General features: G+C 40.9%; 12 protein-coding genes across 14 annotated transcripts in view; 9 read left to right on the top strand and 3 right to left on the bottom strand.

The window, feature by feature from the left end:
* Positions 1–12987, top strand: part of LOC306753668 (gap junction delta-2 protein-like) — a gene marked incomplete at both ends in the record, with an annotated part of 15166 nt that extends 2179 nt beyond the window's left edge. Inside the window, one exon of the mRNA XM_079237565.1 lies at positions 12117–12987. Coding sequence (XP_079093691.1) covers positions 12117–12987 — 871 coding nt within the window. The remainder of the gene's footprint in view (positions 1–12116) is intronic.
* Positions 12988–24170: 11183 nt separating this feature from the next.
* On the top strand, positions 24171–29373 carry LOC306733301 (transgelin-like). Its single transcript, XM_079214519.1, has 5 exons — positions 24171–24319; positions 27551–27737; positions 27827–27998; positions 28137–28239; positions 28359–29373. Exons 2-5 carry the CDS (start codon positions 27558–27560, stop codon positions 28507–28509), a joined length of 606 nt encoding a protein of 201 aa, XP_079070645.1. The 5' UTR covers positions 24171–24319; positions 27551–27557; the 3' UTR covers positions 28510–29373.
* Positions 29374–39350: 9977 nt separating this feature from the next.
* pafah1b2 (platelet-activating factor acetylhydrolase 1b, catalytic subunit 2) lies at positions 39351–42392 on the bottom strand (the record flags this gene model as incomplete). The annotated part of the gene is made up of 6 exons (XM_079238084.1): positions 42344–42392; positions 41817–41898; positions 41082–41171; positions 40679–40795; positions 40327–40449; positions 39351–39629 (listed from the first exon to the last, which is right to left on the bottom strand). The coding sequence occupies exons 2-6, from the start codon at positions 41895–41897 to the stop codon at positions 39351–39353; spliced, it is 690 nt and encodes a 229-aa protein (XP_079094210.1). The 5' UTR covers position 41898; positions 42344–42392.
* A 5424-nt stretch (positions 42393–47816) lies between these two features.
* Positions 47817–55101, top strand: LOC306733139 (myelin protein zero-like protein 2). Its single transcript, XM_079214334.1, has 5 exons — positions 47817–47897; positions 51475–51644; positions 52211–52421; positions 52754–52922; positions 53795–55101. The coding sequence occupies exons 1-5, from the start codon at positions 47837–47839 to the stop codon at positions 53997–53999; spliced, it is 816 nt and encodes a 271-aa protein (XP_079070460.1). The 5' UTR covers positions 47817–47836; the 3' UTR covers positions 54000–55101.
* An 8664-nt stretch (positions 55102–63765) lies between these two features.
* scn4bb (sodium channel, voltage-gated, type IV, beta b) lies at positions 63766–69652 on the top strand (the record flags this gene model as incomplete). Its single annotated transcript, XM_079235278.1, has 5 exons — positions 63766–63850; positions 68189–68352; positions 68441–68660; positions 69277–69406; positions 69556–69652. The coding sequence occupies 5 exons, from the start codon at positions 63766–63768 to the stop codon at positions 69650–69652; spliced, it is 696 nt and encodes a 231-aa protein (XP_079091404.1).
* Positions 69653–75740: 6088 nt separating this feature from the next.
* Positions 75741–127130, top strand: LOC306732774 (cell adhesion molecule DSCAML1-like; the record flags this gene model as incomplete). Of its 3 annotated transcripts, none has more annotated exons than XM_079213934.1 (33): positions 75741–75963; positions 85542–85862; positions 88346–88492; positions 105270–105416; positions 105507–105785; positions 107147–107422; positions 107741–108037; positions 108792–109064; positions 109963–110247; positions 110433–110552; positions 110646–110822; positions 111396–111595; positions 111871–111967; positions 112166–112294; positions 112381–112548; positions 112667–112737; positions 114017–114257; positions 115574–115720; positions 116933–117088; positions 118854–118993; positions 121214–121367; positions 121957–122074; positions 122208–122371; positions 122480–122578; positions 122874–123062; positions 123682–123969; positions 124060–124215; positions 124344–124374; positions 124491–124609; positions 124712–124864; positions 125087–125287; positions 125812–126123; positions 126697–127130. In XM_079213934.1, the coding sequence occupies 33 exons, from the start codon at positions 75741–75743 to the stop codon at positions 127128–127130; spliced, it is 6312 nt and encodes a 2103-aa protein (XP_079070060.1). The 3 variants fall into 3 exon arrangements, with proteins under 3 accessions (XP_079070060.1, XP_079070062.1, XP_079070061.1); XM_079213936.1 differs by having other exon boundaries at positions 75921–75963; positions 123682–123975; XM_079213935.1 differs by having other exon boundaries at positions 75921–75963; positions 115574–115724; positions 116856–117088.
* Positions 127131–133846: 6716 nt separating this feature from the next.
* Positions 133847–139574, bottom strand: arhgap35b (Rho GTPase activating protein 35b; the record flags this gene model as incomplete). Its single annotated transcript, XM_079214014.1, has 6 exons — positions 133847–134258; positions 134395–134500; positions 134724–134855; positions 135044–135121; positions 135463–135604; positions 135861–139574. The coding sequence occupies 6 exons, from the start codon at positions 139572–139574 to the stop codon at positions 133847–133849; spliced, it is 4584 nt and encodes a 1527-aa protein (XP_079070140.1).
* A 3639-nt stretch (positions 139575–143213) lies between these two features.
* myo1ca (myosin Ic, paralog a) lies at positions 143214–159524 on the top strand. Its single transcript, XM_079214002.1, has 33 exons — positions 143214–143320; positions 147175–147293; positions 149961–150119; positions 150209–150324; positions 151383–151581; positions 151818–151898; positions 152053–152232; positions 152331–152429; positions 153020–153133; positions 153229–153300; positions 153394–153513; positions 153607–153689; positions 153829–153934; positions 154042–154122; positions 154219–154310; positions 154432–154526; positions 154646–154692; positions 154801–154872; positions 155065–155170; positions 155367–155484; positions 155597–155710; positions 155912–155988; positions 156343–156411; positions 156797–156881; positions 156981–157140; positions 157274–157357; positions 157455–157548; positions 157646–157701; positions 157797–157932; positions 158561–158631; positions 158713–158810; positions 158912–159011; positions 159120–159524. Exons 2-33 carry the CDS (start codon positions 147276–147278, stop codon positions 159144–159146), a joined length of 3129 nt encoding a protein of 1042 aa, XP_079070128.1. The 5' UTR covers positions 143214–143320; positions 147175–147275; the 3' UTR covers positions 159147–159524.
* A 7788-nt stretch (positions 159525–167312) lies between these two features.
* Positions 167313–168759, top strand: epd (ependymin; the record flags this gene model as incomplete). The annotated part of the gene is made up of 6 exons (XM_079214474.1): positions 167313–167388; positions 167530–167561; positions 167685–167822; positions 167916–168102; positions 168208–168289; positions 168435–168759. 6 exons carry the CDS (start codon positions 167313–167315, stop codon positions 168559–168561), a joined length of 642 nt encoding a protein of 213 aa, XP_079070600.1. The 3' UTR covers positions 168562–168759.
* Positions 168760–172444: 3685 nt separating this feature from the next.
* LOC306749742 (cohesin subunit SA-2-like) lies at positions 172445–186004 on the top strand (the record flags this gene model as incomplete). Its single annotated transcript, XM_079233064.1, has 33 exons — positions 172445–172488; positions 172624–172702; positions 173052–173210; positions 173445–173541; positions 173643–173719; positions 173870–174074; positions 174533–174684; positions 175399–175472; positions 175684–175807; positions 176365–176463; positions 176672–176751; positions 177131–177238; positions 177749–177857; positions 178087–178204; positions 178401–178504; positions 178594–178686; positions 178789–178878; positions 178975–179178; positions 179259–179329; positions 179574–179661; positions 180019–180099; positions 180323–180415; positions 180527–180701; positions 180811–180950; positions 181042–181143; positions 181299–181447; positions 181569–181697; positions 181782–181987; positions 182314–182554; positions 182697–182807; positions 182957–183083; positions 184081–184158; positions 184597–186004. 33 exons carry the CDS (start codon positions 172445–172447, stop codon positions 184618–184620), a joined length of 3831 nt encoding a protein of 1276 aa, XP_079089190.1. The 3' UTR covers positions 184621–186004.
* Positions 186005–187136: 1132 nt separating this feature from the next.
* Positions 187137–210875, top strand: thoc2 (THO complex 2; the record flags this gene model as incomplete). Its single annotated transcript, XM_079213937.1, has 38 exons — positions 187137–187201; positions 189273–189328; positions 190255–190346; positions 190572–190623; positions 190765–190835; positions 191149–191270; positions 191377–191510; positions 191837–191997; positions 192300–192392; positions 192664–192819; positions 194365–194537; positions 194736–194931; positions 195191–195321; positions 196142–196243; positions 197173–197257; positions 198870–198963; positions 199091–199171; positions 199291–199387; positions 199483–199600; positions 199716–199895; positions 200154–200318; positions 200767–201042; positions 201249–201390; positions 202241–202398; positions 202549–202677; positions 202786–202917; positions 203041–203225; positions 203822–203994; positions 204302–204404; positions 204603–204988; positions 205330–205388; positions 206885–206920; positions 207927–208058; positions 208332–208398; positions 208485–208630; positions 208840–208916; positions 209870–209916; positions 210008–210875. The coding sequence occupies 37 exons, from the start codon at positions 187137–187139 to the stop codon at positions 209895–209897; spliced, it is 4653 nt and encodes a 1550-aa protein (XP_079070063.1). The 3' UTR covers positions 209898–209916; positions 210008–210875.
* A 2456-nt stretch (positions 210876–213331) lies between these two features.
* gria3a (glutamate receptor, ionotropic, AMPA 3a) lies at positions 213332–273244 on the bottom strand (the record flags this gene model as incomplete). The annotated part of the gene is made up of 16 exons (XM_079213938.1): positions 213332–213390; positions 213916–214164; positions 220507–220621; positions 221309–221556; positions 226911–227109; positions 228961–229334; positions 230431–230637; positions 232640–232747; positions 234939–235043; positions 235521–235688; positions 236081–236242; positions 236495–236548; positions 244351–244538; positions 259395–259634; positions 272567–272725; positions 273157–273244. 15 exons carry the CDS (start codon positions 273242–273244, stop codon positions 213919–213921), a joined length of 2661 nt encoding a protein of 886 aa, XP_079070064.1. The 3' UTR covers positions 213332–213390; positions 213916–213918.
* Between the last annotated feature and the right edge of the window lie 15114 nt (positions 273245–288358).

Raw genomic sequence — 288358 nt, 5'->3', positions numbered from 1 at the left:
TCCTCTGATATGCTTAATTTGAGCTATTTGGTGATCATGCACTTCACTGGTTGAACATTTAAAAGGGTTTCTAAAATACATTTAGTCAAATGAGCAGTGGCTCAATTTAGAATAGTTCTTTGCGCACCAGTTTTTTGTTCTTCATATGGATCTACTAGATTAAACTGTGAAAACCTCCAAGGTGACATCAGATTGTGGAACGATATTATGAACCAGTAAAATAATTTCCTCATACAGTAAGTAGTTTTTGTGATGTCCAGGACACCAGCTATATTTGCTCCTGTGCTGAATATAGTGAACTGCTCCGTAAACGATCCCTATGTGTTTTGGCTTCCCTCAGACTGTGTGTGTCCTACAAGGCTCTCTAGTTGACCCCAGGGCATTAGCTGTAATATTAGCCGCTTTCCAATGAGGTTCCCTCTCTCTACTCTGCTTGTCTATGCTATGCGAGTCAAGAAACATTGTCTTTGGAATCACTTTGTACAGTATTTTGTGAGTATCTCAGGCTGTAGATCCCTTAATTTGTTTTTATTGTCAAGCAAGATTTTAATGTTGTCCCTTTAGCTAGCTTGTTTGCAAGATATTTCAATAAATGTACTGGAGAGTTCTTATGCAGTTTCGTTGAAAGAGATCGCAGGTCAGGGTGTAGCAGTTATAATTAAGTGGGTTCTGGGTCTTGGCTTTTTACCTGTAGACAGGCTTTTTCAGACATTAGATGTTCTTAGACAATCTAAGCAATAACACTAAAACTACTAAAGATAAAGACTTGATTCCTAATCCTAAGCATGTGCCTGCATGGTCAGGAAATCAATTACACTTAACATTTAAATGATCAGAATGATGTCTTTGGATGTACCAGCAAGTTGGAGAATTGTTCACCACTCGCACAGTTTTGTGCTGTGAAGATGCCTCCTAGACTGTTAATGAGCAACTCCACACTAAATCAAGTATGGAGTCAAAATTGTTGCACTGACCTCTATGGGTTGAAAGGTTCAAGTCTGTTGCACCACTGACCACACCCAACAGCCCAGTTGGGTGTGGTCAGGTGTGGTCCGTTGCACTTGTGAACACAACCAACTGTGATGACGCGTTGCACTGTTGTGCATTGTGAAGTCCTGCACTTCACGGGGTGTGTGGCCGGAGCATGCAGCAACCGCTAGATGGCATCACGTATAGGATGTCCAGCCTGTGTGTAGTTTTTTTTAAAGAGTTTGCATGTGTGCGCTTGCAGTTCAGAGGATGCAGTTCCAAAGAGCAGAACAGTGATGTCTCCCCATGGCTGAAAAGTCTCCCCTGCATCAAAACTTTGGAACATGGTTGCATGTCGGTCATCTGTTTGAGTGCCAGCCCTCTCTCTTGCAATGTGAGGACGTAGTTCCACCATGAGACACTGCCAGATAGCATTGTTGGATGTCTAGACTGTCTTATCCAGCTACAATTAAGCTCCTTCTTAATTGTAGGTTTTAAGCTAACCTATGCCCTGGCATAGGACAGATAATTAGCCGAGGCTAAGTAACAGTGTTAAAAATAGAAATGGATTATCTCTACGCAGTGGCATAGGTTATCTTAATTATGGTCTTTGAAAGAGATGGACAAATTGAGAGTTGCTTCTGTGCCTCTGACTAACCACAGGTGGCTTGCATATTGTTACTCATTCGAAGATTAACATGTTTGTATTGTGATTTCCATTTGCCTGACTTCTAACTTGGCAATGTACAGCGTGTGCATGGATAACCAATGACTGTAATCATGATGACACAGTGAGATAAATCATTGTCAAGGCTGCATTAACCTCATGCTCTAGCCCAAACTACATTTACTGTATATTCAGCATTAGATAATTGACGGTTCAGTGTGGCTCAAATGTCTCAATGTGTCTCACTCAGAGTGTTAATTAATTACATTAATGACATTTCTGCTATTGAAGGGCAGAGGTAAGCTGCCAACCGGTGAGGACACAACCAGGACTAATGATATACTTGGTGTGTATCGTAAAAACACAACTCCATAAAGACCTTTGGACTTATTCGGTCAGAATTTGTAGGGAAGCGTACAGTTATTGCATACCTGCAAATATTCCTTTAAATATTTCTTTGCAGAGACTGTGTGTTGACTAATTTTCAAAGCAGCATGTTGTTACACAGCATACATCCCAAAGACTTCTACAGACCAGACTTTTGTGACCAAAATTAATACTTTGTTGATATGGTTGATATACTGGCGTATTTGTTTAAAATATAACACCAGCAGCCTTGACAATGTTTGCAGTTGTCTAATATGTCTTACAATGTTGTACACATAATGACTAATTTACATTTAATACAGTAAATATATTTTCGTAGCAACAGGTTTGCAATAAATATTAAACTGTCAGACAGAGATTTGTTGGTAGGTCTGGTGTAGCACTTTACAACAGAATCATGAAGTCTTGTTTCTACAATTAGAAATGTTACATTTATTATTATTTTCCTTAACTTGTATACCATATATTAGACCGGTATTTGAAAACCTTTGGAATTTACATGATCATGCACATGAGACATGTTTCATCCAGTGGGACAAACAACTGCTCGTATACTTTGTCAATCTGCCAAAAACAGATATTTGTCCACACAACACTGCAAACGCTTCAATTTGTCTAGGGTCATCCCTTCAGTATACATTTTCATTTAACTTCTTAGACTGTCTTAAATACTGTATGTACAATTTTACAATTTCTGCTCTCTAACATAAATATGTGATGTATACTTCTACTTAAAGGCAATAAAATGTACCATACACATGCGGAATATTAAAATATAACATTATTTTTCACAAGTGGTGCTCAGGTGTTTTGCAGACCACAGGTGTGCTTGTTTGTGTGTTCAACTGTGAGAGCATGAAGCCTTTGGGTTTGAGTTGTACACCTTGCAGGTAGGATGGAAGAAAGGAAGTGTGTTGATGCATCTTCTCCTACACTGCAATGCTGTAGTGAGGTCAGTGCCAAAGACAAGCAGAGTGAAAAAAGAGGCAGAGATAATGGAGGACTAGAGTGAGTGATCTAAGGATGATAAAATAAGAAGTGCTGCTGGATGGAAGAATAGAGAGGAGAGGATGTGAGCTGTGGAACAAAAAGGATACAGGGGGCATCCTTAGAGGGGGAGTAGTCAGAGGAAGCAAGAGAAGTTCTCCCACTGCAGTGGTTCAATGCTGAGAATCTGTGTCAGAGCTCCTTCCTCTGGAGCTGCTGACTGACCCTGCTGCACACACACACACACACACACACACACACACACACACACACACACACACACACACACACACACACACACACACACACACACACAGAAAAATAAACTCAATATGTGTCTTCTGCAATGGACTTCTAAAAATACATAAAACCTTTGTGTGTTTTAATTTAACATTCATGAATGTAATGCTCTCACTGTCGCTCTCTTAAGAGGTGAGGACGATGACATCCTGAGAGAAATGACATGCAATATTCACCATCTATGCAAACACAGCAGTATGTCTGAATAAACAACACCTTGAGTAAGAGGCAAAAGCTCTCCATTGTTAAAAATGGAAGGAACTATGTGTGATGTATTTTGCATTACATCACATGTATTGCATTTCAATCAGAATAAGAGTTATTTTAGAAAATCAATGTTTCGATCATATATAATTTATGGACTCTGTAAAACAAATCTGTCTCCAGTTACCTTTTTATTTGATGTTTTTCCTGCGTAAAAGTGACATCTATTATTTAACATCTATCACTCCACACTAGCATTATAAGTACTTCATAAAATCTTAATAAATGTTATTTGGCCCTTGTTGTAAGTTGCAACCACTTTTTTAGTCATTCATTAAAAATGTATGAAGATTTGTTCAGCCTTTTAATGGAATGGACAAAGTGGTGTACAGCATACCTTGTTGCTCTTAAACTTCATGTGGTAAAAACGACAGCCCTAGAATGGACGGTCCTGAAAGGTTTGACGAAAGCAAATACATCTGCATCCTTGTTTGTTCGCCCTAAAAGCAAAATAAATCGACAGCCTGCCTAAAAGATGTTCCCTCCAGCAGTTTCCGTGCACGTATTTGTGCTCTCTCCACTTTGCCTAACTAGGTCAGGATATCGACAAGAAGGAGATATCCTAATTTGAGACAGGCACCCTACTTCTTCTCCCAGAATAATTTAAGATGGAGGAATGCTCTGCTTTAATTGAGGGCATCATCTTGTCTACTAGTGAACAAGAGTATATTTCATGTATCATTAATAATACGCTTCCTGTAAAAAAAATCTAAACAGCCTGGGAGGATTGTGTTGCAAAGCAAAACAATGGGAGCAATATTTCAGTGTTTTGACAGGATTAGTAATCCATCATCCTTTGGCACGGAGAGGGACTGTCTCTCAAATTAAACCATTTCTCTGCACATCTAGAGTTGTCATTAGTTTATTTGTCTAGCAATCCCTGATGGTGAATGTTATTGATTACACTGTTCGACAGGGGGATTTTACCAGTAAAGCTGAGCTCAGCTTTCATCCAGCGCAGGCTATTATTCATTTCAGCAACATATTGATGGGGTGTGTATGAGCTTCACCGGGCGTGTAATGTTCCCATACACATAGCTGAAACGTTCTTTATTTCAATTACACGTTTGAATTCCCTAACTAGGTTAGGACAGAATTTCATTAATTTTAATGGCCTGCGAGTCTGTTTTTAGATTCCAAAACTCTCCTAAACCAGAAAAGCAGTACAATGTTTTGGGTCATAATTAATAGCTCTATTTTCAAGATCATAAAGGCAGCTAAGTAGACTGTACCGAGATGTGATTTTAAACCTTTGTATTTTAGCATAGATCAGTTTTATAAATATGACCGTGTGGTTAAGATACATTATAGTCCAGATTTTTTTTCTAATAAACAATAAATTATGAATGTAGTTCAATGAATATCAATCCATGTATCAGAAAATACTTTTTGATATAGACATGTTCTTAATTAAGACTAAATTAAAGTTGTTTGGGAAAATAAAGAGAATGTGAGGCAAACATATCGACTGTACATTTTGTGTAATTTTATATTTCGTTGTATTTGCAGTTAATTGATTCAGAATGCATTTTTTAATTACCATGAGTTATCTTCATGAAGATACTACAGTTAGATATTATGTTTGGAAAGTCCACAGGAGCCTGAACGTGTTTTTGCATGATCTTTTCTCTATAGTGTGGTTAGTGTACTTTACATTTTCAGAGCATCTGATTTAAATCAGATTCATGTGTAAAAACGCTGCTTACCAAAGTTAAGATCAGAGTGTGGCGAATCAATTTTTTCAGCCAAGTAAAAAGGTCTCGTAACAATTATCAGCGACAGCCAGGTGGCATCCTACTGGCAGAAATATGAATAATCTGCCAGAAAGATGGCAAAAGCCATAAGCAGGTGTCGGTGTGAGTTGGTGGCCATAACACTTTTGTAACTTTTGGATAAAGAAACGCCTCCTTCAGAATATCTTGATGTGTTTGCAGTAACAACACAGCATACCTCACATTTGATGACAGCTACTATGTTTCCTTTTGTCAAGATAACAATCAACATTTTTAATTTAGCAATGGATCAAAAAACTATGCGTAACGTGAAAGGGGTCGTTCCCGGTTATGACGCCACAGAGAGCTCTGCGGGTCCCCATCTTTTTGTTCATTGCTTCGGTTTCACGTCTCACACGGCCCTCGTCAATCTGCAGCTGCTGCTTTGTACACTTCAACGTCAGTGACATGAAAACACCTGGAATGTGACATTGTGGTTGCCATGGTTAAGTCTGCAGCAAAGATTACTTCCTCATCAAGTGTTCGCATGGATGCTGTCTTATTATTCGCAGTAGAAACCGTCAGGAGTGAAATCAACTCTAGATTTTAGATTTTTACATTTACACAACGTGCTCGATGCTGTAATCAGTTAAACAGTTTGAACTAGAGTCTGAAAGTGATGTTGCTTTTCTTTAACCATTGCTTATTTGTTTCATCATGAACAATTGATTGACAGATGACATATAGGACATAACATACCTTGTATTCATTCAAAACAAAAACAAATACAATCCTTTCATGTTCACGTCAGGTCAGATTTCACTCTGTTCTAAACAAGCTGGCAGTCGAGTCTGAGGAGGTGAAGCCATGTGCATCTGATTATTACCAGCTATTTGAGTACATTAAGAGATATGAAAACCTGCATAAGGAGATGGAGAAACTTACAAAATATATGCAATTAAAGTATATTTATGAGTGCCATTTTGTATTACATTCACTCCACACAATATTAACCACAACTCCTAAAAGCCTACATCAAGTGATTTGTTAATAAATCATGATAACAACTCTGGCAGCCATGATACATTAACTGTGAGTTTAGTCATGTAATTTCAGTTAACCACCACTGAAAGGGGGCAAATGCACTTCAATTTCATCTGGGAAGCAAGTTGTATTCACATCATCTATTTATCGGTTCAGGGAGACTATATATGATTCATATAGGATATAAGGAGCTGGGAAACGTATATACGTTCCCACAAAGTCTTCCATTCACTTGATTCTTTAAAGGCGAACATAACATATATTCAGACAAATCTGTGCTCAGTTAGGTTATTTGTCAGAGTGGGATGATAGCATTTTTGAATGATCAGGTGGAAAAATGTTAAAGGCATCAGGGTAAATCTATTTTGACTTAAATTCAGATGAAAGGGACATTTTAGATGCATAAAGACAAATGGGATGGAAGAAGGCTGCATGGTATACACTGGCATCAATTATTAGAGATATCTTCAAACACAAAATCCTCCAGCTTTGGGCGATTATTGTTTTATCTATTTGTTTCGTAAAGGAGTTTAGCTTTAGAAAAAAACAAAAAGAAGATCCGAGCATATTTTCATTGGGAGGCATTACCATAACTCAAAACCTGTTTATGTCTCTCTCAGCCTAGGTATAATTGAAGCAGTTACCTGAAGCGTCTCCCTCTGTTTCCTCCTTCATTCCTGAAAAGCAGCTGGAAGTCATTTCCTTCAGAGTTGTTGAATGAGCGAGTGAGATAATTACATTTCTGCACATGTTGTGGCACAAAGGAAGTTCACAGCTTGAAAAGACCTCTGTGATTTGTGTGTAAAATAATAAATATCGGAGAGAGGCCGACAGTATTTTAAAATCATTTATGCAGTAAACACTCAGGAAAATTATTGCTGATAAGTATTTAAAGAAGAGGCTTAAAGTGAGTGAACCGACGGACAAGTTTAGCTTCATATTAATGTATTTGTCACGCTGGCTGGTAGTGGCTCCTCAGGCGGTCGTGCAGCCCGTCTGATACATTGGCAAGACCTAAAACTATTAAAACAGTTTGAGAGAGGAGCAGTGGATGAGGAGCGGGTGGGAAGAAATGTCTGCACTGTGATAATTAAGCTGCCTAATTTCTTTGCCTGGTACAGTCTTTATTCATTATGTGCTGCCATCAGCAATCAGTGGAGCTTATTATTGAGAGCATACGGGCGGGAAGAGTATTTTTACTCAGGGTCTCTCTACAGATAATACTGCACTTAGCCAGTCCTTCAGAGGACTGCTTCCTGTAGGGAGAGTCCGTGTACCTATATGTGCAAATGTACTTTGTACATTTGTTGACTCATATCATTTAAAGGCTAATTTATATTCCCAATGTGTGTGTGTTTCCCAATGCATCTGCTGTTGTGCTCGAGGCAATTGTTGTCCCTTGAGGCTGGCGACAGCAGCTGCTGTATGAATGAACGTATGTGTGTGTGTGTGTGTGTGTGTGTGTGTGTGTGTGTGTGTGTGTATGTGTGTGTGTGTTTTGTGTGTGTAAAAGCCTCTGGGAGAGACAGTGCCTGCATGTCCAGCCGACACACCAGCTGAAGAGCAGCTACCATTACAAGTACACAATCTCACAGGTCAATCAGCTGCCTGCACATCAGCTCATATATTACACAGCAGCGAAGTATCACGTCGCTGTCTTTACTTCCTCATCTCGTCGTCTCCCTCTATCAATGTTAGCTTGTCTGTGAGCTCTGTTGATCTTTGTACTTTATGAAAATACCAGCTGTCACTGATGCAGCACAAGAAAATTGTGAACATTTGAAAATAACTTTCACATGTGAGCCAAATCCAGGGATACAGACTTGATTCCTTTTATTCCAAATCTTTCTAAATCCCTGACACAGTGTCAGGGATTTAAAAGTCATGATTGTAATGATTGGTCTGAAGGGAGGTCCTCCGGAGAGGTGAAATGAGGTGATAAAGTGACGGATGTGGGAATGTTAAAGGGACCATGTGGTAGATCGAGAATGCACTGTATTAAATCAACTTGGCCTTATTTTGATTTTCTTCCCTCGGGCTTGATATAGTACAACATATTTTTCCTCATTTATGGTGGATATTGAATATTCTGCAGGTTCAGGCCGTCCAGTCCCAATCTGCCCCAACGTACAGTATTGGCTCGTTACCCTGCAGCACTTAAAACACTGATGTTTGCAGATAACCTTCGTACACTACTTTCTGCTAATGCAGCAATCTGCCCCGTGCTGATTATCCTGTTATCCAGCAGTCGAGTACACACACACACACACACACACACACACACACACACACACACGCACACGCACACACACACACACACGCACACACGCACACACACACGCAGACACGAACAAACACACAAGCCGGCAAACACACATAGCTCAACACTCAATACTTGCAATGTCTTGGAAATTTTAACGACATAAATCTGCCCAACAGACAAGTATAGACGCAATATCTGCAGTACAGTACTTTAGAAAAGTTTTATATCTCAGGAATGTCCATAAGTACGTCTGAACATTCAAACTGTTAAGGTGAATAAAGCTGCAGTGGTCACATGGCTTGAAATGGACCTATGGAAGGCGGATGCAACGGGAGGACCATAAACAGCTTGTTGTTAATCCCTACTGTCACAATTATTGACACAGAGTTGGATTGAGAATCAGGAGTTCATATTTATAATTACGTTGGTGCGAGTTGTCCATGCGATAAGGTGAAATTAATAATTTGTTCCTGGTATTAACTTGGAAATGTTAACAAGTTGATGAGAGGCTTCCAGATGTGTCATTACTTTTGGTTTATATTACATTTTCTTTTGGTTCCACAATGACTCCTGCAGACGGTCTCATCTATTAAGGAGACAGGTTTACCACCAATTAAAACGCCAAACATCAGTAGGTTTTGTCCAACCCCATGGGGTCGATCTATTACTCCACCAAGCATTGAAAACCAGTTGAAAGGGCTGATGTGCTGTTTGTATACGTTCATAGACTTTCAATGAAAAAGGAATACAATCACTTTACATAGTTTCATTTCTTAATGAGTACAGGAACAATACTCTTTGGACCTTGACATGTGTAATTTTTCTAATATTTCTGGTTCCTGTCTGATTGTGTGCTGAAAAAGAATATGCTATGTATGTGGAGTAAGTTAAAGACAGTCAAAAGGCACTAAACAACAACAAATGTAAACATTAAAAGTCAGCAGAAATGAACCTCAATGGACCTGGACTCAGCAAGCCTCAGATACAGTACAGTGTTGTGTACATATAAGGATAGGGGATAGGCAGTATCTGCTAATAAGGAGAAATATAGAGAGATGACATAGGTATTTTTAATCTGCAGAAGTTCCATTACAACATCAGTAAATAGAAAATGCTCAGTCTGAATTATAAAAAGTATTTGAAACATGTATTTTAGTTCAATTTAACTCTTGACTTATTTTTTAGTTCTACCATGAAAGACCTGTCCAGCCTGTGAGCTTGTGTCACTATACAGAGATGTGGACAGCAGGCGGACTTAGTGACATTTAGTTAATGCTATTATGATGTAGTAATTATCACTGACACGATAATTAGGTCTGCTTTAGAGCTGGAATAGAAACAGACAGTAAATGCAGACGTGCTGTAAGCTGCCTTCTATATATCGTTTTAAATCAGCATCCAGAGCCGCAGATTCTCACACTGACACTGAACATGAGTCGTATTTCCTAAACAAATATTTGCATATAAATGAGCAGTGTCGATCACAGATTTCTATCTCATTGAGCAGAATGCGTCAAAGGACTCCTTGTGGTGCAGAGCACCATCAATATCAGCACTTTGGTCAAATCTACTGCTGTCAAACCCGCAGTGGAGGCAGACACATCAGCTCACAGCAAAGGATCCCAAAGTGACTGAATGTGAATCACATTGGCGACTCGCATTTCACATTTGAAAGACCAAAGGTGCAGAGAATCTTTATTCTGTTGTATTTCTGAACATACTGAAAGTCAGTGTAGCGTATATGCTCACAGCTGCTCCGAGCACTGACGACCGAACATGTTTGCCATTTTGCACAAGTCACACACATGGCTGACTTTCCCTCTTTGTCTCTGTGTCCTTGTGTCTGTCTTGTTCACACACACACACACACACTCACACAAAATAAAAACCCCACACACACAGGCGTGCTCTCGCAGGTGGAGCAGGAACAGTCCTGCAGCGGCGCGCTGCTCTATTTTAGGTCTGTTTCACGCTATCACGTATTCCTCTGCTATACCTCTGAACTATCACGAGCTCCTGAGCCGCCTCATTGGAAGACGTTTATTTTTTCCCTCCTCAAGGAAAAAAATAGAATTTTCTCTCACTGTAATCATTTTTCTTCCATCATACTTAAGTGTCTACACCCTTTTCTCTCCTTACCTTTCAGTAATTCGCTGGTTGCTGTGGTAACTGGCCGCTGTCCTAATTCAATGCTATACTATAAAGTCTCATTTGACACAGACTTAACAAAGACCAACTTTTCATGTACATATAAAAATGCATATATGAGTTGTAATATGTTACATCACTTGAATTAAAGGCTCATGTCATACGTGCTATGGCCGCCATTAACCCCAGTTGTTCTAACCCGCCTGGGGCCAACTCCCATCTATCTCTGTCCCTCCGGTCGCCTTGGGTGGCCCCTCTTGGGCTTGGAAACAAGTGTGTTCTAAGTAATTGGCTCCGCCACGCAGGGGAGCGTGCACATCCACTGCATTGTGGCATAAATACCAGGGAGCCCCATGATGTGCAGGCTTTCCTCGCTCATTAGAAAGAGCTGACAGTGCAGCACTAAAGCCCCAGTCCTCCTCCGCAGTGCTCCTGCTGGATCGACACCAGAAGATAACAGTACAGCACACCAGTCTCTCAGAGGCGTTGAAAAGCAGCCGCACTGCTCTCTCGATCCTCCAGCCCCTGGACACAACTCTCTCTAACTGCAGCAATGCACTAATGAGCCTCATCGGGAAGTCCCCCCATTTTTCATCATCTGTATGTTTCAGCATATATGTTTCAGCACAATGCTGCTAATAATCATCACTCTTACCGTGACACTGAGAACAGGAGATGCCTTTTTAAAGAGGTCAAAAAGAGGTCATTTGTACAGCAGTTTAGTATTTGTTACATAGGTTTGCAACGATAACGAGATGTGCAATAGAATACAAGTGAAGGCAGGACATAATATTATAGGACAAATACTAACAATTCATTTGACACTAATTCTTATTTCAATGGATTGGTGAACGGCAATCACTGTTAAAGCATGTATGTGCAGTCACTCACACTGATGTCCCATTTCAGCTCAGCAGAAAAGAGAGTGTGAAATCGCCTTTACCTTCTGACGACCCCTCCTGTTCAGTCTCTTATGATTAGTGAGCTCACGTGTGCGTGCTATCTAGAGTTCACCTCTACCGTCCCACAGTGGTGTTTGTAACAGCAGCTGTGAGATAACACAGGCACACACACATTCGTGCATGAACATACCCATGAGCACACACAAAGATGCATAGTTCGGTCCGACATCTTGCCTGAAAACTGTTTTCCTTCTGTTGATCTGAAATTGTTTTATCGTTCAACATAAACAATGCAGCATCCAATCAGCATTTTGATTCTGTGAAACCAAGACCTGCAATCAATTTGATATTGTCAGAATCATAGCCAGGTATTTCCTGAGCCTGTGCATTTGTTCCTCACTAACTGACATTGCCTGTCTCCCTTTCACCCCCTCCCCATCCTGCCCTTTCCTTCTCCTTCTGTCTCTCTGCAGGATCCTGCTGACAGTGGTGGTGATTTTCCGTATCCTAATAGTAGGCATTGTGGGGGAGAAGGTGTACGAGGATGAGCAAATCATGTTCATCTGTAACACCATGCAGCCCGGCTGCAACCAGGCGTGTTATGACAAGGCCTTCCCCATCTCGCACATCCGCTATTGGGTCTTTCAGATCATCCTGGTGTGCACGCCGAGCCTGTGCTTCATCACGTATTCTGTTCACCAGTCTGCTAAGGCGCGTGACCGGAGCTACTCTCTCCTGCACCCTTACATGGATCACCACGGTCACGGTCACGGTCACCACGGCCGCCATCATGACCATCACGCTCGCAAGCTTCACTCTCGCAACATCAACGGTATCCTGGTGCACCCCGACAGCAGTAAGGAGGATCACGACTGCCTGGAGGTCAAGGAGATCCCCAACGGACCCAGAGGACTCCCTCAAACACACAAGAGTGCGAAAGTGCGACGGCAGGAAGGCATCTCCCGTTTCTATGTCATCCAGGTGGTGTTCCGCAACGCGCTGGAGATCGGCTTCCTGGCTGGCCAGTACTTCCTGTACGGTTTCAATGTACCAGGGATGTTTGAGTGTGATCGCTACCCATGCGTGAAGGAGGTGGAGTGTTACGTGTCTCGTCCCACGGAAAAGACCGTGTTTCTGGTCTTTATGTTTGCAGTGAGCGGCGTTTGTGTGCTGCTCAACCTGGCTGAGCTCAACCACCTCGGCTGGAGGAAGATAAAGACGGCCATCCGAGGGGCGCAGGCCCGAAGGAAGTCCATCTGTGAAGTCCGCAAGAAGGATGTTTCACACCTGTCCCAGGCCCCAAACCTGGGCAGGACCCAGTCTAGTGAGTCAGCCTACGTCTGACAGAGGCTCCTCTGCCTGGGGGCTCGAGGACCTCTTACATTTTGGAGAAGAGCTTTTCCCTGGCCCAGGACCCCCGATCATTAGGGCACAACAATCACCACTGCATTATTATTCAGGACCACAGACGGACTGTGTAGTCGAGACGAAGCATCAATTCACAAAGTAGAGTCTTTGACACATCAGGAGGGCAGGACCCCCCTCCTAAAAAGGCTTCTGTCTTGCTGTAACAAAAGTTACACCCAAAACCTACATGATGCCTAGGTGACAACTAGTTGCCTTCAAAGAACACAACAGACAAAACTGAGCAATTACTAACAATATTAAAATACTGTAAAGATAGTCTGAGGTTGACTCAATTGAAGAGCTTCATTATTTGCCTTTGCTTTAGGTCAGAAATAATCCCTTCATTTTACAATTATGTGTGCATATGCAAAAGCTTAAGCGTGTGCATGCATACGCATGTGAGTGGGGGGGAAAAAAGCCAATGTCTGACTTAAGTCAGAAAATTCAATGCTAAGCTAATCTGAGCTTCTAAGAGAAAGATGATGTTATTTGTCATTGTCCATGATATTCGAGTAAAGTCACTCGATGGACAAACAAGCACCTTTTTAATCATGTTGTCAGAAATTCCCACAAAGTGAAACACAAAAACCAACAGCACTGAAGCTTTCAGCAGGAACTGGAACACAGTATTTGTTGTCAGTGTACCAGGCTTTTTTCTTAAAAATCATTACTCTTGTTCATATTCTTAGGTGCCAATCATACGGCAGACTGACATTGCCCGGGAGCTTTTGTTCTATGTGAGACACATGGTGCATTGGAGATGAGTTAGATTAACTTTTCAACACTGTGTCACGCACCACAATGCTCTCAATGCCTGCAAGGCACACTGTTTACTCCCAGAACCAACAGTCTGAAAACAGTCAAGAAAAGTGTGCCAGCGTTTTTCACTTTGGCTCATTAAGTGTGATTGCTGTCTACGTGGCTGAATGGAGTTATATAAAGAGTTTTTCAGCTAAACAGGAGAAAGTATTGTAGTCACAAATATTTTAACATGTAACCTCAAGCTTTTTTTCACAAGCTGATTTGGTGCCATATTTCAAAGTATGTGTACATAGATAAAATGTAAGAACTACACTTAGCCTTTTTCCCTATGCGATGTAGTAGGGCTTCACTTGGATGACGAACAGGGCTTTGGATGGTAATGAAGATTAATCATAGATTGCCAGCTTTAACAATATGTATTATTAATGTGCCCTTTGTTAAGCCTTCGCCCTCTAATGGAGACTATATGTTCCGAAAAGTCCCTCCCCCCCTCCTCCCCCTCCTCCTATGGACTTTGAAAAAGGCATGTTACCGAAGCATTAATAGAATGGATAGATTATGACATGTAACTTAAAAAGAGACTGTTTTATTTATTTGCATCCTGCTCCTGTGAAATGTAATACTCAGCATGCATGAAGATGAAAACTATAGAGAGATATGAACATAGAATCCCATTGTGGGAATATTGAAAGTGAATATCTGAAAGGCTCCAGAACTGCAGCAATAACAATATAAAGTATGTGAAAAAAATATGTGAATAAATTATTATGCAAACAGAGATTTTGGCTGTGCTGTGTTTAACAAATTGGTGGTATGAAATGCTGCTATTTGACTTGTATCAGGATGTTGGGATTGTTTACACATGCAAAAGACAAAATGCTACTTAAGTATTAGTACAGATGTTGTATAAGCAAAATGTACTTAAATGATCAAAAGTAATCATCTCGCAGATTATCATCACATGTTTTGTATATAAAATCTTTATCTGAAAATCAATTTAGTGGAGTAAAAGTACAATATTTCACACCAAGATGTTATGGAATAGAAGTAGTTCTGTTAGTAGAAGAGAATAACAATACTCAAGTACCTTAAAATGTATGTAATCTTAAGATTTGAGTTCTGACTTACAATACTCTTAAAACTAAGTAATTTATAATATTCTTTGGTACATTCCCAAGTCATCAAATACCAACGCTTCCCGCGTCCCGCCCTCTGTGTCTGACACAAGGCCCCCCTTTAGCGTCAGCAGGCTTTCAAGTAAGTCCAAAGTAACCGCATCAGCTCAGGAGGTCTGATGGTGTAGTATAAAGAGCGACAAAGCCCACATCGGCACGTTTAAAACCACGACCACAGCGGATCCTCATAGCTTGAGGCAAAGGGATGTTCAATGTTTGGGTTGCAGCAACAGTTTTCAACTTGAGTAGATATACTTCTTTACTTTCCACTACTAGTGGTGTGGACAGTGTAGTAATACAGAAGCATAAAACATACAGTAGCCTTTCATGCTGTACATAATACATAGGAATACACAACAGTAGTAGAGTATATAATGCAGTGCTCTCAGCTGCACAGATTCAAAACATGCTTTAACATTTATTATTCAACGCTGAGAAATGATACATCTATGAGAGATACATTTATGCAGTCTGAGTTTCTGTTGATAAATTATAGATTTAACGTGTATTTCCTTGATATGAAACTCCTGACTATATATATAGTATATTTATCATGCAAAAACTATCCGACGTGTTATTGCTAATTTACACTCATAACTCCAATATTTTTTCAGGGAAATTGTACATATACATACAAACAGTATATATATATATATATATATATATATATATATATATATATATATATATATATATATATATATAAAAATATATAGAGATATATAAATATATCTCTATATATTTATATATAGAGATATATATGTGTGTGTGTGTGTGTGTGTGTGTGTGTGTGTGTGTGTGTTTTATTTCACAGCAAAATGTTTTTAATACTCACACTGTTGTTTTTCAGAATCAGCGTGACTCATGTAAGCTATTAAAGCAGACCTGATCATTTCAGTAATGAGAGGGAGAGAGGAGAGTGTCGGGGCGGTGGACCTTTTAGTGTTATTAAACCTTCAGGCGTCATGTGACCGTGGCCTGGGGAACACATAAAGCACAGTGGGACGAGAGGAAGAGGGACAAGGGTGATGATGATGATGATGGAGAACTGTGTTAATAAAGCCGATTGTCTGATAGGATGCAGAGTAATGAGATTTGCTGTTGTTCATTCACTTAAAGGCCACATAGTGTTCTTATTGACATATGGGATGCAGTGATTTACTCTCTGCTGTGTGCTGATATACATTCACAACAACAACAACACACACACACACACACACACACACACACACACACGCACACACACACACACACACACACACACACACACACACACACACACACACACACACACGCACACACACACACAGAGTCAATAAATGCCAAAAAGAAAAAGCATTTCTGAGGATGCAGCCAGGTCGGTTGCTGTGGTGACCGGTGCACTGTAATGATGTTAAGCACCACAGAGACTACGGAAACAACACTGCACCATCTCTCGCTCCGCAGCAGCATGAGACTCTTTCACGGAGAAAGTTAGACGCCTGCTGTTCTGCGCTTTACCTTGCAGCTGCGGAACAAGTAAAATAACAGGTAAGTACAGTAATTCCCTGCAAAAAATATCTTTAGTTACAACTCTTTTACAATAATTTAGTGTAAAGTAGAGAGCAGAAACTACAAAGAAAACGATAATAATACCTCATCATATTACACATAGCGTTTTAATGAGAAATGCCCTTTCAGATGGATGGTTCGATGGAGGACAGTGGATTTTAAAACCGGTCAATGCACTCTGGTTCATGCTTTGATCTCTGCTTCGGTGGTCTTGACTACAGCGCTGATGTTTTCCACAGGAGTTAGCATCGCAAAGAATTTTAGAGTCTAGTTTTCCATATTCAAATGTATAAATTATTTTGTGTGTAACAATTCTATATTCAACATGGATCTTTTTTACAACACAAACATTGTTCTTCAATCACATGCAGTGCAGCCCAACGTAATAAAATAGGCATTACACCCTGACAGTGTATTGGACTGGTAGTCAGTAGCCTGATACATATGAATACATAACTACAACTTGGGAGTTCATCCTGCCTGCTTACTTAAGCAATAAAGCATGCAAATAGGCAGTTAACGTGTAATCACATGGTTCAGGGATTTTGACATTGCTAGAGAGCTGACGTGCTAATTGTTACAAAAAGAACAGCTGAACAACATGTAACAAGATGGATGGGCAAGCTGGGCCAAACATATGTGCCATATTCTGGCTTTAGCCCAAATAATTTCCACAACAGTGGATTAGGAAGTATATTTGACCCAGTCATATGCTGTAAAATAACCCATTGTTTAACTGTTTTTCTTTTCTAAAGTGTTCCTTCCTGCTCTCCATTAAAGTGGCATTATATGTGGGTATAAAGTGAATTTACACAGTTACATGTTCTCTCTGTCTCCTTTTTCCGAAAAGTATTAAACACTAAAACATCAGTAAAACCAAAGGAGTAGTTATAAACTGGACCACTTTATACATTATATACCGATCCATTAGATCTGCAAAAGAACGTCCAGGTTGCTGCTTAAACCAGGAAGCGACTGGCGTCCTGAATGTTACTGGCGTAAGGCGTTCAATGTAAATCTTTTTTTCTGACCTTGACCTTAAATAAATCCAAGAAAAATACATATATATTCTCTGAAAGGCTGAATCTGTGTGAGCAGATTGATTGCCATTGACGGTCCATTTCCAGGCATTCACCATTGCCTCCTCATCAAATTTTCATCTGCTCTGTGACCTACTCTCCGCAATTGATTCATTACTATCCCCGTGATAAGACAGCAATAAGCGAAGAATCAATTCATTATTCCTCTCCCCTGTTCTATATCCAGTATTTTCCCTCTCTGCCTCTTCATTCATTCATGAAGATGAAATTGGAGTTGGCTTATTCCTCTCTGGAGCCTGCTCCACTTCTAGCCTCCTAATGTCTCAGCCCATCAATTTGTGTCAGTCTCCATTCTGCTCTCCGCAAGTGACTTGGTCTCCTTGCGTGATAGCCCTGCTTGGCACAGTCCCTCTGCCCTTCCCCTCTCTCTCTGTCTCCATCTGGTCCTCTCCTCCTCCACCTGACTCATAGCTCACTCTTTCCACTGCTTCCTCCACCTCCACATTTTACTCTGCCCTCCTGCCTTCCTCTGACCTTTTCTGTCCTCTTTCATGTGGGCATGCTCTGGCTTTTCCACCTGGGTCTCACGTGAATGTCTTCCTTGTTTATGTCTGTCAAAGCTGCTGATGTACTGCTGCAGGAAAAGCCTTATTCACCCCCGTCTCTCTCTTAAACTGTCTTTGACCCCAATTCCTCCCTTTTCTCTCACCACAATGTTTTTTTTCGGGTTTTTCAAAGAGATCGCTGACAAAAAAAACTGAGACATCTTCTCCCACCAGCTTTCATTATCTCCTTTTATAACTCTGCTGATGTTGTCTCTCTCCCCAGTAATCCTTGAAATATGACATATGTGGAGCAGACAATATGCAAGTTTTGTCTGATGGTATTATTTATAGTCTTCCAGATCCAGTCAAGACTAGTACGCCATCCTACTGGATTAATTCATTTTGGGGAATTTGTGTAGGGGACAGATTTAGGGTATATATCTAAAATACCCCTGACAATACACTCTGGCTCTAATGCGGATGTTCTGGTAATCTAGTTTAATGCAATGGATGACAAACTGAGCTCTGTATGACGGATGTTTCTAATTTGGTCTGTCTAAGATCACTGGTCAAGTGCTGCCAAAATAAATCCAGCAATAATCTTTCAACAACTACTGATATTACACTTTCGGCCTCCTCAGGTGATCACCAAAAAGCCAGGGAACAAAATAAAAAGGATATGTCAGTGTAAGGAGTTGAGAAGCTGGTAAAATGGAATTTCTTGTGCTGCTTTAAGAGCTAAAAAGTCCTTCCACAGCTGAAGAATGATGTGTGAAAGTGAATTTGCACACATATAGCCATTCCCCACATATATTAAAAGCTCTGGCTCAAAAACATATATCCTGTACTGGCAGCACCTAAGACATGAAACATAAAACTCTCTCATGTTTTGCCCAGTTGATGATGTGGGAAGTTATGTGTCATTTGATGCTGATTGTATTTTTGTAATCCTGCATGGCTTTGAATATTACTGTCAAACTAATGTCACGGAAACCTTGGTATACGAATACAATTTATCTGTAATGCTGAAATAGTTTTTTTGTCTGTACGGGCAGCTCTGGAAGTATTGCTTGTGAGTAATCCTGGTCTCATTATATCAGTATGTAAAGACTTGAGCAGAGGAGAATTGGGAATCCGTTGTAGATACAAATCTTCTGAGGTTGAGATTTAGAGGAAAAATGCATCCACAAGCAGGTTTAACGCCTTCTGTTATTAGACCAGCTCCTCATATGGCCAGAGAGAACATGGATTAACAACACACTCCTGCTGCATCCGCTCTTTGAGACACAGAGAGAGAGACTTCTACTTAACAGCAACACAACACAATTGTTTTTCCAGTACAATGCTGGATTAGAAGCAAACTGATGTAGAGCTGGATGCACTGAACAGAAATGCACAAACTGTTTGCACAAACTACAATATACCCTAAAACAATTGGGTGAACTCATAGCTCCTGTGCAGCATGATCTGTCCATACACACACCAAAATACACAGGATACCCCAAGGACCATGGCTCAAAATCCCTCTCTCTGCACCTATCCCCCACCCATGCACATTAGCCTCCTAGATCAATAAACAGAAGTCAAATAAATGAAGTCAAGTAGCAGAGCATGCAGATGTCCCCAATGCAGGTGTGTCTTCAAACATTTTACAAAAAACCTTGGCATGCAGTCCCATTTCTTAAAGGTAGAGGGTACAATCCTCTGATTTGAGCCAGGATGTAAACAAGTAATTACCTGATTACTGTTGTGAGTAATCACACACACCATCTCCACCTTGAACATGCGAATTGCACTGTAGACCCATTTTTTTCTGCACAGCGCTGGTTCCCGTCTCATAGCATTATTAGAGGGGGGAGGTGCACAGCCGAAGATTTATATAGACATTTAGGGGTCACAGTTGAGAGGCTGAGTGACAGCAGAGTGAACATTGTGTTTAGTGGTACAGTTCACACTGAAACACAGTGCCTCCAAGAGGACCAAACTGCACACTACAGTAAACAACGCACTAAGCCCTTGTGTGAGGAAAAAACCTATTAATGCAAATCCCACACTGTTATAATCAGATTGTCAGCATGTCTGGAGTGTGTCTTTGTTACATCTGAAGTCATGCTGTCCAGATGTTATTCACCCAATGACTTTACTGCTGTAGTACTGAGAAAAAGAGAGTAAGTAATTCTATCCAGTGGCCTTCTGGCGCAGATTCACAGACTGAAATTGGAAAGAAGGTTGTGAATAAATGAGGAGTTTAAACAGATGTTCCCTGTTGTGTCTAACTGGCATTTTGTCCTAAAGGATCAGGCACTACAGGACCTCCTGCGGTCTTAATCTAGGGTTCTTTATTCATCCACATATCTCATCTTCCCTTCTCCCACAGCTCACTGCTACTGATGATCTGTGGCTGTGTGCATGACATGTCGAGATAAAGAGCTTGCCCTGTAGACTGGTTCAAACATTGTCTGTTTCTTAATCCAATGTGCAAGATCCTTTCTTTATCATTTGTCATGATGGTTTGCTTTTGCATCCCACAAGACAAGACTGCAGGTTGTTAAATATGAAATGTTCTATGCTTGAAATGTCCTTAAAATAGTGAAACTGAAATAATAATAATTCCTTTCAAGAATCCTTTCAGCTGACACACTATACTCAGTATGTGGAGACCCAGTTTCAAGGACCAATGGCACACAATCACGTTAGTATTTAGTCTCAAGCTGGCAGTTGGCCACGGGAGCTTTTACAGAAATATGCAAACATAATCACGAATTCAGTCCCATGCCGAATAAAATGAAGGTTAAAGGTTAAAAGCATAAGCAGCATCCTTGGCTTGATACCAACAATTAAGATTGAATGATTGTACCCTCTTGATAGGCAGGAAGTCGGTAACACTTCAACTACTAAGTAAAATATGCAATGTTTTATTTCATAATAATAGCCCCATGACAATTTCAACTGAAGGACAAGCCAAGTTCCCTTTGTTTTACAAATCCGATTTGGTCATTTTTTCTTTACTTTATTTTCGTAAAAAGCGATACTAGATCGTAATTATATAAACGTCATCTTTTTGTTCAGTTATAACATATAAAAACAAGTTTATACAGCTATGCTAGCAGCTTTGTAAGCTGAATGCTAACATTCTCCCTACAGTCCATTTATTCTCCAAATTACAAAGCTAACATGCTGATAGCTAGCAGGTATGTTTACTTTGCTAGTTAGCACTGACAACAAAGTACAGTTGAGCAGGTATTTACCAAACAATATTGGGAAAATTCTTTAAAAGAATATTGGGATGATGCCAAATGAAAGGTTACCACAATTCATCCTGTGGGGAAACATTAATGTGTGTACCAAAAGTTGTTGAGACATTTTCATCTGGACCAAAGTGGTGGACCAACTGACTGACAGACCATTTTGTCCAGAGCCTGCCATATATAGAGCCTGAAGGGCTATAATGTCTGTGACTTCACTGTGCTGTGTCACACTGACAGATACCATGCTGAAATCTTGTATTTTTTTTTTTTACCAAAGACAGCACACTCTACTTTGAGTATTTATAACTCTCTCAAAGTAAAGAATCTGCTGAGACAACTTTTCCGGAGCATCAAAAAAAGGGTTTGTACTTTAATTATTCAGACTGAGAACAACAAAAACCTGCACCACTTTTCTCTGATGGTTGTCCTTAGTGCTCAGTTATTCTTTTCCATCTGTTTAGTTTCATTTTCTGTGTAACAGCATACAATTGTACAAGCCGATGAAATCACAGTGTTGCGTCCGCCATGGAGCCCTTTTTCAATTAGCAGCTCTCAGCATGGGCATCAACACCCTGAAGTGTTTACCTAAATCTGTTGAATCTGTTCTGAAGACGAGGTTGATTCTAGAGGACAATGAGTATGATATCTCAAAGTATTCTCTTGTTGAACATAGTCACATTTAATAGTAGCAGTGTGGAATATAATGCTTCTTTTAGCTATTTTCACCCGTGGAGTTAAATCGGCACCAGAGGAAGAAGTTAGCAGTGAGAGGAGGTCTGCTATCGGTCCCTCTGAGCCACCAGATGTTGCTGTAGTGCAGGAACAGCCTGTAGAGACTCACAGGAGGGCTGGTCGGCATCTGGAATTGGAAAAAGCGTTTCTGCAAAGGCAGCAATTTAGAGATGCAAGACACAAAAACATGTTTGTCTGATGGTATAGCATCAAGTTCCAAGTTCAGGACAGGTATGTGGCTTCAGATTGGAAAAAAGTGAGTGTTTCCCCTTGCCCAGAGCTCAACCACATGTTGAATTTCTCATCTGTGTGTATTTTCACCATTAACACGTTTGCTGTATCATTTTTCCCATGTTCTCTCTCACACACAGCTATCTGTCATCTGGTTGAACACGAACTGTCTGCCAAGAAACACCCCTCTAACGCCCCACCCTGCGTGTCAACCAGTTCACTGAATATTCACTTACCACTCGTGCAGAAAGTACTCAGATCCTCTTTTTTATATAAAAATGGAACAATACTTAGTAAAAGTCAAGTACTCAAAATGTATGGGACAACAGTATTATTACAAACATGTGTTTAAAGTATCAAAAGTAAACGTTTTTATGATGCAGAATGGGCCCTTTCTGAGTCTTGTAAAATATCACAATTAATTTAAATTAATCAATAATTTAGTGATAATAGGTGAAAACCCAGATGAAAGCAAAAAAAGGGCAAAGTCTAAAATATGAAAACATTTAAAATGCCTAAATTAAAACAAATCAACAAAAGAAAAGTGAAATACATTGAAAATTGTTATATATATTTACTTGTATGTATGAATTCACTGTGTCACAGTTAGATTAAACACATGTTAGAAGGATAGCTATTCAGCACTAACTGAATTAATTGTTTTTCATTGTGACTTAAATTCTACACGCCCCATTAAAACCAAACCGCCACAGAAAATAAGGCGAGGAGGAATGAGATGTATTTCACTTCAGTGTTGTCCTGTTCTTTTTCATATACTGTTCTTTTGAAGTTGATTAATTAAGCAGTATATCATTTATTTATATAATGACTCAACTCAAATATTGAGTGAAACAAAGTCAGCTGACTGCTCCTGAACATGCATGCAGTTACAGTTTGTATGCAGGAAAGAGGAAATATTCCACCGCAACTAAACCACTTTTCAGTTTGTGATAATCATTAACCCTGCAGATGTCCTGGTGGTTGAACATTAGTTAGTCCTGCAGTCAAAATGACACAAAACATAGCTGACATGAAGGTTCACACACACACACACACACCCATATTCATGACCGTTGGGCTCAGTTGATGACTTCACATGTTGCCAACTTCTCACAGTGTTATCACGTCTGATGTCATCGTTACATCTCAAATCTCCCCGGCGGGTCCTGACTTGCTTCGGTGGACGAGGCCAACATGGTTGGAATGCCTCGGAGGGAGTGTCTCTCCTTGCTGTCATGGAAACCGCCTGGATGTACAACTGCAGCCTTTGAGCTGAAACTGTGCACAAGGACAAGAGAGGCGTCTGAATTCACATTTTCAGCCATAAGGACAAAATGTTGTGATGTGTTATAACCTGTTTCTCTACTTCCATTGTGTATTGAACTTAAACTCAACAGAGGAAGGGATTTACATTCCACAGCTGCCTGTTTCACTTGCAGACACAAACATCACCAGTTTGAATTAAGGCAATAAAAAATCTCCCACATGTGCTTCACTGCTCTCTAATTACTGTTACTCCCTTCCTGTGCTCCCTCAAACTGCACTGTTCTCCAGGATTTTTTTTTTATCATCCCTCCCTCCCTCCTCTCGTTCTTTAGTGGTGGAGGGAGAAATTTGGAGAATTCTTTTCAGTGACCACACCAAACTATCCAGTCACATGCCCTCTTTTTCCTTCCTGTCCTTCTCCTAAATAAGGAATTACAATTTCAGTGGGGAAAAAAAGAATGAGCAAAGGGGCGGGTCATAGAGTGTAATAAGAGGACAGGAAGGCATCTCTCTCTCTCTCTCTCTCTCTCTCTCTCTCTCTCTCTCTCTCTCTCACTGTTGAATGTGGTGAAGTCATATAATTCAGTCAAGGGTGTTTGCTGTATTTATATTGGCAGTCCTCTATCGTTCACTCAGCACTGTGTTGTCAGGAAGAAGAGCGGGAACACAGCAACAGAAGCCCTAACACACCTGTATTCACCTGAAAGCTACTACACAAAGTAAGTAAACACATTTTCTTCTTCTTCTTTTTCTTCTTCTTTTCTCTCCCTCACTCAATCTCAGTTTTCTGATTTCTCGCTGGCAGTCAAAAGATTTCTTTGTTGCTTGAAGCTTGTGGCTAACTCTGTGCAGGAAACATAAAAAAAAGAAGTGCAACATATCATACACCCCACCCTCGTACTCTGTGTCCTTCCCTCTTTCCTTTGCTCCTGTTTGATCCTACGCAGTCAAAAAGGGCTAAACGGTGTAAATTCTTGTGTTATGTGATCCTGTTACTTTTCTACCTTTGCTCTGAGCACTCTTATCTTAGACCTCATGGCCCCAGAGGTTTCCGCCTTCAACATGCAGCCAGTACTGTCTAATAATGTGTAATTTTCTAGTTTAATATCTGCCTTGAGCACCAGGCGGGTGGTTCAGGAAATGGCAGTAAATGTCTGCATGTGTTTGTTACATACGTTGTCATGTTTATGGACCATGGTAAAGTTTTATGTGCAGGCGAGTGCTTTAGACTGCGAGGCAACTTCAAGAGTGTGATTTCCAGTGGTGTTTGGGCTGTTCTCACTATCTTCAGAGATAAGATTAAAATACAGAGGATTGAATGAACTGTCTGCGTCAGCAGCAGCAGCAGCAGCAGCTGCTGGGAACGTGTAGAAATAATCCTGTGACCTAGGTAATCCATTGTGTTCACAAAACAAAGGTTTCAGAATGACCTTTTAGACATTTCCGGAGCCAAATGAGTCCCACGTCAAACAGAGTTGAAATGGTGGTAAATTTGACTCAGGTAACTAACAATGCTATTGTTTTATGCAACCCTGTTGCAGTTGCAAATAAATTTGTGAAACATCCTGTCACAGATGAATGCAAGTCACTATGATACAAAAGTTGTGAAACATCCGGTCACAGATGACTGAAAGTCACTGATACAACAATTGAGGCATTCGGGCGGGGATGAGAGAGTAACAACTGGAGTTGCCTTTGAGTAAGACACTTAACCCTCAGATGACACACAGGAGCGGATCAGAGGGCTAAAACAGACGGCTCAGAGTAGCAGTTGAGGTATTAAAGAATGTGTAAAGGTAAAGCAGGGGATTAATGGAAAAACTCACGAAATAATAATTTAGCGGGAAAAAACTAAGTCAGTCACATCAGTATGCAGTAGTTTCTTAATTCACTGTTGTTTGAATAGCACTGGAACAAAAAATAAAAATATATCAAATACAATTTTTGTACTGAGGTAGTTTGCTTTGACTTTTGACTTTAATTAAACAAATAATAAACTGGAAAACATGTCAAAATAAAAACACGGTTGTTGTTGAGCAAATGTATATAGCAACGAGTATCTTACAATAGAAACACGCGGCCATGTTGAGCACTGAAGTACGCAGAGCAACGCTTGTCTTTACAAAAGCAGAATAATAATCTCATTACAACACATTAGACACATTCAGTTAGAAGAGGAGTTTTAATGAGGTACTGAAATTAAACTGACACTCATTTTGAAATATGTTAATTGAAAATTAAAATGCACAGTTACCTCTTTGCCACAGCATGTATGAGCAACGCATAAACAGGTTTATGAGACTTATTTTCTATATTTAATCATCCCTGCAGCACACACCGCTGTCTATGGACATCATGGTGTTTGTGGGGTGTGTTGCTGTACCTATGATTACAAGACGTTCCCAGTAACTATTAGGCCGCTCCCAGTTGATTTCTAAAGTGTACAGGTCTGCATAATCTTCCAAAACACACATTCAAACACCTGTACAAACCCTCTGCTTGAATGGCGTTGACCCAAACTTGTGACAGAGATCAGTGTGCAGGTTAAATTTCATCTGAAAGAGTCTCTGAGTTCAACATCCCTCCTTGTTCACTGCGTGCAGAGATACGTCCTGAGCTGCTGGATGTTCACTGGGCGTGCCAGAACAAAACAGATTGAACCCCTGTGTTTGAGAAAGAGGTTGCTTATCAGTTTCAGATGCTTGGGTATTTACTACACCCTTGTTGTTGTGACTAACTGGTTTAGAACTCGCTAAGCGGACAGGAAGTTGCATCCCCCACATGCCCCTGTAACCACTACTACCACTCAGACAATGAACAGAGCCCCGAGTGTGATCTATGTTAGCAAGGGCTCCAGTTTGGAGCTGCTTGACACACTGATGATCTGTCAAACTATCAGCACATATTGCGTAAGACTGAGAAACCTCTGTTTTGCAAGATATAAAAGGTGTGCCTTTCTGTCCTGGCAGACAGTCCAACTTAGTACGTCTCCAGCCTTTTTGAAATGCAACACAAATGCACAGTTTCCATATGTTTGCAGAACATATACAAACCAAAAAGTGTTTCTATACGTCGGACAGGAAGCAAAGAAATGTAAGATTGAAAGATTTTCCTATCAGCAATAAACATCTCCAAACGCTATCTGCTTTTCTAGTTCATCATAAATGTCTCGAGATTGCATAACTCAATTATTCAGATATGTAAAAGCAAGAGCTATGGCTTGGCTTACCGACAGGTACCGCCTCATACGTTCATGTTTTAACAGGCTCGATGGAGGATTTTTGTTTTGTTGTTGTTGCTGAAAGGTCATTGCTATGGTGAGCAGTGGTGTTGTTTTGTTTAGTGTCCTATATACAGGATATGTCAGGGAGGGAGGAAGGAAGTAACAGCCGAATGAGCAAACAGGATGCAGCGAGCGGGGCGGTTCTTCTGAAGCTAACAGGAAGCTCATACTACATTCATAAGTGAGATAGGCCAACCGTAATTACTTACAGCAGGGTTGTAATTCTTTAAGACATTAGCATTCCACTACAGACAAAAACATGTCTTTGTTCAATAAAGGTCTGGATAATAGAAATCAAAAGCTTCAGTCTGTGGTTGGCAACGCTTGTTCGCTTTCCGGTGGAGAGTTAGATGAGAAGATTGCCAGCTGTTTCCACCTCTTTTCAGTCTTAAATGCTAAGCTTATTCTGAAAGTTTGAAATGAATAGGTTCTCAAAAAACAGTTCTAACACATAATAGAAACACATTCAGGCACATATGCACGCAGCAGGATGAGAGTGACTCTAATGCTATTTGTTCTGACTGCAGGCCAGGGCTGTGGGTGTGAGCAGGGCAGGGATTTAAATGAGAGCGTTCTGTCATCTATCAAACATCAATATTGAAAAGAACACAATACGCTGCAGAGGAGTGAAGTTTGCGAAGCTAACACTATCTTTCCCTTCCAACAGGATCAGCATGGCAAACGTTGGTCCTTCCTTTGGTCTGTCCCGGGAGGTACAGAGTAAGATTGACAAGAAATACAACTCAGAACTGGAGGAAAGGTTGGTGGAGTGGATCGTCGCTCAGTGTGGTTCGGGTGTGGGCCGGCCTGAGCCAGCCAAGACCGGATTCCAAAACTGGCTCAAGACCGGATGTGTGAGTGTTGTGTTTTCGTAAATGTAAAAACAGCATTGTAGTGTGCATTGTGTAGAGTATATTTAGAGGGATGTGCTTGGTTTGTATAGGTGCTGAGTGAGCTCATCAACAGCCTGTATGCTACCAACAAGCCGATAAAGACCATCAAGACTTCCACCATGGTGTTTAAGCAGATGGAACAAATATCGTTGTTTCTCAACGCTGCAGAAAACTATGGAGTCACCAAAACTGACATATTTCAGACTGTGGACCTCTTTGAAGGTAAGACAACCAGTAGAACTGATATTATTACAGCAGAATTAAGTGTTTTGCAGACTTACAGCAATGTAAGTGTGGAAATGTAACTGTATTCAGTGGTGAGGAGCACTCTGTTCATGTAAAACTGTTGCATGTCTTCAGGCAAGGACATGGCTGCTGTCCAGAGGACCCTGATGGCTCTGGGTAGTTTGGCTGTCACAAAGAACGACGGGTGTTACAAAGGAGACCTCAACTGGTTCCACAGGTGAGTTTGAGAGTTTCTAACTAGCTTCCCTGTGGACATTGTGTAATACAAAGGAGGTTTCATTCCAGTGCTGAGGAATGAGATTGTGGACTGAGGGATGTTTGCCTGTATGTGTGCAGGAAAGCCCAAGAGAACAGGAGAGATTTCTCAGAGGAACAGCTGACCGAAGGCAAAAATGTTATCGGCCTGCAAATGGGCACAAATAGAGGAGCATCTCAAGCTGGAACAACAGGCTACGGACGACCCAGGCAGATCATCAACAATCCGTAAATACGCGCAGACCTGAAACACTCATTCTTCTACCCTCTGAAAGGCCAGCGAGGACCATGAGGAGAAGTGTAACCTGATGGATTTCAAGGCTAAACTGGACCAAAACAGGGACCAATAAGAAGATGTGCACATACTTCATGTTGAGTACGCCTCCACAAATAGATACCTTAAATAGTGTATGCAAAGTTGACTGAGCATTTGACATAGTGAATTGTAAATCATAGTTTTTTCTTAAAGGACAATTCCAGTTGTTTTGCATGTTTTAACACACTTCCGAAAAATCGATTGTGCTTCACTGTAATCCATAAGATTTTAGATCTTACTTTCCAAACGTTCAGAGGTTTCAGTTCATTATACAATCAGCTTGCATTTGACATTTAGTTTGCTTTTTTCTTGATTTCAACAGCTTCATCATTGCAGCATGCAATTTCTAAACTCTGTCCCTGACCTCTGACCCTGTACAACTGCAACACAGATATAATGCAACATTAACAAGAATAAATGATAGAGAGACAATTGAACTAGTTGTTTAACATGATGGATAATGGGATCTCAAGCAAGTTTTAAGTCTCATTTCTTCTGCGCTGGAATTAATTGAAACAAGTATCAGCCTGGAAGATAAGAAGTGCAATGTGGTTTACAGTGATGTTAAGCACAACATTTTAAGTTAATAGGGAACAACAATAAGTTTAAAAGTTGAATTGTTCAGTTTAAAAAAGTTTTTAGAAAGACACAGAATCCAGAAATGTTTTACCTGCTCCATAACACAATCTGCAGTTAGATCAATATGTCGGACCTTCTTTTTAACGTTTAATACGTCATATATAATGAGAATGATTTTGAAATAAAGTTTGATTTACCTTTAAAGAAGCCTCTTGTGTGATGAATATATTAACAATAGAGATTAAGAAAGTAGCAGGCGTTGTCCACATGTACTGTTAACACTATTGCCCCTCAAAATCACAATGCTCTGTGATTCTTTATTGCCTGAGTGTTGGCCTGCTTGACACCAGGTAAACACTAAAGGAGATAGCTAATGTACATAGCAACCCATAATAAACATGTGACAGTCTGCAGGTAACATTACAATGAGCCTTGTTTGCTTTAAACCTGAGCTGTACTCCACGTAGAGATAAGCAGATGAAAAAGAAAAGTCTGCCCAAATGTGGGAGGAGGGAGAACGTGATGGGTGGGAGTAATGACGGGCGGGGATAAAGCCTGGATTTTTCCTGGCTGGGCTTTGCCTGGTTGGATGGAACGAGGGAAACAAGGGGGATTCAGAGGAGGACTATCTCTATCTCCTGCCAAGGTTTTGTTTATACTGTTTTTCCTTTAGTACCGACTAAGCTGTTCAGCATGAACTGTCTCAGAAAAAGGCCGGAGATGGAAAAGAAAAGCAGGAAGGAGAAGACGGAAAAAGAATAAAGTTAGGTTCAATGAGAGAGGGAGATTATAAAGGAAAACAGGGAGAAGTCATTTTTAAAACAGAAATGTTCAGGTGGACTCGAACACAGGAGAGAAAGGTGGCTGGGAAGTCAGAGAGTATTTCCAAAAAAGGAGGGATTACTGCAGAAGGGGGCCAAACAGAAAGACTTCATTCCTTCCTTCCTTCCTTCCTTCTTATTCCTTCTCATCCTTGGTGTGGTAACATGAAACTGGGAGTAACGTTTTACACAGAGGGGTAAATTGGTATATTGTAAATTCATGAGAAACAAGAACGAATTTAAAACAAATGGAAAACATACAGTAACCTGTATAATTATTAATATGAACGTACAAGTGGTGATGCCCTATTCTTCAGTTTTTGTTTCTATAATCTATTTTTTTCACAATGAAAGCATTAGAAACTGCTCCTCATTACTGGCTTGATCACTGTGCAGTCACACTTATATTAAAACGTTCATAAATACTTTTTATAGCACCTATTTGCCTCTAATGAAGCGAGATAATGTCCTGTTTGGAATGTCCTCAGCACTAAAGCTCACTCCTGCTGTTGATGCTGCTGCAGGACATTAGTCTCTGTGGGATGGAGCCTAGTTTTCTCAGCCTTAGTTTAGATTATTTTAATTGTCTAAAAGTGTTTATTATTTCAACACTAGCACTTTCAACACTAACTCATGTACTTTGGCATAAGTGAGATCCCTGAGTCTCAGGCTGTTCATTACTTCTACCCCATGGGTCCGTTAACATACCAGCTTTGTGTCGCTGCAAGACATTTTTTACACTGGACCTCGGATTTATTTTTTACCGTTTGTAAACATCACTGCTTAGGTCAGAACCAAACATATTGTACTGTAAGTGCCAATACATGTCAGACAACTATCATTCCATAAAGCAGTACATTTAAATAGAATAATTGAATTGAATTCATATTTGACATTTAATTCTCATTGAGCACAAAACATTTCAGAAACACTGTCATTTCGTCACCTTACATGTCTGAGGAGAAAAAAGCTGATGTGAATCCTTAATCATTTATTGTGTCAGGAGCGCTGCTGCTTTGATGACTGTTAGTTCATCATTTATTGACTTACTGAGCTAACAACCTTTAGCATACATAATTTACTCCCTGACTTCCGTCAGCTATTGTTTGTTACACCGTAGTGGAGTGCAACTTGTTGATGATAAATTAATGAATCGGTTAAGTGATTAGTTAACAATGAATTAGTCATTAATTGATCATTTGAGAAACTCCTTTAGCAAGGTACTTAATTCCCTAAAGCACTGCATTGGAGATACTTAGTTCTACCTCAAATTAGACCCCACATGACTTCAAGGTTGAGCGTTAGGGTACAACTTCTAAACTCATACCTGTCAGTGTGGAAGGCAGCTGAAATTAATGAGACTAAAAAACAAGCTAAAACAAACACATCATACTAAAGCAAACACTTCATAAATACATCTTTATCACTCACAGAGTCTAGATGTTTAAAACACTTCCACAGCTAATCTTTCACAGCACAGTATCGCCTGGTCTCTTTTACACAGGAGCTTGCATTTTTCATTCCATCAGGGCTTTAATGAAAGCGTGGAAACACCAACACACCAGCGGGCGGGCTCACTGCAGAGGAATGCACTTTGCTGCCATAAAGGGGCATAACAGGGCCGACGATTAGCCTCAAGGTTAAAGAAGCTGCCTTATGACTGGAGAGATGCCAGTTTAAATCCTCAGACTGTCTGTAAAAATATGAATGGGGAAGCTGATTTACCACATTGTTCTACCACTATTGAGCAAAACTAGCTTGTGGAGGCCTCACTGGTCCAGTGGCTCCAGTACATGGATGTAAAATAAGAACTGGATCTGGCACCTGCCCCCCAAAAAAACGTTTCTCAATAATTAACAAGGTACCTCGAATTGCCAACATCCCACTTGACTTTCTGTTATGCATTTTTGATCCATGGAAATGTTATATCTGTAAAACTTTGTGACGTCATTACAATGTAAATATACATGGCTGAGGTGGAGCCAGCGGGAGAAACACTAGTACATATTCAGTGGGCCAGGTGAGGAATTGTCATTTAACTGAATAGGCGCCATCTTTGGGTCCGCTATCGAGTTCTTACAATACAGCCATGCTTCAGGAGAGTGCGGACTCCATTAACACCCGAAGGTAATTTCCAAGTTCTTAATTAGTTTTCAGTTGTGTCTCAAGAGGAAGGATGCAATGTTGCACAACTGAAGAAAAAAAAAGCACAAGAGAAGTTTTCTTATCATCGTATGCACCACAACCTTTTGGCGCCACCATACAAAATAATGCTAAATTGTTTAAGGCCCAGATCTGACCCAGTCGAGGTGAACTAAAGTAGCCTGATCCAGATCTCAAGACTCAAGTAAATGAAAAGAACTTTCAGTCTGATTGTGAGCAAGAACTAATGCTATGGTTAGTGAAGATGGTAAGAAGGTCACTGATTAGAACATCTGAGTGAAAGAATCTGCCACCCGCTACTGTAGAAATCTGACTTGGCATCTGTGCTTCTTTCTGGCTTTGCCTGCAACATAACCGGCGAGACTGTCCTCCCTGGAAGAACAATAGCGGCAATCATTTTATAACAAATGCTCCAGTTTACATCAAGTGACAAAAATGGCGTCAAATCAGAAAATGCGTCACTGTGTCGTTCTCGGCACGGTCAAACTGATTTAGTTCAGCCGTCAGATGTTTCCCACTGGAGAGCTGACAACAATCTGGTATCGGGTATATACTCTGCAGCGCTGATGAGCCGACTGGCGACCGGTGTGCTGATTGCTGATTGCAGACCGGACTGTGAGCAGGGTGAAGCTGGAAGCCAAGGAAAACTCCAGGAAAGCTTGAGTTATGGCATGACCATAACAAGTTCAGCCTCATTCGTATCACCTCTTCAGGCACAAAGAGCTTTTCCCTGATTTACACCTTTACACCTTTTACCAAGAGCAGGCCAAGTGTTCTATTACAGAGATTGTTTGTAGATTTAAATGTCACACGTCTTAACATCCATCTCTATTTATATTTCATTTTGACAAAACTAATCTCTTCCTGCAATAGAGGTCTTTCCACAGATGAGAAGAAAATCACATTAGAATTTTCTTTGTCGATAAGTATGGTTTGTATGAAAGAGGCCTGAGGCTATGAGAGACACCCCCTTTTCAAAAGTCACAATGCTTGTACATATACCTTAAAAATTAAAGTGAGAATATGAGAGAAACTGATTTTTAGCAGTTTGAATAGTGTTGAGAAAAACAGCCTGATGAATACACAGTGATTGGCTGTGGACCTCGAATAGGCAGCATGTCTAACCAAGTATTTCGCTTTGAACTACATTGAAACGGCAAACATTCAGGCATTAATTTTACAGCAACCGCAACGTTAGCCTGCTTTGGTTTGTGTGCAGCAGGGCGATGTCAGTGCGAGGTCATTAAGTGACGCCACAAAAGGCAGCAGTCAAGAAATGATTGCCCTGAGGGCGAACGGCTGGGGAAGTAAAAAGGACGGCCTGACCCTGACCCTGACCCGAGACCTACTGTATTAGCTTAAGGACCAAGTCAATCATGGAGAGGTGTAGCGCAAAAAAAATCAATGGGTATAAATGGATTTTGATGACTTGTTCACAAAGTAGAAAGACCCTCTGGAGTTCTTCTGCCCTGTTCCAGTGAGATATAGAGATGGTGCTACACAAGCCTCGACGGAGGTAAAACTGCTCTTTTGACAGTTGTGGCAAACTATGAACAACATTGGTTGTAATATTTGCATTGTAATCACCGCTCACTTGCCTTCCAATGTGGTTTCATAGAGCTGTGATTCACGGCGGAGATGCTCTCTGCTCGAGTGTGGTTATCAAGATGGAGACAAGCAACTGTGTTTATGAAATAGAGAGGCCCTTAGCGGGAGACTTCAGGTTTAGAGACTCATTATGGTTAAGCATCACATCACTTACGATAACCATTGCCTCCAGATTGAGGTTAACATGCAGACTGAGTGTGTGTGTGTGTGTGTGTGTGTGTGTGTGTGTGACTGACTCATTGGCGTGAATATTTTTGATGCGGGAACCCCAAAGGAAGGTACAGTGGTGTGACCTACATGTGTCAGCTTTCTCAGCGGCTGCATTGAAAGATAAAAGGGTGAGAAAGGTAGGTCACAGGAGTATCAGGTGTAAATGGTGGGTAATCTGAGTCAGGAAGCAGATGTTTCCCCTCTACACTTTTGGTTTGAGGCCAAATACTGAGATCTGAATCCGCCATTCAAAACGCCATGAGACGAGGACAAAGCTGTTGAGTCTGAGCGACGAGTTAAAAGCTCAATATTATCCACGTTTTCACTTCAATCCTCAAAGCTCACTTGGCCTGGTGCCAAAAAAAATCATTTTCGCTTGACTTTGAGCTGCAATTTAGAGACTGATCAACCAATCGTGGCGGTCCATACCTGCTGCAGTGAGGCTGTGAAGGGCTTTGCGCAGAAGAGGAGGAGTTCCTCAGTGAACGACATGCGAGTCGCAGTCATGTAATATCATGGGCAGGATAACCTTTTTGCTGTTGATTTATGAAAAGGCCTCTTACACGATTGAGTGTACTCAATAGCAACTGAATTATTCTGAAAATTATTTATTTTAAATATTCAGAACTAATGACTTGGTTCAACATGTTAATGCTAGCGCCCGAGTGTGCTGCACATTCATCGTTATCACATTTAAATGATTTACTTGTTTCACTTCATATCAGTTAAAATATATAAAATAACAAATCCCCACAAGCTCTCAAGTACTTTACTGCATTACACTGTGCTCGTGAGGGCTCTTGCCTGGCTGATCCTGGTTACTAGATGCTTTTTTCAGGCGCCTAATAAATAATTTTCAGCCTCTTGATGAGGGGCAGCAAATGCAGCTTTCTGATGTCAAATAATTGCTCTGTATACAAATTAAAATGGCACAATTTATTTAAGGAGTGAGGGGATCTAAACTTCTGCTTATGTGATGACTACAACTTCTGTATTTAATTTCCCTTGAAATTACATAATGTGATTGTGAAGTTAAAACATGTGGACTTGGTTTAACTTTTGACCAGGAAACAAAGTTCACAGCACATGGCAGTGGCACACATATGCACATACATCGCTCATCATTTATGAAATCTGATAGCAATCATAAAAGGCATCTGTTAAGTGGTTAGCATGCCTGTCTTTCAATCAGAGGGTTGGTGGTTCGTGCCCCAGCTCTGCTAGTCCATGTTGATGTGTCCTTGAGCAAGACACTTAACCCCTGCTGCTGTGCCTAAGGTGTATAGAGCAAAAAATCTAAGTCACTTTGGATGAAAGCATCAGCTTAATGTAATGCATCACATTGTGATCAAAGTAAATCAACACACAGTGAGGGAAATGTATTAAGTACATTTGATTTTGTGGAAAATTATTTCCACAGCGGATATCAAGTCAAAGTACACCAGCATTGTGAACAGCGCTTGTTTGTGCTTTATTGTTAAGTATTAGTATAGCATTAAGTGACCCGCTGATAGGTGAGAGTGTGTTTCTACATACACTCACCTAAAGGATTATTAGGAACACCATACTAATACTGTGTTTGACCCCCTTTTGCCTTCAGAACTGCCTTAATTCTACGTGGCATTGATTCAACAAGGTGCTGAAAGCATTCTTTAGAAATGTTGGCCCATATTGATAGGATAGCATCTTGCAGTTGATGGAGATTTGTGGGATGCACATCCAGGGCACGAAGCTCCCGTTCCACCACATCCCAAAGATGCTCTATTGGGTTGAGATCTGGTGACTGTGGGGGCCATTTTAGTACAACATCAACAACCATGCCACGCTCAAAATTGCTTAAATCACCTTTCTTTCCCATTCTGACATTCAGTTTGGAGTTCAGGAGATTGTCTTGACCAGGACCACACCCCTAAATGCATTGAAGCAACTGCCATGTGATTGGTTGATTAGATAATTGCATTAATGAGAAATTTAACAGGTGTTCCTAATAATCCTTTAGGGGAGTGTATATTCCTGTTCACAGATGTTGTGTTACAGATGCCCAACACTGGCCAGCTTGTGAGTCCTGAACAAAAGACACTTTCAACAGGCCAATAGAGCAGCACAAGGCCAGATATAGATTTTATCAGGGCGTTGACAACTTGCTGTTGACACATCTGTCAGTGTGTATGCCTTTTGGGATTAGAAAGTTATCATTTCCCATTCAAACTGTGTGGTGATAGACGAAGCATGTCATATTTATCTAGAATCGACATGGCCAGTTTTAAGACTTTTAAAAACATTATTCGATGTGGATCGCTGGCAGTCTAAACATATGCGGTTCAGATGGAAATGCAAATGTGGGCAGAGTGTTTGTTTCTGATTTCACTGGACGTTTAAAGTGCCTTTCAACGTTGTACCGTTTCAGTAATGCAAATTTATGTGACATACGGATTACGTTCCTCCAGTTTTACAGCATCCCAACTCTGAGATGGAAAAACTAGTAAAAATACCAGCTTTGACTCCTCAGTCATTACTGTGTCAGGCACGTGAGCTCGTAATGTGAATCCAGCCAGTAAGTGTTTAGTTCTGGGCTCGAGCTCGATGTGTTAACAGTGCATCAAACTTCACACTCCGTCGACAGCCTGCGGTACCGGCCTCCAAATGGACCGACTATTTTTGCTAAGCTGGGACAGTTTTGGGTCACAGTTAAAATTAACAAGAGCGACATTAAAAGTGAGGTAATGGTTTATTAACTAGGTATTATACTATAACTATCACATACACTCCAGCACGCCTAACTACATCTTTAATGAGGGCGTTTTGAAACAAGTCTCTAAGTTCTGTTGGGGAATTATAACATTAGAGAGATGCATTTGAGAAAAGCAAATTATTTAGGCAGTAAGGGACTCTGACTGAAGGAGAAGAGGCGTGGAGGCAGCAGTGAGGCTTGTTGGGCTCATTCTGACAGTTGTCTGATAAAATGGCTCCCTCTGCTGGCGAGTGTGTAACTCAGTGCTGCAAATCACAATCCTTGATTTCAGAACCTCAGAGATTTGTGAATCTTGAAAATTCTAATGCGATCACTCATCACAAGTAATAGATTTTGATAATAGCAAAATTAGGATAAAAAAAAAAAGTGGAAAGAAAAATTTTTTTTAAAAAAAAACACTCCCAACACGTGATTAGATCCTTCTTTGTTTTTTTATTGGAATGCTTTACCTCAATAACGTGACAACGAGCCAAAAGAGTGCAAATGCTGTATCGCACCAAACACGCACTCCCACAATCGGAACCCCCTTCAAGCATCACTTCCTCGAGCTTCACACGTCTTATATACAGCCGGGGTCACTTCTCCACACTCATTCGTCCAACTGATCCAGGACCAGACACACTGTAGACAACCGTCCCCATCAACACATAAGGCGCACACACACATACACTATTTATATACAGCACGCAAATGTGCAGAGCTTAAGACAGCAGTAATGTCGGAGAATGTCGACGCTCGACAAGAGACTCTCGGCCACAATTTGAACAGAAGAAATAACTACGCGACAGTAGAAGCTCACAGACAACGCTTTTCTTTACATGACCTGTGTTTGCTTTTTAGCATTTAGCGTGACAATATTCAGTATAGCCGTCATCAGTAGCTTAACCATGTGGCTACTTTTTATTCAAAAATATATTCAGTAACTACACCACATAGAGATGTCAGGGCCCCGGCAGGGGATGGGTGAGAGTCAAACACAAATACGACAAGGAGAGAAATAAAAAAGGTGAGAAACGGCATAGTGGGCTTTTAAGAGAGAATACTGTATATCCATGTATTTAGGAGGGAGAGGGAGACTGCGCTAGTCACAGTGTGAGATACAGACGCAGAAAGGAATATCCCAAATGAAATCTGTATTTTTATGAGGAATAACTCGTGTTGTGGTCACTAAGGTGAAGTGAAAGGAGTACTGGAGCTGAAGTCTCTCCTGTTTTGTATGTTGTGAAAAACTAAATCAAGTGCTTTACTAAGTGCAGCACGACTGAAAAACGGTGCACACACAATGTCATTGACATATTTGTTTCTATTCAACAATGTCCTTCAAGAGATAGACACCCAGTTAACAGTCAAAATGTTTTTTGAATAATCACAGTAAATGTATCTGAACACAAATAGTGAAATGTAATTCTACAAGTAAAATGTAAATACACTCGCCGGGTGTGACAGACGTGTTTTCACATCAAAGCAGCAGGGTCGGGAGTGTTTCAACAGCCTCACATCACTAACGACTATGTTTGAATACGTGATTTTAACAAGCATGCAGCCTATAACGTTAGGATTCAGTTGAACATTTAGCACAGTGATGATTTTAGGTGACACAAGGATGAAGTAGTGATTAGCAGTGTGTGTGGTTTGCGGAAAAGTAGTTAACTCTCCAGATATACATTAATCTATTTTATGTTGATCAGCCATCTAAAAAGACAACTAATTAGTTACACCCGAGTTCAAAAGTGAACATTTAACTAAGTGCTCCTGTATATGAAATAGCACGCATGAACAACTGGACAGACAAAACTCTATCAGAATAAATGTGTGTAATTATTTTACATGACATTTGCTTCATTGGATTATGCTTTCAGCAAAATCGTCTAATACTGAGAGATGTTTTTTTTTTCAATACTGCTCACTACAATACATCTCAGCAATGGTTCTCAACCTTTTTGACAAGTGAAACAATGCCACCAAAGATTGCATCAATTTGGCCTTAAGGAGGTGGAAGTATTCCGTTTTATGAGCTAGATAAGCAGCACATTTTGTGCAATATCATTTTTTTTCCTTCTTTTATCCCTTTAAAGTTATAATTGTACATGTGACACCCAAGGGGCGACCGACTCAGGGTTGGGAACCACTGCTCAATGTTGGATAACGTTCTGCCTACTGCGAATATGCTGTGCACTGGACAGCTAACCGTTTTGCTGATCAAACAAAACGCGGAGGAAGAAACTAGATTGTTTTTCTATTTGTATCATGTTTCCGTGGCACCGATGACTGAGGTAAACAGTCATTTTATCCACAGGCCAAGATTCATCTGTGTGTGTGTATGTGTGTTTGCCACTGCAGTCCCACTTGATCTCAGAATATCTGTCTGTGATTCAGAGAAGTCTGACTTTGTAAATAATTTTGCAATAGAAGTTACTATTGCAATCACAGTGTCTACGTCTGTAGTGAGGTCTCTCCTCCTCTTCAGCACCCTCCGCTCATGAATGGGATCCCACACCTCTCCTGGGCCCACTCACATCGGGGTGAGCCCTTCCTCCTCCAGATACCAGGGACATGTCTCACCCCGTCTCCACAGCAGCGGGTGAGACATGCCTCTGGATAGACGTGCTGCTCGGCCACGGCCCTCAAACCAGCGACACCCGCCTCTGCTCTGGTGCCTCGTCCAGTATCTGCAGCAGCAGGTCATTGAGGGGCTTCGCCATGGTGCGGTAACCGGTCGACGTTAGGTGGAGGAAGTCAAACATGTCCTGTTGGCCGATGGCTCCATCAGAGTGAACGAAGCCCCCGCTCACGTCCAGGAGCAGAGCCTGGCCCAGGCGGGGCAGCCAGGAGCGCAGGAAGTCGTTCACCGCCGCGTTCTTCTGCCTCAGTGGGTTGGGTAGCTCACCCCGAGGCAACAAACCCTGAGGGACACAAAAATAGTTCTGAGTTGTGTATTTAAATTCATGTGTTGAGTTAAATCTTGATCTTTTGTATTTTAGGAAGTTGTTTTTCCTTTAGAATGGGTTAAGAGAGCATCAATTTGACTCTCTAAAACGTGAGCATTTCTCATTGAAAGCCAGAGGCAGGGACAGCCTGCAAGGCCCGCTGATACACAAACAATACTGATGATCTACATACACTTATATTTTAAAGATATGTAGAACACATCTTTGCATTTTTTTTTACCATTTATATTATTAATTATTTGTTCTCTTATTCTAATTATTGTTATTATCACACATTAGCCTTTTAGCATAGTCTCAACTGTATGCCACTGTATTTCACTGCACATTTTTAATAACCATTGGAGAAATAACACCTTGAACTAATTACACAGATATAAATATTATATACAAGAATATTATATCGCTTTTTGACAGGTATCTGCATATTCGTTAACAGAGAGCAGGAATAACACAATTGAAAGCTGGCGACTTGTGAGGATCACCAACATCAGTTTTTTTAATTATGTTTGGTTATTTTGTATCTATATCATGCAACGTTCATCACATTAAAAAGGTACTTGACTAATCCCAACATGCCAGTGTTTCATGTCAACATACTTGTTCAAAACAAACTAGTTGCAACAAAGGACAAGGCATTTAACTAACTACTTACCAGTACAACTACCTTTGCCTTGGGGAGGCGGGAGGTGAGCAGCTGCGCAATAGCAAGAACTCCTCCTGCAACTTGCTCTGCTGTGTGTTCGTAATTGTTGGTTCCCACCCACAACACCACCACCTGGAGAAGACCACAGACAGACGCTTTGTTGATAGATATATACATGCATATATATAAAGAAGGAGATATATATATATATTTGACAGAATGAGTTCTCATGGATTGATATATGGGTGATGGGTGAGCAATGCAAGCTGTTCAATAAGCACTCAATAAGCACAGTTAGGATGATACAACAGACCCGTCGCCAGACTGTCTTTCTCTGAAGATCTTATTAGGCTCAGCTCACCTTGGGGCGGATGTTTTGCAGCTCTCCATTCTGTAGCCTCCACAGCACATTACAGGTGGTGTCCCCTCCAATGCCAAAGTTGAGCGCATGAAGAGGCGAGAACACCTCCCTCCAGACCTGTGGAAAGGAAACCAGGAATGTGCATTTCATATACGAATTTCTGACATTGGTGACTAATATCAAATAACTCATAGATGCTAAGCAAAGCATGCTGATCAGTACATTACAACAACACGCGCACCAATATAAGAACAGTATTGAGGCAACATTAAACGTATGTACATTTACACTGTCTCTCGAGTATTGTGTAATAATCTTGCGATTTAGAAAGAAATTAAATTAAGATGCTAGTGCTATGTGAGAAGTCAAATAAACAGGTTTGGATATTAATATGTTGTCTCACCTCATACTGCTGCATTAGTTGTATCATAGAATCGCCTATAAAAAGCACGTCTGGTTCAGCATCCTTACACTCCTGCACAAATCTGATGTGCTGTAAAAAAAAAAAAATACAAATTGCATTTCATTCACACAAAGCAATCACTTGAATCCTGTCCAATTGTCCAATTAGCAGGCATTTCAGTCTGAGTTAACACCTCTGTGTTATGAGTTTTCTAAATCTTAGGAGCCTTCAGAGTCAGACAAAATCCTGCAAGCTCATCACACAACAAGACACGTCTGGTGCCCCATCTGACAGAGAGCTTGGAGGAAAGCAGACGGTCTTAGTCCTATTAGTTTTGGAGGATTAACCTCGAGTTCACCTATCAGGAGGTATCACTAAACAAGGAGCGAGATAAAGTGGTGCTCTGAAAGAAATACAGGTCTTGGGAATAGATTCATCAACCTTTACCTCACACGTGTCACTATATTATGGAGATATACCGTCAAAGCATCACCTTATGATATTGCACAGACCAAGCCTCCAGCCACAATCATGACCATTAATGGTAGGAATCAAATGCAATAGTTAATGCGTTGTTAATGCTGTATAAAACGTGCAGCTGACCATAAAACAATCATTTACCTGTAGGCACAGTTGTTTGTGTTGATTAAAACACTAATATATAAACGGAAAGACATGGGTAAGTCCAAGAATAAGTCAAACCTTTTGAGAAATAATATAAACAAAAACACATACCTGTGACATCCACCGGTCATCTCCGTGTACATCCTCACCTGGCTGAGCCACTGTAGCTGGGTTCATAGCATCACCACTCATCCTACAGGAGACACCACCTCTTATTCATGCATCAATAAAACAGCCATACAGCTAATACATAGACGCATTACACATGCCGCTTCTTGTGAAACGATGAAGGGATCGTATTGTTTTAGTTTGGTGCGAAAGTCAAAAGAGGAAAGCCTCAGGACCAGCTAGCAGAAACCATCGCTGTGCTGCAGCAGCATCAGACAGACTGACCCAATTAATACGGATAAAGGCTACTTTCGCTTTCAAAACGGGTGCTTATGGATCACAAAGCAGATCGCATTAATCCCGATAGGTTACTGTTTGTCTGACATTAGCTCGTTAGCTAGCTAGCCTGCTAAACAGTGGAGATGCTGTTATGGCTGCATCTCGCGTAAATACGTCATATTTTGCATGTAATTATGAAAATATGAAGATTTACAGAAATTATGTTGTTCTTTATTTACAAGGGAAGCTACCTGGCAGGGTGTCGGCCGTCACTTCGTGTCTCCCACGGCTTCGGAGTTACTCTTTTCCCCCAAACTTCATGTAACGTTAGTTGAGGCTGGTGATGCTCGCTAGCAACCCTGGCCGACTCTAGCTCGATGAGACAACAAAAGGTGTGTCAAGAAGGCAAACTACGGAGCGTCTGTAATGGGGAGAGAGCCGAAGTGACGCCATTAGACATAACACCGTTGGAGGGCACTGCAGTCAGTGAGCTAAAGCTGAGTGGGGATTTTTTTCCCTGAGCTTTGCCTGTCGGGAAGCCATTCCTTTATGGCTGCGTACGTACCAAACTTGGAATATAACGGCCATAAATAAACCCCTGCTAATAATCTGCACCATACACTAAAATTATGGCTGCCTTGAGTAATGCGTGGAGGTTGTTCAGACTGACAGCTTCTAGGTGCCATTTCCTGAAAGATAAGCCCCAGGGCAACAGAAACATTTGGCTCAACCCGCAATGAATCATGGGTGATGTTTTGAAAGTGCGACAAAAGACTTTACAGCCTAAAACATTTTACTTCGGATTCCCAAACGACAAGTTTGTCTCCATTATTTGAGAAACGTAAAGTGGGTCTCAGACACCAGCGATGGGGGAAATACCTCTTAGATGGAGGGTACTCTTTGGTTTTGACTATGTACAGCCCTGCCGACATCTTTGCTGTACGACGGTGAACTCTGACTCCTATCCGGTCTATGGGTCCATCTTAATTCACCCACCATGGCCATCTCCGACCTGAGAGCCCGCGGTGCGTGCCAGCTGACCGCAATGCATCATGGTCATTTTAGGTCAAACGCTGCATTCCGGTACTATAGGAAAACCAAAGTTGTACATTCCTATGGTACACCCCTGTAGAAAACACAAGAAATATCGATCGAAACTATTGGAAATATCATCTTACTATTTTTGTAGCTGTTGTCAGTAGTAGGGAATTATTTCAATACATATAAATTGTACACAATTACAATTATTTGATATTATAATTTGTTTAATGTATACCTTCCCTGTGTCTCTCGTGTCCCCTGTCTCACATGCGCACGCTCTCACACACGTACACACACGTGCGTGTCCTGTCTAGCGCCTGCATCTATCAACTTAATTTCTGTTCCAAATCTTTATTTGGATCCCTTCTTGTAGACACATGTGTGGATGTGATCAGAATGAAATACATTCAGTATTAGTAGGCAAGATCAATTTCACTTTTTCAATGACAGTGCCAGTGTCAGTGCAGGACAATGACTGGGCAGAAAACGCTGTCATCTGTAGATCAAGATCACAGAGCAACCATTGAGTCAAGATTTAACCAGGATGGAGACACACACATGAAAGTGTAACTTGATTAAAACTACTTAGTTTATTTCCATCCCTTAATATTTAAGTACAAAAAGAAGAATAAATACTACAGGGAATGAATGCTTCAGACAACTGAATTAAAAATGGATATGTTACAGAGAAATCTCATAAAACAATGTGCCGAACAAACAAGTAGTTGTTAAGACGTATTCTAAATTAGCATACTGACACATTTTATATATATTAAAAAAAACATTTAAAAAAAAGAAAAAAAGTTTTTTTGTAATTGACCAGCCTTGGGGGGGTTACGTCATCATCGTATATCATATGTAATCGTGCACAACGAAACACATGAATTCTGATAAGTGCCCCTTGGTTGGCAATTACTGGACTAGGTCCATTTGTGGGAGGAAACTCTGGGAGGAAACCCACCTAACTCGAGATAGTGCACTCTCGACACACTGCGAGGGTTTGCGAGCCCGGGTCTCTCAGGTGTGCTGAAGCGTAGTGATGTAAGTGTACCAAGCTTAACCACTACACCATCGAGTTAGCCATAATTACATGATGCATAATGTCATATTTATTATTTTCTTTTTCTATCATTATTGTTTCATGTTGCTATTAGCTGCTTGAGTAAGTTATACTAGAAGACGGAATAGACAAAATTGTAGGACAATTGTAAAAAAACAAATTAAATATGCAAATAAGCACGTCGAAACCCAGGGCGACGTGACGCGGTGTTCTTGTGTCACGTGACCAAGCCACAGTTCGGACTCGGAGCGAAGCAGAAAAAGCCCGGCGTTAATGCGGCGTTAGAGACCTTGTTCTTGGTTTCTGTTCAAAACTACTGAGCGTGATGAGTCGTCAGTACTTCTAAAATCCTGGTTACGGCCGTGATTAAGTTTGAAGTGAATTCATGTTGCGAGGTTTTATCTTGCGCCTAAACTTTACAACAATAATAAAACAACTCGATAGAGCTCCGTAGTTTGCACAAGACGGCAACTACTTTAATTCTTGTCACACACACACACACACACACACACACACACACACACACACACACACACACACACACACACACACACACACCTAGAAAATGTCCTCCCCTCTTCTCTTCTCTTTCCGTTTGCCCTTCACAATAAAAGCACCAGAAACATACACCAGAACACTGCTTCTATAGAGAGCTGTTTAAGTACTCAATACAATAGCATACATATCTCCCCTCCTCCTGAAAGAAACATACTTGTTCCTAAACACTCAAATGCAACACTTTTTTTCTTCAAAACGTAGTAACAACATGTCTTAATAACACAAAATGTACCCGTAAACAACTGTATGCATGTCCCCAACACCCAACTGCACAGCCTCTATAAGCATGTCCCACTAATCCCAATATACACCAGGCATTTGTTACACATGAGTGTGCAAATATATATATTTTTACCCAGGCTGATCAGTGACCCTCAGAACTCTACACACTCACACAATCATTAACCAGGTATGAAAGGAGGTCACTGACCAAAATTCAGCTAACAGAATATGTCCCTGGTGTTGTTGCTTTATTCTAAAATCAATGCAGATTCACATGGATGTAAAACTGCAGACCAAGGATCACAAGCAACACATGAAATGTGGGGCTTCTTGTGCCATTTTCTCTGTGTTTCTTTAGCACAGTAAATCCCCCAAATATCAAAGACAAGTTAGTACTTGTTGTAGAAAGCTGTTTGGCTTTAACATGTTTTCTTGTTTGAATACTTATAACAACAATGAATAACTTGTTGTGCTCTAGGGGTGAGACAACTCAGTGGGGTTCAGATTTTGAGGTGAGGTGGAAGCAGTCGGTTTCAGTTCTCCTGTGACTTCCAAGTCTGTATCAGTGACCTGGAGCTTCACATTCCTGCATCCGGGAGACGGTATGTGGCAGGAGATGTTTTGTGGTGATGTTCTAAAGATGTTTTTATTGTTATTTATTGTTGAAATCCTTACTATACATTGTGTAGGGACTGTGTTTTGTGTGCGTTACTTTACCTTCCTCCATCTCAAGGGCATTTCAGGCAGCATGTAGTGTGGTCAGGGGATGCTATGGAAAAAGACGCCTCCATCACCCTGCGGTGGGTGTCCCTGACCTGGTCCCGACACCTGCCATGACGTAAACGGACGTAAGCGGCAGAAATGGAGCGGTTATCCAAGACCGCAAGTAGGATATTTTCCATCTCTATTGTCACTTTGATATTCACAAAACCATGTAACTGGAGTTCCAGTTTTGCAACTGGTATTTAACAGTGTGATGACCATTCACAGCAACTTCTTTAGATACAATTCCACTTTGGCCTCTGTGAGACAGAGAGTGGGAATCCACTGTCACCATAGGTTTAATAGGAGGAGACTCCTGGAGATTAGGACATATCATGTTCTCTCACTCTCTCCTTCTCCTTTGCAGGTTTGTTCCCATATGACTTGCTGATGGTTACTATGTTAACGACTGGTGCAGGGGCGTGTGAGGTCGTATTATAACGAGACCTATTGGCACAATATTTTGTTTCAGCAGTAAGTTTGTTCTATCCTCATGTAGAACTGTGGTTATAAGTCACTTTTACTTCAAAATAAATGTTCTGTTGGTATACAAATCAGTGTGTTTTTTGACTCCAGTATTGTGTCAGTGCTCTCCTTACCATCATGCTCTTTGTTGTACACACTCCATGTTTATGAGATGGTGTTGGTTACTGATCTCCCGAGGAACACTCTGCTTGTGACCCACTGGACAGGCAGGTGATCTGTTGCACGCTTGCCCGACTCTGAATCATCCACTTGTCGGACTGTCTGCTAACCCACTCTCTCAGTTTGTATTTCATAATATCTCCGCTTTTTACTCTCTTGCGTCACCAAATAGTTGACTCGTTAGGCCGCAATTGAAGCCAGGTGGGTGAGTCTGCTTGAAGTTGCCACTCTCATTAAGAAAAGGAAGTTATATGACTTTGCTGAAGTCTGAAATCTTGAGGACTGTGAAAATCACCTGCATCGTATTGTCGGAGGAAGAATAAGGTGAATTTACCATAAAGGTCTTTATGGTGCAATATTCGAATAAGTCCGACATTTTGTGGAAAGTGCTTAAATTAAAGTCCCATCCACATAAACATGGGTTTTGCTTATTGTTCCCTCTCTTGATGTTGAAGCTCCCCTGTGCAGTTTAAGTCATCGCAACAACTTTCCAAACCAAGTTGTGATGTTGAGCTTGAAACCTTCAGGAGACATCTTGTTTTCAGCAGATCAACTTTTGAAATATTTTCCTGTTCATAGATTCTGCATTTTTCAACAAGGGAGATACACTTCATGTAGTAATTAAAAAAAAAAAAAAAACTTTCTGTTGAAAATCCATATCAGACACAATTTGTTGTTGCAACATATTTGTATCTGTCTTTAACATATCAGGTGGGGATATCTCAGTACATAATTGTGAATTTTAGAGACATGTCACCTTAACACAATTAAATGTCCAAGCTTTCAGACATCACTGTAGGTCGAAACAAATGTCAGTAACTCGTGGTGTTTCTTAGAGTAGTACTTTCGGTAAGACAGAGTACTTTCTTAGAGTAGCCTACACCTATCAAGTTAAGGAATTCAGAGTGTTGTCATTTCTTCAGAGGCATTCAGAGGGAAATCAGCGGGCTCAGTGTTTTGGGGTGGAACCGACAGTTTTACATAACAGCACTTGCATATATCGACGTGCTTGGCTTCTTTTGTGAAGCGACACTGTGGCCGCAAGATGGTACTAGTCAGCAGGAACATTAACTTAATTAAAGATTAACCGGAGCCCCTGTTTGTTATCAGTTCTAACTAAGTTATCAACCAAAGACCGAGTGCTCGCGCTTGTAAACCCACACCTTAAAGCTCCGTGGGGCACTGATAGCCGCACAGTGTTAAGTGGCGAGTTGCGTAGGTAGGTAGGCTAACAGGTTGTGCAAGAGGTGAGGGAGGAAACGTCTCGCATCAGGTGTGTGTGTGCGCGCGCGGAGTGACTCACGTCTCCGCCACCGAGCAGGTAGTTTCTCCCGAAAGCCTCTTTATTAAACCCCGACAGTCTGCGGCGACATTCGCGTTCATGACTTCGCTCAATAAAAGTGCACGAAGGGACGTTTGACTGAGGAATTAACCCGCCGGAGTTGAGGCAGTATCAATGTTTTATCCCATGTTTCGGATATGGCCGCTGCTTCTTCTGGGAGGATTCGCAGGGCCAGGTGAGTTGGAACAACTTCCTGGAGAGACTCGCTTAAAGTAAAGGCCTGCCATGTCCCCTCAAGCTATAGTGTTGAAGAGGGATGTTTTAGGGGTGCTGGTAATTATGACCCAGCACTGCTCACTGCATACCTTTATACCATTGTGTTACAACTCCTTGTAATTGTATGCATTTTATTCACAATATATCATCAATTGGGGGAGTTTTTCCTGATCCGATGTGAGGTCCCGGGACAGGAATGTCATGTGTACAGATTGTAAAGCCCTCCGAGGCAAACTTGTATTTGTGATGTTGGGCTATATAAAATAAACTGAATTGAATTGAATGACAATAATGGAACAACACTGACAGTAAAACACCTGTTTAGCAGTAGTTTTATGTTTGAGTAAAGACTGCTGTACTCTGTTGGAATCCAGGTATGAGGCAGAGCAAGGAGTTTAAATAATAGGATTGTTCTCATTTTGAATAAAGAGGCAGCTAATTTCAACAGTGTTCTGGTAGTCAAATGTACTGTTTCTACACCATATATAAATGTAACATCTGTCAATGTCAAAGGAAGGGGGTTCAGATTTACTATAACAATATTTAATAACCAATAAAAATAACTAAGGCAGGACTTGAATTGCTGCTGATTAAATCTCAAACACTGTAAAGGTCTAAAAAATGCGAAGGCATTGATTTTTGGCAAAAGCTAGAAGACCCGTTTATCAAAGAGACAGTAGGGATATGTGTTTGAAAACATAAAAAACTGGTCTATATCTCCCGGTGAGTAATGAAAGATACACCCTTTTGTGAGAGAACAGACTCTTGTAATTCAGCACATTACAACAAGTCAACAATATGTTTGTACTGTGTATTGAGCGTCATACTTAGTAGAAGTAGTTGAAGTAAAATGTCGTGTGAGGGCATTAATTATAATTTAAGACAAAAATTCATCCGAACACATCCTCTGAATTATACAAGAAACCCAAATGTGCCACCACAGTCCATTGATTGGACTGGAGGTGCTTTAACACAGGTAACAATTCAGTGCCAATTTTAGTGTTATTGTTGTGTGGGATTTCAATATGTTTTTAAAAAATTTGAATAAATTAATAGGAGACACTACATGAGTTGGCTAAAACAATTAACTAGTTGATACCATTAAACTTCCCTCATAGATTATTACATTAAGACAATTATTTTTTGTATTACAAGTTCTCAAAACGTATCTAATTAAATATGTGCTAATTTTAATACATTTAAAGAACAGAAATATTAAACTAGGTTAAAGCCAGGTTCAGGATTGTTATTTAATTTTGTTTATTAGTGTCAAAGGTTTTTGCAGACTCTGTGTGGCACTCCACAAATCAGCAAATACTATTAACCCTTGTGTTGTCTTGGGGTATAACAAACAGCCATAACAAAACAAACAATCCCTCCTGTATAACAACTTCATAATATAGATAGGAATGAAACTGGAGTGAAGTGAAGATTTCTTGCTCAGATTATGAGGATTTTTGTTGAGAATAGGTGCTTAAAAGACATTTTGATGAGACTACGTGTGATTAGGGCAAAAAAAAGAGAAAGATTTAAAAGACATTACAATAAAATTTCCCCAGATTATATTTGACATTAAGACAATTTCATTTAGTATTTCTGTTTTCTGAAATGTTATCTTTAAATATACAAATGGGGTTATCTAATGCCTTTGAAGAAAGTATAAGACATCTACAGACGCGAATAGAAACGGTAGTAAAAAAACACCTCTGTGTGCATTTTGGACCCTGGACCTATAGTCTGAGAGAAGACATTGTATGAAAGCAAAATTGACCAAACTCTGTTTTTACACTGGGTGTTTCGTCTTTAAAAATAAAATAGCCTTAATCTTGCAGTTAAAGCCAGTCAGTTGTAGAACGCCTAGCATGAGAGCGTTCCCCTGGATATCTCAACATAGTTCCATTCTGATAAGCACTTGTATAGCGTCACAACGGATAGATAGTGTGGAGCAGGCTTTGTAACACAACAAATCATAATGTTCCCAGACACTTTCCAGTGAGGGAGATACTGTGGAAGACTAGACTATAACTTCTCTAGCAAGTAGCACAGACCTGTTTTTATTGGCAGCATTCACATGCAAAGCCTTGGAAAGGATTGGAAAGCTTTTCATAAGCCATTGCTGCTATAATTTACATTTAATTGTTGGACAGTTAATAATAAAACATAATGGCTACTGAATGTATTTTATGTATTCCACTTTCAGTTTTGATTCTGCTCATCCATATTATGTCAGTTCCTTCTGATAAGATTGTTGTCTGTTGAATTTTATTTGGTCTATTCAGTTTCAATTAAATATAACCGCTCAATCTAATAAATATGATTGAAAATAAATTAACTTGGAGAATTTTTCCTTTGAGTTTAGCAAAACATGTGTTTGTCATAGTATTGGATGTGCTTGTACTTGCCCTGGCCTATAAAACACACCCCTCTGGTTTAACTATGGTTTCCAAACAAAGCTTGCCAGTCCAGGTTGAAATAAATGTAATTCAAATGTAGCATTAGTAAAATGCACACTTATTACACAATCTGTTTCCTTCATTTGATCTGGTATATCCTGGTGTAAAGGCATTGGCCAGCTCCATACAAGGATGTGATGTATGTGGGATCCCTCTGTTATTATTATCTTTCAGTTGGTTATCATTTACAGAATTGACCATGACCATGTCCCACTAAATACTTTCATCCTGTTAAGTTTAATGTTCTTCTACAGTCATACTGATTTGATTTCATCCCTCCCTGTCCAGGATTACAGAACATTCTTGTCCTCTTCTTCTCTGTGGTTCACTAGAAGGAATGCTTTAATCCCCAGAAGGGGTCTGCAGTTCTGCTCATCACTTTGGCTGACAGTATGATGCAGATTTAGCTCAAATATTTAACTTCGCCAAACCCCTTGAAGGAGATGAACAGTTGCCAAATTGAACTTACTGTAGCATGCTTTGTTTCAAGTCAGACATGACGGAACATTGTGGTTTTTATGTCACTAATAATAAGATGTATTATTGAACAGATGTTGAATAACAAACATCGGAACCATCTCTTTTTCGATAACCTAATATTCTCTGTGTTTTTAAGGCATCTAAAACGTCTGTAGTCACACACACATGCAATCTTTGACCCATAGTAGGCTTAGCTATTATATTATGTGCTCTCTTGTTTGCTGTACTGAAGCACTGAAGTGAAGTAATTCAGAAAGTACTGGCTTTAGAATAGATGGTGAACAGTTGTCATCACAAGAAACTGACTCACAGTTTATACTGTAGCCACAAAGAGTACCCACCAGATATCTGAGTCTTTCTCTTTGCTCTTGACTGTCAAGGACGTTGCTGTGTTAAAGAAGCAGTGATAACTATGTTTGGTGCAAACAGCCCTGCTCTTGTTTTCGTGGTTTAATGAAATGCTCTGAAACTGAGGAGTGAAATCAGAGACCTGGGCAGTTTAAACTATCACTTGTGTGGTATGAATGAGTCAGTCAATGGAGGTTTGCGAGGTTACGGTAATGTTGATGGGTATTTTTTCTCACTTGTTTGTCATTATCACAGGTGTCCGACATGTCAGTGGAATAGTTATTTACACAACGAAAGAGGTGGAAGCGGTCAACGGGACAAATGTGAAACTGAAGTGCACCTTCAGTTCCAAGGAGCCGGTGTCGACTATGTCCGTCACAGTGTCCTGGAATTTCCGGCCCATAAATTCAGGATCGGATGAGTCGGTGTGTATAATTTTTTTTTTTTTTAATGAAAATGCTTTGAATGTGTTTTTATTGTATTTTAATGTCATTATTAAATAAGTCCACCTGTGATTTAAGGCCTTAAAAGTGTTGATTCTCACAGTTTTTATCTCATTCTTGTAACAAAAGCCATTCAATACATGTCCTCTTTTAACAGCTCTCGATGTACAATCTTAAATTACTAATAGCTTGCTCCTCCACACTTAGAAATAGAGGTAGCGATCCATAGGAAATTATAAGAAGAAATGCCTCGTTGACTAAAGAATAGAAGAGCCAGTGGCTGGTCTGTTGCTAATGGTTACACATACATAGTACATTACTTTGTCTTGCTTTCATACAACATGATATGCGTATCTCCTGGTAGCCACTGCACAGAAAACAAGAGGTCACTGCCACTCCATCTATTATAGATTGAAGGTTATGTTAGCCAGCTAAAAGCTGACGTCCCCTCAGCAGCTGTGTTTTACAAACAATTATTTTCCATACATGCTAATGTGTTTGGACTTCTACACTCTTTGCAAGTTTGCCGTATTGTGTGTTTGTGTCAGGTGTTTTACTACCAGGAGGTGCCATACCCTCCAATGACCGGACGTTTTAAAGGCCACGCGGTGTGGTCAGGAGACATCATGAGACGGGACGTTTCCATCACGCTGCATGAGGTGCCTCCGACCTATAATGGCACCTACATCTGCCAGGTGCGCAACCGTCCAGATGTGCACGGCAGCAATGGAGAGATCATCCTCAAAGTTGTCAACAAAGGTTAGATTGGCAGCACTGCACGCTTGGAAGAAACGCCTGTCACATTGCGTCATCATCACATTTACTACAGCAAAATAAAATTCTAAATTGTTGAGCTTTTATCTCATTTTGCTATTCAGTCATTACTATCAATGTTTTCTGGATGTATTTAGAAGGTGACACTTTAGTTGTTCTGCTGTAGTACTCTGGCCGTTCCGCAGGAAGGTCAAGGTGGGCGTGCAGTGGCTGGCTAAAGAGCCCCTTGGCATATAGAATGCATGAAGCAGTTCCCAACAGGAAGCATTGAGATTTCACCCACAGTTATCACAAATTTTGGTTCTTGTTGCTTCCAGCTTCCCTCTCTGAGATAGTCATCCTGGCAGCGGCAGTTGGAGGCGCCTGTGGTGTAATCCTGATCCTCATCTGTATCTTCGTGGTGGTGAAGTTTTACAAGAGAAAGCACATGAGCACGGACATTGAGATGCGCCCGAAGGAAAACGTGTGGAAGGACCCGACCGTGTGGTGAGAGCCAGAGAGCCAGAGCTCCTCTTCTTCTCGGGACTGGTGTGGAGTCTGATTGACTGTTTGGGTCCGCTCTGCCAGACAAGACCAATTACATTTTATGGTGGGGAGGCATCTTTTTCTTCCATCTTTGCTCCTCCAATGTGAACCTCTCAGATAGTATTGTGTCCTTCAGTGTTAGATTAAAGTACCGCCCTTCCCATTTGTTCTAATGACACATCTTTACACACTTTTATATGTTTTACCAAAAGAAGTAGTGATTGTAATTACTAACAACATTTTATTGTACGTTTTTTAAACTGTCAAGTAAGAAATGTAAATATGGAGGGATTTACACTGTTCTTGGAGCCTGTTCATTGACCTTAATTCACAGCAGCAGTGTTGAACAATTGCTTTTGGTTTGATTATTATTTTATGAACTGTGATGTGGTTTAGAATTAAGCTTCAACTAAATCATCACATTAAACATAATTGATTATATTCCTAAAAAGCACAAAGAGCACTTCATACATGATACTGCTGTGGTGAATTATGACATACCCTCTCTACTGTCCGCTGTCGGCAAAACCTTCCCTTTCCTCTGTGAGCAGCAGCTGCAATAACAACTGCTTGATCATAGTTTGTGCCACTTTAACTTGTGAATACAGGTGAACTGGTTTTGGTGGAGAAATATTCATGAACTGATGTTTTGGTCAGCTTTGTCCACGGAAGAAAGCAGTACATCAATTCTCTGTGGTACTCTGGCTGGGTTCGTTTCAAAATAAGGATTCTGGGTACAAACTATACATATATTCATGAGTAGCCTGCTTCATTGCTGTGTCTGCGTGTGTATATGTTTGTGATTTTAATTTGTTTTGTGGGGATTGGGTCAGTTCACCTGAAGAGGCCGTTCATCTGTTGGTTAAGAAGAAGAAGAAAGACTCTGTAAGTTCAGATGATGAAGAGTCTGAACCCAGCAGTGGAGATGATGAGGAAGAGGAAGGCCTGGAGGAGGAGGACGATGACGACGACGATGATGACGACGACGATGATGACGATGATTTTGAGGAAGATGGTGGTGGTGGTGGTGATGATTAAATGGACACACTCGATTGATTAGAATCGCCTTTCCCATTTTAACATCCGCCTTTTTGATATTCATATACGGGATTTTGATGTTTCGATGATGTGTAATTCATAGTACTTTTACAGGACTTCGTTTATTATGGTCACTGAATTACAGCCTGCATTGCTGTAGATAGTCTTTTTTCTTTGTCAGAATCTGGAGCCTACATTACTCAAAATGCAACTCGCCTGCCAGCAGTTTGGTCAGAGGTTTGTATGTGTTATGCCAGTAGTAGCTAATGTAGCCTCGAGGAGGATCGAGATACCGAGAACTCGTGGCCTTTCCTCTAATGCCACACTTTCAGATGTTTCTTTTAAACTGACTCAAGTGACATCATGTGAGGCAGTATCAGAATTAACACAGCTCCCTCTGGGGCCACAAAAGGCTTCATATAGCCTTTTTTTTAAAAATATATATGCAGTGGTTCTTCCCAACACCTGTAAACAGACTTGTCTTACCGGTATTCGGTGGTGTTCCCCTTTTAATTTATGTGTGTTTTATGAATGTGTATTGATGGAGTTTGTTGTACATGACTGCTTTAACTTTGCTTCTTTGTGCTAATTTGACCACAGCTGCTGCTGAAAAGCTTAGGCCTTAGATCAATGGTGTGAAATCACATGAATGTTCATGTCAAATAAATGGACTATAGATTTTTTTTTTTTAAAAGAGGAGCCAGTTTAATTTGGCTCATTGCTACCAAAGCCCCATACTAGTGCAGGCAGTGTTTGTTCAAGGCGTTGCCGGATGTTTCTCCTATTCATTCTTAAAAGCATCAGCTGAGTACACAAACCAACATTTTAGAAAGAAGTGCGTTTTTACAAAGGCTTTTGAATGCCGCCAGAATCGGTGCCATCATTTAATTTTTGCTACTAGAAAGTCCATCACAAGATTTGTGAGTGATCAACAAAGCATGGTGTTTACTACATTGGCAACATTGCACAATTGATTTTGTATTTAGTTTTTGTACATAGTGTAAAGTATAAGCAGGAATTCTCAACATTTTGAAAGTCCTGGAATGTTGTCATATATATTTCTGTTGAGCAACTCTGGAATAAAGAACTGTTTTTGAAATTATTAAATTTCATGAGTTTTGCTAAAATAATTGCAGTGTGTGGCAACAGATCATCTCTTGGAGAAGAAACTGGGTGAGTGTGTGAAATACCAAGCAGCCACTCCTGTTTGTGACAATGAGTTACAGTCGCACTTCCTGTTCTTCAAACAGCTGAGTTACGCTCATAGTTTGACCTGTTTGGACAAAAATAGACCTGCCTGTTTTTATAACGAATTATTTAGTATTGCAAACGGGTTGAACTAATCTCACCGGGACATTACAGTACAGTTCACACCTACTGAACAATAACTGTTCTGTCATTCACATTACAACTCATTGGAAAATCTGAGAGTGCTCCTCCATTGCTGTGATAGAGCATACATTCATTTTAACAGCAGAAGAGGAATGCAGGACACATCACCCCCTGGTGGTATCGTGAGCTCTCTTTTTACATTACCCTGAAGTGGTATTTTGTTTATTTTTGTGGTTATTTTAGTTTTTTTTTTCTGTTCACTTAAACACAATCCATACTTTTATACCAATTCTCTTAAACAAGATCAAACAAAACTCAAGTGTGCAGTCAACATAGAGTAGTTATTGAAGTCATGGTGTGAAGAAACCTCAGACATGTGGGAACCTGTCCTGGACAACACAAGCTTCTCCACACTGACTCTTTTGCTCATTATACATGGCATTTCTTATGGAATGCAAACATGCCCCGTGGAACAGGTTCTTTCTCTGTTTGAATGGGTTAAGTACTGTTCACAAATACAAAGGTCCATTTAAAACCTTACGACCAATTAACTTGGTTTTTAAGGAAATGATCATCAAGACAAAATGACAGTTAATGATGGGTAAGAAATACAATACTTCAGGTGACAGTAAATTGAACGCTTTGTCAGCATTTATCCCCACCTTTTTCTGTGGCATACTGTATCAAGTGCATAACATACATGTTTAATTTATGTCTGGGCACAGTGACATGCACTGGAAATAATTAATCACTTATATCTCGCAACAAAAAGACCCTTTGGTTATTTATTAATCTTATTTTGTCATTTCTGTCATGGTGGGACAAAACGGTACATTTGCTCAATACTGTACTTAAATTAAACTTCAAGGATATTTCGTACTACTTTATTATTTTTATTCCACTACATGTATCTAACAGCAGTAAAAGTTTTAGCAATTTTTTAGCTAGAGTTTAACTTAATAAAAAAAAAAAAATAATAATAGGCCTATTATAATGAATACATATTTTATAAGCTTGATACATTTGTATAGAATGCATTGTTACACATTAAACTGGTGGTATCCAATCTTTTTTTGCATTTGACAAAAATGTGCAATGTCTAGTTGGGCCTCTTGTTTTATTTCCGATGTTTATCAGTTATTTGCACTTCCACCACAGAGAGATTTTCCCTCTAAAGTTCTAAACATATTATAAGGTTTCATTTAAACCTGCAATAACTGTCTGTTTTGGCCAGGGAGCAGCGGGAACTGGTTAACAATTATATATAAACTTTTAAAGTCGGAGATATACTTTCTGTTGCCACCCTCCATACAATCTAAAAAGAAAAGATGTTAATTTTATCGCGTTTCGTGCGTCTGTCTGGAGCGTTGGTAGTGTTGTGTACAAGTAGTTAAAGAACAAGGATATCTCCGGCCTAAGTTGATGTGTCAATGTTGTTTGCAAATAGTTGCTTATTTATACAGTTACAGAGAAACATGATCATGACTTTAGAGTCGTGTTTCTGGCCATCTATGTAAATATATCATTTCTCCTTTAGCCTCTACCAACTCCTGAGGGAAATATCTGTCTATTTAGTAATTCAAGCTTGTTCCTCTCATGTATTTGACATTCTGTTGTTTTTAAGCATCGCTGATTATTTTTCTCTCAGGGAAACTGATAGTAATGTACATTGATTAATTGGGTTAGCTTTTTAGCTGCTAAATGCTCTATGTTCATTACATTTAGCTGACACTTTTATTCAAAGCAACTTACATTTTTGCCCTATACACCGCAGACACAGGAACGGGGAGCAATTTGGGGTTAAGTGTCTTGCTCAAGGACGCAACGACGTGGACTACCGGGCCGGGGCTCGAACCTCCAACTCTCTGATTGAAGGACAAGCATGCTAACCACTTTGCCACAGTCGCCACATAGCCCCAACAGTACAGAGCTTAAAACAGCTTTGTGCTGCAAAAAACGATGCAGTGAGTTAAATTAAATTGTTAATTAAATCAATGTAGCATACAGCTAAGACGAGAGCAGGGGGGCCATGTTTGTGATTCTTTTTCTGAAAAGCTGGGCACAGACTGTAAACACCTATCACTCAAATAACTGCTGCCGGATAGCAGGTGAAATTAAAACCTTCTTATTTAGATCTGCATTAAGAGGAGTGCACGTAGTGCAGAGGTCACACATATAGGAAGCAGTGGACACCATCCACTCCACTGTATCTGGACTGCTGAGTCAACAGCCAGGTGCTTTTATGACAATAACTGGTGACTTCAATCACACAACACTGGACAAAGCTCTGCCTACTTTTATACAGTATGTTGACTGCCCCACAAGAAACAATAAAACTCTGGACCTCCTGTATGCAAATACTAAGGATGCATACAGGGCCACTGCCCTTCCCCCCCTTGGCAGGTCTGATCACGACCTGGTCCTGCTGACACCCAGGTATGTTCCTCTGGTGCAGAGGCTGCCTGCGACCTCCAGGACTGTTAGGAGGTGGTCTCAGGAGGCTAACGACGCCCTGCAGGACTGCTTTGAGTCGACGGACTGGGATGTGCTGTGTGGACCACATGGGACATCAACAGCATGACAGACTGCATCACTGAATACATCAAGTTCTGTGAACACACCACCATACCATCCCGGACTGTGCGCTGCTTCCCCAACAACACGCCCTGGATCACCAGGGACCTGAAGGCTCTTCTTAATAAGAAGAAAGCTGCTTTCGAGTCTGGGGACAGGGATGAGCTCAGGAGAGTCCAGCGCGACCTGAAGGTGAAGATCAGAGAGGGCAAGGACTCCTACAGGAGGAAGCTGGAGGCCAAACTCCAGCAGAACAACACAAGGGAGGTGTGGAACGGGATGAAGCAGATTACCGGCTTCAAGGTGGGAGGGAGACATCCAGGGGGCTCCCTGGAGAGGGCCAATGAGCTGAACTGTTTCTTCAATAGGTTTAGTTCACAGCCCTCATCCGTTTCCTCCTCTCACCTCACCTCCACACCTCCCCTTCTGCCCCCCCTGTTGAGCTGCACTTTCGCTGAGCCCTCAACACCCAATGGCTCTTCCAATGAGCCCTTAACACCCGGTGGCTCTTCAAATGAGCCCTCAACAACAATAGGCTCCTCCACCCTCCCCCCTCTCTCTGTGAGGACTGACCAGGTGAGAAGACAGCTGGAGAAACTCCACCAAAGCAAAGCTGAAGAACCTGATGGCATCAGCCCCAGGATCCTAAAGACCTGCGCCACCCAGCTGTCTGGTGTCCTGCAGCACCTCTACAACCTCAGCCTGAGGCAGGAGGAGGTCCCGGTGCTGTGGAAGACGTCGTGCCTGGTCCCTGTCCTGAAGAAGTCGATTCCATCCGTCCTCAACGACTACCGACCGGTAGCCCTCACCTCCCATGTGATGAAGGTGCTGGAGAGGCTGGTCTTGGCTCACCTACGACCGCAGGTGAAATCGTCGCTGGACCCTCTACAATTTGCTTACCAGCCTCATGTGGGTGTGGACGACGCCATCATCTACCTGCTGCAACAAGCTCAGTCGCACCTGGATGGAACAGGTGTCTCTGTGAGAGTCACTTTCTTTGACTTCTCCAGTGCATTTAACACCATCCAACCACTGCTCCTGGGTGAGAAGCTGCGGGTGGTGGGGGTAGACTCGTCCACCATCTCCTGGATCACTGACTACCTCACAGGCAGACCACAGTTTGTCAGAATGGGCCGTGTGCTGTCTGGGACGGTGGTCAGTGATGTTGGAGCCCCACAGGGAACTGTTCTGTCTCCCTTCCTGTTCACCCTGTACACCACTGACTTCCAGTACAACACAGAGTCATGCCATCTGCAGAAGTTCTCTGATGACTCTGCAGTGGTAGGGTTTATTAGGGATGGACGGGAGGAGGAGTACAGGGCAGTGGTGAGTGACTTTGTGAAGTGGGCCGGCATGAATCACCTGCTTCTGAACGTGGCCAAGACCAGAGAGATGGTGGTCGACTTCAGGAGGAATACAACAGCTCCTAGTCCTCTGAGTGTTCTGGGAGAGGACGTGGACATAGTGGAGGAGTACAGGTACCTGGGTGTTTCCATCGACAGCCGACTGAACTGGAAGGCCAACGTCAACGCTGTGTACAAGAAGGGGATGAGTCGACTCTTTTTCCTGAGGAAGCTTCGATCCTTCAATGTGTGCACAAGATACTGGAGATGTTCTACAAGTCGGTTGTGGCCAGCGCCCTGTACTTCGCTATTGTCTGCTGGGGGAGCAGCATTGGAGCCGGTGACACCAATAGACTCAACAAACTAGTTAAGAAGGCCGGCTCCATCATCGGCTGCAAGCAGGAGTTTCTGGGGCAGGTGGTGGAGAGGAGGACGCTGAAGAAACTTTTGTCCATATTGGACAACCTGGACCACCCTCTCTACCACCTGCTGCAGGGCCAGAAGAGCACTTTCTCCAAGAGTTTCCTCACGCTCCGCTGCACCAGGACCGCTACAGGAAAACATTCCTGCCGACAGCAATACGGCTTTACAACAAGTCACCGCTTGCTTGCTAGTCCCTCTGTGAAATAAACAATGTAAACACTGTACATGTTCATAGTTACCTACACTTAACACTTAACATATCATATTATATACAAATATACGATTTATATACATTTATTGCATTTTTGCACTCTTCTATTGTTTGTTGTTGTTGTTATTTTAATTTTATTTTTATTATATTTGCATTTACACCTTAATATGCTCATACATACTTGCACTCTTGCACCTCTACTGTTTAAGGTTAATTTAATTTAATTCCTAAATTAATACTCTGTTATTCTTTCTTTCATACAGCTATGTTATTGTTGTTGTTATTTTTATCTTTATTCTATCAGTATTTTTATTGCATGTATCTTTCATCCCTGTTGTTTTTGTATCTTATCTTATTTTCTGTGTAAATGGCTGCTACGCGACACTAAATTTCCCCTTGGGGATTAATAAAGTATATATTCATTCATTCATTCATTCATTCATATAGATTTATCTTGTGACCCTTGGCAGGGGGCTCGACCCCTTTGCTATCATTAAACTAAATTACTAAACTTAAACTTACCTAAAAAACTGTACAGTAGTCACTGTAAAAAGCTACTTAAGTATTGATGTATCTGATAATGTATTATTAATATACAAGTCATAGAAATCACAAAAGTACTTTTACTTTTTAAACTTAATTTGTTTCAAATGGAGGTATTTTTGTACTTCTGTTTAAGTGAGGTTTTGAATGCAGGGCTTTAACTTGTAATGTAATTGTAATTTTACAGTATTGTAACTTACTGCTTGTTTTCACATCAGTACATCAGCTAAATACTTCTTCCACCACTGATTTCTATGTATATATTGTGGAGGTACTTGTATTGCTCTAACTCACTACAGTGATTGCTGAGACATGCGCCCTTGTCTCTTTCCTTTGGAGCAGCACACGTTTTGCTGCAGTAAGAGCAAATGACACCTACGTGACTTTAAGCGCTGAGGCTGCACCTACATGGCATCTATGAATGATGATATGGGACACACCATTATTTACAAAGTACATGTGTTTGTGTTTGTGTGACTGCCTATGAGCACCCTCTGTAGTTGCAGTTGTCCTGCACAGGTCTGCAGCAGCGTCCTGTCTTTCTGCAGCAAAATATTTTTTCTTTTTTTTCTTTGCAGTTCTGGAAGAGTTCCCGCTGCTGCTGCATTGATACTCAGTGGAGGGGCCCGGAGAGGAGAGCGGTGAGCCTGCAGCCTGCAGCCTGGCCACATGATCTCTCAGTTTAGAGCTCCACATCCGTCAAATCAACCCCCCACTCCACCTACTGTCACCTCGCGCCACACTTCACGTACTTGTTATGAACCATATTGGTCTTTGTTGGTGTATGTTTGGCGTCCAGGTTCTAATTGAATACAATCGCACACTGTTTAATTCACCACAGTATGGATTACATGTGTTCACTCATCCCACTGTGACAAACATTAGACTTTAATTTGTATATTTCTGCTGTGTTGGCAGATTTTTGCTTAGCCAGTTGTGACTATCCATTGCCCTCACTATTGTAAATCGCCTATACTATATGTACTATGTATATTGAATGCAAATAACCGCTGACATCTGACTTGAACATACATAACAGAAAAGAAGACGCATTATGTATCGTAATCTTTTGCATAAGCTAGTAAAGAAAAAGGTGGCCTTCTTATAGAGTCTGCATAATAACCTGCTCAATTAATAATAAATTGCAGATATCTGCATCTGTCGTCATAACTGAATCTGCTGATGTAAATCTCAGTTACAGCCCATCAGAGACGCACACTTTACCTTTTTTTCTCATGTGAAATAAATAGTTTTGAAATCAGAAAAACATGATGTTAAGTCCAAAATGAATGTGTATCTGTCACCTTGTAGAGGACAAGAGGCCAGCTACACATTCATACAGGCCTGTGTAACTGTACCTTGGCTCAGATAGCACATTATGTCACATGGGCTCAGTTGCATCCAGTCAATTCTCCTTTTTTTCCCTTCAATTTTCTAATGAACAATACACCATAATTACGGTGTAGTCACCTTCTATTTCCAGTAATAGATTGAGTTAAACAGGCAGGCATATAAGTGTATGAATGCAATGTTAACAGGATCTAAAAATGGACTAATCAAATCTGGAAACTCTGAGCTAAGCATTTGTCCTGCAGTGTGTCCTGCAGTGAATAGTGCAGCCACACGCTATTGGTCGGCTGTTGATGTCTGTACATTTATGGGAAAGGAGCTGTCCTGTTGTGAAACATGACTGCCCACGCCGCCTCATAACATAATGCACTTGCAGCCGCATTGCACTGATCACAAGAGAGTGTTGGCTGCCTCATGATGTACAAGATAGCTTGACCTTCCAGGCATTGAATGGGACACGCATGCACACGTCACCGATGGCTGAGGAAGCTGATTATTTCGAGCCAGGGGAATATGAGTCCCGGCAGGAGCTTGCCTTTCAGGACATGAGGGAAACAGAGTAATAGAAAAAATGTCACCCTGTCAATGTCGGGAAGGATATAGAAAATAATAAATAATAATAAGAAAGGAAACGCTTGGAAAGTCAATCAGACTTTTTCCATTGTGTAAGTAGAATAGACAGAAACTCTTGGGCTGTTTCCCTTCCCGCTTGTAATTCTGTGGTGCTGAGTTTTGAATCCTTGACGGTGACGTTGTCAGTGAAAGAACATGTCTATTTATGAATGGAGAGTTTTGATATGAGACCGTGTGCCTGGCCTGGCCCTGGGGCTGCATTACATAGCCTCCTCCCCAACCTGCACTGCAGAACTTTTCTCTGATCTTCACAAACACTCTGAGAAAAGTGCCTGAGTCTGCATACACGCCCCGAGTCAGGAGATGGGGAGGAGGGTGAGGCAGGGAGGAAAGCAGAGAGGGGAGGAGTGAATGGGGTTGATGGAGGAGAGAAAGAGAATACGAGAGGAAACAGGGGCAGGTGAGGGAGGGGAGACAGAGAGATGAGGGAAGAGAGAGAGAGAGAGAGAGAGAGAGAGAGAGAGAGAGAGAGAGAGAGAGAGGTGGCATGCAGCCAACAGAGAGGACAGGGAAAAGTTGTGAGGTAGCCGGAGGGACGGGCAGGGAGAAGAGTCAGCGTCATTGGTGCTGAGCTGAGGGGGAATGAGAACAGCAGCGTTCCCTCCTGTCCGTCTGTCTCTCCACGTTTCTCTGTCTTTCTGTGTGTCTCTACCTCTCCTCTCTAATTTTCTGGCATCCTGGCTGGGGCTGTAATGTGGCTGGCTCTGCAGTAAAAGTGCCGGCTGGCGGATTCTCCTTGAGTGAACCCTGACTGTGCGCAGTGTTTGCCGCTGTCCTGTCCACACTGACTCAGCTGTGCAGGCAATCTGCCGGCCTCTGGGTGAACACCGACTGCAAGAGCAGGTAGGCATGACAGAACTTGAACTATGCATGTTTTGATGTTTTTGTATTTTCTTAAGCTCTGCATTCAGTCCAACGGATAATGTATGCGCATGAAGACTCGTGCATGCAGCAAACATGTAAACACAAACTGTCTGTACAAAATAACTTTTTACTGTACTGTCTATGCTTTTAGAGAAACTTAATGTCCCATTATCATATTTCAGTTGATTCACTTTTACCTTCTTTCCATCTCTCTGTATCTCTCTGTATCCCCCCACCCTCCGCCTTTGCCCTCTGTATAACCTACAGTCTCTTCCACAGGAGTGTTCTGGGGTTAGGTGGGCCGGCTCCCTCCCCCCGGACAACTGCAGGTGTAACAACTGGGACGTGCCGCGTTTGGGGTCCAGACACCCAGACAGCATATTCCAGATTCAATCCAGTATACCAGAGAAGTTGTGCGAAAGGATATTGTCCGAGCTATCTAGGGACCGCTGGATCCTGCAGCAGTATCTGTCTTGGAACAGATCTGGCTGCCATGGAGGTCCAGTGGTTTAGGGTTGAACTCCCGAGGCTGGGCCCTCCACACACAGCCGCCGGCCTGATCTTCTCTATGCTGCTTGGTAATGCCTTTACGTCACCTCTCTCCATGATCATTATGCTACAGCTGATTTGCATGCTACCCCTTCATCTCTCTTTTTTGAAAACTTTACATTAGTTTTTTTTCCCCTCACTCCTTATTGAATACCAACCGCCTGTGCTGGTATCAATGTGTGTTTGTGTTGTTATGCAGAACAATCAATGCTGTGGCAAATTTGACTTTGACCTTCATCAGCTTCTGACCTACGTCAGTGTTGACTGCGATTGCATTTAGGTCAGTACACTATAGGTTTCGCAGAAGGGTTTTACAGGACATGTTTTCTTTCTGACGGTTGCGTGTTTCATCTCATGAGCAAAATGTGCTGCTGGTTCTGCTTTGAAACAGAAAGGACGAGGACTGAATGTTTCATTGCAGTGTACTTGTCATTGGTCGATAGTTTGGTGTTATCTGTGATCCATATTGGTTTTGATTGGGATTGCATGTATCCAAAAAGTAAATGTCGGTAAAATAGCGGCTCTTGTGATGCTGAGAGTTGAATTTAGGCACTAGGCACTAGGTCACTAGGTTTGATTGCCTACAGTGGAGATGTATCTGCAGTAATAGTGCAGCAGAGTCACTCGGGGCAGTGTCCAGTAAAACTTCAGTTCAATTTATATTTAATTCATAAATCAATACATTAAAGAAGATTAATTTTGCAGTGATCATAGAATTACAGCACAGTAGGTATCCAGATCTGATATTGTTGTCTCAAGTAAATTCCTGCAGCGTTTGAGACTGACTGATGATAACTTCTCACCATGTGGCTTGATGCTGCTGTGGATATAGGGGATTATGTTTGCAACAGGCAACACCCATTCACACATCTTTAATAAAGTGTTTCCTTATTGGAAAAAATAGCATCACATTAGAATCGCATTTCAGTCATAGATGACACTTACTGTTTGAATCTCTTTCGTACTCTGGCATACAGCTGATGTCGCAATCCTGCATTTACTCTGCATTAGCCGTTATTTGACAATGAACTATGTTGAGTAAAATACAGAATATGTATGTCTAATACCCTTTTTTGACATTCCTATTAATTACTTCATTCAGTACTTACAGTGAATATTTCTGTGTGTGGAGCATCAGTGCAGCAATAGACCAGCAAAAATGCATTAAAAAGATGATCGACATGAGGCCATGGTCTGTGGCATTATGTGTAGGAACTGTAGGCTCTAAAACTACCTCACATATTCCTGGCCTTGTAAAATTGATCACATTAATAATTCTTAATAAGTTAAAGAATATTCATCTCCCATTTGCACACATGGACTGACAGTGGGATTGTGTTGCCAGGTAAACATTTCAAGAATGGCTATTTCTTGCTCACAGCTGTTGTCTTTATTTAGAATGAACAGCAAACATTTTGGCCATAACAAAAACTGCATGGTAGACGTAATCAGCAGATGCAGGTGCATGTAGAGCGAGAAAGATGCTACAGCAGTCGCATCTAAGCATCAGCATTATAACATGAATTCCCATCATATGCGTTTGCTCTATTGTATAATACACTATGAGGTGCTTAAAACTGGTTAAGCAGAAGAAACAGTGCTGTTTTATGCCTCTGCATTTTGGCTTTCAGCTTTTTTGTTCCACTTTAAGAGACATCTTCTGTTGTTTTTGTCATTCTAACCATTCTAACCAGTATATGTCTCCTTTTACACCTTGGATATGAATATGAATAAGATTGATCCTTGTCCCCATCTTTACCTAAAATATTTCATGAAATCTCAAAGAAATGTTATCTAGTGCCATTCCTGTTTGGTCGACCATTGTATTTCATAACAGCTGGTGGTTTATTGTACAGCTAGACTGATAAAGCGGCCAATGTTAGCTTACTGCAATATTAGCTTAGCATCTGTATTGGTTTAAATGCCAAAGTAGGTTTGAGGTAATTTAGAAACAGTGTCAGCACTTCATAGTTTATCCACCAGAGAGCACAGTGTTTAGGGTTGAAAGATCAACTTAAACCAAAACGTCTTGGTCATCACAATTTAGCAAAACATATTTAAAAAGTGGAAACAGGAATAGTGTTATCAGCTGATGAGTCATTATCATATGTTTTTAAGCTCCTAAATATCAAGTTTAGTGTCAGTCTCTAACATCCAGTAGTTGCCGGGCTATAGTATTCTGTTATTTTAATATCATGTTTGACATACTATTTTTAGAAATGATGTGGCGATCATATGTTGTGAGATATTCACAATCAGTTGACATTTATAGGCTAAAAACTGGAGCATCACTGTTCTACTTTTATCTAAAGCTCCAACACTTTACCTTGCCAAACGAAACTTTGATTCGAAATATTATTAATATGATAATTTTGGTCTGGGTCCCTTATCAGCAGCTGCAGTAACTACAAATATATTACAATATATATTACAAAAATATTGTGAAAGGTTGATTAAAAGAAGGGACAAATTGTGAATGAGGAAAGAGACGGGAGGGGTGATGCTGTTGCTCTCGCCACTGCTTCATTGCTGTTTCTGCAAGCTCACTGTGCTGCATTGGACCAGCTGAAGGAAAAGATTGGAGAGAGTGAGTTTTGCAAGATCGCAAGGGAGAGATGAGACTGAATCAATAACATTTCCATATACAGTATGCCACAGCCGTTCTGTGTAAAGCCATGTCTGCTGTTTTTAGCAATGCTATTCTCTATTTGCTGCAATGTTGCTTGTCATACGTTGACCTTGACCATGTTTTCAGCCAAGCATAACACACGAAACAGAATCGTGGGAGTGTGAGAAGCAGTGCAGAAAATACAGCTGCTCGTGAAACCATTCATCTTATCAGGTGTTGTGTTTTCTCTCTATAACCTCATCATATGTGTACTAGTTCTGCACAGCATCTTGTGAGCATGTAGTTTACATATCCCACACTAGATGGAAGCATAGGGGGAGCTTCAATGGTGTAGAAGAGGGAGAGAACAGACCTACGGTCCGTCCTTGACCTGCTAAAATTATATCCTGTGACTCTTTAAGTACATGTGGCACATAAACAGTAGGTGGGATACAAATGAGAAAAAAAGGAAAAGACAAACTTTTCCTGCCCGATCTGCCTTAATTGGTAGAAGTAAGATTTAATCACGGGGGCTTCCTGATGCCGTCTGTCTGTGTCCCCGAGTTCAGTTACAGTTCGTACAAGGGGCCCAGCGGGTTTCATCCTCTCTTATTTACAGCAGTGTCACAGCACAGTGTCATGTTACTGGGGGTGTGTAGTCAAGCGCCAATAATAGTTGATTTTAATGTGTTCTTGAAATCATGAAAATCAAACTTGAATGGTGGATGGAATAAATAATCTATGATGTTTGCTCATTACATTGTCCTATTACAGATTGTATTAGGGAGTACAGTTTGTTTCTTAAAATTGTATCTAAATTGTCTAAAATTATTTGAATAATTAGGTAATTTGTGTTTAGATGTGTATGAGTCAGATTTAATGTCACTGTCCATTAACCTACTCATTGTTCAGAGGTAACTGGATGAGCAGACTGGACTCGTTTGTGATGTGACAATAAAATGAGTCCAAGGAGCTTGTGCACGAAGTGCATTAACTGTGAACATTGTGGAGGGCATGGTGCATCCGTTATGTATAATATAGTCAATCATTCCCGCACAACTATAGGTTGAGGTTACAGGATTTACCACAATGTATATCCATTTGTGAATAGAATGAACATAAGTAGTACATTAAATGTAAGCAAGATGAAGTATGAGTTTTAGACATTAAGGAATCTGGATGCTGAATTTAAAGGAATAGTTCAACATTTCAGGCATATGCTTGTTTGCTTTCTTGCAGAGAGTAAGCAAATATTGATACAGATACCCTAAAATCCGTAAAAATAGATTAGCTGATTAGCATAGTTTAGCATAAAGACTAGGAGCAGTAACTTCCTGAAGGATTTGCTGGTTTTCTCACAAATAAAGCATTAATAGACATCAGGAAGTTACTGCTCCCAGCCAATGTAAATTATGGCACATAATGCTCTGTAAAAACGTACTTATTACATTTTTGGTACATGTAATTCAAGCAAGGTTGACTGTGTGGACTTTTTTACCTGGGGACAGAACCAGACGAACTGTTTCTAGTTTGTATGCAAAGCTAACTGGCTGCTGGCTGCAGTCGCATATTTAACGGTCAGATATGAGAGTGGTATCGATCTTCTCATCTAACTCTCATCAAGAAAGCAAACAAGCGTATTCCACTAAAATGTTGAACTATTGCTGTGAAGCAGACTGACTTTGTGTTCACACAACCCTGTTGGTTTGTGCCCTGTGTATCTTATCTTGTTGTGGTTTCTGTTCCCCTTCCTCCTCAGGTGTGTGGTCTGTTCAGGCCCTTGAGATGTCTGTTGGGAAGATTCCCTCTCTGACGGCTGTGAATGGCAGCACAGTCATGTTGCCTTGCTCATACGCTGCCTGTATTGGCATCCAGGACCTCTACTTCAACTGGCAATACAATGACAACGGCACCATGCAGAAGGTAAGAACCCTCTGTCTGAGGGGAAGATTCATGTTCAGGGAACTCGTTTGGTCGTCTTGGATGATTGATGACTCGTTGGTCTCATCAGGTTTGTGAATCATTGAAAGTGAATGACGGGGTGGAGCCACATGTGGATATATATCGAGAGCGGGTGGAGTTCATTGGGAAGAACATTAACAACAATGTCTCGATCTTGCTGTGGAACATCACCTTCGAGGACGCAGGCCATTACACTTGTTTTGGACGCAATCCCAAAGAGAAGGGCCGGAACGGCAGTGCCATCTTCCACCTCATTGTGGTGGACGAGTGTGAGTAGTCAAGGTCTATGCTTTATTTTCCTTTCATTATATATAAGTGGGGTCTTCAGGCAATGCTATATTAGTTGTTTAGTTCCATATGCAGTAGATTTAGTTTTACAAACATACCCAAATGATCTTAAACCAACCAGCCCATTATTAATCAACCAAACTAAAATGTCCCCCCTTTCAGCAAAAACAAATAATCCAATTTTATGTGAACTGCAATATGACAACACATCCCTAAATATATTCATTTTTAGCTATATGTCCTGACATACTGTATATATTGGCCAATCACAAATGTGGGACAGCTCACTGGGGTTTGCTTCATGGCCCCATAATGTGCACACTGAAGTAATACAAAACTAGAGCATGCATTCATTTGTATGTTGTTGATAAGATAAATCAGGCCACATATACAAAGACAATATTGCAGGAGAAATGCAGTCTGCTTAGGGAAAATGAAAAAAATTATCCCACAGAAGTTGACAGTAAAAGAGAAAATAAAGAGTATGAAATTAATGTATGATTGATTAAATGTTTTTGTTGTGCATTTCTTGCATATACATATGTATGTATAATTTGTTCCATCATCAGTCCTGTGGTGCTTTGTTAATGTCTGCAGTGAGGGTGGTGGACAACAGGCTGGCCATCTTAATAGCCTCCATTGTGGGTGGAGCCATCGCATCAATAATGTTTTTCATTTGGCTTAAGACCTTCGCTATCTTTGTTCTTTCCAAGCTTGAGGAGAGAAAGTGAGTTTTCACAACCACCTGGATATTTACCAGCAATGCAACCATTTCATACATCAGAGTATGGCGTGAGCTCGAGATGTTCCTTTGAGCTGCCGTGCATGTACAGTTCTAACTTTGTCTTCTCCTTCTTTCCTCCAACGCCATTGCAGAAAGGAGTGCCTTGTAACATCATCAGGGATCGACAACACAGAAAATGGCCTCTCAGGATCCAAAGCTGATTCAAAACCAACACCAAAAAAGAAATGAGAACGTGCATGTATATAAAACCATATGGGTATTATATTTACCTTCTTTGCATATATTTCTATATGCACATGTGTAAAAACTGCCTTGCTGTGGCCTAAAGGTGAATATATGTGCACCCAACTGTGTTGAATGATATACAACTAAAGAACGTGCAAATCAGTGCCCACATAATTATTTAAAATGTACTCACAATATATAAGTGCACATACCAGAGATGCTTCAGCTTGATTTATTTAGGATAATGTTTTTTTTATTATCGTATACTATTTACATCTACCTCCTTTGGTCAACACATTACCAGAAAAAAATACATTAAGGTGTTATCTTTGGGATTATTTATTTGTTTGCCATGGCCAGTAAATGGGTCTGATAACAGTTAAACATTTGACAAAGAAAGCTTGTGTGCACCTTACTAAATTAAATGTGCATTATTGGTCTTGATATTCATGCAACAAAGCATAAATATCAAGTCCAAAAAGTCTCTAAGGAAAACATTGTTGCCAAGTTGTCTCTAGACTATGGCACAGACAATTCATTATAGACGGTGAAGACAACAGCAGTGAAGGAAGTGCAACCTTACAAAAGAAAGAAAGCAAAAGATATTCTGAAACCTGTCCAACTGATTGATTCCCCACTCTTTCAGCAGGCTCTGCATAGTAGCAACATGCAATTTGGATGAGATTTGTCCATCTACTGGTGGATATTTGGATATTTCCTACTGGCAGTTGTGTGTGTTTACAGGTATTATGCAGGGAGTGTAAGCTCAGTGAAAGCATGATTGGTAATGAGCAGTAAACTGAGTGTCTCTGGTAGATGCTTTCTTTTTTAATTCCTTACATTAAAAGCAACCACATGCACATTAATTACATTGTGGGTATACTTGTGTGAATTTGTGTACACCTTATTAAATACTATGTGGGGGTTTATTCATGAAGAAGAACAAACAGTTGTATATCATTTTGACCTAGTTGTGCTAGTTGTTAAAAGTGCTTGATAGCCTTGATATAACAATCATTGTCTTTGGCCACAGCCAGGATGCATTAAAAACACGTCAACTTTGACTGTTTCTAATCGTTAGTCAAAACAAAAACACTTTTCTTTTAGTGCTTGAGACAGGAAATAATGTAATGTAGTTAAAGCTGTGCTGAATCCTAACACCACATTCACAGTAGCCCTTCGATACAATGGTCAACTAAATACAAATGAAATTATCTATCTCGCAGACACACTGACCCATTTGTGGCTATACTTTCCACAATACACCTAGACTATGTTGTACGATTTATTCAAGCAACTGTAGTAAAGCAAAGGGCGCTAACACAAATGGCACTGACATATTGTAGGATTCAGCCCAGCTCTTCATCCTGTACCTTCTCTTTGCTTGATATAAAACGCAGGTGCCTGTTAGTGCTTACGCTCCTTGGCCAGCGAGGATGACTACATATTGCAAAATACTTTATAAAGCTCAGCAAACAGTAATAATGCAACAAGCTTCTGAACTGACATGATAGACAATCCCCTGAAGCTAACCCCATAGAAAATGAATGACCCTCTGATGATGCTGCTTTTAAGACAAATAATCAATGCATTTAAGCATGTGCAACATGGGCCAGGTTTTAGACACAATGCCTGAAAACAGAAATACATACATTTTGGGAAAAAAACTAAACATGGTTCAATGTACTATCACTGGTAGAGTCAGCTCTGAAGTTAACTGTAAACCCCATTTTATGCCATGCTAATGTCATCGTGCTAACCCTTGCTAAGGCTAAGCACTATTTGGTGATGTGGCCATGGATACTGTACGCCTGGATCAGACTCAATATAGTTGCTTATGCGTCTCGGGTGCAAAAGCCCCATTTTTCCTAAACACGTTTCCATTCAGTCAGTGTTTTACTCTTTTCAATAAATAATGTTTATAGCTGCACTGCTGTGAAAAAGATAAACCTGGTTGCCCTGCCCATGCATACAGTAAATTACACATACATTCATACTGTAAATGATCACAGGGTCCCGTCTCAGATAGCAGGTTGAGAAGGGGGACTGCAGTTCCAGTATTAACCCTGTTCAAGCAAGAGTGATGCACTGACTAATACACAGGGATGGCTCCTACTGAGCACCATAGTAGGAGATGAATGTACTGTATCTGCATCGCACTCAAACAGTGAAATACTATTTCACCTGCATTTACAATATACACGTGTTTTGCACATTCAAGACACTGAATGTCTGGCTTTAATAAGAAATACCTCTGGAGAGTGGAACAGATGTGTGGCTAAGCACTGGGTCAGGTCATATATAAATGTACCTCCCCAGTCTCAGCAGGTGTTAGCTTTGCCAACTGCACAGTGAAGTGTGAGCTTCTGGTGGTTTCAGAAGCTCACTGTTATGTTGAAAATAATGTGCCTCCACGTGACTCCAGTCTATAGTCACTGCAGCAATATTATGAAAGGGGATGTGTTGGGCACTTTAAAAACATGTATATTTGTGTGTATGGATGGGATATAATGTAAATCAGTGTCGGTTTGTCACATTGATCATCCAAGTGAGATATGAAGAAACCAAACAGCACACGTAAGGAAATATTCCCATGTGTCCCATGTGTCCCATGTGTCCCATGTAATGATGCTGTTAGCTTCCCAATGTGATGCATTTCCTGTTGAAACGACAAGAAATGTGAAGGGATCAGTCTTAAAGGAATAGTTTTGATGTTTTGGGAAGTTCACTAATTTGGATTCATGCCGAGATTCTGATGGATTTCCCTTTGGTGTGTGGCTGGTTATCTTAATCAAGCTTAGTAACTGGAAAGAGGGAAACAGCTAGCGTGGCTTTCTCCTCGGTGAACACAATCCACCTACCAACACCTCTAAAGCTCACTTATTAACATGTTAACATGCTCCTGGAGTCTCCAATGTCACCTGGTTAGTTAGTGAGCTTTATTGGTAGGCAGATTTTGTTTAATTTTTTGGATAGAGCTATACTAACTGTTTCTGTTTGCTGTTATCATTATTTTTGTTTTGCTAAGCTAAGCTAACCAACCAAAATGTCAAACTATTCCTTTAAGTAGGCCATAACACAATGGGCTATTATTGATGGAACAATGATATTTGATTAGACTGACAGAAAGGGAAAATTGACGATGGGTAATACACATTCGTCATATGTATTCCATATTCTTGTTTGATTTAAAAGAGAGAGAAAATCCCCCTTGTAAGAATTGTGTTGTCAGAAAATCAGGACTTTTCTGACAACACAACTTTCAGGCTGTTGCTGTGACTTTGGAGACATAAAGACTATGTGTCGCAGGATCAAATCATTCAATTGCAATAATTTGATTTAACTGTTGAATAGTGTTTTCTCTCTGAGTGGCTGATCTCTCTCTCTCTCTCTGTCAGTTGTTGTCTAATTAGACTCGGTTAAAAAGAAAAGGGATTTTCTTCCCACTAATCAATGAATTGAGAAAGGCTTTTGGGTAATGTTGAGGTTGTGACAGCGAGGGCCTTATGATGACAAGCAACTCTATGCAAATCACAACAAAAGTGACAGTTTGTCACATCGCACCGTTGAGTTACTGTGACAGTTCTGTGAGCAATACAACAGTCGGAGATGTGGATCAGGGAGTTGTGTTGACGGGATGCAGGTGAATGGGGAACATCAAGAGAGGAGCTTGGTGTGAACTGGAGCCCCTGTACTTGATCAGACCTGCACAGCGTATAGACTCACCAAGTCATGCTCCACCGCTGCTCTCTGCACACAGATATAGCCTACAGTACAACTTTAATGCTCTGGCTCGCCCTCAAATGATGTCTCCAGTTTCATCCTCTCACCCATGCACATCAGCTCTTAATGTCTTTATTATAGGAACATGAAATCTAATAAAGTTTTGAATACAATCTGTCCTGTCATGTTGTTTGTATATAAAGCGCAACGCTATGTAGTGCGTTGATTGGACTCTTCCTGTTGGGCTGAGGGAGAAAGAACAATGACAACAGACGAGGTAAAGGGGCAGCTTTTTTCAAGTTCGAGAAGATGCCTCTAGATGATGTCATCAGGTCATCTCATAGACAATACAAACTTTTGCAGTCAGGGAAAGTCTAATAATAGATACTATCAAGTGGCATCATGGGAAGTATCCTGTGTTTTTGGAGCCTATAAGGACTAAAGGTCAGTATGTATATCTCTGCCTGTGTCAATTTCTTTGCATTAATCTACTTACACTTAAACTTAATTAAGTTCCCATTCAACCCCTCTGATATTTGGAGGGGGGAGGGAGGAATTGCTCAGAGGTCTGTGATCACATTATTGGAAATAATTCATGTTATGCCACTGTGGCAAAACATGAATTATCCAATAAAACATGTTGCGTAGAAGTGACAGGATTTTGCACAAATGAAAATGCAAAACTTTGTACATGAGCTTAGATCATGTAGATGTTGCATCCTGTTACACACAATGCTCCTTCCTCCCTTTGTGTTCTCTCTGTACAGACTTTATGAAATTCATATGAAAGGAAATCTTCACATAAACATTGTATTATTTATATTTCATATTTCTTATTGGTGCAGTTACGTCACATGAGACCTCTTTAAGTGTTCTTTTAAAGTAACCACGAGCACACAATCACTTCACATCTACATGGTCATATCAAACTAAATCCATGGTGCAAAAATGTGCCCACGTGCATGAGTGAGTCTAACCAGCAGATGTCAGCAGTGACCCGCGTGTGGAGTCAGAAGCTTGAACCTCCGGTCACACCAGATGCAGCGTGAGGAGAGGCGAGAAGGCGACGCTGACCTCTTCTTCAAGATGTTTAAGTTGAAAGAAAACCAAGTTTCCAACGAGTGACATCCGACACACGGGCATCAAATAGACCTGCACATGTCTAGATGCTTTTATTCATTGCTATGGGGTTATTATGTGTTCTTAAATGTGGGCAGGACACGTTTAATCACGTAAGAAGCTTTATTTAACTTGTGAACAAAGCAATGATTACGGTAATTTTAAATGATGAACTGTTTCACATATTTAGGCTATAATGAATCACGCGTATACCAATAGGACTCTGTTATTCATTGATGGTAGTGGTGTGGAAAATCTCCTTCCAACACCATCTGATTCACTTCACTATTTGCCAATCTCGGGGCCTGCTGTGCACTGATCATATACACGCGTAAAGGTGTGTGTGAATACTCTTGGGCTACAACATAATGCCCAAAGATGTACTTTTATTGAAGACAGCAGTGGTAGGAAAACGTTTTGTCAGTCAAGTTTATCAATCAGACCAAAATTACACGGAAATGCACAATAATAAAACATTTTGGTTTCACTGGTCTCGCTATGCCTGTAGGTTGTGCGGCTGCTGCAGCAGACGATCACTTCTCAGATCCTCCACTGGCATCCTCAGTGACTTTAAATATTCTATGAACTGGGAGTGTCCTGGCTCTTCCCGTCCTAATTTATGCTTGTGCAGGGGAGCGCAACAGAGAGCAGGGTGAAATGGAGAAAAAAAATAGCCATGTAGAAAGTTGCTCACAATGCTTTAAGGATTCGCTGAAGCCTTTGACAATAGCTTTGATTTACCTGCTGTGTTATTCACCTGCTGTGTGAAAGTGTCATGCCCCACACCCCGCTACTCTCTTTCTCTCTCCTCCTCTCTATCTGCAGTGCATATCTGTGCGCAAATGTCTGCGCACGTTCCATGGCTCCGAAAGACAAAGAAAAGCATTCATTAGTATGTGGTGTAGCTCCACGTCCCTGTGATTAAGGCCCAAACTCAGAGGGGAAAAAACATTACTACATTTTCAGAGTCTCCGCAGCAACCTGAGCGGTTTTTGTAGATCCATATTGCGCAAAGAAACGCGGTCATCAGGGGCGCACAGGTGGGTGCGCTCTCTCCAAGGTGCCAACAGATCTGTCTGCACAGCTCAACCGCTCACACAAACTGGCAATTCGGACCCATTTAGACCGAAATCCACTGTTCAGCTCACACCAACTCTCGGCTTTGCTGTGACCCATCGTTCCGCGGTGTTTGATTAGTGCAGTGAGGATGGATTTGTATGCACAGTAGTCTTGGGAAGAGAGGAGGGACATGGGCGGGGCTGAAGCGCCTCTCATTTCCCCTCCATGCTTAGCGGGGCAGCAGGGCTGGAGAGACCTCCGGGGAGCACAGTCGCCTGTCCAGCACGGAGACCCGCCTGGCCAAAAAACCGCGCCTCACACTTGCCAGGATTGCCAAATATTCCTGAAAAATATACCTGCTATTTATGGCATGTGGCTTGTAACTTTACTCCTGCTGTACTCTCTCCAAGAAGGTAAGAGAAAAAGAAATGCTGCAAATATTCAAAATGCTGTGTGGCGAGTGCTGGAGTCTTGCTGTTGTTTAAGTTGAATGAAAAGTGATAATTAATCGAATGCTCAATTGATTTGTGGCGGTGAATGATGTGTGCGGCTCGTGCTTTGATGTCTCATCGGATGCCCTGTGATGAGGGATTGATATAAATGAAAAAAATCTTTAAATCAAAATGTATAAACCTGCTTTAGGTTAACTGGTAGAAATATTGTGAAAGTAGAGGTGTAAAGTGATTGTGTTTTTTTTTACCTGACTGTTTTGGGGTTTTGTGCAGCGGCCTCAGATGGTGCTGATAGCACGGATTGTTTTCGCATTACCAACTCCGGTTATGAATATGTAAAATGGCTGAATAGGGAGAATGAGGTGCAAATACTGAGGGAGGGTGTGAGAAAAATGAAAACATGTTTCGGCCTGCAATTACATCAATTGATTACGAATTCTAGAGCAAGTTCACTGAAAAATGTAGCAGTTCTGTAAAGTTTTGATGGGAATTCTTGTGATTTTTGATATCTTGATGCTCTCATTGTGTAGCATTTGCTAATTGCAGCTGTTTTCATGGACTCTATTTGGCACGAGCGCTTCATATCAAAGAGATGCTCTTTTAATTTAGGATGAGATTTTTAGGGTTTTAATTCGTTGTCTGTGTGGTGACAAATTGTTTCCATTTTAAATTAGATTGCAAAAAAAAACGGCCCCCTTTTTTTCTCCACAACGGCCTTAATAGTTTAATAGATCTACTCCCACATGAAGGCCTTAATTGGCGCATTCAGATTTATCCTCCTTATTTAAATCATTTAGTCCCTGTAATTTCTCCTCTGTTTAATTGTGTTTATAAATAAAGAAGACGGGTTGTTTGTTTAAATGGATTCTTTTTTGTTCAGTATATGCAGTAAATCCCCGACCCTGCTGCAAAGTTGATCTTCTGCTGTTACAGTGCATTATAATAATCCTGAATAAATCTGCGTCGAAAATAACAGGAATTCAACACTATCTCCACTTGAGAACATTTTCCGGGCCTTTGTGTATATCCTGCCCGTTTGGAGGCATGTATACATGTTTGTCCTTATAGCACAGGGCCTGAGAGGGTGAACCTTTACTTAGCAAAAAGTCTGGGGCATGGTGGATTGGCCGGAAGGAGAATATGGCTGTTCTCGATGCAAACGAGATGATTAAAATAGGCCATTTTAAGTTCTGGCATTTTCGCACACACTGAATAAGCATATATATATATATATATATATATATATATATATATATATATATATATATATATATATATATATATATCAATTAGCAGTCAGTCACATATGTGCTGCCTGTGTTTGTTGTCCATGTAGTTGTCCTCAACGCTCTTAAATTCACTAAGTTTTCCAATATTTATCATTGGTTTAAAGCAATTGTTCAACTGGAAAGCTGTGATTTCAGAGCTGCTCTGGGTTTTCGCGGAATCTTATTAATACACGCAAATGTATTTCACCAAATGACAAAGTCCAGGGGCGTGGGTGCAAATTATAGACTTGCCCGGTCATGTTCCTCCTAATAGCGCACCTGGACCCCGCCGTCGTGCTCGCGCGTGTGCCAGCGCGTGCTTCATGGCTCGTGTTACCGTGTGTGTGTGTTTGTGTGTGTGTGTGTGTGTGTGTGTGTGTGTGTGTGTGTGTGTGTGTGTGTGTGTGTGTGTGTGTGTGTTTGTGCGTGTGCGTGTGCGTGTGTGTGTTGTGTTGGCAAGCGCGCGGAGGAGTGACGGGGACACCCCTCTTGGTTTTGTTGTTACATGTTGGACACTTCTTATTTCTGCAGGAGCTAAATTGCAAGATCAATCATTTATTTATGTGAAAGATTCTCAAAATATATTTAATTTTTTTCCACAAGACTTCTGATTAAATAAATGTTGCTATTATGCCAGAGACAGAGGCATTGAGGGGTTATTAACGGATCTTAGAAGAAAAATGCTTGAAGGGTAATAGCAGTTAATAACCAATAACCAATTAGAGCACAATGCCTCTAATTTTTCTGCAGCAATTTAAAATAGAATACCTGATTAAAGGCTTTTTTTTAATGATTTTTAATTGGTCTTGTCAAAACAAAAAAATCGTGTGTTTTCTTCTTTCATTTTAAATGAAATTCACAGATTGTATTTAAGTAATTGTGGATTATTTAGCAGTGAATAAAATCCACGTTAACAAACATGCCTGCTGTAAACCCACTCTGATAATGAATTTAACATTTTATATTTCAAACAAAATTAAATAAATAAATAGATTTGTCTAATATTCAAACAATATAACTTGGATTTTAATTTAAAGCAATAAGGTGATCCCTCACCCTGGTACACTCTTGTCCTCTCCACCCTCTACAAATAGAAATATGCAGAAAATACCCCCCACCCCCCTCTTTCCCTCCCCAGTCCAATTCCCTGTGCTGTCTTTGCAAGGCTGCACAATTAAAGCTGCAATCTGAGCTCTAGTCACCACTCAATGACAGAGCTGTGTGGTCCACAGTGGTGCCAATCATAACTCAGGTGGGGCACAGGCCTGCATTTCTTTACCAGCTCAAACCCAGCAATATTTAATTTGTCGAAAACACCCATCTTGAAGAGGGTTAAAGGAGAAATACCAAGCACTCAGTGTGACTTTTGTTGTAATTTGGTCCTGATTCTGATTATTTTCATTGGAAATTAGGGTACTATGCTTTAACAATAATATGAAATAAAGAAATGGCCACTAATGCTGGCCATTTTTGAAAATAGAAAAATATCAATGTCTGATCATTCATCCAACAACTTGATCTACATCTCCTACGCGTATCACTCCGAGAACCAGCAGATAAATGTAATAAACAACACAAATGTTAATTATTCTTCACAAATCAACAAAGACAAAATCAATCAATGTTGTTGCCTAATGGTGGGCAAAGTGTGCTGGTGTGAGACCGTCAGCAGAGAAACGGAGCTCATTGCACATCCCAGCTCACCGGGATGTCACAGCTCTGTCACCAGCAGCCCGGCTCTCCCATTCGTCCACAAACGAGATTATGAATAAGTACTAATTATTTAAAATAACAGCAACAAAAAGAAGATGCAAATGAACGGTGTCGGCAGTAAGAAATGTGTTTTCCCCCCATTGCTAGAACTGCTAAATTGAGCCAGACCTCCTCCAAATTTTATTGGATGCTGGGGCTGCACATTTTCAGAAGGAGGGTGCGTTCAGCAAATGTCAAATCTATGAAGCAAGTAGTTGTTTTTGTTGGATCTCTCTCTATCTCCATCTCTCTCTCCATCTCTCCCTCCCTCCATCGCTTCCTCTCGCAGTAACTCCCCTCCCTCTCTCTCCCTCATCACTAGGCAGAATTAAAGGTTGGGGGAGGGGCAGTTTATGCAGACTGTGCTGGGACTTGTGATCCACAGATTTGATATTCACATTAAGAGAGAAACTGGCTGCTTTGATGTGAGGGGGAGCAGGTCCCAGGGGACTGCTGAAGTAGCACACTTTTTTTTTCACTGACACAGCACAGGCCGGGGGGGGGTTGTTAGGGGTGTTGGTGGGTTGGGGGGGGGGGGGGGGGGGGGGGTGGAGAGCAGATTGTTGGGGACAGGGTGTACAGAAAGACAGTGAGACCCCTTCCTTGATTAGATGTAAACCCAGCAACCTTCCCCCCTACTTTCCCACCCATCAACCACCTACTTATGCCAGACCCCCTGAGGATTATCCATAAACTTACACCTATCTTCATCCCCCCTGCATCCCACCAATATTCAATTCACACCCCTTCTTACAGCGTGTCTCCTCCCACTTCTTCATCTGCTGCCGTATGTTTCCATGCACAGTTTCAATCGTCTTAACGAAAACATCCCTTGCAACTTTCTGTCCCCAAAACACCTGAAGGATGAGTGAAGGGGAGGCGGCACGACAGGAAGAGATTAAACACAGGAGTTACGGTGAAAATGAAGATTTTTCAAAAATAGTAGGCACTCGAGGAGAGAAGGCAGAGGTTTTTGACAGTTCACATGGCTGATGTGCTTTTCTTTAGTTGAGTCCTACTCTGGACCTCTACTCATTCACAAAATCCGATAAAGAAATGCTGTGAACGTGGTTTTACCATGAGAATGGATTGGAAAGATGGAGATGGGTGAGACAAGAAGAGGAAGAACATGTGGAGGCATTACGCCTCAGGTTGGGCTAAGGGAGCTTTGGGTGTGAGAATGTGTGTATGTGAAACATTGGAGGTTCTGGGGTTTGTTTACCTCCTCATCACAATACAGTTGTGTGTGTGTGTGTGTGTGTGTGTGTGTGTGTGTGTGTGTGTGTGTGTGTGTGTGTGTGTGTGTGTGTGTGTGTGTGTGTATGTGTGTACACTTCTATGCACACTCACATCCTGGAGAGGCGTAGATCAGCTGCATTATGCATGATGAAACCTTGCATAGGTTATGACTTCTGCCTCTGTGACATACATATTCATGCATGGCTCTCTGGCAGGATGTAGGAAATAGTGGCTCCAACTCTGACAGCCTAAGCTTTAGCTCCAGCAGTGCCATCAGTGCTCCAACGCTTTCCGGTGAGGGCTGGCTTTCTCTCTGGTGCTGTGTCTGAACGAGGCCGATGAAGCCACCTGGATGCAGGTGATCTGCAGCAGCAACATCAACACAGGAATCCCTACAGATTTTGGTCAATACGCCCAGTGCCCATCAAGGCACTGACTGTCCACACGCTGTTGGGGTCAGGTCTTTGTGCATATGCATCATTGAGAAAGCCGGTGTCACTGAAATGAACAGGGGGCAACTATACACATGGTTGTCTCAAATTGTTAAAGTCCACTTGCAGGTTTCATCGTATTTCTATGAGTTAAATTAGCATAGATTAACGTAGAGCTGAAACAATTAGTTAATTGATATTAGTCAGTCATCAGAAAATGTATCGCAAACTATTTTGACAATCGATTGAGCGTTTCAGCTCTACATGCTCTGCTTCCAGCTTCTTTCATAGAAGGATTTTAAAATGTTCTCTGTTTTCTATTAGTGTAAGAAGCATATCTTTGGGTTTTTAATTCTTAGTTGGACCAAACAAGACATTCTGGGAACTTGGGATTGCCCTTATTTGACTATTTTGGGATGTTTCAAAGTCTAAATGAATGATCACAGATTGACGAATGAATCATTAATGAAAATAAATAGTGATTTGCAGCCCTGGAGATGGCAAAACAAGGAGAAACAAAACCCACAGAGGGAGAACAATTTCCTTCTCTGCTCAGGTAGACATTACTCCACTGTATCTTTACATATAGAAAATAGTTGATGGCTGCACCTTTAATGTGGGAATGCAACTGAAGACATGGATAACAATGCAGAGACTGTTTTTAGTGCTCAAGTTTAGCGTTATATTGTGTTTTCTTATTTTTTATTTTGAGTTATACATAACAATATGTCTGTTAAATTCTTCATCTGTATTATCTTTCCAGTGAAACCAAACTCTTAATGCTGACACATAGTGCCTGTTTTCTATTGAATTCAAAGAAGTTTATATTCTAACCACTACCTGCTGTGTATCAACTGTAGTGCCTGGGTGTAAGTTAGTCTGGCAGCATTCTGGTTGGACAAGATGTTAACTATACTGATTTTCGTGGCGTTTCACTGTCAAGACTGTAATCAACATAGACCCATTTCACTGTCAGATCCTATCAAGAAACGTTTGTTTTTATTGACTGGTGGTAAATAAAATGCTTAAAAACAAAAACCAGTTCATTGTTGGTTTGATGGCATGGCCTCCTTGCATCTATTAAGACTTGACTTTATGTTAAAGGTTTTATATATATAAATACACATAACTATTTGCATTAAAAAGATATAGGCCTAGTGGAGTACCTGGGCGAAGAATAAAGTTGCCCTCCCTTTCTGTGAGTTGTCATCTGAGTTTCTCCGAAGGTATTCTTTTCTATCAGCGAAGATATGACCCGCTCTAACTAACGCAGTCAATGCGTACTAGCCAATCAGAGGCAGAGTAGGACGTCTCATCGCTTCACCGCAGCAGGATTCGTAGTCAGCCTGTCACTCGTGTATTTTTGTGTCCTCGGTCTCTCTGTCGTTGCTGGCTCGCTAAATGCAGCGCTTACCGCTGATTACGCCATCCGGATCCACAGAGTCCTTGCTGAGGCTCCTCCTCAGTTAAAGTTGGTCGCTCTATCAGCAATATTGCCAATGTTTGTGCCATTAGGGCTGTTAGCAACCGTTAGCTTCTAGCTGCCAGCCAACTGTCTCCATGTTGAGAGCCGTCTGGAGGCAACATAAAGGCTCTGAACTCCGTTTTGAGCACCTAACATTTGATGTATCTGTTCCTTGGTTAAAACTCTTCTGAGCTGTTACACCAGGGGAATAATTCCCTTATGTCATGCTTCTATGGTCATAACGGCTCAATTTGAGTGTTTGAGGTGTTATATCCCATATGTTCAACAAAACATGCAGACAAATTGGACGTTGTTTTGGTGAGTGGCAGCGGTGCAACTGGCCCACCTTGAATTTCATCCTTGACTTTGACATCTCAGTACTTTTTCATTTGCATTCAGCCATGACAAAGATGTTGAGCATGCAGTCGCTAACCTCACTGTTGCTACATGTGGCATTTTTGTTTTCTTGCCGCTCAAGCCGTCTGTACAGGTTGTCACAGGTGGTATGTAGCGTCTGTTGCTTTTAAATGAACTGGAAAGACTCCCAGTCGGGCACCAACCAGACCTGTGCCAGTTGGAGTTTTGGAGTGCACACAGTATGATATGCCTGACCACGCCTAACCAAACAGAGTTTTTTCGTCCTATAGCAGACCGGCTTTGCCAGTTCCGGGGGCTCGGGCATTGATTCAATTGTTTTACTAAATTGTAGTGTTTACACACCTTCTGTCAATGACTACTTGCTCAATTTTAGCAGCTGTTTTTGAGACCTGCACATATATGAGACACAGTGACAGAATTGGGGTTTTGGTAACTTTAAGTTTCTAAATTTAGATTGTTCAGAGGGTCACTGTTGTTAGGTTAAATTGTTGCATTGTTTTTTTATTCACTCACAGCTTTCAAGTGCCAGCGCCACCATGGCAACTCGTTGTGTCTCCTCCCAGTTTGAGTGCTCAGTGCTGCGTTTGGAGTGTGTGTGTGTGTGTGTGTGTGTGTGTGTGTGTGTGTGTGTGTGTGTGTGTGTGTGTGTGTGTGTGTGTGTGTGTGTGTAAAGTTCATGTGTGGTTTGCCTGGTTTTGACTGGCTCTGAGTGGTGGGAGTTAGCTCTGATCCCCTTTCTATTCCACTTCCCGCTCCATCAGTCCCATTGCTCCCCAGCCCCCCAGTGCCTGCGCCCCCAGGCCATATAATCTACTGTATGAGGCTCTCCTGCTGCCCAGCCCCCCCCCCCCCAGCTCTCAGGGTGACCCCCTCACTCCTCCACTTTAGTCCTGTCCCCCCATTGGGAGATTATAGATATTGCAATCTTTAATATGGGCTTTATGCTCAGGGGCCATTATCAGTAATCTGCAAAGGGGGGGGAGTCTGACCTGGTTTTTGCAGCCCACCACTGGACTGCCAGACACATTTTCATATACCATCTGTAACATTCCGTCCATCTTTATCAATCTCTAGTCTAGTAGGGATAGTAGCACTTCTTTGAAAGTAAGCTGGAGTTATTAACGAACCCTCCTGGATGGAAGCGATCGCTGTGTCTTCCTTCGGCTGGTTGGAGCTTAGTGACACTCAGCAGTGACACTGTTGGTGGTGATTTATTCTGTTAAGATTTTTCTGTGTACATCACACATAGCTTAAAGCTGCACTTCATCAAAGACATGGCTTAAACTAAGGCTTAATATTTTGATGATCAGATATGTTATTTGCTCTCAGTCCTTATTTCTTGTATTTGATCATTTTAGTGTAGAAGGTCAATGTCTGATGGACTTTGTGATTCTCTGGATCAATATCACAAACCGAACAGTCACTGTTCACACAGATGGTTTTCATTGTCACAACTAGGCCTATTTTGGGTATTGTGCTTCGTGTACCTGTGAAAACCTAATAACGGTGTGAACAACAACCTTCCGGCAAGATTTAATGAGTATTCAAAAATGAATTGACTAAGCTCCGAGTTCAAAACCATCATTCAGCTGATGCAGCACAATATCCGTCTTAAAGAGGGAGCTGATAATGACAAATAATGTAATTGTCAATCAAGGTATTGAACCTTCTATTTGCAGACGTTGAAGATATATGTACCTCTGTGTCTATTTAAAATTATAATTGATATATAAAAAAAGAAATTACAATCATAGGTTTCAGTGCTGGTGTTTATATCATAAATGCATACTGTGTGTTATTCATGTTGACCATTAGTAAGGATTAAGAATAAAAGCACAGAGGCCGTTTTACAAAAAACACCTTAAGGTTTTAAAAAGTAAAATGTTGCTACATTATTGAATGTCACTGATGACTATTACATAATGTAACATCAATCATTCTGTTAAATCAATCAAAATGTAATATCAATATATTCAAACATGTATATTTTACCTACTGAAAATGTGAACTTATTTTGATGTAATAACTATTGACATTGTTTGAAACATTCCACAATTTCAATACGCATTATTTAATAGGTGATAAATAAAGAAAAAATAATAGTTCCATTTTGTAAAAAAAACAGTCGTAGTTTAAACAATAACCACTTGTATGCTGAGAGGTAATTTTATCCCATTTGGATCAAAATCTTTTAGTATCTTCCAGAATGTTAAACAGACTTTCTGTGCTGAACTGAACTGGTGTGAACATGTGTGGGGTGATGTGTATTAGAGGATATCATTTAGAAGCAGCGGTGGTTAACATCCACATCTGTCTGTCAGCACTGTCCCCCACACTCTTTATCTTCTAATCTTTCCTATTATGACCCCAAATTTAAGAGACGTCCCCCACTTTCTTTCCTCTTCTCACTCTCCTTTCTCTGTTGGAGCTGTATGTGTTTAATCTGAGTGCCAATGAAGTGTGTGTGTGTGTGTGTGTGTGTGTGTGTGTGTGTGTGTGTGTGTGTGTGTGTGTGTGTGTGTGTGTGTGTGTGTGTGTGTGTGTTAAATATGTAAGGAGATTAAATAGACTTAAATCTCTGCGTCTGGCATAGAAATTCCAATCACATAACCTATCATCGAGTTCCCTTTCTCTCTGTCTTTGTTTGTGTATGTGTCCACTGTACGGAGGTAACAGGCTCCTCCTCCCTCCGATCCATCTAAATCATCACAGGCTTTAGCCCAAATCCCTGGCTTTCTGAATCACATGACTGATGTTTGCAGCTGGACATTTGACATATTTTTGTTATGATTATTTTGCAACACATTTGAAGGACATTCCCTCTCTGTCCATTTAATTGTCCATTAAAGTGATGCAGATTGCTTTAAATCAGTTGCAGTGGAATCCTGTTAGCTCCTATTTGAGTGTTTAAACGCTGTTTACAGCACATAAAAGGTGCTCATTGTTGACCTCTGACCTCCACCCCGGCCTGATATCTGATGTTGTGTTGTCTGTTTGCCCCTGCAGTACACAGTGAGGATGTGGGCTCCACCAGGCTGTACTTTGTGAATGCCTCCCTGCAGAGGGTAACCTACTCCAGCTCGGTGGGGGTGTCCCTGCCCTGTCCAGCAGGGGGCACCCCCAGTGCCATACTGCGCTGGTACCTGGCCACCGGCGATGACATCTACGACGTGCCCCACATCCGGCACGTGCACGCCAATGGCACCCTGCAACTGTACCCCTTCTCGCCCTCAGCCTACAACAGCTACATCCACGACAACGACTACTTCTGCACTGCCGAAAACCAAGCCGGCAAGATCCGCAGCCCCAACATTCGCATCAAAGCTGGTGAGTTGTAACTGCAGTCAGGAAGAAAAATTGGCTTGAGAGTAAAGCAAGAAAGACGGATTTGAAAGATTGAGATGAAACAAGGGGGGTTATGGATCAAAAGGCCAAAGTTAGACACAACATGATGAGAAACGGAGCAAAAAGGGACAGTTGTGAAAGCATAAAGTAGAGCAGATGTGATTGGCAGCTGCAAAAAGCCCTACCCACACACAGAATCACCTGCCCTAAAATAGCCCATCTCGACCTGAACACAGATTGACCTAGAACACAGTCTACAGAGAGAACATCTGCATCACATACTACACTAGGCCTCGGCCTTCGCTCACACCTATTTGACTGAGCTGGTGATGAACCACTGCACTTTATACCGACATAACCCCTTCAGCTGCATCTACAGCATGGCATCTGGAAAGATGAAATCCAAAACACAACCCCTCCAGTACTTTGAGTTAAGTAGCAACTCCAATGTGATTTTTAGATGAACCAGATCAGACGAGGAGGAAAAAGTGTCACAAGGGGTTATATCTCATGACCAGATCGTCCTCTTTGACAGTCCTTCACTTCTTAAAAAGTCAGTGCAATTAAAGGAATGCTTTTTAAAGCTTAGCAAGGTGGGAAAAGCAATTAATCACCTAGTGAAAAGCAGATACAGTTCAGTGTCAGTGACCTTATAACCATTCTTTACAGCTGCGTATATGCTAACTTAAAACAGGGATTTTATATAACTATATATCATTGTTTTATATAACTATATATCATTGTTTTATATATATCATTTGATTGTACATAATAAAAATATTTCATGCCTTTATTCGTTAAGGAAAGAGAAGAACATCATTATTTTAAGCCTTGGGTAGAATGAAGAATAAATTGATCATTAACTAGTAGATATTATAGGTAGTCTATTTTTGGACATTTTGACCGAAAGCTGCCTCCGTTGCCATCATATTCTCTTTTCTGTCCTCCTCCTCCTCCCTGCTTCCTCGTTCTTCCAACTGTCCTCTTGTGCCAGACTAAATATAGCCACAGCACACTTCTTTAATTATCTCTCATTAACAAACCTAATTGGTGCTTTCCATTGATTGGACCACGTGAGGCTGCTTTAATAAGCCAGACCTCGTCTAAAGTAAAATAGTACGTCTGGGGGGTTGGGTTTATGCAGCTCTATAACTTGCAGAGATACTTTACCAAACAGTTACATCAAACCTCCGCTGGAACAAAGCTACAGCTGGATGTTAGTTACACTGCATCTATTGTCCCCTCCCTCCCGTCATTCATTCAGGCCAGTCGGTCCCTCCCTCTTCCCTCCTGCCGTCAACATCTGTTTTCATATTCTGCCTCCCAACACCGATCTGAACTAATACTCATATTCATTCTAATACTAATACTAGCGCCAAGTTGAGGATTTGAGCCAGGGCCCTGAGCTGCATGCCAGCCGGTTGCTGCCTTCATTCCCACATGACCCAAAAGCCTGGCCTCAGGAGACGAGGGATTAGCATGAACCCAACATCCTGCAGCCAGCGGCCTCTGTCGGGCCAGCTCTGGTGCACAGGTTACGGTCAGACAGGATGCGGGTTGTGTAGAGGTTCAGTCTCGTGACCGTTGTGTTGACCTGCCATCGAACAATAATTGAATGGGGTTACAGTTGACTCGCCTTATCTACTTTATGGCTACCCGGCAATTTTCTAAACTAATTCCGTGGTGGTTTATGTCATATTGTTTCAGAGGAACTTAACTGATGTGTTTTTTTATTCTACTAATCTGTTCAAAGAAGATGCAAATGTCCGTGCGCATGTGTTTCACTCTTGCAGCAGGAATGTATGCATGCTGTCATCGTGTCTGTTACCAGGGAAGGGATTCCGCACCAGTTTCTTAGCAACCTTAGGATACGTCCTAGCTTTCGTGTGATTTTGCTAATGAGTGCCTGCTCATTCACCAGAGTGTAAAATATTGCATGAACCTGCATAAACTAAAGCAATAACCCTTCAGTTTACCTAAAAGCGTGCTTATGAAGTTGTGTGCAAAAGCAGAAGATTGGTGTATCGTGATAATGTCATGCTACAGCTAGAAAACAATTCCCATGATTATCCAGCTTAATGGCGGCTCGCAGCAGTTATGGTGAAAGGGGAGGCACAAGAGTAGGCTAGTCATTTCCAATGCATAAATGTAGCTTTCTGTGGTAATTGTTGAAAGGTTGTCTTGCTCTGGAGTGTTAATGTGTTGTTCTTGATGATCAGAAAACAAAGAGGCTCACATTGTGATGATATCGCCATCATGTCCGTCCATCTTCTGGGTTGATGATAGAAGATAATAAGTGTTGATAATATGTTTTCTTTACAATAACTCTTATGTCGAAAAAACAAATCCTGTAAACAACATTTACACCATCATGGGTCACTCAACTATTCAATGGTGGGATATCATATTGCCTTTTTAAATCTTGAGATATCAGCTGTCTCAACATGATTTGTGCGTTTTTGTAGTTTTCAGGGAGCCCTACACTGTGCGGGTGGCGGACCAGCGCTCGATGCGGGGCAACGTAGCTGTGTTCAAGTGCCTCATCCCTGCTGCCGTGCAGGAGTACGTCAGCGTCGTGTCCTGGGAGAGAGACACGGTTTCCATCGTACCAGGTAGGACATCACATGAGTGAATCCAGGTTTATTCATTTCATAGGATTTAAGTATGTCTTTATCTTTCGTGTGTGTGTGTGTGTGTGTGTGTGTGTGTGTGTGTGTGTGTGTTTGAGGACGGCTGCTGCACTGCTGGGCTGTATGTTTGACCGAACTCTTAACTCGTGTCTTCTGTCTGCTCACTGTTCTGGATCACTGATCCGGTCCTCCTCCTCCTCCTCCTCCTCCTCTTCCTCCTCCCTGCCTGCTCTCAAAATCTCCTCCCCCCCTCTCCTTCGCGTTCCTCCTCTTTTCACAGACCTATCCCTCTCTGCTATCGCTGCTTTTACATCTCATCACATACAAATGGTCCCCTAATGTCAGATCCGGCCTTTAATTGGGATTGACGCGGCATTAGACAGACTCTCTTCCAAGTCACATGACGTTTCCACAGTTTCTCCTCATCAGATCTATTCCTGTCCTCTCCCTGCTTGTCTTCCCACCATGTCCTTGAAGAACAGGGCCACAATTAGAGACATAGGATGTCAATAGGACTGTGCCCCCACATTCATCTTCATTAACCTCATTTGTGCGTGTCTGTGCAAGAGAGAGAAACGTAGTGTTCAGTCACTTTGTCTGTTTGTGAATACATTATGAGTGTTTTATTGTGTGATTATACATTGTGTGTAATGTATGTTCTGGATGTATGAATGATTATTTTTCTGCTTGTGAAAAGCTTGCAATAACAATGTAGGAGAGAGGGATGAGAGGTAGAGGAGATAAATGAACCAAAGGAAGAGAAGCAAGGAGGGTAGTAGGGCAAGAACGGCCTCAGGTCCTAGCAGATGGTGTTTTATATTATATGTATGCAAAATACACAGACACTGTGTCACACATACACATGGACCCAGGTTTCAGTAGTTAATTCTCAGAAATGTCAGTGTATTTCTTTTACTTATTTTTTCAGTTTCAGTGTTATACTGTACTTTGTAACACAGTTTTGTCTTTAGTAACATACAGAAAACGGTGACATAAAGGAACAACACATTTTGTCAAAACTGCCAAAAATGCCTGCTTTTCTTTTCATTTTGGGTGCAAGCACTCACAAAATCAGTAAAAAAATCTGTGATTATCTTTTCTACTTGTCATTACATTTGATTTTAATGCATAAAATGCAGATTTTACACACACACAAACACACACACACACACACACACACACACACACACACACACACACACACACACACACACACACACACACAGCCATTCTCTTGTAGAAAAGTTTCTGTTCGATTATTGAATGAGATTTTAAAATAACATTTTCATTGTTATTGTATTCTGATTTGCTGTTTAACTTTACAATCCAGAGGGATTCTCCATTCACCTTTTCCCTGCAGTCGCTCTTTACAATAAGAGTTCCCTTCATGTTTGATTCACAGTGACAAACATGACTTCCTATATTTCCTAAACATGAATACAGCTGATCTGGTTTGGATGTGCCAGTACTCTGTGTGTGTGTGTGTGTGTGTGTGTGTATTTATGTTTTTCCTATATATGTGGTGTAGCTGTGTGTACCGTCATGAGGCTGCTGTGGGTAATTAGGGGTATATAGGTCAGCTGATGAGCAGTGAGTGTGACGATCAGATGTTGAACATGATGAGCTGCTCACTGAACTTTCATTTCCCTACGACAGCGGCACACACAAACACAACAAGCACTCGCAATGTGGCCGTGTTCAACCTTGACCCCGTTCTCCTCGCTAATCAACACAGTGACCTCATCATCCTTACAGCCAATCAACGGCGTCACTTATCCGCAACATGACCTCTAAAACGCAACGCGTCTACAGAACAGTTCTCGATCTGAAAATTGTAAGTGCACTCTCTCATTGATGCACAGCCAACTATGCAAACATGCACACGTACACATATGGAGAATATCAATATACAGTGATATCAATATACAGGACACACATGCGGTTACATTAACATTCAGATGAGAAACATTATTGATGCTGATATCCAACTCCACAGTTAACCCTCTTTTTGAGTAACTTTAACATCATCGGTCAAACTCTTTCTCTTGGCCAGGAAAAGGACTCTCTGGATAGGTCTAATGAAGATGTGAAAATTAAAATTGATTTTGTGACTGAGAGCTCTCTACATGCGAGTGTGTGGCTGCCTGGTTGTCTGTCTGGCCCGTCACTCTTTCTTTGCCTAAGAAACAGCGGGAGCAGTTGCAGTTGATTTCGAGTGAGTAAATCCATATATGTTATGGTCGGGTACACGTGCACCTGTCTTTTTTTAATCAAAAGCTTTCATTTCATCATTTTCCATACATGCTTGTTCCTGTCCTTGTCACTATCCCAGCATGCACTGTGCAGAAGGCAGGGAAACAACCTGGACCTTTCAACGGTCGATCGTACAGCAAAGAGAGATAGACAAACAATCACACTCACGCAATTGGCTCGCATGTCTTTTATTTTGTTCAAATCCCCTTTAGCTGTTTCTCTTGGTAACACACACTCTGCCTGGTATTGTGTGGATAAAGAGGGACATTGTCTGCTGAAATCCACTGCAAACAGCAAGTCAAAGCATTCAACCGGCACCAAACTTTCTTTGAATTTCTAAAACAATGCTCCGGTGGGCTGTGATTGGCTGGTTGCATTATTGCAACACAAAAGAAATAATATATATTGGAGGTATTGATGCATTCAAGTCATCTACCTTCCGAGCCACATCTGTGCCACAGACCCGATGCTAAATCTCACGACGGTCCACCATCTGAATACAAATTAACATGACAAAAGTGACTCAACGACCCTCTGTCCTTTTAGATAAAAAATTAAAACAAGTTAATTTGAATAAGTCTACTTCATCTTGACTTACCTGTGCCTTGGCACTGAGAAATCGCTATGCGAAGACCCTGATCAGTAATGCGATCACATACCGGTCTGAAGGTTGAGTTGATGACATAACACAACGCAGCCGTGCCCTCTGAACTCCAACAGGTTCCATTTTGTCAAACACACATGTTACCCATCTGGAGCTGTGCAAGCATGTGCGTGCGTGTGTGTGTGTGTGTGTGTGTGTGTATGTGTGTGTGTGTGTGTGTGTGTGTGTGTGTGTGTGTGTGTGTGTGTGTGTCCTTGCCTGCCCCACTTTCCTGTCCAGCCAGGACAGTGATGGGGTTTAAGAGGGGAGGGGTGTAGGCAGAATGACCTATTTCCCTCTCACTTCTCCGTCCCATGCCACCCCTGTAGTTAAGCTTTGTGTGTGTGTGTGTGTGTGTGTGTGTAGGTGTGTGTGTGTGTGTGTGTGTGTGTGTGTGTGTGTGTGTGTGTGTGTGTGTGTGTGTGTGTGTGTGTGTGTGTGTGTGACCCTCTGAGACAATGGAGGCCTGCTAGTCTGAGCAGTGATCTGAAGGAGGAGAGCTGGAACGAGGACAGAGAGATGGAGGGTTTATGGACGGGAATAAAAACAACAGTGGGACACAGAGAGGGTTCAGCTTGCAGATCGAGGACGTCAGTCTAACCAGCAGAAAGCTAATGAGTGGCTCCGATGAATAGAGACTGGACCAGCAGATGGCTGTGGCCACATGGTGGTCCACAGAAGATACCCAACCATGCTCCATCTAATCCACCTGCCACACAGTTTGGCCTTGTTTATGTATTTGCACAGTAATTTGATACACATGCACGTAAAACCCAGAGCTGAAAAGCAATGACAGAAGGGCAACATTTCAATTTATGGATGAGGTTAGATCAAAACAAATGAGAAAACTCTTCTTCCACACAGCAACAGTTCACACACTCATCTTTAATACTCTGTGCACTATTTTCTTTTTCTTCCTCTGTATATTTTTTGCTCTCATCCTCTCTCCAAACTTCAAGCTCAAGCTTGAATTGTACAAGATGCAGATGTGTTTTGCATGCATATAGACCCATTGACAAACTTCCTCAGTCTTGTTAAACCCCTATGGTGTTGAAAGTAAGGTGGATTTAACCTGTGTTTAACCTATCGGTGTGTAAATGCTGAGTTATCAGGCCTTTAATTTGAACTTGGATCCTAATGGGTGTCACCGGGTTGTGAGGTCACTTACAGGCTACATTACCGATCAATCCTCTGCCCCTGGGGTCCCTGCTGGAAGTCAAGCGGCTCAACAGAGACACACACACATAACACACACACACACACACACACACACACACACACACACACACACACACACACACACACACACACACACACACACACAGGAGTTAATTGGCAACACCTGGACCTATATAACAATATATAGAAAGAAAGATTTAAAGAAAGTTAGCTACTAAGCTAAACGGATTTGCAGTGAGTTGAGTTTGAAAAGGATGAATTGATCGGTGCTCCATCTCCGCTTTTGCCTCGACGACTATATTTAGGGTTGCAACCAGCGATTATTTCGATCATCATCGATTGATCTGCTGGTTATACCCGTTAGAATTTCCCACAGCGGCAAAAAGGGACATCATCAAATTCATGTTTTTTCCAACTAACTCTCCCAAAACCCAAAGATATTCAGTTTACATGAGGTATAAACAGATATATAAAACAGAGAAAGAGACGGACTTATGGATTAAAATGTTAGTTTAAAATCACAACCATGAATAGTTCACAGCACATCATGGTTTAGTCAAAACTAGTCTATTACATGGGTTGTAAGCGGGTTTGGACCATATAAATATGTACACTGCTGATTGGGCCTTTACATATACGATATATACAGTGTATGTGCCTGTTTGTATATTTAAATATAAATATGAAATATATGATGTGACCTTGATAAGTTAACAATGGTTCAATTATTATATATATATATATATATATATATATATATATATATATATATATATATATATATATATATATATATATATATATATTACTATTCACTCATGCACATACTGTAGATTTTCCTTTGTACAGATTAATTAAAAAGTTAGTGTCATAAGGCTTTGCACAGGTGCAGCGAGGAGAGAGGTGACACAGGCAGAGGGACCACATGGAGAGCGGTGGTGTGTTAGGACACGATGTCTGTTTGTAAATCTGTGCTTTTGCACTCAGAGCAGGAATACATTAATAGATACACTTGTCTGGGACACAGCCGACTCTTGTAAACACCGGTCTGACACACACACACAATTGCTTCTGCAAAGTACAAATCTGCAAGCCTGCCCCCTACACACACACACACACACACACACACACACACACACACACACACACACACACACACACACACACACACACACACACACACCTCTCAAAAGTAACACAATAAAGCCATTCTCAGATTTTGCATGAAGCTGCCTGAATATGGAGCGCTCATTAAACATTAACTCAGGATACATTAAGGCTGCGCTGCGCTCTGCTCTGCTGTGTGACGGCTGTCCTGTTGTTGTGCTCGTGCTGCCTGGGTGCAGCAGGACGTGGTGTGACAGAGGAGGACAGGGAGCACGTGGCGTCCCCAGGGCTCATTGAACATACCCACATCGACTGTTGCCCTCTGTCCCCCCCCACCCTCAAGTCTCACACCATCCCTCCCTCGGCCCTCCCTCCTCCTCTCCTGCCTCTGTCCCACATGTCACACCGCATGGCCACAGGGGTTAGTGGGGGACAATAAAGACCAAATCATGCAGCTGATGGTGCCGCCATTATGTCCATGCACACACATGCAAACATATGGTGGTGACCCCCAAACCTAATGATGAGCAACTTCTTGCGAAATCATTTGTGTAACAAATGAAAAAACAAAGCGGTGTTCATTTTTTTACCTCTCAAATCCAGTTTCCAATGCAACTAAATGTACCAATGCACTTGTTCTGCAGATTGTTCACCTCTGTTTCTTCTTCTTTCACTTGCTCCGGATTTTTTTTGCCCCACTGTGCTGAGAGCGACTGAGAGCTGGGCAGGAACAGATGGGGTGCTGGCAGCCATCTTTTACTCAGTTAGGTTGAGTAGGCACGTGGGTGGGTGTGTGAATTAGAACAAATAAGTGTGTGTGTGTGTGTGTGTGTGTGTGTGTGTGTGTGTGTGTGTGTGTGTGTGTGTGCGTGTGTGTGCGCGTGTGTTGTCTGTGTGTGAAAGGGGTACAATAGGCATAATTATCTCTGCTTGAGAGGCCCAGTTTGTGGGGGTGAGGGGCGGGGGGGAGGGGGGGAGGTGAAGGGAACTGATGCCGTAGAGAGGCGGAGTTCAACAATGGCTCAACCACAGGCTTTGTGTGTACAGAGCAGAGGGCTGACAAGTGTCGGCTATTATTGACTATTTACACACTACTACACACGTCTGCTCCCGGACACAGAAACGTACGCACTCTAAGGCTGCTGCCGTCGCTCTCCCATGCCTTTTTTCTCTTTGTTGCTCCATCAAGCACACTGAGACACACACACACACACACACACACACACACACACACACACACACACACACACACACACACACGCATGCAGCATGAGTATGTTTATCAGTGTCAATCAGTGTAAGAGGGAGAGATGGGGAAGCCCCTGCAAGCACATCACTCTGACATGAATCTGGCCACTATCTCACTCTTCAAGCCAGGCTGTGTGAGAATATATCAACTGAGAGTGAGGGAGAGTGTGTGTGCTCGGGAAGTCTGGTGTGGATTCACACTTTTCCAATTATGTGACTTAAAAGATGATTACAGTTTGTTAAAAAACTGTGGTCTTTGCTGCTTGTGTTTTTGTTTCTGCTGGTAATTATGATGACATGGCACTTGCTGAGCTATTAGAATGCGACTATATTGCTACAACAAATTCCAATAGAATACACCTGCTAAAATAGGACTCAGTTGTAATACACCAGGGGCAAAAAAAAGTATAATTCGTTGGATTAGCTTTAATTTGCATGTAACATTGCCTTTTTTTCTTCTTTTTTTTAGGTGGCACTTTGATATTTTAGGAAAAACACTATAAAAAATAAATTGACCGTAATTTAAAGACAATATCAACAACTTAAAATGTGAGTGTATAAAGTTCTAACATGAGATAGAGAGCACATGCACTAATGCATTACAAATTGTTATTAAAGTAACATGATAATTTATCTTTTTTTTTATAGATTTCAGATCTTGCTCCTGAGTAATCACCACATTCCCATCACTGGGATTTTTCATTTTCAATATCTGAGCAGATTATTTGACCAAATATTTTCTATTTACTGGCTCTGTGAATGATAGCTGTTAATCTGCACTGCTAACCACATCCAGAGGAAAGCACGAAGGCTTGTGTCAAGGCTTAGAGTAAAAGAGGTGAAGGGTTTATGTGGCCTGGATTGGGTTAAGAAATAGGATTTTAGTAAAGAGGTTTTACCACTTTCCTCACGCTTTCTTGTACTCTTTTGTTTAGGCTGGCGGAAGAGGGATTAGTGTGAGGAGATTACAGAAGGCTCTACTAAGAAAGTGCATTTAAGGAAATGCTTCTCTATTTAGCAGCTCGTAGCAGCGGCAAGAAGTTTTGTTCAAATTTTCCTCCCTCAGTCTTCATTTCTGTGGTCCTTTCAGTAAGAAAGGCTGACATTCTTTCAAATCAAGTCATTACATTTTACATACACAAGTTTATTAATGCATAATTTAGATGAGAAAAGATAAGGTCAAAGGGAAGTAAAACTGTGAGAGTATGCCAGAATCAGATTGTCATAATTAAGACCAAAATAGATGCACTCAACATTGTGCTTTAGTCAGGTTTTCTTTTGAGTGTTAGATTTCCCACTTAAGTGACCCTGATGGAGGGATTTCAAAAAACATATTTCTATACCGTGTTTCTGTGAATGCAGCTGGTTGTCCGTGGGCCGCGAGGAGACATGATCAGGGATCAAATGGGATCCATCCAAGTGTTATGTTCCAACATGACCTCTCAATCAGACCTATTGATCCGCCTCACATTAGCTGTCCAAACACACATAAAGTCCAGATCAACACAGCGGGCCCTGATTGACGGCAGAGGGCGGGAAGGTGAAAGATGGAGCGCAGATCTGGAATGCTGCTTTGGGTTAATGTGATAGAAAAGTTTGAGGAAAAAGGTTGTGATGTTGTTGTTTTTTGGGTTATGTACAAAGTAAATAGCTTGTGTAAGCACGTCAATAATTCAACATGGTTACAGCATGGGAGTTGTTTGCGCTCTATGTTTCTCTCTTCAGTAAAACTCTGTTTAGACTTCAGTCAACAATTCAGCATGCTGTATATAAAACAGTGATAGTACAGCATTGAGCCCCAAAGAAAGCAGTCACTGCTTTCTTTGGGGCTCAATAATATAAACAACTAGGGTCAGTCTGATTGTGACGTGGAGTCTTTTCTCTCCAGAACGAGGAACCAAGCACTCTAGATGGGGTCATTTGAGTTTTTGCGTCGGCCACCGTATTTCTCAGTATGTACACTTTGCCAGGTTTATTGTGCCTACTATGAGTTTTGGGGCACTGATTAAGCTGCCAATTATTTGTTTCTATTAATCGTATGATCTGACCAGGACTTTCTGTTTGTCAGAGTCAAATTGGAAACACATTTAGGGCAATTTTGAGGTACTTTACTTTACTGTAGTAAATTCTTTTTCTGCTTCTTTACTTATATATTGTAATTTTTTCTCAGCTACTTTTATTTGACAGCTGTAGTTACCAGTTACTTTGCCAATTCAGAATACACAAATGTTCTGATAATGTTTTATTAAATTCATTATTATAGATTAAACTACCCAACTCTACATATTAAAATGAGCTCCTTCTTGACACACTTTGCATATATTTACTTAGTACAGTTTTGATTGCAGGAATTCTACTTGTAATAGAATTGTTTTACATTCCGATATTATTACCTCTACCAAAGTAAAGAATCTGAGTACTCTTTCCACTGCTGTTTGTTATTGTGCAGAACCAGTAACCAGTGGATGTGAAACACACTTTAAAACCATTTTCAAATCAGTGATAATAACTTTTTGCACAATGCTTTCCACAGGCAGGTTAAGGCCAATTCACACTTAACGCTTGGGTCTGTGTGCTGACCCGATGTGGACGTCAGCATGCAGCCCAAAATGTGTGACTCCACGGACTTTAAGCACAGCAAGCGTGCCGATTGCGTATGCTCAGTCGGATATGCAGCTGCTAGAGCTTGTTTTCTCTCGTGGCAGATTTTGTCAGAGTAAAAAAAAAAATCTGCTGACTTTACATCTTTATGCATGGCCATTGGGTTTGAACCCAGGTAAGCCGGTGCATTGAAATGGCGATGAGTGTGGGAACGATGACAAACGCTGTCAAACCTTCGGTCGCTATTTACTTATAGGGTACTTTACTTTGCTGTTGATGTGTAAAGAGTTCATTGATTTTCTTTGTTATTGAAACTAAAAACTACTACAAAATGTGCTATAACCACGTCAAATGACTTGCAGAGATACCCATGAAAACAAATATGATCATATGTAGGTCTATAAACCAATTTAAAATAAGTAGACTGACAACATACGAATAAAAGACCTGTCATTGATGTCTGATTGGTCTATCGACACACAACGTTATCCGGCGGACTCATAACTAACTCCTTTTATCACGGGCTATTTGGGGTTTTTGGGGTCATGCGTATAAACAACTTAACTGTTGCATTTGAATACTTATTTAGATGTTGATTACCATTGGCAACGGTCAAAGCTTCGCAGCATTTGGGTCAGATATTTGATACTTTGATTCAGAGTTTATTCATGAACATTTGGCTCGGATTTCAACTGTGCTTTCTGGTAAACAATGTATGTGTGTGTGTGTGACAGCAGCAGAGCTCTCTCTCTCTCTTTCTCTTTCTCTCTCTCTCTCTCTCTCTCTCTCTCTCTCTATCCATGCTGGGCAGTGACACTCCTCTGCCACCAGCACTCTAATAGGGAGGGACCAGGCCGCTCACTCAGTCCCGCTAATGCAGCTCTCTGCCCCAGGCCATGGGCTAAGCTGGAGTACATCGCATCGCACTCGCACACACAGACACACACATGATGGAAGACGCACACCATATAGCCAACTCTGTCTCTTATCTACCGCTAAATCAAAACAAGGTGGAGGAGCCGGGCGTTTGCCTTGACTGAGTGACATTTTTTTTATATAGTTACTTTTATATAGTTATTAGTGTTAAAGCCTCAGTGCACCTGCGATGAACAGCTCAATAAGAGTTAATGGGATATCCAGTGTAAGGGTCGGTGTTTTGACCACAGTGCACTTCCGTATGTGCGGTGCATCGGGATGTGTGTGTGTGTGTGTGTGTGTGTGTATGTGGTTTCTCTCTCCCGGGACTCTCATTATCACTGCTGTCCCAGATGTCACCAAGCACATGAAACACACGTCATGAATAATGGAGTCCTATTTCTACATCTCTCCCCATTTCTCTCCTATCCGCCCACCCTCTTCCCCTACATCCTTCGTTTCCTCTGATGCTTCTACTGATGCTTAATCTCCACGGCGCTCCGTCTATCTGAGATGGTCCATTTAGCTTTATGCAGCATCGTCGGCCTGTCTGGTTACGATGGGTTTATGGGGGGGAACGTGGCGTCTCTGCAGCATTGCGTTGAGTTATATCCACGCAAACAACGTCTTTTGCATACGATCAGTTTTATGTCTGTCCTCGACTGGCCATTCAGCCTCTCGATAGGCATCCCTCACCCACCCCTCCGCATCCTCCCCTCCCCCAGTGTTTACTGTTTAAAGTCACACAGGGCAAATTGGGACACAGCAGTCAAGTGAAGCGGAAGAGACGTGGTCCCATGGCAGTGGAAACTGGACTCTGCTCTGTCTGTCTGCTCTTTCTCATCCCCCTTTCTCTGCTCAACCTCCACCTTTGTCCGCACCTCACCTCTCTCCCCTCAACTTTCTAGCATCCTCTCCACCCAGGGTGAGTCGGTGCACAGCACAACACAGTGGCAAGGGGCAGGGCAGGGAGAACATGATTGAAAGATGAGGTAAGCAGTCAGAATTGGTTAGGAAAGAGGACAGCAGTTAGGATTAGACACTGAAGCGTGGCTTTTTAATGAAAACATGACAGAGCTGCGGCTCCATCTACGTCTTGCATCTCGTCGCCCTTCCATAAAAATGAACAAGCGACAGAGAAGCGGGAGGGGAAAAAGAGAATTGAATGCTGAGATTCAGATATTGCTCATGCAGTGTTAGTCTTAACTGGCAGCGTGACTCGTGCTTCGTCTGAACAGTTTGGTCGTGTTAACAAAGTCTCTTTTATGGAGAAGATGCAGCGGGGTGGGCTCCCATTGCACAATTAGTTGTTACACATCAGTTGTGCCAATAAAACCTGCTTTGAATGTGAATTGAAAGGAGTTAAGAGGGTGCCATTCATAGATGTTAAGTAAGTGTGCAGCAGAATAAAAGCCAGGAAAGTGTATATATTTAATTGGCTGACACCTGCTTCTACTCTGGCTTTTAATGTACACAGCAGAGAGAGAGGAGAGAGCAAAAGGAGGGTGGAGTGGGCTCTCGCTTTGAATACAGATGCAACACCCCTTTTTTGCATAAAGGTTTGAAAGGAAGGGAGAACACAGACGTGGACTGTTATCTCCTCCACAGTTTACCCTCCATCTTTCCTATTGCTTTTCTCCCCTACTGTCTTTTCTTCCTTTCTCCACTCGTTGCTCTCTAAATCAAGTCATTCCGCTCAACAGGGCTGATTTTCTGCTTTAACACATTCCTCCGCTGCAAAACTGGACCACTGCCATTCACTGACTCCACTGTGCTAATTTTATAACGTAGTTTGTTATTTTTCCTTCCAGCCGGGAAATATTTTGTGTCCTATTTTAAGCCTGGTAGGTGTTTCTGTGTGTGTTTGTGCCTGGCATGTCTGCATTTGTGAGCACCAAGCACGTTCCAGCACCGCAGAGAATATCTCCGGAATATACTGCGTTTTTTGTTCTTTCTTCTTCTTTCTGTGACAGTCACAAGTCTTTGATCCGGTCCTCCCCCCCTCTCTCTTCTCACCTTCTTTCAAATTCTTCTCTGCAACATGCCGCTGAGAGCAAGGGTATATGGTGGAGAAACAAAATGCGATTTTTGGGCCCACTTTTTTCTATCATGACGTTCAACTAACTTAACTTTGATGTCCATGTGCCGTATGTGTTCATTTGTGTGTGTGTGTGTGTGTGTGTGTGTGTGTGTGTGTGTGTGTGTGTGTGTGTGTGTGTGTGTGTGTGTGTGTGTGTATGTGTGTCAGAGTTGTGGGGATATTTGGAGCTCAAACCAGACAGTTACCTTTGGCATTAACAGGAGGACTCGGGTCTGCTGGAGCAAAAATATTTACAGTTCACTGCTGCGCTCATAAAATACGGCTTTTAAACAAAGTATATCTCCAAAGCATATTTCAGGGAACTTGTTTCCTCTTCCAATGGATTATGGTAATTGCGGGAGCAATTTGGGGTTAAATGTCTCGCCCAAGGACACATTGGAATGGTCTAGCAGAGCCGGGGAATCGAACCGCCGATCCTCTGATTGAAGGACGACCCTGCTCTACCACCAATGTATCAATACATTTAAGGAATAAAATGACAAAATCTTTACTTTATTATAATTCACATTTCATATCAGGGATTTCTGCAACATATGACTGGAATGTGATTTGTGATGTGTATTGTCTCTTACTATCGCCTCATGTAGTGAGTAGACATTTCAGCATAACTTCCATCTTTCCCTGTGAAGCGTAATCGTGAAGGTAGCCGTTGGAATGAGTTTTTTGATTCAATTTCCTTCTGATCTTCTAACTTTAGACCACATCTCTTTAATGGATGAACACGTTGTGCTGCAGGCATCTATCTGAGGATTTATTCTGTTGTTGTTGTGGAGGAGTGAAGCCTCTGACCCGCCGCTGCTTTGGCACATTTTCTCCTTGTGTTAGCTTATAGTCATCATAATGAGCAGGGAAAATACGCTAACCTTCATTTAACTGGGAAAGCCCTTCAAGGCAAGGAACCACTGCCTTTGACCGTCAACAGCGTTGAGTAAGATGGAGACTCCAGGGATCAGATTGTAGTGCTCTGCCAGGAGGAAAACAGAGATGTGAGTTCGATACCTCATTAGCCTTTTCCAAACTGATTAGATATGGGGTCCATACTGGGAACTCCCACAGGAACAGCAGTGGTTTTACCCAGGGCTGCGAGTGCTGCGCGATCATTCGTTCAATTTATATTTATTTAGTTATTGTTATGCTTTGTGCACAGGAAAAGCTGTATTCCAGACAGGTTAGTGTCATAAGATAATTGGTGCTAAGAGAGGAAAAAGGTTGTCTCCTAAAATAGAATAGTCTCGATAGTTTGGAAATTTGCCCCTTTGAAGCATGTAGGTCAGTATCACTTCCAAGAGCTAAATTAGTTTTCTGTTTCGGGGAGAGAAGTCCAACTTAGTTTCCAAACTGCAAAAAGAGCTGCCAATGAACAGGCCCCAAGTATGTTTTAACTACTTTCTGTGAGAAAGTGGGTTTAAAAGCTAAATAATGCCCTGTTATTATCCCTATTTCAAGGCACACAATTGGACTCAACTGCCTTTCTAAATCTAGATTGACATTCAGATTGAAAACTAAAAAGTGTATTGTGTTGAATGGTTTAGGAAAAATATTTCTGATTGGTTACAAAACCCACCTGCATCTGAATTGCTATATTTAGCAACTACCTACTGATACAATTCTTTCCCCCATTAGTTTCATTGACATACCAACTCACCATCATGATTTTTTGCAGTCACACTACACTCACTGCTTCGTCCTTGATGATTGCAAACTGTTCGTGCTTTAATAATTGCTGAAAGTAAACCGAAATCGTAACAGGATGGCAGTGAGAAGACCCTAGCAACAGGGAGAGGATGAAGAAAGCGTGAGAGTGGGAGGGAGGGGGAAAGATGCAGAACATCAATAAATAATGGCCCCACTGAGGAGGTGGAAATATGGGCCTCGTTATCTTTGCTCTGACGCCTTCATTTGCATGTGAGAAAATGAGGCTGCTACTAACTCACACACACACACGGTGCTCTCACACACAACTCTTGGACCCACACAGGCTACAGTACGTATCCTATTTATAGACTCTCTCATACTTTTATTTTTCCTATTCTCTCTCGCACATTTGTACTTCCATTATTTTCCCTCTTCTTTCCTCCTCTTTGGCATTTGTCACAGCAGCAGGTCTGGCCTGCTGTGTGACTGCGAGGCCACAGGCATTTTGTTAGATGAAATAAAAGAAACCCTTTATTACACAAGAGAGGTTTACTAAGGACATACAGTATGATTCATTTGCTACATTACATAGAAGTATAGCATATAGTTGCCCCTATACTGCCACTGAGAAATCTCAAGAGCATTTGGATTTTCCTCATTTACTTTAACCTATATAAAACAACTTTTTTTAATTTTAAATATTGGATGGGTGAAGGTGAAATAATCTTGCTTTCTGTTGACAAATGAGAAAACATCACATTTTCTAAAATGTGCAATTAAAACATTGTATTTACTTTATTTGTTGTCAACATTTTAAAGATGATATTCGTAATTCTGTACTTTTAACACTTATGTTTCTGCCAAAAACAGACATAATTTTCCCGATCCAGCATCCAGTTAAGATTACAATAGTTCCCCTCTGGAGCCCATCTGAATCAGGACTTCACAAACAATTTTGCACAATTTATTCCATGAATGCATCTCATTGAGACTGACAACAATGTTGACATCCTTGAGGCGATACAGCTTCTTTTAAGAAGCTTCTTTATGGGTGAAAGAACTCTTTAAAGAACCATTTATATCTGAACAAAACCTTACCCCTCTACATGGTTCCTGTGGAGCTTTTTTTTGTGGATCCATACACACTTCTATCTACTACCCTAATGATCATTTTGATTTATTAATTCTTAAACTTAAAAAAAGTTGTACAACTATTAAAACATCAAAAACAGCTTAAAGTCTAAACATTTTGTTCAAAGGTCTGTCATGAAGAAACATGTGAAGTATCATATGTGATGGCACAGTTTCCTCTTCCTCTGTAACAGGAAGAAAGCGTCCCAACTAGGACCTTTCTGTGTGAAAGTCCACACAGAAAGTGATTCATATTCCTAGATGTTTAGTGTATATGCATGAGTTGGAGTTGGGGACAAACTACAGATTTGTGTAAAAGTGCTCAGTACTTACCTAATAAAATGGTCATACTCCGAGAGAGGGACTGAATTAAATTATCATATGAATGTGGTTCTATTGAAAAAATAAATAAAATGCAACCCTAACAATTTTCTACTGCATGCATGCATGTCTGCATGTTTTGCTGCAGCTGTGTGTGTGTGTGTGTGTGTGTGTGTGTGTGTGTGTGTGTGTGTGTGTGTGTGTGTGTTCATGTCTATACGTGTATGTATAATGCACATTGGCTCAGTTTCTCGTTATCTAGTCAAGTCAGCATGAATAAAAGCTGAGGGAGCACAGTGATTTAGTAATTAATATTTTACTCTGTCTGCCACTCTGCTTAGAGACTGAGAAAGAAAGAGGAAAAGGGTGAGTGAGACGATGATAGGGTTCACACAAAGAGAAGGAGAGAGTCGACTAAAGATAGAGTGATACTATACAAGCCACTTGGACAATAAGGGGAATAATGTGATGTGCTGTTTAATCAGAGCTGTTTCAGAAGGATGTATTTCGTCCCCTCCTGAAGACAGAAAGTCTGGCTTTGACAGATCCAGCTGACTCTCTTTCTCTCTCTCTGTCTCTCTCTCTCTCTGTCTCTCTCTCTCTCTCTCTCTCTTTCTCTCTCTCTCTCTCTCTCTCTCTCTCTCTCTCTCTCTCCTTGCCTATGTCAGAGTGTTGTGACAGGCGAGTCGTCGGTGTTGTGGGAGTAGCAGTCTTAAAGTGCTCATTATCCTGTAAGGCGTCATTCTGGGGGGCAAACAAAGGCTGCTGTGAAATTGCAGCCTGTGCCTCCCTCTCGGGTCATGCGGTATATTCCATGCAAACACATGCACAGTCCATAACTGCTACCTTCAGTATTTCTGCTCAACCCTTCCGCAGGACCCCGACAAACACTGAGCTTGTAGATAAAATATTGATGCTGATAAACACACAGGTGCACCTGAACGCAGCCAATCCAGCTGCTGGCCTGTAGCTTAGATGCTAAAAGACAAAATTATGTTGGCAAACCTCAACTAACTTTACTGTATCGCGGCAACCATTTTGAAATATGTCAGACTTACGGCAAGCTGTTCCAATATATGATATGTGGAAGTAATACGGATAATTCATGTGCCTCTGGTTTACCACTCTTCCTCCAATCAGTGGGCACAGCATGCAAACTTTGGGCTATTTACCACAGTTCTTTGAGGAGCACAACATGCTATGGCAGAGAACAGGCAGCTCTCATCACATAGTTGCACACTTGATCTTTGGTCTTCCCCTTTTGTCACGGCACTTGAAAGGAAGAACATTTAGATAAGTTGGAGATGATGGTGCAGTTTTACATTATGTGTAGAGTGGCAGTAAATCTGTCTCTCCTCTGTCTATGGGTGGTGTAAGAAGTGACCGCTGTGTGTCCTCCAGGCCTTGAAAGAGTGCCAGGTTTTTGGGAAGCTACATTATCAGGCAGGTAGTGCCAACTGGTCAGGCAGCTGTTTGTTCTTTGCACAATATGGTTTTGCAATGAGTACAATGCATTTGTACCAGAGCGATCATCTTAATGCAGGCTTTTTACTGCGTGTTACTGTCTGTCAGCAGTTTTCTTTGGGGAAATTAATGGAAGTCTTTTCTGGATGTGTCTTCCTCAGGTAACAGGTTCTCGCTGACCTCCTTCGGGGCTCTTTACATCTCTGATGTTCAGAAGGAGGATGCCCTCTCCACATACCGGTGCATCACCAAACATAAGTACAGCGGCGAGACGCGCCAAAGCAATGGAGCCAGGCTCTCTGTAATGGGTGAGCCGCTTGGTGCTTTCAGTCTACTGATGTGAGTCTGATATTTTCTCTTTCTCTTGACCAAGAAATTAACCCATCTCTGCCCTCCAGACCCCAACGAGTCCTCGCCCACCATCCTGGACAGTTTCCAAGCAGGGGAGGTGCACGCAGGCCAGAGTATCGAGCTCCCCTGCACAGCTGGAGGGTACCCCAGCCCCACCGTGCGTTGGTTGAAAGATGGTCGCCCGCTGCCCTCGGATGCCCGCTGGACACGGCGTTTGACAGGGCTGACCATCAGTGACCTGAGGCAGGAGGACAGCGGCAGCTATGCATGCGAGGTCACCAACAGTTTTGGCTCAAAGGAGGTGTCTGGACAGCTTCACGTTATAGGTGCAACTTCACACACACACACACACACACACACACACACACACACACACACACACACACACACACACACAACTTAACAACCTGACAGACTCCTGCGCTGTCTTCTCAGTGAATCAGCCTGGCAGACGGACACATTCAGAAACTCTCTTTTGGTTTGAGGCACACATATAAGTCGGCACCTAGAGTGTGTCTGTGACAAACACATGTGTGAGCTGTATGATGCCCCGTCAAATCAGGTCTCAAAAAGAGAGACAGGGCGGTAATTCACGGAGACTGTATCCGTAACACAGCTGCCAGCACCGCTCACCATCAGAGAGGAGGGCGAGGAAGACGGAGATTATCACGAGGGGTCACAGAAGGGACGATCAGACATCCAGACCGTGCTGGAATGACATTATCTACAATGTGATCAGATAATTAGAGAGGCGGAGATAAATGTACATTGTGTAAACTATACAAAGAAACAAAGAGCGGGAGAAGGCGCGACAGAGGGAGAGAATAGAGAGGAGGTAGGCTTTGCCAGTGGGCACATCATGGCAGCACACTCTGTGACTCTGACAGGGTGGGGGGGTAGAGGGGAGGCACAGCGATGCCCCCCAGCACACACCACCAGCTGCCTTATTGCTCACTGACATTTGTACACACACACACACACACACACACACACACACACACACACACACACACACACACACACACACACACACACACACAAGTGGACAGAGATGTGAAGAGATATCTCCAGCTGCTTTTTTAATGAGTGCGTCGAACTGATTGAGTCACCACCGCTGATTGTGCTGTCTCCCTTTCTCGCTGTCTCTATGAATTTAATGTATAAATGAATATAAATAAATAAATAAAGAGTAATTGGTATCAATTGACAATACAACAAACTGATAAAGGATTTAGAATGTGTTTATAAATCAATTGATAAATCTGCAATGTTTTGCAAATGAGTAAATATCTAATATACGGTGTAAATGCAGGAGTATAATTCAAATGATTACAAATCTGGCAGCAGAAAAAGTATTTTCATCTCATGGATGATTACTGGTTGCAAAGCCTTTTTACCTGAGTTATTTACCACCAATCATTTAACAAAAAAAACGGTTGTACCACAACACTCAAATTAATTTGTGAAGTCTTTGGATATCAAAATATGGGAGTACAATATGTGAAATAAAAAGGAGTCAAGCTGTACAGCATAAATATTTCAAATATATATTTAATTTATATGGCAGCTGAACAAATTGTTTTTCAGTGAAACAGAAAATGCATAAACCAAAAGAAAGAAAATGTTTCCTTTGGAGGTTTTATTGTTATACATTAGTTCTAACGAACAACATGTTTCATTCTCTCAGATCCACTACGAGTGACCTTGTCCCCTAAGAATCTGAAAACTGGCATCAGCAGCACACTGTTCTTCACATGCACGGTGGAGGGCTCTCCAGAATACACCATCAACTGGTACCGCAACACAGAGTCCATCGTCCCCGACCAGCACATCTCCATCCAGGGACCACACAACGACACCTTGCAGATCACTGCAGCACAGAAGTTCCACTCCGGGGCCTACCAGTGCTTCGCCTCCCGAAAGGGCCACACTGCTCAGGACTTTTCCATTATTCTGCTCGAGGGTACGTGGACCGAGACCGTCAGGGAACTAAACAAGTGCACATTCTGTATACACACAGATGCAGCAGGCATTTTATGACAGCATTGTAACAGCAAAGTGACAGGAAACCATGCTCTTCAAATTTAAATCTTCTACTTTAACTGTTGACTTTTATTCTTCATCTGACTACCTGTGCATAAAGTGTTTGCTGTTGCAAATGCCATTGATAGATACATAAATAGAGATGGGCATGCTACTTTTCTGTCAGAACTTCTCACCACTCTGTATTTATGTCCTTTATTTTTCCTCGTTCTCTCTCTGTCTTTCTCTCTCCTCTTAGATGGTACTCCTCGCATTGTGTCTTCCTTCAGCGAGCGGGTGGTGAACCCCGGCGAGCCTTTCTCCCTCATGTGTGGGGCCAAAGGAGCCCCGCCCCCCTCCATTACCTGGACACTGGACGACGAGCCCGTGGTGCGAGACTCCACCTACAAGACCAGCCAGTACACCCTGTCGGACGGCCTGACCGTGTCACATGTCAACGTCAGCAGCCCGCTCATTCGAGATGGGGGAGTGTATCGTTGCGTCGCACGCAACTCGGCCGGTAGCGCCGAGTACCAAGCGCGCATAAACGTAAGAGGTGCCTGTCTGCTTTTCAATATAAATGCACTCTACACCTGACTATACAAACACATAAGGGCTAGTGAGAGGCATAGATCGCAGTTACTATCTTCTCTTCCCATCTCCTCACTTCCCATCTCCTCTTCTCGCCTCTCGTCTTCTCAAATCTTTTCTCCTCTTATCTATCTATCTATCTATCTATCTATCTATCTATCTATCTATCTATCTATCTATCTATCTATCTATCTATCTATCTATCTCTCTATCTATCTATCTCTATCTCTATCTCTATCTCTCTCTCTATCTCTCTATCTCTCTATCTATCTCTCTATCTATCTATCTATCTCTATCTCTCTATCTCTCTATCTCTCTATCTATCTATCTCTATCTCTATCTCTCTATCTCTCTATCTATCTATCTATCTATCTATCTATCTATCTATCTATCTATCTATCTATCTCTATCTCTCTATCTCTCTATCTATCTATCTATCTATCTATCTATCTATCTGAGGGTACTTTCAAAAAACATAATTACATATACACATATATTTTATTAGATTAAAATCCACAAATATTCTCAATCAGATTTTAGTAAAGGGAGCATAACTAACCTCCCTCTCCACCTGTCAACTTGCCCCAATCACTCTATCCCTCAACCTTTATCTCTTCACCACCTCTCGTCTCCGTGGCTGCCCCTCTCTCCGACCTCTTTGTCTTTCTTTCTGTCTGTCTCCTCCCTCCATCCCCTCCCTCTCTTCCCTGTGTCTCCAGGTCCACCCCGAATCAGACCCATGCGGGACATCACCGCAGTGGCGGGCAGGAACACCTACATAACGTGCCGCGTGATTGGTTACCCGTATTACTCCATCAAGTGGCTGAAGGACGGCATGCAGCTGCCTGATAATCATCGTCAAGTGGTCTTTGAGAATGGCACCCTGAGGCTGACGGACGTGCAGAAGGGCGCAGACGAGGGCACCTACTTGTGTAGCGTTCTGATCCAGCCCCAGGTGTCAATCAACCAGACTGTTCATGTCTCTGTCAAAGGTAAGCGTGAAGTGACGAATGGATTCAAAGGAATAAAACCGCACTGGGCAATGTTTTAAGGTCAAATACATCCAGATAGAGTGACCCATCAGTGACTACTTAATTGGAATGTACTGGGGCTTCATCTTATTTTCCCAAAAGACACATTCCTACTTGTTGTGGGTATTCCTTTGAGCACATCACTGCATCTAAAATTCTAAATGTCGTTTAAAACAGTTTTGAGAAAGCAATCTGTAAAAAAGAAAAATCTTAAATAGCCGTTATTAGTTCTTTGCCTTTCTTTTTTGTTTCAGAAAAAGCAAGAGCAGAAACAAAAATAACCCCAAATGTGTGCAGTTTACAGATGTTAGCAAAATATATTACTGGGTATCAGAGCACCTAGCCGCTTCCGATTGGAGAAACCAATGTTCAAAGTTGTGCAGTGCTTTACAGTAATGCGTGACAGAGCTAGATGGTGGTTTAGGATAGATTTATGTTTCAGTGTGCGTTTGTATATTTTGTTTCGTCTGCGAGAGGGGTAACGATGGTAGCAGGGCAGCTGCAGAGGTGTTTAAGGGTGTGTGCATGTGCCTGCGTGTGAGTGTGTCTCTGATTTAATTAGATGAATAATAATGAAGCCTAGATTAAATCCCCCAGATGTCTCAGCTGTAGTACCCCCACCCCAACCTCTATTACCATGGCAACGGAATGACTTCCTCCTGCCAATTGGACTCTAACCAGAGCAGCTATTATGGGCTGCAGGAGATGAGGGGGGGGGGGGGTAACTGGCCAATGACCTTCTCTCTCCCAGCATTACTCCAGATGGCCACACTGCCACTCATCCACATCTATCACTACCTTCATTCCACGTCTATTGTCACCTATATTCCCCTAACTTTTACTCTACTGTCTCCCCCAGTGCCGCCGCTCATCCAGCCCTTCGATATCCCCTCTACCTCAGTGGGGAAGCTCATGTACATCGCCTGTGTGGTGTCATCTGGGGACATGCCCATACGCATCACCTGGCACAAAGACGGCCAGCTCATCGTGCCAGGCTCCGCCTCTGGCGTCGCAATAGAGACCAAAGAGTTCATGAGCTCCCTGCAAATTTCCAAGGTGACACTGAAGCACAATGGAAACTACACCTGCATCGCCAGCAACGCCGCCGCCACCGTCAGCTGGGAACGACAGTTGATTGTTACTGGTGAGAGATTGAGCAAAGGGAGATGGCATAATGATGAATTAGGTCAGATCAGATGTGATATCTAATGTGCAGAGGGAGCTTAGAATTGCACATGTTATTTTAGGAACACTACACACTCTAGCTTTTACTGTAAAACCTTCTTTTAGTTCTTCCATTAAGGTTAATCACACCTTTTTGTTTGTCAGTGCCACCACGTTTTGTTGTGCAGCCCAACAATCAAGATTGTATCTACGGCAAAGCTGGAGTTCTTAACTGCTCTGTGGAAGGTTACCCACCTCCAAAGGTCATGTGGAAACATGCTAAAGGTAACATCATCCCTCCGTACAACATTATATAAACTAAAAAATGTGAACAAGGAAGAATCACGCACTAACATGCATTTACTTTGTGTGGTGCAGGTGTAGGAAACCCTCAGCAGTACCACCCAGTCCCTCTGACCGGCCGTATCCAGATCATGTCAAACGGCTCTCTGCTCATCCGACACGTGCTGGAGGACGACCGTGGGTACTACCTCTGTCAGGCCTCCAACGGCGTGGGCTCAGACATCAGTAAGAGCATGATCCTCACTGTCAAAAGTAAGTGTCAATCATACTCTCTTTGGCTTGAACACTTTCATAACCACATCTCCTGGATTGCACATATACTGTACACAGAGACAAGCCATAGCTTTTTTTTAGGGGAGTCAGCTCTTCCAAGATGCACTTTTGCCCCAGGCTAGTGAAGCCTGTACTGAACCTAACAAAACCTTGTCTCCGTCCTGCACATCACTAACTGGGGGTATCTTTGCTATCGATTGATGTGTTCTGGCTGCCGGTCTGTGTGCTCCTCAATGTTTGGTGGGGGAAAGGACTGATGAATTAGTGATGAAAACAAAACCGCAGGAACCCGTTCAATCAATAATCTATGTCTGACGAAAGGAGGTGGAAAAGAATCAGGAGTGGAAGAAGAAGGTGGACAGGGAGGAGGCAGAGTAAGAGGGCCAGCGGGGCTTGAAGCGTGAAATGAAAATGGAAAACCAAGTGCAAAATAGAGATGTCTATACATCTGTAATATATCCTGGCTTTCCAATACCACATCTCTGTTCCCTCGTCTCATTACTCCATATAATAACATTCGTTACACTGACATATGTCTGTGATTCTGCTCAGTTCCTGCCATGATCACCAGCCACCCCAACACCACCATGGCGAGGAAGGGCCAGACCAAGGACCTGAACTGCACAGCGCGTGGCGAGCAGCCCATCATCATCCGATGGGAGAGAGGAGACACCGTCATTGACGCTGAGAGGAACCCCCGTTACTCCATAACCATCAATAAGAAGGGGGACGAAGTCATCTCTACGCTTAAGGTCAGATATACCAAATACCTAACTCACAAGCCCTCACAACAAAACTGAGAGGGATTGTTAGATGCTGTGTGGAGAATAAACAGCAACTTACTTTTTTTTCTGTCAAATATATTCTGCCAATGTCATTTTTTTCAAAATAAGAGCTACATAAAGCAGTTTAAGTCACTAATGCTACATAATGTCTCTCAGCTCTTAACGGGAAGAAATACCCAGACTTTTGCATTATTGCCGTGAGTCAGAGAGTAACCTTTTTCTGTTTGTGTTGATACTTACAGCTGAACCCAGCCGAGCGAGGAGATTCTGTCTTTTTCTCCTGCCATGCCATCAACTCCTATGGAGAAGGTCGAGGGCTCATCCAACTCACTGTGCAAGGTATGTCGAGCACAAACTGTACACATCTCACAACCTTCTTTAATTGACTGAAACATTATGCCTCATAACACAGTATATGTGGATATATAAAGAGTCCAATGGGAAAATGTAATTGAATCAGATTCAGATACTTTAGTATTATATAAGTATTGCAGGGGAAAAGCTCTCACCTTCTCTCTCTCTCACATGCACAAACAGAACCACCAGATCCTCCTGAATTGGAAGTGAGGGAGGTGAAGGACAGGAGCATGAACCTGCGCTGGATCCAAAGGTTCGATGGAAACAGCATCATCACCAGCTATGACATTGAGTACAAGAACAAGTCAGGTGAGTATCCTAAATATAAACGTGTACGTCAGATTGTTTTCAAAATACGCGTCTTAAAACACCTAAAATCTTTTTGTATTTGACAGATACTTGGGATCACATGTACACAACCAGGAACATCTCCCCCACCAACAACCAAGCCAACATTGTAGAGTTGCACCCGGCTTGTGTTTACAGCATCCGCATGTACTCCTACAACAAGATAGGCCGAAGCCTCCCCAGCAAAGAGCTCACAATCAGTACTGAGGAAGCACGTAAGGCATCGTTTTCACCTCTAGAAATCACATTTTGGCTATTCTTTATGTCTGAATTTATAAGGGCTAAGAATACTGATAGTAACACTTGATTTTTCTTATTATCTTCTATCAACAGCACCTGACGGGCCTCCGATGGAAGTAATCCTCACACCAATGACATCTCAGAGCATTCGGGTTACTTGGAGGGTAAAATCACTATATTATTATTATTATTATTATTATTATTATTATTATTATTATTATTATTATTATTATACCCAGTGAACAGATACCTCTGTTTACACAACAGTTCATTAAATGTTAATACTGTTCTGCAAACTGAATATATGCCCTGTATGTCTTAACCGGAAATGTTCTTTAGGTTGAAGCATGCCTAAACATTTAATTTATTAATACATTGCATTATGACAAGGCTCAGTAACTAATATATTGTATATTGTCTTCTCATGAAATAATGAAGGCAATTTGTGCTCTTAGTAGTTCCAAATGAGGGATAAGCACAGACACAACTGTTAGTTAAAAGATGACAAAGGTGACAAATAATTTTGAGCTGGACATTGGTAAAAATATCAGTTAGAGTAATGCAAAAAAAAACAACCAAAATCATAAAATCAATTAGAAAGTGTGCACTCGTTTAGCTCTCACATTTTGCATCTGGGAGTAAGTGTGCAACTCTGTGTCTGTTCACGGCTAATCTGGCATCCTGATGCAGCAAACTGCATAATATTTTCGGTGCAGATTTATGGCTGAATGCTCGAGGACCTCCCGTGGTTGCAGTCACTCACACTTTCTCAAAACACCTTTTATTGCCTCTTTTATACTGCCATTTAATGTCTGCTGACTCCTCACTCACTACTCTTAACCGGCCCCCGGGCGGATGGGGCCGCTAGTGATAACACAACTGAGTGCACCGCCACACAGTGCACTTCATGTCTATGGGGAACAGTTAGCTCACTTTTATTGTTTTGGATGGTGTGTTTGGCTAACAGCTATCAGCTAACTGAACTGCATCACCGCTGCTCTGCGACTGCTCTCAACCATAGACACAATAGTTTACATGCATCTTGTTGAAAAAAAAATGGAAATGAAACCTACATGAACGCTTCGAGTCACAGTCATACCCGTGAGACTGAGCTGAGATGCTCGCCTGCACGGAGCCAGTGCAGCCATCTAAATGGATTGAAAGGAGAGCTTCTCTGTTGTGGGAGACATGCAAGTGAAAAACACTGATACACTTGTGGTCCAAACGGGGGAGGGCGGGGGGTTTGCCAATTGTGGATTGTATTCATTCATTCAAACCTTATAGCAGCGGCCATTGCAGACACACCTGGTGGAGATCACTCTACTACTAGTACTATTCTAAGTTGTACTGTTATTTCTGCAAAATTCAAAAATATCTCACACAAGTTTAAGTTTGACATGGCATGCACATAAATATTAATACCTATCATCACATTTCTTTCAGGCTCCTAAGAAGGAGCTGCAGAACGGGGTCATCAGAGGCTACCAGATCGGATACAGAGAGAACGGTCCGGGCAGCAACGGCCAATACAGCATAGTGGAGATGAAAGCTACAGGAGACAGTGAAGTGTACACCTTGGACAACCTCAAGAAGTTTGCCCAGTACGGGGTTGTGGTCCAGGCCTTCAATAGAGCCGGGACGGGTCCATCCAGTTCTGAGATCAACGCTACAACATTGGAAGATGGTAGGAAAGCCAGGAGATAAGGATGAATGAAAATGAACGTAGATGGCGAGAGGCGTGTAGACCAAACTGAGAGAGTGGACTGCTAGACTGTGTGTAGGAGCATGGGAGGACATGAGGGAGAGTGGAGAGAGACAGAAATTAAAAGAACCCTCAAGCATATCTCTTTGATTTGTCAAAAACAATAGAAAATATAGTCAAATGCACCAACTGCATGGTAATAACGCAGCAAACATATATATATATATATATATATATATGTATATATATATATATATATATATATATATATATATATATATATATATATATATATATATATATATATATATACATATATATATGTACACACACACACACATATATATATCGATATATAAATGTATATATACACACATATATATATCAAGATACATTTATACATATGCGTCAAAATGATTTTCCAGCACATCCCCCGTTTTTCTTTCCACTTTAATTAGCACCCTCATTAGGCTGGTAGAGAGCGAGAGAGGAACAAGGAACCCCATTACTCTCTAAATGCCTGCCCACTCTGCCTCTCCATTTCTTTATCTTTCTCTTCCTCCCATTGGTCCCTCTCTCTTTTTCCCCTCATCCTCTCTATTTTACATATTTGTATTTCTTATAGATTCTTACAGAAATATATGGACATTCCCTGTTTGTGTGGAAAGCAATGATAGACTGATCATGGTAACAGTTATAGTGATGGTAATTGTCCAGATTTTCTGAAGCTGCTCCAACAGCAGCAATTACCTTAAAGACGAACATTGTCTTCCTTCAGATTTTATCCTGCACCTCTCAGCTCACCCGCCCTCTTCATCTGCATTTTAACCCCTTAAGGTGTAGCTGTTTTACTATTCATGTTGCTTTCACTCAGAGCTCTTCCTCCCTTCTACCGACCCCCTTTACACCACCTCTCTTTCTCCTCTCTGTGTTCTTAAAGATTGCGATGAACAATGAGCTATTGAGAGCTAATTTTACTTAATTTGACTGATTTGTTTCAGCAGAGATTGCCGGTGTGCTGTTGGTGTTGAGTAGTTATTAATCTGTACTTCAGCCGCCATGTCAGATCAGTCAGATCTTCTTAGCAACAGCATTAACCAAGGTTCTTTTGACAAGTAGAAATCGTTAGAAAAGTCTCATGACGCATAATAATAATAATAATAATAATAATAATAATAATAATAATAATAATGCATTTAAGTTATATAGCGCTTTTCTTAGTACTCAAAATCACTTGACACAACATTAGCATGTATTTGAACCATGTAGCACTAACACTCGGCCGATGCTCTCTCCAGTTCCTAGTGAGCCTCCGCAGAACGTGCGGGCCATCTCTGTGACGTCGGACGAGGCGGTGATCACATGGGCAGAGCCTCCACGGCTGACGCTGCACGGTGTGCTGAAAGGCTACCGGGTTGTGTTTTGGTCCCTCTTCCCTGACGGAGGTGGGTGCTGTGGGGGCCAGGCCCAGTGGCCAATGCAGAGTAATTATCACCTATCTCATTTTAAAGCTCACCAACAACCCCCTCCCACCCACTCACCTACCTGCCTGTCAGTGTTGTGAATCAGAATGTGTTAATGTGTCTGCACCTTTCTCATGAAGCACTTCCTGTTCCTGTGTGTATTTTAATGTGTCAACATTTGCCTTTGGTTCCTTGTTTCATAGATTCTTAATCCCATCAATATTGATGGGATGAGATTACATTTACAGTACTTGAGTGTGTTTGTGCTCCTTTGTCTGTTCAATCCTGAGTCCCAAAAATATATTTCATATACAACAAATTTGAATTTGTGAATGCGTTTTGTGGGAAATGACGTCCATATAAATTATAGAAAAGTACAACGTATGGTTATGTTTAGGCTACTAAATGTTAGCGAAAGACTGTGGAGCGAGACCGGATATGTTGACTTTGTCAATTTTTATTCAAAACCACAGTATTTTCTAAAAAGTGCTACATTTGAAATTTAGAGTATATCTATTACCTCTACTGAGCTTTAAACATGGTGAAGACTGAGCCTGTAGCTTTCAGCTAACAATGCTAACAATTCCAGCAATGCTGACAGAGCTAACAGTGTTTACCTGAGGAGTACCGGAGGGTGGGCACTACACTTCTGCAACAGCTGTATCAGCTGTAGCCGCCGTATGAAAGCAGTGCAGAGTGCGGCCATTAGCTAGCCAGTTAGGTGCTCTTAATATACGCTAATATGCACTGAAAGGCACACGCGACCAGCCTGGCTTTGTAAACAAAGCACAGAGAAGCTCAGATATCAACACACACAGAGAGAAAGAGCGACTTCATTTTATGTTCAGAGACATGAATCCACTATATCTTTACATAGCAAATAGTAGTTTGCTGGTACATTAATACTCTGAATGTCATATTGAACCTTTAACCTTAACAAAGTGTTTTAGTAGCCTATAAACTGTGTGGGACACAACCCACAAATTCATGGTTCTGCTTGGTTTGGTGCTTCGTATAACCAACAATCCACGTTGACTTTCTCCCTACAACTGCTGCCTCGTAACCCAGGCAGTTATTACATTTCCTCCAAAGCATATTTAGCAAAGCAAGTTTGTAGTATATCACAGTTTTTTTGTGGAAATCAGAGTTGGTTGTTTGTACTCTCAAACAGTTTTTCTGTCCTGTTCTTCCCAGAATGGGGAGAGATGCAGAATATCACCACCCAGCGTGAACAGGTTGAGCTGCGAGGGCTCGAGAAGTTCACCAACTACAGCGTTCAGGTGCTGGCCTACACACAAGCTGGAGACGGGGTCCGCAGCAACGTCCTGTATATCCAAACCCGCGAGGACCGTGAGTATTCGTACAGACAAACACTCTAAAGAAAAAGGTGCTCAGCCTTTAACTTTTTTTGTCAATATATTTTAGTGCGAAAATGAATCCAAATAGAGCAAAGCTTAACTATACACAATGCTTGCACAGTGTATGGGGTGAGGGCAAATGGGGTAAGGTTGACGGGAGGGGGATATATCAAAAAGACGCTGTATCTCAAACCCATGTCAAAAGCTCATTTATGCTGGGAAGCTCCATTAGCACTACTAATAAGAATTAAGAGGCTTTGGGTCCACAGCTCAGGGCTGGCAGGAGACAGTGGGGGGAGGGGAGGGGGACTCCCTTGGAGCATATACCATCCAGGAGTCAGCCATCAGCCTGGGCCCGCATCCCTTCCACCAGCCCTCTTGCCATAGACATAGGGATTAACTCCTCTTGGATTAGAGAGAATTAATTTTCTGCTTACACCATTGGAGGCGGGATTACAGCCGGATCCATGTCTCTTTAGAGAGGAGGGAGAGGAGGAGGGGCCTGGGGGTTGAAGATGGAAAGATAGAAAGGTGATCACACAGCCTGTTCTTAGCCGACAAAATGAATGAACCATCCAAAAAAAGATGTATGGTAATGTCATTGCCAAGAATTAAATTAGACTGCTAGGACTGCATTCTCTTTTTAGTTGAGTGTATTAGCCCTTTCCTGTGACACATCCTCCTCTGATTGGCATAATATATTTATGTAGGTGGGGATGTTGGCTCAGCACCATTGAGCCTCGCTTCCTTGTCATCACTCGGGCCATGCTGGCTGTGCAGCAGACTGCCTGTATGTCTGTCTGGAGTCCTGGGCAGATTTTGGGCACCAGATGGGACTTAACTCTCCCCCCTCCTTCTGCCACTCCTACTTTGACATGGAGGTCCAGTTATGATAATGATGACTGCCTCCTCTGCCCCTCCCCAACACCACCACCACCATCATCACTCCCCCAGGAACTGCACCTATCATTCTCCCCATTCTTTCATCCCCGCCTCCCTCTTTTAAAACCCCCCTTGCTACATATATCCTTTTGGAGTTTTTATCCCTGCTCATGTTATGTGCAAAATGAAGGAGTCCGACAGCATGGGCTGGTTGAATGACTGGATCAGGGGGCCTCACATAAAAGAAAGAGAGGAATTGGGGGTTGGATTTAGAGAGCCGGGTCTTACAATGCGGTAGCCACCTTCTGTGGACCCCAGATGAGGCCCACTGTCAGTGCTAGTCATATTTATGGTGGGGATTGAAAAGGCTTGACACTGTGAACCCCATACTGTAAGGCCAATGTGACAAAAGCCCTTCTCAGTATCCTGTGTCCTGATGTGTTTTGGTAAAGTGTGCATCCATTTTAAACCCTTCTAACGCCTTTAGATGGCGATGAGAGTATTATGTGGTGTCCAGTGTCAGGCTTAAGTGGCTAGCAGAGCATCAGACACTATTGTCTAATCTGTTTGTGGGTTTGAGAGTTAAGAGAGCGCTGGGTGTCACAGAGTCAGAACTGCTGACCAATGTCTGAATGAACATATGTCACTACCGTCCACCCAAAGGGAATTCTTCCAAGTCCTCCCAGAGCGGCTTAGTGCAGGATAAGACTAGCAATCTGCAAACAAGCCTGCTCACTTTAATAGGCATCTAACACCCAGCATGTGCACACACACACACACACACACACACACACACACACACACACACACACACACACACACACACACACAATGCACATTTCCTCTTTGCTGATGTTTCCATGTGTTTTCTATAGTTCCTGGTCCACCTGCTGGCATCAAGGCAGTTCCCTCCTCTCCGAGCAGCGTGGTTGTGTCCTGGTTGCCTCCACACAAACCAAACGGTGTTATCCGCAAGTACACCATCTACTGCTCCAGTCCAGGGTCTGGGCAGCCGGTAAGTCCTTCTTCTGTGTGTGTGTGACTCGTATAAGGGGCCAGTAGAAAATGTTCCAGATGATTGAGAAGCAAAGAATTTGTGAATCTGATAGAAATCTACCAATGGAAATAATTAATTTGTATCTACTATTATTAATTGAACATGTACTTGTGTGTGTGTATCCTTGCGAGTGTCTCTCTTTCACCGTGTTTGCACCATCGCTTTATTTCCTGCCCTCCCAGATGAACAGATGAGGTTGTCTTGGCAACCTGATGAGACGTAGATATGCAAATGAAGCAGAGAACAAGCTCACACATGCACACTGCCGCATCAGACACACACCCCACACACACCACACAGACATCACATTTCAACATTTTCTATTTATACATGTGTGTGCGGCATTCCAGTTTTGGTTAGATCGTGTGCACACAAACACCAGCACACAGTGAAATCTGATATCAGGATAGAATCTCACTTTCTTATTATTCACAAATACTCCTCCCTCTCTGTGCATGAGTGCCATGTAAATGAGCATGGGCAGGGAGCAAGGGAGGGGGGAAAGGAGGTTGAGAAAGAGAAACACCATTAGAGGTAGGAAGAGACCGAGGGGGAAATGAGAGAAAAAGAGAGAGAGATGAGGGGAGAGGGAGAGAGTGAGAGACAGGCTGGGAAGAAGGGAGGAGCAGAGGAGGGTATCAGTCACATCAAGACGAGAGTGCTTTTGTCCGTCTTTTCATTATCTCCCTGTATCACTCCCTGGATCACCACAACACTGCCGCTCTGCTGAAGGAATGTTCGAACGCACCCCCTACACACACACACACATCCTCCCTCCCTCCCTCGGTCCCTCCATCCTCTCCTCTTCGCTGAGCTAGACAGAGGGGGATAGAAGGAAAGAGGGGAAAGCAAATGGTGAAGGAACAGAAGATGAACACTGAGAGATGAACAGATTAAAGAGATAGAACAGAGGATCGACTTGAGAGAGAACAGTGTTTTTGTGCGCGCATTGGCATGTGTGTGTTTTTGTGCCTGCAGGTGTAAGTGTGAATATTTTCAAAAAAATTGTTTGTTGGAAAAATATCCACAGGAACACATAGTTTAATCCAGCTCCAAGGCCTAACATTTTCTTAACCCAGTGAATAATTCTGCCTATGTGGGATGGTATAATTGTATTTGTGTCAAATTGATTTGAAGTGATCTGCTCTATTCTGTCTTGTTAAAAAAAAGAGGGGGAAATCAATGCACTTAATCTTGATGCGTGTTTTTTTTATTATTAATTAATACTTAATTGTAAAAGTCCTGAAACACTATTACCTTCTCAAAACATAAAATGCAATTGCCACATTCATTTATACTGTGTAGCACAGCACTTAACGTGGCCTTCAAAAGGCTGTCACTTTCTGAAAACATTCAACTTATGTGTCAAAGGTAAATAAATTCATCAACGAGCAAATCACTGCCATCACAATGACACTTTAATTTGTCAATACTTCAGTCAAGGCTGTCAAAATTCTAGTGATCAAGGTTTCTTACCTATTTCAGGTTGAAGTTTTTCAAAGCACTGAGTTCAATCTACACGCACAAAGAGGGGGAGTCCAGAGAGAGGTCATTCATAGCTGGCAAAGACACGTCCCTATTCCAAGAACAAGCAAATGCAAACGAGAGAAATAACTAATTGGAAAACATCTGGAACCCTAAATGTATTTAAGCAATAACACAATTCATAAGGAATATGAATACACATACAATATTTGAGGTCAACCAAATTCATTCTGACATGAACACAGTTTACAATTTAGAAACAGTAGAGCATTTGGGAAGATAGAGTGTATATACATAGGCAAATAACCTACATGTACGTACAGTAATGGATCCCTGTCAATATAGCACACAGGAATCTCCCATGCAGACTTTTTTTAAATTTACTCTATTTCTGTGTTTATGTTGAATAAAACATTGTTAACTCTGTACATTTAAACACCTGTCCTACACACTAGATATGTCAGCCTGATTATGTTATCTTTAAGAAGGCAAGCTGTGCTGATATCTGATTTAAAATGACGACAGTGAAAAAGTTAACTTCTTCTTTTCCCGAGAAACTTAAGACTTAAAATGAAATATCCATTTGAGAGGTTTGAGCTGCTGACACTTCTTTAATCTGAGGGCGGCCACGCAGCCTGTCGTGTCACTGTCTCATCATTCTGCTAACATGACATTGCATGCCCTCTGTCCCAGGCGCCCAGTGAGTACGAGGCCAACCCAGAGATGCTCTTCTACCGTATCACACACCTTACCCGTGGTAAACAATACCACATCTGGTCTGCAGCCGTGACAACTGCCGGCCGTGGCAACATCAGCTCAAAGGTCACAGTGGAGCCTGCTGGGAAAGGTGGGTCCTCCGGGCAAGCCTGTAGTGGAGGAGAAGGGTAGAGGGATTTCTGTAAAGGTTATGAGGGAGAGCGCTCTAAGGATGGCTATGAAACGGCAACATGATCTCCTGTACATAAATCACTTTCATCACCCTCTCTTCTTCGCTCTCTGTCCTGCTCTCTCGGTTATTGATTGACAGACGTATAGTATTGATTAAGTAGTGGTTATGTTGCAAGAAACGCTGTTGTTAATTATGTGGTGATGAACAGGGCCTATCCAGTCAAATGACCCTTGGGGAGAGAGGTAGCAGGCGAGAATCAATAGAGAGGAGGATCTATGGAGAAAAGATAGACTGAAACTAAGAGGGTAGAGGAGGGGCTACGCTAAAACACTACGCTACAGCTTTTTATTCCCTCAGAAGTGAGTAAAGGCCTTTCCCCTTAGGACAACTGGGCCACTCATTCAGCAGAGACGTGCAGTTAGAAATCTGAAAGTACGAAGAAAGACATATTTGTGAGAGAGATGCTGAAGCTGTTTTTGTTTTATCTTGGTGTAGCTATCATCATCTGTGTGTCAATTATTCATTACTTTATTTTGTGTGTGTGCAGTCCCGGGTAAGATCCTGTCCTTTGGGGGAACGGTGACCACGCCCTGGAAGAAAGAAGTGCGTCTGCCCTGCAGCTCAGTGGGAGAACCCGCCCCCACAATCAAATGGACCAAAGACAGGTCAGTGCTCATCTTACACAACTTATATGACAACATCATGACTCACACAGACAGATACTGCTGCATGTGAGAGACAATAATCACTTACTTCTGGAATGAGATTCACAACTGTAACTTGTCTGTACTTTGTCAGTGAGGACTCTGCCATTCCGGTGACAGCTGACAATCAGCGGCAGATCTTATCTAACGGCACACTGGTGCTACGTTCAGTCAAAGCGGAGGATTCTGGGTACTACACCTGCACTGCCACTAACACCCTGGGCTTTGACACCATCATAGTCAATCTGGTGGTGCAAGGTAAGAAGAAACAGAAGATGTATCTGAGTGGAACTCCCGTTGAGGACATGTTTCCGTTGTGATGTTTCTGCTCGGTTGTTGAGTCCCTGTCTCTGTGTGTACATCCAGTTCCTCCTGATCAGCCTCGTCTAACCGTCTCCACTACCTCCACCTCCTCCATCACCCTGGCTTGGATCCCTGGGGACAACGGGGGCAGCTCCATCAGGGGTAAGACTTTCTGTGAACAGGGAAACACCTGCCCACCTTGCAGCTGTCTCATGACAACAAATCCTTTCAATGTGCCCTCTTGCTATCAGTTGTACTAAATCTGCAAATAACAGGGTAAACAATGTTGCTGTGCAAGTAGTCGTCAAACTAGAACAGATTGTAGCTTATTGTTGCCCCCTGGTGTCCAACGGATGTAACAGCAGCAGCAACAGCAGCAAGGATTCTCCACAGTCTTTAATTTCTTTCTTTCATTTCAATTGTTTTAAATGACTTGACGTGTTGTGTGATTCTGCAGGATTTGTGCTGCAGTATTCTGTGGACAACACAGAGGAATGGAGGGATGTGTTCATCAGCTCCAGTGAGCGTTCCTTCAGGCTGGACAATCTGCGCTGTGGAACCTGGTACAAGGTCAAGTTGGCTGCCAAGAACAGCGTGGGCTCAGGGCGCATCAGTGAGATCATTGAGGCTAAGACCCATGGAAGAGGTGAGTGTTGTAGACATGAATGAAGCAGGAGATAAGTGAACAGACTATAACTGTGGCCTCAAAACAGAATAAAGTTGTCTTCACTTTTTGTTTGGATTTCTACTGTTCTATCCTATTTAAGAAAAGCAATACGCATGTCTGCCCCTCGCAGATCAGGGGCAGTGCAAACATGGTTAGTTGTCACATAGTTTATGCAAAATACATGTTTTATGTGGAGAGAATTGGTTACCTGTTTTCCTAACACTGATACAATTCAAACATTTCTTCAAAACCGTTAAATAACAGAAATACACATAATGTGTTTGCTGTGATAGGGAGTTAGCATTATGTTCGAATTATGATGAATCAATAATGCAACAAGCTGGGATGCTGTTCTCCATCAATTATGTCACTTTGCATATTATGACACTGAAGGTCTTCCCTATGACTAAGACCTTGTATTTAGTAAAGATGTATGAATTAAATCAAAGTGAAACAGCACCTTTAATGAGAGCATTGACCACCTGAGAAGAGCACTATCAATAAAACAAATAAATAATGACATACTATATTGCTTTGTTGGCATTACCCCTATCTTTCTAACCTCCCGTTGTTCTGTGTCTGCCACTCTTCTCCATAGAACCAGTGTTCAATAAGGATCAGCCGCTGCTCACCCACATCAACTCCACTCATGCAGGACTCAACCTGCAGGGCTGGACCAGCGGCGGCTGCCCCATCACTGACATGATGCTGGACTTTCGGCCCAAAGGTACCTGGGCCTGGCAGAGCCTCAAGGCCAACTCCACCACTCAGCTCTTCCTCAGTGAGCTGCGTGAGGCCACCTGGTACGAGCTCAAAATGAAGGCATGCAACAGTGCTGGGTGTGGCAACCAGAGCTCCCAGTTTGCCACCACTGACTATGATGGCAGTAAGTGTATCCTACATCTCATCCTATTGGAGTGCCACATGCACTGAATTTTCTTTACCAAATATTTTTCTCCTTCCCTCCTCTCCGCAGGTACAATCCCTCCCATTAAATCAGCTCGTGGAGAAGGGGATGATGTGAAGAAGCTGTTCTCCATCGGCTCTCCCGTCATCCTCGTTACTTTGGGTGTTGCTTTGCTCTTCATTATCCGCAAGAAACGCAAAGAGAAGAGGCTTAAACGCCTTCGAGGTGAGAGAGAAAGAAAGCGAGAGATCAGTATTATTGTGTGTAATTGACTAATGTAACAAAGAGTGGCAAGTTGAAACGATTATCTCCACAGCCAACTATAATCTAATAAAGATATTGTCTTCTTACAGATGCTAAGAGCCTCGCTGAGATGCTTATCAGGTAAGAGCCAGCTTTTACGAGCACAGTTTGTAGGCCTACTGTGTAGAGGATGTAATATTCCACGTAAGTCAACCTTTGGAAAACTACATGTGTTATTTCCACCTGTGTGTGTGCAGCAAGAACAATCGCAGTATAGACACTCCAGTGAAGGGCCCTCCTCAAGGGCCGAGGCTCCACATCGACATCCCACGTGTTCAGCTCCTCATTGAGGACAAGGAAGGCATCAAACAGATAGGCATGTGGCTGCACTTAACAACAACAGCATAAACTAACCTATTACGCACATTCTAGTATCTTCTCTTCGATAATTAACATCCTCATCTTTTGCTTGCAACAGGGGAGGACAAGGCAGCGGTGCCAGTGACAGACACTGAGTTCAGCCAATCAGTGAATCCGCAGAACTTCTGTACAGGCGTGTCGCTGCATCACCAAGCCCTTATCCAGAACTCAGGGCCTTTGATTGATATGTCAGACATCCGCCCAGGCACAAGTGAGTATTTCATTTTAATTGAGCTTATTGCATGACACTTCACAGCTCTTACAGTGACAGAACATGAAATAGGTCGAGCAGCTAAATCCAGATGGAAGCTTCGACCTCGTATTGAATAGCACTTCAGTAAAGACAGTATGTGGTTGTCTTGACAATCAATATATGGATACACAGTCTGTTTGTACGACCAAGCTAATCTTTGATCCATGTGACCTCTCTCAGACCCCGTGTCCAGGAAGAGTATAAAATCAGCCCACAGCTCCAGGAACAGATATTCCAGCCAGTGGACACTAAGCCGACCGAGTCAGAGCCAGTCGACGGCCTCGGCACGAACTCTGACGTCCGACTGGCGGACGATGGGCTCCCACGGCATCACCGCCACTGAGAGTGACAGCTATAGCGCCAGCCTATCGCAGGACACAGGTGGGTCAATCCCAGCCAGCACCCCTGATACAAAGACACTGCAACTCGTATGCACTGCTACTGCTTTGATGTTATTAGCAGTTTTACATCAAGCAGCAGATCTTTTAGGAAAATAATTAAAAGTCTTACATTTTAATGCAAAAATATAATATAATCCAACAGCATATGAACAGTATATACACCATAATTTCTCAAAGTATCAAATCAAAGAAGGAAGAAAGTCTAATAGATTTTGCCGAACACTGCCTCGTATTACCAGTAACACTATTACAAAGTAACACGATACTGTTTAACAGAAAGGGAGTGAAACGAGGAGATAACAAAATGGTATAAATTAAGATTAAGAATTGACAAAACCATATATAGTTTGCCCACTCGCCAAAATTCAGAAACCATAAATCATTGAACTCCCAAACAACAGTTTTCTCTAAAACAAAATATTGTAATCAATCAAACCAGCTCAGTAAAAATATTTGCCACAATTATTGTATTAAATGTATGTGTTTGGATGTATGTTTTTCCAGATAAGGGTCGCAACAGCATGGTGTCGACAGAGAGCGCCTCCTCCACTTATGAGGAGCTGGCGAGGGCCTACGAGCACGCCAAGCTGGAGGAACACCTGCAGCATGCCAAGTTCACCATTACGGAGTGTTTCATCTCTGATAGCTCATCTGACCAGATGACCACAGGTACCAATGACCCGGCAGACAGCATGACCTCCCTCAGCACGCCGTCTGAACCAGGCATCTGCCGCTTCACTGCCTCACCGCCCAAACCGCAGGACTATGACCGCGGTAAAAATGTGGCTGTGCCCATTCCCCACCGCGCTAACAAAAGTAAGTACGAAAAGATGCATTGATACCTGCTTTTTTCTCCTAAATTAAAACGAGGAGTTTTATTTACAGTGACTTAAGATGATGGGAAAAGGTCTTCCCTTGACTAAAGGGCAACAAAGAGTCAAAACGACGATGATGGACTTGAATCCAAAGAAATTTCACCCAACAAATAATACAAAATACCAAAAAAAAATATATAAATACATAGTGGGGATGGATTGGACTCTCTGGGAGTTGGTGTGTGAACGTTGATACACCAAAGAAAAGACAATACACAATAACACAATAATGTGTCCGATAAAAAGGGAAATTCACTATCAAAGATCCAAGTTGAATCAAAAACCAAGTGGTCATCTTAAAGTTTCCTGGCTGATATGCCAAAGAAATCATTCAGAGGCGTGTTTTTTTCTGCAAACATATCAATCCCAAATCAAAACCACCAAGGTATGAGTTATATGTATGAATTTGCATTTGGAAATATTACATTTCAGCAATAGAACAGACACAAATGCCTTTAATTCAAACTCACCTCACTGTCTGGTCTTGTCCTGTCTCTTCTCTCGCCTCTCTCAGGTGAATTCTGCAACCTACCCCTATACATGAAGACAGACCCATTCTTCCGCAAGCAAGGGGAGCTGCATGACCCGTGCCCAGCTGTGCCACCGCGGGAAGCCTCAATCCGCAGCCTGACGCAGCGGGCGTATCACACTCAGGGCCGTCACAAGACTCTAGACCCTACCAAGCAGCAGGTCCTGACGCTGGGCCATTCTGGGCTGGCCAGCTTGGGCGCGAGCTCGGGCACCGCCACCTTGCCCCAGAGGACTCTCACCATGCCCAGCTCCAACACTGCAGCAACTGCTTCCACTTCCAGCACGGGCAGCAACCCCACCAACAGTAACAAGGTTGGGGGCTCCAGAGACTCGCTGCTAGAGAGCAGCTCCTCTGCACTGGGCAGACTGCAGAAACAGAGTGTGGGGGCCTACTCCAAGTCATACACACTGGTGTAGTCCGTCCTCCTGCACAGACTTGCATTGCTATCACACTCCTCAGCCAGCCCCCCTCTGGTGCTCTTCAGTCCTGGGCCAGAAAGGGCATGCAACCATCTTTCTTTCAACCCAACTAATGGTGAACTGCCCAGCGTTCTAATTTTCCTCGGGATAGGTGTTCTCCCAGACAGAGACCCAGCTAACCCTGCTTTTCATGTTCATCTGGGACTCTATAAAAGAATTACTAACTCCAACTAACAGTTCCAGCCGACTGGCGCTCTGCTTCGCTCAGTCCTCGCGGAGTAGCACAGCAAAAAAAAAAAAAGGAAGTGATTCTGTGGTCATTTGGAAATATTGACTATAATTGAGGAGCTAAAAAAAGCTCTGTGTTTATGATGATGAAGACTACGATAGCCAGTATGAAGCTATGTGGCCATCCTGTCTTACATATGCACACACATACTGTCCTCCATAGTTTGAGTATTATTGTCAATTTGCAGGACTTCCAGTTAAGTTCCCTATTCTTACTGTATCTTTCACCCTCTGTGTGTCTCTTAAAGTCCCAAATAGCTATTGGCAGATTTTCTCTTAATGGTGATTCCAAAAGAAATGATTCAGGTTCACTTCCAAGGATGAAATGTCTATCGCATTAATATTCTCCACACATCTCTCCCCAGCTGAACAGTGTCTAACTTTTTAAACAAATCATGACAACTCAAATGACCCAGCTATAAGTTCTCACATTACAAATAGAGAATATTTGGTATTATAAAGAATTTACATATATATTTCTATGTAGGTATATTATTGACATTTAAGTGAAATTATGACAAAGTATAAATTGTATGTACTACAAATAGTGTAGTAGTATATACAGCAATTTAATGTTAATTAAAATTTAAGAATGAGACAATCGCTCAACCCAAATTTAAAAAAAGAGAAAGGGTTGGCCTAAAGAAAGAAAAAAAGTTTAGTATATATACGGGGTGCTCTGTATGTTGCTGTATGTAGACCGACTAACAGAAGAGTGTTTCGCTCCTTTGTGGACAGAGAGTGGCCCTTTCCAAGTTCCATGCTGAGATTGGAAAAGCAAGATATACTTAGTTTTAGTTTCAGTTCCTGAAAAGGTAGGCTGGCTGGGTGATCAAGTAAAAACCTCCCCGGGTTTGAGCGCCTACTTTGCTGTGTACGTGTGTTTGGCGAAAACAATCATGGTAGAAAGCCTTCTGTCATATTATTTAAGTCTGCTTATATAGGTTCTTTGACTCTATTGAGCTTGTCGAAAGCCTGAGTGATTGGTGAAAAAAAATTAAAAAAGTGTCACAGAGGAGCCACACATGAGTTTTATGTTGGGAGAGTGGCTGCAGACTTGAGTCATGATACAGAATGAAGGCTTCAGTCACACATCCTACCAACTTCCCAGCCTGCCTTGGTGCCACCCAGCCGAGCTTCGCTCTTCAAAGAAACGTATAAATAACTGAAAGAATCCCAGTCATGATGTGAATGAAGTAAAATAATATAATGTTGAGCGATGTTATATGTCAGGGAGTTCAGTTTTGAAAATTATATAATGTTCACTCAATTGATATCTTTGTTGTTGCCCTGTCTGAATTACTGTATATGCCCTGCTTTCTTTATCTCCATCCCCCTCCAGTTTGCTCTGATGTACATTCACACAAGAACCTTTTGGAATGTCTCCATGATAGCGTTTTGTGGTTTATATTTATTTATCCATATACTTTATTTGTTTGTTTGTTTAGGGGAGGGGATTTCTGTTGGTCCGTTGATTTTGATTCATAATATTCATTTAAATTTGTCAAAATTTTGGTAGTGAGGTATGTGGCCTGTGGTTGAAACCAGTTCAGCCAAGTGAAATCAGGGACTCGTAGCTCTTTTGGTCACACAAACTACTGTTGTGTATATACTGGACTGGAGTCAGTCTGTCAACCTGCATCATTCTGGCTCCTTTACTTTTCCCCCGTTCAGATAAATTAAAGTAAAAATGCACCACCCGAAACATGCTAGATCCATCATCTCTACCTTTGTCAGTGTTGTTTATAGATTAAGTCTTGTACATAAAACACAGTTTTGTATGAAGAGCTATTTTCGTCAGAATAAATCAGGGGACACATCAGGGTTGAATGCCCCAATTTCAAAATTGAAATAGTATCAAAAATAAAATATTTTACTTCTGAAATGGGCAAAAAACATTTTTTTTCTTTCCCTTTATGTTTTTGATACTAATTTGTTGAATTTTTATTCTTTTTTTAAAAGTCTTTTGCTGTTGTCATTTGTCCTATTTACTTTTTTTTATTATCATTATTTTGTATTTTGTTCATCCTCAAAAAATCATTGCATGCTTGCTAAAAGGGAAAAACTGAAGGAAAAAATGTATGAAAATCAAAAACAAAACAAACAAAAAAAAATGTTGAGGGTATCCCAAACATTTGTTTGAGTTGCTTGTTATAGCAATTGCTTGTGTTCAAAAGTACATTTTCTATGAAAAGAAAACTAAAACTAAAAAGATCATTCTAACACCTTGTGCAATAAAGCTATCTTTCATATGTCACGGCCTCTGTCATTCTCAACAGGTTTGTTTGCATATCAACTGAAAATGTTTGGACAGTAAAAGTAGTTCTCAGGCTGGCAGGACAAGGAGGTGAGAGGAGGGGAGAGGAGGTGAGAGGAAACAAGACGAGACGGGGGAAAGTGCAACAGAAGAGTAAGATGCCCTCAAAGGGTGTGTATCACTGGACTGACTTTCAGCCGGTTGACATTAACAAAACCAACACTAAATCCAAAAATAAGAGAGTAAAGAATTATGTGTGATGCTCAGCTGATGGTAAAACTATATATAAATATAATCTGAAAATGTAATTATGTATCTAGTATGAAAATGGCCACACCATTATGAAAATGAGCTCTCTAATGAGAGCATACGCTCATCTGGACAGATGTCTTAAAGTGTTTGTGACTTTGTGAAGGAGGCCTTATTCTGGGCTACAACATTGTGTTCATAGAGGACTTCAGAGGAACACAAGAACCACATAGAATAATAAAGTCATAAATTGAACACTTTTGCCAATAACAATACTGATAACTCACAGAGGATAACAAATTGAGGTCAGAGATATCTTTCGTTTTATGTGATGATATCAATGAAAAAGCTAATATGCTACAGTTCTACTCAAATCCAGGGATACGCGTTATTCAGTCAAATGTGTTGCACATTGCTGGCAAACATATCCTTCTCATACGTGACATAGTTTAAAAACTCAGGCTGGAGAGTTCCTTTAATTCGTATTGTATATATTAAACATGAGAAGAAGAAAAACACCATTAACAATATTGCACTGAATTCAAATCTGTCACCAAAATGGAAGAAAATGATGCCAAAACCACACTCTGAATCACACAAGCCATTAGTCAGATGACTTCATGGTGTTTGAGAATATGTCTGGCACAGCATGTGTCAACATACTATCAGAAGTAGTCATAGAGGATTAAGGACTTTGAGGTGAGCGTGAAGATGCCCTTTCTTTAGATCTGTGGCACCAGACATGGTCTCAGTAATGCAACTGAACATAAAGCGGTCACCATTGAAGAAGCCCAGAGTTGGATCTGAAAAGGAAAAGGTTGGAAACACATAACTCAAAGAGTCATGTCACTTTTTTAAATCACACACAAATCCAGTGAGACGTGACATGCGGACACTCACCTCCTGGTACAATAGCTCTGCAGCCGTGCAGCCACAAGATGGCGTCATAACATTATCATGTCTCACCCCTCCACACAGGTCAACAGATACTGTGTTCTCCCAAGAGTGCAGTCAATCATGACTAATATGCTGTGAATAATTGATGTTTTTCAGAGTCACCTGCACCACTGCCTAAATACTACAGCAGAGGTTATATATGTTGTGTAGAATTAAGCTTCTTTATTAGAGAAATGCGTCGTTGAGAGCAGCGTTAAAGCGCTGGGGCCTCTGATTATCTTCGAGGAGCAGCAGCCGTACATGCATGCCTTGTTGTTTCGCAAGCTATCAATCAGGAAAACAGTTTAAACCATGCTCCATTATTCCAGTGAGAAATGTGGATAATAATAGTAGCCTGTGTAATATTTTGTCAGAAGACAGCAGGGTGTAGCCGGGTTTCCAAAAAGCTGTCATCGGATTTCCACATAATACTCAACATTTTAACCATCAAAATGATATGCTTGATATTCTTGAGTCACATGACTCCATTGCTGTGACCTTATTAATCTAACTACTATTGTGTGGAATCGGGAAAAAGGAACATTTCACAATGAACTTCCAATTTCATTTCAACGTTGAGGCTCTCCTGTAATGAATGGAGGAAGCGCTAAAATAGTAGACGGCTCAGAGTAAGACACAAACACAGACACCACGAGAAAGCGGAGGACAATTTTACAATTTAATTTATTAACTATTATACAGTTCACATAAGGCCTTCATCTTCAAACACTATTCTCAGTCAGATAAATTCCATGGTTTGCTTCTGGTGCACAGTACATAAACTTTCACGTTTCAGCTATTTCACTTTAGTATTTGTTTTGTTCACGTACTAATTTCATGTTTTAAAACAGGGAGAGTTTCATCCTTCTCCCTTGATGTGTTTTTTTTCCTTTCTTTTTTAAATCATGCACTAAACTTAAGTGGCCTTGAACCATTCACAAAAATTGTAAAAATGGACTTTCAATCATTGAAATACACACTAGAAATGTTTTCTACCATTGACTAACGGGTGGTGTTCCCCAACATACAAATAAACAACCATTATAGAGTAGTATGCACTCACGTTTTCCTCATTGAACGGTAGATTTGCCACGGTTGTGTCAGAAGTTAAGTGACGTGGTAAGATTATATACTCCCGGGAATTGTGTTATAGTGGGACAGTTGCTTGGTTGGTTCTGTGCCGGTCTTTACGTTGCAGCTATGAGCAGTTTGAAAAAGCCCTCAGTTTAAACGGACGAACACATAAAAGGACTAACTTCCAACAGCATTGCGATTCCAAAAGTACCAGAAGGGGATGATCCCAAATCCTACAACAGCCTCTTGTATGGTCATCCAGAACTTCAATCAATCAGAACTTCAATCTCTAATGTTCCATTTTGACTTGTCTCCATTGAAAAGACAGCTCTCATAAGTGTCATGGGTAAAGTCATCAAGTCTTCATCAACAGTGCTACCACTGACAATCTGCTGATTGTTGTCCTTGAAAAGAGAGGACCAGCACAAAACTAATCACAAGAGCAGGTAAACGGCCAGCTGTGCTTCCTGAATGTGTCCTATCCACAAATCTTTTACTTCTACTGGTCATTGTATTGTATAGCAGGACAAGCAGTAACAGTGCGTTGCAAATACTAAACCTTCTGAGTTAAAGGTCCTTAATATTAGATGAAGACAAAGAGCCTGGGTTGATAGACGGCCAGGCCACGGCAACACATCCAGCGACCTATCATGTTCCAAGCGTTTGGTTTCAATAGACAGCAGATGGCAATGCAGAGTTGTGTTATGGTACGATTACGTTACACATTCAAAGATTTCTCCTTCACTCGACTGATGGCAGGCAAAGTTTTCTCTGATATTATATTGGTCTAATTAAACCGAACTTCCCTAAACAGCCATTCTGATCAACCAACAGCTAGAAAGAGGACAAACTATTTTTCACATGGCTAAATGAATGAGGGTAGATTCAGATTCCCCATCAACCTAAAATGGTACATCTGCATCAACTTAAAGAATGCACGTTTTTACAAAAGGATCTTCTTCTTTTTTCACAAGCCTGCACTGATGCCACATTCAGCCACTGAACAAACAATATGGACAATTAATCAATGTGGCAATTCTTCAAATTGAACACTACACTATGAAAAAGTGCTTCAGATAAGTTTGTGGATACAAAAACAAGCTTGATGTAAACAAAGTTTGATCTGCCAGAGCTCTGTAAAAGGCAATGGTATGGCTGTTTGAGCTGTGAAATTAAAAACACACAAGAAAATGTCAACGAAACAGAAAAAAAAACCTTGAGGGAAAATCAACAGTGATCATTAAAGTGCATCCCTGGATGTGTACCCCCCCCCCCCCTCCCTTCCCTCCCTCTTCCCTTCCCTCCCCATGCTGACCGCTCAAGTAGAGCCGATGAGAGAAACCCCAAAGGCAGACAGAGGAACCTCTGCTATGTGGAGCAAACTGCTGCCCAAAGGATCTACAGAGGAACAGTCTAAAAATCCAGTGGCAGTACTTTCATGAGAGAAAAAAAAAATAAAGAAGAAAAAAAAACTTCAACAGATTTACGCAGATTAAAAAAAACAAAAAAAAAACACGGTGGCGACAAATCAGTTCTTCCAGCTTGGCATAGAGGTTTCTATTTCTTGGTAGTGTAGGATAAGTGGTGGCTGTTGACACGAGAGATGCTTGCTGTGACAGCGACCTCTGTCCTCCTCTTCTGACCTGAAACCCTTAAATTCCAGGAGATGAGGGGCTCAGAGGGCAGAGGAAGAGTCACTGATAATGGTAGGCTGCGCTGATACACACAAGTGTGGATAAAAATGGCAGGTCAGGGAAGTCGCTCATACACTTCCTATCTCATAACCTAGGTTGTCAGTGATCAAAGACATAATGTGCAAGTGCACAGGTTTTCTTTTCTTTTTTTTGTGTGGGTGTGTGTTGGTGATAAGGTCCAGCATCATCATGGGCACACGTGGTTTCACCGTCTCTCACAGCGTCTCTTGTTCGGCAGGTGAATGGTGGGAGTGGGGGTGCTGGTGGAGGGGAGGGAGCAGAGACTGGAGGGGAGACTGAGGGGTGGTGGGCGGGGACTGCTGCAGGGGGCTGAAGTGTGAGGTGGTGTGCGGGGGAGAGGAGCGGTAACAAGAGTAGGCAGAGCTCCCGCTGAGGGTGGTGGTGGGGGAGGCGGGGAGGCCCGCGAGGCCGGTGGGGGAGTCGAGGAGGGGCTGGTTGTAAAAGAAAAATGCACACTGGTGGATGAAGCTCTCGATGATTGTCTGGTAGGTGCGCGTAGCAGTCAGGGCATCCATAGTGGTGAAGTCTGGCCTCATGAGGGTGGGCCAGAAGCAGATGGACAGGTTTTCACTGGTCATCAAGTTCAACCTGTTCAGCTGGCTCACCCTGGGAAAAACACACACACGCAGACAACAAATTATCAACTCTCACCGTACGGTGCGGGAGAAAAACAGATGGGTGTCTACCACAGAGGAGCAAACTCATTCACAACATTATTGAATATGTGGACAGCGGAACTTACTTGTGCAAGTGGCTCACTACAAATTTGAAGACCTCATAATTCTCCCTGGGAAACCTCCTTAGGACGTCCTTCATGGTATATAGCCTCTGTTCTCGGTCATTCATTTCTGCACACACAGAGAGAGGTTGATATCAAAATAAAGGCCTCACTACCGCACACAGTAATTTGAAACTAAAATGTCTTCGTACACGACCATGAAAATTATTCTTGTTAACACTAAAGCAGAGCAAAACAGGTCAGCCAAACCCTTTGCTACCCTCTTCCCTACTAAATAAATAATCTTTGTATGTGCTTGTGAACACCCTCCCAGCCCAGCAGTGTTTGCTTACTGAAAGCATCCAATAGGTCCACCTGCAGAGCACAAGGCACCAGGGGCTCAGGCAGCTCAGAGAAGAAGCTTTTGAGGCCTCCAGCCACAGTGTTTATGGAGAAGTCTTTCTCTACGAGGTCTAATCCGTGGTCTACACAAGGAGAATGAGAGAGTTAGAGGGATCAGAGAAAATAAGCTCATTAGTAGAAGCCATCATCAGGACTGAACAATCACTTGCATGTCACTTTCCATTGGTAACTCTCTGTTTATATTTTGATTTGGCATCCACATAATTACACGTCAAACAGCTGGTTCAAACAAGTCTGATGATCAGCTCACCCTGTTCAAACTGCCTCTGCATGCTTTCCATCTCCGACTTGTTGCCGCTTACGCGGTACAACCCCTCCGTATTCAGGCCTGAGGAAAAAAAGGCGCAGCAGAGAAAAAGGGGAAGACGTGGGAAGCACAGTGGGAAACAAGCAAAGCACAAACACTTCATTAGCCACATTGCAAACAAACATGGCAATACAGATGCTGGCAGTTTCTGGGGGAGTATTTCACTGAATAAACTCTTTTATTAGTTTCACATCACAATGTGGTCGTGAATAGTGCAAAGTTCCAAAATAAACATTTCTTTTGGTGTATAAAAGATATTACCTGTAGTGAAGAATAAAAACTGATAAAAGGACCAGTATTTCTGATTTTCATATTCTGATCACATATACAGCACAACATGGGTGAAAGATAAAACAACATACCAGTGGTCTCAATGAAGCGGACACACTTGTCGATGAAAAGTGGGATGGGTCTGTCTGGGGATACCACATTCACGAGAGGGACCCCAAAGTAAATGCTCTCCGGGGGCTTTTGAATGGATGGACGGGCCTTTGGTCTTGTTTTCTGTGAAGAAATAAAGACAGAGGAATATGAGTTGATGTAATGTCCTCCATCTAGCAGCAAATCAGAAGTTCCTCACATTCTAGATCCTCCCCAAGACATAACTACAGATTAAACATTCCAGCTCAATTACCCGTTTTTATTATTCATAAAGGCTCAAAACAGGTATTGCACCAATTAACAACAATATCGGTATTATGAACATACAAATTAGCAGCATTATTTCTGGATTCAAACAGAAAAAGGTCATAATACACACCTTTGCCGTTCGTCGCAGGCTCTTCAGAATGTTCCTCTTTTTTGGGTCCTCGCTCTCCTCAACAAGACTTTCTTTCAGGGTGCCAAAGTCATCCTCCTTGGACTTTGGAAGCACGCCCATCTCATCGTCGCTGCCTATGAAGCTTGTGCGGAAGCTGCTGAACTTGCCAAGCCGCTTGGAGCGGTCGCGGTAAAGACGAGGCTTCACCCCCGCTGCAGAGAACTTCCTCCTTCGCTCCAGAGAGCTGCTGTCTGCTTCGCTGTCCGAGCCATTTCCATTGGAGTGCATCCTATTGGAGTTGCGGATGGTGATGATTTTGCCTTGTGTGCTGTCGTGCGGCACCGAGTAGATGATCTCCTCGTTGCTCGGGCGAGGTTTTGAAACTGCGTCGATGGGTTCGGCGTAGTCTGAGGGATCGTAGCCCACGTCCCCACCAGGAACCCAGGTAACAGCAGAGGGGAGGGAGCGACGATGACCCATTGTATCGATATATGGGTTACGGCTCACCTTCCGGAAGTCAAAAGTGACACCCGGTTTAACTCTCACTTGGGGGGGCACTTTGTTGTTGAGTTTGTTCTCAAAGTCTCTGATCTCGGAGATGACGGAGATGTCACTGGAATCCAAGTCGGGCAGGTTGAAGCCCCCACTATGGGAAGTGAGTGTGCCATCATAGTACGGTGGCGATGGCTCTACGTCATCCTCTGAATCCAGGAACATGGTGACAGGACTGGGAGAACTGCAGCGTGGGGAGTACACGTTTTCACTGGTGCATGCTTCGGCAACATTATCGTACATGTGTGTGGCCTCCACAATGTTGCGTTTCTCAATCACCTCCATCAAAAAAGAGTGGAACATTTCTATCCTGTGCAGGCCTCCCACCACCCCTCCGGATCCACAAACCACACTATTGAAACGACCCTCGATCTCATGGGCCAGCTCCTCCCCTTGGATCAGCTGTTCACAGGCATAGTCGCTGTCAGTGAGTTCTGCCTGGCTATCTCCCACTGCCAACAGCTGAACTGGGATGATGTCCTGAACCTCACACAAGAATGCACACAGGGTCTCCAGGGAGGCTTTTCGGGAGACTGAGTACACAGCAATGTAGCCATGTACTAACCTGCTCTTCCGCAAAGTGAAGGAGGCGTGGTATGAGAGCAGAGAGAGCTCTATAGCCAGCTTGTGTCCTCCAACCGTCTGCTCCAGTAATACAGAAGTGCCACAATTAGACATGGGCCTGCAGTGCTGATGCATTAGGAAAGGGGACAGGAGCTGCTCAATGTCGTAGGAATCCCCACACATTAAGCACATGACGATACGAAGGTCAGCCTCTGAAGCCGGCTGATGAGGAGAGTCTCGGGGACCTGGAGGCTCAGGGAGGAGGGGAGGAGAGCTGCTACTAAAAGATGTGCTCCTCCTAATATCCAGAAGGCTCCTCAGCACCTGGTTGATTTGAGTCTCATTGACATTATGACCATAGCCCACACCAGGAGAGGCAGGGTCTAAAAAGCTACACTGCAGCCTCCTTGCAACCTGCTGTCCCTGTGTTATTAGATTTAAGGCAGTTTCTTTACCTATATCCACATATGTTCCGACGCCTCTTTTAGTGACTAAAAGCAGGGACGTTGGCAGCTGTGCTAGCTGGCTATCCCTTCGACCTAGAGTTGATTCCCTAAGTCGCTCAAGACTTTCAATCACATAGGAGAGGGACTCTTTTGAGTTATACAGACACAGACATCCGTGAGGGGTAAACGTGGGGGTGTGGAAAGAATTCACTGGAAGACGCACACTTCCCTCGATCGGCCGCAGCGTCAACTCATACGTCTTCCCGTCCAACACATACCAGTCGTCATTTGTGCAGAGAGCCCTGATCTCATTGGAAAATTCTCTTGCCAGTCCATCCTTTCCGAGTATGACGAGGTTAATTCTGTCAGCCTTGGTGTCCCCAAAATGAGCTTTCACATCAAAAAAGGGGTAACACGTGGGGAAACGTGAAACTAAGATTTGTTCGATCTTAGAGTCTCCACAGTTAGGACTGTTCGGGCAGGTCTCCTTGGTAGGGTGATAGACGAAGTGGATATGCTTCAATACCAGAGCATCTCTTTCAGCTGGAAGCTTTTGTAGCGCCTTGAACCGCTGTTCCTCCCCCAAAACCTCCTGAATAGCCCCCATCTTCTCCTTGCTTGGCTTGGCATCCACCTCGAGCTCATAAAACAGCTCAGAGTACTCCAGCAAGAGCTCCTGAAAGTCTTCTTTTGAGCGGTCAAGGATCTCCTTCTGATGGCGGTTGTACAGGTCCAAGTACTCTGGTTCTTCAAGCCACTGGTAGAACTCTTCATTCATGATAAAGCTGCGGGCCTCCTCCCAGGGTCTACCGGGGGTGACAAAGGGGGAGGAAGCTAACTTGTGTTTAAACTCCAGCCTCATCTCTGCCCGTCTGCACTCATTACGCAGATGTTCCAGGTGGGCATTAAATAGGCCCTCCGCTTCAGCAGTCTCCAGCAGGTCTGAAGGGATTCGCTCATCTTCCATGTTATCAATGTGAGATGTATCCTCCCATGGTGAGTCCTCCAGAACAACAAACCAGTGGGCAAAGTGCTGCTTGGACTCAAGGACCTTCTGTACCCCAGACCAGCTCAGCTGATCTATCTCATCCAGGTCAGGCACCAAAGAACTAAGTGCTAAAGGCAGAGTGCTTAGGTATATTCTGCGACGCCTCTCAATGTGCTCCTGCTTCAGACGGTAGACGTGCTGTTGAAAAAGCTTCTTACATTTAGCCGTTCCCTCCAAGAAGACATATTCTTTGTACTCTGGGGAGGTGTTCATGCGTCGACTGGTGTTTAACCAGGTTTCATTATGATTCTTTACTATGCGGTTGATTAGCCATTCATAGCGATCCTTGGCAGAAGCTATCTGCTGACTCTGGAGCTTTAGGGCTTCAAAGTAAAGAATGATCTTGGGCTTGCCCCTGCTCTTATCAAGAAGTTGAACCAAAGTGAGGAAGGCAAGGTCCACATTTATATTTGAGCGTGCAGACGTCTCCACTACTGGTAGACTCTTTTTTGTGATGGCGAAGGTATGTGCATCTTTGATGTAGCGTTCAACTCCTTCATCACATTTGGTGAGGACCAGCACAATGGGCTTCTTAGTCTTGCTAAGCTGACCATACAGGTTTGTGACAAATTTCAGCTGGTCGTCAAAGTTGCGGTTCATGCCCCGGCTGACATCAACACAAAGCAGGAAGCCATCAACCTGCAGCTTGCCCTCGGGCATTTGTTTTTGCTCAAAGTCTTGCTCCAAGCCCAGCTGATCAGTACAGAAGTACATGAGCTTCTCTGCTGAAGCCAGCTTTGTTGCCGCTGCCCGTTTGATATAGGGCTGCATAGCAGTGCTACGGTGGGGCTGAAATGTCTGGTCATCAATGAACTCAGTTTGCTCCACAACATGCATCCTGCACTCAGGCCCCTCCTCCAGAACCCGGGCCACCTCCCCCCAAAACAGAAAGTGATCATTATTAACCACTCGACCCCCAAAGTCACTGGTGCTCAACACTGATGTGTGGTCCAGGTAGAAGTCATCGGCACTCGGCCGCACATACCGATTACAAAAGCAGGACTTGCCAACCCCACATTGGCCCTTTTCTTTCTCCGTTCCTGACAAACCCACGACCATGAGGTTGTAAATGGGCGACCGGACATCTTGCTTTTTCGCCATCATGGCCTGCTAACGCTCATCCTGCCATAAACAGGCACTGTATAAAGAAGTTCACTTGAATGTTTGTCCATAAAGTTGCTGATCCACAGGGGAGATCCGAGTTCACCTTCTTCTGCTGGGCTTTGGTTTTAATAAGTGCAGTGATATGAGCAGAGGGTTCTTTCAGTCACTCCTTAAAGGAATCAGATCCTGTCAAAAAACAAACAAACAAAGAAATCAGATAAACTGGGCAATCAACAAAGAAAACAAAAAACATTTTGAATTTTACAAAAGGGGGAAAATATCAGACCCTTAACATACCATTGTTAAAACATGCTGACAAAATGTTCCACATAGACGTTGCAAATGTCTGTCAACTTGCATAAGGATTTTTTTCCTCTTTCCTTCTTAATAATTGAGTGATCTCTAATAATAACTCAATATGACAATGACAGAGGAATGAAAGAGGCACATTTCATTCCAGCTTGTGCCCATTTCCTTCTTATACCAAATGATATTGAAGGAATTGACCCTCTCAATGTTGAACGTCAGGTGTAATGTAATGTAAAGTAACATCTGCACTTTGATTCTGAATTAAACTGGTTAATGAGCTCTTATTACTGTCCCCGACTATGGCCTTGATCATACATCAAGTATGATCATTTGTGTGAGAAATCACGGCATCCATTTTATTACTGTACACACCAAGTTCTTATTAAACACTGCTGTAGTATTTGGCACTATATCTAACCACCAGCAAAAGCTTAATGAAGACGATGTCAAAGAACCATTCACAATATCTCCTGACTTTAGACTTTACAAGCAATGGCCGGAGTAAACTAAATACAATTATAAAGAGGAAATGTTTTGTAATTTTACAAGAAATAAATAAAAGAAAATATGGCCCATAATATCTTCCTTGAGTCCAAGGTGACATATCTTGTTCTGTCTGCCCAACAGTCCAAACGTATTATAATTACTATCATAGAAAATTAAGAAAACCAGAAAATATTTACATGTGAGGAGCTGAACCAGTTTGCTTAAATATTACTTATTGAATATTAGAATGATTTTAGTAATGAAAATAGTTTCCCCATCAATCAACTCATTTCAGCCCTGATCCACTCATCTCAGGGCAAAGTCATCTCAAACCAGGGTCAAAGTAGTTACATTGATCCTGGGAGAAAACCTGTTGGGAGTGGTGCTCTTTAAATGACAATGTCAGCTGACATCAGTAAGTGGGGTGACAAGCATGAAAATGTTGTAGGCACCTCAGTCTTTTAACCTAAATTAAACGGCAGCCATCAATCCACCCAATCTCCACAGACCAAACTGTGAATGAATAAGGAACTTATTACCAGAGAGCCAGACACAAGTACAATCTCCACCAAACGACACTGACCTTGCTCAATCATTTAAGACACTTAATAGGCCTCCGTCCATTATCACAGCATTGATTAATACCTCCATTATAATGAGACTGTTGCAATTATGGCTAATAGCAGCTCATCATTTCTAAAGAGGGATAAAAAAACAAAACACTTGCAGAATTTCACGTATGTGAAATCGGATTCACTGGAGTCAAACATGACGACATGTGGAATTATAGTCCTATATTGAAATAACTACCCTGTCACATGAAGTGACCACGCATTAGAAACAAACAGCTCCGCCGGCAGGGTCAAAAGCAACCATGGGCAGTCCACACCGCTCAGCTGAGCTAGGCCTGATCCCCGAAATGAACAGACAAGTTATTTGCGAATTAAAAAACACACACACCCAAGCTTCAAAAATCACAGTTTACCGAAGTGCACCTTCAAGCAATTTAGTTTACATAACCTGCTTACTTCGTTAAGATTCAGCACCGTTGCAGCCTGTGTTTTGCACAGGATTAACAGTGAACATGGGCTTTAGGGTGCACGCAGAGGGGCTGACCACGCCAGGCCTGCTGCTGCTGCTGCTGCTGCTGTCTGGCTACATCATGACAATCTGGAGATAGCCTCCCTTCTCCACACCGACCATATTGAAAGAGCATGTATTTACCCAGCTGTCTAGGGTGGAGCACTCGACACCTTCAATAGGAAATAGCCCGTGAGAGGAAAGCGCATGTAGCATACGTACCATCGCATTTCTTCCCTTTCTCCTCTCGCATCTGTCAGGCCAGTTGCCGCAGCCCTCGCCGCCTGATGTGCACAAGGAGAGCCGCAGAACACGCTACGGGTGGCCTCGATTCACGGAGGAAGCCGAGAACACTACAACTTGTGCGATGAGAGTTATTTCATTCAAACACCCATTACCCATGTCTGGATTATCTGGTTTGGCATCAGTGCTTTCGTCGCAATTAAACACGGGTGGAGAGGAAGAAATAAATATCCCAAATTGACAGAACAATCCGAATTTTTGGGGGGTTCCGTGAAGGGTTTTCACTCATGAGAATTGTCCATGCGTATAAAAACCTGCTCAAGCCGTCCTCCTTCTCGGTTCACCACGTTGCTTTTTCAATAATTATTCTGTCCATTGTTGTGCCCACATAATGCTGCGGGCCGGTGGCGCACACGAGACAACGTTGAGTTTCCGTGCAATCGGCGTGGTGCGTCGTCGGAAATGTGTTTCTACCGCAGCAGCGATTGTTCATGTCCGGGTCGATTTGCGAGCAGATTGCGTGAGTGAAAGTGGTATTTCTGACCGCTTTCCGATAATGGCGGCGGCCCTCCTCCCCGGACCTAGTTCTCCTCTTCTTTTCTTTGGGAAAAGGGAGCTGTGGAGACAGGAGCAGCGCAGAGAGGGACTCACCCAGTGGCGCCCTCACACAACTGCAGCAGGTCGGCTCGGCTCTCCCAGTAACGAGATACTGGGAGAGCTCGTTACTCGAAGTAATCACTTTCTTTAACGTTACACCATTAAGTATATTAAAGTAAACCGACCAACGTCCCTGTACTTGTTAGAATAACTACATGTTATCTCTGCTATGATAACTAGCGGTGCTAGTTTAAGTTACATGGGTTTACCAGAAACATTATTAGTGGTGTTTAGCGTAATGATTAGTTAGTTGGCCAACACTGTTCCACTACACCCAGTGAAGTTATGTTAGAAAATAGCAAGCTTTCATTTTTAATAATGCATAGCATAACATTAAATCACAACACAATGTAAAACAGTGGGGCATTGAATTACATGATATCGTATACAAAACACAAACTGCTGGAGACTTTTGTAAACAAATGTTTAAGCAAACGGAGGAGGGACATGAGACTGCAGCATGTTTTAGAGACTCTCGTGTTTCACAAGTTACAGCATCACTTCAATATAAATCATACTTCAATACACCTTGACAGCCAGATGTAGTGAAGGCAGTCACGTCTAGGGGTACCGCCTCCTCACAAGGTCCCAGTGTGGTACCAGTCAGCTCCTCCACCTTCAACAGAGGATACCTGCATCCGCCATCAGCATCCGCAGCATATCTGATTACTTTGATGAGTTACTTTAGCGTTGCCGCCTCCTAGCGAGTTTATGGGATAAAAAACGACCCGAAATGCATCCTTTGCAGTGAGGGATTCATGGTCCGCAGTTTTTACTTTCTGTAAAGATTCCACGCGCGTGTACGTTTGCAAGTACGTTTGCTGTTCATTTGCTGGTCATTTCATCCGTGCAGCGGTTCCGGGTGTGAGTTTCTCTTCTGACGTGGCCGCCACCAGACTGGAGAGGAGAAAGGGTTCCCTGTTCAACTTCAGTGAGGCTTTTCATGCCCTCTGGATATTGAGGAGGACCAGGTAGGCATATGCATATGTTTATTACAGATATGCATGCACAATATTTGTCTATGTGTGTATTAGTGTGGCTATAGTGTTGTGATGTGCAAGATACAAACAATTTCACACTTGTTTTGCATTTCAGTTCAGTGGATTAAAGCTTTTGTGGCTGGTGGAGGGGAAGAAATATAGAATTTTACAGTTTAGAAATACTATTAAAGGGGAAATCCTGCATGCAAACTAAGGCTCTGTTTAAGACAAGAAAAGATTAATCTTCTGGGAACCAAATGTAATGTCAAGCCATCCCATCCCTTTTACCAAAAAAAAGAGGCATGGCAGGCAGTTTTGTGTAATTGATATTGCTACCACTAGGCAGAGCCCTATATCCATCCTATAATTCACATCATCAAGAAGAGAGGTAAGTTACCATTCTGTGTCTTTGCTTTTTAAATCCGACAACTTATATAAATGTGTTTCCGCAGCTTGTAGATTCATGGCATTTCGTTTTACACCTTGATCAATTTAGTAGCTCTTGTGGTGTAACACGTATCTGGGGGATGAGAGGCAGCTGAGGTGAGATCGGGGTGAAAGGGAAGGCAGATGGTGCTGAGGGAGCTCAGTGCAGATGGACGATAGGTGACAAGAAAAACATCTCAACCTAGGACATTACAAACAGTTAGGAAACCCACACAGCATTCATATATTTCCATCATTTTGTAGTTGACATAATATCTCCACATTGAAGCATGCAAAATGCAACATAACAGGTCAGAGATAAGAAGGAAAGAAGATATTTTATTTTATTACACACAAGTTAGCATGGGGAGATTTAGATGAGCTAGATAGGGTTAAGATTATATCCGATACCCACACAGAGAGAGAGAGAGAGAGAGAGAGAGAGAGAGAGAGAGAGAGAGAATTGGAAGGAAGTGAAGAGTGAAGAGAAACCAATTTTCCACCCCGCCCAAATAAGTATTCATTCCTCTGTAATTCCTTGCGATATTGAATCGGAAAACCTGAGCAATTTTAATACAAAATGAGGAAAAGCAATTACTTTACCTCAGACTCAAACACTGTACAAATATGCAGGCATAGTTTATGAGATGAGGGTGGAGGGTTATGCAAGGATTCTTTGGATTTGTTCCATAATATGTCAGGTGTTCAAAATAATTTCTTGATTATTGTAATTATCTGAACTTGAAGTCATGATTGTATTGTAGAATATAAGGATATTTATTTCAGTGTTTTGGTTCTGAGTTTGACAGAAATGGAAGTAGTGGCAGTTGAGGTGGATCGTAAGTGTGTGTACTCCTGCAGGAAGTTGGTTAAATCAGCTCAGTGTTGCCGTCCATATTTTAATAGCAGTTACTCTTTCAGCAAGTGTAAGATTCCAGTTAATGGCCCATAACACCTTGGATTCTCTGCGCTTTAAAGCGAAGGAATCCATTTCAAGCGGCGAGCTGTACAATGCAGGAGATAAAACTAAGAACTAGAAGGTGGTTCACATCTGAGCTCAAACAAATGGTCATGAAGGAAGACCCTGAACATCAGGAAACAGTTAGGAAGGAACTCCTTCTTACAGGAACTGCTAAACAAAGATAGGAACACTTATTGGAAAAAAAAACTCAGAAGGAAATAATGCACAAGCTCAGGTGGTGAAGACGCATGCTGCTGTGGAACTGTAGTTTCTTTCTGGTTGACTTCAGTGTCTTTAGGCAGTGAGGTTGTGCCAGATGCTGCTATGTGTGCAGAGTAGACAAACCAGATGTGTTAGGAGAGTACCCTCATGTTTTCCACATGCAGCTGGTTATGTCTTGGATGCCCTTCAAAAGTAAGTCAAGAATGCTGTCAGCAATCTGTCTGCAGTATTTTCTGTCTGAGACGTCTGTGCATGGTTTTGACTTTTCAAGTTGACTTTTCTGATGACCCAAATAAAACCCAAACATGCCCAACTGTGAATTTGTGAACAGAAACTGAGGTTTCTACAACACCTATCAGCTGAATAAATATGTAGTTTTTTAGGCAGTTGCTATGTTCAGAATAAATCGTCTAGTAATGCCCCACAGTGGTGGACAAGCTGTTTGTCCATGTGACCCTGGGAGCTGAGTGGTTGTAGGCAGTAGCTGCTGGGGAAGTCTTCCCAGAGAGAGGGTGCGGACCAAAAGGAGAGGCCTGTGTGACATTTGACACCTCGTTGAGTCCCACCAGGGCCTGAGCCTGCAGCTTGGCCTGAAAGTGGAGCTCACAAGTAAGCGCCCGGTAGCCAGACATGTGTTCAGCATGCATTCATTTTTATAATATTTCCTTAGAGCACTGTTTGGCTCTGATAGAGGAACTCAACAATACCGACCATTCTGCTGTAGTCAACGTTTCTGTGCCCACTAAATGATCAACTATCATCTCATTGTAAGAGTTTCTCTGGGTTTTTGCGCTCCATGCAAAATAGACCTGATCGTTTAAAGTGAGGCTGCTGTGAATAGAGCCCATTGTGGAGAAATGCGATGAGGTAACAAGTAATCTAAGCAGACGGGGAGGCAATATTTTCATAAACACAGGTATCTGAGAACATTTGGCTGAAAAAGTTCAAGGTAGCAAATATTGGGTGAAAGCCACTTGAGGAAAATGTATGATTTGTGAGAGAAATAAGATATAAACTTGACTTGACTGTAGACCTGGGACGACTGCTTAAGTAAAATAGGCATGGCACCAAAGTGAGGTTTTGAGTGACAGCAATTGGCACACAATCTTTTGAATAATTTAATGAATGAGTGTCAATTCCCCCTTAGTTGTGTACACTCCAAATATAGTGAGTGTCAGGAAAGAAGTAAATACATAACACCATAAAAAGTATTTTGAAACATGTCCTCCTTGCTCTAAGAATGATTGAGATCGGCAGGGATTGAGAAAACGAGCGAGAGGCTCTCTCCATCTGGGCAACATGATTCAGATTCCTCAGCGGTGGATATTTGATGATGCTGGCAAAGGAATGAGAGTGAGGCGTGGAGGCAGAGTGAGGGAAAATGAGGTGAGGGCACACAAAAGGGGGCGGGGCCAGAGGAGGGCGCTGTTCTCTCACAGAGACGATGTGGCCTTGACAGCACTCCCAGAAATGCCTTCAAATAGAGGCAACGTAAGAAGTCAGGAATCCCATGGACAGCACAGACAGCACATTTAATATAAAGTTATATTATGTTCACATTGGGAGTGTTGGGGAATGTGACAGCGCAGACTAATATAATAACAAACTTCAAAAAAATCTGCAAAGCGACATTATGATGATGGTGAAAGTTATTTCATCAACAGTGGCAGTCTTGCTCACATCTAATGTGAATCTGTCTCAGCTTGTGGGAGAAAAGGGAGGGAGCAAACTAAATAGGGAGGGAAGGAAAGAAAGAATGTACTGAGTGAGATCTCATCATGTGATTTCGGTTTTCTTCCCCCTTTTATAGAGCTGCACAGTGATTACATGTTTGTAGTCTGGGGCTCTTAGCAAGTTTTTCCAGACTCTCTCGGCTCTCTGGCTCTTCCCAACAGCCTATACTTTCCCTGGACTTTTTTTTATCCAGTTGTGTGACGTGTGAGAGTGGAGTTCCTGCCTTGTTTCATGCAGTTTGGTTTAGAGGGAAGGAGAGGGACTCATGGAGAGGCGGACATTTACTTGACCTGTCAAAGGGAAGACAAATTGAAGGTATAAACCAGAGGGGCTGTTTGTGTTTTGGCCCTGGTGCGTATGCTTTGTCCTCACAGGGCAGCCGGACGAAGAGGAGGAAAGACGTGGAGAAAGAGACTAAAGCTGAGAGAAAGTGAGAAAGTAACTGACGCGGGTGAGAGAGCGAAGAAGATAAGTTACCCCATTGTGTCACCCATGTGCAAAGGTGGACGAGAAGTTGAAGAGTCTGTCTGACACGGGAGGAGGAGCGCCAGCCTGGGGGGGAGCACCGATACAGCCTTCTTCCAACAACAACAACAGGACAGGATGAGGTACCAAGGCAGGGTAAGATCCTGACCACCATGATGCTCCTTGTCGTGCTTTCATGTGTAGTGCTGCACACTGACTGGATCGTATGTGTGTGTGTGTGTGTGTGTGTGTGTGTGTGTATGCGTGTGTGTGTGTGTGTGTGTGTGTGTGTGTGTGTGTGTGTGTGTGTGTGTGTGTGTGTGTGTTATCTGTGCTTACACAGTGAAGCACAAGCTCCGATCCACCAATTCACTGTCTCTGTTATGGAGGGGGAAGCAAAACAGAACAATGAGTCACTTAGAGGTTTTTTCTTCTTTTTCTTTTTTGCCCATCTATGAGTCATTAGGTATTTGGGTTTTTTGTATAAGCTTCAACCCGTGCAGCCCAAAAAGAATAAACTTGGTATTTTTCCACCGTATCCATTACTGGCACATGAGTGCTAGAGAGCCAGCTGCGGTACCAGAGCAGCTCGCCCTGGGACAGAGTGGTGGGGCATGCCTTATAAGGAAGACAATCCGAACGTAGTCGGCCCAGCGGAGCTTAGTCATGGGGCCTGAAGCCAAGTCCCACTGTTTGGTTAGCCTCATCACTGGTTGTCACTGCAGCTGCACCTACAAACCTGCAGAATTCACTGAAGCTCCCTGGTTATCCATCAAATCCCCCCATAAAGCATCCAGACGTGTCAGTTAGATCAGAGTCCCACTGCTGTAGCCACAAAGCCTCAGGTCAGTTCACTGCAAGGGCTGCATTGTGTTCTGGTTTCATCTCTATCTCAGACCTTTAATTCTGAGGGTATCTCAGCCACAGTATCTCCATAAGAATGATGTTATCTTCCTTTAAAATTTCCTCTACCTCAGCCGTAGTGACAGAAAAGCTTTTTGTGAGGCTTCTCATCCTTAAAATTGGTTCCACATGTTACTGTGATAAAATCCTTGTAGTAAAAGTGGAAATGAATTAGCAGAGAAAAAAATAGAACTTGTGACTGCTGAGAGATCCTTGACAACGAAGTTTGCTGTGTTTTTGAGTGAGCATAACAAGATTACAACACATGTGGATGTGTCAGACGCAGCAGCTACTGTACATCTTATTGACATCACAGATGAGGTGTGAGATATGCGGAAGATGGAAAGATTGATTCCTGCCAAAGGAGTCACAGTTACAGTTTAGAGCCAGGGAGTGCTGGTCAGCGTCACCTACCATGAAAGGTTGCTGTGTATGATGAACACATGGTGTTTTATAACTATGTGCAAGCCCAGTCCACCCTAAGAAGCCATTGTGCCATATGTGCCATTATATGTGACAAGGTGCCACCATGTGGGCTGATACAAGTTCAAACAAAAGCAAGTAACTATTCTTTTGAAATTGAAGTCATACATAAACCGCATTTCATAGCCAGTTAACACTGTCAAAGAGTTATAGGTTGTAAATGTTGCAACTGCACCCTAATGGCATCCTTCACAGCTGTGTGAGGATAGTTTTTGGTTGGCACTCTTAGTTATGCTACTTTTGCCTTAAAGGTGTCATGAATGCAAGTTTCCTGTTGACCGTGCATGCAAAAACAAATCCTCCGTGTATAAAAGCATGCACAGCTGTTGAAACACAACATTTTGAAACATTTAGTGACATCCACTCAGCGCTTGGCCCAAACTTGACATGAACATTCCTTAGTTTTATCCAATGGGAAATCTGTGAACTGTAATTAGTATCTGTAGGAAGCCCACCTCCAGGAGTGGGAGAACAATAGTGCAAGGTGAAGCAGAGGGGAGGGGCTGCAGTGGAAATGTCCAGTGACTTTCCTTTGCTCTCGCTTCTTGGCTATCGTCCACTGTTGTCCTCTTGTTTTTTTAAGGATTTTCCTGCTTCCAGTGGCCAGAGATAATGACCTTTTACCGACTTTAACCAGCCAAATGAGACCCTTGAGAGGCTCTTGCATTCAAGAAGTCCTGTGGAAGTCAAACCCCTTTGTTCCACTTTCTGCTTGTTTTTTTAAAAATTAAAATGTAAAGAAAGACAGCAGGCCTCCTCTCATAAATGTATCTTTGATACTGAAGATGGAGTGTAGCTGGTTTGGCTGGTGTGTGTAGTGCATTGATTACACACTGAATTGTGCCCCTGGATATATTTATTATCAGTAAGTATTGAGTGCTGACAGTTTTATCTGTGTGTGTGTGTGCGTATGAGTGTGCATGAGGTTGTGTTTTTAATAGCTTGCCTTCGGGCATATCTGAGATTTTTACTCTGCCGTCTGGTAATTATTTCCTGTCTGCACTATGATGTATGCCATCACAGTGCGGTTGACATGTACACACGCTTTCCTTGTGGCGTCGCTTAAATCTCCACTGGTGAGATCGAGCTGTGTGTACTGTACATACATCGTAATACACTACCTCACCACGGCATGATACAAGAGTCTATCCGGTCTGCTTATCATTTGGATTCCTGAAATGTCTTCATTGTTTCAATCCTGGCAAGGTTTGGTGGGACTGTTCTTACTTGAGTGTTTTAGTGTCTCAGATATTCGCGCCAGATGCACATTTTTTCGTAACTTGGTGAAATGTATCATGCATTGTGCCCCCTGTTGGTCAACAGAGTGTAATTTTATCTATTGGAAGGTTATCAAAAAAACAGATATCTTCTTCTCTGTAGCACTGCTGCACTATCTGCTTCATTCCTCTTCCTCCTTCTCTCTCTCTCTTCCTGTAGGAGGTGGATGTTGAAGGACGAGTGCGCCTGGTGATGGAGGGTGGCCTGACGGCCCGGGACAGGGTTGGGGTGCAGGACTTTGTCCTGCTGGAAAACTACAACAGTGAGGCAGCCTTCATAGAGAACCTACGGAGACGCTTCGGGGAAAACCTCATCTATGTAATGGAGCCAAGTTCCTTCATATGTTCCAAAACATTTCCGTTGCTATGGTGAAACGTAATTAAATGTGCTCTAATGTTTTCCCTCAGACGTATATTGGCTCAGTGTTGGTGTCAGTGAACCCTTACAAAGAGCTGGAGATGTACTCCAAGCCGCAGATGGAACGCTACAGAGGGGTCAGCTTCTATGAGATATCGCCTCACATGTAAGTCACTTCATGGTGCTCAGACATTTATTCATCAAAGTCCTCCATGTCCTCTGCTGCCAGCCGCTAATAATCACATGGCATGCTCAACCATATATTGCTAAATTAATTATCTGTGATCAAACAGGATTTATTCAAGCATGCATGTCACATTCAATGATGTTCTGGGTATGTGTGTATTATATGCCTTAATACTGAAACCTCCACAGAGGCTTTCCATAGCTCAATACATATACTGTATAACGATGCATAACTTTAGGCTGCAATTCACACATATCTTTATGATCAATTTATGGAGGGGGTCAGGCTTTTTATCACTCAATTAATCAAATAGTTTCAGCTCTACATACGTGAATATAATTAACATGAAACCTTCACAAGAATTATAAACGTCACGAAGTTAAATATGTAATCACAAAAGAAGGTTTATGGATTCTTATCATTTGTAGGGAAATGTAATTTTTTACTGATTAATACATTTTATAGTGTGAAAACATTAGGCACTTTGGTGCATATGCTACATAATTTTGACAAAACTAAAGGTATGTGGGAAGAGATCGTTGTCTTTCAAAGTACAACTGTTAAATACTCCTTTTGTTTTTGTTGTTTACAGTTTTTTAGTGTCTCTGTTGTTGTGTTTTGCTGTGTTCTTTCATTGTGTTGATGTGACTAAGTTTTCTCTCTATTTCTTCTTTAATGTGTATGCATGACACACCTTTATTTTAGGTATTGTGTTTTGGACAGCAGGGTCATGTTTTATGTGTGAGTTGGTGTTAAAGGGGAATAAAAAAAATAAAACTATTCAAATTGTGATATATGATGGATCACATGTGATTATGTGTGCCTACATATTTCTATAAGTTAAACATCAAATAAATAAATACATTTGATAATAACAAGCATGTAAACCACAGATTTAACTTCTAACAGTTATAACAGAAAAATACAATTTCCATTGCATCCATTGGACTGAAATGTCTGTGGGACTTTTCCACCACCATGTTTCAAATATACATATGTTGATCTGTATTTAAAGCTGGTTCTGTTTTTCCTCTCAGCTACGCCTTGTCAGACAACACTTACCGAGCCATGCGGACCGAGAGGAAGGACCAGTGTATTATGATATCGGGTGAGAGTGGAGCAGGTAAAACAGAAGCGTCCAAGAAGATCCTCCTCTACTACACTGTCACCTGCCCCATCAATGAACATATGACGAACCTTGGTGACTGCCTGCTGCAGTCCAACCCTGTGCTGGAGGTATTTCAACTATTCACACAGCCACAATCAGTTAAAAGCACAGTACATTTAGACTTATTTGACTTTCACAATACATTATAATATCTGGTTCATCTGAGAAATCTGAATGACCTTTGCATATTTGTGATTTGTAAATACGTCTTAATATTTATTTCTGATTGTTTGATTTTGTTATTGTGTTGTTCTTAACTTCACTTCCTCCCTCTCATTTCCTGGCTTTTTGTTACTTTGCGTAGGCATTTGGCAACGCCAAAACATTTAGGAATGACAACTCCAGCCGCTTTGGGAAATACATGGATGTCCAGTTTGACTTTAGGGTAAACACTCCTTTCTTTCCTTCCACAAGCTTTATAGAAATCAGATGTGCTTGTACCATACTCACAGATGTTAGTTTAGTTATATCATTGATGGAAGCTCAAACATTTAAAACTCTCGGGTGCTAAACCTGCTGTTTCTCGTAACTCCTCCTAGGGGGCGCCAGTGGGCGGTCACATCCTGAAGTACCTGCTGGAGAAATCGCGTGTAGTGCACCAGAACCACGGCGAGAGGAACTTCCACATCTTCTACCAGCTTCTGGATGGAGGGGACGATGACTTGCTTACCACACTGGCCCTGGAAAGGAACCCTCAGAACTACAACTATCTGGTGAAGGTGTGTGTGTGGTGCAAAGGTTTCATGACTTATTTCTTTTCAAACTAATATTTCTTTTTGAGATCAATCGTGGTGTAATATTTCATTTTCTTGTTCAGGGCAACTGTCCCAGACTCAGCTCCGTCAGTGACAAGAATAATTGGAAAGTTGTGATGAAGGCCCTGTCTGTTATTGGCTTCACTGAGGAAGAAGTGCAGGTTAGTAAATCACAGCCGTGGCATTGTTTTTCATTCTCTGGTGTTCTACATTAAAGTGGAACTTTCAAAGGTAAAGTCAAAGGAATGGATTCAATTTAAGTAATGATCTGGGAATGTTAATTTGCACCATGAATATGTCCACTGTTTGTTCTCCTTTATTTCTTCACACTTACCAAACATCACATTTCTTATCATCATAAACACATTACGGACAACTCTACATGAATCCAAAAGTAGTGATACAAGTTTAAACAACAGGCTACGGGCAGTTTTCATAGTGAAAAAACATTACATTGTTTTCCACCCAAAACAATTTTTGGATCCTTAAGGCTTCGTATGTTTTCGTCCTGAGACATTGCAAAGGCGTTTTTGAAAGTTTTTAGTCCTGCATTGTTTACATCAACTTTATTGTGAACATTTAAAAAAAAGAGGTTTATTGAAAAACATTTTTCATTATAAAATGTCTCTGGTTCTGATTGGATATGGATGGTCATATTCTCAGTGACTGTCCAGATATTGATTTAGTAAAAAAAACACTTAAAAACATCTGTGAGGTTGTTGTTAACTGTCTTTCCTGTGTCTGACCTCAGAAATTGCTGAATATCATCGCCAGTGTTCTCCATCTGGGAAATACTCAGTTTGGGGAAGGGGAGGAAGGAGAAACTTATATCACCACTGAGACTCAGATAACAAATCTTGCAAAGGTCAGAAGTCCCACCAGTATTATTGGACGTTCAAATATGCAAAAAAACACTAGCGAAAAGGCACAGCTAACAGCAGATGTGTTGTTGTTTTCCAGCTGCTGGGTGTCGATGTTTCGGCGCTCGGGGCGGCGCTCACACACAAGAAGCTCACTGCCAAAGGAGAGGAGGTGACAGTCCTTGTGTCCGTGTTCCTCACATTTTCACTTGTTTGGTGTGTATCTTGTGATTTTATAATTTTGTGTCGCGTTTGTACTTTACAGGTGATCATCCCACTAAATTTTGAGCAGGCAATGGCCGCCCGCGATGCCTTAGCCAAGTCTGTGTACGGTCGGACCTTCACTTGGTTGGTGGAGAAGATCAATCAGTCGCTGGCTCTGAAGGTCCGGTAACAGTTCTGATAGCAACTCAAAAACAACATGCAGTTGTTTAGTTTTACCATTGATTGCATGCGGTGTACTTTATACATTATGCAGGAGGAAATCTACCACAGCGGTAAGGGCTGCTCAGTTATAGGCCTTCTGGATATCTACGGCTTTGAGGTCCTGCAGCACAATAGGTATGAGTTCTATTCATTTCCATTCTTCTTCTTTTCAGTGCACCAAATTCTTTGTCAGTAATTGTCTCTCATGCACACAGCGTTTGTACATCACTCCAGCATGGATTTGGCCTAAGTCGCCTTATATTTCTCCCTGCAGTTTTGAGCAGTTCTGCATTAACTATTGCAATGAGAAGCTCCAGCAGCTGTTTATTGAGCTCACCCTGAGATCTGAGCAGGAGGAGTATGAGACAGAGGGAATTGCAGTGAGTTGATTGTTGGTTAGGTAGTCAAAACAAAAAAGTTGCATATACTGATTGATATTTATATTTCCATGCTAACACAACATTGTTCTCTCTCCCTCTAATGTCAGTGGGAGACGGTGCAATACTTTGACAACAAGATCATTTGTGACCTGATCGAGGAGAAGCACAAAGGCATCATCTCCATGATGGTGCGCACAATAACTAGTTTATGTTTATCGTGTATATGATGTTGTCTTACCCTCTGTCACTGGAGGAAAAGTTAAATAATGTGACTGTTTATTCAGGATGAGGAGTGCTTGAGACCCGGAGAGACCTGTGATGTCTCCTTTTTAGAAAAGTTGGAAGACACACTGGGCGGCCATCCCCATTTTGTCACGTAAGCATTGTCTTGTATTAAATCATATTTTGACCAACAGTACAGAGACTCTCACCACAGCCTCTTATGCCTGCAAGCCTATGTATGTTTGAACCTCCATGTGCGTGTGTATGTCTTTCAGTCACAAGTTGGCAAATGGAAAAACTCGCAGGGTGATGAGTCGAGAGGAGTTCAGGCTGCTGCATTATGCTGGAGAGGTCAACTACAATGTCAATGGTAAAGCTGTAATGTATCACTTGATCAACCAGTTGACGTTTTTTCCACAGTTATTTTAGAGCATGACCCACAACCCACTGTTTTTCTGAATGACAAGTGTTATTGTTTATCTCATTTAGGTTTCTTAGACAAGAACAATAAATTGCTGAACAGGAACCTGAAAGAGGTAAGAACAATGAAAATGGACACAAGGTAGAATCTCACCACAACCTTGAAGAGGAAGAGCGGGGTGTGTTGTGTTGACATGTGGTTGTGTTGTTTGGTCTCGGTTCAGGTCATGCGCCAGTCAGACAACCAGATCGTAAGTCACTGCTTCCGCAGAAAGGACCAGAAACGGCCAGAGATGGTGAGGATTTCTTTCTCAGAATTAGAATCAGAATCAGCTTCATTCTCTCTCTCTCTCTCTCTTTGATCATTTATCGGTGTGGTTTAATAAAAAATGTCCCTAGATAGTGATAACAATAAATCTATGAATCCTTTCTATCTTTTTTCAATACACATTTTTAGTTTCATGTTGTTTTTAAAATGTGTCCCGTAGGCCGCCACTCAGTTTAAAAACAGCCTGATGAAACTTATGGAGATCCTCATGTCTAAAGAGCCATCCTACGTGCGCTGTATCAAACCAAATGACGCCAAGCAGCCAGGTATACTTTTACATCTTGCAATATCAATTTACAAGAGGATTATTGTTATTCTCAAATAAAGGTTTAAAAAAAATAATGTTACATGTGCTATTTTGTGCCCTCTGAAGTGCCCTAAGAAAATATAGTATGGTATGTGTGCTGTGAGTTTTGCCAAAAGTGTATTATTGTCACCAGTAAACCAGATCTCTCCCTGCAGAAAGGTTTGATGAAGTTCTGGTCAGACACCAGGTGAAGTACCTGGGCCTGATGGAGAACCTGAGGGTCAGGAGAGCTGGCTTTGCCTATCGACGTCACTTTGAAGCCTTCCTGCAGAGGTGACTGACCGTCTTTCTGAATGTCTTACAGCCCTAGTGATTGTTGATTCTGTTTGCTCTACAGTATGTTCAGTCAACTGTCATAATAAGTATTATATATTATATGCCACAGGTATAAACCCCTGTGTCCAGAGACGTGGCCCAATTGGCACGGCAGACTCGCGGATGGTGTCTCAACACTGGTCAACCACCTAGGCTACAAAGCAGAGGAGTACAAACTGGGCAGGTAATGTATTTTTGGAGGGAGAGTATAGAGTGGGAGGAGAGTTTGACAATGGTGGTCCATGAGTAGCTACGTGGACACAAATGATTATGGGGCCATCCAGACTATATGTATGCATCCATGCAAGACATTTAGATTGAAGTGTTCGTCAAATGGCATTGTAGTCTCAAATTGGTCATACACTTCTTCGTCCACTTTCTGCAGGTCAAAAATCTTCATCCGTTTCCCAAAAACTCTCTTCAGCACTGAGGATGCACTTGAAGCCAAAAGGCCAGAGATAGGTGAGTAACAGTGGTAAGGTTTGTAACAATGAAATTAAAAGAAAGACGATTATTAGAAATGTTACCTTTGTGAAGTACATTTATAATATGTTTATGGTGTCAGAGGGGTTATTATTCAACTTTTTCTATTTGTCATAATTTAAGGTATTAGAGGGCAGCATATTGTGAGATATATATATTCTTGTGTTGTGCTATTAGACAGCAAACAGTTCCCTCACTGCAATCATCACTCTCTGTCACAATTAATCTAATCAGTGGTATAATGCTTACGCTGAACTATGAATCAGCATCCACTCCATCACCTCATTGGAAAGTCATAAATCCACCTTGACTCTTTTATTTGTTGTGTTCTAGCTTTGGCCCTGCAGACGTCATGGCGAGGCTACAGGGAGAGAGCCAAGTACCAACGCATCAGACGTGCAGGTCAGAGCCCTCCCACTGTTGACTCCCTCACACTTTCCTATGTCACCCTTACAGTCTCACTTTGTCCCTAAAACGGAATTAAATACATGCATAACAACTCGTCATGTTTATTATGTTTCTATATTTTCATTTTGATTTAGCCTTCCAAAACTTTAGTCTCTCTCCAGACTTTCCGACTTTGTGCTTTGTTCATGTGTATGAACAAGCACATATAAATACTTTTGGGTGGTCCACATTCCAGCTCTTGTATTTGGGTGTATATGCTTGTGTAGACTTCACTTCACAACAAATGTATTGAGCTGACTTCCTATGCTTTACTAACCTTGGAATGGTCTCTTCTGAGTGTAACAGTTGTGGTGATCTCTGCATTTATGTGTATCTTCAGTGATTACGATCCAGTCCGGGTGGCGAGGGATGAAAGCACGCAGGAGGGCGAAGAGGCGTCGACAGGCTGCTGAGTTGATACGCAAGTGCGTCACTGATACTTTGTACCTGCTAAAATGTATTTTTGCAACTGCATTTTGTATTCATAAGTTGATTTCTTCTTTGTATCTATCTTTTTTTTTCAGGCTCATAAAAGGCTTCATCTACCGCCATGAGGAATACTGCCCTGAGAACGAGTATTTCCTGGATCATGTGCGCTATTCCTTCCTCAAGAATCTGCGTAAAAACCTGCCCAAGAGCGTTTTGGACAAGAACTGGCCAACACCTCCTCCGTCCCTCGTTGAGGTACACAGAGGCGCATTCTGCTGAATCACATCGTGACGTACAGATTCTATAATCAATAAGTAGTAGAAGCGAGGAGGAATCTGCAGAGTTATTAATGCAAACTCTACATTGTCAATTCCATGGTGCCCTACAGACCTCTGAGCACCTGCGGAGACTGCACATGAGAAACATGGTCATGAAGTATTGCAGGAGGGTCCAGCCTGAATGGAAGAAGCAGGTACACTTACCACAGGAAATGTGGCCTTACTAGTTGCTGTTTTTTTATGTACCATTTAAAGAACAAACCTTGCCTGATTTGTCTTTCTTTGCTCCAGATGATGCAGAAGGTTATAGCCAGTGAGATCTTCAAGGATCAGAAAGACAGCTATCCTCAGGGAGTTGGAAGGCTGTTTTTGGATTCCAGGCTGGGTACGTGTTGTTATATGAATTAATAACCTCTGTTCTAATTAACGCCACACAGAAGATGTAATAACATTTACAGAGACTTCCCCATTGCTTTATATAGAACGTGAACAAATCAATCTCAAAGTCGTCCAGACCCTCGGCAATGACAAAGTGCAGGTGGGATGGACCTTTTTTATCCTATGCAATGTAATCAAAGTGCTACATAACTTTACAGCTGCCTCACAGTCATGTGTCTCCTTGTGCTTTTTCAGTACGGTGTGTCAGTCGTAAAGTATGACAGGAAGGGTTTCAAGCCTCGCCCTCGCCAGCTGCTGCTCACGAACACTTTTGCTGTGCTCGTGGACAGGACCAAGATCAAACAGAGGATTGACTACACAGCTCTGAGAGGTGAAAAGCAATTTGAGAAATATATTATGTTAAGATATTGATCAATGTTCTTGAATCCATGATCACTGCTGAGCTCATTTTCATGTCTCTTGCTAAGGAGGAGTTATGAAGTTTAAATTTAGCAGTCATAACACCTCAATTGCTGTACGTTATCTGTGCACATTATCTGTGCACAACCAAGTAATGTTGTGTCCAATGCTTGTGTTTCTCTCAGAAAGATACATTATACTGAGAGGGTGACCATTTATAATTAAACTAAATTAGGAGATGGGGACAGTCATTCATTGGGATTGTATTCATTAGCTTAGTTTCACTGCTATAAAACTGTATAATAAATCCCTTCTGGCCAGATCCTCCATCAATTGAATCATCAACATCAACATCAATAACCCTAGCACCGCTTTTGTTGTTTAGTTAGTCACTGTACATACTTATATTTCACTGTATATACTATATATACACACTTCATATACTTTGCATTGTTGCACTTTTATTGTTACATTTTCTTAAATGTCTTCTATGTAACTCTGCTTGCTGCTGCCACAACCACATTTCACCGTGGGGATGAATACAGTATATATCCTATCCTATCCTTAATGATTCCAAGCCAGGTGTTCTATTTTAACAGGCATCTCCGTGAGCTCTCTCAGCGATGGGATGTTTGTTCTGCACATGCCCAATGAGGACAATAAGCAGAAGGTACAGTAAGACACAGCAGTCATGGCTGTTTACTAGTGCACGCCCATGCAACAAGTCTAAATCCAGCTGTGTGACCCTCAGGGTGATGTGGTTCTGCACTGCAACCATGTGATCGAACTGGTGACAAAACTAGCCATGATGGCCAGCAAGGTCAACACCGTCAACATCAGCCCGGGCAGGTGAGGCTTCTCTGACTGCTTCTCAATGTTGGTCATTGGCAACCCAGCAGTACTCATGTCCTATTCTGTCTTTTATCTGTTCCCTCCTGTGTGGCATGCAGTATTAGGTTCGTTGTGGCTCGAGGCAAAGAAGGAATCATTGATTTTGTCCGGGGTTCAGAGCTAAAGGTGGCCAAGGGCAAGCGAGGACATCTGCTAGTGGTGAGTCAGTGGCTGTTCAGATGTCATGTGACTGCAGGAAGCAAGCTTTTTTTTATATTAAAAACATTTCAGCCAGCTGACTGCATTCAATCTGATTTCACTCTGCAGATTGCCCCTCAGATCAACATCACATGAAGAAACAGAAAACAGCAACCAGACATCCAATAATCCGTTTAGCTAACTGGAGGACTGTCCCTCAGAAGTTTTCATTGTTATGTGTTCATTTATAGCCGACAGGACGATACCACAAGCACACACAACATACTTAACGGAAGGAAGATCCCTTTCATATGCATCATCCTAATTACAAGAATGTCTTTAATATTGCAATAATGGCTGATCGTTTTTTGTTTTTTTTAAAGATTAGAAAATCATAACATGAAGTTGTCACTGTTTCAATTGCTTCATCTCTTTATTGTCACTCATACATAAATATATTTCCACTTTATCAAATATAAAATATAATAATGTAAAACACTGTATCTCTAAGAGACATCAAATAAAACACTTTGAAATAAATAGCAAGTTATTCATAAATATGTCAATAAATAGCAAATATGTATTTGGAAAGTCCGGGAGAAAGCTTGGGGGAACAACATCATGTTGGGAAGTGTTCTCTGGGAGCCTATTGCTAAATTACAGTTAGAGGTGAGACAGAAACTCTGGGAAATACCCAAGAAAACCCTTAAATATACAGTAAAACATTAAGTAAAAGATATGACAAGCATGAGAGCTCCATTTAAAGTCTTGACAACACCACTAAAACAGTTATTAAAAGTTCCACCTATTTCCAAATATGTGCTGATAGTCAGTTCAGCCGTTTTTGATTTTTTGCGTGCGTGTGCGTGCGCATGCGTGCGTGTGTGTTTTCAGAGTGTTTTTGAAGCCAGAAGGAGGAAGTCTCTTGCCAGCTTGGTGAGGTAAAGATCTAGATCCCTCAAAAGGATGTAACCCTCCACTCTGCTGTCCCATTCTGTTTTGGATCCGGTTTGTGGGTTTAAGGGTGGAGGAGAGGTTGGCTTTGTCCAAGAGCTATTCATATAACTCATCTGGAGACGAAACAAAACAATTTTTCATCAGACTTGAGTGTCACTTCCTCCAAAGTCTTTCCGTGGGCTAAAAAAAGGATCAAATGTGAGTGGATTCGGGTGAGAAGACTGTGGATACCTGAGTGCTGACGTGGCGCATTAGGTCCCTCAGGTCAAGCTGAATGTGCCTGACACTCTGAGGTAAAGTGGTGCCCACCGCCCGATTCACCATCAGCTCTTTCTCCTCCTTCTCGAGCTGTTTTCTCATCCGCTCCAGCATTTTCCAATAGATTTGCATGTCCCAGAAAGCAGCATGCAGTCGTTCCCATTCCTTTATGTGCAACAAGAGACAGCCACATGATTACATAATCAAAATGTTGCACAATACCCTCTTTGTACTTGTTGTAAAAGGGGAATTCCTCTAAAGTGTTACATTCTGCAAGAGCAGACTCTCATGACGATGTCATCAGGTTTATTTTTTTTTTCATAAGGAAAGTTAAAATCTCAAAACACTGGAAGAAATTCTCAAAAATCGTTGAGAATGTGTTTTGCAGTGTAACAACCATGTGGCGTAAGGTAGTTACGACTGGATCCGGACCGCGCTAATGCACACTAGTTACTAGTTATGAAACACACACACACACACACACAATTAGGAGTATATATATATATATATATATATATATATATATATATATATATATATATATATATATATATTCCCAACAAATGAGTTACTTAACTGTTGTATTGGGAGTAGCTCTCTACGGACCCCCCAACCGATCAGGCCCTAAGTGCAACCACTCTGTCTATATTTACACGCCTGACAACAAACAGACTGATTGTTTTATTGCATAGTTTGGAAGAGGATACTAACCGTCAGATTTAGCCAGCTGTAGAAATCTGTAGAAAGCGATGGCAGGTCCTTTAACTGCCGACCTCTGTCCTCAAAATGCTTATCTCCCAACTGATGCTCCTTCTGGTAAAGTAAACATGGCACCCATTAAATATTTGTAATTAAGGAAAGCTAATGCTGTGCAGTGATAAGCTGACCAGTGAGGAGAGAATTGTTTTAGGACTCACATATTTCCTCTGCAGTTGCTGGACACGGGTTCGGGTGGACCTCGTGAGACGAAAGGAGTTGTTGTATTTATTCCTCTGCAGGACTGGAGATGGAGAAGAGGACTCCACACAGTCCAGTACACAGCAAAGGAGGATGAGTGCCAGCCACCAAACAGTCATCTGTACCCATGACATGACCAGAGATGTGGGTTAATATTATCTATTGTTTACAGTTCAAGATGTAACACTTGGAGTAAAGGGAGAAAAAAAAAAGAAAAAAGGGTGACCTCCGGTATCACTTCCAGTACAGCTGCAGTGTTCCAGTTAAGTACACGGATGCTCTTTATGGGAACTCAACTGTCAATTTCCTTAGTGTGCAAAAAGAAGTCCATTGATATTTTTGCAAAGAAAATCCAACCCTACATCTTCCAACCTCCACCCCTGATGGTATGCTTTCTATCGTATATTTTTCCGTGACACAACATTTGTTCTGGTTGCACATGCATGTAAACAGAAGTGTCTTGATTCCTCTATAGTTTCAGTGTGGAAGGAATTTGGTCCTGAATCCCAATCAGCAGATTACACACATTAATGCTGGCTGCTGTTGCAACAAAGATGCAAATTATACATTTCATTTCGGTCACTTTATTCAGCTGCATCAGCTGTTGTCAGCACGACACAGTCAGCTTGATGATTCAACAGCTTTGTTGACCATGACAGTGTTCTCCAATGATCTATCCCAATTATTGATAACTGAAGCTCTCTCAGATCGACACAAATAAACAGCAGAAAAGTGAAACTGTACTGATAAGGAAGACGTTATCGATGCTTATAGAAACACTGCAGCTGTCTGACAAGCTTTTTTACTGGAAGTTTGACATGGACAGTTTAAGTAAAGTGAAGAAAAAAAAAAAAAAATCCTGACCAATGATTCCATTTATATTAAACACTTTGTGCATCTGTTTCTACAATTGTCATCTGTGTAATTTTAATGTGCTCACATGGTGATTCAGTAAATAATTCAAAGCATGTAATCTATGTATGTAGACAAATACAAACACGCAGTCCATCAAACTATTATCTTAAGTATGTTGAAAGTATAGGCTTACCTTGGATCAGCAGTGAACAAGATCAAGATACCTTCATGTTATGGACAGGCGCATGTACTGTTTATATATAAGTCACGTTGCTTTCGGTTTATGAGATCTGGAGTTTTTTTCTTTTTTCCTTTCTGTCTACCTCTCTCTCTCACACACTCTCTTACTCTCGCCCTGTTTCAGCATCTTGTGGTCACCAATATGAATCAGGCAAAAGTAGAGGTATCTTGAGGAAGTGAGCTACAAAGAACCACGTGGAAAATGAGTATTTTCAGGCGCTCTAATTAAATGTTTGGGTAAGCTCTAGTCAAAAAAGACTATTATTCAAAAGGTGTGGTTGCGTATTCAAGGCGCATCACCTTTTTACCAACATATTTAAATTTAAATGTAAGACAGACAAACTGATAGACAGACAAGAAAGGAAAGCAAATGGGATTCTGGGTGTAAGATTGTTAGTGTGAACTATATGTAACTTTTTATTCAATTTATTTACACTACACTTTATTGCTCTGCATGTAAATATCCTGCCTTAATAACTGCTTTAATTCATAATCTTATGTAAGGTGTCATTCTGTGCTATAATTGCAACAATGTGCACCGGAGCAATGAATGAATATATTAATAAAAAAATGAAGTTTCATAAAAACAGAGCTTCCTAGTTATTAGTTATTTAAGTGAAAGTGGCGAACTGTTCAAAACAACTAAAATGTGAAGTGAAGTTCAGTCTTGACTGTGCATCTTCAGGGAATATTTGAGGAGTCTCATGATGGAGATGAGTAATGACTGGTACAGTTTCACACGAACCTCACTAAACAAGACAGAGAAAAACACATCAACTGTCCTCATGACTCATTATCACTGGATGTCATTTTTGGGGGAAAGGTGTTTTATCATAGTTCCCGATATCAGGGGAATTTTTGTTCCTGAGTATTTTTCAATCACATCTATTTTATTCCACTACAACCCACTCTGGATTCCAATATATTATATGATCTTAAAAAGTTTATTTCTTCATCTGTTCTGTTTTCATGTCATATGAAAGTGTCACTCTGCAAGCATCTCATTCCCGTCACCTAAGCTTCCCTCCTGCACCTTATTCCTTCATCCGCCACCGTCTATGTCTACCTGCCCAGATCAATTGCTCCTCTGCCAGATTGTTGAGTGTGCCGGGCCTTCCTCAGATTTGTTTACCTGCCTTGAAAAGATGAACTTCCCTTCTACATTGATTGCTTCTGTAATGTGCTTTGTCCAGAATCATTACAGTCACAACCTTGATATGTCATTTGACTGTAGATTTGACTGTAGATTTTCCATTTTACATCCCTTAGTTTCATCTCCAGGCTTTATTTAGTTTGATCCTGCATGTTCTTTCAAAATGTTCATGTATTAGAATTAAAAGTGTCATTGAACACACACATACTGTATGTATATAGTTTTCCCCATGGCCAAAGGAACAGCTCTCTTCCAGAGTATTGCACACACTCATGAAGAACTTGATAATTCCTCGGAGGTAAATTCCCAACCAGAGGTAAATCTAATGCGTAAAATATGGGAAGTCACCCAACATTCAAATGAATGAACACCGGGGGAGATATTCTGTCAACACATTGAAAATGGAATGAAATGCTGAGTTGCTTAAAGCTTTTGTTTTATGATCAGTGAGCTTGAAAGAAATAAAGTTGGAAATGTGTACAGTACCAGTATGTGTGTTGATTCATCAGGTGTAAGTTTAGTACAAATACAGTACTGCTGATCCTCTTTAACAATGCTGCATTCAATTATTTTATTATAACTTTTGAATGCTGGTCTTTTACTTTATTCAATTTCCAGTTATGTTGGGACCATTCCAGCACTTAAATGTAATAAAAGTGATCTATCATCAAAATGTAAGGCCTGATGGGTACTGGGTCTTTTTGTATGCTGCACTTGCAAAAAAAAAGTAATAATCCTTGTCACAGTAGCTGTTAAATACTCTTCTGCCTTTCCTTTCTTTTAATAATTAGGCAATAGTGAAGGTAACAATGTAATGACACATTTCTCATTGTCTTTTTTTGTAATTCTAAGAGCTTGTATTGGGATTAGGTGACAAAAAGGATTGGGGTTATTTCTCTGAATGTAACAGGTATGACCAAATATACATGGTGACAAGAAGAGTAACAGTGTGACAACGGCAAACTGAGAGGGAAAAGATAAGATCTTTTGTGGAATTTCCTTTGAGATAAGCCCTATGCAATAGCACAATATGTGAATAATATCCTTGAAAATTCCTCAACCACTAGAAACACTAAACAACTAGTGGTTTCAGCCTACCTCTTTGTGGTGTGGCAGTTTCATATTGAAATATCAGTGGGCAGCAGGAAGGTCTAGACGGTTTCTTAATCACTTGTGCACAGCTGAGGCTAGAGCTGTCAGTGTTCAGCCATGGGTTCAAAGTTCACGCTGTCATGTAATGGCTATTAAGTCTCTGATTTACAGTTTTGTACTCTCTACAATAGGTTAACCTATAACCCCTAAGACCTTTGTGTCCCGATTCATTAAAACAACCTACATCACAGGACTTTTCCCATATAGTGTTGTCATTGATACCCTATTATAGTTAAGTATATTGTTTTGCCCAAAGTGTTTAATCAAGTCCTTGCTGTGAAAAAGCAAGTGCCGGCCAGATATATGTGTGTGTCGGGCATTCTTATACAGTAGGTTATTCATTTTAATCTAATCTAATCACTTAATTAAATATAAATCACTTTACATATTTCATTCATAAAGTAGACATATACAGTTCCAGCTTTTTGCAAAAACTGTTAAAAGGATGTTACAGTTTGCTTTGTGTGCCTTCCAGACCTCTTTCATTAGTAACTGAGCTTCTCTCTCCTTTAATAACATAAAAAAATGCATTATTAGCCACTATATTATCTCCACTGGATTATGGCAACATTTGATATGCTCATTATTTGTCATAAAAAAGACACTTCAAAAAGGCCTTCTGTAGGCCACCACTACACTTCACATGAAACTATGAGATGAGTAACTGTGTGTCAGTGAGTAAGTCACGGTTCATAAACATGCTGACTTCCTCTCAGAAAGTGAAAATGCTGAGTTTTCTGAAGCTGTCATGTTATGGTCAGTAAAAGGGGAATGTGTGCACGAGGAGAAGGGCTTCCCTCATTGTAGCAACCCCATCCCATATTCCCCTTATACAGTAACGTCAAATTTCCCTTGTGATGCGCAAAATGTATTCTCAGTCTATTTTCAGTCTCGTTTATTTGTGGTTCCAGGCATCCCTTTTAGTTTTGTTATGTATTTCATTTCCGTTTTGAGACTTCTCCAATAAACAGTATCCGATGCTGCCCTGACATCAAGTTCTCTTATTCAGTTTATGGTAATTTAAGTATTATGATATTTTATTTATTTATCTGCTGTAATGAAAAAAGCTATTGAGCAATCTTTCATATGCTTAACAAAAATCCTAATGCTGATTAATAATGCGGAACAAATCTAGTTAAGCATTTAGGAAATAATCATAAATGATCTAAAGAGGTAGTATATAAAGAGATATGTTACTGCTGTTTCTCACCTGTCTGACAGAGGGCACCAAGTTTGCTTGAAAGCACGGACACAACAGGGACATTGTGCAAAAGAATAAAAGACAGCTGGACAAAGTGAAGTTGTGGCAACAACACATTTTTGATCCGGCTCGTGCATTTGACCTGGTATAAACTCCCCAGGCTTTCTATTTAGTTTGGATCCCTTTAATAAAAGAAAGGGAGAGTGAGGGTGTTTTAGAAGGCCAAGAGTCTTCAGCCTATTGTACAACTTCATATTGGGGTTTTTAAATTTGATTTTTCACTACGACATTGTGATATTCACTGAACCAGATTCCTTTCATGTGTAACATAGACAATACACAGTTCTGGGATTCTGACACATTATACATAAACTTAACTGTTTTTCTTTATCTATGTTTATTGTATTTTGTTTTATATCATGGGCTACAATGGGTTAAATGTTTTTTCTTCCCCAATATATACAGTTTGAATCTTTGGTTACAATTGTTCACAGTTGCTTATGATAGTATTTGGCCCACATGAAACAATTACTTCGCCTATGGTGTCCCCAAAAACCTTTTGGCGAGAAAATATAGGAATGTCTGTTCCCATATTATTTATCAAAGGGCAGGCTCTAAGTAGTAGTAGTGTTTTGAGTAATACATAAAAACATACAGTTGGCAGATGGTAAAACTCTTTTCTGTGGTTTTCATCGAAGCTCCAACCAGCCACAAAGATCATTGAAGTAGTCTTAAGGCCCTGGATTGGACCTAAATGTCCTGAGCTCTGTAGATAGGGTTAGGGTTAAAGTTTATGCAGAAAGGTTTCAGCTGAGAGAACACATCAAATCAAGGTTGATAAGATTTGATTCCACTCCTGAAAAGATTGGACTGTACTTCTGACAACAAGGAAATGACAGGTAATGAAATCAAATGTTCATTGTAAAACGAAGACCCCACAAATTTCAATTTAAATCAAATGTAAAGTCCCCCTTGACTCCCCCCTTGAAATCTATTTAGTTTATTGTTCATTCACTTGGATATTTTACCTTCACTGTGCAGAGTGATGTATATACACAGTTCAAATAAAAAAAGGCAGGTCTACTTGTTTGTGTAAAAAAAATGATATTTGCGACACAAATCATTTCTCAAAGCATTTTAAAATGTCTTTAAACATACAGCATACAGTACTTTTAACCATATCATCATTGTACATTGGAAGCTGTTATTAATAATCACAGAATTAAATAAGGCTACTTCCCATGATTTAGAGATGCACTTGCTCCAAGAGCCAGTAATCTTCATGATTGTCCCCGTTTGACATCTGAGTACAGCTGCACAATCAAGAAAAGATAGTGTAAGAAATGTGTTTTATTGGGTCACCTCCAGCTGGGTCTAATTTGTTGAGACAGCTTGATGTTTGAAGCCCTGGGTCTTTTTACGTAATACTTATTGACTACATCGGAGTCGATCTCTATAAAAGCAGCAGTAACTTGACTGAAAGGTAGATGCGCTTAGAGTTTCTTTTTGCTGTCTCCACTTGTATTTTGTGACTCCCTCTACCAGGAAAATGTATGCAGCTATTGCGCTCTGCGTCTTCATGTGCTTGACTGCTGCAACCCATGCAGATTCCCATCAGCCTTGTCGTAAGAATTTCTACTTCCATCATTTTGGTTCTTCCTGTTATCTGATTTTGAGTCTACCGCATGTTAGGTAGTTTGAATGAGTTTGAAAATGTGTCCAATGTCTAACATGAGACTAATCGAACTGACTGTTTTGTATTTCAGATGCCCCTAATATGACAGGATTCATGAGTGTGGTGAGTGTCTAATATGTGTCTTCCAAGACAATTTGTATTTCTGGTACTTTTTTAAAATAGCATTTTTAAACTCCAGCATTAAACTCTTTCTCTCTGAATGCATGTCGTTTAATGAAACTGCAGATATCCCTGAAGGGTGACGTGAAAGCATTTGGTGCATTCACTTATGATTCGATGGGCAAGAAGCTGCGGTTCAGATCCAACGAGAGCTACCCCACGAACACATCCCTGGGTTTGGATCTGCTGATGTTCTTCGATGAGGTAGGTGATTTCTTTATTTTTTTAAACAAATGTCACAGATCACTTATTTATGTTTTGCGCGTTAACATCTGGATCTGTCTCTACATCCTGCAGGGGGTATTCTATGAGATTGACAGCAAAAACCAGAGCTGTGAGAAAAAGACATTGCATTGCACCCAGCACCCTCTTGATATCCCAGATGATGCGACGTTCATGAGCACAGTCAACAGCGGGAATCCATCAATTGAAGGGGAGGGATTAAAAATCAGTGTATGGAAAGGAGCAATGCCAGACACAAAAGGTGAGAGAAATGCTACAAAATGATTATGCAAAAATAATAATACTATTAATAATATGTGCCAAAGTAAATTATGACTTGAATATTTTCCGTCTTTCTGTCTTTCAGGCCACTACTGCATGTCTGTCACCATGGGGTGTTTGCCTGTGTGCACGATGTACTTCCATGAGAACTCATCATTCATTGTCAGGTTGGTGAAATGCTTTTTTTTAATCATTGGGAAAATAACCCTCCAGGTATATTAATGTGACTTTCTTGCATCTGTTAGATGCACAGACTAAAATGAGTGTGCTGGAAAAGTCTCCATGTAATTTTTTTGTATCACTTTCTCACAGCCTCACGGAGGTGGAAATCGAGATCAAGGATCCGGATCTTCTCGTGGTGCCCTCCATTTGTCTGGCCCAGCCTTTGGAGGAGACACCTGAGGGGACGGTCAATAGCTTCCTCAACGAGTTCATGTAGATGAAACCTCGCCGGCAGAAAATCCAACCCTTGTACAAGTGTGGCCTGCCAGAACTTTAGACTTTCCTCTGCTTTTCATGTGTGACTTGAGCTTTTTGTGTGACCCTGCACTACATCACAGCTGTTTCCATCACATCTTCCACCCCTTATGAAGATATGGTGTTGAATGGATCATGCTGTATGCATACACCTGATGTAAAAGAAAGAGATATGACGAGGATTATAGAATTAGTCATTATTACTAACAGTTTGGTGGCTTTTCAAGTTGGCACTGCTTACAAAATATGTAAAATATGATTAATGGAACAATAAAATGTCAAAGCTGTCAATGGTGTAAAGAGACTTCTTTTTTTTAATCCAAGATTATTTCCTTCTTCACTGTTTTGACTGTGTACAATTTTTGAACAAGCAGGTTTTAAATCAAGAAACAGCAAACCATTTCAGAGCTGTAAGGCTGGATTAATCCACTAGGGGCCCCGGGGCCACATATTTGGGCCCCATTTGATACCTTTTCCTTTTTTTATGCATTCCCTATCACTGAGAAGTATCCTTCAAGGAGAGCGTATCAAACATTGCAGATCCAATGTGTTCTGTCCAGAGATCCAGTGACAGTTAGGTTTTTGTCATTTAATTAAACACAGTTTTAGGAATATGCAACTTGTTCACACAGTATCAGCGAAACAAAGTTTGATTTTGAAGAACTGAACATCTTCAAGTCTAACAACAGTGTTGATATAAGTATGAATATTATTAATGTCCAACACATTTATATCAGTGTGAATATTACAAATACCAACATGAACATACTAGTAATAGCTGTAGGACAGTCAATGGGGTTCAGTCATGATACATAAAACTAAGCAACCAAATTGTAAGGTAATGAAATGAAATTATCATGTGTCTTCAGCCTTCAGGGTTAAAAAAACAAACATCTGTGCCGTACAAAACAAAAATAAGATCAGGAGCTTTTGTTGATATGTTTGCATCACATGGTTTACTCAAGTATTCCAGTCTGCATGCACAACATGCAGTTCTTTCATTTTTGAGGGGGTCATGTTGGTGTGGGTCATTTGTTCATCTTGTTCAAACATTTACCCAAATTATACCGACTTAGGTTGTCATGATGTTGATTACATATGATATTGAGGCTACTTTTTGTGTGCTCCATGGTATTTGTTCTCATTATTACACAAGCCTATAGAAGTCTACACAGAATGGATAAAACACAAGGGCAGCTTGCTCTTTAACCACCTCATCATTTATTAAATTCCAGAGAAGTTAACATGTTCATACATATTTACATGCAATACAGATACATGTGTGACCTAGCTATGTGACATGTGTCACATAGCCTCTCCACTAGCATAGACGTGCAGATTCATTTTTAGACTTGGATGTTGCTGCTTGAGGTGGATATTTTCCAACAGTGAGCTCGTGAAGCTGTGACCCCACGGTGGAGGAGTCAGAAGCTGGAGTCACAGCACTGACATGGCGAGAGCACCTGCAGTTCACGGAAGCACCAACAGGTGGTGCGTGTGCTTCGCGCATAACACGACAACACAAACTGTACCTTGCTATGTTAGCCACCAAGGAGCTTCCTGACGTTAGCTTAGCACATACTACTATCATTCATGAGCTCTGGGAAATGACAGTTTGAGCGGGAGAATAACGCTAGCGCCCTCTTTGCACAGTCAGCAGCGTTTGGATTATTTGTTTTCAGTCCGTCTTTGATTTAAAACGAGGTAAGTAACGTGAAGTTGTAAAATGGCGGACAGCTAACGTTGACATCCAGGGAGTTTGTCATTGGTGCTGCTGTGATGGCGAGCTGACCTGGCACCTGGGTTGGTGTTACCAGGAGTTACTAACATACAAATGCAAACGACACATAGCGTGATTGGTGATGACGAGTTCACAGCTGGTGCTGAGTAGTGGAGCCGTTAGCCTGCTACAGCTAACGGTGATGCTAGCAAAGCTAACGGCGATCTGAGACTGAACATGTAGCGGGTCTCCTTCAATGAGTTGTTCGATACGAATGAAGTGGCCACGGTGAGGAGAGGCTCTCAAGTCAGCTAACGCTAACTAGAGAATGTATCGGCGGACATCACATGTCAGTTGGGTTAGCTGCATTAGCAGAGAGCTGCTCGTCCGTCGAAGAGAAGAGCTGAGGAGAGCGCGGATCACCAGCTTGGGAAACATCTGTAGTTGCGTTTGAATTTCGGAAGTTAACAACTGCGCGTGTCAGAATAGGAATTGAGATTAATTTGCTTTATAACGGATTCAGAGTGACATTAGAGTCAACTATCACAACGACCTGCTGTAAATGTTTATGAGACTGTTACTTGTCCAAGAAAGTAATGGACGTTACATCGAGGGGCTCAAACCAAGTACGCGTTTCCGTCTGTGGTGCTCGGAGTCCCAAGTCATCTTTTCAGATGAAGTACAACAATGTTATGTTTACGTTGCATTCCGGGATTGTTCGTCACGCTGACATGTTGTGTAGACACGCCTCCCACAGATTCCCCGTCTCTGACTAATGTTGAATCAAGAAGCATCTGCGTCCCTTGTGCTATTTGTTCTGATGAATGACATAAACTCACAACTTACTTGGCAAATGGTAAATTACCAGTTTTGCCTTCAGAATACCAGCTACCTTTCTAGCTCAGTACAGGTTGTGTGCAACTTTGATTTAAGAGGTGAATAAAGGGTCTAACAGCAGGGGAGGAATAAGACCCATTACCTGCCTGTCAGTGTGGCTACCAAGTTAAACACTACACACATCCACAGCTTGAATATCCCCTGTCCCTTACATATAATTTCACTGATCAAGACCAAGAAAGGAAAAGGCATGATTTTGATAATCATTAAATACAATGCTCAGCTGCAAATACTCTCACACATTGTACTCAGTCCTCATGTATAATTGTGCTTCATTAAAATTGGCTATGCCCCTGTTCAGAATCTGAGCAGTCACTATAAACCCACACAGTAATTAACAATTATATAAATTAAGTAAAACATATTAAACATACATACAATTCTCATGTATGTGATGTATTAACTACCACACATTTGGTACTTTCATTAAATGAATGGCTGGACAAAGTTACACCAATCTTCATAATGTTAATTTACTAATTGTTTTGATTAATTCAGCACCAGATTATAATGCAACAAAGAACACTATAATTGTGTGATTCACAAAAATGGTAATGAAATTATTGAAATCATTATTTCCAACTGCTCAGTTTATGAATACATATAAATAACTGATTTTCAATCTACGAATTATCCGCACTGTTCGAAATACAAGCAGGATTTAGGAGTTCTTGGCAGGTACAATTATAGAATACTGAGGGAAGCACCCTCACTAAGGCTGGAACAAGAGCTCTGAACAAGATCTGTGATTCAAGTAGGGCTGCATCTAATGATTGTTTTCTTCATCAGTTAATCAGTACATTACATTACATTTTTGTCTAATAATGTTGGAAAACATTGAAAAAGGTTTTCCTCAGACCCCAGGGTTACATCTCTAGATGAGCAAAATTTCCCAATCTACCGCATGAATGGAGGAAAATCAGTCACTGAGATTAAATTTTTTTTCTCAGTAGCTAGACTGCTGTTTCATATCAGCGAGGTGTTTGAGTCTTTGTGAAAATAGAAACAAACCTCTTAATCCCTGTCTTTGAGCATTTCATTGCTCTTGAAATAGATCTATGTCAGATATACTGTGATTTGTTCGTGAGTTTTTACAGCCAGTGTCATTGTCCTCATTCAACAACAAACTTTTCTAATTTGTCTTATTTTCCAGGCGCAGATACCTTGTTGCTTGGGGTCCAGAGCAGTAGACGCACCCATTTCAGCAGATCCAGAAAATGTTAAAGAAATGATAGCAGCGCAGGATTTGCACACCGAGTTTCAATTTGCTTCGTAAGCACTGCATCAAAGATGTGCATTATAACATTTCACCTGTCTTTGAATTTGTGTTTGCTTGACTGTATGCATGCATGTTCACTGTGATGTTATCTGTTTTGTGTTAGTAATGACATCATCTTTTGTGCACAGAGAGGCAGACTCCCAGTTGTCTTCTGATACTGACCTTGAGGAACCTGATGGCAAAAATGCAAAGACAGGAAAGAGCATGGTATGTTTTGCAAACCTTTGATCTTCATTTAATTTGTTTCAATATCTGTTCATGTGTAATTGATTGAGCCAATCACAACATGCACTGAGTGGAAGGCAATGAAACACTCTGGACTGTGTTATGCAACAGCTGTGTTTGATCAGAAAATAAGTTAATGCCACATCACTGTCCACATGAAATGTCTGTAATGTGAGTTAGTCCCACCCTCTGACAGCTTTTTAATTCCCAGTAACTTCATACGCTGTTCAGTCTACACGCGCGTTTAATGCATGCACACTGTTCTCAGCGTTATGATACTCAACACAATAACACACTTTCATTTTCCATTCAACGCCTTTCTCCCCTACAGGCAGCCAAGAAAGGGAAGAAGGCGCCTGGAGACAAAGCCAAAGGTGGAGGAGCAGGAAGAGCCCCCGGTCTTGGCCAGGTGAATGGCCATTATCAGGAGAACGGGATGGAGAACATGACCCTGTTCGAGGTGGTTAAAATGGGGAAGAGTGCCACACAGGTGGGTACATGCTACTAGGGTGAAGAGATTATGTTGTGTATTATGGCTTCTTCTCATCTTCTTCTCATTGTTTTGTCGTGAACATATTTTGACTAGTGTGGTAGCTGTGGGTTCCATTTTCGGGATTAAATTGTGTTGGAGCAATTGTATTCGTCATCCTGAAGGTGCAGCGATATTTTGAGATCTTTTTTGAAAGTTTTATTCGTCAGTCATGTTTTTCTTATTTTTTTCTAGTCTGTTGTTGATGACTGGATTGAGGCATACAAACATAACAGGGACCATGCTCTCCTGGACTTGATCAACTTCTTCATTCAGTGCTCTGGCTGTAAAGGTGAGTATCTGACAAGATCTGTATGTATATGTAGCAAGTCAGGCGCCTGAAAGCAAATGAAAAAGATGAACTTGACTGCCATTGTGTGATTCTTCACGCAGGTGGTGTGAGTGGAGAGATGTTCAGACATATGCAGAACTCCGAAATCATCCGAAAAATGACAGAGGAGTTTGATGAGGTGATTCAGGCTGTGTTTTTACATTCAGTTATTTTAAATGATAGAATTATTGACCATGAATCTGTGCAGTTATTAGATAACAGCACAAAGGCCGACATTAATGTGATCCCCTGACCTGAATCTCACCCTCTCTCTGATGTCATCAAACAGGACAGTGGTGACTATCCACTTACGATGTCAGGACCACAGTGGAAGAAATTCAGGATCAGCTTTGCTGACTTCATTGCGGTTCTGGTTCGTCAGTGTCAGTACAGCATCATCTACGACGAGTATATGATGGACACAATCATCTCCTTGCTCACCGGCCTGTCTGACTCACAGGTCAGGGCGTTCAGACATACAAGCACACTAGCAGGTCAGTTTTCTTTTTTTTCATTCTTTTTTTACTGGTAGTAGGCATCAATTAGACATTTACAGATGTCTTTCAGACAATTGACATTGCATGTGCAGATTTTTAGATGATGCTCATTTTAGTTATACACATATAGAACAAGGGGTGAATAACATAGAATAAACAACAAAAAAGAAACAGAATGAAACGAAGAACAGAAAGAAAACAATGGATGCCTAGAGAGTGATCTATTCTCTATTGTACATTCATTGATTTATGAAAATAAAATCAGGTCTATGGGGTGTTACGTATGTAACCCATTTTTTATGCCAAAAATTGTAGTTTGTAGTTGACAGATGTTTTTTATCTACCAGGTCAGATTTAATGTGCATGGTTCTGCATTTCTGCTACATGCCCACTCACGCTCGTATTGCGCGGGAGCTGTTATTCTAAACATGTCTGAACTTTGTGGTTTTCTCCAGCCATGAAGTTGATGACGGCCTTGGTGAATGTTGCTCTCAACCTGAGCATCAATATGGACAACACGCAGAGACAGTACGAGGCGGAGAGGAACAAGGTCGTTGCAAAAAGGGCAAACGATAGGCTGGAAAACCTGTTACAGAAGCGTAAAGAGGTGAGGAGAAATCAAAGTTGTCCAACACTCGCAACTACACTTTGACTATCGCTCCAAACACTGATACAGTAAAGCCTTGTTTATACGTGAGCGAGATACCGGGCCACGGGACTCCACAGATGATGCGCAACAAATGAACACACACAAAGGCGTTTATGCTCAACATGCTGTTTGGTGCAGTATTCTCAGAAAGGCCAGTGGGCTTACATGAAAAATATACTGTGAAGAAGCAAGAAGACACAATTGTTACCGGCAAAAACCTATAACCCAACCTCTGCCAAAGAGGAATTGTAAATCATTGTAAACTTGGTTGATTCCTAGTTCAATTAATGACATATTATTGCTGCATTCATTCACAGTGCACATGTATACATGTGTCTATTGTTAATTATGTAAAGTGGTTTGCCTTTATATATATGTATATGCACTTTGCAAAAACTGGTTAGATGCTACATTGCTACATACAGCAGTGTAGCATCCCCTCCCGTGAGCCATGGCATCATCCCGTCTAAATATCTCTGATTATCGGTATTTAACATAATGTGAATTTGTTGAAAATAAGAAAAATATACTGTAGTGCCAACCTTGCCCTTTATCATTGCTAAAATGACTTCTAATGTCTTATTTATTAGTCTTTGTGTTTGAGGATTGAACAAGGGTCATGCTGTTTTCATGCAAATAATTTTAAAAAATCCCTTTCTCTCTATCTTTCAGCTTCAAGAAAATCAAGATGAAATTGAAAACATGATGAATGCAATTTTCAAAGGAGTGTTTGTACACAGATATCGGTATGTGAATCCTTGATTGCTGACTGAGATTTCCAGCAGCCACCTTTCAATGTTCATTGTTGGCTTTTTGGCACCCTCTAGTGTGAGAATAATGTCAACACCAATTTGAGTCCATATGATTTTAGTTTAGTCTGAACAATTGTGTTTACACAAAAGCATGTTATATTATATTAATGACTAAATTTAATCAATTCTTTTGGGTTTTTGACAGTGATGCCATTGCTGAAATCCGAGCTATTTGTATTGAGGAGATTGGAGTGTGGATGAAGTTGTACAGTGACGCCTTCCTCAATGACAGTTACCTCAAGTATGTTGGCTGGACAATGCATGACAAGGTGAGCTAACAGACAGCCACTGTTTTTTGTACAAACTTCACAATTAACCTAAATATAGACCAACTTCTAACCTCAGTGTAAATCAAACTAACCAATCCTAATTTCTGCAGTCATTTCACAATACAAGCCATATGTGGTCATCTTTGCTGTGAAAAGCAACAACTTGTAACATCACAAACGGTTCTGTTAAATTAATTCAGCACTCGGTGCTTGTGCTCAATTATTGTTTTGGGGTAAATTTATGACATATGAGGTTTTAACAATGTAAATCATAAAGATAAGTGCATCCACAAGACCAGCAGAACACATGACTGTTTGAGTACTAAATGTTATGGAGTCCATATCATCTTTGTATCAAAATCGGATCAATTGATTTGGCTGTGGCAAAGGAATGGGGGAAAAAAAAAAAGAAGTCTTTTTGACATAGAGCATTATATTTTGTCTCAAAGGGACATAATAGTAATAATGCATAATAATATACAGCTTTGGGGTCAAGGCAAAGTAACGCCTGAATTCAAATATGGTACATATGTTATGTATTTCTGCTGTGACTCCAGCAAGGTGAGGTGCGACTGAAGTGTCTGGGGGCCCTACAAAGCCTGTTCCACAGCAGAGAGCTTGGAGCACGACTGGAGCTCTTCACAAGTCGCTTCAAGGTAAGCCAGCGGTTGCATAACTTCAGCATCATTGAAATGTGTTGGACATGGACAGCCTTTTCCCTGGTGTGTCTTCATCTGCCGATAACTAAAGAGTAACAACATCATTTTGACATCACTATGCTCCTTCATGACACGGCAGCTGATGTTATGGAGATTGCCTGGCTAAGAATCTGTATCTGAACCATAAACCTACTCTCGTTGACAGGACCGGATTGTGTCTATGACTCTGGACAAGGAATATGATGTTGCAGTGCAAGCCATTAAACTGCTAACACTTGTCTTGCAGTGAGTAACCTTCCCTCCTCTTGAATGGGAATGTTCTGCATTTGTTCTTGTTTTATGAAGTCTTATAATGGGACTGTAAAGACATAATACTCATAAAGTCAACTGGATAAATAAAATAAATCTTGGGATTTAATATACAGTATTTATGCTCAAATTAGAGACATTACTCTTATCCATTACATAATCTCTGTTTATAGCTGACGTTACTCTTAATTGAAGAGCATATGATCAAATTTTGTTAGATTCAATATTCATATGTCTGTGAAAATGTTCAAACAAACTTTTTCACACATTTGCCTTTAAGTAACTATCTAAATGTTCATCTTTGATTGATTGAACTGGCCTTTCTAACTAAGAATGTCTGCATTGTGTCTAACAGGAGTAGTGATGAGATCCTGACAGCAGAGGACTGTGAGAGTGTTTATCATCTGGTTTACTCAGCGCATCGACCCATCGCTGTTTCAGCAGGAGAATTTCTGTTTAAGAAGTAAGTGTTTTGTTGTGTCTTTTGAAACTTGTCAAACAACTTAACTGTAATTGGAAGTGGTTATCATCAACACGTTTATGTTCAGCCACTCACAGTACACGAGTTAAGTGCCAGAAATGTTGGAGAACAAGCCGGTCAGCTATGAATCACCTCAGCTTACGTTCGTTCATCTTGTTTCACAGCAAAAACAGAAGTGCAAAGTAGAAACAATGCCCTTCAACAGAGCATGTACACAATATGTCATTATAGAAATCAAATAGAAAAATACATGTGGAATGTACATATCACTTGTAGCTTTACTATCAAGAAGCATGAAAACAGCTACTTAAATGGGGAAATCCTGTGAAATCAAATACATCTGTTAATATGTGACTCCTGACCTTTATGTGTGACACGGCATGTTAGACCCACCATGCAGCTTTTCCAAAGGGTCTGCAGGCAGTGCCGTTGCTTATTGCACCAGTCTTCAGCAGACATGTTGAACAGCCTTTGATATTGTGCTGATTGAAGGCTCTTCAGCCATCGAGGTCCTGAGGAGGAGGGATTACCCAGGAGGGGACGGCAGAGCCTCAATGGCAGTTTTATCAAGACGACTGTCTTCTTCTTCTTGGAGAGCGAGGTAACCAGGCCTTTGCCTTTTACTTCTGGATGTTAACCTCATTGTGATGAAAATGTCCATCTTAACAAATCTGTTTCTCTAGTTTTGAGTGTGAAGATCTATTTTTAGTTTTGGATGAGATACAATAATTCCAATTATTTTTGTTAAACTAATAATATGAAACAAATCAACCTTGTTTCATTAGGTTTGAATTTGATCCAATAACATTTCCCCATTTGATGTTTTACAGCTCCATGAACATGGGGCCTACTTGGTGGATAGCCTGTGGGAGTGTGGGTCAGAGCTCCTGAAGGACTGGGAGTCTATGATCAGCCTTCTGCTGGATGAGCCCGTGCCAGGGGAGGAGGGTAAAGATCCACTCTTTAAGACAATTAGTGGCTCCGATTTTCAGCTCCAGTATGAGGAATGGGAATCCTTCTGAAAAGACATAATTGTATTTCTTTCTACTCTTTTTTTTCTTTTCTTTTCTTTTCTTTTCTTGGTACTCAGTTAGTTTTTTCATTCATTACATTGTCAGTAAATGTCTGCGTCTGCAATCTTTAGCACTGACGGATCGCCAGGAGACGGCTTTGGTTGAGATCATGGTCTGTGCCATTCGGCAGGCTTGTGAATGCTACCCTCCAGTAGGCAGAGGCACAGGGAAAAGGGTGAGTGTCTGCTTGTCATGCTCACATGGATTAGCCTTGTTTCTTGAATGATTTTGTGTTATTGTTGGGTTTTTTTGTGCATGGAAAAGGTCCTGTCTGCAAAGGAGAAGAAAACACAGCTGGATGATCGGACACGGATCACCGAGATGTTTGCGGTGGCATTGCCTCTGTTGTTGGCTAAGGTGATTACTTGTATTCAGCACTACAGTCAACAGCAGTCAGAGTTAAAAACAGGCTTGATTCGTAACTGTTCAACCTAAAGGCTTTCTCTTTTCTCGTCACAGTACTGCGTTGACATTGATAAGGTGACCAATTTGCTACAAATACCAAAGTACTTCGATCTTGACATCTACACAACTGGCCGGTTAGAAAAGGTTTGACAATTTTGACATTTGTTCTTGATTATGCAGTTTGTAAATTGCATGCAGTGTCAGTTAAACCCTGTTTTGTGCTTTCACGTTCTCATTAAGCATTTGGATGCCTTGTTGCGGCAAATCTGGGAGGTCCAGGATAAGCACACAGACACTGAGGTCCTGGAGGCCTGCTCGACCACCTACCACTCTCTCTGCAACGAAGAGTTCACCATCTTTAACCGCGTGGACATCGCTCGCTCTCAGCTTCTCGATGAGCTTGTCGACAAGTTCAATACTCTCCTGGAAGACTTCCTGCAAGAGGTGGGTGCCGCAAGATGTTTCTTTGGGTGGAATGAGGATGAATATCAAGGATTTCACAGGTTTGATCTCTTGTTTGTCAGGGTGAAGAACCAGATGAAGACGATGCCTACCAGGTTCTATCTACACTCAAGAAGATCAGCGCTTTCCACAAGTAAAGCAGTTCATTTTTCTTTTTTTTCTGTTCATTCAATAATTTTCTTTGAAGTTTATAAAAGTTACACATTACCTTCCACTAAACCGTAAATTCACATTTTCATAATGGTTTCAATTGAGTTTTAGCATTTCTACCATTAAAGTTTAATTTTGGTTTTCTTTTATGGGGTAAGATGTGAATAATGACATTTGCATGAATGTTTTTATGTATTATTAATCATTTGCATTTGTTTTGCTTCCAGTGCACATGACCTCTCTAAGTGGGATCTCTTCACCAGCAATTACAAACTACTTAATACAGGTCTGCAGAACGGGGACATGCCTGAACAGGTAACAGCAGTTTTCTCTAACTTTGTAAGTAACTTCCCCAAAATGCTAAAGCAACAATAATCAGTATTGTCGCGGAAGCGTAGCAGCCCACCTCAGGCGTCGCCATGTTTAGAGCTACTGAGGTCAATAGAAATGCTCCGGATGTCGTACATTTTCACACACCATCGTGCTGTGAGTATGCAGCTTCTTCTGTAACTAATACAGTGAAAATAAAGATGCAGTGAGATTAAGGTAGGGGAGTACTGTGCGTTTAAATGTGTTCTCCGATTACGTGCGTAACCGGACCAAAGTCCATGTAAATGCAGGTCTGTGTGGAATAGTACGGCTCATCTGATCTGCTTGCCTCCTTTCCCACAGATTGTGATTCACGCAATGCAGTGCACACATTACATCATCCTGTGGCATCTAGCGAAGGTTTCAGATGGCAGTTCATTAAAGGTATTTAGGCAAAATAGATGTCCAAGAAAAGGTGTAAGAAACAATACACTCCTTTGCATGCATTTGTCAAATAGATACATTGTTACAGTATCACAGTCAGTTTCTATAAGTATTAAACCTGCGCACCAGTTTTCATCAAGTGCAACTGGTTTCAACTATGATACTGATTTACTGTATTTATCTTCTTATTTTGGACTACTAACTGAACATTTGCTTCTTTTAGGATGATATGGTGACCTTGAGAAAGCAAATGAGAGCTTTCTGCTTAATGTGTCAGCGTTACTTAAACAGCATCAACAACGCAGTTAAAGAACAGGTGGGGTTATGCCGATGGGACTGTTCTCTTATTGCTGACTTTTATACATTTCCAATCTTCGGTACAACACTGAAAATGTTCATAAATGCTGAAGTGTTGTGTTTATTCCAGGCCTTCACCATACTTTGTGATCTGCTATTGATCTTCAGTCACCAAATTATGTCTTCAGGCCGGGAACAACTGGAGCCTTTGCTCTATACACCAGACTCTTCTTTGCAGGCAGAGCTGCTCAACTTCATCCTGGATCAAGTGTTCATTGATCAGGATGATGACAACAACAGCACAGGTCCGAGTCAGTCACCGTTGTGTCAACCAACCGCATTCACATTTGAAAAGTAATGGGGTGTGGACTTCTAATAATAATTTTAAAATGTGTATTATCTTGTATTTTACAGATGGACAGCAAGATGATGAAGCCAGTAAAATTGAGGCTCTGCACAAGCGAAGAAACCTTTTAGCTGCCTATTGCAAATTAATCATTTACAATGTGGTGGAAATTAACACCGGCGCAGATATATTCAAACAGTATATGAGGGTATGTTGAAACCCCCATTTTTAAATCACTGAAAAGGAATTCCTCCTCCCTTGCTCTTCTTAATACCAGTATTTCCTCTCTTTCTTCTTAGTATTACAATGACTATGGAGATATCATCAAGGAAACATTGAGTAAGACAAGACAAATCAACAAAGTACAATGTGCAAAGACACTTGTCTTGAGCCTGCAAATGGTAAGAGCCTTTGCCCGGTTGGAGACTAGATAATTTGTAAAAAACAGCATTTTCTAATATATATTAGTAGATGCCAGCAAATGTCCCAGAGTATGTGAAACCGCCTGTCGCCAAATGTGGGGGAAAAAATCTATTTCTGTTGTTTTCTTTTGTAGTTATTCAATGAGATGTTGTCTGAACTTGGCTTTAATGTTGACCGCTCAACATCAGCCTTCTGTGGCATAAAAGAGCTCGCCCGACGCTTCTCATTGACTTTTGGCTTGGATCAGTTGAAGACCAGGGAGGCTATTGCCATGTTGCATAAGTAAGTGACAGTCCTGTGTCAGAAGACCTTGTGGTTTACAGCTTTGCATGCAACTCAGATATTACAGTGACATCTGTGTTTTCATGAGCATGGCAAATCCTTATTTCCCTCTGTATTTTAGGGATGGGATTGAGTTTGCTTTTAAGGAGCCTAGTCCCCAAGGACCGGGGAGTCCACCTCTCAATCTAGCCTTTTTGGATATCCTGAGCGAGTTCTCCAGCAAACTGATTCGTCAGGACAAGAGAACAGTGTAAGTTTGAGCTGCAAGACTTGTGTCATGGTTTATGTCTGTGAAGATCCTAACTTTGACGGTTGTGTTCTGACACTTTGACAGTCACATGTACCTGGAGCGGTTCATGACGGTTCAGATGTCGCTGCAGCGAGACGACTGCTGGCTGCCCCTCATCTCATACAGGAACTCCTTGCCGGTGGGAGGGGACGATGACACCATGTCTGTCATGAGTGGGATCAGCAGCCGAGGGTCCACCAGGAGTAAGAAATCCAAGCCAGCCACTGCTAGCAAAAGGAAATTGCCTGAAGGTGAGTGAATTTTGATCATCATTTTACTTTGGCAGATCAAGATTTATTTTGAATTGACATGCAACATGAGATAATCTGCACCAAACTTAGTTGTTTTTTAATATTGTTTTTGTGCCCCCTTTTAATAGTAGTATGTATTGTTGTAAAGTATCTAAAAGGCAAATTCACAGTCAAAAAACTGGAATTGTGTTTTTTTTGGGGTTCATACATGTATATTTCAACAACGTGTGTCAGTCAGTAGGCAACATGGGTCCACATAGAAGTTCTGTCATTTTAAAATTTCTGTTTTTTAAATAAATTCTTCAACCATTTCTTAATTTCTATAGCAGAAGAGAACAGCTGCAGCAGCAGTGATGCAGTTTGGATGAACCGCGAGCAGAACGTGCAGACGCCTGTAATGATGCATTTGCCCCACCTCACCTCTACTGTACTGAGGGATCCAAAGAAGATGAGGCCAGAGGACAGCTACACTGCCACATTCACCATGCCAACAGAGCAGCTGCCCCATCACCCCGTGCCTCTCCAGCAGCAGCCGCACCATCACAACCAGACTGCCATTGATTACAAGTACGGAAGCCTTTTTCCCAACCCTTACCGTACCTTGAACTTCATATTTAATGTTGCTGCTGTTTACAGCTTCTTGTGCTATGTGTGTGTTATACTATGAGAATTATGAAGTCATGTTGAATACTGAACACTGTACCCACAGTACCCAGGTTACTTGGATGTTGACACAGAGACAACAAGCAGAGGCTCGTCAGCAGCAAGAGCGAGTTAGCATGCACTATGCCAAGATGAGGAACCACATGCAGCAGGAAATGTAAGGTGCCACTCCTCTTCAGAGTACATTAAATAGGTTTGAATTGTGAAGAAAACCTGGTAAATGCAACCGTTTTTTTAAATAACATCGAGACAATAGACAGTACGTAACAGAACAGCCTCATAACAAGTGTCTATGTGTCTCCTCAGTCGTCGAGGCTCAGGACTCATGGAGGATGATGAGGAGCCAATAGTGGAGGATGTGATGATGTCATCAGAGGACCGCTTGGAGGACATCAATGAGGGCATGGATTTTGACACAATGGACATTGATTTGGTAATTTAACACTGCAATAATGTCGATGCTAATTAGGGCCAGAAGAAACATGATGTGACAACATCACTGACATTTCACCTTGTAAGGTTTAACCTTTTGATTTAGCGAACTTAGCAAACAGCTGCTTAGTTACACATACAGCAGTCACGGAGCAACATTATCATTCATTTGAAGTTGTGTACGTGTCCACACAGTGAATGCAAGTCCAACATTCACTGTGATCTTAGCACTGTTCTGGTCTCTACCGACTCCTGAGTGAAATATATGACTGTTTAGCTGTTAAATGCTAAACTAGCTGTGACTAGTCCACAGCTGATACACTGGTGACTTGCTGATGCACGATTGTTTTTTAGAACATTTTCTCTCAAAACAGCCGCATGCTGCAGCTGGAAACTATTTTATTTGATCCGTGAAAGTGAAACAAAACGGTGAACTTGTGGGCCGGAAAGCTAAACGTTGTACCAAAACTAGCTATAAAGCTCCATTAAGCCGAGCACAGCTGCAGATTTAGGTGATGATTATTTGTCGTTAATAACTACGAGCGACCCATTTCAGATTGTCAGTGTTTTCACATTTGTCAATTGATATGTTGTTGATTGTAGCCGTTTATAGCCACAATATAACCACTGTTCATGTGCATTCCTGGGACCACAAATAGAGAAAGTGCCAAAGGCGGTTCATTGGTAAATATTTACAGTAAATGTTACAAGCTCCTCAACCACATTTGAACTCTTTGTATGACCCAGTCATGCTTTATTGGTAGCAAAGTTTCTCAGCAGGTTTCTTTCAAATAAAAAAAGGTGTTGCTTCCCTGCGGTGCCAAATATTAGAGTTTGCACAACAGTTTACTTGTCAGATTTGATTGCCACAGTTGATGTAGGATCTTTTTTTTTTTTTACATGTTTTTTCTCAGACTATGAAGATAAAAAAAAATGTTTTTGTCTTAAATACATTCCATTTTGTAGAGCATTGTTCTGACTGAGTTGTTATTTTTCAGCCAGCATCAAAGAATCGCAGAGAAAGAACTGAACTAAAGCCGGACTACTTTGATCCATCTTCCATCATGGATGATTCGGTAAGGATTCTTAACTTCTTAACATGCCTTTTACTTATCTGCTTCATTTTTTGTGCAACAGGTCAATGTGAGTGGTCATGGTTGCTCATGATTTGTAGGCCTGTTTTCTTCAGGTAACTATTTTGTATGACCATGAATTATATTTAAGGATAATAATGAATATAATTTATTATAAGTTTGTTTTACAAGTTGGAGTATCAAATACTTACCTGCTAAAAAAAGCGTCAAACTTCCTTAGAAATGTCTATAAAACCACTCTACTAGTTTATTCTCAATCCCATACTTACAAAATAAAAACACCATTGACATTAATTTATGAATGTCTAAACAATATTGTGTCTTGAAAAAAAATCTTCCTTGGCTATAAATTGTGCAGAACATTGTTTTCCTATTTATAAGATTGTGGATTGCTACAAAAATGTATTTGTGTGTCCTTAGGTTCTCAATGTTTCCATGTTCTAAAACAAATTGCATCAAGGAAAATGTCGTCAAAATCCTTGGAAGATGAGATGGATGACTGTGAAAATCAGAATGGAGCAACATGGACTGCTATAAATGATTTGTGAGACACCAATGTTTGCCTCTTTAACACTTTGTTGAAATTTAGAGCGAGAGCTTGAATTTGATTCTGATATTGTCACACACAGGACTTTTGCAGAAATGTTTATATTTTTGTTCAGTTACCCTGAAACCAACTTGATGTTTGCTTATCTCACTAAGGTGAAGCAGTACATACAATATGTGGCTGGTGCATGGTGAGGGGACAATAACAGACTCAAATCCAAATAAAAAATATATACACCTTAAATCTTTTTCATTGAGTAGACAAAAAACTGTCTGATGTAAATACATAATGGCCAATATACAGGAGTGGTTTCATGAGCACCAGCTGATATAAATATAATAACCCTGCTAAATAATACTACCTTTGTGTTGATTGTCGCGTTCAGTTGTTAAATACTATAATGACACTGCACTTTGTTACGGAGGTATTGATTCAAGTCTATGAACATTTTACAGCCATATCTTTTTAGAAGTGATCATAGGCTCCAATCAATGCCTCTCTGACGCAAACTAAACATAAATTGAACATCATAAGCTTTATGAATACAGCATTCATTGCAGGGCTATTTAATTGGACTGCGATACATTGTAAAGGTGTCAGTGATATTGTGTTTACCGCCTGTACTTTTAAACTGTAGACTTTGGCATGGCATGTAGCCATATATCAAAACATGTACACAGTAAAGTACAATGTGAACTGGCGTCTCATACTGTTCAAAGGCCTTGCCAGAAATGATATATGACATTCTCAGATTTCTTTGTGATGGTATTTTTTAGAAATGTATGTGTTCTGCTTTTATACCTTATAGATGACTTTGATTTATAGATATTTTGTAATGACAATCAAATGTAAATGAATGGTTTCTAATCATGTTATTTCACATAGATGCTGAAATAATAGTTTTTAATGAAAAGGATTATGTTAGTATAGATATGGCCAGCTGTTTGTATTTTTCTTTTGATCTCTCGATAACAAATGGGTGCAAAAGTAATGCATTGCTCAAATTTAATAATTTGACAAATTGATGGCTGCATCTAAAACTATTTTGTAATATTGGGAGCATTCACAGTGTCATAGATACATTTGGACTCAATCTTAAACATGTAATCTCTCCTATATCTTGACTATTTTTCTCCGCAGTATAGTATCTAATATTATCTAATAACAAAGACATGCCATTGTTCCAATATTTAAAAGAAAGGATTTTAAAATGTTTGCGAAAGGTGTGCATTGTTTTTTTTTCTCCATTTGGCAAGTGTGCAGGGGATTCTTTCAAAAAGCCAATTTGATGAGCCACTGTGCGTGTGTGTGTGTGTGTGTGTGTGTGTGTGTGTGTGTGTGTGTGTGTGGGTGTGTGTGTGTGCGCGCGTGTGTGCGCGTGCGTGTGTTTGTGTGTGCGCGCGAGCGTGTGTTTGTGTGTGTGTGTGCGCGTGCGTGCGTGCGAGTGAGTGAGAGTTATAGAGATATTATAAATGACAAAGTTTTAGAATTCTTTAGTCAACTATCATAGTATCATAATTGTATATTATACAATTACAGATGTGTACTATATTGTGATTCTGTGATCATTTTATATTTGCAGTTTCTGTTTGCTTGAAATTTTAGGGAAATGTTAAGTAGAATGTTAACCTACTAATTTCCAAGTATACACATACAGTACATTGTTTTATTCGTCTTTCAATGGATTGCTGTGCTATTTCTTTACCTCTGTGTACTGGCCTGGTTGACAGATTCAGATTTTATGGGAAAGTATGTAGTCATATTGTAGTTAAATACAAATCCCTTATTTCCTCAGATTCTCACTATAGTGTGGTGAAACCGATCATGTAGTCTTGAACATGATCATATACATACTGACTATTCATATTAGACGGGTGAGAAAAATGCATTTTAGAATTGCCAGTAAATGTATCCTATCATTTTGACTCGTTTTTGTTTTACATTGAACTGCTGAAAATGTGCATACATCTGTATGTTTAGACATATTTAAATATGTGTACATTAAATTTGTGTTTTTACTCTGTGTGTCCCATTTCATTATTTGATAGTCGTATAAATGTCTAAGATAGCCCACAAACCGATAAATCCTTTGCGACTGTGTGATACTTCCAAAACTTCCAAATTGGGTGTACAAATGAATGAACACACATAAGTGCAGTGCTGATTTTCTAGTCTGTTTTTAAAGGTAGTATTTTCAATTACAATTTTAAAATAGTTGTTTTAGCCCTTATGTGCTACATCAGGAAATATAAACATGTCCACCTACGGAACACAAAGTTCCGTATTAACAAAGCCCTCGGAGAGAGCCCTCAATGTCCCACCATGCAACAGCGAGCTAGCAGCGAAGCTAACCACCACATTTGACCCTGTGTGTGCCATGACGATTTAGACATCCGGGCTGTGTGTATGGAAGATGGCGACACTTATCCTCCCTGGTGAATGGATCAAAAACTGGGAAAAATCAGGAAAACACGAGTTGTGAGTAGATCTGCATCTGGGTACAGTGTCAGAGGTCACAGTGGTTTATCAGTTAATGGCTGATGTAAGCTAACTAACGGAAAACACGTCGCTAGCGTTGCAATTTAACGCCAAATCTTTTAAATGTGTTCGCTCTAGCTAACCTAGGCATTCACGTTAGCACGCACAAAATAATTTCAAATGGCCTGCAAACATATATTCCTCTATTTGGACAAATAAACGCATTTTTACACAGTTGGAATAGGACGGTCAATAAAAATAGGTTTAATGAAATGCAGCCGTTACCCAGCTAACCGATAAATGTGACGAGTTTGACACCTGCATGCTGCTAGCTTACTCTCCCACCAAGCTAGCGGTAACCTGGTCCTCAGTTTGTAAACACGGGGGCGAGTTAAGCTAGTTAGCACCAAGGTTGCTGCATCGATAAAGCCCTATTTTCTTTATTCAAGTGATTTGTAATGCCAAAATGCAGCTTGTTAGCTAGTTTGCGAACATTATCTTCCAACGGACACTAGACGAGCAGTTAGTGTTAAATGACGTTAATGGTAATGGTTACCGATAATTAAGTGGAGGGAAACGACTGGTCTCCACATAACGTTATAGCAAGTTAGCTAACTCTAGTTGTAACGTTTTATTGTAAAGGTATGGCAGCATGGACACATCATTGAAATTTCATCAGTTTGTTCTCTTCTGAAAAATAAAAAACTATTGGGCGAGGAGGGTAACGTATAGCTCATGCTATAACTAAGCTAACCTATATGTGTGTGTAACCCTTCAGTTAGCTAACAGCCGTTACTTGACTAAGGCAAAGCTAACGTTACATTTAGATACACACTTTAGCGCCCGGTGCTAACCGACGACAGGACAGCGAGCGAGCGTCAACGTCCAATTCACCATTGTGAACGCAACATTAGGCAGCTGCAGCACCCGAAAGCTGGGCCTAACCTATTCATCTATTGTAAGAAAAAAACGGGTCGTGAAGATTTAGACTCTGCTTTTAAAGCGCAGCCAGCACGTCCAGGCGGAGACACAATAGGCTCATCCACAGTAAGTTACTAGGCCTTGCATATCTAAGTAAGGCCTGTCGTGAGATGCACCAACTCAAACTACTCCATTATAGTTGTGCGCATACAACTTTTTTACGGAAATTTGTTTAGGGTGATTACAAAAAATTAGCAACATGTAAAACGTTCCGATAGTGAAAAAGAGTCACATTATTCTCCATCTGCATGTCTCTGGTACAGATCCCCTCCTGTGCACTGATGGTAAAACATATTAAAAACCTGATCTGTGAAGAAATACTCATTTACCATAACGCAGAATAGCTTGATACTTGATCATAGTGTGTCTCTGTTTGGGCCATAGTTAAAGCCCCAATGTCAACAAGCCTTACAGTCTCCCTGTCACTTAAGGATGCCATTCTGTGCATTAACATCACTATGGTGGGCAGCAAGTGAAAGGGCAATTTCCATGTGCTGATAATCAAACTATCACATTGTTTTGAGATAATAACGATTTTCAGTATATACTTTATTTTCTCCACAAGTTGTCTAACATTATTATGGCATTTAGATCTGTATGTGTCTGGTGTATCCATCAGGTGTGCTAGTGAAACAACCAGATTAACCAGAATCAGGGAGGCCGGGGTGTTAAGTACATTCAGTGCTGCACCTTTCTGCTTGAAGAAGTAAACGGGGCCTATCAACTTCACAAGAATATCAACCACACTATGTTTGACCTTAGGGTCCTGACACACCACTGTCAGTTTAGCACTGTTGAACATCTCTGACTGACCATTGCATGTACAGTAGTTCCCACATTGCATCTAGAATTGTTCTTTTTAATAGATGACATTGAGATAGCAAGCGCCAGTTCTTTGAGCCCAGTTGAGCTGACAACTAGGTAGCCTTGATGTTACAAGAATATTGATCTTATGACCAATTTGTCGGGAATTTAATAAACTGTATAAAGCAATGTTAGAGTGACTGTATCCATGTTAAATAGAAGCAGTTTAAGGATTGTCATGTTTGAGTACTCTAACTTACTAGAATTGTGTCTGTTTATTTCATAGTGTACAACTCTGCAAAGAACTCACAGAGAAAACTGATCATGGAAGTGAGATTAGAGGTAAGTTAAGAATTACTGTTCTGTTAGTTTTTTGTTTGTACTTCAATGTGTTTAAACGTCCCTGTTGTACACACAGACACACATCTATTATGGGAATTGCCGTAATTAAAACCAATCACCCACAAGAGAAAAGAAAATATTTTAAATGTAGGCACTAAAGTTAGACCACAATGTGGGAAATATATTGGACAAATTGAAAGAAACCCTTCGTTGTCAGTTTACAGCTGAAATGTTTGTGATAGCAGAGACAAAATTATGTTTGTATGGATGTAGTAATATAACTATCAGCAAGCCTTACATTAGCAGATTATATATGTATATGCTAGTTGTATTTGTTGATAATTGTATTATGTTAATTAGTACATGTATTCATTAAACAGAGTAACGTTCATTTTCATCCACAACATGCTGTTTTTGAGTGTGCCAGAGGCAACGAGAAAGCAATTATCACCATAACTAAACGCATGTAAATCTCCTTAAGACATTATCCCACTCAGTTAAATAAGTATTAAATGCAGTGATGCATGCCACCAAAAGACCTGTTTCCTGTTTTTCTTGGAAATTGTAGTTTCCTTTGACACTGTATGAAAAAGTGTTTGTAAACTATCTTCTTCTTAAAATACTGCCACACAGCAGATCACTTTCAATCAAGCTGCAACTTTCATATATCCCAGTTACACCAGTGTGCTTGCATCAGTGTAATTAGTTGCTAAATGTCAGCATGTTTTTATTGTTACACAACAGTCAGCTTAATTGAGACTGGCAGACTTGCATATAGAAAAGGAGAAAAATGGAAGTATCTAGTCTACTTAAAGCTAACACAGATGAGCCAATTCTGTGTTTTTTCCCCCCCATTTCCAATCGAAGAGTCTTTTCCTGTCAATTCAGTTAATGTTGAACTGTGTCTTTTCTGTTTACTCCTTCAGATATACAGGCAGCCTTATATGAGCTCTGCTGGCAAGTTGTACAGGGGAACCTGAAGTTGGATCTTGTCATCAGCGTCCTTGGGGACATGATGGTAAAAAGGCTTTTTGTTTTTGAGTTAAAACAATAAACGCATAGAGGTCCACATTTAAAGAAACATAGCTTTTATTTCTTGTTCATTACTTGTACTTATTACTTTTTCCCATCATGTTTGGTGTCTGCGCAGAAATTGCAGTACTTTTCTTTTTCTGGCACATGGGTTCAGAATTTCTACATGTCATGTTTGTAAAATTTCCGTTATCTTCTTTTTTTCTGTCAGGAACTCCGAGATGACATGCCATCAATTTTAGCAGATGTGTTCAGTACACTAGGTAATTTATTTTTATTTTTATGTTGAACATTGAGTTATTGTTTCTGATGTGCTGCATTAAAAGTCAAATATAGTAATGGCTTTTAGTCTTAAGCAAACTTGGCTTCGTCATAATGTATTTTTTAAATAATATTTTTCACAGATTTAGAGACTGCTGCACTGGAAGAAAAAATCAAACGTGACCATTACACACAACTGGTGGGATCATGTTTGGTGAGAATACTATTTTTGTAGTAGCATCAAATAATTTTATATAACAGACTTGCACTTACAATATTATACAAAGGCTGCCAAAAGAAAGTTATTTGTATCATCAAAATACAAGCGCTTGTATGACCTAGCATTTTATTTTGTTGTTCTATTGTCCTGAATGTGCAAGAGTGTATTTGGTGTATAACACTTTTTAAACTTTGGATGAGGTTTACACCCCCATTGGTGTCACAGATGAATTAATGATTTTGATACCCAGGTTTCTAATGCATTACGATAAAAAGTTAATTAACTAGTTCAATTTGTTTTATTTCAGTTTTTTGTTCCGGAAGCAATCCTGAAAGAGAGGCTGGATCCAGAAACCCTTGAATCTCTTGGACTTATAAAACAAGCTCATCAGTTCAATCAGAAGATTGTAAAAATCAAGACTAAACTATTGTAAGTAAAGTGCACACTTTAGTAGAAATGATTGGTATATGATAGATATACTGTACATAAATAGAAAATATGAATTTAATTCTTGTAATCTTGTATTTCTTCTTAGTTACAAGCAACAGAAGTTTAACTTGCTAAGGGAGGAGAATGAGGGCTACGCCAAACTAATCACCGAGCTTGGCCAAGACCTCTCGGGCAACATCACCAGCCACGTTGTCCTGGAGAGCATCAAGTCCCTCATAGGTACCTACAAGTCTTCTGGTTGACTGCATTGGATGTGATGTTACTATGTTTTTAGTTACAGTCTTGCGAATAATACATCTACAATCTTGTTGAATGGGGCTTTGAAAGGCCAAGTGTCTGTATATCACAGAAAGTTTGTTCCCATATACTACCTATCAGTCTCTTGACGCCAAGGAATGCAAGTACTCAGAGCTGGAGTTGGCAGAATAGCTTGTTCGCATGAACTGAAGACACGCTTTTCGATCTCTATAGGCATCTTTATCCATGTTTATATAATGACTGTTTCCTGAGGCCTGCTAAGTCCTACCAATTTATTTTGCCTGCAGGATGTTTCAACTTGGACCCTAATCGGGTTTTGGACATAATCTTGGAGGTGTATGAGAGTCGATCTGACCAAGATGAGTTCTTCCTGTCTCTCATCAAGTGCTACATGTGTGAGCCACTCACACTTTGCCACATCCTTGGTTTTAAGTTCAAATTCTACCAGGTGAGAATTACAAACGTGGTTAATCAAAGGTACCTACTAAAAGTGAGCATTTGTCCAATAGTATACGGTGATTATTTATATTTTAAAATGCCTGCTTAGTCATTTTCTATTGTTTGTATGGGCCTTTGACCAAGACCATTGCCACATATGTGAAATTGCAAAAAACACTCTGTCCAAACAACCTAAAATTATAAGTGGCTACTTTGAGCCTTTGGCCCGATTTGGCATTGTGTCTGATGTAGCCCAATCGCGAGAGGGTGTCTAGTTTTGACAATTATTTATTTTATTGTGTCTTTATTCAGGAGCCCAACGAGGAAACCCCCAAGTCACTTTACCACATTGCTGCTGCTCTACTTCACCATAACCTGATTGAGCTGGAAGATATCTACGTACATGTAAGTAAAAGGATCAGCCGAGTCCAGCTACTCATCACATTAGCTAAATGTGATCACCAATCAATTTGGGAGTATGAGTTTTGCAAACCTAAACCTGCGACGCCTTTAGGATGATAAATGTGACAAATCTATTCACTTCATTATAATATCAGACCGTTTGTGTAAAATACATAATTTTTTGTTATTTCACTTACATCAAATCTGAAGCCACAGTAGAACAATTTGTTCCTAGACTGAAAACTTAGCCCTCTCGTTGCTTTTGTAATTCCAGCTTATGCCAGTAGATGCCATCATCATAGAGGAACACAAACGAGACATCTCAGAGGCCAAGCAGATTGCCCGCAAGCTGGTCATGGTTGTCTTGCCCTCAGAGAAAAGTGAAGACAAAGACAAGGAGAAAGAGAAGGAGGAGGAAAAGAATGATAAGGTATCAAATCGTTTGTAAACATAAGCCTGTTTTGGAAGAATGCTGTCTGTCTGGATGAATGTTGAGAGCCAGAGGATTGAGAGTAACATATGACCAAAAGGAGTTTCAGCAGGACTTGAAGAAAACTTTTTAACGCCTGTTTTGCTTCCCCTGAACTCAAGTTAACCTGTAGGGGAACTTAAAAAGTTACCTTTATTGCTTCAACATATTTGACTGAACAATTTAAGTTGTGGGAGGTTAAACATATGGGTAATACAGTACAGTAATCTACTTCAAAATGTAGGACCTCTGAATTGTTCCATTTTACAAAATATATCATGTTGTCACCCTTCAAAACATGACAAAGACATACAGATAGGAATGGTTTTAAAGATCCATCACGTTGGATGGTGACAGCAGCTGTGCTAACTGCCGTATTGAGTGAACTTTGGCATTCTTGATAATACACAGTAGGGCTGCAACAACGAATCGATAAAAATCGATTAGCAAAAGTGTTGGCAACGAATTTCATTATCGATTCGTTGTGTCGCGCGATTATTACGGCAGTCATAAAGTCGCGGAGAAAGAAAGAAAAACGGCGCAGAGCCGCCAGCGTGTCTGAGATTGGAGTGAAAGACTGAGAAACGCTGAGGTTGTGATCTTAGCAAAAATAGAACATCTTGGATGTGACGTGTCGAGTCTTGGCCAACCAGCGTTAAGCGTCTACAGCGGCTTTATTTCCCTCAAACTTGTTGTTAATGGAAGCTAGTCAGCTTGCTAGCTTGCTATCACGTTAGCTAACGTGTTTGGGTTGTGTATTGTCGTTAAAGTTACGTTATGTTCCGTTACAGTTCAGTCTTGCTTGTAAAAAACCGTAACGTGGTGAAACATGCCGTAACCCCCGGTCTGGTTCAGTTCACGCTGTCACTCGTTAACGTTAAATCGGCACACTGGCGGATCTGGCTGCAGGTTGTTTTTTTACTCAAAGTAGACTGAATCAAATCACGTAGTTGGGCTTAGCCAACAACGTCATTTCGTGGTCGTAAGAGGCCCAGAATGAAATAGTTTAAGGAAGAGGACTCTATATGCAGCGCAGCTTGATGCAGAGCTGAGATGAGGTGGAGCTGGGCCTGGAGGTTTCGGTCCAAACAGACATGAGAGGAGCAGTACAGCTTCCCACTGTCCCAGTGTTTCATACATATTGATAAAGCAGGGCATGCTAAAGCAGCCTCTACTCCAAAGAGATCAATTACAGTAAAAAGGCAGATGTAAAGCATACATGTGTATGTTTTTAGTGTTAGTCCATTTTAATCTAATTTGTTTAATTAACAGCTTGGGGATGTTCAAGGAGCAACCTGTTTGTGCTTTCTGAACATGTTTTGCACTGTGAATTTGCACTGTCACTTTTTTTGAACAAAGGGTTGGAAATTAATGTTTTTTTGCTTTTTTATCCGATTCATCGATTAATCGAAAAAATAATCAACCGATTAATCGATTATTAAAATAATCGTTAGTTGCAGCCCTAATACACAGACAATCAATTCCTGCTCTTTTCTCTGCCCACAGCCACCTGACAACCAGAAGCTTGGTCTGTTGGAAGCGCTGCTTAGAATTGGAGACTGGCACCACGCCCAGAGTATTATGGACCAGATGCCGTCCTTCTATGCTTCTTCTCACAAGGCCATTGCGCTGGCACTCTGTCAGCTTGTACATCTGACTGTGGAGCCTCTTTACAGAAGGTGCAGAGCTTCTTTCATGTTTCACATACTGCCCACTATGTGTAGTCGGACCCAAATGCATGCACAAGTAACTCTTATTACAAAGCTAAAACTGACTGTCAATATTTCATTAATAGAAGTTCAGTAAAAATATTAAATGCATAATAACTAAGCCCCAAAAAGGAAATGCAGGCTCTGACAGAAGTCTGTTCCTCACAGGTCTGGCCTCCCAAAAGGGGCAAGAGGATGTGTAATTCATCCACTGAGGAACAAGCGTGCCCCTCGCCCTGCAGAGAGCTTCGAGGACCTACGCAGGGACACATTTAGCATGATTTGCTACCTGGGCCCTCATCTCTCTCACGACCCTATTCTTTTTGCCAAGATTGTGCGTCTGGGCAAGGCCTTCATGAAAGAGGTACAGAACTTTCACCACTACATTACTCCAGCTGCACTTCATCCTCCATCTTTTTTGACTCATATTTGGTGAACTTTGTTTCTCAGTACCTAAGTGATGGCAGATCTGATGTCAAAGACAAAATGGTAGGTATATAACTAATAACTGTCATTTTGACAAAGGAGATCGCTGTAGATTAATATTTGATAGATCTTCCAGTTTATATTTCTGTAGAATATGTTACTGTGAGGACCGTATTAACGTTGTTTGTTGGTTGCAGGAAACACTTTTGAGTTGTTTCCTGAGCATTGCAGACCAGGTGCTACTCCCTTCTCTCTCTCTGATGGAGTGTAATGCTTGCATGTCTGAGGAACTGTGGGGTCTCTTCAAACTCTTTCCCTACCAGCACAGGTGAGATACACACAAACACTAACGTGGCTCTGTTAAATTAAGCTGTTGGAAAGTAAACCCTCGGGCAGTGCTCCAGCATGCTGTTTACTAGCCGGCAAGGAAAGAGTAGCAAGCACAATCGCACTGAGCTCATCAAATCGTGCATGCTTGCATTTCTTCTGCCCCTGAACAATGCCAGAATTTTATTTTTTAGAGTCTTTGTTTTAATACTTTGGCACACTGATGATATGCAATGACACTCCACACCCCTAGAGGTTTTGTTTTACTTTAGTTGTCAGTTTGTCGCAGCTAAAATTAAACATCTTAAATTATACAGAATATAGTAACACTTGTAGATTATTTCACTGCCTGTGTCAACACAGTCAAAGGAAGGCTTTGATATGAAGTTAAGCTGGACAAGTAGTGCAGTTAATTTATGCTCTGCTGTATCTATATTGTACAGACGACTCGTTGCTCTGAATATGTTGATGCATCTTAAGGCTTTTTCAAAATATTCCCTTAACTGTGCTTGCTCAAAATATGACAGGCAGCAATTTACTTGCTTTTATTCAGAATAATCTGTTGAAGAATGGCTCTTTTCACCTCTTTAGTCACACAGATAATCGCAGTTTAACATAATGCTGGACAGGAGTTGGCTACTTTACTATTCAAGAACTGTTTTGAATTGCAAGCTCTGCAACACTTGTTTGGTTTATGTTGTCTGTTTCCTTGACAGTTACTGTGACAAAGTGTGGGTTTTTACAACTGCTATGTTGAAATGTTACTTAATGCTGCATAGCTAAACCTACTGTTTAATTGTGCTTCCCCTATGTTCCCTCAGGTACCGATTATATGGACAGTGGAAGAATGAGACGTATACAGGCCATCCACTGTTGGTCAAAGTCAAAGCTCAAACTGTAGAAAGAGCCAAATACATTATGAAGTAAGTCATTTTGCAGGACCAAGTGTACCCTTACTGTTGAACCATCATGTCTGTAGCTTTAGTTGACTTTTGTCTCCAATGAAAACACCAGGTCAGTACAAGTGTCCTTGTAGTCTATGTGCTTCCCTTTGTGTATGATAGATGATTAGAAAGTGTAGCTATTCATTTCTCCAGCTAATTCAGTCCTGTTCACTTCAGCAGACGTTTCTGCTAAAGAGTGCTTTACTTGGAAATGAAAAAGTAAACCTTGAATTAATGGAGAGCCCTTTCCATTCATTTAAGCTGAGTCTCTAATGCAGTTTTTAAATTGCAAAGTCAATTTATGACACATTTCACGAAATCTTTTGCTTTGGAAATGTACTGCTCTGTATAAATACTCGCTGCATCACACACAACCCTACCATCATCTTTGGTAAGTAGCCTCAGAGGGAGGAACACTTAAGATACTAAACCGTTCAGACGAGAAATGCAGCTGTGAACATACCACATTATCAGCAGAAACTCACTACCATGAGGACATGAAGGACATCTTTTTGTCATCCATCCGCTGCACAGAAGCTTTCACTTAATTGCTGATTCACCCTGCTCAAAGTCATCTTGAGTAATTTGATAAAATGTCCAATACTGTTTGACTGCAAATATCTTGTATTTCTGTTCTTTATGTTTTCCCATGTTCATGAATTACTTTTAAAGCCAAATAGCATAACCTTTGGTAAGACCAATAGTAGTATGCATATAAAGTTTTAAATCTTACAATATTTGATCATTTGATAAAAACGCAGACATGTGTTGATGTTTTTGTTTTGTCCTCTCAAGCTAAGCTTTATTAAATGGACAGTGACAATGTCAGTGTTTGTTTTCAGCACTCTTTGCATCATTGTGTTTTTAATTTGTTGTTTCCCATCTTGTGTTATTTTTCCTTTCCCTAGGCGGTTGACCAAAGAGAATGTGAAACAATCTGGAAGGCAGATTGGCAAGCTGAGCCATAGCAATCCCACTATCCTCTTTGATTATGTAAGTTTATTTCTTTGTTGTGTGTGTGTGTGTGTGTATATATATATATATATATATATATATATATATATATATATATATATATATATATATATATATATATATATATATATATATATATATATATATATATATATATATATACACACGTGTGTGTATATATATGTGTGTGTATATTTTACTTTTAAGTCTCATTTTGAACAATGTCAACAAATAACAAAGACACGTTAATTACAGATTTAATTAGAGGCAATATCTCATTAAATAAGTTAAAATAATTCTACATCATGAGCTCCTTGCTCTCTCCGTATACCAATTATATTTGTCTGGCTCTCCCAATGTAGCGTCCACTCTGGAAATTGCTTACATCTAGTGATCTGCTTTCATACCATGCAATGCAAAAATGTGCATTGTATTCTTGATGCACTGACAAAACTGTTGAAATGTTTTCAACTTGAACAAAGTACCGTGCTGTGACATATCCACACACACTTACTCTGAAAGGAAAAATGTGGCACTTTTTATGTGGATGTCCAATCGGTGTTAATGGTAAATGTACTTCACTGAAGAAATAAATTCCCAGTGTGTGCTATGTTGAATGCTTACATGCATTGCGAGTTTGCTACACAAGCTCTCTTTCAGTCTGATAAATAACAAAATAAATTTAAAATCTCTTTAAATGTCAATGAAGGAAATATTCCTAAACAAAAAATTAAAAAAATCGGAATACACAGACTCAAAGAACATCGACAACAACTGCAGACATTTTCACACTATCCCCAACTTGGATAGATAGAGGTGTGGTCAAAAATCGGCACTTCTTCTCTGCAACCTACCTAGTCAATAATTCCAAACACTGCTTTCTTTTGTAATTGTGTTCAGTCCCCTGGCTTGTGGATTATTAATGCACCGGGTCAGGATTCTTTAATACCTGCACCTCCTGACCAGTTCATCCCTTTTGACAGTAGCTCAGTGGTGCATATAGCCCCAACAAATTGACTGCTGGCTATAAAGTTTACTGTTTCTTCCTCATCCGTGGGCCCTTAACGCAAGCGCATTAGCGTTTCCTTTAACCCCTCCTTCCATCTGCTCGGTTTCGGCTGTTCATTATGCAGAGGGGAAAACTCTGGATTCGGCTGTTAGTGAATTTTACAGCTTTTAGGTCAGACTAATTTGAATAAACTCTATTTTAATGTTCGTACTGGGAAGTTGATTTACATCAACAGAAAACAATCCCATGATTAACAAACGTCTCTTTGCCAATTCATGTCCATGGGGGAACGTCCTTTTTGGCCGTTGGGCCACCCGAACCCAGCCCACAATCTGCCAACTATATGCATTATTGTAGCACAATTGTTAGGGCTGAAGAGGGGAAGAGAAGGTGGACTGTTATACACAATCAATGTGTCTGTACTCGGAACCCTGCTTTCTGCAGTGGGTTGAGCTGCGCATCACTAAAGTGGATATTGAAGTGTGGATGCACATAGACCATAAAGATGACTTCAACAGATTTGTTTGGCCACAGTCGCGATAAAGTGATAGTATCAGGTCAAGTATAATGTATATCCTGTTGGTGATATCTTATCCCCTTCTCTGTCCTGTTGTATATCAGATGCTTTCTCAGATCCAATGGTACGACAACCTTATCGTTCCAGTGGTGGACTCCTTGAAATACCTCACATCCCTCAACTATGATGTCTTGGCCTGTATCCTTCACTATTCAGTCAGTTAATAACATTTGTGTGTGTGAGTGTGTTGTCGGAAGCAGGGAGGTGCGAGTGTTAAGGGGATTATTTTCGGTTTCTATGTTATTCCACTTAACTCTGTCTTCAGATTGCATCATTGAGGCTCTGGCCAATCCCGAGAAGGAGAAGATGAAGCATGACGATACCACCATCTCCTCGTGGCTTCAGAGTATGTGGCTTCATAGTTACATAGTTGCAAAGCAGGAATTCGTTTGCATGCAATAGGAGAGAAACCGTTTGATGTTATAATGAGAATCTGACATACACCTGTTCGTCTTGTCAACCAAGGCCTGGCGAGTCTGTGTGGAGCCGTGTTCAGAAAATACCCAATTGAGTTGGCTGGCCTTCTTCAATATGTCACCAATCAGCTAAAAGCAGGGAAGAGGTGAGTAGCTCCAAATTACAAATAGCAGGATTACTGGTTTGCAGGATCAGCTGAGTCCAAGCACATTGCTTCATTTGCCCCTTTTCTCCCGGCAGTTTTGATCTGTTGATCCTAAAAGAGGTGGTACAGAAAATGGCTGGCATTGAGATCACAGATGAGATGACTTCAGAGCAGTTGGAGGCCATGACCGGAGGCGAGCAACTCAAAGCTGAGGTAAATAGACTCGAATACTGTTATCGTTTGCTGATGCAATCTCCGTATGACTAGGTTGATCAGTGCTGCACCGGAGCTCAAGTCATTGTCATTGTGGATGTACCTTTGTCAACAGGGCGGCTACTTCGGCCAGATCAGAAACACTAAGAAGTCGTCACAGCGTCTGAAGGATGTACTGCTGGACCACGAGTTGGCCTTGCCTCTGTGTTTACTCATGGCCCAGCAACGAAATGGTGTTGTTTTCTTAGAGAGTGGAGAGAAACACCTCAAGCTTGTTGGCCATCTGTATGACCAGGTATGCACCCTCTCTCAATATGTTTATCTAATCTCTTTTTCAGCAGTAAAGTAAAACAATATAATGTCTCTGGATTCACGCGCCAGCACTCTGTGTGCTTGTTCATTCCGATGTTGTTGTTTTTTTTCTGTGGGGAGGGGTGATGGATGATAAATCAGCCATTGGCTTCATCGCTCCAAACTATTGTTATAATATCGGCCTTTTAAAAATCCTAAAAAAAATCTCTTTCTTTGTTTTCTTATGTAATTATTTTTTCAGTGTCATGACACTTTGGTGCAGTTTGGTGGTTTTCTGGCCTCCAACCTTAGCACTGAGGACTACATCAAGCGGGTTCCCTCCATTGACATCCTTTGTAACCAGTTTCACACTCCACATGATGCTGCCTTCTTTCTGTCTCGGCCAATGTATGCCCATCAGATTTTGGTGAGTGTACCACCCTGTGCATCATGTCACATTTCTGTTACTGAGAGAGATCTAGAAAAATTATAGCATTAATCAGGTATATATATATATATATATATATATATATATATATATATATATATATATATATATATATTTTCCCTCCGAAGTTTTGGGTTCATGTTGTTCAACTTTTGACACCTAAAATTTCAACTGACTTCTTTTCAATTGCCTTAAAGCTATTGTAAAATGTTAAAAAAGTATTTAAAGAATCAAAGCCCCATTAAAAACATTTGTCAGATTTTAAAACGGTAATCAGTTTCTATTTGTTTGTGAAAAAATATATCACTAAGTGATTATTATTTATACATCACCTTTTTATGCTATTTTCCTATATGTATGTTATCATTTAACAGTTTTGGTGGATTTGCAGAAAATGTAGCCTTTATTTTATGCTCTCTACACGCAGTCTAAGTACGATGAGTTGAAGAAAGCAGAGAAAGGCAACCGGCAGCAGCAGAAGGTGCACAAGTATGTGGCAGCCTGTGAACTGGTGATGACACCAGTGCATGAGGCAGTGGTGTCACTCCACCCAGCCAGAGTATGGGACGACCTGCGCCCCCAGTTCTACGCTACCTTCTGGTCCCTCACCATGTATGACCTGGCTGTTCCACATTCTGCCTACGAGCGTGAGGTCAACAAGCTCAAGGTCCAGATCAAGGCCATCGAGGAGAATCCAGAGATAGTGAGTAGTTGGTCCACAGTAGTTGTTAAACAGCCTAAAAATACACGGCACTCTTTATTTTGATATTTTATAATAAGTTCATTAATTTTTATAGTGTGGATTAAAATAATTGTCGATCAGCAAGAGTTGACAAATCAGATTTGACTGTCAATTTTTAGTCGGGGACAACCATAATATGTGGTGAACATTATTTCCTTCCAATGTAGCCCTTGAATAAGAAAAAGAAGGAGAAGGAGCGCTGCACTGTCCTGCAAGAAAAACTGCAAGAAGAGGAGAAGAAACAGCTGGAGCACGTCCAAAGGGTTCTACACCGCCTCAAACTGGAGAAAGACAACTGGTTGTTGGCCAGTAAGTATCCTCATTTTCATGCCAGTGACACTATTGCTGCATCTTACTTGTATACAGTCTTCCACAATCTTCCACAATGCTGTGACTTGAGAGAAGAAAACAGTGCATCTATTTGAGAATTATTGATCTTTGAAGTGCATTTATAGACCAAACCAGACGGTTACAATATTGCTCAAAATTTAGGGTCACCTCAAAAGCTGGATTCGTTACAGTCAGAAGCCTGAGAGGACTTGTCTCTATTTGTTTAGTTGTCTTTCAAGCTTTCGGGTTGTAGAACGTCTTTGTAATAGTCTTTGTAATGTTTTTAGTATGAAAGGATTGTTTAATAATGATCGATCTATGGTCACTGCTTCTCTGGACATAAAACTCATTACAATTCAAAAGGTATTTGGGGGGATCATGGTGACATTGTTCTCCCCTGGCATATAACACTGTGGGGCCATTGACTTAACATTTTAATCATTTCATTCTTATTTCTTTAGGGACAAAAGTATTTAAAATCTAAATTATACATTTGGTGTCTGAATTATACTCTTTTTGTCATCACAAAACTATCAATATAACAGATGACTCCTGTTTTGAGCAGTGTGTGTGTATATACATAAGAAAACTGGTTATATTAACAATAACATCTGGTTGGGACACTTTCTCTTTGCTTGCAAAATGCATGAACATTGAGTTTCAGTCCAGACACAACAGGACTTAGTTAGTGTAGAAAAAGGGGAAATCATGACAAAGCTGATCAAGTCGTTTCACTTTCCACAGCATCAATATTTGAAGTAAATCTAATGTCTCAATGTTAGTTTCCTCTGTCTCTGTTACTAATACGACTCTAAATGCTTTCTGACAGAATCCACAAAGAACGAGACCATAACAAAGTTTCTGCAGCTCTGTCTGTTCCCCCGCTGCATCTTCTCGTCCATCGACGCTGTGTACTGTGCACGCTTTGTCGAGCTTGTCCACCAGCAGAAGACACCCAACTTCTGCACCCTCCTGTGCTATGACAGGGTAAGACACTTCTATACATATATGCTCAGACTCGTATACACTTATGAGGATGAAAACTAGTCAAACTAGGCTTCTCAATTGCTTTTTCCTTATGCCACTCATTTTTAAAACACTTTCTTATTCAACACACTACATTGTGTCACTCTGCAGGTGTTCTCTGCCATCATTTACACTGTAGCCAGCTGTACGGAAAACGAGTCTCACCGCTATGGACGCTTCCTCTGCTGCATGCTGGAGACGGTGACCCGTTGGCACAGCGACCGTGCAATCTATGAGAAGGTGTCCATTTCTACCTGTTCTCTTCACCTGTCACTTTGATTTTCTTGTAGCATTTTCTGATGTAGGACGAGCTGGGAATTAATATCTTGTCTTATTGTGTGGTCATAGGAGTGCGTCAATTACCCCGGCTTCCTGACCATCTTCAGAGCCACAGGCTTCGATGGCGGCAACAAAGCAGATCAGCTGGATTATGAGAACTTCAGACATGTGGTGCACAAATGGCATTACATGCTGACTAAAGTGAGCTGCCCTTCTTTATCATTTGTTTCCTTTTTGAAAATGATGCTGAGATAATGTCAGTCAGAGCTCTGTGAAAGGTGTGTATTCATCTAAGATCACGTCCTCCGTCTCTGCTCCATCCAGGCTTCAGTTCACTGCCTGGAGACGGGAGATTACACCCACATCCGGAATATTCTCATCGTGCTCACTAAAATCCTGCCCTGCTACCCCAAAGTCCTGAATCTGGGACAAGCACTGGAGTGTCGTGTCCACAAGATCTGCCTCGAGGAGAAGGACAAGAGGCCAGACCTCTATGCCTTAGCAATGGGGTAATCCATAGCTAATCAGAGAATAGCATTGTGTGCTGTTCAGCTCTCTGAGGAGCACGTAGTTAAGATGTATGATGTGTGTGCTGAAAAAATGGAAACCTGGGGTCCTGGAAAAAAAGAGTAATTTGCGTTATCTAATTTGTTGAATTTATAGATGTTTTATTATAAATATCTGTTCAGACTCATAGGAGTGGCAAATGGTGACTGTAACACAAATATATGATCTTTGTTAGAATTGATGGTGAGACGGTCTGCTGAAGATTCAGATTCCTTATGCTGTATTGAGTTTTTCACGCTACAGCATATTGCAAATCCAGTTGCTCTTGTTTCTCATCTGCTTGATGGCACATTTATGAAAACATTCAGGGACAAATCCTGTTCTTGGTGAAAGTCTGTGCTTAAGTAGATCCGTATAATCGCCACCCATTAGCGTCCATGCTTGTCGTTATTTATAGTATGTAGGGCTTTGTAATTGCAGGGAAATGTTTTGCAGTGCTTAAAAAGCTCTGTGCTTCTGTCACATTTTTCCAATGTGGGACACTTGTTCTTTGGAAGTTTTGTCTCTGCCTTGTGCAAACCCTTTATGCATCTTGCAGTTATTCAGGTCGGTTGAAAGGCCAGAAGGTGCACATGGTCCCAGAGAATGAGTTCCACCACAAGGAGCAGCCAGCGCGTAGTGCCGCCCCTGCCAATCAACAGAACGGCCCCGGCAGCACAGGCAAGCTTGCCACCAGCACAAGCAAGACAGAAGACGGGATGTCCGAGGATGGTGAGCGTTTAGAAAGACGGGCAGCTTTCTGAATGCAGTGCATTGTCATTTTTTTACGTTTTGTAATTAAGGTGCCAGATACAATATTGTTTTGCGTAGATTTTGTTTTCATCTGCAGTGCCATTGCCACTGCTAAAGTATTCTGTCGCTTAAGTTTTTATTTATTGTTATTGTCCATCTGCAATAGTATTTTAGTCGTGAAAATATACATTATATGTGCCATAAACCTAAACATACAATCCTGATATGCATGTCAGTGATATTAATAGATCTGTGCTAATACAGTTCTTGGTTTGTTTTTATGCAGATCGGGTCAAAGATAAATCTCAGGGGACCACAAAGCCAGTGAACAAAGCCAACAGTGCAGCGGCCAAAGTGACCACCAGCAACGGGAACGGTGCTATCAACAGGTAAGTGACTCAAGAGCTGCTATGACGCTAAGTCATCTTAAATAAAGCTTAGACTTACAGGCAAAACCAACTAGAGGTGTAGTTGGACACAATGTTACTGTTCACACTAAGTTTTGATGTTTTTCTATGTATAATATAGTATTATGATCAGCAGGGGGGGGAAATATTTTTGAAAATGCAAAATTCATCCCTTTGCAGCACCAAAGCTGTGAAGGAACGGGACGACAAGGAGAAGAGCGGGAAGGAGAAAAAAGAAAAAAAGGAAAAGACACCAGGCAGCACTCCTGAGACAAAGGCAGAGACCCGTCGGGAGAAGCAGAGAGACGAGAGAGCGGGGAAGGAGGAGCGAGTGGCACGCGAGGGTAAGGAGAAGACCCCCAAGGCAGACAGGGAGAAAGTGAAGGCCGAGGAAAAGAGCAGCAAAGACGACAAGGCCAAAGCCGGCAACGGGGAGCCCATGGAGCCATCCAGGGAGCGCGATGCCATCAAGGAGTCCAAGAGCAAGGAGAAAGGAGACAGGAGTGCAGTGGCTGGGTCCCTAAAGTCACCAGTTCCCAGATTGGAGTCAGCCGAATCTGAGAGGGGTAAGGAACCTTTCTGGTTGTGCATTAGAAATGTTTCTATACATTTTATGAGCAGTGTGGACAACAAAACGATACAATCAACAGTCAGTCACATACACTGTTTTATAAAAGTATTTACACCTTTGGGCTTTGTTGGGTTTTCTTTTTTTCGGTTATTTAATTACATCGGTGTAATTAGGATTAGGCCTGATGCTCAACACATTTCGTATATTAATGGAATAGGAGTTGGCATTTCCCTGTCCCTTGCAACATGTCTAAGTCATGAGTGAATACATGGAAAACCTTTGTGACGACTGAATGTGCAGCCCAATTAAACACAAATTCCACGCTTGTCTTTACAGATCACAAAAGACGAAAGCTCGACTGTCACTCTTCTCCGTCCCACTCCTCGTCTGTTAAGGTTAGTATGGCTTGAGGAAGGCTGTGCCAGTTTCTTCTCTATCTGCTGGAGCGTTCCCTGCCGTTGCACAATCCAGCAGCCCTGAAGATCACCAAGGAGCGTTGTCGTACATGCAGGCATGGCATCTGGAAATCCCAACCAAATCCATGGGAGTTGGAAAGCATTCCATGGACTTCAGCATTAATATTTTGCAGAATTGGGAGAAAACCCGTCAAAGACTTAGTCAAGAGAATATTGTGTATATTGAGTATTTTCATATTGAAATATCTATCTATTTTCATATAAATGAAAGCAGTCAGTGTGCCTTGTGAAGAAGGAGATTTTTTTTTTTTTTTAGCATTTCTATATTCCTTGTGGATTTTTTGCTTTTTGAGAATAATATCCAACCTGAAGTAAAACGGCTTGCCCTTCTCCAATGGCAACTTTTATTTTATTTTTACTCCGAGAGCAGTTTTTTACTACTTGAAATGGTGTCCAAGATTTTTTTCCCCATTTTTGCGAGCTGAGAAGATATCCTGCTTAAAGTGATGTCAAGTGTTTTACGTCCCTCCTCAACGTGCCCGGATCCAGCAGAGAGTCACATGGTGTCCAGCAAACCACTCTGCCGTAGGAGCGCCTATCTGCTACAGGAGCGCCCGTCTGCGGCAGCTGAGTCATCGCCCCCCCCCCCCCCTTCTATCTCCGTTTGTTAAAACGGGCTGCATGCCGACTTCACGTCACACGATGCTATCCAGTCAGTCCCGCCGGCCCCTGCAGCGGTATCCTCACAACTACCAGCCATCAGCTTCAACAGTCGCACTACCTCCTGGCAAACTGAGATCAACGGAGAAAATGAATGTTGCAGTTTCTAATCAGCCAAAAATGCCGAGGGAATTAAGCCTGCCCCTACAAAGCGAGAGTGAGGGAAAGCATGGGCGAATCCTGAATCGTCTGGAGCGTTGCCCAAACCACTGGAAGCTTGTGATAGGTCTTAATTTTACCCTTCCACCAGAGAAATAGGCTCCCTGTGTCTAATCCATTCCTGAACTGTAAGTGACAGCAACAGTTACCTATGTAGGAATGCAGTCACGCACATAAGAATTAAGTGATTTGTCTTACACACACACAGGCACACGCATACACATTATTTACCACACTTGCACTTTAAATTGAATAAATACAAGTTGTAGGACTTTTATATTATGGTGCCTGATATTGCAGATATGTCTGTAGTAATATGACATTTCATATATGCTCAGGGTTTTATACTTTAAGTATTGACATTCCAGATGTTGAGCTTATGAACTCTCCTTTATGTAATAACTTTGTCAAAGCCTTAGTCCTTGAAGGTCAGAGGTCGAGGGAGAAGTATGCTGTTGGACCGGCCAGCCCCAACTCCTCCCCCCCCCCCCCCCCCCCTCCCCTCCCCTTCTTCCAACTCTCTACTGCTGTCTGACAACCTCCTTCCAACCCCCACCCCCTCCCAGCTCATCTGTCATCTCCATTCATCCCTACAGGACAATAGCAACGAACCCAAGGAGTCCACATCCAAGGTTTGAACTGACTCTGCTACTCGTACCTTCTCTCAGATTGTCTGTTTTCTTTGTTCCGGGGTCAAAAATGTGTACAGCTGCAAATAATCCATTTTAGATGTCTTTCATTTTCTCAATCTTCTCACATGTTGTCATAAGGACAGTAGTAGTGGATGGATGGTCACCATTACCAATTTGCTGGAGCTAAAAGCCAAAGCAATGAGTTAAAGGAGGCAAAAGGCCTTGGTACAACTGAGAAGGACTGCAGTTGGGTGATGATTGCTGTGGCTCCTTCACTTAAAGCAACCTCTTCCATATTACACATTTAGTTTTATAAAATCAATCAAATGACAGAGTAGCTTAACTTTAATGTCATTGTTTTGGCATCCTTTACAGATGATTTAGACCCAAATTGAAATATACAGAAGGTGTTTGTTAAATGCCAAACCATTGTGGGTGTCTTTAGTTTAGGATGTGTTTATAACAACATTGAATCACATTTCTTGTAAGTTGTTTATTTTACACGAGATAAATAAGTCAACTAACTGACCTAAATTAACTACAAATAGAAAAAAAGCAGTAATTCTATCCATGCATGTGGATTTGTTTGTATCAACTCTGCACATCTGTACCCGACACTTCTTTCTGTTGATCAGTGTTGTAAGACAAACATGAGGTCGTAGAGGATGCTCTGAAAACAGTTGGGGTAAAAACTTACAACATGAATTTAATGTCTCATGTGTGTCACTGAATGCTCTGTTTTCAGTCACTGAACCTTTTCAGTGGACCGAGGACCGTATTTATTTTGGTTGAAGTGTGTTGTGACATTTGTTAAATCATATTAGTTTGGAGACGAGGACCTGCAGCCAGTGTTAAAGTTCATGCTTTAATAGACCTGAATACAGCTTTATTTTGGCTGAGTTAGTTTTTTGTTGAAGCTTTGTCAGCTTGATCAATACTGGTGTCAAAACTCAACTTTAAAATATTGTATTTGTCTTGTTCGGTTCATACATAATTGACTTTACAGCACCACGCCAACTACAATTCAGTTACCCGGTCCAAGAGCAGAGAGAGGGAGATGGAGAAGAAAGATTCAGACAACACACAAGGCCGATCCAAAGAGAAGAAGGAAGAAAAGGATCGGAAAGAGAGGAAAAGAGTCAGTATATAACGAGACCACTACATTTTGTGAAGGTTTTTTTTTTCTGGAAGATGTGAAGTTTATGTTTTTAATTTATTTTTTTAAACTCCTTCACACATCTCTTGTTCTAAAGTTAGCCAGTGTTCATATTAGTTGGACTTCAATAATAATATACGTTTAATATTTCCATGTGCGCTCTAACAACTGTCAGTTAGCAAATGAAATTCTAATGGTCAGGATTTGTTGTTGCCACCATTTGAAATGCTGCTTGTCATGTTGTTTCTCTTTTAGGACCATCTTCTCAATGAGCTTGAGGCGAGCCAAGAGTCCAAACGTAGAAAGGATGAGAATGGAATGAGTATGTTTGTTCTTGACAAATCTGAAAAAGCAGTTCACCCAGCCAGTACAGCGTAAACAAGAACAAACTCTGTTTTCTCTTCTCAGATTCCTCCAAAAACAGTAAGAGCACCAGTCCTTCCTGTGACTCCCCGCTTTCAGCTGAGAAAGAGAAGATCAAGAGATCCAAATCTTCCAGTAAAGAGAAGGCAGAGTCGGTGAAACCTGAGCGGACATCCTCTGGAGGCAAAAAGGTCAGCTCCGCTTGTCACACTCGGTCCTCATCTGTTTGTTGAGAACATGATCTTTAACTCGTATTGTCCCTTGAAACTTTAGTTGAAATGTGTCTTTTCATTGTTTGAATAATGGATTTAGACTTAAATGAATGCTAAATATTCCTGCAGCTTTATTTGCATTACTACTGATCTGTTTTCAATTCATATTTTGTGTTGCTGTGCAACAGGAGTCCAGACATGACAAAGAGAAATCTGAAAAGAAGGAGAAGAGGGACAGCAGCGGAGGAAAAGAAGAGAAAAAGCAATATCCTTAAACGTAGAGTGGCACGTAAATCGTAATTCTGGGTGAGTTGTACTGCTTAGTGTGAATATTTAAAGGTATCTGGTCTTTCTCAATTGTATTTTTTTACTTCATTGCTTCAGCATTTTGGGTTACCTGCTTTGCTTGAGCCCACATTTGTAGTCATCACTGATACAAGTTTTATATATACATTTGCACTAAATTTGTTTTCCACTTGTTTCCATTATGAGAGAATTATCTCCACGTTTATCTACTGTGTATCACTGAACGTACTCGGTAACTGCACAAGATTGCAGCAGATGCTATTCACATAATGCGGCCCCGCCCATTTTTGTTCTTCCGGTTTAGTAGTACGGTTGTACACCATGAATGGTGTCGGAACATTGAGCAGCTACACTGTAGCCATTGGGTGATTTTTACAGGATCACATCCATCTATCTCCACTATGCTGCACTATGAAGGGCTACAAAAGTACCAAAGCACATCTGTACACGGGCCAGTACAAAAGCATATGTCGACAGTCATCACTAATTACTCTCACTGCTAGAAGGGTAGACAAAAATAGATTAAACCAACCTGTGAACCAACCATGAATGCAGCTCACTCTGATACGACGTTCCGAACTAATCAGATCATTTGCTCTTTTAACTTGGATCTGATTTCAATTGGACGTTTCAAAGAGCCATCGTGTCGCAAATGCTGTTTGTTGCTCACTCACTTTACGGCAGGCAGCTACTGGCACTCCTCACAAGTATTTATTTAGTTTTTCCTCATTTTCTGAAACTGAAAAAAGACTGATCATATGCCAGTGTTGGATCACGCCCCGAGATTACCACAGACTATGACATGTAGCAGCCTGGCTTGTCTCTTCTATGACAAAAACTGATTTATTTTGAAAATCACTAATTCCATTTGTCAGCATTCAGTCTTTGATTAATTTCCCTTAACAATGATACTCATAAATCCTCTGACAAGCACAGATAATGTGCACTAATCAGTGAAGGTAAGACACATTCTACTTCTTTGTAAACATCGGTCAATACAACATCAATGTGGTATATCATGGATTTTCTCTCCTCCTCTCTGATCCACAGCAGAACTGGAGAAGCTGTATTTTTTATCTGCGAGACATCTGCAACTCCATCTCTGTGCTATGTCGTTAAGTCGTATTCTCATTTCTGCCTGTGTAGTTTTGCTGTAAACGCCCTTCCAAGTGTTGTTAGCTGTAGTTATCTCAACCTCCTTTTTTTTTCTTTTTTTTTTTCACATGTCCCTATACAGTAAACCAGCTGAAATGTCTTTGGTTCTTTTTGATTATTCGGTATGGGCACAATGTGCTGCTCTATTCACAATGTCATTATTCTGATTAGGAAACAGGTTACTGTATGAAATGATCTCCTGGTAACACCTGGTCATGGATTCCATAACCTCATGGTTGGAAAAAAAGTGTATTTTTTTGTATGTTGTCAGGCTTTGCTTTTTGCTCGTTTTATTGCCGTTAACATGCTTTCCATGCTCACTTACCTCATATCCTTTCGAGATACTTAGATACTTTTATTTATTTATCTCCACCTTTTTAATCCGCGTAAGACAGTAGATGAAAGTGAGTTAAGTGATACAAAGGACCAGTTTGTATATTGTGTACAATAATAAAGAGGTTAACATGAAAGTCACGTCATGTTATTTCTTTTCTTTTTGATGTCCCACACAGTCCTTTTGTGATTTTGTGTTAATCAGGTTTTTACATAATTTATAAAAATGCAAGTTCAACCCTGATTCAAATGTAGAATTGTAAAGAATAATCTGACAAAAAAATCTGACACTCTGTACTCCAAATACAACTGTTTCGAAATGACTTTTGGAGATTTTATCTGCTGTACTCAATGAGTGTAAGCTTCTTTTTTTTTTTTTTTTTAAACAAAACATCCAATAAATGATAGTTTTCCTAGTGTGTCACTTTGATATTGTCTCTTCCTTTTCTTTCCTTCTGACTTTCTTTATCTACAAAAAGCTGATTATCCACGAAGTATAGTTACTTTGTGTTACCACTTTATTCCCCCAACATAGCGCACAGAAACCTCCATGCTTATGTGCACATTATTTCTTCTTTGATTCATTATTCTCGGCTCCTACAACAAATCCGGCATGTTAGTTACTTCTCTCTGCCAATAACTCCCTCAAAAAAAAAAACGGCGACCTGGCCGGCCGCTGCATGATCATCCCTTTGACAATCTGCTAAAAGGTTGTAAAGCCAACACCGGTGGATACAGATTGTTCGGGTCACATGTTGTAGTGTTGTTTCCAGACAAACAAACAAAAAGTGATATTTTTCAAACCCCAATTTATTTGTGGATTATGTAGTGATATGACTTGACTTTAAAAATCAAATCTGAAATATACAAAGTTTTGACATGCAAAATAGTAGACATCATTCTACTGTCATCTTATGTATAACATTACTGTGTTATTTTAGTCCTGGTGGTTCTTGTATGAATCATTGTGATGACCAATAAGAGACGTCCAGAAAAGTGAATTAAACCTAAAGGGTCATCTGCTATTTCCTGTATGTTTTTGAGCTGCTGTAAGTGTATATATATATACACTTATATATATTTATATATATATATATATATATATATATATATATATATATATATATATAATCTCTAAGTTTCCTAATAAACCTCCAGCTGTGTGGGGCCCTTTTAGTTTCAGGGCCCAAGTTGCTTATCCCCCTGTGCTCTTCACTACATCGCCTACATCATGTGAGCCTGGGCAGAGGATGTAAACGGGCTTCCACACTAACATAACTCCAGATGTGTTTGTCTAGAGAAAAGTCCTGTCTGTGGAAGTCATATTAAACAGTGTAGTAAGCCATGTATGGCTTGCAACACAAAAAACCCAATGTGATTGTTAAATTACTTTCTTCATTGACAGTTTATGTATTTTTTGATATATGTACAAATGATGAAAAGGGCAAAAGATTAATATAAACCTGCTTTTATTAAGGAAATGTAATAAAATCCTTTGTACATGACCTCCTCAGAGGTTCATTGTGTCCACACATGCAACTCTCATGGTTGAGGTACTGTTACAAATGAACTGGGGAAAAAAACAAAAACAAACTGGATCAAATGCCATTATGGGCTTTAAACTAAACCAGGGTCCATTTTGAGTTGCAGTTAGGTCAAACTATCACCAAATGCACATGCACTTTATCTGGGGAGAAAAGGATGGGATACTAAAGTCTGATATATTAAACAAATGTAGGCGTACATGGTTTGTAGCTTTTGTAGGATTTTTGTCCTTCCGTTTATAAAAAGTTCACTTGTACAAACAGACACACGTTTCATTTGTAGCTCTCTCCTCAATGTACAGTTCACCTTCTGCATAATGCATAGACACAGAAAGCTTATCACGACCAAAGAAGCTAGGTGTGTTATCATTTACCAAAAAATGTTGAGATTCACAGCTGCAGATACTGCATTTACATGAGAACGGCTTCTACGTGTGTACAAAGTGTAAACCATAAGCTCAGTTAAACCATTTGAATATGTTGTCACATAAAAAGGGGTCCCTCGCATTGTCTCTAAATGATTTATAATGCTTTTGATTTCAACAATATGGCACTAAGTGATTAAAAGCGGACCTCATTTTAATAAAAAATGGTCTTGTTTCCAAATAGTGGCAGTTGAAACAAATGAAGTCTCACATGGTTGATTTAAAAGAAGCATCAAAGTGAATACAGTCAGTTGTATATAATGTCCAACAGGCTTTGAAAAGAAAAAAAAGAAAAAACCCACCACCGAAGCAGTTTCAGATGACTAGTATTATTGATGTTTTCTGAGTTAAAACGGGGGTAAAATGTTGTCACTTTAATTGATGCTTTACCCTATTGATCGAAGCTTGTCCTAAATATTATGAAACTGAAAATAGTCTTATAGTAAAACAAGAAAAATAACTTTACTTCACTAAATATAACATTTATCCAACTTAAGATTTCACCACAGAAATATGCCTGTAAAGTATTCAAATGACTTAATAAGTACTACAGGATGTTTTGATTGCAAATCATGGCTTTTTTCTTCTTCTTCAACATAGAAAACAACTGAAATTACAACAGTTCATCTAATTGTCATTTGAAGCACTGTTTTGCCCTATAGTTCCACAGATTTTTTTGTTTTTATAATTTTTCAAGTGGATTCAATTTAGATTGCATTGCCATGACGCCGAAATGCTCCATAAGGCACTACAAGAGGCAAATCTTATGTTTCCAGAAGCAAAAGTCCTGTTGCAACATTGCCCTCTGTTAGTGTGATGGGCCTCACAACCCGAATGAGCACTTGTTGACTTGTAGGCTTGTGTCCAAGCTGATGACAAAGAAGGCCGCTGCCTCCAGGATGCCAGCCTCGGGGTGTCGGGGTCACACGGAGTGGCTCAATCCAGACGCACCAGTGGGAATCAACATGTTTCACCTCTGCAGAAAAGATGAGCAAAAGGATGGGGAGCAAATGAAAACGCTGCCACTACACTGTTGATCATGTTTGGCTCAACTCAACTCAAAAACACAAGTTCAACTACTGCCTTCGAAAGGTGTTGAGTAATCAATTCAAAGTTACCAGCAGGATGAATAGAAAAGCTGCACTTTTCAATTAGATTGACACACTGAGTTTGACACTAACCTTCATCACGTTCACGTTGTTTTCATTATTATGAAAAGAAACGACAATGACTTAACATGTAATGAAAAGAAACAGCCAGTGTCCATTATGGGTTTTTTCTTCAAATTGCAAAACAGTGGGATCTCCAGAGAGGCAGACAAGGCATGCTGGGAAGTCTGCTCATATGCTGGTCAAGTTAAGTGACCCCTTTCAAATGAATAGACTCAAGGTTTAAAGTCTCATGATAAAAGATTAGTATATTTAACACGATTTACTGCAGATATTGGACTAAGGTACAATGTTCAAACTGACACAGACGTGGAAGCAACAGTAAAACATACCCCTTAGATCTTAACACTCTCTGTCCCGTACACGTTGTAGCCTTCACGATACGTGGCAAAATTCTGGGTGTTTGCTGGAGGGGCTGGCTTAAAGTTTTGAGCATTCTTTGCCAGCTTCAGTCTTTTGGTTTCTTGCCGTGACTTATAGCAGAATTCTATCAAAGCCACGGTCATAGCCAGGCCAAGCCCTCCGACCAGAATATAGAAGACTCCTGCCACGTTGCTCAGGCTTAGTGCACTTGTCTTGTCCTGGGGGAGGTAAAGACCACCGTTAAGACTTTTTAAACTGGCAGTCTGAGGCTGACAGCCAACAACATGTACACCTACACCAACACAATGTACATCCTGCTACACTATGACTAGCAGTTACTCAGAGGAGGCTGCTGATTGCGTCTACAAAACCCTCTGAGGTATATATGTCTAATTTAGCCTATAAGTGAGATAAATATGAACCACTTAAATGTGTCTAATTCCTCCTCTCAAGTTACGTCTACCCTTAAAAGCTGGGAAGGTGAATGTAGACAGAGTTGCTTTCTATCCTGCTTTACCGTCTCTTTAAGAGACCTTGTCTAGAGGAAGGTGGTCGTGGTCGTACAGGTCTACAGATTAAAACCTCGATTCACTGTCATAGCTGCTCAACTTCAACACACTGCATTTGTACAATCAAAGAGGCAAGCTGTGGAGGGGGAATTGAACCATTTTGCTGCTATTAAAAGCCAGACAGTGATATTGAAATTAATTTATGTTAGTTTTACCATTTGCATGCTAACCATTGGGGACATTTTGTAGTTCAGTTGCAGTATTAAAAAATAAATAAATAGCCATATCTAAAAAGTGAGTGGCTTATAAACATCTGCATATTAATTAAAACGTTTCTTACTCCGACACTTTATATGAGACATGACTTTTAAATACTATTTGACCACTTTGTGCTCAGATGGTATTCAAAAGGTCAGTTTGGACTTTGTCAGAAGGTAAAACTAGGCGGTCATATTGGAGTTAATGCTCAGTTTGCATACAAATGAACAAGATCAACAATAAACTACATTTCAATAAATGTTTGGATGACAAAATAGCAGTAAAATGGTATCAATTCTATGATTCAACTTTTTAAAATTTGATGATATGAATAAAAATAGTGTGTGATCATGCTGCAATTTTACAAATCTGGATTTGTCTACGTACAGTAGTAATGAAGTAATAATGTCATGAGTTATGATCGGAGTGGAAATAAATTGTGTATTGAGTATGTGTGAAGTAAATCTAGTTTTTAATGTTTTCCACATGCTATTCTGCAAGTGTTCAGATATGTCATGTCCTGATCAACATGTCTGGGAAAATATATATATATATATATATATAAATATGCTTTAGATGTTTGCATATGAACATTTAGGTCAAAATGCACTTTTCAATCAGTATAAAAAGACCTGCAGCGACTGACCTTACTTCCAGAGTCCTTGGTTCCACATTCACCCTTATCGTACCACCATTTGTTTTTCAGCTTGTCTAAGATGCCTTGTTCACTGAGTTTCAATACTGCAAGGTTTACAGGAGTTCTTCACGTGGGAAATAACATAAATAACATTTTATTATGTTATTTTATGTTATTAAACTTTCTTAAACTACTTTATACTGTACAAAGCGATAGAGTAGGGTCCTGGCCAACACATCACAGATAGCAAGCAACACTACAGTATATATATATATATATATTTGTAAATATATGACCTTTCATAATCCATGACTACCCTAGCATGCCAGACCCCACCTATATCGCTTTGAGTAATCGGCACACACTGATCACAAGAAGAGAAAAAATTGCAATATAAAGCAGCTGCTGCATAGCTTTCACAGAAGTAAAGAAAACAAAGGCAGCAATTGCTGAGGGCATTTTCTTTTTGGTGCTATGGGCGGCCTTTTGGTGTTTAGCAAGGTGGATCTAACAGGAACCCTTTCTTGAGTAAATGACTAATTAATTTCATTTCAAAATCATTTCAATTTAATGAAAGGCTATAGTATATACTACAGGCTAATGTCTCACAAAATCACCCACACAGAGAAACAAATCTAAGGGTGTTTTTGAATCGTTACGAGCCAGATGAGGCCAAAATAATTTGGTTTTAAGACTCTGAACCAATGAGGGGAATAACAGTTTGGGTTGTTTTGTTTTGCAAGACATTATGTTCACTTTTATTGACTGATAGATTTCCCGGCTTATTTCCTTTCAAAAGTAAGATCGGTGTTTGTAATCCAAGATCATAAAATATATTGTATTCACCACTGTGCTCTTTGAGTGTCACAAATAATACAAATTATGTTTTCTGATTATTTATACAAAAAAAAAAATAAAGTCAGACATGCTGTTGGGTGGATGATATGCAGTCCTGTTCTCCAGTCAGCGCTCTTTGGAAGGCAAAGTAATGATGATTTTGTTTGAGCGTTTAAAGTAGAAACTTAGATCTATGAATTCAAATGCAACATCAAACTATAATTCGTCAGATGCAGCTTCGTCAGCGCTGCAGTTTCTGCTTTCTGACTCTTCTTGGCGGATGGGCAGAGAGGAGGGAGACGTTTGAGCATCACCTTGAAACTTAATGATTGTTTCGTTTTATGAATTGAGCTCAATGCAGTCATGATCCTGCACAGTAATCTGTAATTCTATTTGGACAATGACACATTTTAGATGCTTACTCTCTGTTGTTATGATACATTTTGGAGACCCTATGAGGATCAATTGAAGACAAAAAAAGTCAACAATTGTTCATAATAATTCTGTTTAAGGGGACCGTATATATATCACAAAGTAGCATTTGTATAAGATAATTATTGATGCACATCTTTTGACTTCTATCTTGTTTTTGTCTCTCTGACCTCTGACCTGCGTCAGTTATTGAGTGTGTAAATTTACATTCTACTCCTCAGTTTAATAACTTTTAATCACATACAAATAACTACAGCTGGTTAAAGCGTATGACTGCTTGTGATTGGATAATGTCTACCCTGTTCCACAGCATTATGGGTAGGGGGATTTACTCCCTGTAAATACTCAGATTTACACGCCTTTTCTTGTTATTACAAATTATACATAGACATTCTCTACGCTGCTGCTCATCAGTTAAAGGTCTCTGATACACCACCAGGTGGTGGCCATGGACTTCTAAATAATTCACAATTTTATGAACACTCAAATGTTTTCCTGTTTCTTTTCTAATCTGAAAAACCTAAATAAAACAGAATGTCATCCATATCTACGATACATTATGCATATAAACTAATTAGAGCAGTAGCTGGGTAGATATTTGTTTGATGTTTGATATTTGGCTATACACTAGGAATTATATCAAAGTACGTAGATGACAATACTATAAATTACATTTAGTCAAAAGATTTAACATCTAAAAGAGTACAACGCAACATAATTGTCATCATCTCTGCTGGAGAACTTAAAGAGAAATCAAAGAAACTTAAGAAATGCTGCTCATTAAAAACACACACTGGTAGAAACAGAGAGAAACATTTTAAACTCTACGTCTGTTCCTCTTCCGAATGAATTTCTACAGCACCTTTCAGAACAGAAGGTTGTGAAATGCAGCGAGATTAAACGAGTTAATTTTGAGTTGCACTAACACGGAACACACACACACACACACACACACACACACACACACACACACACACACACACACACACACACACACACACACACACACACACACACACACACACACACACAGTCATGTTGTCAATAGTTACCAGCATACAGCGGTTCACGTCAGCCACCTCAGCCTCAGCCTTCTCTCACTGCATTATCTCTGGTGGCTGTCTGATTATGCGAAGGCTTTTTAATTATGCATCCAGTTGACCAATCAGATTTCATTCAAATCTGGGAGTATTTAAAATAATTGTCTCCAGGAAGCAGATAGGTGTATCTAATCTGAAGTGCCTTGATTCTCTCGAGGTCAAAAGCTCCTCAGAGGGCGATTTACATTTTTTAACGCTACTTACTGACGAAGAATGTCTAACTTAAAAAACCTGCAACGTATATGACTATAGGAAATATGATTTCCACTACATTGGACCTTCAAAAAGAGATGTCTGATAATTGTTCTTTTCTCAGGTTGGTTGCAATCGTAATCTCCCAAATTCTGATTAAGAACAGGAGGTGGACATAATATCATGGACACCTGTGCAATCTAATGCAATGGAACAGCTGGTGCTATAAATCTTACGTTTGTGAAGTTTAATAAAATAATAATGTTCAGTTTTTGTTATTCATTCACCTTAATAGTAATCTTTTGGGGGCATAGTTTGTACCTCACATCTAATGAGTCCTGTAAGCTTCACAAAGATAGTCTTTATTGTTGTGTTGTAATTTGATTCATTATACAGGTGTTTCTTTTATTGTGTCCACCCCCTGTAAGTGTCAATTCAACCTTCGCTCCATCTGATTTAAATCACATCTAAACTTCCCCTTTCAGTCTGTCTGCAAAACAAGAAAACAGCATCTAAAAACATGACCACAAAAAAATTATCCACATGAAAAGAAACATGCACAATAGTGACTCATATGGCCAAATTAGAACATAAATGACGTCAAATGAAATAAACATCACACAGTATGAACAAAAACTGAGTTGTTTTAAATCATCCAGCTTTGATTAATGAAACTGTTGTAGATATGTTCTGTCTGGAGTTTTGATTGGTTTAAAATATCTCCATTGATTTATTGTATGTGAATATAGATGCTGAATTTGATTTCAGCATAACATTGATTTAATGCTATGCTGTGAATGTCATATTTTCTCAGTGGTAGTTACATACAATATATTTCCATCTCATCGTGTAATTACCCACACCTGCATTTCTGAAAGTGAAATAAGGACAAAGAAACGTGGCAGTCAGACAGTGATAGTGTTACAATGGTCATCTACTCTTTCTCTCTAACCAAGGGGGCGAGGCACATTGCCAGTGAGAGGAGAACGGCTTCTTTGTGTTATCCCACCGGCTGTATCCATGTCCTGCTCACCCAGGAATGGATGACTAGAGTCAATAACAACAAAGTTTTCTCCGTCTCTTTTCTTGCAATATGCCAAGTGTACTGTGGTCATGATTCAAGCTGAAGAGCAGAAGCAGAGATGGATCCACAGTTGAGGGCTATTACTGAGCCCTGAAACAAAACAAAAAAGATCAGGGGCCTCATTTATAGAAAGGTTGTACAACAGATTTGATTGAAGAAATTCTCATCGGAAAAAGGTCCCAGCTGTTCTGCAGAGCTGAGCCTGATGTGCACAGCTCTAAAATGTGTAAATAAAGATAGATTATGTGCACTGAGTATGACCAAGTAAGACAGGCTTTAAAACAATAAGTTGAGCTTTTCTATATTGTAACGCCACTTCTTTGTTTCAAAACAACAGTTAAAGTGAGACTATGTGACTTTTCAGAGAAAAAAAACAACACTTCTTACAAATGAAAAGTTAAATTCATAAGCAATACGTACAATATTCAGTTTCCCCAGCCTCATTAAGTCTGCTATGACCAGGAGCTAATGGTGGCAAACTTTAAATTGTTGGTGTTGTGACCCTGACTTTATGGCTCATCTTGGTTTTACTGTGTCAAAAATACACTTTTCAATGTTTTTAATTAAAAAAATCAAACAAAAAGTAAAACACACCATACAAATCATCACCATTGTCCTGTAATTGCCACTTGTGGCAACAGTGGCCGCTGGGTAGCAAAAGTTGCATGGTCTCACTTTAAGGTCTGAATGCATCTTTACACACTTATTTTGTACATCAGTTTTATTTTTACTATGAAAAAACTATCTTTTTACCAAAGTGTGATTCAATTCAAATCCTCTTGTACAAATGGAGCCCCTGGTCATATCTTACACTCTACTACTGCAGGGTTTACCAGGTCAGGGTGGCCATGGATAGACTTTGACTGGCCTTGGATCAAGACCAACCAAAGGTTTCTGTCTTACGCTGGATTTCGATGAAAGGATGTTGGACAAAAAAGTTTGGACCGTTAGTTGTCAGTCTTTCATTAGAATTCTCACGTTTGCCTGCGATGCTTAGTCCCCTCAAGACAACGCTGTTTCCCGTGCCTGCCCTAACACTCAGGCGGCAGATTGGATGGATCATACTGTACATTGTGCGATTTGGAGGTATTAACTGTGGAATAAGATTAACTCTTAGTTTTCTGGCATTAGTTTGCCATATATGAAGATACAAAGCTGCCATGTTGGCCTGTAGAAATAAAAAGCGGAAGGAAAGTTTTCTGTCTTTATAACCACAGGCCAAAAATATACAAAACAACTACTCTGTCACAAAGATATTAAACTCTTAATAATCTGATCTTGCTCTGTCCTACTTCTGCACTTTGCTTTATCTCACACTATTTTTATTTTTGCTCCTCCATTAGCCAAGCAAAGGGTTCCCAGTCGATCACAAGTTGCAAAAATGTAAAATCCAACTTATTCATCTATAACTTATTATCAGATATTTGGGCCAAAGACTATAGTCAGTGTGACGCCAGCCTTGCCGATTACTCTGTTCTAGGATACCCGACTTTGGTGACATTGAGGCTGACCTTAGAGTCACCTCCCCCGCTGCCGCACTCTCCCTTGTCGTACCACCATTTGTTTTTCAATTTGTCCAAGAGGCCTTGCTCATTCAGTTTTAACACTGCCAGGTTAACAGCATTTCTTGAAACGATAAAACATAGCTTGTAAGAAAATGAACAGGTCCGTGAGAAATCTAATATAGAATATTAGTAAAAAATAGTGATAAATATCAATGGTTCATAAGGGGAGCACGGTAGGGACAAATTGGTAAATAATTTCACTGGTGTGGAAGGGTAAGAAGCATTGTTACAGCAAAGAAAATGTTAAATATTAGAGAGGTGGCATGGAGGTTACATTGCTTGTAACTAAAGTGTGCGGGATGGGGACATTCTGTCATTGCTGAATTAGAAATAAGAACATCCAGCATGCAGCTTAACATTCATCACAACTGACAGACCAGCATTGTAACTAGCAAAAAAACAATGCAAAAGAGCACCACAGAAACCAGGAGGGAGGAGAGGTTGAAGGGCAAAACAAACAAAGGTCGGGAAAGGTGACACATCAACATTCAAATGGATTTAGTGATAGTGACTAATATACCAATAACCTTAAGAGAAAGAAGAAACAGAGACACAAACCAGATAGATAGGACAGAACAGAAAATGTCTGAACGTGTTGAATAAACTCATAATACTGTTCACTCATTGATGCACTTGGAGAAAAAAAGAAGAATTAAGGAGTGAGGAAGAAGAGAATGGCAAAAAGAGACATCAGGGTAGGTGGAATACTATAACAACATGGAGGATATTGTTATATTATCCCACCCACCCTAATGCAGAGCCTTTAGGTGTGGCCACACCATAGCCCTTAGAGTCGAGGTTGCCGCCCACTTTCATGGTGTCACATGGTTTCCGCTGCTCTATGTACTCGTTCATTGTGGATTCGAGTAGAAAGGCGAACTTGCCCTTCGACTTTCGTACTCTGGCAACCCCGTCTGGTGTTGTTTTGGCAAACACTGACGGTTCAGCTGATTTCATGTATGACCACATTTTCTCATAAACTGCTATTTTGGAGCGCTGCATTAAAGGACAGAGAGAAAACAGGAACAGTTAGTCATGCACTGAACAACGACGGCTGTGAACACATTCATTATGAGCCGCTGTGGTGAAAGGAAGAGTTCATTTTGGGAAATATGAGAAGATTGATAGCACTTTCCACGTGAGATTGGTATCAATCTTCTCATGTACCCCACAGAAAGAAAGAGATTAAGCGTGTTTTCCAAAATATTAAACTCATCCTTTAAACGCAACTCTGGATCACATGGAAGATAACTTCTGTTGCACTTCCTTCACCACGCCCCGGTCCGTGATGTCGAAAGCGCCTGCTGTCACACCACAGATTGGGGGCGTGGCCAGAAGTGCAATATGCTTCAAGATTTCACCACAAACAGACATTTTTCAGTGGATTCACCCTTTAAATATATATGTTTTAAATGCAGCAGAGGTAGTAGTGAGTGGGCTTTTTGCCAGCAGCCTGAAGTCTGACAATCTGGCAGCTCAGCAGAAGCAAAATGCAGGCCGTGTTTGGTATCAATATTAACAGACAGAAGGGACCTCCTCCTCCACAGCTTGTGTACGTACCAGCAGGTCACAGCTGGAGTCACAGTTTCATTTAAATATGCTAAGTCATCAGTTCAATCGATTAGATGTGCTTTAGCAACACTTTAATCTGTGCAATTTTAATAACCAATATTGTCGTTAAATATGTTATGATGCTAAATATAATATATAACCATCTGTGCAGGTTGTTTCTCTCTTCTTATATCTTTTGAGTATATCTGACAGATTATGTTCAGATCTTTCCTCATTGTATCCAAATTACTTCAAGAATAAAGAAAATAATTCCTGCTTATGTATTTATACATTCCTCAGAATGTTAATGTTTTCCCTTTAATTTGGTATTTCACGTCATTGAAAACCAATCAAGCTGTAACAAGATTAAAACCACCAATTATCTGGCTGTTATTATTGCATAGTCATCTGTTCTTTAAAGGTCATACATGATGTTAAAGCCAAATACCAATTCATTTAGTTTGTGTTATTTGTTGTAACGTTATTTGTTGTAACTTGACCTGCAGGAACTCCAAGACCGATGGATTCACCTCTGTGGCCCAGGCAGCTGCCAGCTGGAGCAGCTACACACACACACATGCACACACAGCGCTGCTCTGACACTCAGTGCGCTGCTAAAAATGGCCAGCGAGAGGCTGATTGCCGGTCACAGGGGAGCTGGAGTACACAACTGTCTACAATAGAGGGGAAGAATAGAGAATAATATGACCTTCTGCTGAGCTCGGTACGGGAGAGGGGCCTCAGAGGAAACTTTGAGTTTAAACTTTTCATATTTCGACACGTCTTCAAGGGGATGCTTGATCGTGACGAGCAGGTTCGTAATCTCTCGGGCAAACGGGACGTACATAAAACTGTGAACGAGCACTTGACGTCAGATTTACAAAAGTCTGGAGCAAGTTCTCGGGGAAAATCAGATTATTTACATGACGTTTTATTTTCATCGTATCATTTATTGATGATATTATATATTTCTCCTCAAGGACACAGTATTATTAGTAGTAGTAGTAGTAGTATTTGGAATTTGAAAAGAAATACTTTTCTGATTATCGTATTCCTCATTGCTTTATTTATATATGTATTGTCCTTGATAACCGAGCCCTAAAGCCTTTCTTTACTTGCTTATTTAAATAATTGAATATACAGAAATCCACTGTGCATGACTGGTTTTATCCAGATTGTATCTTCAGTAGTGGTGTGAGTCAGTCCCGCGTCACATCTGGGATGTGACATTGAAGGGAAACATCAGAGCGAATTGACAATCTAAGTTAGCTTGGTGGTGTGTACGGCTGTGTTGTGTAAATAATTTACCGGAGATGTAATGGATTGTGGGCTCAGGCTAGTAAGTGAATCATTCTTGACATATGCACGATTTCAGTTCAGTTGAGTGTTCATGTAAACACTGAAACATGACAGTAATAGGTGACGACAGGCCTGACCATAGTGTGAAAACAGCGATTATTTTCTAGGTTACATGAAGACGCATGCTTGTCAGGAGCAGGTTAGTCGCCTGCTGAAATCTGTGCAACTCCTCATGCCGCCAGAGTCATAATTCTCACTAGTCACAACTCAACAAAGACTAATTATTTAAATAAATAAACAATTATGAATGACTTGTCATTTAACTGACAAACGGGTGTGAGGAATGTGGGTTTACTGCTCCTCATCGTTCTGGAAATAAACTGGTCTCAACTCAAATTCTTCCAGCAACCAGTTCATGTGTTTGCAGCTGACTGGAGGGCTGAGAGTGATTCATGCTCCTCTGTGTGCGTCTGTCATGCTCTCATCCACAAACAGAGACAGCAGGCCAAACAAAGCATGTGCAGTCTTTCTGGTCTTTTATTTTTTATCTGCATGCAATTCTTAGTTAGGTGGATGATGAAGTCTGTGATTAAAACTAATTTACTGAATGTTCACGATCAGTGGAAACACATGAATAATGTACCTAAATAACGCTATAATTAATGGTAAAATGATCACTAACACACTTTGATATTGTAATAGAAAGTAAACAAACTACTTCTTACATGTCCTTCCTCTCCTTTCACACATCTGCTAACATTATTCAATGTCAACCCTTTAACCTCTTTTTAAATATACACACACAGTTTTGCACACAGACTGAAAGAGCCAAATAAGTTGCCAGTCTCAGTAAGTAATTGAGGAAAATGTGATTTGAAAGGGGAATTAGGCAAATGGGATGTGGCATAGAGAGCTTCAGAAGTGCTGATGATTGTTTTTAACAGAGCAAGCCTTGCTGCGTCGAGTCTTTATCCTAAACTAAGCTAAGCTAATCATCCACGAGCTCCAGACACGATGTCTTAAACTTTTGAAATAACTGTCAAGAAAGCGAATGAGCCTGTTTCTTTAAATATGGTGTACACATATCCTGAACCAGATATGATACTTAGCAGAGATAAATCTAGTTGAGGATGTGCCGAGTGGTTTGAGAACAAAGTTTTGAATCCTTTCTGAAAAGCAGAAAAGAAAAAGAGTGAGCGCTTGAGAAATGGGCTTGTTGGTTATCACCGTATATCACGGAGGAAGCTGTGTGATCTTCTTTGAAAATGATATTCTTTAAAAAGTATTGACAGCTCCTATTAATCATTAGCTTTGAATCTCCAGTTTTCAATACCCGTGGCTCAGAATGGCTCCTCTGCATTGACATTTCCAGTTTGGAGGAAGAAAGGCAGAATATTTGTCACTCAGGATGAAATCCCTCCATGCTTGTCAATTATCTCCTCAGGAGCACCTTTGACAAATCACAGCCTGCCAAACGCAACGTGGATAAGCACATCAAGCGTTGCTTGTGGAGCTGCAGTTAATGCCGTGATTCACCAGGAAGCCCCAGAAAGAATCTATTTGATATATTTATATTCGAAAGTTTCCAATTGTACGGCTGCTGCATGTGCCAATCACATACAATATATAAACCTCTTTACTTCATCATCTCTTTTCTAACATTAAGTTAACAAGACAAATGAAGAAGTCGGCTGAAAAGGTTCTATTTTGACAACTGAATTATTGGTCCTTAGCGCCTCGCTTGATGTCACATCTGTTGTCCCTGCAGTCATGATCACAGAAGTCTGGTTTGAATTATCACACATTAAAAGAGGAGAAGATCAACACAGCTTTGTGCAGGATGAGCCGTATTAAATGCATTTATTTTGTGATATTAGAGAAAGCTACATCGTATACAAAATGATTATCCTCTCTCTAGATGTTATATTAACTAAATCCCCGACTGTTACAATTCTACATGTCATAGGCAGTAACTCTCAACATGCCGCAGTTCGTTCGATTCTCATTCTCTTCGCTGAATAAAATATTTTCTGAACAGCCACATTTTTCACGAGTAATGTTTTGAAGTACTGCAGTGCAGGAGACAGCGGGTTACAGATGACCTCCTCCACACTGATCATGTTGATTGCTCCAATTCAATGCTTTTAGACCTGAGTTGAGCTTGGCACCCCACACACCATGCCACTCTGCTTGAACGCTTTTACGAATGGGTTGGGTGACAGAAATGTTACACATGCCTCCACTCGCTGACATCCCCGCAAAATCACACTTTTCTCTTGAGAGCTATGCATGCTTTTATTTGATTATGTTGGGACTGACTCTGTCCTGACAAGAAAGCCCTCTCATGCCAGCTGGGAGAGTAAAAAGGAGCAGATAACCACACCTAAGAGACAGAAACAAGCTGTTCTACCTTCACTGTGTTTAAGCCGTCTAAAATCTCAGAGGAGATTGTAAGATGTGTTTGTATAACTCCCTGTGGACTGTCAGTCTGAAACCAACACACAGTCCCTTCCTGATTACACCAGAGTCTGACGGGGTGCACAGGGTTTATTTTTATCAAACATCTCAGACTCCACTCAGAGGACTCACACCAAGAGACCAACTAGGACTTAGAACAGACACAGCTCAGAGCCGGACAACGGGTGTGAATGACATTTCCATTTCCGAGGAATAGGATGTCTTCTTTGAGACTGCAGCTCAGTGACAGAAGACATCTCTTCTCCATAGACAGAAGTGACCTGATAGTCAGACGTCGTTTCACTTCATTCTTTATGAAAGGCTGAACCAATCAGAGACGTTTGCAGTGTTTCAGAGGCTGAGACTGAACTATACTTCTGCACAATTAGATGCAGAATTTCAGAAATGGATACATAGGTTTCAAAATGATTCACTTAAGACCCACAAGCTTACACAATCGGGCACCTGCTTTTATTAATCGCAATGCTAAGTGAAGTTTAATTATTAGTGTTTTCAAGGCTACAGCTTTATCTGTCTTTTGTACTCTTTTATGCACTGTATGACCTTGACATGATTGTTTGTGCACTTACTTTGGCAACAATTGAGAAGTGGATATAAGAATGACTCTGCACATAATGGATTTGAAAGCATAAGCCTAAAACCATAATTTAGTTTTGTGGAAGTCACAGACTACACTTGCTTATAAGCAATGCCTTTTAAATCAGCTGCTTACTCCTTTAGTGGTACTTAATTCGATTGTTTTAATAAAATATGGTGCACCACTGTTTTATAATGTACTGAATTAATCAAGTGTCGTTGTAAGATTAGCCTACTTTGGAAGTGCTGTATCAGGGGAAAGATTCTAGTAATTATGGCATTGATTATTTATTTGATCTATTACCTGACTGGTAATAAATCAAAACACACAGAAAAGCTCCTGGGACGTCTTCAGCTCTGAGCTTTTGGCAGCTTTAACTTCAGTGAGAACAGCTCTTGGGATGCAGTGCAGCGACAGCGTGGACGACAGCCAGCTGAGAACTCACCCTAAAGAACTCCTTAGTGGAGCCTGAGTCTAACGTCCCATAGGCGATCTCTGTCTGCTTGGCCAGGTCCTCAGCGCCCTCGATTGGAGAAACCATCCTCTCCACGGTGAGAAAGGCAGCCAGGTTAGCCGTGTAGGAGGAGATGATGATGAGGGTGAAGAACCACCACACTCCTCCGACGATGCGGCCGGACAGAGATCTGAGAGGAGGAAACAGAGCAGACAGAGAGACATGAGAGCAGAATCTACAACCAGGGGAGGAGAAGGATCCTTTTTCACAGTCTCCTGTGTTTGGCACGTTATCAGCCGAGAAGTTTAGCTCAGACTTATCTCCTTAATTTGAGGATTTTTATACTTTTTGTATAAAAATGAGGTTAACCCATTAAGTGACTAGAAGTGCGATATTATCCGCATGTCCCTGGTGCTCCATGCTATTTGCATTAATTAATTAAAGAGTATCATGAACTCAATATATGATGATTGATTCATTCTTTGAAAGTGATAATAAGTCTCATTAAGCAATAGCAAGCATTAAGCAAGTGTCTACATTTAGTTTTGGAGATAATTCAGGTGAGCAAGGAAATACTCTTTAGTTCTGCTGAATTGGGTGCATTTTTTTTGTCTTTGTTGAACTAAAGCAGGTCCTGGTCCTTTATTTTCTCAGGGTATCTGTTGGTTAAAGCTGCAGACATTTGTCAGAACATTTAGTTTATTTGTTGTAAAATGTTGTAAAATTTAGACCAGAGAGGACAGAACAAGTCTGAAGTAGAAGCACCGAATTGAATTCAGGGTGTGATGAGCCAAACTGCTCCGTCACAGCGATACTCCCATCCTGCTCACTGTTCCTTAACCAATTCTTCACAGTTTCAACATCAGCGTAAAGGCTCCGGCTTTAAATCTGTGCCTTGCAGAGCAACCTTGGGTTCATATTTTTAAATGTAACTATTCTCTCTGGTAGCATCCCCGATTTCCACGATCACATATTTCAGTAAATGTGCTGCTCTCGGATGAACTCACATTTCTCATTTCAAATGAGGGTGTATTTGCACCACATCAGTGCATTGCAGGTGTACTGCTCTGGATTTCTCGTAATATAGTGTTTTCATAGCATATGTATGGATGTATTTTCCCCATATGGAGCCACAAACAATCATAGATTAGGTGTGAATAAATCCACAATATCAATAGTGAAAGTTTATTCATATGCACTGATCATTCACTGGCTTTCATCCGGTTATTAGATTATTATTTTTATGTGACTATATATTTTGTCTATCTTTCAGATGTTTCTTCCTAGTGAATAATAATAATGAAAAGGTTGATCTGTTTACCAAAAAATATATACTATTAAAATATTATACTATTAAAAACAAATTTTATCAGAAGCAAATCATCAATCACTCATCCGATTTCAGACTAGTTTGAACCTGTGAAAACCTCTCCTTGGTCTTCAACCAGCTGCTATACAATCTTCCAGCGTCTCAGATGAAAGGATGATGGAAGCAAAAATCCTTGAAGAAGAGGTGAGGGACACCACAACAGTGATGAATGAAGAGACGGATGGATGAACAAATAAAGGGGATGACCATTATATTGGAAAAATACATACATAATGTAATGGTGCTGAGGTTTTTTTCTCCCCCCCACAAAATGCATTACATGCACCAATGAGATGACCGTAAAATGGGACATGCAGCAAAAACACGGTAGCCCTCCAAGAGTCATGAGGAATTCGAGCAGCTACTCTGAATGAAATGTGATGACCCCTGTGCATTTTACAGCCCTCAGCATGGTGGATATAAGTTATTTTGTGGATGCAAAGCATCACTGCCGGCATGCAGTTTCAAAACAAAGGTGTGTTTGCTCAGACAAAGAAATGGGAGGAAAGTGTAGTGAAGTGAAGCATGAGGGTAGGTGGACAGCAGCAATGCTAAAGCTCAAAATAACCCATATGCACCATGGCAGGAAGGAGATGTATGTATGGGACTATAAAATGCAGAGAGATGACGAAGACAACTGAGGGGTGGTGAAGAGTGAATACAACAACCAACCTTGGTGAGATATCGCATCCTTGCTGCATGAAGGCACCCAGGGAGAACCACAGGCTATTAAAAATCCCAAAGTCGTTTGGAGGGTCTGGGGGGCTCTGAGGGTCTTTGGCCTCATCATTTTCGTCCAGATGCCACTCGTAAGGGCTGAAACGGCTCACCAGGAAGAGCACCACACTCACGCCGATATAGGCAAAAACTATACACATCCAAATCTCATAGGCCAGAGGGTCCAGGAAGGAAAACACGCCGGGTTTGGACTTTTGAGGCTTCTTAATCATAATGGAGATGCCCAAGCTCATAAAGGGCTTAGAGAAGTCTATCACTTCTTCCCGTACCAACGTTATAGTTAGAGGAGCCACGGCTATGTCAGCTCTCTGTGAAAATGGGAACAGGCACACTGGGAGTTAGTCTTACAGAACAAATAAGCAACCAAAGGTTTACATATTGACTTAATAAAAGAAACACTGATAAACTCAAAAGCAAAGCAATAACCATGACTATATATAGGTCACACTGTCTTCTAATCACATATATGTGTCCAGGCACTCAGCTTTTAAGTGAATTCATGGAGTAAAGAGATTAGACGCAGTTAAATGTGACAACTTATATACCGAATAGACCTGTGATAATGCCCGAGAGAGGGATATCTGCCATTTGAAAATGAGTCACTCAGCACTTGTGTTGGCTAATGTCTTTGTCTCAATCCAAATCTCCTCCATGATTTAAACAGAGGGTTGGAAGACAGAGGTGGAGGAGCTTATGTAAGCAGTTCATGAAATGTGAATTAGCCTGTTAAATTCACCTCCATCAGATCCTTTGCAAACGCCTGACAGACTCGTCAATTAGTATCTCAGTGCAGTGACAAAAGTTTGCATTGAGATGCTTGGTGGTATTATAACTGAACATCAAACATATCAATATTAAGAGGGCTACAGAAGAACAAAGAGTTCTGTAAAATAGCCACAATAGCAGAAACTACAGGTTTTAAATAGAGAAGCCTGCACTGAATCACTGCACTGTTTGCATGCATATTTTTGTTTTGATTCCAGTCTTCTTTGTGTCTTTAACATTATTCATTCAGCAGCTGAGGTCTCATAAAAGATGCAAATTGTCTTGTTAAAGCTAGTTTAAGTGTGAGTGAGCCACGAGATGCATGACAAAAAAAAACTGTTCAGGCAATTTTAGATAAAGAAGGGCTTTCCAAAACACACTCAGCCCACTTTGATTGATAGTACATTTACATGGTAATATTCAATATAATCTTGCATAGTTGGTTTATTTGGACAACAGATGGGTAGAGTGAGTTTTATAAAAAACCTCTCTTATGGTAAAATGTGGAGGATACTTAATTTATTTGACTATGTTTCACAATAATCTGAACAAAACAGAAGCTTAAGTAGCAAGAAACGATAAAAGATGAACAGTGAACCTCCTCCCCCTTATGAGCTACACAGGCGGACTGAGACTTACCCCATAAACAAGTTCACCCACCATCCCGTTCCACGTCTTGGTCTCCGGATCTCTGGCTCCGTACTTCCCATCCGGGACTACTGACAGCTTATATCTTATCCCCACATGTTTTGCAATTTCAGAAGCTAAATCGACACAGTAGCCTTCATATCTTTCATTCCCATCCAACTGTAAATGGTTTTTCTTGTACATCACATACGGAGCTTCCTGTTAAATTAGACAAAATGTTAAAGAAACACACACATCCACAGTGGCCAGACCTCATGGGTCACACGAGGCTGTGACGCAATCGGTACTGAAAGCATGCACACATGCTGGGGGGACAGACAAACAGATATGGGGGACATTAAAAGCCAAACAAAGCAGAGTTCAGAAGGATCCAAGCAGCATCAATTACAGGCATGTTATTTGGGGACACAGGACGCTGCTGGAGTGAAAAGGCCCAATGGGCCAGCGGGAGGAGCAAAGCTTCTAACGCATATAAAGGAGGCAAAGCAGGATGTCAGATATTCATGCTAACCTCATCCTCAATCTAAATGTGTGACAATGGATGATAGGCGATTGTTGCGTGTGCTTTGCATCAGCGTGGCACAGGGAGCAGGACAAGGTGAATGGAGCACTTTTCCAGTTCATGAAGTAATTATCAGTGACAGCTCAGAGAGATACATCCCAAATATGGATATCAATTTACACATCGGACAACTATCAAGCTGAAAACTACGTCAGAAGAGTAGTCGTATGACCAAATAAAAAGTCATACTGGTTCTTTCACTCGTTTCTATCATGACAATAAAATAATCTGCTTGTTGTCTTGATTATATCGTTTGACTATTCCACATCACCTCTGTGCCTTCGATTTCAATAAAATAGATTCAAGATTCAAGATATTTGAATGTCATGTGCACAGATAACAGACAGTTACTATGTACAACAAAAAGCTTATTTTGCTGTGTTCTCCTAACACACAGAATTAAAATAAAAGGTACAAAATAAATAAAAATATCATGTATTTCCTCAAAAATGGAAACTCGATGCACTAATGTCACCTTGAGGATATTCAGCAATGGAGACTTACTTTGCCTTACTTTTCAGAGGTTATTTCACTAACATCTTCAGAGGAGACTGATACTTGATTCCTTCACAGGATCCAACAGTTTCACTCCTTTGTTGTATGAACTAGTCCCTCATTACCTTCTCTTCCATTCTGCAGTCATGTACAACGTTACAAAAAAACTAAATGAAAGAGTCCCACCCTATAATAATAGGATGGCCTTTCATTGAATATGGCATTTAACTTTAAGTTATGGAATGTAAGAAAAGCAACATGAAGTTAGTGACATGACTGTGATAAAAAATAATAGTTGTCTTTATTCAAATCAAAGGCATGCCTGGCAGTGAGAAAATAATGCAATGACACTACTCTTCTGTTTCCTCTTCCTCACAGTTGTGTTACCTGGTCATGAGGATAATGAGTCACTATACACATTGAAATGAGAATGTATGGCTATTACATTCTGAATTTGTCTAAGATGAAAACACAATAGGCAAAGTCAGAAGGAACGAGAGGCCGTGGTTTTAAATGTAAGATAAGGAGCACCTTATCTTACATTTAAAAAGGGCTGATGATGACTACACTGTGACAACAGTCTATACAGGAACTAGCACTGTGTCTAACCCTGAGCTTGCTATACTGGGAGCACTGGTTTAAGAGATGCCTACAATAGATACATTACAATTCAGTGCCAAAGTGAATTTGAACAAAGAGATAAACAGTCAAAGGTTGCAGCCTTTAGTTGTTTATGTCCTCCTTGTGTGCAGATCATTTCATGTCTCCAGTGAGACACAGCTGGTTAACCCCGGCGTCACTGACACTTTACTTAATGAGAGGGAAATATGTTTACTTACGTATGCACTGAATGTGAATACAATGGTGTCTATCTTTATAGTTATCATTACCAATGCCGTTATTGTGATGTCACTACTACAACAGCCCACCGTAATATAAAAAAACCAAAATGCTTTGACACCCACACGGATACAGTTGAAACACTCTTTGTGAATCGACTGTTTCAACATGTAGTGAGTGGATGGAAAGCAACTGAAAATGAAATTATTCTACCCTCCCAGGACAGATTGCAACAATGGACACCTTGACCTTGAGTGGCAGAAATCTTTAGGTGAAACACTTAAAACCTGCTTGAGAGTGTACCATAATAGTAGTGACCACAATTGTTCGGTTTTCCACAGAAGAGGACTCGTTGGTGACCTGCTGATCCATAATATAAACAAACTTTTCGTACTCATTCCAGTAGCCGATCTGAAAATGAAACAGAGGTTCAGAGTTATTATGAGAAGCAGAAAGACATTTTTTTTCAGTAGCGCCTCCAAGTATGTGTGAGTTGATTGGCTCTATCTGTACAGCAGGAGACAGCGTTAGTTTGGCCTGATAAAGGATTTTATAAAAAGCTTGTAGTGGTACATTTCACTTCACCTGGGCTACACTTCAACAGAGTAGGCGTAAGCTATTCGTGGCTCCGAAAAATGTTCTCTTACGTAACAAGAAAGCAGCACTAATAGAGCTCTCGAAGACTGATCAAATTAATACCAGCAAGACACATCTAATAGTCTAAATGTTATCTCGCCAGTGCAGCAATTTCTTCTACTGTTCTATTAATACTGCACGTAGCACACACAGTATAACGTATCACAAAAAAAAAACACTGGCCTGTTGTGTCTACTGAACCTGAGATGATTCCAGTGCATGCATTATGTTTATTTCTGTTACACTCTGATTTATTCGGCCAAGGAGAAGTCAACGGCTCCCACGTCTGGTAGCTATGATGAACAATACTCACTCTGTTGTCACTGCAGATTGTCTCACACTGTTTGGATGTGCGGGCCGCTGTGATGCATGTTGCCATGTGACCTGAACTATGTGGACAGTAGAGGGCTTACCCTATTATACAAAGTCCAATTACAGCATGTAGGGATCATGTTTGCAAAAGTCGGACTGAAATGATTCCTATATGCTGTTAAAAATCGTCTGATTTTCAAATTGATTGTAAATAGTTGTTTGATTGAAAGTAGGAAGAAAACTGTGGACATATATCAGAAACAACCTTTTTGCCTCCAATCCTCTGAAGAGGCAGGTCGATGCATGTGTTTGGGAACAAACTTTCTGTGGTAAATGGAGCTTACAAGCTAATAAGAGGATAGACAGTGTTGTGTTAGTGGTATTGAAGAAAAGGACCGAATGATTCAACATCTAAACAAACAGACATTGACAAGTGTTACAGCTCTCAAGCTAAATGGCTAAATTACTTTTCTGAGCAAGTGCTCTTCTCCCCTGGTTGTTTTCCGAGCTGGTTTACCGAGCCAAGACACATAACACGCTTGTAGACAAAGTGGACACACTGAACGATGATGTGTGCGTTGTTCGCTCTTGTCTCTCCGTGTCTAAGGCTAATATGTATTCAAATAAAGTGTTAATAAGTGTTTTTATTGGCGACAAAAAAGGGCATCCCATTTATAGAGCAGATCTCTATGCTGCAGTATAAAATAAACAAGCTTTAAGGTGCAATACTGCTGTAAGGACTGAAGGTTCAAAGCCTGATTCACAAGAGCTGCTAACCCGCCTTGCAGCTTCATTATAGTGAGGTTCAAGCAAGAGTTTTACTGTGATGGTGGATTAAAGGCCGTGTTGGAGAATTTTGTTCAGGAAAACTTGACTGAACTTCAAAAAGTCACATTTGAATAAACACATACACATGAGGATACACAAAATATCTGCTATTTCAAACCTTCCAAAGCAAGTCCACATACTACAATTTGCTTGTTATCTGCCTCCACTCCATAGGCTTGATGTAATTTCAGGCGAGTGACAGTTCATTCAGGCATCAGCATGAACCCTTCAGACACCTGATTGGAAAGATGCACCACTCGCTGAGCTGTCAGTGGTTTTAGCATCACATTTTGTTGTAAACATATGGCAGCTTTCGTAAACAGGAAAGTTCTTCTAAATGATTGACTGTAATCAGTTTCTGAATAAGAGTGCGGCATCTGTAGTAGCATAGTTATACCACATCTTTAGCAACAACATGTGGTTTAAATAGATATTCGTGATGTGTCTGAGTTTTAAGCCATGTCATCTTTTAAACTAGTAATGTAGATTGGTTTAGCTTCTGGGGGCTCGACTGTCTCTCAGTGGATCATTTCCAGATTCAAATCTCAGAGGGGATGCGAGATCACACAATTTGGGCTGGCTTTGCGAGACTGGATACTGGCAGCTTCAGTCCAAATCACAACCAACCCTTCTATTTGTGTGCTGCCATCACGCCAAGAGAAAATAAAATCCCCATCGAAGAGCTGCTAGAAACTTGTCTGTATTTATGTTAGTGGGTATTAAAACATACATTGCTAATATCTATATCGTATGCTGATCCTGTTGATTGTATTTAATTACACATCATCAAATTATGATAGATGTTTCTGCGTCTGTGCACACTCACCTTCCTGGGACCTCCTGACTTCATCTCGTACACATCAATTGTGTAATTAGATCGTCGACCAAATGTGTCGAACTGAATGTTTCCTGTCATACCTTGTACTTGGACCTGCCAGGGACCAAGAAAAGACTGATCGCACTTGTTCTTAGCCTACAACATGTGAGTAAGCGCCACATTAAAACATGCAACAAACGGTCTTGAAATAAGTGGCGTAAAGTTCTCTCCAGCGTCTTTAGATTAGTTGTATAGAATAGTGGTGTGGCAGGCAGAGTGATCAGATCAATGTGAAGGGGTAACAAGTCTGGAAAAAATTGCAAAACTAGTAGAAGTGACAGATTTTTAAGGGAAGGGAAACATTGCTTCCACTTTTTGCTTAGACAAAGTGATGAAGAGATGATATTTAAAGAAATAATACAGTTCTAACATGCTTGTATGGAATGAAATATCTTTTACCATAACAATACAATCAGTAGCAGATTAGAGGACAGAGTGATATAAAGCAAAGATTAAACTGCAGACTTTAACTGAGTAAATACAATAAAAAGCAGAGCTGTTTGAAGAGACAGTGACCGCCCTCGATCGTACCATTTTTAGGGCTCTCTCTATGTCAATGCCTTGGCTCCAGGGCACAGCAGGGTTGGCGAGGCAGTCTCCCGCACTCCCCCTGCGAGACACATCCACTCGCTGGCGCCGCAGGTACCGGAAGGCCTCCACAATCACGAGGATGGCATCGTGGGTCAGCGCTGACGTGTACTGAGACAAAGGTCACAAGAAACCCCAGTGACGCACATCATGCAGACGGCACTGCTATCAAAGCAAGGTTATCATCTCCGCAGCAGTATTTGGTGTACATGTACACGGAGAGTAGTGCCACTGATGTAAAAAGTAGAAAAAAAATCAATGACACTAAAACTCACACTATGATTGACATCAAAAATTTGCGAGTATGAAATATGCAGCTATGCAAGGGCAAGCAGGTGACAAGCTATTTAAGCAACGTCTCACTGAAATGATTCAGAATGACATCTTTTCTCGGATTTCAGCAGTTACCTAAAAACTTGGAGGACGAGGGAGGAGAGGAAAAAGTGTCTTTGAAGATGTTTAATAAAATGTTAATGCAGCATCGGCAGCTATGCCTCACTGACCTTCAGTGGAGTGTTTTTGGCTTCTGGAAATTCTCTTTCATCTAGGCGCTCCCAGCGCTGAAGGAACTGCTGGACGATGGGGCTGTCCGGGTTGATGATCTGGAAACCTGTGATGTTGGCTCCACCAGAAAAGACCCTGTCCAGGCTCATGTTGGAAAAACCCTGTGAGCAAAGAACACAAGTGGCTGGTAGTGGAACGAGAAATCATTAGGACCAAAGACAAAACTGCTCTAGCTTAGCCATCAGTGGCTCATTAGTTAGTTCTGCTTAATTACTGCAGTCAACTGGTAGTCAACCATCACTATATATTGAGAATTGTGACTATTCTACAGAGAGTGTTTTGCACTGCATTGCATCACATCGAGATGTGTTGTTGGGAGCTTTGTTGGAGTGTTTCGTGTCGCGAGTCCTCACCAGGTTGGCGAGGATATAATGGTATCCTCTGCTGTTTTTTCCTGAGGTCACCACCTACAAGGCGCAGGAGGAGACACACAATGAGTCACATCCACATCTCATAATACTGAGAACATTCATAGGGCTGAGATTCCAAAATGACAAAGACAAAGACAAATGACATAACAGAGAGTAGTTGGTAGAAAGAAAGGAACGAAAGACATTTTAGAGCAACATTTGCAAGGGCGAGAGGGAGCGTGTGACCACATTTGTACATGTGTGTGTGTGTTTGCATGAGACACACACAGATAGCGGACAAACTGTGATGACAGCACTTGTTCCTTTCCATTAACTTCAACATGTAAAATAAGGTCAAGGCTCTGGCAAACCTCCCTCTCCCTTTCTCTCTCTCTCGCTCTCTCTTTCTCTTTCTCTCTGCAGTTGTCTGTGCTCTACAGTCTGTCGCTTTATGCTCCACCCGTCTCAGTCGCACACTAGACTTAATTAAACCCAAAACGTTGTACAGCACCTGTCTAAGCGAGCAGACACAGAGAGAGCAGCATTCTCTGATTTTTTTCAACTTCTTCACCAGCCAAACCCCCCACTCTCTCCCTCCCTCTCTCTCTCACTCTTTCACACACACTCGCTTTCTCTCTCCACATCTCCCTCGATTCTGATTCTGCATCGTAGATATTACGAAGCTTCAAAAAATAAACTGTGGGGGTGGATAGTTGCTTCCTGTCTTTTCACTTTCTACACTCCCCCACAGTTTGGATATAAGTGTGCTCAGGCAGTGAAATCAGCTAAATGTTAAATGTCCAGAGTGATAGTGATATCATGTTGGAGAGAATTTATAGAGCACTTGAATACAGATGAGACATTTCATAACAGCACTGCAACAAGAACATGCATCCCTGTGGTATATCTGTAGTGCTATTTCCATATTTTTCTTTTAGGCCTAGCACACAATGATGTAATAACTGCCCAGTTTCTTATTCAGTGCATACACTCTCACACCTGTGCTTTCATTCACACCTGTGCACTTTAAACTCCTCTGCTTACTCCTCCCATAGTGTCTTGTAATTGTCTCTGGAGAGGGAACGTCCTTGCTCCAAGGTCGGCCCTCCGACCGGCTTATACACTGACAAATTTCAACAATAAATCCAATTACCTTCCTCGGAAATGCTAAATGATTTCATTGTGTTCGACATTTTGCACCTATTCCCACCGACTCTAAAAGCCCCACACATCCTGCGTTTTCCTCATAAGCCCAACACAAAAAATCCTAGAAGCTTTTTCTGCTTATTGTCATCCAAATTGTCTTGAAAAGCTTTTCATTTGCTATCCGTGTGAGAGAGAGCTGCAGTGACCCAAGTGTAGCAACACAGCGAGCACTTAATGAAGCTGCAGTGCCTGCAGTGACTGGCTACAACTCCCGTTTGTCACCAGCACACTCAGGCAGAAAGCACAAGACTTCACACATCTATATGAGCATCCAGAACTGACACCTCAGCTGCTGTTTCTGACTGAAAGCACATAGCTGTTAGAAAATAATCAACTGCAAACATGTATTGCTTACTGTAGCTACAAGGCACATGAAATCAAACTATAATGTGGGAGTTTTTATTTTATCTGGCTGTCTAACAGGAGAGGTGAAGGTTGTATTTAATACCAAGGAAGGTCATAAACACATGTTTCTTGGTTTATTGAACAATAGCTTGGCGTTAAATGCTACAAGCTTCTGCAGCCATGATTTACATTGTATCTATTTAATTAATCATAATGTAAAGCTGTGATGTGGTTTATCACTTGGCCTTTGTGTTTCTTGACCTGAAATGTTTTGACTCCCCTGACAGTCATCTGGCTGGCAACAAGCACTGAAACTGTATTCTAATGTTGAGATATCTGGTTTATATTTAGGAAGCCAACACCATACACAAAATGTGAAACTCTGATTGACGAAAAAATATTGTTCATAGTAAGAACAGTTAACGATTAAACCAAAATGAAATGAATACATTCTTAATAGCAAAGAAAAGCTTTGAAAAGCGAACACAAAATGTTCAGTTTCCACAAAATTATTATAATAATTTTTTTAAATGCAAATTTGCCATCACTCTAAAAAAGCATACCGATACAATACTTTCTACAAATATACCATGGCATCACATGCAATTTATTATATTGAGAGTGGATTATAGTCGGACCACTTTGTATATTGTGGCAAAATTAAACAAACAAAAAAACTATTTAAGCATGAAATAGTTCATAACTGATTGGTTGAGCAAAAATCTTTAAAAAATGATGTCAAGTAAACCCTCTGAAGATCAAAATCAGAAATATATGATTATCTTTAAAAACATAAACCAGCTACATAACTAGAGCATTTTTTTCTGCCACTACCTGAGCAGTACACATGTTCTTGTAAAGGATTATTGTATTCTATTTGCTCTGGGATTTGCTCCATCCCTCTGTTGGCAGTGCTGTTCTGGAAAAAAGTATCTGGGCATTACAAATATTTTTAGGATCCTGATGCTCCAGTTTCATGGTCCCCTGGGATAATCGCTTTTTGTGAGTCTGAGAAACAAGAAGAACCTGGATGAGGTCAGGCACTACCGTCAGTGAGAGAGCTTCACTTTTATTGTCACAGGACTAATATCTTACTCTCTGTCAAAATCCATTTCTCACAAAACAGCTTCTTCAAACAGCTCGGGGGAAAAGAAGACCCGAGGCCTGAAAGCGAGAAGGAACCTGCAGCACTGATTGTACTGACTGGCTCCTACATTTTTAATACCCATTGAATGGAAAGGAGAGTCTAAATGCCATGCCTTGTCATCTTTTTTCTACATTAAATGTTCTGATCTTGCAGCAGTGCTAAAGTGGATATATGATGAGCCCTACCGAGAAGTCTCAATTACATGAATATCTGCCAAAATAGTGAATGCTTTTATGATGGGAAATGAATGTGCCATGATACATAACATGATATGTCCGTAATATGACAGATATTTACGCGAGAGACGTGATGTACATTTCTGCATGGCTTCCACTGATTGACTGATTGTTGGTGCAGATAAACGGTGCAATGAGGCAGCTAAGGTAATGGTAAAAAAAGAAGAAAACCTCAAGCTAGCAAATACAAATGTAAACAATGCAGGTTTAAAACATGTAACAAAAAAAAAAATCAACTCTGCAAATGTTTTACGAAGAAGGAAATACAGTACATTCAGCACCAATATTAACCCTTAAGGACAAACAAAGCTCCAGGGAAGAAGTATGTATTTAAGCTAAGCTAACTGGTTGTTGGCTAGCTTCATATTTAACTGACAGATTTGAGAGTGGTATCAATCTTCAATTTGTATCCGCTCTTCAAACTAGTCCTGAACTCTGCAGATACATGTAAAGAACCAGCATACCATCCTCCAGCTCCCACCCATGCAATGCAATCCTATGAATCATAGCTAACAGACAAAAAAAAAACACAGAATCATGCTACAACATTCACCTCTCTGTGGAGGATGTAATCAGAAATGCTGTGGAGGTGCCAGGAGGAGGGACAGTCTCAGGTCTTAATTATCATTATTTGTCCATACTCAGAGCTCCTCCTGCCCGTCTGTCTGGACGAGCAGGTCTGTGCCATTTTAAGCCGGCCTGAGCCAGGCCGAGCTGCAGGACGATCAGCCTATAATATTCCGTCAGGACTCAACACTAATTAAGCAGACGGGAGCCACAGTCCGGTGCAGAGCTGGATGTCTGCCCAAGTGCCTTCAGGAGGATTTGACTCTCTTCCCACTGATGGAGGCGTCTCTTTGTCACAGTGATTTGTCATCTACCTTCTTCTAACTGAAACAGGCATCCTAAGGTTGATGACTGTCCCCTTTCATCAGTCGACTAATTATTGTTACGCTACTTGAATAAGGAAATAATGTGAGGAAGGATTGAACTGTCAAAGAATTGCATTGAAGAAAGAAAATATAGCAGAGGAAGGACATGGATGTACAAGTCAACAATTGCTCTAAAAGCTTTGTTGTTACCTCAAAACTGAATCTTTGAATGGAAAGTAGTTTTGTCTTTCTCTCTCTCTGCAAATTATACACAAGAAAGACATTGTTCTCCTTTCTAGTCGTTTTTAGTTCCAGGTATTCATATTTTAATTGTTATGACATGGAAAAACATTACCTTAATTCTTTATTGAATGGATTCAGTTCAATTCAAGTGCCTAAATTGTGATTTTTAAATGTCTTGTTTTGCCAGTCTTCCTGGGACTGTGTGCAGTCGGATGGTTCCTCCGCTTCCAGCAGCCATCAGCTACACACTTCTGAGCACAGTCTTCTGATTGCATGCCAATTTCAACAAAATAAAAAATGTGTGTGTAGTTGTAACGACCTTCCTATCCTTGTTGCAGTTGCGCACTGGCCAAATCTCCTGCTTACGCCTATTTGATGTTGTTGTTTTTCATTTGTGGTTGCTTTAAACTCAGACTTCTCTAGGGTCTCCTTTGAATGCCAGCACTACAAAGAAGACTCTACAAAAACCTGTTTCTCTTTTTTCAGAAGCCATGTTTGCAGGAGCCATTGTTGATAATGGAAGTAAAGAAAAAGAAAATGAAGGTTTAAGTCCAGATAGTTGCTTTGCTGTTGTGGTTTACTTCTGGGGAATTGACCCTTTCGCTAAGTCCTGCCCATGGAACGCAGACTGACCAGCTCCAACCAGGATCTGACCACAGACTCTCGTTTCAGACCTTCTTCATTTTCAGGGTGGTTTTGTAGATTTCGAGGTAGCTCATGGTTAGAAGTGATGTAATAGTAATACAATATTTCAACAACTATTGGATAGATTGCCATGAGATTTTGCAGAGGCATTCATGGTTCTCAGGGGATGAATCCTAAGGCCTTTGGTGGTCCCTTCTTTCCTCTCTCGCCACCACATTCGTGGTATAGCATGGAGTGGATTTGCATGGATTTTAATGCCCACTTTTAATGCAACACTTTCTAAGGTCTTTGGTCATAAATCAAAGTGTTGAGCAATTAAAAATGTTGAACTGTTGGTTCTAGATGAACATGATAAACAAATACCTGCAACACTATTGGCATTGCCATCAGTCTCAGCTGTACTTTGTGTTTACTGCTAATTAGCAAATGCCTGCTAACGGGCTAAACTAAGAGGGTGAATATGGTAAATGTGATAATAGTAATAACCTATTCATGTGAAGTAAGTATCGCCTTCAAACATCTGCTATCATGGCTGTAAGATCTCAGTCTTTGTTTTAATGTACTGAAACCATTTCATATGTCATGGCATTTAAAACCAATGCCCATGCAACACGGCATACAAAACTGCAATTCACATCCAGGATTAAATAACATCAGCACAGCACTCATCCTTAATGCAGCATTTCATTTTACTCTCTGACTTGCTGGGTGTGGAACATCAGTGCACCTCTGGGTGTTCAGCAGTTCTCCCATTTCCCTCCACAGTACCAGACAGGGAGACTCAGAATACATGGCTCAATTCCCACAAGCTCTCTTTTCTCTCTCTCTGACTCTTGTGCATTGTCTGTCAACTGTGAAGGAGGAGGCCGGTGGTCCTCTGGCGGCGATTATAAAACAACTGTGCTTCTATTATTGATGAGAAGCCTTAAAGGTGTTTATCGCTCCGTCTTTACTTTAGTAAAGGGATGAGCATGCTGAAACGTTCAATGACGGTGAGAGGGGAGCAAAAAAAAACACAGCACATTTATCAACAAATAAAGCCCTGTTCAAGTAGAACTACCTTGACAAAGGTAATTAGCACAACATGAATGATAGCTATCTGAATACAAATTAATTCATAATGCACTGGGTAAAGAGACTAGTCTAGTCTAAATGCAGGTATACAAATAATTTTATTTAGATGATTATAGTGTTTATGAGGTAAAATCCTAAACACTAGTAAAAAAAAAAAATCCTGTCCAGGATGGTTGCTTCCTGATGCCTGAGTGATCTCGGTTGTGTTCGCTCACTCCTGCCTTTGTGAGAAATCTCCCCTCAAGCTAGGAGGGTAGGCTATTTATAGTAGGCTCATTGTTGTTGCTGTTATGGGACAGTGTGTCCTACTTACACTGGGAGGTGATATTACATTAAAGCATGTGTTGATGTCACAGCTTGTATAAGGAATCGTGCTGGAGAGATGCAGGCACGTCTTGCTGCTATCAAGCATCTGGGGAGACACTCGTCTGACAGATGCTGCCTACAAGGCCACCACTCGCACTAATCCGCCACAGTAAAGAGATTATGATCGGATCGGCCTGACGTGACACCGAGTGACCGCCATTATCTGATTCAATAACTTGAATCTAATATGGAGTCAATTTGAGAACATTTGAAGAAACCCTCTGTATCAATGTGAAGGGCAGAGAAAAGCTAACTTCTTTTAATTGATGAAAATGTTCAGTGCTATCACAAAAAAATGTTCTCCTGCGTCAGAGGAAATGAAGATAGATCTGCAGTGAAGGTCAGAGTAAAACTCATAAGGCTGGCAATAATGAAGATCATTACGCAGAGGGCCGAAGCCTTTACACACAAATATCTCAGCAAAGAACAGAAGGTTAAGATGTGCTCGGGATTAATGGTTCAAATGAGCACACAGAAAACAAACTCTGCTTGTGGGCTTAATGGCTTTTGTAACACATTACTCTGCTGAGATGTAGCTGCAATGAACCAAACTGAAGGGAAACACACAATTTCTACCTGTCAAATTAGTCACATTTTATTTGTGACCAAATTCAACAGCAATTTTATGTTAATTACACAACTATAATTAAGATCGTCCATTTGTCAGTGACCTCATAAACGACTCAAATGAGCGTGCCTCTACTGCATGTTTATGGTTTGGCTAATACAATAAAAACTATTCAGTTAAGATGAGGGAAAGATACAAAGAAAAAAGGAAAGAACTAAAGAGTTTATATATATTCAGTGTAAGCACTAACTTTATTTTAAGATTAAGAGTTAGGTCACACATTTAGGTAGGGATCAGGTTTAGTAAATCTTGATAATCTTTTTTGTCTAACTTAAATTTGCATACTCTCATCTCTTACTAATTAAAGAAATCCATAAATTGAAATAAAATATTATATATATATATATATATATATATATATATATATATATATATATATATATATATATATATATATATATATATATGATAATTGTCAGGCACATACATAAAACATAAATGTGCATTTACACTTCCCAGGCATCTATTTAATGTGCAAATACACTTAAAAAGAATCAAGTGCAATATAGCTTCTAATCCTCAAAATAAACACTAATGATCTTCTGAGTAAGGAAGCAAATTTCCAGTTTAACCACATTTAATAGGTTTCTGAGAATAAAGTATTCTCCACAGTGCAGCCACAGTGAGCAGCATGCATTAGCAAACACTGAATCAAGACTCATGTGAGAAAACTGTAGCTGAGCATCACCTAGGAAACAAGGACGAGGAAGCTGTTTAATTCCTCCACGTGAATTAAGCCCAGGTGACCTCAAACAACGTGTGAACAGAAAACAACAAATGACAAACCATAATTGAGTGTTCCCATCTCGCCTGCTTTAACATCGTCTTCTAAATAAGAATCTTGATATCTGAGGCAATCATGATGCACTCCAGGTGTTTAGGGTGCAACAAAATGAATAGTGGGGAACAAACAAAGCCAGGAGAGTGCCTCATGTCATTGTGTGTGTAGATGGAGATGATGTTCAAGGAAAAAAAGTGAGGAAAAGACAGTGTTTACTCTACTGGAACATAAAGATTTTTTATGGACAGACATTTGGTTTCGAGATATTTTTCTCAAATTACCAAGGCTGAAGTAGAAGTGTGTGTTGGCTCAGTACCTGCTCCAGTATGGAGTTGATCCGGCCCACCTCACAGTCAATGAGAAAACGTTTCTCTTGCCGCCGGTCCATCTCCTCGATGATGCGTCTGTACTCTGTGGGGTCCACAATGTTTCCCACCGAGCGAGCTGTCACCTGCCAGTTATTGGCTACGGCCGACTCCATGATGGCCTGGAGGATTGCAAAACCTGGAGTAGCAGAGGGAGAAGAGCTCCATCATGCAAATGTCTTTTTTTTTTTACAGCACACCAGCAGGTGTCTGGCTGAGAATCCAAATTGCTGTAAAGAAGAGCAGCGAGGATATTCTGGCTTTTGACTATGGTTAGCAACATGTTAAAGCTTGAACAGCTTTTGACCAGCTTTTTATTCCAATTATTAACAATCTGAACAATAAAATCTCCATGTAAGAAATAAAAAATGATGATCGAAAATGTTTACAGCAGGTAAACAAGGTATGTAACAAGTGGCTTCAGAATAAAACAGGTCGGATCTGTATCCATTTGGGTGTTATTCAAGACAATATAATAATAATACATTTTATTTGTATAGCGCTTTAAAAGGTACTCAAGGCACTTTACATGGTAAAGACAAACAATAGAGGCAAGGACAGAATATGGACAGTTGCTCGAGTGGATAAGAGGAAGAACACTGAAAACAATGCTTGGACTTCTTTTATGAATTAAACATGAGCCCTCACACTTGCACTGGATGCATTTGCAGTGTATGTTTATATTTATAAATCCAAGCTGTCAGATATATAATTAATTACTTTTAACATGAGTTAATTTAAGAGATGCATTACAAAGGTTTAGGAATAGGAACTTTGACAGACAAAGCAGATTCAGAAATGAAGATGAGATGAGTCCACAAAGATAGATATACCCACAAAAGATGTAGTCAAAGCTGTGGTGCCCATAACAAAGATAGAGAGGTTACAGAGCATAATTAACTAGCTATTAACTAGGAAATGTCGGTGTCCCATGTTGTCTTATCAGTGTGTCACAGGAGGTCACATCATCTTTCCTGCCTCGCTGACGAATTCAAACATGCAAACGTAAGGCTAAAGTGAACACATGTAGGGAGCACAGACACAACAATAAGACATGAGGCCCCTACTCTAGCAAATGTAGTGCAATGGACTGCTAAAGATGCAGTTCAGCAAGCACAATGGGCTTAACTCATCCATGGGATGAATCGGTAGATGAGGTATATGAAAGGAAGACGCTGAGCTAACGGTTACTTAGCTGAGCACCGACACTGAACAGCCACGATACACCCGCAGACATTTGGATGGTTCCACTGCTAGTTTACTAAAGGGGTTAGGAATACATGGTCAGCAGTCATGATGGGCCACAAAGGCACTTTCTATATCCACCAAAAACAGGGACATCAGTGACTCTGGCTGAAAAGGAAAGAAGTCAGAAAGCTTTTGTTATATTTGTTTGAAATAGTTAAGGTAAGGAAAGTAATTTGTGGCTTTTGTACATTTTATTTTGGAAAAGAAACAAGAGCTTTGGCTGGGAAATAACAAGAATCACTTTCCCTTCAGAAACAACATGTTGTGCTCGATTTACACACCTTAAATTATACCGCTTGTTCATGAAGTTGTGTTTCTACTGAGCTTGTAATCCATTAATCTTATGGTAAAATCAGAGGTGATATTATCAGCTACTCTGTGGCATTGGTAAATTTGGCTTTGTAGTCGGTGCAGGTAAAACAAAGTGAAGTGAAGGGGAATTGTCTGATTACTGGTATTGTTCCAGTAAACCAGAAGCATCTCCTGCGGAGCTATTTGAAGCTTTCATGGAGCCAATTCAACAAAACATCTGTCACATGAGGACAAACACAGTGATGTGCTCACACACACTGTCACACACTGTCCCATGAGCTGAGTGGCACATAGAAGCTTATAACCATATGGGACAATGAAATCTGATGTTGGGTTTTGGAAAACGTATCAAATGAAGATTAAAAATCATGGGACCTTTCCGATTTTACTGAAGAAGCACTTTCAAACTATCCGTGTTATCCATCTTAATTCTGTACATTATCGTAACATTAACAGATGGTTAAAGGTGTTAAGAGTGTATCACAATGTGGCTTGGCTGCTGCCAGTCTTATGGGACAAACTATAACAAAGTCAGAATAACTGTAATACAACAGAGTAATGAAAGTTAATTTAGAAAGGTAATCAACAGTACTAGTTACTATAAATTAGGTGCATTCATACAATTAGTTTATGTATTAGCATGTATTCTTGTGAGTAATAGGTATAAGGATATCATAAACACAGTGTTTGGCTGATTGACAGAACATCTGTCATTGCCACAGGTGGTGCTGAAACAGCAGGCCTCAAACTGGTTTTGTTTAGGTCTTTTGATTTCAGTTCGGTTGATTGTTATTTGAGTTGAGTGAACGATGAAAGCTGGTAACTCAATGTCAAACCCCTTAAACGAAGTGACTTTACTGAAAATGGATACAACTCAACAAATCCAGGTCATTGTCTATTAAGACTGGGATGAACTGCAGCCAATAAAAAATGCATCATGTAGGAAGACCCTTGAAAAGATACTACATTATCAAGCAGAAAATGTATTTAAACCCCCGCACCCTCAAAAAACAGCTGCAGTACGTGCAGTATTGGGTCATAACTGACTGACAGAAAGGAAAGGGTTTACCCCGGGTATCACACTCCAGCTGACTGGATTAAACGAGCAGAGCAAAGCAGCATCATATGCTGCGTTACCCTTTTCTCTCAGACTAGGGATAAAACTGCTGATTCCATGAAATAAGGGATATTATCACGGGTGCTGAAGAGCTGGTGTAAGATGTGTTTATGTAAATACAAGTCAGCCACAGAGCCTCTCTACTGGAAGCAGGCATTCCACTGGCTAAATGAAAACTGGTTCTCACACTGTATCACAGTCAAGTGATACCTCCCTGCAGCACAGACCAGACGCTCTTATGCTGAAGCGGTTATATCTCCTCCTGTATGTTTTCTTTACTCAGTTATGCATTGAAGTCAGTGCTCATTAATATTTTAGACAGGGTTTGGGTTGGCCACATAGTCATCCATGTATTATTTGTAAAAGTATGGGTATCATAAAGGCTCAGTGAGGCCCTAGGACTGTTGAACATGCTCTTTTAATATAAGAGTTCCTTATTTCTTGAATTATTTAATTGTTACTGCTATCAGACCTGCATTTTAAAGTCCCTTTCCTTTCAAAAATGTATTTCACTTATTTTTTTACTTCACTTGGATGTTTGACCTTCACTGTGCCGAATTATGTATGTGCAGAGTTTAAAACAAGAAGGTTGTTTCCACATTCATCTTTGTACGAGCATGACTTTGTGACACCACGGCTAGTTTGGAAGTGGAATGTGATTCAACTTACACAAGAGTGAAGTGCAGCCCTGACGCATCCAGTGCACAGACAATGAAGATTGACTTTTCAGTAAAGTAAAACATTTCACATCCAAAGTGTGAATGTTGTCTGGAGGGTATATTATGTGTTTCTCTAAACTTTTAAATGCTGTAGGGAATTACATTATAGATCCTTTTGAATCAGTATGAATCTCAACAGGACCAACTGTATGTCAAACACTACCTTAAAATGTGTCAAATTCAGATGCAGTCGAGTCCAATCAAACTACATGCAGAGGATTTGGAGTTGCTCTTGAATATTTTTCTTGTAAATTCAGAGGGAAGATAATCTTAGATTAGTAGGCAATTAATCTCATCATCCTATTGTTTAACTGTACTGTAGCGATTAACAAGTCATTTTGTTCCCACAGCTAAATTCTTATTTAGTTTCATTCATCAAGTGTACAAGGTTGTAGAATATATGTAAAAGAGTACTCGACTGGGTGTGTATGCCAATGAAATTAGTAATCCTCTGAATTTGATTATGAATACATCTGACAAGTTATTTAATAATAATGTAATACCTATCCTTCAGCATACGGGCCACAAGCAGAGCTTTCAGACCTCTAGCTTTTAGCATTCATGTGCAAATTACCCAGACACTCCCCATGTCAGGCAGCGCTGACCTGTACTTCTGATTGATGAGCATTATTTAATCAGAAATATTTTTTTAAGAAATCCTCCATTCACAGCAAAAAATAACCCTCTCTTCTCGACTAGCTCATCTATTCTCGCTGGTGACCGCCACTGGTGGACATGTGAGTGGAGATGTTCCCAATAGGGCTCCTATGTATTCAGAGCACACGACTCAGCTGACATGTCCGCCCTCCTTTCCCCCACTGGTGACCTTCACACTGAAGTGCTCGGCAGACAGCACTCAGATCAGGTATGGCCTTTAAAGACAAGTGGCTCTCGCTGGGCGCCACCACATCAGCCAGTGAGTCTAAAGAGGCAGAGATGTGTGTCCACATGTCTGACACTCGGGGAGGTGAAGGAGTGCAAAAGGAGATTGCGTGTGACTGTCCCGTCGTGGTGCATTGTGGAGCGTCTGATCATAGGTAAGAAGGTGCGGAGCTGACCTCAGACTGGATCTGGCTCTGTCATCGTCTATTCTTCTTCAGGTCAAACAGGCAAAAACATGTTTGTTTGTGTTTTTTAACAGCTGGAAGATATTAATGCAAGACTCCAGCACAGTGGATCTCTTTGGTGGCAGAGGGGAAATGAAAAGGCAGAAGCTGAGTGTCAGCGCTCCTCCCAGTCTTCTGTCACATAGTACTGAACACCATAAGCTGGGATATGCATGACACTTTGAGACATGTTAGTAGCCGCTTAAGAAAAACGATTTGGGGGATTTACAAACGATTCCCCTCGAGAGTTCTATTTTCATTCGTTTTCTGTCTGTAAACTAAGAGGGATATTTGGGATTTAAACATTTGTGTAAGCTTGCGATGTTAAGCTATTCAGTATGCTTACAATTACAGATATGGAGAAATAAAAGCTTGAAGTTTGAAAGTCCTGAACTGGAGGAATTATCTGAATGTGACATATGGTGTAATCTACCTTCAATAACCATAAATGTGAAATCTGAGTGTCAAAGGACATGCAAAGGTCTCTTGGTGAATATTAACTGATGTGATTTATCAGTTGGTCAACAAATGACAAAGTCTTTTGGTCCAAGAGTTTTGGTTGACTTTGTAAACAGATGGTGTTTTACAACAGCCAGCAGGCAGGACAACCATCAAGGGCATTTTAGAGAGTCAATTATTCAGCGCCGTCCTGAAAAATAATACATATTCAAAAGCAGGAGCATATTGTCACAAGGCTATATATAGCGGGATAAAACTATTTAATTTATCTCAAGTAAAATGATTTACATACACAGCATTGATGTCAGGCGAAACATTAAGTGCTGCAGTGTAAAATTTCAGTTATTGGGCATTGACGTACATTTGTCAAGTGTCCAAAAACACAACTGTAATTGAATGCTAATGTTACTGTGTGTCTACACTCGCCAGATGTATGTCTCTCAGGTTGTTTAGAAGTTCTACCGTCCTTGACGTCCATCAATTAAAGATACTTTACTCCCACAGCTCTCACTTGTGTTGTTTTTGGCCTCCAGGCAACTGTTTTCATCAAAGAAAGCTCTAACTTGTCATTTATTATTGCAGTTCATGTTAATAAGAAGTCAGGCTGTAAATATTGAAAGTCAAGAATACAAAGACACATAACAAAGACACATTTACAAAATCATTTTTGGTAAATCTAATGTAATGTTTCTTGACATTTGATGAAGGGATGCAAGCACCTTGAAATCAGAAGTACATAGAGAGACGTACAAATAGGCACCTGTAGGAAAAGAACAAGAGGGAAAAACAAGCTTTGAGTTATTGCAACATCTGTTTCCTCTGCAGTTCATTCTGCAACAGTACTCTACTGGACAGCTTGCTCTTTCATCAAGTCACAACTGATATTTGTTTTTAGTGGCTGCGTCTCAAAGAGAAAGAAGAGACGACGATGGCTCTCCCGAAAAGATAAGTGCTGACATGAACCAGACCTGTGTCATGGTGAAGACGGTTAAAACGTTTTAATATCATGCAAATGAGCGAGCGCAACATTTGCAGGATATCAACCGCAATCTGGCAGAAGGGGAAAACTATATGAGGTGGCCAAAATATGTCAACTGCTATAAACCTGGCACAGAGCAACACAAATATATGCTGTCTCAAAAAAAAAGCTACCAAACTATTAACCTCAAGAAAGTGGGACAAGATTACGGTATCCGAAGGGTTCTGGTTTGTAGTCTGAGTAGTATTGACCCATTGTTCTGGAGCTAAGCTTAGTAGCACACAGCACTGCCCAGGATATCAGTATATTCTCTGCAGCCCAGACGATTGGTATGATAGAAAGGGTTGCAGCATTATTGGGTTCAACTTAAAAAAAAACAATTCTAGGTTACTCACAGCTATGTATAGCGTGTTAGAATAAAGCATCTTCTAATTGGCATGTTGTGTCATTTCCTCACTTGACGCGAAAATATATTAAGCATTTGCTGAGGCCTAGATTTGTAAATCCTGAAGGGAAAAACATGTGATCAAATGTAGAATAATGCATTTACCAGGAGATTTATTTCCTCTGTAACAGACAGAGTTGGAAGACAGAGACGGACTGAGGCTCTGCTGGCACCTGAGTGTGTGTTTCTTCTTGTCTGTGTTGATCAGCGGCTCACATGACGGCTGAGCGTGGTGTGCAGTCTCAACTGTGACTCAGTCGTCCCTCCTCCTCCTTGGAGAAGGTGACCTCTTTAAAATTCTCTTGCAAGCATCTGAACTGCGCCGGTATCATGGGATGCGCGAAGCTAAGCGCAACACCAAAGGAGACTCAGACAAAGCTTTTGAACCTACTTCAGAGGAATCTCCCAAAAATCTCTCAGCTTATATGTGGCTCCACAAAGAAGACGGTTTTCAGTGGCAATGCTTACAGCGCCGGGGAAAGAAAAAGGATTAAAGCTGCCAAATGACAGTAAAAGGACACTTTTGAGTACAATTAGCCCGACAACGCCTACTCCCAATGCAGACCAATGCAGATAACAGCTCCCTGTTCCAAATCATCTGAACTGCAAAGAGCCCTGCACCCCCACACTATTCACTCATTCCTGCCAAATCTCTGATCAGAGCTAATCAAACTAATTATTTCTTATTTAGTGACAGCTGCAAAGTTGCAAACAGAATGTTGAGCATTTTCTCCTTGTGTTTCCTGTCATATTCACATTTCATTAAGCAAATTCATGAATGTTTTGCTGCACTTAGATTCGGAAGTCATGAAAACATAACGTGAGTAGCAGACTGAAAAACACACGTAAAAAGCACAGGTATTTGTATTAGAACCACATACAAAGAGATGGAGCAGACTGGTTTGTGTCCATCAGCTCCCCTAAAAAGCAACACCCTCCCATCTCTTAAGCAAATAGAAATGGCATAATCCCTTGGGGCGAAAAAGGGAAGCACACATCACATCACTCTCTTGCATAATGCAAAAAGACTACTGTTGCAATGGCCTTGTGTTATCCTGAAAGCAAGTGTCCTGAAATAGATGAGAGACATTTGAGCATTGCAGAGACAAGATTCGAGCCGTAAACAGAGCAGCGCCTATAAAGCAGGGCGCTCTATTAGTCACCTGGTTTCTTATACGGCAATGTAAAGCGGAGAGGTTAGAGCAGATTAAATATGACAAGCTGGATCTTACAGGAAAAGGAGAGGAGGGGGCTTCGAATTCACGGAGTAAAACACATTCGGTGCATCTGACAGCATGCCTGACAGTGCTTGGCCCCATGTGCCATTTGCTGTTTTCTGATGCAGGAGAGGCACAAAGGCTTTGCTGACTCCTCTGTTCCTTCCCTCACTCTTCGTCTTCGTACAGCTTCATTTTCTTTTCTATTCATTTGAAGACGGGGCTATTTCTTTCACTCTGGATAGCAGAGACAACAATGTTGAGCTGAGGGCTTGCCGGAATAAACCTCTTGCTCCTGAACTGCTCGCCGCTGCATTCTCCTCGAGCCGACAGGAGCAAAAAGTAATAATAAGAGCAGAATAAGTGGAATGACACTATGGATTATTTATTAAATAATCAATGATTAAAATGACCTTGTGTATGGATTTGTAAAGTGGCAGCACGATGAGTAGAGACGTGCGGAAGGAAAAGGCAGGCATTGATTGTACGTTGTTGATAGTTACAGATACGGCAAATATGATTGATCAAGCTTCAAACTGCTTATTGACAAGATTTCAAGATGTTGCAGGTCTCAAATATATTTTAACGTCTCCATAATAAACACAAGTAAAGTAATTCCAACACACATTTAACTATTGTGATATTTTATGACGTTGGCTCAGTGGTAAGCATGCCCGTCTTTCAATCAGAGGATCGGTGGTTTGAGCCCCGGCTCCTGTAGTCCATGTCAATGTGTCCTTGAGCAAGACACTTAACCCAGAATGGCTTCCCGTTGCTATAGCTACGGTGTATAGAAGAAAACAAATGTAAGTCGCTTTGGATAAAGAGCGTCAGCTAAATGAAATGTAATGTGACTTTTGGTGACAATCTCACCCATCCACAATCAGATATACCACTACTTATCCTGCAAGAAGTTGTTTTTCCACCTCTCACTTCCTGTCTGACGTCTGGAGATCACAAATCGGTGATGAGAGATCTCTGTGACTCAAAGCAATACTGCTCATGGCAAATGGCACCAACTCTTCCAAAATCCCAAATCCCTGAGCTAGCTCATCCTACTTCGACATCATCATACATAATGGCCGCACATCAGGGTGATCAGGAGAAAGTAGCTTTGGGCCATGAGGGTAAGGTGACAAATTAAAACTACACTAAGCATCTAGATAAGTACGGTTGGACAATTTAACAATCCATTCCGTGAGACAACAACACATGTCAATTATATATACAACTTTTACTGTGGTAGCAATAATTCTTTATGTCTTTTCTACATTTTGATTTTTGATGAATTGCTTTGGTTTGTCATGTTAATTTCCTGGATTCGCCAAACACTAAACACACTATTGGTTCTAATGAACATTAGCACGAGCTCAGGAAGAGCAATGACTAATGTAATTCCATGTATGCTTCACAATCATTGGCTCATTCACAGCTGGGTGGCTCGCAGCACCTAGAGGTGCACAGCACACACATTATTACCTGCCACTTCTTTCTATTTCTCTGCTGGTACAGCTTCCTCCACCATCCCAACCTCATCCTTTGTTGATTACATTTTTAACTTTTAAAATTCAATGCTTTTGCCTGAGTTAATTAACAGGAATCAGTTTTATAAGCAAATCCTTGTTGCTGCTCAGAAATCTTGTTTTCCACCAATTTTAACTCTGTAGACATTTGCAAGATCAAGTTTTGATGAACAATCTCTCAAACCAATTTTCAAGTTTGATATTCCAATCTAAAACAAAATTGTGATATAAAATAACATATATCGAGATATTACCCATATCCCCCAGACATTAGTGGTAAAGCGTTGGGCCCCCACAAGCTGCTTTCTCTGGATCTAGTCCATACTGAAGGGATGAACACCATACTGCCAAAAGATATTCCTTTGTGGATCTTTGGATGATGGCGGGAGAGAGCGCTGTTTCACAGGCAACAGCACACAATTCACATTTTTATACTCAAACTGTGTCATCTGTGTATCCTCACCCCTGCATGGAAGCATGTTTCTCCACTTATTTATTCAAGTTTGTTGTTTAATTAGTCACCCATATACAAAAATACTGTATGAGTAAAAGAATACATGAAGGATGGTAAAATAAAAATAGATGAGAAGAACTGAAGGAATAGAAAGCTATGAGGGAAGTCGGAACTGTCCAAGGTCCTGAAACAATGGTCTCTGCACTGTTACAGTGTCTTTTTATTTACACTGGAATATGGGCTGCTTTAAGCAAACTATACTAGGAAGTTGTGTGAAAGGACTCAGAGGAATGATCCACGTGTACATTTGCTGTCCACTTTTGCCAGTGTAGGAATGCATGCATCCTAAACAGGTGGAGGATTAACTTTGTTCGCATACGGTATATTTAGCCGGTCACGTAGACCTGCCCAGAGTACAGACTCTCTGTAACGAGGCCAAGTGTTGCAACTCCCCTTTTCAAGCAAAGAACAAAGATTTAAAAAGTGATGCTACTGTTGAAAGTTATGTAATGCCTTTCTGAAGGTTGCTGTAGCTACAGTAGTGTGTTCACATCTCTGCAATGGAAGCCTGTCGCCCAATCTGTTCAAGGAAGAAAATGTGTCTTAATGTTTGAAAGCAAGATTGTCCACAACAAGTGACTGAGCCATTTCAATCTCTGGGGTCTGTAACTCACAAATGATCTAAAGGCGAGAAATATAAGCATCATATTTTATAAATTCTCACTCCCTAGGCTGGAAAATGTTTGATATTCTGTATTCATAATTCATATACATGAATTTGTAGGTACAATGAGCTCGACACTGCAGTGTGGTGCAGAAACTCTGCAGCTTACATGTTGTTTGATGTTGTTTTCAAGCTGCACTGCCTCTGCATGCGTGGATGAGCATGGATCAATTGGTGCCATTTTGGGCGTCTGGCAGAGCGCAGTGAGCGCTTGATAACAGAAGAGGTTTGGTCCATCCAGAAACACTACAGCTACCGCCTCAGCTGTATCTTCTCACCGAATGCACACAGCTCTTTGAAGTTTCCACCAGTGACGTCACCGCACACACACACACACTCACACAGCATCTAAAACTGCCTTTTCAAACACACTCCATTCCCAGATGTCAATTAAAGGCAATCTGATTCTCACAGATAATACAAAATTCATTCAACACAGAGGCAGAGAGAATTCTCAAAATTATGAAGCTAAATAAACATGCTCTCCTTAAGAAAACAACAGAAAAGGCACTGTTCTCTTTTGGAAGTTTATACAATGTGACACAGTTCTGTCTAACCTTGGAGAATCTTTTTCTTTTTTAAGTTCCAGTCTTGTGCTTTCTCTACAGTATGTTTTTCAGAATCCTTTGAAGCACATTTTACAAAAAAAAGTACCTTTCAGACACTAGTTAGTTATTCTGTTACATGTGTATCCCAGTTGTGCTTGTCTTTGTTCTTTCTATGTTCTCTATGAGGCATAATAGAGTCCTTGAACAGGGAGGATAACAGCTCTCTCGAAGCAGAGGAGATTGATTGATGGATCTTAATATTAAGGCCTGGGAGGAAAACAGTATTTACCCACAGAGGAGGGGGTCATGGCCTATTGATATATGTCCATCTCGAAGTGAAGGTGCAGTAAGGTGTTCACAGAGTGGAACAGCTGCTTTGTGCCATACGGTCTCTCTCTCTTTCCCACTTTCTGTTAATGAGCCTGTGTGCCTGACTGCTGAGTGCAGCTCTTTAGCAGTGTGCAATTAATCAGACGTTTCCTTGCGGAGACGAAACCAACCAGACATTCAGCAGCAGGGCAGCGTGATTACACAGCGAATGCAAATTCTCCACAATCCTCATTTGTCAGAAGGACAGAAGAATGCAGAAAAGGCTCCAGTTAAGGTTGTTAGATTGTAGTCCTTAATTTTAATGGCAACAAAAAAAAATTTAGATCTAATTTGCATTATGTAGAGTTCATGAATCTGGAGGAGATTTACTAAAGTACAGTGGGCTTAAATACAATTTTGAGGTACTTGGACTTTGAGTTTGTCCATTTCATGCTACTTAAGAATGATACTATTATATGAAAATATTATACTAATATTAATTTATTGAACAGACAAAGTTACTGAACAAAAAGTAGTTAATATTAGCCACCATAAGCTACTGTAATGCTCACACCAGACCAAGTAAAGTCGTAACAGCAAAACACTGACAGGGGCCATTCTTCAGCATGATGCATAATCTTACCTTTGATACTTTAAGTATCTTTTGATTTTTCAATGCAGGCCTTTAACCTCCGAGTACTTCTTACACCACCATCTCAATATAATACATTCTACAAATAATAATAATTTAAAAAAAACAGCAGAATTGCTTGGCAAATGTAAAACTGTCAGTATCAGATTTTAAGATTGCAACAACATCCGCATTACTGTGTTCATCAGAATACGTAGAGGTCATCATGGAGGAGAGGACTAGGACCGAGATGCAAACTGTAATTCAAGTCTCCCAGTATCAAATGGGGAACATACTGTACTTTTCCTAATATTTTCTTAATGAAACAACAGTTCTCAAAATCACCACCAAGTTACAAATTGGAAGAAGTTATTCTGTCTGTTGAGTCTTTCCGTGGAAATGTTTTCTCAACAGTAGTTGGACTTATTTTCTCTTGACATCAGTAACATTTTTGTTGTCTTGACTTTGCCTGTAGAAGTCATGAAAAGAACTGTAGCCAAAATACAATTATATACATAGCATGTTTTGGTCATTTTAATACTGTAGCTGCTGTTAATCAAGCAGGGTTGGTTCATTATTAGGATTCATTTGAAAATTGGCATTATTTTTGACAAGCATTAGTGCACTTTGAAATTTTAATAACTGGCATGAATACTGTGGTAAGCAGTATATGCAATGTCTTGTAAACTATGTAAATAAGAAATAGCCTGGTGTGGTCCTACTTTCAGTGGCCAGCTGGTAATGCCCAGATGTTCCTCGGTTCAAGAGGTCTTTTCTGCCAAAAGCCATTAGTCTGTTTAATGAGGATGTTTCATAGCTTGTACATCCAGGATAAATAGGTGACGATGCACTGCGGCAGATAACCGTGTCTTTAATGACCTATGTGTGTGAAGGCATAAAGTCTTTTTTGTGCTTTCTTGGATTTGTGTAATTTCTTCAATTTCACCTTTTGTATTACTTCTATTTGTCAAACAAATAATTCTTCTAATGAGACCTGAGCTGCATGAAACTGAAACAGACTCCCAATCTGTACAAAGCAGCTGCGAGAAACTCGTTCTTTGATCATCGCTACGAATATGTCAGTTAAGGCAGTTTACATCGGTGCAATGCTGCTGTCAGAGGATGGCATCTCCAACATGTACGTGAAGCTGAACCTATTTGATGGCGATGCTATTTCCAATTTGAGAAACACATTACAAATTACAGTAATATTCAACGGTTTATGCATGGGTACATTAAGTGGTATCTCTGGGCATTTAATTTTCTTTTACAGTCAAAATCCTATCATACAGATACCTTTTTGATGATAGCTATACCTTCGGGCTACATCAAAAAAGAATCCCTCTTACGGTGAGTGATGAAATAGAGGACAGAGTCCACTTCCCCTAGATAGACAGCAGACAGACGAGCGGCTGTTTCATTTTAATGATTTTTCCAATTTCAAACTGACTTTAAGATGCCTTTGCTTTTGTTCTGATAAAAGGCTCCGGTCAGTGTCTTGTTGTGGGACAGGCATTACACGTAGCATCGTAAAACGCCTCGACAGCCTTTTACTGTCATATTGTTCCACAAACTATCAACAGTCACTCACACAAGCGTCTCTCGAGTACCCCCTTCAAATTCCACTCTGGCCTTAAATAGAGCCCTCTTCCTATAATGAAGATTAAACTGATATTTGGAGTGTTGGCCATATTGCTCCAAGGCCTTGACGGGGAGGAGCGGTCTGGGACTAGCAGCCAGAATGGGACGGCTAACCAGCCTCTCAGCAAACACAAGCTGTGCAGCATTTGGGAATCCATCCTAAACTACAGTGTTTACACTACGTCACAGTCACACTGTGGAAATGGACAGAGTATTACAGATGGTGGCCCGTCAGCCTCGACACAGCAGGTGAAGAGGCCAAAAAAGAAAGTTACGAGCTCTAAAGGGCTACATCAGGGAACACTTCTGAGAAGGGTCATTGTGCCCAAGAGAGGCTATAAACAGCTTAATCATTTTATCTCAACCACTTCAGCCAACCAATTATCAGCTTCTACAATCACCATAAAACCACCAAAACACAGAGACATTTCAGCCAGCCAATGAAACCGAGGTTCCCTCCCACATTGAGAGCACTAACAACCTCTTTCGTTAATGAGGTCAAACATGGCTCTGAACATATACATCACACTTATGAAAGTGTTGCTCTTGTCTTTGTTTGTAAAACTTTCAAGAAGCTTTTTCTTTGTCTCAGACATATATACATTTATATAAAAATCCACAAAATGGCTCTGTGAAAAGGCATGAGACACCCACCTGAACTGGAGATTTATAAAGTGAGGCGGGGGAAGTGAAAAAGGAATGTACTTGTCCTAGAAATGCTCCATGCCAGTTTAAAAATACTTGGAATGCACAGTTCTGAACGGTTTGGCACATTTACCAGCAGAGACTGCATCCAGAACATCTCTACATCTATTGAGTGATTTAAAAAAACTTAAAAACAAAACACACACACAAACACAAATGGAAGCAAATCACACATATCTTTGCAACCAAATACAGTCAATGGCCAGCTTGTGGTTCAATCTACACAGACAAATTGTTGTGCTCCTTCTTAACTCAGCCTCTCCAGAAGCTGACCCTGAAGAGGACCAGAAAGACCCAAGTCTATAAATAGTTGGCCTACATGAGTGGAGCGGGAGGCCATTAAGCAGATGCAGAAGTTACAGTATGTTGTGTTTTGTTTTTATATAATCCAATTAGAGCTAAATGATAATCAGAGAGGATTAGAGGCTCAGGCGGCTGGAGTTGTACTACGGCGGCAGATCAGCAGCACCTGTGAATGACTCATTCCTCCGAAGCGAGGAGCTATTGACTGCAGCAGGATTCAGTCACATAGAGAGGTAATTTAGGATCATTACCGGCATAGATTAAAATGTATCAGACCATTTAGGATGAAGATTGGGGATGAGGAATTTACATATTAAAGACTGATCACATACACTGTATAATAACACCTCTGCATGAGCAAGGCTTGGCGTGCCAATTACTTTTTCCACTTTCTCGAGCAACGAGATGTTCTGCACTACTCCTCTGCATACAGCTGAAAGCTTGTGGCGTTTTCATAGCTGTGTGTGTGTGTGTGTGTGTGTGTGTGTGTGTGTGTGTGTGTGTGTGTGTGTGTGTGTGTGTGTGTGTGTTACTTTCCAAGAGGGCCGCTCTTACCTCTGTCAGTGTCATAAAGGTAGACAAACTTCTCCCACTTGTAATGGTCCAGCAGACTGAGAACAGCCCCTCGCAAACCGGGCCTCATCTGGATGACAAACTGCACGTCAGCATCAATGGGGAAGCTGGGAGTAATGAAGGAGGTGTGCAGCGCCCCACAGAAGGAGGTCAACGTGTTCATGGACTTCCTGTCGTAGAAGCCGAGGATGGCGTAGACTCCTCGGGAGAACTGGGAGCAGACTGGTGAGGGAGACAGAGAGCATGTTCAGGACAGGGACCAGCACAAAGTCATTTCTGATCATCTATTCTTTCAGTCAGGAGGGATGCCGACAGACACAAAACTGGACCTTCAAACAAAGTTAGGTTCAAAATGTCATAGCACACTGGAAGTTAAAATAGCTGAGTCCCCAAATGGCCAATGTAAGGGTAAAAACTGCAACGCAAGATTGAGGTTTAGTGGGAGTCTTGTTGGCATTAATCTTTGGAGTGACGCAGCGGCGATCTGAATAATTGGGTGCCATGTGGGATGTCTGCTCCCCATGGCAATGCTCTGCTGCCCGGTGCCCTTCACTTCCCCTTGGTCTAAATGCAACTGCTTGGGTAATCAACTAGAAATAATGAGGAAATCAGTGCATTGGCCACAGCTCTTTAATGGACAAATACCCTGAAACATGAGCATGCAAATGTACAAGTGCCGGGCTGTACTGCAGTATAGAAGATTTATAACAAGCCTTGTCTGCCGCCATCTGCGGGCCCTTTTGAAATGAGCTCCAGCCATAAACATTCAGTGTACGTCGAAATCCAGTCACTCTGTGAAAGGTGTACCATGTATGAATTTAGGGTCAGACTCAGAACACATGCTAAAAGAGTAATCCACATATTTAGCATTACACTCCTTGAACATTGTCAGACAAAAAAATAGAAGTACTGCCTTGTGGTAGTTAGTATGCCTCCAGCAACCAGTCAAGTCACATTTTACATCCATAATTTTATCCGATAAGACATGTGTGTGAGATTTGTATATTAGGCAGAGATGAGCAGTGGACTACAGAGGTCTGATTGGATCACTTCTTTCTAACTCTGTCTTTCACCAACTTTGTCTTCAGCCTGAACGGACGCTGCTTCAAGTAACATCACTTAAAAGCCACAAAAGTCTTTAAACAACCTTTCATATGTTTGTTTTTTTCTAAATTAGTTATCTTTTTGGTAAAAAAAATTGCACTGTCGAGGTGAACTGCACTTCAGAGAAAATTTGTCAAATCTGACTCATCTGATTGGTCAATTTATGTCTGCAAACACAATTATATAAATTGTACAATTCTGTGTATTCTCCATGTGAATAGTTGGGGTTCAGACACGCACACATACTTAATAGCTTGGTTCAGTCTTTCCCTGAGTCATGTTTATTATTCCTCTGTCCTTCAATTGGCCTTTATTTGAACTCAGCACACACATCAGACCTGTTGATGTGTGTTGAAAGGCTAAGGTAACTACATAACATACTACATAATAGTAAATACTAAACTAACACGCAATCACAGAAATAAAACCTGTTTGGTGTTACTGGTAAAAGATAATGGTACAGCATTATCTTTTACCAGTAACACCCAACAGGAAAATAATCTCCCAGGGGCTACACCATTGTTTTATATCTGACGGACAATTGTTCAGCTTTCATAAACAGTTAAAAAAGCTTGTCCCTTCATAAGAAGAAAAATGTTAGAGTGAATTCACCTCTGTTCAGTTTTGGATTCGCCATGCTTCACAGCGGCTCTTTCAGCAGATCACATTATTCACCACAACACCGATTTCTTTTCAGATATTCAGCTAATGCTAATAAAATCAGAATAGAGGGCAGCAATAAAATGAACACGTTTTACCTGACTTAATATCATTCAACTCTATTCTCAAAATGGGAACAATAGCTTTTTGTGAAAAAAAGACTGCCTGTTCTGCTAAAAGACCAATGAAATCATATATTTGGGCTCATGGAGCAGTAAACACTAATCAACTGCGGTAAATTCCCCTGATCATGGTCCGCAATGAAGATACGCATCATTTACTTTATTACAGAGGGAACGTGGAGTTATGTTTTTGAGCTGCAGCAGGCTCTGTGCATTTCTCTTCAGAATACAAACAAGCTTTATATGCATGATTGATATCCACCTAAAAAAACACACCTGTCTTTCAGTCCACTTCCATCTTACTTCCTCCATCACCTAACACCCACATCTGACTCTCATTACTGTTGCTTTCTCCTGTTCACCCTCATCCATTTATCTGTTTCTCTTCTCTCGCCATCTCGCCCAACTTAACAGGTTGATGCAGCAGCTCCAGTATCTTACGTCTTCCTGAAACTCGAGGCTTTGCAGCTTTGAGGGTCTCTCCCACTGATGGCTGCAGGATCTTTTTTTTTAAGTCCATCATAAAACTTGCTGATGTAGAGATGAACCTGTGGTGTATGTGCACAGCAGAGCCGAGTCTACAAAGTGAATTCTTAAAGTTCTATCGCTGAGGGGAAATAGAGGGGAGCTGCTGTCTTCTCCTGAAAAGGGAACGCCGCTGTGAGAAAATTAAACTTTATGCGTACAAGAAAGTAAGAATGAGGAAAATGATAGAGGAGGACTCACACTGAGATGAGGAGGTGAGTTCTCTTGGACTGAGTCACTGGTGAGAGCCTTGAGATTTGAAGGAATTGGATACAACACTTGAACAGAGTGAGGACAAAGACTCTACGTTTTGTGACGATTACAAATAACCCGTTTCTCCGTATGATGCTGCCTGCTGGAAAGTTATTTTTCAACTGCCGTCTGAGAGCAGTGCCTGCAGTGATAATAGAGGAGACCAAAGCAGCAGTTTGTTTCCCCGAGGGAGAGAGAAGCTATGTTGGTCTCAGCCATATGGGAATACCTGTCTTGTCCCAGGGTCACATGATCAGTAAGAGAAGGCAGAGGACATGGCACAGACGTGCTGCTGCAATCCCAAAATGACCGACATATAAAGGATGGGATCAAAGAGAAACTAGAAACACTAAATACATATTCACCAAATGAAGCTCTAGCGTAAGTTCAGACAGGAAGACAATCCCTTCAGGATCGGGATCTACAGATTGCTGCCGCTCAGGGCAAACACAGCGCGATCTCAATCTCCTCGTGGAGTTCAATCGCAAAATACATTCTGTGTAACCCATGAACGCATCATCTGGCATAATAAACATGAACTACTAATCACTCACTATCTCTCCTGATTGAACTATAGAAGGTGCAGAATGTGCAACGGCCAAGCAGGCAGTTATACAAGCTTCTGTGAAGCCTGTTTCTTAATTCTGTCTTTAAGCATGAAGACCACTCGCATCTATTCAAAGTCTTACACAGTAAATCTTTCATACATGTGTCAGGGCTCTCAAGTTTTTAAGACAGGTAAGAGTGACATCTCTCTCTCTCTCTCTCTCTCTCTCTCTTTCTCTCCCTCTCTCTCTCTCTCCCCTCCTCCCCCCGGACGGAGGCGCTATTGGCTATTCGTGTAGCCCATTTCTTTTTATTGATTGGCTGATGAGTCCAGAGGATTCGGGGGAGACGTGCTTGATTCCTCCATGGTGAGGGCAGCGCGACCAGGTCATGTTTGCGCGCTGCAGCACATTAAATAGCCTACAGTTTTATTTCAACGTGAGAAATACGATGTGTGGCGGGAGGGTGTGACTTAAGACCGAAATGCGTGACAGTCACACTCAATGCGTGACACTTGAGAGCCCTGATGTGTACACACGGTACTAACTACATATTTAAGGTCTCTTTACTGCCCTTGTGCTTGAAAGCATGTGAATTACTTGCACCGTTCAAATATAATAGCAATTTCTCATTAACAAGACTAAGCGTCTCATGCTGGCGGCTCTGTGTGGATGTACTGTTGCACAGTGGTGCTTTGAGCAAAATGCTAATGCTAGCCTGCTAACATGATAACATACTGATGCTCAGCGCGTAATATGTGCAATGATCACTATTTCATTCAGCGTGTTAGCATGTTACCAGTAGCGCTAGATGAAGAGCCAGGGGATCACCAAGGTTATTACATTCAATCCCAAGGGGGAATATTAAATATTCTAATGGTAATAGTTGTTAAGACATTTCACTTGAAGCCACAATGTTAAATTATTGGTGGAGCTAGAGGAAAAGTGTATTATCAAAGTCATTAGAATTCATAATTTGAAACCATTACTGTTTGTACACAAATTCATGACAATCGAGTAGTTGTTGAGATATTTCAGTCTGGACCAAAGTGGTCAACCAACCGATAGTCACGATGACTGAATCTCGTGGTGTCTTGTGCTGAACAGTTACTTAAAGACACTGAATTAATATGAACACCAAGAAGGCCAAACGCTTAGAAGCTCACAAGCCTACAAGCCGGTAGGTTTGTAAACCCATTTAGCTATAAATTAGCTCTTCTGTATGTGAAAGCGGGACAAAAATCAATTTTTAATGCCAAATAATTCCTATCTTCATTTGGGTCTGTGGAGACTTTTCAATCTCTGCGGACTATTTCTACTTTAAATGAACCACAATGCCAATTTCATACTGTAGTAAGTTATGTTGTGTCACCCTGGTTGTTACATCAGGTCTCCCCTGATGTCTCATGTGGGGTTCTGTAACCTCTGCATGATTTACAACTGGGGAAGAACTATGAACTGTCAATCAAGGTGATACATTTTCTCATGCTGCCACACAGATTGTCTCTAACTTAAGCCAGTTCAGTAGAATACTTACTTTATTAACTTTAAAGTAATGAAGATCTCTTTCCACTTAAAGTGGATCTTCTAATGAGACATCATTACGAGGCCTGACAGAGGACGCAAACAAATCTTGTAAATGTGCTGACTCGGTAGATTCAGTGTTTCCTTGTCAAAATGAGCTGGGCAGCTATGCTTTGCTACCTTCTGAATGAAGGTTAAACACACAACCTGGATCCCTCCCCTGTCATTCCAGGTAACATGCCTGGACATGCCTCTTTTGCAATCTGTCAGCAACTGTTTAGTGTGTCAGCTGGACGTACAGGGATGTCATGGGAATATCTCAGGAATCAGGACTGTGTCTGTGTCTGACACCTGAGCAACAACACATTATAGAACGTTTCCAAACAGCTGTAGTCATGTTTAGTCACCATTAGAGGTCATAAAGTTCACGAAGAAGCAATTTTCACCCTCAGTAATGCAGTTTCTGCTTTAACAGAGGCATGGCGGGGCTCAAGCCCTCCCAGCATGCACTGGGCAGCATGTAAACATTGAAGAGGTTGGATGAATTTATATAATCACCCACTTATGGTATTGTGGGTGTATGGTATTGGATTAATTCGTAGGAATCATATTCTATTCTGTAGATTCTTTCTGATCTGCATGCCTTTGGACTGTGAGATGCATTCAATAATAGGGTTTGTTTTTACAGCTCATAATGCAGGAAAACTTTAATAATGTATAACCATATTTTATGTTTTTATCCAATGAATGCCCTAAGGCTAACACTCCAATGCAATTGTTGTGCATATGCATAGCATTTTTTTTATAAGCATGAGTTGCCGCATTTTAAATAAAAGGCCAAGCTTGAAAACATACATATTTAAGTCACAGAAATGTTACAATTCAATTTCATCAGCTGAAAACACACTGTGAAAGGGTTAATATTGTAAGATAAAAATAAAAGACAATCCCTTTCCTGGACAATGTCTTGGTATCACAAGGAAGACCTCGCCCTTAAGCATCCTTAAGCACCCTTAAGGGTTAAGCATACCCCATATGATCTATTTTACGCTCAATGAGACAATAATTTAATAATTAAACATCGGGCTGAATTGAGAAAGGCTTGAAACTAACGATAGAGAATATAAATTCATGTTCACAATGTTTTACTGAGGTAATAAATCAAGTGAGACTCGTAAATAAAGAGTTGCCCCCTGTTGGCTATTAGAAAGAATGTGATTATTCTGCATTGGCTTCACTTCACTCAGAAACGGAGGTTGCCGCCTGTTAGCGAGCTCTACTTCTTCTTCTACTCTGTTCACTGGCGGATCACAGCCATGCGATTCCTATAATGACAACTTCTGACCAAACCACGCTGGAGTCAAATTTATTCGCTCTAAACCAGTTGATGGAGATGCACATAATCTGCATTTTAAAAAATAGCATACATTTAGCTTGACAATTGAATAGAAACACGGCTACTGACAAAGAGTAAAGGATATTAGATAGATTGCATTCATTCTGCTACATAAACATGAAAATAAACATTTCAACTGGGCTTTGTGTTTACCATGTTTACCACTTGACCGTAGCATGTTAGCAGGCGATAATTTGCTAAATAGCACTTAACAAAAAATATAGCTGCGGCAGATGGATATATCATTAGTTTTGCAATCAAATTACTTGGCAAATCCATCCACTAGTGTTGAGATACCTCGGTCAAAACCACAATGCAAAACTGCTGCTGACACTAGAGGAAATGTCAGAGGATCACCACACTTCATTAACATTCATCCTCTTGGCACTAGGAATGTCTGGACAAAATGTCATGTCAATTCTTCCAATAGCTGTTGAGATATTTCAGTCTGGAACATCGTGGTGGACAGACTGACGTTGAGCCACTAACATGGCCGATTAAAAAGATACCACATGCATCATGCATGTTTCTGAAATTGCACATGAGCTTTTGAGTAGTGACTCTTTACAGCATCTCATCTAGTCTGAGTTTGATAAGCTGCATTCTATTTAAAGGCTTGTTAAGATGTGCTCTTTCAATTTCACCATTAAAGTAAATGTTTGTTTTGAGGCAAAGTACATCAGGTTTAAATGATCTCTGTGTTATGACATTTAAGCGTTTCATATTTGTATACGCATTACAGTCTGCATTGTTGTGCAATTTTTCCCAGTTGACCAACCACAGAGAAAGCAGAGGGCATATAGGGACTGAAGCTTGAGTAGGTGTTCCTCCTGAGGCAGTGTGGTTGCATGTTGGCTGGAGTTCCCTCTTCTCTACAGATTACAGCTTTGTGAAAGCACACGATTTCTTCTAGCGGGTTACCCCCCGCAGATATTCATTATACACAAAAATCGGGGCAACACTGTTGGATTAGCCATAATCTAAGAAATACAACTGGATTCAACCCACATGCTAAAAGAACATGACTGAAGGAAATCTACAGCAGCGATACATAGAGATGGCCTGTGGCTATTGGAGTCTTGTACGGAAGAATACACTTTAATATTTCACTGCACCGCAGTAAAAACGCTTCTAACACCCCACCTACACATGTTTTGCATATACTGCAAAAACATCATCCAAGGACCACTACAAGAAACGGAGGAATACAACAAACTCAATTTGAAAAGGTTGTCATTCTCTAATACTGTAGAGGAAACTGAAAGGAGTGGAAAATGATAGAACTCTGTATGAAAGTAGTTTCAATTAACTCATCACTATATCAAATTGATTCATTCTAGTCCATGAAATTAATTCATTTTATGGGTTAAAATGAATTATAAAACAACTTTTTTTTCACAATTCATTAACTCTAATCATCTACTCTGGTGCTTAGTCTTGTAAAATACTGTGACACAAATGTCTCACTAAGAAGAGAAAATAGTATGAATAATGAACTGTGGTTTGCATTGTTTCCTGTGAATTTAAAACACCAAAAACACTGAAGCATTTAACATGATTTGACTCCTGAACATTCAACAGCTGAGGCTCATCCAACTTTTCCAAACCTATGAAAGCAGCACCGCTAAATTATTCACTGCCCCCGATGGCATCTTTGGTTGTCTTTCGCGTTATTCTGTGTAGTTCACAGCTCGTTGTCCTTGGATAATCTCAGGTAACATTTAGTGAATAACAGCAGAGCTTTCAGAGGCAGCCTCCCTGAAGGACATTGTGTCTGCAACAAACTGCTGCAGCATCACTGTAGCTTGTCAGTAGTGATCACCGTCGCTCTGCTACAGCGCTGACATGTACGCACAATCTGATGCACAGGATGAAAGACTAACTACACATCTCCAGTGGCTTGCCCCCGAACCTATTCAGTGCTATTCCGCCATTTTACAGCTTCATGACCATTTGAGGAAAAACAAGAAATACAATTGATTCCCACAATTGCTGTGCTGGGAGCCTGTGTGGCCAAATACATTTAGCTCTTGGCACTTGACTGACTGATGTTTTCAGGCAACTGATATATGTATAAGCCACTGTTGTAGTTGTGGCCATACTCTCTTGGTCGAAGAAAACTAATGTATTATTGCTGCATGATGACCCATGAGTGGTGTGTTGCCCCACAGCCAAACACCCTAAAAGCTCTTGTTAAACTAAGGGTCAAAGCATGTATTCATGTCAGTGAAAGTATCGGTTAGTAAACGGCATTGCCTGCAAGTAAAATTACGCTTTAGTGAGATACAATTACTGTAAAGACATTCTGAAAGCTTTTATGTTGTTATTATGCTCCCCAATGAGAGCGCCATGACAATTCTGAGCATGAGGACTTGTCAACTTGGGGCAGCTCATCCAAACTGACAGGACTCTGGCTGTAGTGGCAGTAACCCAGATATTTTTATCATCGTGAGAAAAGGACATGGTTTCTGTTCAAGGGCTCCAAAATCAAGAGGATCCATTTCAAGCGTTCAAATGAAACACAAACATACAAGATGTCGGTTTGTCCACATATCTAAGCAGAGGTGGTGAATATTATGAATATGAAGTTTTGATCATTGCTCATTTAGGTGCTCATGCATCATTCATGATTTGTCGGTTTAAATGAGTTCTCAGAGTTATGATGGATCCAAGGTCATGAATTGTTTAGTTACGTTCCTGCATGTTTGTTTTAGTAACTACAGCAAATAATGTGTGAAGCATTTACTTTTAGATATTATAATATTTTCAAAAGCTCCAAGCTCCAATTATCCAACTAGTGAAAATATCCTCTGATGAGCTTTATTTGTTTTCTTCCAGAAACCACACAGCTTCTAAAATGATGGCTTTGCGTGAGTTGTTGCGTTCGTAAATACTTATAGGAATAATTAGACATTTTGTGAAGTACGTTTTTCATTCGCATTTTTTCTGAGAGATCTGAGAGAAAGATATCGATAACGCTCTTGTGTTTGTACAGTAAATATCCTGTTTACCACAATGACAGGAAACGGGGAAACAGCTAACTCGGTCATAAAAGGTAACGCCGACCAGCAACTCTAAAGCTTACTAATTAACATCTTGTGTTTTCGCTGGTTGCCTGGACCTATAATATCACAACGTGTCATTTTTGCATTCCAGTTTCTGGAATACACAAATAAGATACAACATTTTAATTAGTGAATTTTAGAGGTGCTTGTAGGAGGATTATGTTACCTTTGGAGCTGTTTTTCCCTGTTTTCACTCTTAATGCTGGTTGTAGCTTCACATTAAGCATTTGAGACTGGCATCAACCTTTTCATCTCTCTCTTGCCAAGAAAGCAAATATGTGTATTTCACAACATTTCTTTTCTATCCTATTCCTTTAAATAATAATATTGAATACTACAGCATTGGAGCTCACAATCCAGCATCCACAGCCAACTTTAAACAATGTGACTTTCACACCAGGCGAACACGATCCTTTTCTTTGTGACTAAATACACATCTTATCTTGATATATATTACACTTTAAAAGTTTGCCGATGTGTGCTGCTGCTCCTCTGTCCCCGGCCTGCACCGTTTCTATGCCAACAACAAGGCAAAGAATAATTGGATAGTTTGAGCTCATACCATCAGTATTGTAAGCATATCTTTTCACATTCCAGGACTGCAAACAAATAAAATGTCCTTATTTGGACACATCTTCTGAGTCAATGTATTCACCATAGTCTTCAAAATGCAAAAGAAGAAGAAGTAGAATAAAAAGAGGAGGAAGAGGAGGAGGAGGAGATCTGGCTGCATAAACTGGTCTATGCTGCATTAGTAGGACTGTCCGTTGCCTACACAGTGAAGTGCTCTAACATTAGCCTCTGTCTGCAGCATCACACTGGTTGAGTCACAGCAGAGGGAGGATAGGTGGCTATAACAAACGCTCTAATAAGGAACACACTGTCACATTGACATTTTATTGAATAAAAAGTTCATCTCTGGAGAAATTCTGGTCTGACTAGATTAATGCTTCTGCCACTATAGACAAGAGAATTAAAGGAGGAAGGTCTTTAAAAACGCTTGATGTGGCTTTTAAGGTTGTGTTTTTTATATCGTGCAGCTCTTGCAACATCTACTGTAACTATACATCTCTGTCACCATATCCCAAAAACTACAGCAATCTGTATCCGCTGTCTCTTCCTGCCCTGACCTCGGTCTTAATGGATACAACCTTCCCATTTCTGCAGTTATGCACACAATCTGTCCTGGCCTGGGGCAAAGTGTCACATCAATACATCCTGCAGCTTCCCTCCAGCCTGCCACAAATTGGTGAGATAATAGACACAATAGCACACTGAAGTTGTCTTTGTCGGCATCAATTCAATCAAGTTGCAATGGCTGGGAATAGTTTGCTGCAAAGTATTATTGGCTGTTTACAGGTTTGTTTGTTTTTATACAAGCATCAAACGGAAGATTCAGTGTCTCTGGCCCAGGGAAGTTGGAGAACAGCCATAAATTAGTAGAGAGATAGAGCAAATGAAAGCTTGGTGAGAATTGATTTTTCCATACTGGAGCACACACTGGAGCCACACACACACTGCTGTTGGACTATAGCCTACCACCTATTGATCCACACTGCCAATAACACAGCCATTTGCCATCAGGGATTTGTAACAATCATTACATACTGACCCAGCTGGAGGACAGCAGTGTTGACCTGTATTATTCCATTCAGGGGCTGTACAACAAACGCAACAAAGGAGCTCTGAGAAAAAAGTCATTCCTTTTATCTCTACGATATACAAAAGTGGAAGTTTTGTAGAGAGTCCCCTCTTAATACTTGCTCGTCTAAAAATCTATTAGAAATAAATAAATAACAATGTGAGCTGTGGGAAAGCACAGCAATGACTCACCTGTCATTCTTGCCAGAATAGAAATGTGTCAAATCATAATCATCACTTTCATTTGTTTCATCAATACCTGCAAGGCAAGCAAGGCATTATGCAACCCAGACTACTAAAATAAGAATAATGGAGTTGGGTGCATTTTTTCAAGCAACGTCTTAGTCACAAGCTGGCCCAGCTGGTCTGCATAATAAGCTGCTCACTGGTCTCTTTCAACTGAGAGGCTTCTTGCTTAGCTTGTAGCAGTTTATCTCGCCAAAATGAATCTTACTGATTATCTTGTTTTTATTCTTATCCTTTAAGAAGAAAAACGCAACGCTTGTTTGGAAAACAATGGATTCAGTCTATGGCCTGAATCTTTAAAAGGTGCATGAATCAAAAATATACAGTAATTGCTATTTTAATTCAACAGGCCTCTTTTCTTCCCAGTTCAACTCTTTAGGATGCATGGAGCAGGAACACAACTTTTTTGTTCCATTAGTACAAGCATGATCCTCTAGATTAAATACAGCAAACCCAAGACAAACTCATCTTGACTTTAACGCATGGGTTAAAGATGAGATTGTCATGTTTAACCAATGGTTAAAGATGAGTTTGTCATGTTTAACTAATGGGTTAAAGATGACTGGAGGGAAAACAGCTCATTGGCACTGTCACAAGAAATGTTTCTTCTGGATGAGTGATTTTATATAATAGTTTGCTTTTGGATGAAAACAGGTTTGTGTTTTACGCCTGATCTTGACAAGCCAAGCGTGTAATATTCATCTCTTCCTCAACTGCTGAAGTGCCCTTGAGCTAAGCGTCGACCCCACAGCCGCACCAATGTAATCACTCAGCAGCCGACAGTGTAAGGCTGTGGTCGAACTGCATCAAGATGTGAGTGTAAATCTTCATCGCTCTGAAACTTCTCCCCATGGCTACTGCTAACTCCCTGCTGCTCTCACCAACAACCACATCACCTCAACAGCATTTAGCATCTTTAAGCCGAGCCCTAGACGTACCAGGTGCAATTGTGTTCAATTTTCCTCTCTTTTTGGGCCTTTTTCTCACTTCATTAGGTTACACAGCCGTCTCTTGAGTAGCTGACAGGGCTTGGAGAGTTGATCCTTAAGCGTGAAGTGTGAAGTGCAGTTGGTGGGGAGAAGGATAACAAATTAATTCTCCAGGCAGAGCTTGATGCCCCACATGGCAGAGGATTGACTGGTAGACCAATTATGAAGCCATCTCACACTCCACAGCCCTTCCTACCAAATCCATCATGTTTGTAAAGATGACTACATGGATTACAGCATGTTACAGTTGATACAGTAGGCTATTTATACATCAAAGGTGTAGAAAGAAGAATGTACGCTACTGTGCTGCTGGTATGTCCATATGGGATAATTTAAATAATCATCAACGGGATTGCAAAACAAATAGCCTGATGGACCCAACACATGGACAATTTTGTAACAGCCCAAAAATGGATGTGCTGCATTATATTGAGTGGTATCAAATGACGATTATATGTTTTCATTTGACAGTGGAGAGACAGGAAGGTTTATGGAGAAAGAGAAGACCAATATGTGCATTATACAACCAACGTAACCAGTAGCCACTATATAACTGGCAACCATCGCCTAAAGCCTTTTTTGGATGTCACAGCCAGATACCACAGCAACCAATGTGTGTTTTCCCAACTTTCAAGTACAGTCATCTAAGTGCTGCTCATCAGTGTCTCTGGAATCACTGAATTACTCAGTTTACAAAATCACTGTGTTTGGCCAATTACAGGCCCCATTGTGCTCATCCAGCTGGTGAGTTTTGGATGGCATGACAGAGGAGTTTTTGTATTAGCTCAGACCCTTGGCAGGTGTCTGTTTTTTTTCTTTTTCTTAACCAAATCCATTTTATTCAAACACCAATTGCAGCTCATAAACATCTGTGTAATGTTCCTAATGGCCAATGAGACACTTACACCAAAACATATTTCACATACTGTGAGTTTGAGTGTTAGAGTGCATAATTACTTCTGTAACAAACAATTGCATCATGATTTTTTTTAAACCAGAAACAGTGAAATCATGAGGTTTTCCTGCTGTTCTTGTGCATATAGTAATTGCTTATCGACCTGTTCATACAGTGTGTAACTACTCACAGGCGTGTGTGACAGAGAAGCTGTTGGAGGACTCCAGGTTGTCAACATTGTAGTTGAGGTGGAAAGGTTTCTCCGTCGCATTCTGGTTGGTGTTATACAGCTGGACAGCGAACCTGAAGGCGCTGTGCTCCTGCACCGTAGAGCGCATGAACAGCCCGCCTACAGGGAAGAAGATGCCACATATAACAGCTCTAATAATGGCCAACATGCACAAAGAATGCACTTTCTTTTTACTCCCGTGGTCAAGATATTACTAGAGAGGGCAGTGCCGACGCGTACGATGTTGGACACATAATTGACCAGTTATTCTAAAGTAAGGAAGCAAAGACATCGATGCGTTAGCCTATCACTCACTACATAAAGCACTGCAGATACTGAAACGTTTGCACTATTTGGATCAAGTCAATTTTTGTTGTATCAAACCGCCGACAAAGACGGGCTAAGAAGGTTGTGGCCACAACCTTCTTAGAAGTGAACTTGCTAATGAATTATGCAAATGACCTCATCAGTGCGACTTACGGAGACGTGTCCTATTTAGACCATGTGAACAAAGACATGTATATGTAGTCAGAGTATCCCATTGAACTTACCAATGTTGATTTGGTTCGGAAACCCTGCCAGCGAGTCCTCCCAAAGATACAATAAAACCAGGACTGTCGCTATTGTGCGATGCCACATTTTTCTCTGGGAAGTGAAATCAACTCCTGGTCTGGATGTGACAGAGGGAGAGCAGGGAGGAGAACCATGTACACGGGCTTGTACGCAAAGAAATCCACAAGATGCGGCGGGTCGCTCTCACTCACTGAATGTGCACCCACGCTGAATGTGTGCCAGCGCAACTGCAGCGCCAGCCCTCTTTTGCTGCTGCTGCTGCTGCTGCTGCTGCTGCTGCTGCTGCTGCTGCTGCTGCTGCTGCTGCTGCTGCTGCTGCTGCTGCTGCTGCTGCTGCTGCTGCTGCTGCTGCTGCTGCTGCTGCTGCTGCTGCTGCTGCTGCTGCTGCTGCTGCTGCTGCTGCTGGAGAAAACCTAAATCCAGTGTTTTATCTCAAAGATGGAGGTGGCGGAGGAGAGAAAAGCGTATCTCCTTACTGTGGAGGAGGACCACCGAAAAGGGCCAGTGAGAGCGCAAGAGGGAAGGAGAGAGAGAACGAGAAGAGGGAGGGAAGGGACAGGGGAGGAGGGAGGAGGAGGAGGGTGGTTGTGTGGGGGTGGGGGGGGGGAACGTTTATCAAACTTGGTCTGACGTTGAATTATAATAAGAGCAGCCTCGTCTTCCTCCTCACGTCACTGCAGAGTTGGCGTGTGAGGCGGTGTATAGTCTCTGCTGGGTGTGTGTGTGTGTGTGTGTGTGTGTGTGTGTGTGTGTGTGTGTGTGTGTGTGTGTGTGTGTGTGTGTGTGTGTGCCCAATGTGTGGATATACAGGCCATGCACGTCTCCATCCCTTTTTTCTCAAATGCATCTTGTCTCTCTCCCCGTTGTGATCAGATGTGTAGCTGCACTCTTGCAGCAGTAGTCCTGCACACTAGCAGCATAGGCTGTCCCTCTTGTTTAAACAGTAGTTGCCAAGTGTCCTAATGCATTATATGAGAATATTAATTGATTTACTTTTGTTACACTCATCTGAGAACCATTATTATGTAGTGGTGTGTTTCTTAGTGGTAAAAAAAACGACAGTATAGCATAACATAGTTTTCTCAGTTTACCAAATAATCTACGACTTACTTCATCATTGACATATATGAATTGGTCAATTTTTCCACTAACATAGGTGAAGACATTTCAACATATATTAATGCGCACTTGAATGCACATTACTGACACATGGAAACAGAGGCAACTTGCTGTAGTAAATGATCAGTGCAGAGCACATGATTTTACATACATGCAGGCACTGTGTCCTATTGTTGTCAGTGTGAAGGAAGTATTGCATTAGCCAGCATGACCCTGACTCACAAAATACAAAACATGATGAGATGCCTGAATAAATGACCATTCATAATATAATACAATTAGTTGTTTGTCTTTAAAATTGGCTGAATCTGACAGGCAGCAGAGCGCCTACAAGGGCGGGATCAGTGCAGAAGGATGTTTTCAACGAGTATAGACTTAAATTGTTTGTGGTATAGCATGATCCATCAGATTATTAAACCCTGAACATGACAAGGAAGTTGTGCTCGGCCATGGCAGTCATGACTTGATGAGCGGAATGGGAATCGTAAACATGAGATGCAGTCATCTCCATCACCTGACAAGTTAATTGCCAGGCAATCTGTAGCCTTAAAACTTAACGATGTCAGCGAACCTTCAGCTAATCCCCAACAGGCTCCTATAATGACGAGGTGGATACAATCCTACTGGTTTGTTGTAAACTCCACAAACTGATTGTGATCTCTATTTTTTTTGACTGCTTCTAATTTAGAGGGCTTCAGTTAATTCTGTTGACTTCTGCCTGGATCAATCGAGATGTTAATATCTGCAGCCTGTGCTAAATGCAGCATCGAGGGTTTTATCAAACCCTAAAGTGGGTTTAAAGCTGATTTTCAGTCTTTGACATTTCATAGCACTTTTTATTATACTGTAATGTGTAATTTAAAGCTCTTTCTGTCCACCATGCTGCAGTACTGTACAGGAATGCCATTAAACACATATTGAACTCCCTTTCTTGAGGATGACCACTCTTCTGCCTGCAGTTCATTCTCTTTAATCAGTTATCTATTTCAAGACATTAAAGTTAAATCACTTTATTCCCTTCAGTATTGCTTACTCAGTGTGGACGACTCTTACATCCCATTAGACTAACTGAACAATACAATATCAATTATGCTCACAAAGCGAGATTTGTTGGAACAAGACTGTATGTGTGTATTATATATATATATGTACTGGAGTGGAATAAATCATTACAGCTTCCTGTTTAGGCTGCTGCAAAACCAGCACAGCAGAACAGCTCCAAAGTCTGTGCTTATTGATCTAGATGCGATTTAATGCTTGGCATACAACTCTCATCTTTCATGGGACACAGCGAGTAGAACAAGTGCACTATAATTAAGTTACATTTCATGAGTGAAAACAATGTCTGGATGGTATGACCTTTACGCAGACCTACAGTACACCACTGTTTGTATGTCGTTTGTTGATGCGATCTCGCTGCCACTTGAAGAATGGTCCAATTAGTTTCCCTCTGCTTGAATATAAACTCTGATTGTTTAAATGAAATCAATGCAAAACACAAGACGTGTTGGTATATCAGCAATTGGAAAATGTATAATATAGCAGAAAGTGCAGCCTGCAGTAAACTCCTCTTTAGCAAGTTCTCCATGGTGTTGAAACAGACTATATGAAAATGATCGGTGTGGTGAGATGAGATGTGGTGAGGGATAAACTACTTTCACTTTGGTCCCAAAAAGTTTCTTTGAGTCCTTCTGTTTTACTTTGAAAAATAAAAACGCAACACTCTCACTATGTCTGAATGTCTGAATAATATAACAGTGTTAGATTGATACAACCTGCTAATATCCAAATTTAAACCTAAATATCTAATGGAATGTCCAATGTGTGCCACTTCTCGTACCTGGTTAATGATTGTGTGAGCATGTTCTGAGGGTCAAATAACACTGATCAGCATGGGTTAAAAAAAAATGTATTTGCACACTTATGTGTAACATATGTCTGATGTATATTGGGATTAGTTGGACATACTTATAGAGGCTGTGCAGTTGGGTGATTGGGACATGCATGCTGTTGTTTACGGGTCAATGTTGTGTTACTACGTTTTGAAGAAAAAAATCTTTCTGGGGCTTTTATTGTGAAGGGAAAAACGGAAAGAGAAGAGTGGAGGAAGTGTTGTGTGTGACAAGGTTTAAAGTAGTTGCCGTCTTGTGCTAACTACGCAGCGTTGTGTTGTTGTTTTATTATTATTATTGTAAAGTTTAGGCGCAAGATAAAACCAGGATTTTAGAAGTACTGGCGACTCATCACGCTCAGTAGTTTTGAAGAGAAACCAAGAACAAGGTCTCTAAATTTGGATTAATGCCGGGCTTTTTCTTCTTCACTCAGTCAGAACGGCGGCTTGGTCACGTGACACAAGAACAACGCGTCAACAACGCGCCGATGGTGTAGTGGTTCAAACTCGTACCGCTTGAACAACTACACTTCCGCACACCTGAGAGACCGGGGTTCGCAACCCTCGCAGTGTGGGAGATTGCACTATCTCGAGTTAGGTGGGTTTCCTGATCCAGCATCAGTTTCCTCCCACAAAATGGACCTATAGACAACTAATTGGGGTTGGAAGTTTAATTGTCACCAAGGGGTTCCTACACATACATGTATTTCGTGGTGCACCTGATACATGATATGATGATGCCTCATCCCCCCCAAGGAAAGTCAATTACAAAAATATGTATTTATATATATAAAAAATATATATATATATAAAAAAGAAATTATGTAATGTCTAAGACATGTAATGTCTTAATGTTAATGTATAATACTTCTTATCTTTATACAGATGAGCTTGTTTGCTCGGCACATTGTTTTCTGAGATTTCTCTTGTTTCTCTGTAACATATACATTTTAATTCACATTAATTCCCTGTAGTATTTATTCTTATTTTTGTACTTAAATATTAAGGTAAAGTTTAGGTGCAAGATAAAACCAGGATTTTAGAAATACTGGCGACTAGGGCTGCAACAACGAATCGATAAAATCGACAAAAATCGATTATTAAAAGTGTTGGCAACGAATTTCATTATCGATTCGTTGTGTCGCGCGGTTATTACGCCGGGCAATAAGTCGCGGAGATAAGAAAAAAGAAAAAAGAGCGGAGCAGAGCAACTGGCCGGCCAGCGTTTCTGAGATTGGAGTGAGACACGAGAAAAGCTGAGTTTGTGATGTTCTCAAAAATAGAAGATGTTTGACGAGTCTTGGACAATCAGCGTCTTCATGTTCCTCAAACTTGTGTTTAATGGAAGCTAGTCAGCTTGCTATCACGTTAGCTAACGTGTTTGGGTTGTGTATTGTCGTTAAAGTTCCGTTATGTTCCGTTACAGTTCAGTCTTGCTTGTAAAAAAACGTAACGTGATGAAACATGCCGTCACCCCCCGGTCTGGTTCAGTTCACGCTGTCACTCGTTAACGTTAAACCGGCTCACCGGTGGATCTGGCTGCAGGTTTTTTTTAATTTTTTTACTCAAAGTAGAATGAAGCAAATCACGTAGTCGGGCTTAGCCAACAACGTGACGTCATGGTCATAAGAGACCCAGAATGAAAGAGTTTAAGGAAGAGGACGCTCTATATGGAGCAGTACAGCTTCCCTCTGTCCCAGTATTTCATACATATTGATAAAGCAGGGTATGTAAATGCAGCCTCTGGAGGGATCAATTACAGTAAAAAGGGCTCACATTTGGCAGATGTAAAGCATACATGTGTATGTTTTTAGTGTTAGTCCATTTTATTGTTTTAATTAACAGCTCAGGGATGTTCAAGGAGCAACCTTTTTGTGCACTTTCTGAAGATGTTTTGCACTGTCACTTCTGTTTTTGAATAAAGGGTTGGAAGTAAACGCTTTTTTGATAAACAAATGTTTTCATCCTATTCATCGATTAATCAAAAAAATAATCGTTAGTTGCAGCCCTATCGGCGACTCATCACGCTCAGTAGTTTTGAAGAGAAACCAAGGTCTATGTCTCTAAATTTGGATTAATGCCGGGCTTTTTCTTCTTCACTCAGAGTCAGAATGGCGGCTTGGTCACGTGACACAAGAACACCGCGTCACGTCGCCCTGGGTTTCGACGTGCTTATTTGCATATTTAATTTGTTTATTTACAATTATCCTACAATTGTGTTTATTCCGTCTTCTAGTATAACTTACTCAAGCAGCTAATAACAACATGAAACAATAATGATAGAAAAAGGAAATAATAAATATGACATTATGCATCATGTAGTGGTTAAGCTTGGTACACTTACATCACTACGCTTCAGCACACCTGAGAGACCCGGGCTCGCAAACCCTCGCAGTGTGTCGAGAGTGCACTATCTCGAGTTAGGTGGGTTTCCTCCCAGAGTTTCCTCCCACAAATGGACCTAGTCCAGTAATTGCCAACCAAGGGGCACTTATCAGAATTCATGTGTTTCGTTGTGCACGATTACATATGATATACGATGATGACGTAACCCCCCCAAGGCTGGTCAATTACAAAAAAAACTTTTTTTTTTAAATGTTTTTTTTAATATATATTTATATATTATTATATTATATATAAAATGTCAGTATGCTAATTTATAATACGTCTTAAAAGCTACTTGTTTGTTCGGCACATTGTTTTATGAGATTTCTCTGTAACATATACATTTTTAATTCAGTTGTCTGAAGCACATTCATTCCCTGTAGTATTTATTCTTCTTTTTGTACTTAAATATTAAGGGATGGAAATAAACTAGGTAGTTTTAATCAAGTTCCACTTTCATGTGTGTGTCTCCATCCTGGTTAAATCTTGACTCAATGGTTGCTCTGTGATCTACTGATGATAGAGTTTTCTGCCTGTCATTAAAAATGACAGTGTGTAATAATATATTTGTTTCACTTGCTATATGCTAGAGGCTAGCACCTCTCACACATGAGGCCCGGGTCCGCAACCCTCGCAGTGTGGAGTTTGCACTATCTCTTCCTGTTAGCTGGGTTTTCTCCGAGTCCTTCGGTTTCATCCCTCATATTTAGGGACCTATGTTACAACTAACATTAGTTGGAAGTCCTCTAAAAATAATTGTAACCTAAGGGGTGCTTATCAGTATATACATGTATACATTGGTGCACAAGACTATATATGATATACTATTGTATATCATATATAATTAAAAATAGGATGCAGCAATCCCCCCTTATTGCGGTATTCAGTTGGTCAATTTGAAGAATTGTTTTTTTTCAATATTTTTTTTAATGTTTGCTCTGTAATTAATAAAACCCTGAAACAGAGTGCTTCATCCCAGCATTTCATCAAAAAAGTACCATAATAACTTGTTGTTATGTTTTCAATGCAACAATATCATGACAACATAACACACTCTAACCACCGTTGTAGGATCGACTGTCACCCCTTTGCTTGTTGTTACCTATTTGTTTGACAATGTTTTTTTTCACCATGCGCACCAACCGGAGAATGCTTGCTTCATACTTTGCTTAAATGAGCTTGTCACCGCTAAATCTGACAGCCGTAACAGTTAAGAGGATGATCCTCCGGAGACGTGTGCGGGGATAAAAGCACACACTCCCAAACACTCTGTTGTTGTGTGCCCGGCCCATGCACTCCCACAAATGGTCTTTGTTATGATAGCGTTTTATGGCATATAAAGCTCATGATAGACAGACACGACCCCAAAAAAGCTTCTCCTCAATTGTCTTCCCCTCCTCGGCAGGGAAAGTAACTTAAAAGGGAGAAACTTTGCTGCAGTAAATTAATCACTAAACGTGTTCAGAATGAAGATTATGTATTTGCCTTGTACCCTCCTTAATAAGTTGGTTTGAAGGTACAGCATTTCAATAAGTGCTAGAAGTCTTTAGGAGAGCGTTCAGGTTACCCCCTCAGCTCACCTTGAGCATGCTTCCCACTTTCCACCGTGGCAAATGAGATCTGCTCAGGGAGTCTCTCGCTCTCTGTCTGATACACAGCCTCTTTAGCAGGATTCAATTGAGTGTAAATGTCAGCAGGTCGTTCCAGAGCTTCATATGGAGTTTAAATAAAAATGGCATTTATGAGGTGTCGACCATATGGTGGGTGCAATTAATAGCATGGTGTTGTTCTGGCATCGGTCCACGGGGCTAACAGTGTGAGCAATGTGACGATGAACCACAAACCTCTGCACTGTTTTAAGTGATCTTAGGTTGGATTTAAAATAGAATAATGTGTCTTCTGTGACATGTAACACCAACCACAGGTATCACAGAACAAATATGTTCAATCACTTGTCAATCTATCAAAGTCTGTGAACTTAACCTTGTTTTATATATAGCGGTGTCTTGTTATAACCCACAGAATTATGCACACCAGTTGTAAGCCTCGGGGAGCAGAATGGCCTAAATACAGACAGTGTAACACGTAGCAATGCTAACAGAGAGCACACAGTTACAATCAGACAAATCAGACATCCACAGTAATTAAGTCATCAAAAAGGCAACTGATTTTAAGTCAGTTGTAACCATTTTTTGAAAGTCAGTGTGAACATTTGTCAAACAGATGCCAATATAAAAATGAAAACCTCAGGTTCAAGTGTCTACATCCCTTTCATCATTTCTGAAGCATTTAGCAAAGCTATGTGTGTATGTTTTACTCATTTGATCTAACAGTTTATTAATGTATATGATTAGTGCTTTAGGGATTGAAACTGCACTTGTTTATTTAGTAAAAGTCCTTGCTTTAGTGTCATTACTCAGAGCTGGAACCTGTGAAATTGGATGTGGATCTTTGCAGCCAAATGTGCAGCTCTGCATTTCACATTTAAGATGACATTAGGGCCAAAGCCTGCTGGGAGAATTGAAAAGTGCACAGCAGAAGTGCTTTGATGCATGTGCAGCCTCATGTTCCAGGGGCAGATAACGTAAATGAGGGTTGGCATTGGATAATTAAAGATGAGAGCTCCAGTTGTAAACAATGTCTTCAAAACAAAACAGTCAACTGTGTAAGTAAAGCGTTATTTATTCTTGATCGAGGAACAAGAGGGAGCAAATACAATCTAATAAAGTATGATGTACGTGTTGATCAGCAGATCAGACTGCAGCATACTTTGTGATCACAGTTTTCATTCATCCACTATTATACAAAGAGAGATGACCTGAGGAAATAGTGTGCAGTGGATTAACTTGGATAAATTATAGATGAGCCAGAGCCAAAGCCAAAACCATGGATATATGGAACATGCCAGAAAAGTGGCTCCCAAGAGAGGTTTTACATGTAACTCAACAATAAAGTAATGCCCCGTAAAATTCCTGAGATGAAATGATGATATCCTACTTTGTGTTATGGTTCCCAAGGTCAGGGGCCAGGCTGCAATAAGGAGTCTTAAGCTCCCCAGAAAGGTCAGGAGATAAAAAGAGCAGGATGAGTGCTATAAAACTTCACGATAAAACCTTTCATGTTTCATTCTCCGAAGGCTTCCTGTAAATTGCTCATATATTTATGGCTCAACATAGAGTTTCATCTACAGTGAGTGCACCAAGCCACACAACATGTCACAGCACAGTCATTTTATCACTCATCTCTTGGAGATTTTCTGCTTGATCTTCACCTTATTTAATGATAAATTGTCCTTCTAATCATTAGAAGAAGTTCTAATACCGTTATATACATATATATATATATATATATATAAAATATAATGAGTGGAAACAAACAGAATAAATGCAGGGCTCCAGAGTGCGACCAAAAAACCTGTCAAATGCGACTAAACATTTGCATTGGTCGCACTGGGGCGCCTGACATTTAGCAGGTCTGTCTGTTTCTGTTTGTGTAGGTCCTACTCCTCCTCGCCTGTCCATATATTCAATCTCTCTCTCTCTCTCCACAATGAAGTTGCTAAGCATACAATAGCTTCTCTTGTATCAACGCAAATATGGAAATATGTTACCTGAAACCCTTCCTTGGCTATATTCACTAGTACCTCGAGCATCAAAGCCTGGCGTGGCCTTTTATACATTATGTTTTGTCTCTCCTCTCGTTTGGGGCGAGACAAGGCTGCAAAGTGGATCAGGTTTAACATCTTCAGCGGAGATGGCCTCATCTGACTCGTAAACATTTATCTGCACCTGTATTTCTGTTTACTATCATTTACATAATACAGTTAAGAAGTATTATTGTAGTTCCAAAAGGTGCAGTGAAAAAATGTGGGTGCACATGAATCATGTGCTGCTGCCCCAAAATGAAGAAGTTAGAGGCATGTTAAGTTACGCTGGAGCCCTGGAATATCTCGTTGTAAGCAGATGAGCCAGATAGAGTGATAATCTGTGTGCAGAGCCAGTGAGTCCAGTGTTACAGTGATGAGTACAGAGGCTGCTGCGGGCTGAAGGAAGCCCACATATAATATTTCTCTGGAGCTGGGTGCAGATGTGTCCTGCCATGGCACCGGCTTTCGCTGGCAGCTCGAGGTAATCAGTCCATTACAGCGTGTCCACAGCAGACGGTGTCTCTGTGTTTGTCCTTTAAGTAATAACTACAGAATCTCCTTGAAGATTGAAACTGTGAATGTCATTAATGTATAAATTATTTTAATGTCCGTTTTTTTTCCTCCCTTTTTTCACTTCTAGATCTCAGCTCACTTGTAATAGAAGTAGACATCACTTTATATTAAGAGGTTAGTTTAGAAGTTTAGAAAACTTTTTCCTTTGAGGATGTTTTCATTTATTTTCCAATTTCTGTTGGTTTAGAATACCCAACTTTGGCAAGTATTGCATGTGTTAAACGTGTAGAAAGAGACAGACTAGAGACAGATTAGTGACTTACTGCATATAATGAATTGTTCATGTATCAGTGCATACCTAAAGAGTTCCTTGATGTGACTCCACTCCTGCGAAAAGAAAAGATTGCGACAATTGAGTGTATAGCCATGCTTGCAGCCCTGTGAGGCTGTGAAGCTAAATTAAGATGTCAGCGTGCTAACATGCTCACAATGGCAATGCTAACACACGTATGCTTAGAAGGTATAACGTTTATCATGTTCACATTTTAGTTTAGCTTGTTTGCTCATTATCACTCGTTTTGAGGGTGTTAAGTCATAAACTAAACTACAGTCCTGCATTGACACTAAGAGATAAACAAAGCTAGCGTGCCAAAAACAAAGGTGACAATAAAGAAAAACACCATGCAGCAAATAGGCGATTTAGTAAACGGAACACATTTTGGCCCAGTCTTGAAAGTATTCGCATGGGCAGTGTAATTGGCTAAATATTGGACACATAGCATCACTGTTTATGAGGCTAATGAAGGAACTAAAGTGTGTACATGCCACCTGGCAGATTTACTGCAATAATTACCAAGCGGTGTGTAAATACAGTCAATTATTTGTATATGCCTTCATAAAGTATTTAACCCACAATTCACATTACTGCATTCTTAAGTGTTGAAGCTCAAATTCAAACTGCTGTAAATCTGAATATGTTGTATACATACTGTACATTTAGGAGAATACAAGTGGTAGCTCTGCCATGGAAGCACTTATCGATAATTAACAGGATTTTAAAATCAATTTAAAATGTACAGAGAGACAGTGGTAAAGGGCTTTAACGGGGGAAATAAGTCTTAGTAAGGAGACTTTGCTTGGAGGCTGACGGCAGAATCTCAAACAAACTGAAGAGCAATTTGAGGGTGACGGTGTTACGCAAGTAGAAAGTGCATCACAATAATTTAAACAGGCTGTGACAAAGGCATGCGAGAATGAGAAAATCCTTGAATAACCCAGCTAAAGCTCTGATAAGATGTTCACTGAAAACCTGGCGTGACTCAAGAGATACTGTAGCGGATCACTCCCCATCCATCTTCACTAAACTGGAGCAAATCTGCAATGAATAATGGGGCAAAATCTCAAACTTCAAATGCACAAAGCTGACACAGACTCAAAACTGCACTCAGAGCTCATGGTCCTTAAAAAAAGGCATTCACAACTGAACGTGTATCTGACTGAGATATTGTATTTCTGTATTTCTTTTCAATAAAGCCCCAATCTGTGATGAGCCAGCTGGGCCCATTACGACCATTCATTCCAGGTCAGATGCTGATCTTGCATGTTGTATGCTCTCCAATGCAGTGGGAATATTGTAACCAAGGCAGCCACAAACAATTATTTTCATTATCGATTAATCTGTTGATTATCTTCCCAAATTATCATTTGTTTTGTCTTTTTATTTTTTATTATTTCAGCCCAAGGTGACATTGTGTTAACGAACAGTCCAAAACCCAAATGTTCTCAAGAATGAAGGATGTGTGAGCATCTAATTCTCACATTTGAGAAGCTGGAACGAGCAAAGGTTTTTGCTTCAAATCTTTTTTTGTAATTACTATTTAAATAACAAATAGAATAATTGAGTAATTTATTTTAAAAAGAAAAGTAATTTCCTTCGGCTCTCTGTAACCACACAAGCTTTCTCTCCCAAGCAGTTGTCAGTTGTAGAGTATGATGTCCTAGATTCATATTTGTTCTACGATACATTTGCTGTGAACTTTAAATCTCCACTCACAAAGTATATGGATACGGATACAGACACAATCTGTTACATGGTATACAGGTAACTCACAAATGTATGCTTCACTCCCGAAAACATCCTACAGCATCTTTATAAAACCAAGTTTAATGTTTCCTGTTATGATGTATACGAGTCTCCAACCTTGGGCCCCTGAGAGTAATCTGTAGTCAGCTTTTTACTTGAAAACCTGCGTACGCTACGAATAGTTTTTCAATAAAATAATCTCATGAAAAAGATGTAAAATCACTTTAGATGAGTTTATCTTCCATCTTAGAATTCCTAATACCTATTATTATAGTGTATCTGTTGAACAAAGGGAAGCTAAAGGCAATGTTTTTATGTAGAGGAATAAATTACAGCGCTTTGTAATCATCAGGCTCATTTCTTCAAGGCAAAACACAGAAAGGTATTTATTGTTTCCAGAATGCAGAATTGCTTCGGCATACTACTATTTCCTTTCTTCTTTGCATGGTGAAAAACTGTGATTATATAATTGAAATTATTCTATTACACTGGGGGTAAAAGTCCACTTGTCCATTACTATATTAAGTATGTAATTAAACTGTCACATATTAATCATCTTAAACAGAGCAGCAACTGAAACAAATTATATTTTGTAGAACAGATTTCCTGCAAATGAAGAAAAAAAGTGAAATGAAAGTCTGAAAATCATAAAAAATTAGGAAGACATATTTGAACAGCATGTTAGTAACCAGAGGGAGCTAAGGTGCTGCAGTACAGAATATTAATGGAAATTTGATTAAACACTTTATGTGAATATCCCTCAGGCAAAGTGCTTACAGAACAAAACAAATTACCCTGGCAATTATAATAATCAATGTTCTGTTTTCTCTTTTTCTGCCTGATGTGATCTCAACAACAGATGTTTTAAAGGACAGAACTAACATTAGACTTCCTGCCCTTTGGCTGACTTTCCACTTATGTTCTCCCCAGTTCATATTCCGTGAAACCGTGGAGTAAACGCAGGATACATCATGTGATGAATTAAAATGACATTTTTCAGAAAACAAATTGTGAAAATGGCTCGAGAGTGATGCTTTTTTTTTCTCTTCTCCCATTCTGCTCATGCAAGTAATGCCAGAAGCAGCTGATCCAGTCTAAATTGCTTGTAATCTCATCCAACAGCAAAGCACTTTCTGAATGCAATGTTTACTGCCAACATTTCCCAATGCTCCAAATACAAAGAAACCGGGCACCTCCAACTGTATTTTAAATGCATATTCGATGCTCAGTGAGGTTATATAAGCATAAGCTCATTAAATACAAAACTACGGTGGTGAACAGAAGGCATCCGTGACACTGATGGAGATACTAAGATTCTGATACCTGATGAATTGGACAAGATATGATGCTAATTGTAATTTACACAGATACAAGTACATGTTATGTTTGGTCTGAGTGATTCACACTATATTTGTTATACAAGATAATCAAAGATCTTTTACGGTGTGCTGCAAGTCCGCAAGCAAAGAACAGGTCACATTTGAAAGGTTTTTGATATCTGACAAGCAGACGTGTCAAATAATGTTTGTTGACCACAAAAGGTCAATAATACAGCATATGTCAAGAATTCAAATCATATTTGTTTTGCAGATGAAGGCCTGGAATTAAAACTTCATAGTTATTTGTTCATGAATACTTTTGGATTGAAGTTCCCGTGCGGGTGCTACTCTTGACATGCGTTTCAATAGCTTAGTTTACACACACACAGTGGCGTGCATACAACTGCATCACTCCTTCCAAATGAGCCACCAATTATCATTTTTAATGAAGTGATTTCACCTCAGCAAAAATGTCACTAATCATCAAGACTTTTACAAAGGTAATTTTCCTATTTTTAGTTTATAAAGCAGCTAAAACACGTGCAGACCAGGAGGCTATTTCTTTTTCCGCAGTGTGTTCACAAAAGGTGAGACCTATCCTTTACAACATCTGTTCATTCATTCACTCATACGTCTGGTAAACACCGCCAACATTTCACCGCTGCATTCCAAATGACACTGATCATCTCAGAGGGAAACTGCAATTACAGCCGCAAACAAAATGGCTGATTGGCACAGGTGGAGAGCTCCTCATGCATGGATGATAGGCATGTTTACCGTTGCTTTTTAGAAAAGAAACCGTGTGCGTAATCTCGCTTTTGACATTTCCTATAGAAGAGGTCTGGCTTCCGGCTATTCTTTTTACTGATCTGAAATGTAAAAAAAAAGAAATGTGAACTGCACTCATATGCAGTGCAGTATATATAATGGTTATGAGTTGTATTCTATCAAAAATCTATAGTTCACTTATATCACATTCAATTATAGAAGAAGATATATTATCAGAAGAAATCTGCCTCATTTACACGTACTTTAGGAAAATAGTTACTGTACTGTTGCTGTAGTTTGAGGATTGGACACTTCAGTCCACTGCAACTTTCTATAGAATGCCCCACATTGCCTACAACTATAAATAGGGTTACTTGGCTGCCTTTCCTCGCAAAGCTCATCCATGGCTGCTGCTCTACCCTGTAGCATGGCCTGCCACCGCACCAGGCTCTGATGCAGCATGCAGCACTGGTGGTCGACACCCCTGACTTCATGGATCACATCAACCTCACGCACTGCTTCGAGTCTGCTCTGACCTCCGGCCTCGCAAGAACTTCGCAGACTGAGAATGTGATGTTCTTTGTAGCTTGTAATCCTCTAATCTACATTATTAAAAACAACTGCACACAGGAGTTAGCATTCCAGAGTGCTGGGATGCTCTAAATAACATGTTTGAGGAACAGCTTTAATGTCCTTGAGGGACATTAAATGGTAAGAATTGACCAGTTTTGGGGATTTTTGTCGCATATTCCAGTCACTGGCTGCAGCAAATTGAATGAGGACTGGCCCCTAGAGGACTCGACTTTGGGGACATTTGGCAAAGTGTGACAGAGCATTTCGCAGGAGGATTAAGTTTCCACAACGCTTCAGACGTGGTGTGAAGTTCGTAAGTATGGACAGTTAGCGATGCAGTAAGTTTGCCGTGTGAGCAGCACAGATAGAAAACCTGACAGCCAGAAGGAGTAAAGCAACAAGCTACGAAGTTGTGCCTTGAATATCATCAACATAATCTAGCAACAGGAAGCTGGTCATCTGGACCATGGAGGCGTTTTGCAAAGAGCACCTGACCTCTGCAGACACTTCTCACTGTGGAGGACAACACAGCACTCTCTTAACACGCGCACGGTATTTGTAATATTTTGGATTCTATATGTCGTCTCATAAATATTCAATACAATAAAGTTTAGCTATAATAAGGCCATGAATCATTTCTTGAAAACAAACCAACAACATTAAGGGAAAGGGCAGAATTATTTCCACAGCTTCCAACCGGTGGAGGGGACCTGCAGATTTGGGCGTTGTGTTTACACCAGAAAAATAAGTATAGATATGTGCTTTGACGCAGACACTCGATGACGGGCAGGACCGATGACAGCAGATGTTGGGATTTGACACGCTGCACTGTGACAGCACAGAATCAGCCTCAGAATCAGAGAGAGGAGGGTTCATAACAAAC

Source organism: Taurulus bubalis (genome assembly GCF_910589615.1).
Source record: "Taurulus bubalis genome assembly, chromosome: 2".
Lineage (NCBI taxonomy): Eukaryota > Metazoa > Chordata > Actinopteri > Perciformes > Cottidae > Taurulus > Taurulus bubalis.
Note: the sequence above shows the minus strand (reverse complement) of the source record. Positions and strands in the feature narration are given on the sequence as shown.

Excerpts from the sequence above, each read along its gene's own strand:
- LOC306733301 (XM_079214519.1), top strand. The coding sequence starts at position 27,558 with ATGGCAAACGTTGGTCCTTCCTTTGGTCTGTCCCGGGAGGTACAGAGT. Across the intron at positions 27,738-27,826 it reads ACTGGCTCAAGACCGGATGT|GTGCTGAGTGAGCTCATCAA; the intron begins GTGAGTGTTGTG and ends TGGTTTGTATAG. Across the intron at positions 27,999-28,136 it reads GACTGTGGACCTCTTTGAAG|GCAAGGACATGGCTGCTGTC; the intron begins GTAAGACAACCA and ends GCATGTCTTCAG.
- LOC306733139 (XM_079214334.1), top strand. The coding sequence starts at position 47,837 with ATGTTTTATCCCATGTTTCGGATATGGCCGCTGCTTCTTCTGGGAGGA. Across the intron at positions 47,898-51,474 it reads GGGAGGATTCGCAGGGCCAG|GTGTCCGACATGTCAGTGGA; the intron begins GTGAGTTGGAAC and ends TCATTATCACAG. Across the intron at positions 52,422-52,753 it reads CCTCAAAGTTGTCAACAAAG|CTTCCCTCTCTGAGATAGTC; the intron begins GTTAGATTGGCA and ends TGTTGCTTCCAG.
- myo1ca (XM_079214002.1), top strand. Across the intron at positions 153,690-153,828 it reads GAGGTCCTGCAGCACAATAG|TTTTGAGCAGTTCTGCATTA; the intron begins GTATGAGTTCTA and ends TTCTCCCTGCAG. Across the intron at positions 154,527-154,645 it reads GGTCAACTACAATGTCAATG|GTTTCTTAGACAAGAACAAT; the intron begins GTAAAGCTGTAA and ends TATCTCATTTAG.